General features: G+C 49.5%; 6 protein-coding genes, 2 long non-coding RNA genes and 1 other non-coding gene across 13 annotated transcripts; 4 read left to right on the top strand and 5 right to left on the bottom strand.

Moving 5' to 3' along the window:
- The first annotated feature begins 1,063 nt into the window (after positions 1–1,063).
- LOC114812273 lies at positions 1,064–6,759 on the top strand. The gene is made up of 3 exons (XR_003759932.2): positions 1,064–1,158; positions 4,851–4,956; positions 5,281–6,759. It is a non-coding gene; the product is annotated as an uncharacterized LOC114812273 (long non-coding RNA).
- A 67,191-nt stretch (positions 6,760–73,950) lies between these two features.
- Positions 73,951–77,678, bottom strand: LOC114812036. Its single transcript, XR_003759703.2, has 3 exons — positions 77,639–77,678; positions 74,852–74,958; positions 73,951–74,432 (listed from the first exon to the last, which is right to left on the bottom strand). It is a non-coding gene; the product is annotated as an uncharacterized LOC114812036 (long non-coding RNA).
- Positions 77,679–84,865: 7,187 nt separating this feature from the next.
- On the bottom strand, positions 84,866–117,431 carry WDR93 (WD repeat domain 93). Of its 5 annotated transcripts, XR_003759868.2 has the most exons (18): positions 116,030–116,313; positions 115,243–115,615; positions 113,020–113,212; positions 112,545–112,609; positions 111,930–112,008; positions 110,172–110,287; positions 108,272–108,310; positions 107,393–107,534; positions 106,574–106,754; positions 105,240–105,310; positions 103,221–103,307; positions 101,608–101,757; positions 100,687–100,897; positions 99,999–100,059; positions 98,669–98,825; positions 97,091–97,292; positions 90,414–90,717; positions 84,866–85,076 (listed from the first exon to the last, which is right to left on the bottom strand). XR_003759868.2 is itself a non-coding variant. In XM_029066176.1 (17 exons), exons 2-17 carry the CDS (start codon positions 115,504–115,506, stop codon positions 90,585–90,587), a joined length of 2,151 nt encoding a protein of 716 aa, XP_028922009.1. In that variant the 5' UTR covers positions 115,507–115,615; positions 117,358–117,431; the 3' UTR covers positions 90,318–90,584. The 5 variants fall into 5 exon arrangements, 4 of the variants coding, with proteins under 4 accessions (XP_028922009.1, XP_028922008.1, XP_028922010.1 ...); XM_029066176.1 differs by lacking the exons at positions 84,866–85,076; positions 116,030–116,313 and adding an exon at positions 117,358–117,431 and having other exon boundaries at positions 90,318–90,717; XM_029066175.2 differs by lacking the exon at positions 84,866–85,076 and having other exon boundaries at positions 90,318–90,717.
- Positions 117,432–117,477: 46 nt separating this feature from the next.
- PEX11A (peroxisomal biogenesis factor 11 alpha) lies at positions 117,478–122,959 on the top strand. Its single transcript, XM_029066178.2, has 3 exons — positions 117,478–117,585; positions 120,336–120,451; positions 121,873–122,959. Exons 1-3 carry the CDS (start codon positions 117,530–117,532, stop codon positions 122,442–122,444), a joined length of 744 nt encoding a protein of 247 aa, XP_028922011.1. The 5' UTR covers positions 117,478–117,529; the 3' UTR covers positions 122,445–122,959.
- Positions 122,960–128,198: 5,239 nt separating this feature from the next.
- On the top strand, positions 128,199–143,871 carry PLIN1 (perilipin 1). Its single transcript, XM_029064692.2, has 9 exons — positions 128,199–128,348; positions 129,394–129,452; positions 134,525–134,723; positions 137,448–137,530; positions 137,729–137,990; positions 139,135–139,313; positions 140,358–140,546; positions 140,681–140,905; positions 142,277–143,871. Exons 2-9 carry the CDS (start codon positions 129,408–129,410, stop codon positions 142,679–142,681), a joined length of 1,587 nt encoding a protein of 528 aa, XP_028920525.1. The 5' UTR covers positions 128,199–128,348; positions 129,394–129,407; the 3' UTR covers positions 142,682–143,871.
- Positions 143,872–144,964: 1,093 nt separating this feature from the next.
- Positions 144,965–150,677, bottom strand: LOC100076086 (ras-related and estrogen-regulated growth inhibitor-like protein). Its single transcript, XM_001507463.5, has 4 exons — positions 150,514–150,677; positions 150,133–150,186; positions 148,675–148,751; positions 144,965–145,745 (listed from the first exon to the last, which is right to left on the bottom strand). Exons 1-4 carry the CDS (start codon positions 150,653–150,655, stop codon positions 145,320–145,322), a joined length of 699 nt encoding a protein of 232 aa, XP_001507513.2. The 5' UTR covers positions 150,656–150,677; the 3' UTR covers positions 144,965–145,319.
- A 6,424-nt stretch (positions 150,678–157,101) lies between these two features.
- On the top strand, positions 157,102–173,236 carry KIF7 (kinesin family member 7). The gene is made up of 19 exons (XM_029064864.2): positions 157,102–157,198; positions 157,879–158,229; positions 159,493–159,693; positions 160,186–160,591; positions 162,134–162,704; positions 163,361–163,483; positions 163,753–163,980; positions 164,318–164,460; positions 164,845–164,963; positions 165,503–165,646; positions 165,965–166,167; positions 166,832–167,029; positions 167,293–167,418; positions 167,710–167,886; positions 167,970–168,185; positions 170,749–170,955; positions 171,235–171,433; positions 171,957–172,103; positions 172,300–173,236. Exons 2-19 carry the CDS (start codon positions 157,908–157,910, stop codon positions 172,623–172,625), a joined length of 4,056 nt encoding a protein of 1,351 aa, XP_028920697.1. The 5' UTR covers positions 157,102–157,198; positions 157,879–157,907; the 3' UTR covers positions 172,626–173,236.
- A 287-nt stretch (positions 173,237–173,523) lies between these two features.
- On the bottom strand, positions 173,524–239,405 carry TICRR (TOPBP1 interacting checkpoint and replication regulator). The gene is made up of 25 exons (XM_039912197.1): positions 239,383–239,405; positions 223,625–223,726; positions 223,311–223,493; positions 222,995–223,277; positions 219,718–219,997; positions 217,351–217,601; positions 215,986–216,226; positions 210,750–210,882; positions 210,424–210,554; positions 209,000–209,221; positions 206,960–207,111; positions 200,075–200,175; positions 197,885–197,978; positions 197,695–197,774; positions 196,885–197,124; positions 195,800–195,896; positions 192,819–192,879; positions 187,137–187,280; positions 184,734–184,824; positions 181,905–181,966; positions 180,077–180,214; positions 179,089–179,246; positions 175,521–177,924; positions 175,233–175,355; positions 173,524–174,047 (listed from the first exon to the last, which is right to left on the bottom strand). The coding sequence occupies exons 1-25, from the start codon at positions 239,403–239,405 to the stop codon at positions 173,929–173,931; spliced, it is 5,913 nt and encodes a 1,970-aa protein (XP_039768131.1). The 3' UTR covers positions 173,524–173,928.
- LOC114812410 lies at positions 235,307–235,444 on the bottom strand. Its single transcript, XR_003760063.1, has one exon. It is a non-coding gene; the product is annotated as a small nucleolar RNA SNORA7 (small nucleolar RNA).
- Positions 239,406–284,641: the final 45,236 nt, after the last annotated feature.

Raw genomic sequence — 284,641 nt, 5'->3', positions numbered from 1 at the left:
TCTACCCCAGGGCTTAGAACAGTGCTGAACACATGGGCAGCGGCTGTCTCTATCTGTTGCCGATTTGTACATTCCAAGCTCTTAGTACAGTGCTCTGCACATAGTAAGTGCTCAGTAAATACTATTGAATGAACACATAGTAAGAGCTTGACAAATAGCATTAAAAAAGTGTTCCGTGAGACACGTGACACCCTGGGCAACAGAGCTTAATGCAGTGCTTTCTACAAAGTAAGCTATTAATAGATACCATTATTATTATCTGCCGGTCCAAGATCTGCAAGGGCCATCAGCGGCCACCCAAGTGGCCGGCCTGAAAGCTGACCCATCCTTTCTTCCTGTCTTCTTCACCTTCCCTGCCTTTTCCCTCCACTCTCTCCATGCTCTTAGATTAAGAGCCCCCCACACTTGGCCTCTTCTAATTACTTCTTTCACCAACAGTCTTTCCCCAGAGGCTAAAAGGAACAGAAGCGGGGAGGAGAGAAGCAGTGTGGCCTAGCGGAAAGGGCCCGGGCCTGGGAGTCAGAGGACCTGGGTTCCAACCCCGGCTCCACAATCCATCTGCTGTGTGACCCTGGGACTTCACTTCTCTGGGCCTCTGTCACCTCATCTGTAAAATGGGGGATCAAGAGGGCAGCCCCACGTGGGACAGAGATCGTGTCTAACCTATCTTGTATCCACCATAGTGCCCAGCACAGTGCCTGGCACACAGAAAACACTTAGCAAATACCATTAAAAAGAAAACAAAAAGGAGAGCAAGAGTGGAGGGGACAGTGGGACCTGGGAACTGGGGAGACCTCAGGGAAGAGCTTGAGTTTATTGACTGATTCATTTATTCATTCATTCACTCATTCATTTTCGTTTAATGAATATCCTCCTGGGCACAAAGCACTGTACTAGGTGCTGGGATAGCCCTGAATGAGAATTAGACCCCATCCTTGAGGAGTATGTGAATGGCTTGCAGGTGTCTATAATTAAGGATGTTATTCCAGATACTTTAAAAAATAAGCAGCTGCAAATCCCCTTCTCTTTAGTAGCCTCTGCCTCTTTTTCTTCCCTGCTCCTATAGCCTCACTTCCCCCCAACGCCCCCAGGGCAACCCAGTCTCTCCATTAGCTGCCCTACAATAGGGCAGGGCACTGCCCCTTTAAAGCCCCAGAGGTGAGTGGGTCTTTTTCTATCTTAGATAAGGCCTGGAGGCTTTACTTGTTGTAGGCTGTGGAGAGAAGAAAGAGTGTGTTTTTCTTGGGTTTTATGAGCAGGGCTTGTGATGCCCTCTTGGTTAGCATATCATTTGTTTAGCTGTGATAGTTGTTGGCTTGGTAATTCAACTGGGGTAGTTGATGTATTGGGTTAAAAGCCCCCCAAAGTTGGCTTTTTCTACCTATTTCTTATATCAGTGGTGCTGAGGTGGGTAGGGCAAATGGTTTGGTTTTGATGGTTCAGCAGTGAGTTGGGTTGATGCTTTTGGGGGACAACTTAAGGTTGGGCTAATTGATGTTGACTCTAATGGTGATGGAGTGGCTAAGGAGGGAAGTTGGCTTTATATGGATGACTCAGCAATGACTTGGATGTTTAGGCTTGAGATATTAGTGATATTGATTATGGTGACTGAGGGGACTGAAGAATGAGGTAGGCTCAGGGTTTGAATTAAAGGGGTAGGGTAAGGAGACTCAGGTTTGAGAGAAGCAGCGTGGCTCATTGGAAAGAGCACGGGCTTTGGAGTCAGAGGTCATGGGTTCAAATCCCAGCTCGGCCACTTGCCAGCTGTGTGACTTTGGGCAAGTCACTTAACTTCTCGGTGCCTCAGTTCCTTCATCTGTAAAATGGGGATTAAGACTGTGAGCCCCATGTGGGACAACCTGATTCCCCTGTGTCTACCCCAGCGCTTAGAACAGTGCTCGGCACATAGTAAGCACTTAACAAATGCCAACATTATTATTATTATAATTAACATAATGGCGGTGGCCCTTTGGGGGAAGAGGCTGCAGTTAGGAGTTACTCTGTACTCACCCAAGGGCTTAAGACAGTGTTTCTCCCTCAATAAGTATTCTATAAATATGGTTGACTTTGTATTATTGATAAAAATAATGGTACTTGTTAAATACTTACTATATGCCAAGCACTGTCCTGACCACTGGACTGGATAAAAGGTAAGTAGTAGCAATGACTGGAGTTGATAATCTAGGGTTGGGATAAATAATATCTCCTGTCCTGAAGTATCCAAGAGGGGGGGTGAAGAAAACTGGAGTTGTGTGTGGTAGGGTAGGCAGGAGCCTAGGGCTGGAGAGTCACTGTCAATGGGTGTATATGCAATGTGTATGCAACGGAGAGGGCTGAAAGTGCTAGGAGAAGGTTTGATACCATTTACGTGTTGATCCTGTCACTGAGATGATGGTATTTCGTAGGCACTTTAGATGTGTTGCAAGTGCTGGGGTAGGTAGAAGATAATCAGATTGGACACATGTGTGTGGTTAAGTGTTTGTAGCTGAACTCTGACTTGGTTCTCAGGAGTGGGGGAATTTGAGGGGTTGTGATGTGATGAAGTCTTGTTTTGGGGAGGAATGATTGCTGCTCTGGGTCTAGAGGTGAGGGTTTTGTTGGGACTGAAACTATGGGGGGGCATGGTGGTGCATGCTCACTGTCTCTGTGTGGTCTCTGTGTCTCTTTGTGTGTCATGTGTCTCTGTCATTGAGCTCTCTTCCTGTGTTTGGGCTAAGCCCCATTTAGCTAGTATTGCCCACTCAACCATAAAATCATCCAAGCCAGTAACCTTCTTCAACCTCAACCCAGGACTTTGTGCCCGGAATGTGCTAGAAGGTGAGGGGCTGTTTCTGCAAGGCTTGTATATCTCCCCCTCCCAACCCCGTTATCCTAAAGGGGTCGTACCACCAGCCTTCATTCATTGGAAATCTTCCCCACACCTGACTCTCCACCCTCCTCAGTAAATTCGGCATCGTGGGTCGGTCCTGGAAGCAGCAGTATCGGAGTATCAGAATGTAAGCCTCCCGGGGCAGGAAGCGGGACCCGCCGATGGGGAAGGGGTGGCAGTACCGTCATGTGCTCCTCAAGTGCAGGATTGCGTCGACCTCAGCTGGCTGGTTGGGGACTCTTTTTGGGCTTCCCAATTTCTGTACCTTGAGATACAATTTCCTGTTCTGCTGCTGTGGGACTCCATAACAGCCCCAAAAGCCCAGCAGTGAGTTGGGGTTCAGTAGCTTCACCTGTGTGAAATAGACTGACTCGTTGTGGGCGGGGAATGTATGTTACATTGTGCTCTTGGAAGTGCTTAATACAGTACTCTGCGCTCAATAAATAGGCCGGCCTTACCCACATCACCACCAACACAAGCCTGGTTGTAACAGTAGAAGCTGAGTTTCCAACAGTATTTGTTGAATACTTGCTAGATGCGTGCCTGGGAGACTGAGTTACCAAGTGCAAATGTCTCATTGAGTTGGAATCTAGTCTATAGCATATTTCCAGATGACTCCACCCACTTGTCATGGCTCTTTCTCAAATGGATGAAATTTATTCATACTAATATCCGTCCCCCGTCTAGATGGTAAGCGCATAGTGGGCAGAGAATCTGTCGCTGGTTATACTGTGCTCTACAATAAGTGCTAGATAAATACTACTGAATAAATGAGGCCTTTCACCCCCGTCATGCTCTTAGTAGGGTGCTTTGTCTAATGGCGTTCGATAAACACTATGGCTGTCTTAATGCAAACCCGCCACCCTTCACTCTACATATTGATTTACTTGTTTATTAGGCGGATTCAAGCATATCATGGGTTCAGGGTGTACAACTTCATCTACTGAGCTTGCATGTGCCATTCCACCTGTGTGTAACTCAATTTTAATGTCTGTCATATAGACCGGAAACTTCATGAGAACAGGGGCCGTGTGTGCCACGTAATGCTAAATTCCTTGAAGCATTCTTACCATGTTGTTTCAAAGTCAGTGCTTCCATTTCTAGGCTGTGAGCTTGTTGGGGCATGTTAGTCACATGGTTCTATAGTACTGTGCCAAGGGGATTGGTACAGTGTTCTGCATCTGGAAAGAGCTCCAGTTCAGTGAACTGGCAGACTGACTTAGACTGTAAGCTCCCAGTGGGCAGGGCCAGTGTCTCCTACACCAACTTTGCCAAAGAGGGTGCTGAAGGGGGTGTGGTCCCGCTCCAGGCCAAACTTGGGGTCAGCTCCCCAACCAGGTCTACTGTTAGACTGGAAGAGGAGCAGGGGTGAAGGATCAGATCGGCACTGGTAAGTGTTCAGCAGCTTGGCTGCCTGAAAGAAAGGGCAGCAGCCTAGCTTCTTTTTATGCCCTGGAGGAGTGTCCCAGAAAATATTGCTCACAGGTAAGACTCTGGGGAATTGGGGGTGGGGGGGTGGGGAGGGGATCTGCAGAAGCTGTCAGTTGGAGAATCCCAGAGTTCTTGGGGTGTCCTGCCTTGGGGTGACAAAGCCAGTCAGGGCTTTCCCTGCAGGGTGTGTGTCAGCCCCTATTTTATGTCTGAGGGGTCGCCCCTCATCTCTGGTCCTCTCCCTTCTCGTGCTCTCGCTTGCTCTCATGGTCTCCTTCTCTCGTCCGCTTTCTTTCGCTCTTGCCTGCTTTCTTTCACTCTCGCACTCTCACACTTGCTCTCTCTCTCTCGCTCTTTCTCTTCTTGCTCTCTCTTTCACTCTGTTTCTCTCTTCTCGGGTGCTCATTCTCAATTCTGGTGTGAGTGAGCCTGCAGGGGGCAGTCCAGTTGCAGCATCGGGCACTGATGGGGCTGGGCCTTGGCTGTAATACCCCCTGACCAGAGCAGGGGCACAGAGATTACCCTGAGACCTGACCAGATTTATCCATAGGGCCAAGGAAGAAGCCTGAGCCCCAGGTGTATCATGGGAGACCTGGCCCTCTATTCCAACCCTGCTTCCTCAAGGACATGTTGGTGCAGACCGGACGGACAGGATGGTGAGTTCTTTATGCTTTAAGCTTGGAGCTCTCTGGGTTCTGTTTCAAGCAAGTGGAAGGAATCGATGGTCTTTATTGACCACCACGTGAAGTGCTTGAGAGAGTATAGTGAAGGGCACCTTATCCCTCGCTACACATATATACACACACAATTTACTCCATCCTTATAGTCCACAAACCAGATCAGTGAATGAATCCCCTGAGCTCAGTAGTGACCCCTGACCACGCTCCTACCCAACATCCAACTTCCTGCTCCCTATCTGTAGGAATGGGATCCCCATTGGAGACCCATCCAAGTCTTTTCCCCACTCCCAACTGTGATAGGTCGGCACTCTCCCCATGGGGGGCCTGGGGGACGCTTCATCAGTCAACCAACGGTCACCTCCATCCCCAGCAAGCCATAGCGCAGCCCCGAACCGGACCACCGACCCCATGGACAGCGGAGGACTGACCAGCAACCCATCGGATGCTATGGACACTGATTGCGCCGGCCCATTTGTGGGGCAATTGAGTGGCACTGGGCTGCTGTCCCCTGGCCACTGCTGCTGTATCCCCTCCTTCCAGACCATGCCATTTTCTTTGGGGGTCAAGGGTTAAACACTGCATCTTGGGTGCCAACTCAGTCCCTTGCAACTCCAGGAGGGGATGGAGGGGTGTGTGTGTGTGTGTGTGTGTGTGAGCAAGGGCCGGAACCAGAGCAGGGTGAGAGGGGCCGCCCCTCTTTGGACCGGTAGAGGGTTATGGAAACAGGGGTTTAGAGCTTTGGCCAGGTGCTCCAGTGAAGGACCTGAGAGTGGGTGTGAAGTCGCCCTGGGGCCCTTAATTCTATAGTCAGTGCGACTTCCTCTGGCCCAGGCCCTCCCGTTGGGAGCTATCTGCCTAGCTCTGGCTTCAAGAGTACAGACTCCCTCTACCATCCGAGGGGGGTACCCTTGGGGGAGGGGCATACAGGGACAGAAGCAATCAGGGGTGTGCCTATGTATATGTGTGTGTGACTACCCTATGTCCTCCAGCTCTCCTGGATGAGCAGAATGAGGAGGGGAGAGGACTAGCAGCACATGCTACAGTGGGAAGATGCAAAATGGTTTTGCCCTCTCATCCTCCCAACAGAAATGGCATGGTTTGGCCCCCTCCTCTCCTCCTCCCCTCTCTGTTCCCTTTGTGGCCTGGGCTCTGTAAGCCCAAATGCATCTGTATGAAATTAAAATGGATACTTCTTCCTTTTTCCCCAGTTCCTTGATCCAGTGGCAGCTGCCTCTACTCCCCAAAAGGGTTATAATTTGGGGGTATCTGCTGTTACTCAAAGCAAGAGGATGTTACTGGCTTCTAAGTTATAGATTGACAACCTAGCACCCTCCTTCCTCCCTCCCTCTACATTCTATTCCTTCAGTCTCACCCAGTCAGAGTAAGGAGTCTGGAGACTTGGAAGTGCAAAAAGAGGGGGTGATGTCACCCTCTCTTTCTCCTTTCCTCTTCCCTCGACACAGCCTGAGAGTCTTCAGAAGAATGGGGCTCCCATGGGTGGGGGAATCTTAGATTATTTTTCCTTGCCCTCTCAGCTTTACCAGGCTGAGCTAGACCCAAAGGCATGACCCTCTTAGGCCCAAGAGACAGAGAGCAGGCACCAGGGGTTGGAGAGGGGCAGTGGTTCAGCCTGGAGGTTGTCCCAGGTTCCACTACCTGGTCAATCAGTGAATGTCATATTGAAGAGATCAAAGTGACTTGCAGTGTGACTCTAGTGGTGTCCTGTGATCTCTCTGGGTCTCTGCTTTCCCCTCCTCCTCTTCTAATAATAAACACAATACTATGGTATGAAGTGCTTAAATGTTAGAATATACATTATTTATATGCACATATGTCTCCCCATCTAGTCTGTGAACTCCTTGTGGGCAGGGAATGTGTCTACTCACTCTGTAATAGTAGTAATAATAATAACTGCAGTATTTAAGTACTTAGCGTGTATCAGGCACCACAGCAAGAGGTTGGGTAGACACAAGGCAATTGGATTGGACACAGTCCCTATCCCAGACAGGGATAGTCTCCATCCCCATTTTACACATGAGGCAAGTGAGGCCCAAAGAAGTCCAGTGACCTGCCCAAGGTCACACAGCAGAGAAGGGGCAGAGCTGGAAGGTATCAACAGTGTTATTCAAGCACCAAAACATGATAGGTGTGGTACCAAGATCTGGGGTGGATCACAAACAAATCAGGTTTGTTACTATCCCTCTCCCACATTGGGATGACTGTCTTAATCTCCATTTTACAGATGAGGTAAGCAAGGCACAGAGAAGGGAAGTGATTTGACCAAGGTCCCACAGCAGCCAGGAGTGGAGCTGGGATTAGAACTCATGACTGATGCTGAAGCCCATGACAGGGGATTGTAAATAAACACACACAGAAAGGAAACATCATAGGTGGGCACATGCAAGAACCCCCAAGCAGACAACTCCAATATGTTCACACCCATATATAAGCCCACCTGTGTGGTGCAGATGTGTGGATGCCCCCCCCACACACAAATACACTTGTGCCCCAGATATCCCACCTACCTGTAACTTTATTTTCCTGTATGCCTCCCCAGGTAGAATGTAAGGTGCTTGAAGGCAGGGAGTGTGTCTACCAGCTCTGTTGAAGACTTCCAAGCACTTAGTAAAGTGGTCTGCATAAAATAAACCCTACTGATAATCTCCCTTGTGCCCTCCTCAACAATGTCCAGGCTGCCGAGCCAAACCACGCTCCTCTAGTTAATGAGGCAGGAGGAGGAGAGAGAGAGAGAGAGAGGACACAAACCTGGTAAGAAGCCAGCTAGCCCCCACCTCTTCCTGCACAATAAGTATGGTGGCATTTGTTAAGTGCTCACTATGTGCCAAACACTGTTCCAAGCACTGGGTAGATTCAAGATTATCAGGCCAGACTCTGTCCCCATCCCTCAGGGAACTCACAGTATAAGAGGGAGGGGGAAGAGGTATTGAATCCCCATTTTATTATTATTGTCATTACTAATAATGATATTCGTTAAGCTTTTACTATATGCCAGGCCCTGTACCAGGAGCTGAGGTGGACACAGGCAAATCAAGTTGGATACATTCCCTGTCCCTCCTGGAGCTAATACCATGATTTCTGAATACTTCTGTTTTTCCAATTCCGAAGGGCAAAATCTCTCTCTTATAATCACTTTTTTGGTTGCTGGTATTTCTGGATGCTGCAGTGGGTCTATCTAAATATTTGTGGAAGTGGTATAATTGTTATATAATCATGATGAGCTCATTAATGGCATCAAGCACTTACTGTGTGCAGAGCATTGTATAGAGCACTTGGAGGAGTCCAGTACATCTTAGTTGGAAGAAACGTTCCCCGCCTGCAACGAGCTTACAGTCTAGAGGGGAAGATGGGCATTAATATAAACTGAAGAGAGGGGAAATAGTTGAGTGGAAGCATAATTGATGACTCGATGACACTGTTGTGGAAGAAAAAGCTTTTCTCACTCTCCCCCGGCAGATGGTTGGAGAGATGGATTTGGGAGTTATTCATATTGACGTGATAGCCGAAGCCATGTCATTATTATTATGGCATTTAAGCGCTGCGCATTGTGGCCTAGTGGAGAGACCCTGGGCCTGGAAGTCAGAAAGACCTGAGTTCTAATCCCTGCTCTGCCGTTTGTCTGCTATGTGATCTTGGACAAGTCACTTCACTTCCCTCTACCTCAGTTACCTCATCTGTAAAATGGGGATGAAGACTGTGACATGGGACTAGGACTGTGTCCAACCTGAAGGGCTTGTATCTGCCCCAGCGCTTAGCCCAGTGCCTGGCTCATAGTAAAGGGCTTAACAAATACCATTTAAAAACAGGAGCATTCAGAAAGGTGGAATGAGAGTCTTACTCCTCACTGAAGAGAACTTCCAGGTAATGTCTCATCCTCTTCTCCACTATAAACGTCTGGGTAAGCTCGTTGTGGATGGGGAACGTGTTTACCAACTCTTTTGTATAGCCCTTTACCAAGCACTCAGTAGAGTGCTCAGCACCTGGTAATGTATCATGTAAAATTATGCCTGTTTGTTGCTCTGCATGGTCAGGGAGACCATTCATGGTTCTTATTGGTCTCCAAATTTTATTCTGCAGAATGATCAAACACCACGCCTCGGGAGTAACACTTTTTCGGTTACATCTATACCCCCACAATAGCCCCCCTCCCCCTTAAATGCAGATTTCAATCACTCCCATAGACATCTTGATTCCCAGATAAGGTCATCTTAGGCGCCAGAACTTGTTCACATATTCTCAAATGGTCGGTAGCAAAATTCAGCAAGTTACAAAGGATTTTCTAAACCAGAAGATACTTTTCACACTGGCATTTTGAAAGTTCTCTTCCCTGTTGCTCAAAATGGGGTCACTTGGGCTAAGATTTTGTTTCCACCAAACGATGGTGCCTCAATTATTGCTATTTCATTACCTCGCTTTCCACAGTAAGGGTTCAATCAATACCACTGATTAATTGACTCTAGACCGTCCTTCAGTTCTCTAAGCTCGTTCTGGGCAGAAAACATGCTCATTCATTCATTCATTCCATCACATTTATTGAGTGCTGACTGTGTGCAGAGCACTGTACTAAGCACTTGGAAAGTACGATTCAGCAACCGAGACAATCCCCGCCTACACTGGGCTCACAGTCTAGAATGCGGGAGACAGACATCAAAACAAGTAAACAGGCATCCGTATAAATAAATAGAAATGTAGATATATACACATCAAAATGAGTGAACAGGCATCAATGTAAATAAATAGAATTGTAGATATGTACATATATACACAAGTGCTTTGGGGCAGGGAGAGAGGGGTCGAGCAAAGGGAGTGAGTCGGGGTGACGAGGGGACGGGGAAGAGAGGAAAGAGGGGGCTTAGTCTGGGAAGCCCTCTTGGAGGAGATGAGCCTTCAGGAGGGCTTTGAAGGCGTGGGGGGAGGTATGATTGTCTACCACATATGTCTACATGCCTACCACCTCTGTTCTCTTGGCCTCTCCTAAGCCCAGTCCACTGCTCTGAATGCTGTAAGAGCTCATTCAATTCCACCGATTAATTTATCAAGTGTTTAAAGCCTGGGGGACCGTGAAACTGTTGGTCTCCCTGAATGGAGTTCATCCCTGATTAATTCACCGGAAGAGTCTCCACATCATCACCTGGTCACCTGCTCCGCGATCCTGATGCCAAAGGGCTTTTCCTGATGGTCACGGCTGGTTCTCTGCAGAGTCAGGGCCTGTTTGACTTTAGAAAACTGACACCAAAAGTCCTAACCCCAACAGTCAGCAGGAGTGTCCAAAGTGGCAGAATAGAATTACCCAGTGACCTGCTAAGTGCAGTGCAGAGGGAAATTAAGTGGCATAACACTTGAGCTGGAAGGATGGCTCCAGTGTCGCCTCTCTCCCATGAGACCAAAGATCCTCTTCCCCATCTCCAGAGGAGGCATTTATGGTGCGTTCCAAGACCCCTAATTCTGGGTCCATTGGCTCTAAGCTCTGGGAGGAGGAGAGCCCCCCAGCTCTTCTCCTCCAGGACTCTGCAGACGGGGGCTGGATGACCAAGGGGAGAATCCTACTGGCTACTGCTCTCTCTACAGTTATGGCTCATCACAACTCCCCAACCTTGAAGTTTATTCCCCTGCACTTGGGCAGTCAGGTCAATTCCCAAATGCACCCCACTACTGAAAGATGGTGCCCAGTAACGCAGTCCCACTCAAAGAGAAGGTGGAGTGTGAGTGTTTCCGTGCATGAAAGATAGGGTTAGCTTTGGGGAGAGTAACGAGAAGGGGTCTGCCGCTGTTTGCACAAAAGCTGGTTCCGGACTCAGGAACTGGGGCTCAGGGCAGGGAATTGATTTTGACTTGACCAAATGAGCAGATCTGGAGCCCCGCACACCCCAGTCCACAAATGGAGACCCTCTCCATGTCTGCTAGTAGTAATTCCTATGGAAGTGGGGACCCCCTCCATGTCTACAGCAGTGCATTTCCCAAGAGACGCGGCATGGGGTAGTGGACAGACCACAGGCCTAGGAGTCAGAAGGTCATGTGTTCTAATCCTGGCTGCACCGCTTGTCTGCTGAGTGACTTGGGGCAAATCGCTTTACTTCTCTGGGCCTTAGTTCCCTCATCTGTAAAATGGGGATTTAGACTGTGAGCCCCAAGGGTCAGGGACTGTGTCAGAAGCAGCGTTGCTTAGTGGAAAGAACACGGGTATGGGAGTCAGAGGACGTGAGTTTTAATCCCAGCTCCTCCACGTGTCTGCTGTGTGATCTTGGTTGGGCAAGCCATTTAACTTCTCTGTGCCTGTTACCTCATCTGTAAAATGGGGCTTAAGACTGTGAGCCCTACGTGGGACATTCTGATTACCTTGTATTTACCCCAGCAGTTAGAACAGTGCTTGCCACAAAGTAAGGGCTTGACCAGTACCATCATAATAATCCTTGGGGAGAGATGAAGTCAGGAACTGTGCCACCACCTCTGAGGGAAGGTATTGTCTGTGATTGGTAAATAGGTTTGTGTTTGAATTTCCATGCTTAAAAGTTCATCTGTGGAAGAGGAGAAAAGAGAGGAGGGGGTGCCACCCCCAGCACAGAGGCTGGTACTGGAAACGGGGACTGGGGCTCTGTGCAGGGAATTGGTTTGATCTGACCCGGCTGTGAAAAGGACAAGACCGGAGGTCCTTAATTCTCTAGGTGGATCGAACCTCCCTTTGCCCCCAGTCCTGTCTGCAGGCTCATCTTGCACAGCTTCAGTTTTTCAGAGAAGGGACGCTTGTGGCCTTGACAGTGGTGGCTTCTGGGGGGGGGGGGGGGTAAGGGGAGGGTCTAGTGGCTGGAGTAGGACAGGGTAGCATTAGCACGTCTACCCTGTTCCTCTTTGAGGAGCAGAGCCGTGTAGACTTCAGTTCTAGCGTGATTCGGCAGGAATGCAGGGCCTGAATTCTGCCCAGACCGCAGTTGTTCTGGGCATCCAGTCTCTGGAGAATAACTAATGGACTTGAGAATATGAAGATGGGAAAGCAGCGTGGCTTAGTGGAAAGAGCCTGGGCTTCGGAGTCAGAGATCATGGGTTCGACTCCCGGCTCTGCCACTTGTCAGCTGACTGTGGGCAAGTCACTTAACTTCTCTGTGCCTCAGTTACCTCATCTGTAAAATGGGGATTAACTGTGAGCCTCACGTGGACAACCTGATTACCTTGTATCTACCCCAACGCTTAGAAGAGTGTTCGGCACATAGTAAGCGCTGAACAAATACCAACATTATTACGAAGATGGGGTTAGTTAAGGGTTTAGAGCTGCAAGCCGTAGCAGTCTGCTTAGCTGCGACTGTCAAATGACATCTCTGCTGGGCAATCCATGTTTTGGGGGATGCTCACATTTGCGAAACTAGATTTCACACACACCCCCAACCCCTTCTCTCCCTTTCTATCAGGCAAATGGTTCCCCTGGAGCCCGAGGGGTCCAAACGCTTGTCTTTTCTAGATGGTGAAGGAGGGCAGGGTGGCGAGATTTGTGCCTCCACAGTCGCTCATCCAGGCGTATCTTCTGGGGCCAGATCTCCCAATGCCAGATCTCACAACGCCAGACATGATCGAACGCTTACTGCATGCAGAGCACTGTATGAAATGCTTGGGAGAATACAGTAGGACACACACATTACCTGCCCACAGCAACATGGCCTAATGACAAGAGCACAGGCTTGAGAGTCAGAGGATGTGGGTTCTGATCCCATCTCTGCCACTTGTCTTCTGTGTGACAAGTCACTGAACTTCTTTATGCCTCAGATACCTCATCTGTAAAATTGGGATTAAGACTGGGAGCCCCATGTGGGATAACCTGATTACCTCCTATCTACCCTAGCGCTTAGAGCAGTATTTGGCACTTAGTAAGTACTTAACAAATACCATAATAACTCAGTATCCTACTCCCCCTAGGACATCCTACAGTCCTTTGCGCAAAGTAAATGCTCAATAATCACCAGTGTGTTTTCACTTCATTCTCTCCTTAGTGGCTAGAGAATGGGCCTGGGCATCAAAAGGTAATGGGTTCTAATCCTGGTTCCGCCACTTGTCTGCTGTGTGGCCTTGGACAGGTCACTTCACTCCTCTGGGCCTCAGTTACCTAATCTGTATAATGGGGATTGCGACTGTGAGCTTCACGTGGGACAATGACTATGTCCAAACAATTTTCTTATATCTACCTCAACGCTTAGTACATGGCCTGGCATATTTTAAGTGCTAAAGAAATGCCACATTACTAATAATAATTATTATTAATAATATTATTATTAACGACCCCCTCTGTGCTCACAGCCACTACATTTCTATACACAAACGCAGTATTTAGAGATATGCACGTAAGTGCTGCAGGGAAAATAGGGAATGTCCACAGTTCACAGATCCAAGGCTATAGAGGATGCAGAAGGGCGAAGAAGCTGGGGGTGGGGGTGGAGGGGGCGGTAAAAGGCTTAATCAGAAAATGCGTCTTGGCAGAGTTGCGACCTTAATAATGCTCTGAAGAGTTGGAGAGTGGTGGTCTGCCCTATGTGGAGAGGGAGGGCGTTCCAGACCAGGGGGAGGCCGGGGAAAGGAGTCAGAGGAGACCAAGAGGAGATGGAGGCCCAGGGAGGAAGCCAGAGCAGTAGAAGCAAAGTGCCACCAGATGGCGATAGAGAGGCGCGGCCGACCAGAATCACCGTCTGGAAGAGAAGCTGCGCCGCCTGGTGGCTACAGCCCGTAAGGCCCTAGCTCCAAATCCAGCCTCGGCCACTTGTCTGCGGGGTGACCTTGGGCAAGTCACTTCCCTTCTCCGAGCTTCAGTTATGTCATCTCTCAAATGGGGATTAAGACTTGTGAGTCCCTTTAGGGACGTGGACTGTGTCCAGACTGATGAGCTTCTTTCTATCCCAGCGCTTAGTACAGCGCCTGGCACATAGTGAGCGCTTCACAAACACCATAAAAAATGGTCAGGGTCACCCGGGGGGTGATAGAGAGACGAAGCCTCACAGAACAATAGGTAGTAGCACCTCGGGGCTATTGAAATGGGCATTTCATTCATTCATTCAATAGTATTTATTGAGCGCTTACTATGTACTTAGAGAAGCAGCGTGGCTCAGTGGAAAGAGCCCGGGCTTTGGAGTCAGAGGTCATGAGTTCAAATCCCGGCTCTGCCACTTGCCAGCTGTGTGACTGTGGGCAAGTCGCTTCACTTCTCTGTGCCTCAGTTACCTCATCTGTAAAATGGGGATGAAGTCTGTGAGCCCCACGTGGGACAACCTGATTCCCCTGTATCTACCCCAGCGCTTAGAACAGTGCTCTGCACATAGTAAGCGCTTAACAAGTACCATCATTATTATTATTATTATTATTATTATTATTATTATGTGCAGAGCACTGTACTAAGCGCTTGGAATGAACAAGTCCCAGGCCTATGCCTGTGGCCACCAGGCGGCGATAGAGAGGCGCAGCAGCCCCGATTCCCGATTAGTGCCACCAGGGGGCAGGCTGCTGCACTCAGACCCGAGGGTTGTTCTGGTTCAAGGGTCCAGGGGCATCTCTCAAGAGCAGCTGCAGCTCAGTGCTTCTCCTCGGCCTCCAGGAGCATCTCTCTTACACTGTAGGCAGAGTCAACTCCCAGATTTTCCCCCTTAATGAGGGGGCTGCATTGCTACCCTGAAGAGAAGGGGGTATGGGTCCGTGTGTGTGTGTGTGTGTGAGTGAGTGAAGTTTCTCTATGGTAGTTTTGGCTGGTAGAGTTCCTAGTGAAATGATTTCCTTTGACTTCCTGGTAGCGAGAAGCTGGTAGGCCATTCTGGGGGACTAATCGCCTGACAATGACTCTAGCTAGCTGGGTGCTTTGGGAGCAGTTGGCTATACAGTCACCTTGAAAACTGGCCCTAGAGTCCATACCGCCTCATACCAGCTTGGACTTCAGTGCTCGTCTGCTCATTTGTATATACTTTTATTACCCTATTTATTTTGTTAATGAGATGTACATCCCCTTGATTCTATTTATTGCTATTGTTTTAATGAGATGTACATCCTCTTGATTCCATTTACTGCTATTGTTTTTATCTGTCTCCCCCAATTAGACTGTAAGCCCGTCATTGGGCAGGCACTGTGTCTACACTGTCTCTATCTGTTGTCGATTTGTACCTTCCAAGCGCTTAGTACAGTGCTCTGCACATAGTAAGTGCTCAATAAATGCTATTGAATGAATGAATAATAGGGAGGAAGAAGAGTGATGAGGTAACTGCCACTCACGGGAGGACAGGGACCTGGGCTCTGTGCAGGAAGCCAGTTCTATCTGACTTGCCTGGGACTGAGAAGACCCAGGGCCTTTATTCTATAGATGAGTCAAGCCTCCCGAAGACTATAGTCATTCATTCCTTCAATTGTATTTATCAAGTGCTTACTGGGTGCAGAGCACTCTACTAAGCGCTTGGAAAGTGTATTACAGTCCTGTATGCAGGGTTACTTGCCTGCCTCGGTCCCCAGAGAAGGGAATCTCTTGGACTTAATGTGGAAGCTTGTGGGTTCTAATGTCAGGAGGAGGATGGGGTGTCTGTGAAGCAGAGTTGTGCAGACTCCTGCCTGAGACCAAGTCAACAGGGGTGTGGGCCGGGAGGGCAGAAGGCAGGTACTGTACCAGAAATTGAATTCTATCCAGAGTGTATGCAGTTCCGCCCTTCAATCAATCAATCGGATGGATGATGTGCCTCCTGTGAGCCGAGTACTGTAATAAGCACTTGGCAGAATACTCATTCAATAGTATTTATTGAGTGCTTACTATGTGCAGAGCACTGTACTAAGCACTTGGAATGAACAAGTCGGCAACAGATAGAGACAGTCCCTGCTGTTTGATGGGCTTATAGTCTAATCGGGGGAGACGGACAGACGAGAACAATGGCAATAAATAGAGTCAAGGGGAAGAACATCTCGTAAAAACAATGGCAACTAAATAGAATCGAGGCGATGTACATTTCATTAACAAAATAAATAGGGTGATGAAAATATATACAGTTGATCGGACGAGTACAGTGCTGAGGGGATGGGAAGGGAGAGGCGGAGGAGCAGAGGGAGATGGGGGGAAAAGAGGGTTAAGCTGCGGAGAGGTGAAGGGGGGGTGGTAGAGGGAGTAGAGGGAGAAGGGGAGCTCAGTCTGGGAAGGCCTCTTGGAGGAGGTGAGTTTTAAGTAGGGTTTTGAAGAGGGGAAGAGAATTAGCCTGGCGGAGGTGAGGAGGGAGGGCGTTCCAGGACCGCGGGAGAACATGGCCCAGTGGTCGACGGCGGGATAGGCGAGACCGAGGGACGGTGAGGAGGTGGGCGGCAAAGGAGCGGAGCGTGCGGGGTGGGCGGTGGAAAGAGAGAAGGGAGGAGAGGTAGGAAGGGGCAAGGTGATGTAGAGCCTTGAAGCCTAGAGTGAGGAGTTTTTGTTTGGAGCAGAGGTTGATAGGCAACCACTGGAGTTGTTTAAGAAGGGGAGTGACATGCCCAGATCGTTTCTGCAGGAAGATGAGCTGGGCAGCGGAGTGAAGAATAGACCGGAGCGGGGCGAGAGAGGAGGAAGGGAGATCAGAGAGAAGGCTGACACAGTAGTCTAGCCGGGATATAACGAGAGCCCGTAGCAGTAAGGTAGCCGTTTGGGTGGAGAGGAAAGGGCGGATCTTGGCGATATTGTAAAGGTGAAACCGGCAGGTCTTGGTAACAGATAGGATGTGTGGGGTGAACGAGAGAGACGAGTCAAGGATGACACCGAGATTGCGGGCCCGAGAGACGGGAAGGATGGTCGTGCCATCCACGGTGATAGGGAAGTCTGGGAGAGGACCGGGTTTGGGAGGGAAGATGAGGAGCTCAGTCTCGCTCATGTTGAGTTTTAAGTGGCAGGCCGACATCCAGGTGGAGACGTCCTGGAGGCAGGAGGAGATGCGAGCCTGAAGGGAGGGGGAGAGGACAGGGGCGGAGATGTATATCTGCGTGTCATCTGCGTAGAGATGGTAGTCAAAGCCGTGAGAGCGAATGAGTTCACCAAGAGAGCGAGTGTAAATGGAGTACCCATAGGATAGACACATGCCCTGCCCACAACAAGCTTTCAGTCTAGAGGGGACTGGAGTTTGTGGAGGAATACAACTGGGGATCTGGGGGTGAGGGGGATCTTGGTCAAGTCTTAATAGGACATTGCAGCAGTCAGCTGCTTCTCTCTATATACATCCTCTCTTGGCATTAGGGTCAGGGTTTTTAGGGGATGGGGAGACTAGTGTTTGCTCCAAACTAGGCTGTCTAAAACCCCCACCCATCTCTTTCCTGCTCTGACACTGCTGGTTTCTTCCCCCCAGCCACAAAACTTACATGTCTAGTAACAAACACGGTTCTCAGTTTTTTCCAGAGGGCAGGATGGGAGACCCAGGATCTCGAGATTGGTAATCTTGTCATCTCTCCAGATCAGTTCCACAGCTCTAGATGAGAATTCCTGCAGAGGCTGGTGGTGATTCTTGAGTCCTCTTTCTCCCCTCTCATCCCCCAGAAGTGCCCAAGATGAACAAGCTTAGACGGTCCAACTATTAGTTTCTCTACAGACCCTGATCAGTGTATCTCCTCAGCCTGGATGACTGTCCCACTGAAGTGTGGGTTCATGGAGGTCAATTCACACAATGTACAACCAGTTTTCTAGGCCTAATGGACAGTTTGGGGAAGTCTAAGAAAATCATGCCAAATTCCCCATCAGCATAGAAAACTGCCAACTCGATAGTCTGACTGGTAAAACTTTCGCTTGTATAGAGGAATTGTTTGCACCTCTGCTTTATTTAATACTCTCTTCTTTCTGCTCTGGATTTCTTCAAAATATGTGTTTCTGTGGAATCAGTGGCTTCCTCTTGGGGAGAGAAGGGGGCAGGGGAGAGGTGCAGTATCAGCAGTAAGGTGGGGAGTGTGACTGTGTCCACTCCATCCCCTTTTCTGAGAGGCAGAACCATAGGGGGTTTAGGAGGAGGCAGTCAGCAGGGGGGATGGTTGGGGAATCCAGGGAGCAGAGAAGGCAGGCATTGTACGGGGAACAGAACAGGTCTGCAGCCTTGCTTGGTATCTCAGGCCCCAGGAGTACTGATGGTTGTGAGGCTCTCTGGGGGTCTGGTGCTAAGTGTGGGGCAGAGTGTAGCAGTCAACCTCTCGGTTTTGCCTGTACACCCATCGTTCTTGGGGAAACCAGTGGTGGGGAGTTTGGGGGAGGAAAGTGTGTGAAAGGAGAAACTGCACTGTCTGCAAATCCCTTCTTCTCCTTCTTCCTTCTCCTTTCTTTTTTCTTCTTTCTTTCTCTTCAGCTTGAAACAGGATGAAGGCAGCCTTTCCTTATGAGGGCTGCTATAGCCTAGAGAAAAAGTAACAGCCCCTTGAGGTAGAAGGTCTGTGTTCTACTCCTGGCTCTGGTGTTAGGATCTTAAAGAGATTCTACTTCCTCAAGTGCAATTAGAGCTCACAACTTTGTTTTGCTGAGGCAAAACCCTTAGCCCTAGTCCATCGAGGACCCCTACAATTTTGTCAACTTTTATTTTACTTTAATGTTTCTCAGGTAATGAGGCTAATTAAGTACAGCTGAAATCAATTTACACTAAGATTATGATAGGAAAGTTCTTTCTTTTTTTTCTTGCTTTCCTTCTTTCCTGCTTTTCAGCTCTGAGATCACTGGGTGCCATAGATAACTAAAGGGAGAGGCTCACTGTCTGCTCAAGGCACCTCCACCATCTCAAGTCCTGCTGTCACGCAGAGAGGGCAAATGTCACATTTTCAGTCAGCAGGGGGGTGGTTTGGGAGGAGCAGAGTAGTCAGGCTTGGCACCAGAAGTTAACTTGCGCAGTTGTGCTGGACCTTCAGTCTCTGGAGAATGAGGCCCTCCTGGAGTAACAGAGCTGGGGTTTTGAGGAACAGGCCTCTCAGCATCAACAGGGCATTCATTCATGTATTCAATCATACTTATTGAGCACTTACAGTTTGCAAAGCACTGTACTAAGTCCTTGGGCGAGTGCAATCTAAAAACAAATGGACACATTGTCTCCCCAAAATGAGCTCACAGTCTAGACGGGGGAGGTAAACATGAATATAAATAAACAAGTAATAAATAAATAAATGAGGGCAGAGTGTTGCAGTCATCTTAGCTGAAGTGGTCTGTCTATACATCTCACCTCTCCTGATGATAGGTTCAGCGTTTGGTGGGGGAGAGGGAAAATGGTGCCTGCAAAAGAAACATATGTTATCTGCAGTCTCCTACCCCTCGTTCTCCAGCTATGAGACAACAGAGTCTGCTGGAGACTGAAGGGTTTGGCTACAGAGGCAGGTCTCAAAGGGCAAGATGAGGGAACCTGGCCCCTCAGGCTCAGTGATCCACGTGTCTCTTAAGGTCAGGTTCCACGACTCCAGATGGGTTTCCGTCAGGAGCGGTGGAGAAGGTCCAGTGACACCTTGCTTCCGTTAGAGCCAGATGCTACAGCCTCCTACCCAGAGAAGGGCTCTGCAGTGAGGCCTGTGTCTTGGAGGGGGTGGGCGGTGGGTGTGGGGAAGAAGGAGAGAATGAGTCTGTCCTGTTGGCTCAGAAATAGAAACAGTGTTTGTCCCCCAACCCTCCCTCAAAAAAACTAGGTTGTCTGCAATCTTCTATGCCTCCTTCTCCAACTCTGAGAAAGACTAGAGACAGACACATCAGGAGTGATGAAACAGTAAAACACAACACACATGCACAAAATAAAAACAAACTCAGCTCTTTTCCTCTTCTCTCACTCCCTTCTGTGCTTAGTACAGTGCCTGGCACATAGAGAAGCAGCATGGCTTATTGGAAAGGGCACGGGCTTGAGAGTTAGAGGATGTGGGTTCTAATCCCAGCTTGTCTGCTGTATGACCTTGGGCAAGCCACTTCACTTCTCTGTGCCTCAGTCACCTCTTCTGTAAAATGGGGATTAAGACTGTGAGTCCCTTGTGGGGCAGCCTGATTACCTTGTATCTACCCCAGCGTTTAGAACAGTGCTTGGCAGATAATAAGAACTTAACAAATACCATAATTGTTGATTATTATTATTATAGTAAGTGCTTAAACACCATAATTATTGTTATGTTAAATGGAGGGAAATAAAACCTGAGTAGGGGAAGACCTCTTGGAAGAGATGTGATTTTAGGAAGGCTCTGAAGATGGGGAGAGTGATTGTCTGCCTTTAAGGTCCAGGCTACCCTGAGAGAAAGCAGGCATGGCCTCAGTGGAAAGAGCACGGGCTTTGGAGTCAGAGGTCATGGGTTCAAATCCCGGCTCGGCCACTTGGCAGCTGTGTGACTTTGGGCAAGTCACTTAACTTCTCGGTGCCTCAGTTCCCTCATCTGTAAAATGGGGATGAAGACTGTGAGCCCCACGTGGGACAACCTGATTCCCCTGTGTCTACCCCAGCGCTTAGAACAGTGCTCGGCACATAGTAAGCGCTTAACAAATACCAACATTATTATTATTATATTATTGTTCCTTGGGTCCAGTGTCAGCGGCCCGGACGTGGGGGCCGTGAGTAGGGAACTCAGACAGGACAGGAAGGTGGGGTAGGGGTCAGGCCAGAGATGAGACCCCCTAGGCAGCTTTTTTTAATTGGTGTTTCCCTAGACAAACCCTTCCAAGCTACAGATCCAATCTTATCCTATCCCCTACCCCCTTTCCTATCCTACCCTATCTTTTCCACTGCCACTCCCTCCTCCAATGAAGAAGTTGGGGCTTTTTCCCGAGACACCTGATCTCTAACCCAGCTGCTTCCAATCAGGTGGATTACTGACGTCAGGCAGGGCCCTGCCCCGACCTATATAAGCCTCCAGAGCCTGAAGCCATTTAGAGTCAAATGGGTTTGCCTTAATGTATGTCTTCTTGAGTTGAGGAGGAGAAAAAGAGCTGTTGGGAGGCAATGAGGGGTTAAGTTTTGGGTAACTTTGAATCTGCTTTTTGGCTTGCTAGTTGGGGGCTGGCTCTTCTGGGCCTGGTAATTTCCTTAAAAGCGTCTGTGTGGAGGTATCATCCTGATCCTTTTCCTGATCTCCTTCATGCCTTGGGTGGGGGGGGTGGGGGGCAGGTAGTGGGGTGAAGGGCCTAACACTCCATCACAGAAGGCTTCCTGGCTCCTTAAACTGCTTTGTTCTCTAGACTCTCTCTGTGGCTATGGAAATTCAAAGAGACACTTCCTTCTTGCAATCAATCAGTGGTATTTATTGAGTGCTTACTATGTGTAGAACACTGTACTACAAGGTTGGGAGAGTACAGTACAACAAAATTAAGACATATTCCCTGCAGCCTTGACTCATCACCTTACTGGACCTGCCCCCACTTTCCTGTTCTCAATATGGTGTCTTCTTGCCCTACACCTTCAGATATGCTTGTTCTTCACATACTAAGTTCCCTTTCAATCTTATAGGTTCAGCATCAGTTAAATGAGGAGGACCGAATAATGCAGTATGGGTAAGGGAAGGGTCTGAGTAGAAGAATGATAATGATGGCATTTGTTATGGGCTTACTATGTGCCAAGCACTGTTCTAAATACTGGGGTAGATACAAGGTAATCAGGCTGTCCCATGGGGGGGCTCATAGTTTTAATGCCCATTATACAGATCAGGTAACTGAGGCTCAATGAAGTGAAGTGACTTTGGGTCATCAGGGGGTTAGGGAGACTGAGCAGGCATTGTATTAGAAAGTGAATTATTCCATGCTTAGCTGCTGGACCTCCAGTCTCTTGAGGACAAGCCATTTCTGGGGTGACACAGTTGGATCTGAGGTGCAGGTTGGGATTTGTTAAGTATAGAGTGAAGCAGCTTGCTTAAGCATGGGTCTATCTCTCCACCTCTCTGTTAAGGCCAGTGTCTTGGGAACGAGGGGGCTGGTGGAGGGCCAAAGTGCTTACAAGAAAACTAGGCTGCCTGGAATCCACATGTGCCTTAATGGCCAGGCTTGACAGGTCCCGATGGGTTTTAGCCAAGACAGGTGGAGAAGCTCTTGTGATACCTCATCTCTATCAGATCCATGTTTCAGGCTCTCCTGCCCCTATCCAGAGAAGGGCTTTGGTAGTGAGTCACAGGTCTCCTACCCCTCACCCCCTGCCACTAGATCTGTGTCCCGGATGGCAGATGGGAGTCCCGGAACACCAACCCCCTGCAGTACACAGCTCAGAGTAGGATGACTTGAGGGAGAATCTTGACCTGCTATTACACTCCAATCAGAGACTCCTCAACAGCTCACCCTAGACTCCGAGGACCATCCCTTTGCAGTTTGGGTCCGTGTCAAATCAATTCTCCGATTTGCTCACCCTGGAGAGATGGAGCTGGTGGGTCACATCGCCACCACAAAGGGAAGGTTTTATTTTTGTCTGTTTGTGTGTGTGTGTGTGTGTCTGTGTGTGAGAGAGAGAGAAAGAGATGGGTTAGCTTTTGGGATACGTTAGTGAGGTGGGGGCGGTTCTGGATGCTGAGGCTCTGTGCAGGGAACTGGTTCTGTTGGATTGCACTGTGGGACTGAGAAGACCTGAGCACCTTAATTCAGTAGACAGCCTAATCTCCTGTGTCCACAATCCTGCATGCAGGGTCCCCCTACACATACTCAATCCCTGGAAAGGAACCCTTCTGTGTTCTCTGGTAGCTTCTGGGATTCTAATATTTGGAGTAGGAAAGGGTGTATCAGTGTGTCCTCTCCATTTGAGTCTGAGAAGCAGACCCTTGCGGGCTCCCGTCCCAGACCATCAAAAAGTGTGGTTTGGGAGGAGCAGAGTAGCCAGGCTTGGTAATAGAGGTTGACTTGTGCAGTTGTGCTGACCTCCAGTCTCTGGAGAATGAGGCCCTCCTGGAGTCACAGAACTGGTGTTCTGAGAAGGGGCACTAAGCATCAATAGGGCAGAGCGTTGCAGTCAGCTTAGGTGGGGTCATCTGTCTATACAGCACAGTTCTCCTGATGATAGCGTTCAGTGTTGCATAGGGGAGAGGGGAAATGGAAACTGCAATAAAACCCTAGTTTATCTGCAATCTCTACCCCTCCCTCTCCAACTAATGAGTCAACTGAGTCTGTGGTTGGCCACAGAGGCGGACCTTGCAGAGGGCAGAATGGGGAACCCCGGGCCCCTCAGAGCTCGCCTTAAGTCCTCATGCGTCTTTTTAAGACCAGGTTCCAAAACTCCAGATGGGTCTTCCTCAGAACTGGTAGAGAAGCTCCAGTGACACCTTTGCTTCCATTAGACCCAAATTTCTACTGCCTCCTACCCAGAGGAAGAATTCTGCAGTGAGCCCTGTGTCTTGGAGGGGGAGGGGGTGGCGTGGTGAGGAGAGAAGAGGAGCTGGTCTGTTCCTGTGGCTCTCAGACACAGAAAACAAGTGTTTGCCCCCCCAGCCACCCCCAAAAAACTAGGTTGTCTCCAATCTTCTAGGCCTCCTTCTCCTGCTCTGAGAGACTGGGGATGAACACATTAGGAATGATGAAACAATAAAACACAACAGGCCTGCACAAAAAAACAAAATCCTCTTCTCTCACTCTCTTCTGCACTTAGTACATTGCCTCCAGTGCTTTGTACAGTGTCTGACACATAGTAAGCACTTAGCAAATACCATTATTATTAAATAGAGGAAATGAAGGCTTAGATGGGGAAGACCTCTTGGAGATGTGATTTTAGGAAGGCTCTGAAGTTGAGGAGAGGGACCTTCTGTCTGCTTTGAAGGGCCAGGCTGCCCTGACTGTTCCTGGGGTCCAGTGTCAACTACCCAGATGTGGGGCTGTGAGGAGGGAACTGAGACAGGACAGGAAGGTGGGGTGGGGGGTCAAGAGATGAGACCCACTGGAGAGCTGTTGGGAATTTGTGTTTCTCTGGACAAACCCTTCAATAATAATGATGTTAGTATTTGTTAAGCGCTTACTGTGTGTCCGGGACACTACTAAGCCCTGGTGGATTCAAGCCAATTGGGTTGGGCACAGTCTCTGTCCCACATAGGTCTCACAGTCTCAATCCCCATTTTTGAGTTGAGGTAACAGGCTCAGAGAAGTTAAGTGACTTGGCCCAGGGTTACACAGCAGACAAATGGCAGAGCTGGGATTAGAACCCATGACCTTCATGCTGTAGATCCTCTCCCCCTGCTCCCCTTTCTCCCCAACCCCCCATCTTTCCCACAGCCATCTCCTCCTCCACTGAAGCGGCTAGGGCTTCTTTCCGGAATGCCTGATCTCTAACCCAGCTGCTTCCATTCAGGGGAATTAGTACCATCCTGGCCCTGTATAAGCCTCCAGGGCCTCACTCCCTCTTCTCAGAGTTGCGTGCGCTTGCGTCATTGTAAGTGTTTAGTGAGTTTAGGCAAAAAGGAAGGAGGAAGTGTTGAGTTTTGGGTAAATTTGAATCTGTTTTCTGGCTTCATAATAATAATGGTATTTGTTAAGCTCTTAGTATGTGCCAAGCACTGTTAGTACTGGCTTGTGAACTGGGAGGTTTTCTGGACTGGGTAATATTTTTAAAGACCTTCCGGCAGGACTGTTCTGTTAGCGGTATCATCCCTCACCTATCCTGACTTCATTAATGCCCGTGTTGGGGGTGAGGGATGAATAGTGGAGTGAAATGTCTAAAACTCCATCTCAGAAGGCTTCCTGGCTACTCAAACTGCCTTTTATTCTCCAGCATTTCTCTGAGGCTGTATAAGTTCTGAGACACTTTCCTCCTGCAAACAGTGGTATTTGAGAGCTTACTTTGTGTAGAGCACTGTACTCCATGCTTAGGAGGGTGCAATATAACAGAATTCATTCATTCATTCATTCAATAGTATTTACTGAGCGCTTACTATGTGCAGAGCACTGTACTAAGCGCTTGGAATGAACAAGTTGGCAACAGATAGAGACAGTCCCTGCCGTTGACGGGCTTACAGTCTAATCGGGGAGATGGACAAACAAGAACAATGGCAATAAATAGAGTCAAGGGGAAGAACATCTCGTAAAAACAATAGCAACTAAATAGAATCAAGGCGATGTACAATTCATTAACAAAATAAATAGGCAATGGAAATATATACAGTTGAGCAGTCGAGTACAGTGCTGTGGGAAGGGAAGGGAGAGGTGGAGGAGCAGAGGGAAAAAGGGGAAAAAGAGGGTTTAGCTGCGGAGAGGTAAAGGGGGGTGGCAGAGGGAGTAGAGGGAGAAAGAGGAGCTCAGTCTGGGAAGGCCTCTTGGAGGAGGTGAGTTTTAAGTAGGGTTTTGAAGAGGGAAGAGAATCAGTTTGGCGGAGGTGAGGAGGCTGAGGGCGTTCCAGGACCGCGGGAGGACGTGGCCCAGGGGTCGACGGCAGGATAGGCGAGACCGAGGGACGGTGAGGAGGTGGGCGGCAGAGGAGCGGAGCGTGCGGGGTGGGTGGTAGAACGAGAGAAGGGAGGAGAGGTAGGAAGGGGCAAGGTGATGTAGAGCCTCGAAGCCTAGAGTGAGGAGTTTTTGTTTGGAGCGGAGGTTGATAGGCAACCACTGGAGTTGTTTAAGAAGGGGAGTGACATGCCTAGATCGTTTCTGCGGGAAGATGAGCCGGGCAGAGGAGTGAAGAATAGACTGGAGCGGGGCGAGAGAGGAGGAAGGGAGGTCAGAGAGAAGGCTGACACAGTAGTCTAGCCGGGATATAACGAGAGCCCGTAGCAGTAAGGTAGCCGTTTGGGTGGAGAGGAAAGGGCGGATCTTGGCAATATTGTATAGGTGAAACCGGCAGGTCTTGGTAACGGATAGGATGTGTGGGGTGAACGAGAGAGACGAGTCAAGGATGACACCGATGATTGCTGGGCCCCGGGAGCAGACCTGGGAAAACGGATTCGGTCGTTGCCCATCCGCGGTTTGATTAAGAGGAAGTGCTGGGGAGAGGAGCCGGGAGTTGGGACGGCGAAGATTGAGGAGCTCATTTGTTGGGGGAGCGGCTCAATTGTTGAGTTTTAGGGTGGCGCGGTCCGACATCCATGGGTGGAAGACGTTCCTGGGAGGGCAGGAGGAAGATGCGAGCCCTGAAGGGAGGGGGAGAGGACAGGGGCGGAGGATGTAGATCTGCGTTGTCATCCGCGTAGAGATGGTAGTCAAATGCCGTTGAGAGCGAATGAGTTCACCGATGGGAGTGAGTGTAAATGGAGACAAGGGAGTGGGCCCGAAGGAATCCTGATCCACCTTGAGGAACTCCAACAGTTAAAGGATGGGAGGGGGAGGAGGCTCCGGCGAAGGAGACCGAGAATGACCGGCCAGAGAGGGTAAGAGGAGAACCAGGAGAGGACAGAGTCCGTGAAGCCAAGGTGAGATAAGGGTATGGAGGAGGAGGGATGGTCGACCCAGTGTCAAGGGCAGCAGAGAGGTCAACGGAGGATCAGAATGGAGTAGGCAGCCATTGGATTTGGCAAGAAGCGAGGTCATTGGGCTGACCTTAGAGAGAGCAGTCTCGGTAGAGTGGAGGACGGAAAGCCAGATTGGAGGGGGTCTAGGAGAGAATGGGAGGTTAAGTAGACATGTTACCTGCAGCCCTGATACATCAACCTCAGCACACCTGTCCTCCACTTCTCTGCTCTAATTATGGGTTTTCCTTCCCTTATACTTCAGTTATGCTAGTCTTCCACCTTGTAACATCATTCCTTTTGCATCTATATAGGTCCAGCATCAGTTGAATGGGGAGGGACACAGCATGATACAAACAATGGTAAGGGGAGGATCTGAATATAAGGATATGTGGTGAATACTTCAGTGCTTGGTGGGTGAGTCTAATTGCATGGAATGAGCTGGAAGGGAAAATAAGGTGTATGGTGGGGTTGGGGGTAGGTGGGAGGATGAGAGCTTTAGTCAGGGTAAACTTGTTGGAGAAGAAAGAATTTCGGTGAGGTTTTCAAAGTTTTGGAAAACTGCTGGCAGGTGCAGTATGTGGGTGAGGAATGGGAGGATGTGTGGGGATGGGTTGAGGGTGGAGGTGGACCAAGTGAGACACAGTGAGCAGGCTGGAACTTTCAAGGACTTCCTAAATCCAACTCAGAACCTCCAGATCGGGAGGTGGATGTTCAAGGGGTCCTGGTGAGGGGAAGAGAGGAACCAGCTCACTTCTCCTCCCAGAAGCTTCTCACCACACAAAAGTAAAGTGTGAGTTTGGGGCCCAGGAGGTTGGGGGAGTGTGTGTGCGTGCATGTCTGTGTGTGTGTCTGTCAAGATCACTCTTTGCGTCCTCTTCTCCCAGGGAAGGATCAGTTCTATGAGGGCTGCTGGTTTCTGGCAATGGAGTTGCTAGGTGGAGAATAGTACCCATAATGGGGTCCACCCCATTCCTCTCTGAGAAGAGTTGAGTGGGCTTGTGAGTCACCAGGGGTGTGGAGGGGAGGACAGAGTAGGCGTTATATTAGAAAGTGAATTATCCCATGCATAGCTGCTGGCCCTCCAGTCCCTTGAGGACAAGCCATTTCTGGATTTACACAGTTGGATCTGAGGTGCAGGTTGGTATTGGTTTAGGGTAGATTAAGCATCTGGTTTAAGGGTGGCCCATATCTTCACCTCTCTCTGTTTGGGCCAGTGTCTTGGGGGTGAAGGGCCAAGTGCTTGCAAGAGAACTAGACTACCTGCAAACCCCCCACACCCCCTGGCCCCCTCCTCCAGCTGAGACTACAGGCTGTTGATAGAGGGCAGGGTGGGGCATCCACACCCCTCAACATTGCTAATTTAGGTGTGGCTTTCAAGACCAGGATCTGCAGCTCCAGGCACAGACCTCATTTCAAGAGCTCCACTGTGACACCCCACTCCATGGGGTAGGGGGTCTTCTGTGCCATCCCACGAGAAGGCCTCGGTGGTGAGTCCAAAATCCTCCGGTGGCGTGTCGACTCAGTACTGGCAGTGCACAGCTCAGGGCAGGATGGTCATGGGGCGAATCTGATCCATCTCTTGCTCTTCTTCTACCGAGTCACTTCACTTCTCTGTGCCTCAGTTCGTCTCATCCTGTAAAATGAGCATTAAGACCGTGAGCCCTATGTGTTACAGAGACTGTGTCACACCCAATTTACTTGTATCTACCCAAGTGCTTAGAACAGTGCCTGGCACCATAGTAAGCCCTTAACAAATGCCATTATTATATTATATTTAAAATACTCAATTACCTTGTTCCCTCCTTACCTCACCTTGCTACTCTCCTACTCCAACTCAGCCCACATACTGGCTCTAATGCTAACATTCTCACTGAATCTTGATGTCATCTACTTTGCCGCTGACCTCCACCGGCGGTTCCCACCTCTGGAAGTCTGGAAGTCCCTCCTTTCTCATAGCTGACCGACAATTACTCTATCTTCTTACTGAAGGCACATCTCCTCCCAGGGCCTTCCCACAATAAGTCTTCCTTCCTCTTCTCCCACTCTCTTCTGTGCCACCCTGACTTGCCCCCATCATTCATCACCACCACCACCCCCCCTCAGTTCCACAACACTTACATAACATACCTGTAATTTATTTCTATTAATATCTGTCCACGCCTCTAAACCATAAGCTCACTGTGGGCAGGCAATAGGTCTCTTACTCTCCCAAACACTTAGTTCAGTGCTCTGCACGCAATAATAGCTCAAAAAGTACAGTTGACTGACTGGTGAGGAGTGGGGGGTAGGAGGAAATGTTTGAAAAAAAAAAAATTGTCTGCAATCTCCTACCCATCGCTCTTCAACTTTGAGACAATCGATTTGGCTGGACACTAAAGGGCTTAGCCAGAGAAGTTTTAAAGGACACGATAGGGGAACAAGGACTTTTGGGTTCTGTCATCCACATGTGTCTTAAGGCCAGGTTCCACGCCAAGATCCGCCCTTTCCTCTCCACCCAAACGGCTACCTTACTATTACGGGCTCTCGTTATATCCCGGCTAGACTACTGTGTCAGCCTTCTCTCTGACCTCCCTTCCTCCTCTCTCGCCCCGCTCCCGGTCTATTCTTCACTCCGCTGCCCGGCTCATCTTCCTGCAGAAACGATCTGGGGCATGTCACTCCCCTTCTTAAACAACTCAGTGGTTGCCTATCGACCTCCGCTCCAAACAAAAACTCCTCACTCTAGGCTTCAAGGCTCTCCATCACCTTGCCCCTTCCTACCTCTCTCCCTTCTCTCTTTCTACCGCCCACCCCGCACGCTCCGCTCCTCTGCCGCCCACCTCCTCGCCCGTCCCTCGGTCTCGCCTATCCCGGCCGTCGACCCCTGGGTCACGTCCTCCCGCAGTCCTGGAACGCCCTCCCTCCTCACCTCCGCCAAAACTGATTCGCTTTCCCTCTTCAAAAACCTTACTTAAAAATCACCTCCTCCTAGAGGCGTTCCCAGACTTGAGCTCCTCTTCCCCCTCTACTCCCTCTGCCATCCCCCCTTTACCTCTCCGCAGCTAAAGCCTCATTTTCCCCTTTTCCCTCTGCTCCTCCACCTCTCCCTTCCCCTCCCCACAGCACTGTACTCGTCCGCTCAACTGTATATATTTTCGTTACCCTATTTATTTTGTTAATGAATTGTACATCGCCTTGATTCTATTTATTTGCCATTGTTTTTACGAGATGTTCTTCCCCTTGACGCTGTTTAGTGCCATTGTTCTTGTCTGTCCGTCTCCCCGATTAGACTGTAAGCCCGTCAAACGGCAGGGACTGTCTCTATCTGTTGCCGACTTGTTCATCCCAAGCGCTTAGTACAGTGCTCTGCACATAGTAAGCGCTCAATAAATACTATTGAATGAATGAATGAACTCCAGATGGATTTCAGCCAGGACTGGTGAAGAAGCTCCAGTGACAAGTGGCTTCTATGAGACTACTGCTCCAGATTTTACTGCCCCTTATCCAGAGAAGGCTTTGGTGGTGAGTCACAAGTCTCCTCCCCCTTGCCTCCCACACCAGGTCTGTGTCCTGTCAGCTTGGACACAGACAAGAGTCCCACATCACCAGCCCACTGCAGTGCACCATTTGGGGTAGGATTTATCAAAGGAGAATCTGCTAGGCTATTACTCTGCAAACAACTCACCCGGCCTTGAGGACCAGCCCCTTCCAGTGTGGATCCAAGTAAATCAATTCTCAGATTAACTGCACCCTGGAGAGCTGAAGTTGTGGGCCATATTGCCACCACAAAGGGAAGGCTTTGTGTTTGTGTGTTTGTGCGTGCGTGCATGACAGAGAGAGAGAGAGAGAGATTGACACTCAGAGACTGGTTAGCTTTTGGGATAGAAGAGTGAGGTAGGGGCTGCCACTCCTGGTACAAAGCCTGGTTCTGGAAGCTGAAGCTCTATGCAGGGAACTGGTTCTGTAGGACATGACTGTGGGACGGAGAAGACCCGGGTCCCTTAATTCTATAGATGGGTCAAATCTCTCTATATCGACAGTCCTATATGCAGGGTCACCCTGCACATACTCAGTCCCTGAAGAAGAGACCTTTCTGTATTGGGCAGTCGTGGTTTCCAGAGGCGCGGTGTCAAGAACAGGACAGAGTGGCATCGATGTGTCTGTTTTCCATTTGTTTCTGAGAAGCAGAGCCTTGTGGACTTGTGTCTGAGAACAAGACAGGAGGGGGGTGGTTTGGGAGGACAAGAGCAGTGAGTCTTGGTACTAGTAGTTGATTTATAAAATTTTGCTGGATCTCCTTTTGGAGTAACTAAGGTGAGTTTCTGAGAGTGGGCCACTGAGTATAAATAAGGCAGAGTATTGCAGTTAGCTGTGGTATGTCTATACACCTAATTTTTCCTGATGATAGGTTCCGTGTCTGGTGGGGGAGTGGGAAAATTGTCTGCAAAAAAAAAAAACAAACCCACCATAAAACCTCGGTGGTCTGCAGTCTCTTTAGCCCTCTCTCCAACTGTGTAACAGACTGAATCTGCTGGAGACTGTAGGGTTTGACTCCAGAAGTGGACCACGGAGGCAGAATGGGGAACCCTGTCCACTTGGGCTCACTAATCCCTGTTTGTCTTAAGGCCGGGTTCCACAGTTCCAGGTGGGTTTCACTCAGAACTGGAGAGGTTCCAGTAACACCTCACTTCCATCAGATCCAGGTTCTGCTTTGTGCCCAGAAGGTGTCTTTGCAGTGAGTCGCATGCCTCGGAGGTGGTGGGGAATGTGTGTTTGGGGGTTGAGGGGAGAAAAAGGTGGCAAGAGTTTCTACTGTTGGCTGAGACCCAGAAAGGAGTCCCAAATCCCCAACTGCAGCATTGCACAGCTCAGGGTAGGATGACCTGAGGGAGTCAACAGTGGTGTGGTGGGGAAGAGTGGAGCAGGAGATTTTCTATTAGAAATTGACTTGCCCAGTTGTCCTGAATCTCCAGTCCTTGGAGATGGAGTGCCTGTTGGGGTTCTGAGGAGGGGGCGGCTAAGTACTAATATGGTAAAGTATTGTAATAATAATGATAATTATGGTATGTAAGTGCTTACTATGTTCCAAGCACTGTTCTTTGTGCTGGGGTAGATACAAAGTAATCAATTTGTCCCACATTGGGCTCACAGTCTTAATCCCCATTTTACAGATGAGGTAAGTGAGGCATAGAGAAGTTAAGTGGCTTGACCAAGGTCACCCAGCAGAAAAGTGGTGGGGTGGAAATAGAACGGTGTCCTCTTAATTCCAAGCCTGTGCTCTGTCAGTTTAAGCTGTGGTGGTCAGTATTTGTGACCACCATGCCTCCCCCTCCCCCCACAAAAAAAATCAACCCAAAAAACTAGGTTGTCTGCCACTCCTTACCCCTCTGTCTCTAGCTTTGAGAAATGATTTTCCTGGAGGCTGAGGTGTTCGATAACAGACAAGGACCTCAGAGGGCAGGAACCCAGCCCCTTAGGCTCACTAATCACATGTGTCTTTCAGGGCCAGTTTCCTCCACCCCATATGGGTTTCAGCCAGGATGGGTGGGAGAAGCTCCAGTAACAATCAACTTCCATGAGGAGAATGCTCCAGGTTCCTCCTCCAGACACCCGGAGGAGTTTTTGGTGGTGGGTCCGAAGTTTCTGCCCACACCCCCGCCGGCTCCAAATCTTGCTGACTCAGACACAGAAAGAAGCCCTGCGGTGCACAGCTTGGGGTAGTAGGCCCAAGGGTGGATCCCATGGGTGGGCCCAAGGGTGAGATCCCAAGGGAGAGAAGCAGCATGGCTCAGTGGAAAGAGCCCGGGCTTGGGAGTCAGAAGTCATGGGTTCTAATCTCGGCTCCACCACTCGTCAGCTGTGTGACTGTGGGCAAGTCACTTCACTTCTCTGGGCCTCAGTGACCTCATCTGTAAAATGGGGATAAAGATTGTGAGCCTCGGGTGGGACAACCTGATGACCCTGTATCACCCCAGCACTTAAAACAGTGCTCTGCACATAGTAAGTGCTTAACAAATACCAACATCATCATCATCATCATCTGACCAGCTCTTTCTGTCCAAACAGATGCTGATGAATGTGTTGTCCTGGCCTTGAGGAACATCCCCTTGCAGGGTGGGCACAGTCAAGTCAATCCCCAGACTTGCCCCAACAGTTAGAGATTGAACTGAGGATCATGTTGCCACCACAAAGGGAAGGATTTGTGTGTGTGTGCGTCTCTATGTGTATATATAAAGGGGCTAAGCTTTGGGGGAAGGATAGTAAAGACAAGGCTGCCACTCTAGGTATGGAGGCTGATTCTGGAAACAGGGCTTGGGGCTCTGTGCAAGGAACTGGTTCTGTCTGACTTGATTGTGGAACTGAGAAGACCTAGGGCCCTCAATTCTATACCTGGGTTAAATCTCCCTGCATGCACAGTCCTATCTGCAAGGTCAACCTACACATTCTCAGGCCCTGGAAAAGGGACCTGTCTTGGCCTGGCAGTGGAGGCTTCTGTGAATTTAGTGTCCAGAGTCAGGCAGTAAGATGATCAGTGTATCTACTCCATTCCTCTCTAAAAAGCAGAGTAGTGAGATTGAGTTGTCAAAGGTGTGGACAGGGTGTATGGAATGCCAGCACTGTACCCAAAACGGAACTTCGTTCAGTTTGGATTGAACCTCCAATCCAGGGACCCCAAGCACCTCTTGGGCTAACAGATTTGGAGGGGTGGTTTATTAGTAGGGTAGAGTGTTTGCGACTAATTGTTTAGGTCTTTAGACTTCATGTCTCCCTGTAGTAAGTTCATTTGGAGGAGGGAAAACTTAATACTTTTTTTTAAAAAAAAAAAAGTCTGAAACCCTACCCTTTACTCTCCAGCTTCTAGACTACTGATCCTCTTGGAGACAATAGTGTCTGGAGATTTAAATGTGATCTTCAGCTTTAGATAGAAGGCACTCTGAGAAACGCGTATCTTCAGGATCACTAAGCCAGGCATCACTGCCAAGGTGTCAGATGTGCATCGTAAAGGACCAGTGGCAGAGTTTCAATAGTACCCCACCTCCTTCGGACAGATGCTCCCGGATGCCGTGTTGCCAGAGGAGGCCTTGACAGTGAGTCTCTTCCTAGTCCTTGTTTAGACAGCTCTGAGACCCAGAAGGATGTCCCTCAGCCTCAAGGTCTGGCAGTGCATAGGTTAGGGTTGGATGATAGAAGGGAGACTCTGACTAGCTATTAATTGCTGTACAAAGGCACCTCAGTGCAGTGCACTTCCCTGACCTTGAGGTTCATCCCTCCATAGTTTGGACAGTCTGGTCAGTTTTCAGACTTGTCCAGCCAGTGAGATGGAACCATGAAAAGGTGTTGCTACCTCAAAAGGAAGGTGTTGTGGGGGTATGGGGATGTGGGGGTATGGGAGTGTGTGTGTTAATGAATGCCTTCGTATGAAACAAAAACTCCTCACTCTTGGCTTCAAAGCTCTCCATCACCTGGTCCCCTCCTACCTCACCTCCCTTCTCTCCTTCTATAACCCACCCCGTACACTCCACTCCTCTGCCACTAACCTCCTCACAATGCCTTCTTCTCATCTGTTCTGCTGTCGACCTCTGGTCTATGTCCTACCACTGACCTGGAATGTCTTCCCTCTCATATCCGCCAAACTAACTCTCTTCCCCTCTTCAAAGCCCTACTGAGAGCTCACCTCCTCCAAGAGGCCTTCCCAGACTGAGCTCTCCCTTTCCCTCTGCCCCTCTTCTCCTCCCCATTCCCCCTTTTCCCACCCTCTGCTCTTCCCACTTCCCCTCCCCACAGCACTTGTGCATATTTGTATATATTATTTATTACTCCATTTATTAATGATGTCTATATGTCTACGATTCTATTTACCTTGATGGTATTCATTCATTCAGTTGTATTTATTGAGGGCTTACTATGTGCAAGCAACTGTACTAAAGCACTTGGAATGTACAGTTTGGCAACAGATAGGACAATCCGTGCCCAACAACAGGTTCACAGTCTAAACGGGGGAGACCGAAAACAAAACAAGTAGTCAGGCATCAATGCCATCAAGATCAACAGAATCATAGATATAAATACATCATTAATAAATAGAGTAATAAATGATATACAAATATGCACAAGTGCTGTGGGGAGGGGAAGGGGGAAGAGCAGAGGGTGGGAATAAGGGAATGGGGAGGGGAGGAGGGGCAGAGGGAAAGGGAGGGCTCAGTCTGGGAAGGCCTCCTGGAGGAGGTGAGCTCTCCGCAGGGCTTTGAAGAGGGGAAGAGAGCTAGTTTGGCAGATGTGAGGAGGGAGGGCATTCCAGGTCAGCGGAAGGACGTGGGCTAGGGGTCGACGGCGGGACAGGCGAGATCGAGGCACCCTGAGGAAGTTAGCGGCAGAGGAGTGGAGTGTATGGGGTGGACTGTAGAAAGAGAGAAGGGAGGTGAGGTAGGAGGGGGCTAGGTGATGGAGAGCTTTGAAGCCAAGAGTGAGGAGTTTCTGTTTCATGCGAAGGTTGATAGGCAACCACTGAAGGCTTTTGAGGAAGGGAGTGACATGCCCAGAGCATTTCTGTAGAAAGATAACCCAGGCAGCGGAATGAAGAATAGACTAAAGTGGGGAGAGACAGGGGAATGGGAGATCATAGAGGACGCTGATACAATAATCCAGTCAGGATATTATGAGAGCTAGTACCAGCAAGGTAGCAGTTTGGATGGAGAGGAAAGGGTGGATCTTGGCAATATTGTGAGGGTGAGACCGGCAGGTTTTGGAGATGGATTGGATGTGTGGGGTGAATGAAAGAGCAGAGTCAAGGATGACACCAAGATTGCGGGCCTGTGAGTCAGGAAGGATGGTAGTGCCGTCCACAGTGACGGGGAAGTCAGGGAGAGGACAGGGTTTGGGAGGGAAGATAAGGAACTCTGTCTTAAACATGTTGAGTTTTAGGTGGTGGGCGGACACTAATGCCTGACTACTTGTTTTGTTTCATTGTCTGTCTCCCTCGCTTAGATTGTGAGCCCGTCAATGGGCAGGGATTATCTCTATTTGTTGCCGAATTGTACATTCCAAGTGCTTAGTACTGTGCTCTGTACACAGTAAGCGCTCAATAAATACAATTGAATGAATGATGCATGGGAGTTGCGGGTGGGAGGGGGAGTGGGGGGGGGGGTTGCTGTGCATTAGCTGGATGGGAAGTCAGAACCATGAGGAAGAGGATGCCATAGTTGACAGAATCTGGTTTTGGAAAATGGGTCTGGGGCTCTGTGGAAGGTGCTGGTTCTGTTTGGCTTGACTGTGGGACCGAAGACCCCGACCCCTTAATTCTATAGACGAGTCAAAATCCTGCCTTCCCAATCATGCACATCCTCAGCAGCTGCCAAAGCAAGGGACTCTTCTGTGTCTGACAGGGGCTTCTGGGGAAGCCAGGTAGGTGGTGCTTTGTCTGGAGTAAGGCAGGGCTGGTCACACTCTATTTCATCATCTGCTGAGAAATTGAATAATGGGGATTTTGGGAAATGGATATTAGTGGTAAGCATCACAATGAGGCACAGTAGATAAGTTGCATTGACAGTCAAGTATACAGGCTGGGGAACTGAAAATGCAGGCACCGTACCAGAAACGGATTTTTCTGTCCCATGTACAAATGCGCTGGGTACCTCTGGAATCAGGAATACCAGCCCTATAGGCCAGATAGTTGAAGGGGAAGGGACTCTGAGGTGCACAGGGGTCCATTGTGAAGCATAGGGTACATCATAGTAATGAACAGTACTCATTGAATCTTCCTTGCACATCTCTATTTCCTAGAGAAGGGACCTTTATTTGATATGTGTTGCTCCCAGGGGAGTGGGCGATCAGTGTCCAGACTGTGTGTGTCTGTCCATCAGTCCGTCCATCCACCCCATTCTTTTCTGGAATCCTGTAGCCTACAGTCTGAGTCTTTGTAGGGAGTATAAAAAGTTTTGGTCCCGGATACTGCAGGTCTTACCACTCCCTCTTTTAGTCTTCCATTGATGGCATCTGTGGTGGTTCTCTCAGGCCAGCTGAACAATAGGTTGACCTGGTGGGGGGGGGGGGTGGCGGGGGCGATGGAGAACACTGGGAACACTTAATTTTGGAGAGGCTGCATTGTTTGCATCACCACCCATTTTCTTTTCAACTTGCAGGAGCACCATCAGAACACTCACTGCGCAGTGCTCTCGGCAGTAATCTAGTCACTAGGATCGCCTCGACAACCTCATAACCCGTGAGAAGGAATTTAACTTTACCTGTTCACTGCTTGGCAACAGTGATTCCCCTCCCCTCTCATGCCTATTGCCTTCAACATCTGTTCTAGACTTGATTGCTTCAGTGCTTAATAATGTGCTCTGCTTTTAGGGAGTATTGAATCAATACTGTTACTCCTACCTAAGACTCCTCATCCTCCTCTTCTGTCATGTTTTATCTCAACCTCGCAGTTGTGTCTGACCCCATGGACCACTCTGTTCACCTGTGAACACTATGTACTCTCAATTTCCCCATCTGAGACCCCTCCTGGCTTGCTCCCTGTGGCCTCTTTTGCTTGCTCTTCCTCTGACACTTCCTGTGGGTGTCCCCCAAGGTTGGATTCTCTTCTATTCTCCTATTATCCCTGCTCCTTTAGCCCACAGATAGTTTCACAGATACCCACTACCTACCCTTTCTCTCCTTCCCCTACAACTCAGCCCACACACTTCACTCTGGAGGTGAGCTACTCATCATGTGTCTATCTCTCTCTCTCTATCTCTTTCTCATCTCTCACAATTCTCTTGCTTATTCTTCCTTTGACCCTCAAACTCCTCCCCAACCTTCTCATGTGGCAGACCATTGCCTTCCCTCTTTGAGGATCTTCTGAGATGACATCTTCTCTAGGAGGCTGTGCATGATTAACCTTTCATCTTTCCACCCTGTTTTCCCCCCAAACTGCCACTTGATTGCTCTCATTGCTTAAAGACTTGGGTGTTCACTAATCCTTACCTGTTAGGCACTTAAACATTAAAATTGCCAGTAGGAAGCAGTTGTAGAATGACAGGTGCCTGTTTCCCTTGCTAGACTGTCCTTTCCTGAAGGGCAGGGACCATGTCTCCTTGGATTGTACTTAAAAGCTACTCTTTGCTACATGCAGGATGGACTGAAAGTTCTCTAACTAATCCAAGTGTATTTTAGTGTAGGATCCACCATTCCAGATGTGCACAGATCAGGACCAGTAAAGAAACATCACCCCTCAGGTGGGCATTTTCTTATCCATGTCTTCAGAGGAGGCCCAGAGAGCTAAGGTAGTGCTGAGTCCTATCTGGAACAAACAGGAAGCTCCCCCAAGGACTTGTCTGGACTTGGTTGGCTCTGAGTGGCCATGGTAGAAACCACTACCTAGTGACCCTAAAACCATTCAAGTTATATGGGTCCTCCTTTCTGACAAACCATCGCTTGTGTTCACAGGGGATGAGGGAAAGAGTGCCCAAAGAATGGATTAGGTCACGAGGACCACTTGGGTTCTCCGCCTCCGAGGATATTGACTGTGCAGCGTGGATACCACTGGATGTCTCTCCAGCCCTCTCCAGAGACTGAGCTAAGAATAAACCTTGCCCAGTCCAACAGTGCCGTTCCCTTGAGGCTAAATATTATATTGCCAGGGTTCTGCAGGCTCCTCTAGAAGTGATGGGTTGGTGTGGGCTATGTGTGTGCATCATGCAGTTGACTTTAGCATGTGAGGGTGCTGTTCATTCATCGAATCATTTTTATTGAGCACTGTGTGCAGAGCACTGTACCAAGGGCTTGGGAGAGTACAATATCAAAATAGATCCATTCTCTGCCCACAGAAAGCTTAGGGTCTAGAGGGGGAGAAAGAGAGTGTTATAAGTGGGGATCAGAGGGAGGATGAAGCAAGTCAGGGTGACAAGTCAGGTGCTAGGAGAGGCTTCCTCTGTCTCAGCACCAAGGCCGGCCCCGATCCAGGGGCCAGGGCTCTGTACGGGGAATAGATTTGCCGACTGGACTGTGGGCCGGAGAAGGCCCGATGCCCTTAAATCTGTAGATGGATCAAACCTACATGAGTTCACAGTCCAGTCTTCAGCATCACCCCACACTGAACTCTGGCCTCCAGAGAAAGGAGCCCTTTGGTGCCATGGTGGGGAGGGCTTGGGGAGAAAGGGGAAACCCAGCATCAGGAATGGGTCAATTTGCCATGTCAGGTTTTGTGTGTCTGTGTATGGCCTGACTTGTAGAGAAGAGCATTATAGGGAATCTAGGCAAGACCAAAACAGGTGGGGCTGCTGGAAGAGCAACAGTTGTTCATGGAAACTACATTGTTAGTGCAACTAGTTTCCTCACCTGAAAGCCTGGTAGCAATGGTTTGAGGGAGACTGAGTGGGGTTCAGAGTCCTTTTGGTGTGAAGAGTAGGTAAACTGAGAAGTGAAAGGAGCCTCTAAACCCTCACTTGACCAGGTCTGCAGAAAAGTTTGCTCCAAAGCCCTGTGTTTCAGGATTTGGTGAAAAGCATAATGATAACAATAATAATGACATTTGTTAAGTGCTTACTATGTGCCAAGCACTGAATAAGCACGAGGGTGGATGGAGGCAAATGGGGCTGGACACATGGGGCTCTCAGTCTTAATCCCCATTTTACATGAGGTAATGGTACAGACGAGTGAAGTGACTTATCCAAGGTAAAACAGCAGACAAGTGGAGCCAGGCTTGAAACTCAGGTCCTTCTGATGCCCAGGCCTGTGTCTATCCACTAGGCATGCTGCTGCTTGTCAGGTTGTTAACATGCTCTTTCTACCTCCTTCCCCTCCTCCCCCAGGTCTGTGACAGGAGTCCCACAGCACTAAACCCTGCAGTGTACAAATAAGATAACACGAGGGACATGTCAGGCTATTACTTGCAGACAGAGGCTGCTCAACACCTCGCTGACCTTGAGCAACATCAGACCACTCATGCCACGGAGGACTTTTGTGGGGAATCCAGGTACTAGGACCCCTTCAACCATCTCTTGGCTGGTGAGAAAAAAAAAAATTTGGTGCTCTCTCCTGCTCAGCAGCAATGTTTCCCCTCCCTCACTGACTCCCATGCCTATTGCCTTCATCATCTGTTCTAGACATTTAACTCCTGCCTTAAACCCTTGGTGCTCCCACTCCCTCCTTGTCATCAAGTCAACTGCCAGTGCTTAATATTGCGCTCTGCCCTTGGATGTATTTAATACTATCACACTACAGAATCTAGTGACACTGGAGCCACTGGATTTTCCCTGTCCCTAAATCTCCCTCATGCACTTTATCTCCACCCTCTTCCTTCCCAGCTATCTCACATCTGCCCAATTTCAAATCAGTCCCCTCAAACTTTGCTTCCTGACTTCCCTTCCTTCACACTGCCCGAACACTCGCATCCACTTGTCTCCCCTTCTGGATTACCATCTTCAACCAGACCCTCTCTGCCATATTACTTCCTTCCCACTGCTTTCAGACATACCCACTCCTGGCCTTGTATTAGGCAAAAATTCTTCCTTTGCCCCACACTTCCCCTATTTGTTCACAGGGGAGCAGAGAGGGATGGTGCTCAAAGAAGCGACTAAGTCACAACTGATGACCTGCTGGGTGTTTGCACAGGACACAGACTCTGCTCTCTCAGCACCAAGACCAGCCCTGGATCTGGAAGCCAGGTTCTGTACTGGGAATAGATTCTGCTGACTGGACTGTGGGTTGGAGAAGACCCGGGCCTTAAATCTAAAGATGGGTCAAACCCACGGTCCAGTCTTCAGGATCTCCTGTCACAGAACTCTGGCCCCCAGAGAAAGGAGCCCTTTGGAGCTGTTGGGTGAGGGGAGTAGGGGGTGGCAGCGCCCGAGAGAAAAGGGACCCAGCATCAGGAACGGCAATATCAGGTTTTCTGTGTCTGTGTATCTGTGTGTGTCCCATCACTTGTGGAGGAGGAGCACTGTAGGGAATCCATGCTGAAACCAAATGAGTGAGGGCCAAAAGTATGACAGTAATTCATGGAATTTGCCTTGTTAGTGCAAGTAGTTTCCTGACTTGAAAGCATTGGAGACTCATGTGGGATTCAGGGTCCTTTTAGTGTCAAGAGTTTTTGTAAATTGAGAGCTGAAAGGCGCTTCTGAAAGTGCCATTCAACCCAGGGTTGCAGAATAGGTTGCTCCAAAGCCCTGTGATTCAAGCTTCTGTGAAACTCATTATGATAATGGCATTTAAGTATTTACCGTGTGGCAGGTACTGTATTAAGCGTGGGGGTGGATACAAGGATATGAGGTTGGACAGAGTCCCAGTCCAACATGGGGCTCACAGTTTACAGTTTTACAGTTGAAGTGGGGTACAGAGAGGTTGTGACAAGTCTAAAGTAACAAAGCCTACAAATGGCAGGGCCAGGCCCCTGTGACTCCCTGGCCTGTGCTCTAAACATTATGCCATACTGCTTCTTGTCATGTTAACAGACTCTACTCTCTCTGGCTCACACCCAGTGCCATCAATGTGTTATCTATGTGAAATGTCTTACTTTGGCATACACTGAATTGAAATGATAGTGAGCTTGAGTCTGGTGTGGATACTTAGGGGTTGGTGGGTTGGGGTTATTACAGGATAATGGGGGTTATTTCAGACCGATGTGAGTTATTAACCGAGGGTCCTTGTAGGTTAATTCACGTCTCGTGGCAGACGTATCAAATGTCTGACAACTCCATCGTCAGCGTTGCCTTCGCCTTGGGTGGCTCGGACTTCTTCATCTTCATCCTCAGCATCTCCCTCATCTCTGGCTCCCCCAGCTCCATCAGGTCTGTGTCCCATCAGTTTAAGGTAGGCGAGAATCTCATAGCACCAACCCCTGGCAGGGCACAGCTTGGGGTAGGATGACTTAAGGAGAATCTGACTGGCTATTACTTTCTAAAGAGTGGCTGTGCCACATATCATCCTGGCCTTGAGGACCATCCCCTTGCAGCTTAGGTACAATCAATTCTCAGATTTGTCCCACCATTGATCGACTGGTTACGTTGCCCCACAAAGGGAAGATTTTGAGTGTGTGGTGTGTGCGTTTGTGTGTGTGATGGCGTTAGCTTTTGGGATGGCATAGTGAGACGGGTTGCCGCTCTTGGTACAGAGGCTGATTCTGGCAACTGGGGTTTTATTTGGAGAACTGGTTCTGTTGGATATGACTGTGGGACTGAGAAGACCTAGGGCCACTGATTCCGTAGACAGATCAAATCTTCCCATGTCAACAGTTCTGTATGCAGGCTCACCCTGCACATCCTCAGACTCTGGAAGAGGGACCCCTCTGTCTCTGACAGTGGTGGCTTCTGGCGGTCTAGTGTCAGGGGCAGGACAGAATGGCGTCAGTGTAACCACTCCACTGGCCTCTGAGAAGCAGAGCCTTGAGGATTCCTGTCCAAGTCCAAGTCAGCAGGGGTGTGGTGTGGGAGGAGAAGAGCAGTGAGGTTTGGTGCTAGCAGTTGACTTGTGCAGTTGTGTTGAACTTCCAGTCTCTGGAGAAGGAACCCCTCCTGGAGTAATAGAACTGGGGTTCTGAGGAGGGGGGCTGCTAAGAATCAGTAGGGCAGAATGTTGCAGTCAACTTAGAAGGGGTGGTGACATTTTGCAGGGGGTGGTGGGAAGGAGTGAAAAGAGTGTTTGTCTGCCCCCGCCCACCTGTCCCCCTCAACAAAAAAAAACAAAAAATCAAGTTGTCTGCAACTTCCTACTCCATCTACAGTTGGGAGAACCTTTGCTAATGGAGATTGTGTTTCAAAATCACTGTGCAAATGTGCAGTCCCCAAAGAACGGACTTTTGTGTGTCTGACGAGGGCTTTGAGGGAAGCCAGGTAGGGGGTGCTTTGTCAGGAGAGTAAGGCGGGGATTGTCACTGTCATCCTGAGAAATTGAGTTGTGGGGATTTTAATAGAAAGTGGATATCAGTGATGAGAGACACAATGGGGTGCAGTAGATACATTTCCTTGAAAGTGAAGCATACAGCCTGGGGAGCTGGAAATGAAGGCACTGTTCTAGAAACTAAGTGCTAGCCTATGTACAAATATGCCAGCTATCTCTGTGCTCAGGAATACAAGTCTTACAGACCTGACAGTTTTTTGGGGGATGGGGGGTGGTGTGGGAAGGGGTGGGCTGGAGAGTTGCTTCTTGGGCAGAGAGGGGTTTAGTGTGAAAAGTAGGGTTAGAGCATATTTGTGAACAGTCCTCTCTTTGTAACTGCATTGCACATCTCTAACTCTCAAGAAGGGACTTGGCATATCTGCTAGGGGTTGGTCCCAGAGGAGTGGGAGGCAAGTTTCAAGACTGACAGGGGAGATGTGTGTATATATATACACACACACACATATATATATACGTGTGTGTGTGCGTGTAGTATTTACTCAATTCTTCTCTGAGGTCCTGTAGCCTCACACCTGAGCCTTTATAGGGAGCATAGAAAGATTTGGTTCTGGGTACTGCAGGCCTTGCCACCCCTCTGATTAGTCTGCTATTACACTGGAGCCCTCTTGCCCTTTGAGTCCAGCTCCCTCTCTCATTCTGGAAGTGTGGGAATCAAATGGCGGGAGTAGGGCAGAGTAGAAAATCCAGGGTGTCTGTGACTGTCATCTCATGTCTTTTGAACAATAGTTTGATGGTGTGGAGGAGGGGGAGCAATGTCCCTATTTTGGAGAAACTGCACTCTTTGCATCTCCTCCCATTTACTTCTCAACTTTGAGGAGCACTAACAGACCACTCATGCCAGGAAGCCCTGTTTGGGGGAATCCAAGTGGTAGGCCCCCCTCAACCATCTCAAAGCTGGTGAGAATGAATTTATTTTTGTGCTCGGCCAAAAGGATTTCCCTCACACATTGACACTAGCTAAAAGTCTAGAACAGCAAACAAAGGGAAAAGGCATTGGAGTCAGAGGAAGAGCAAGAGCAACTTTATCCCACAACTCCCTCCTTTTCATGGAGGCAAGTGGCAGTGCTTAATCCTGTGTAGTTCTGTTGTTGCAAAATTACTACTACTGTGCTATTACTAGCATCAAAGATTCTAGTGACACTGAAACCACTGGATTTGCCCTGTCCCCAAATATTCCTCATCCTTGCCAGCTATCTCTCATCTGCCTGATTTCAAAATCAGTCCCCTCAAACTTGGCCTCTGATTTCTCTTGCTTCTCACTGACTGAAAACTTGCATCCACTTTTCTCGCCTTCCTGATGACCGTTTCAAACCAGTCCCGCTGTTGAATTTATTCCTTCCTCATTGTTTTTCACACATGCCCACACCTCAGCAAGTCTTACACAAAAAAAGAACCTGCCCTGTACCCCTTAATCCCGCCGCACTGCTCACTTTGAACCCTTCCTACCATTCTTGTCCAAAACTCTAGAATGGGATGTTTATACCAGCTGCCTCTTGTTCCTTTTCAACCATCTTCTCATTCGCTCTAAAATGGAGCTCCACTTGTTTGAAAATGCAGATTTCCTCCTCATCCTTATTCTTTTCCTCCTTCACTTCCATAGTACAATTAATAATAATAATAAAGATGGTTTTTACTAAGTGCTTACTCTGGGTCAAGCCCTGTTCTAAACACAGCGGTAGATAGAAGCTAATCAGGTTGGACACAGCCCCTGTCCTACATGGTCATAGTCTTAATACCCATTTGATGCCTGAAGTAATTGAGACAAAGAAGTGAAGTGGCATGCCCAAGGACACACAGCAGACCAGTGGCAGAGCAGAGATTAGAACCAAAGCCCTTCTGATGGACAGGTCTCTGCTCTAGCCATTAGGCCATTATGCTCCTCCTTCTCACCTCCACCACCCCACATCTGTCAGGATGTTCTTCAGTCCTGTCTTTTTTGGCCTGTCAGCTACTGCTGACACCATGGACTGCCTTGTTCACCTGTAAACCCTACATACTGGCAATTTTCCCAACACATCCCCCTCCTGGTTTTCCTCCTCTGGCCTCTTTTTCTTGCTTTTCTTTGACATTTGCTCTACCTCCCTCCTCTTACCTGTGGGTGGCCCCCAAATTTGGATCCTTTTCTCTTCTCATGCTCTCCCCACTCCGTTGTTCCTCAGATGGCCCCCCAGATATCCACCACATAGCCTCACTCTTCTCCCCCTTCAGCTCAGCCCACCCGCTCAACTCGTGAGATGAGCTACTCATAGGGCCTCTTTCTCAGTTCCGCACTTAAGCTTTCACTGTCTTCCTGCCTATCCTTTTCCCTTAGACCCTCAAATTCCTCCCCAATCTTCTCAGGTGCCAGACCATTGCCTTCCACTGTGAAGGATCTTCTCAGATGACATCTTCTCTGGGAGGCGATGTGTGATGAATCTTTCATCTTTCCATCCTATTTTCCCCTCACAAACTGCCATTTTGGTGCTCTTATGCTTGAGAGACTTGGTCATTCACTGACCCTAACCTGCTATGGCACCTAGACCCTAGGAAGAAGTACTAGAATATGACAGGTACCTGTTTCCCCTGCTAGAATTTAATGTCGCAATGGGCAGGGAGCAGCATGCAGGATGATGGACTGCAAGGTCTGTAACTAATCCAAGTGTATTTTGGGCACAGGATCCACCACTGCAGATGTGCACAGCTCAGAACTAGTAGAGAAACATCTGTCTCGCTCCGGGGATGGACATTTTCTTATCCACATAGCCAGAGGAGGCCTAGAGAGCAACCGTGAGTATTGAGACCTATCTGGATTGAACTAGATGTTCCTCTATAGGACTTGTCTTGACTTGGGTTCAGAGGAGCCAGGATAGAGAGTCCAACCCAGTCCACCCTAAAATGATGCTTGTCATCTGGGCCATCCTTCTTGACCAACGAGCGCTCGTGTTTCCAGGGGGAGCCGAGACGAGGAAAGGTCCTGAAGAATTGGACTAGGTCATGACTGACCTAATTGCTGGCCGTTCCACTGGACACAGACAAGCAGAATTAGCACAGCCACAAGGAGCTTCAGGCAAAGCGTGGATCTCTGACATCTCCCTCGTCTCTGGTGTCTCTCAGGGTTTACAGTGACTAAACCAGAATGTTATTTTCCACCCCAGTGGTGTATGTACCTGTAATATGTTAATGTATGATAATGTCTATGTCCCACTCTAGCCTGTAAGCCCAGAGTGGGGAAGCAATGTGATCATTGTTAGTTACACTGTACTCTCCCCAAGGCTGTGGACAGTGTAAGAGTTGAAAACAAAATGATGTTGGGCTTGAGAACAACCATGAGGTCTGGGGAGTCTGCCAAAATGAGGGGGGGGAGGTGAGTTAACTGTGGGGAGGGGGACAGGGTGGTGGGATGGAGGGGGTGGGTGTTGGGAGTGGTGATGGGGGGAGATGGGGACATAAGGCACGGGAGGGTGGGGGAATAGGGTGGTAAGGGTGGGGTGTAGTTAGGGGAGTGCGGGATGTGGTTGTGGTGGGTGTGGCACCTGGGATCCCAAGTGGGTTACTGGGGCCCTGGGCACTGTTGTGAGTTGTTGCACCCCTCAGGGGCCTACATGGGAATATTTTGCCTCCTGGGGGTGAAAGTGAGTTGTTTGATTCCCATGGCTTCTTGTGGGATATTTGACCCTCCAGGGGCCCAGGTCCATTCATACACCACCAAGGGGCCAATGTCATTTATGTGGCCCAAGAGCCTGTTTCAGTTGTTATGCCCACTGAGGGCCCATGCTGTATCATCATCACACCACCACCACCACACCCAGCCCCCCAAGGGCCCCTGTGCAATACAAAACTCTCAGGTGCTGAGGCAGCAGCAGCATGAAGAGAGAGTCGAGGGTGAAGTCTCGAATTACTGCACAGAAGAAGGCGATGGTAAGCCACTGACACTTTTTTACCAAGGAAAACTCTGTGGATACACCACCAGAATGATTGCAGATAGAGGTGGGCATTTTGGGAGAGATGTGTCCATGGCATCGCTATCGGTGGGAAAAGGTCTTCAGGGACCTTTCCTCGTCTCGGCTCCCCTGGAAACACGAGCGCTCGGTTGGTCAAGAAGGATGGCCCAGATGACAAGCATCATTTTGGGTGACTGGGTTGGACTCTCTTCCTGGCTCCTCTGAACCCAAGTCAAGACAAGTCCTGTAGAGGAACATCTAGTTCAATCCAGATAGGTCTCAATACTCACGGTTGCTTTCTGGCCTCCTCTGGCTATGTGGATAAGAAAATGTCCATCCCTGGAGCGAGACAGATGTTTCTCTACTAGTTCTGACTCGGACTCGAAGGCATAAGAAAAGACAAAGGCCCACATGGGTCATTTGATATCCAACGAGCCCATGTGGATTATTTGCCCCTGCCCCCAGGCCCAGATGGCCTAAATGGAGGCTTCACTGCTGAGCAACTGGGCCCAAGCTCCTATCTCCTTCCTGAGGTGAGGGTGGTCTTTGCTGAGATTTTGGGGAAGGGCTTCCTTAGCTGCTTCTGAGGTGTTGTGGAGCTAGAATCAGGAGTGAAAGATGGTGAGTCTCACGCACCCAAAGACTGCCCTCTAAGTCCGAGTCCCCACCTGGCCAGACGGGAGGCGATTTGGAGAATGGAGGGGTATTGGGCTTGAGGAATGGAAGGAGAGGGGCTCATGCTGCCGCCTTGAGTTTTGAGGGCAGAGAGAGCCACTTTCTAACTCCATACAGCAGGTGTCTCTTTACTGTTTTCTTTCTCAGTGGAGAGATTCCAGGGCAGAATGTTCCTTTCTCTTCTCCCAACTTCCCATCCCCAGAGGAGCCCCTGCATGGCGAAGGTGAATGACTCCCTTGGCTCTCGGTCCCAGAAGGAACCATCAATCAGAATCCCAACCCAGAGCTGCAGGGAGGACGACTCCTCTTGTCTTCCCAGTCCAGCAGCGAGCAGCTTGGGTGTGGATGACTCGGGTGAGTGGAGGTGGAATTGTAAGGGGTAGTTGGCTGATGTTAATGCTTCTGTAGAGGCTGCTCAGTGCATTTTTAGACTTCTGAGAGAGTCTCCAACTGTCTGGTTCCCAGAACCGTGACCCACTCACATGGAGAAATGGAACCAGAAGCCACACTGCCTGTTCCAAAGGGAAGTGGAGTTTACGTGTGTTTGTGTCTATGTGCGCCTGCGTGATGGGTTAGTCTTATGAGGAAGGGGCTGCCGCTCTCAGCACAGTGGCTTGTTTGAATTTGGAGTTAACACAGTTAAACTCATTTCTATTTGACTTGACTCTGGAACTTGAGGAGACCCAGGGCCCTTAAGCTCTAGGTGGGTCAAATGTCCCTGTTCCCCCAGTCCCACCTGCAGAGTCACCTTGCCTCTCTCCTTTCCCTGGGGTGTGTGTTGGGGGTGGGGGAGGTCAGGAGTGTTGCCTTGCCATTCTCTCTGGAGATCAGAGTTGTGGGGGTCCCAATCTGACTTTGAGGTGTGCCTGAATACAGGCAAGAGCCAAGAAAGTGGACATTTCTTTCAATTGAGTAGTGTCCTATTTTTGCAGGTACATGACACATTTCCATATTTTGAAACAGAGACTGCTCCGTTGTTGTCAACTCCATCATCATTGTGCATGTCGTGTCCTTGAGCAGGTCTCCGTTCCAGCTGGTGGTCAACGGTTCGCGCCTGTTTGGGATGTCTCAGCAGAGAGATCTCAGCGTCCTCTGTCCCGGGCGATGGTCGATGGTCCGCTCAGTTTGTGGCCACTCAGCAGAGAGATTTCCCAAGTCCAGGAATTCATTGGTCAGGACCATTTGAGAAGCTTCGGAACGGTCCCAATCCTGTCAACTTGAGGCTCTTCTGCCCCTGTCCACAGAGGAAGTTTTGATGACAAGTCCCAAATCCCCCACCTCTATGTCCAGCTAGTTTTGAGACCTTGGCCGAAAAACCATAGCCCTGGCAGCGTACAGCTCAGAGCTGAATGACCAAGGGGCAAATCTGTCTCCTACTCTGTCTACAGGAAGCCGCTTGATGCGTTCTCCCACCGGAGGACTCTTTCCCTGCAGTGTGGGCACGGTGAGGTCCATCTCCAGACTCGCCCTGTTGTTGACAGATGGAGCCACAGGCTGTACTGCCACATTAAAGGGATGGTGGTGGGGTGTGTGTGTGTTTGCATGAAGGGGTTACAACAATTAGGGGCTGCCACTCTTGGCAAGGAAGCTGGTTCTGGAAATAGGGGCCCAGGAGTCTGTGCAAGGAACTGGTTCTGTCTGACTTGACTGTGGAACTGAGAAGTCCAAGGACCCTTAATTCTGTAGATGGGTCAAAACTTCCTGCACCCACAGTCCTGTCTGCAGAGTCAACCTGCTCACCCTCAGGCCTTGGAGAATTATTATTATAATAATTAAGTGCTTATTATGTGCCAAGCACTTTTGTAAGTGCTGGCGTGGATACAAGCGTAACCGGTTGAACACAGTTTCTGTCCCACGTGGGGCTCACTAAACTCCATCTCCATTTTACAGATGAGGTAACCAAGGCTCAGAGAACTGAAGTGACTTGTCCAAGACCACACAGCAGATGAGAGCTGGAGCCAGGAATAGAACAAAAGGACTTGTCTTGGCCTTCCAGTGGTTGCTGCTGGGAATCTAGGGTCCGGAGTCAGCCAGAAAGACTATCGGTGTGCCCACTATATTCCTCTCTGAAAAACAGAGTTTAGAGATTGAGTTGTCACAGGTGTGGACAGGGAGCGTGGAAAACAGAACTGAATTTTGTCCAGTTTGGGTTGGACCTCCAGGGACTTGAACTAACTAACTGAACTAACCGATGTGGAAGGGGTGGCTAAGTATTAGTAGAACAGAGAGTTGCATTCAACTTAAGTGGGATTGATTGTGTCTGTAGACCTCACCTCTCCTGAGGTTGGGGTCATTGGGAGGAGGGAAAATTGAGTGCTTACAAAACAAAACAAAAAAGGATTGTCTGAAATGCCTTCCCTTCTCTCTCCAGCTTCAGGGTTGTTGATTCTCCTGGAGACATTAATATCTGGTCACTGAGATGTCCTCAGGTGCTGACAGAAGGTCAGGGTGAGAAACAAACCTTCACAATCACCAATCCAGATGTCCCTACCAAGATTTCAGATGGACATCGGACAGAACCTGCAGAGGAGCTCCAATTATACCCTACCGATGTTCTGGGGTCCTTTACCGTGGTGCCAGAGGAGGCCACAGCAGTAAGTTTCCCCACTTGAGTTTCTAGCCAGCTCCCAGGCCCTGCAGGAAGTCCCACATCCTCAATGCAAGGCAGTGCACAAGTTGTGGTGGGATCCAATTCCATTCAGTCGTATTTATTAAGGTATTGTTGTGTGCAGAGCATTGTACTAAGTGCTTGGGAGAGTACATTCCCTACCCACAACAAGCTTACAATCCAGAGTGGGGGAGACAGACATTAATAGAAATATATAAATGACAGGTATGTACATAAATGCCAGGGGATCGGGGAAGAACAAAGGGAGCAAGTCAGGGCAACGTGGAAGGGAATGGGAGAAGAGGAAAGAGGAAAGGCCTCCTGGTGGAGATGTGCCTTCAGTAAGGCTTGAAAGTGGGGGAGAGTAGTTGTCTGTTGGGCTTGAGGAGGGAGAGCGTTAGAAGTCCGAGGCAGGATGTGGGCGAGCAGTCGGTGAGGAGATAGGGGAGATCGTAGCAGAGTGAAAAGGTTGTCATTAGAGAAACAAAGTGGAGAGGAGCTGGGTTGTATTAGGAGAGTAGTGATGTGAGGTAGGGGGGAACAAAGTGATGGACTGCTTTAAGGCCAATGGTAAAGAGTTGTTTGAGGAGAAGGTGGATGTGCAACTCCTCGAGTTTTTTGAGGAGTGGGTGCCACATCCTGAACATTGCTTTAGAAAAATGATCCGGGCAGCAGAATGAAATATGAATTCATATTTACCAAGCAGTTACTATGTGCAGAGCACTGTACTAAGCACTTGGAATATACAATTTGGCAACAGATGGAGACAATCCCTGCCCAATAACAGGCTCACAGTCTAAATGGGGGAGACAGACAGCAAAGCAAAACAGAACAAAACAAAACAAGTAGTCTGGCATAGATATCAAGATAAATAGAATCACTGATACATACACATCATTAACAAAATAAATAGAGTAATAAATAATAAATACAAATATGCACAGTGCGGTGGGGAGGGGAAGAGAGGGCAGGAGAAGGGAGAATGGAGAGGGGAGGAGGAGCAGAGAGAAAGGGAGGCTCAGTTTAGGAAGGCCTCCTGGAGGAGCTGAGCTCTCAGTAGAGCTTTGAAGAGGGGAAGAGAATTAGTTTGGCAGATGTGAGGAGGGAGGGTATTCCAGGACAGCAGTAGGGTGTGGGCCAGGGATCAAATGTGGGCCAGTGATCGACAGCAGGATAGGTGCGCATGAGGGACCGTGAGGAGGTGAAGGGCAGAGGAGCGGCGTGTACGGGGTGGGCTGTAGAAAGAGAGAAGGGAGGTGAGGTAGGAGGGGGAAAGGTGATGGAAAGCTTTGAAGCCAAGAGTGAGGAGTTTTTGTTTCGTGCAAAGGGTGATTGGAGTTGGGAGAGGCAGGAGGCTGGGAGGTCAGCAAGGAGGCTATTGCAGGAAGGATAGGCTGAGTGATTATGTTGAGGTGGTAGCAGTTTGGATGGAGAGGAAAGGGCCGATTTTAGTGATGTTGCGGAGGTGGGACTGACGGGATTTAGTGATGAATTTAATATGTGGCTTGACTGAGAGACAGGAGTCAAGGATAACACCAAGGTTAAGGGGCTTGTGAGATAGGAGGGATGGTGGTGCCATCTAGCTTGATGGAAGTCATGGGAAGGACAGGGAATGGGTGGGAAGGTAAGGAGTTCTGGAGCCATATGTCAGGTTCTCAGACCTGCAACCCACTCCCATGCAGAAATGGAGCCAACACCTGTACTAGCTGTCCAAAGGGAAGGTGGCACAGGGTGGAGGTCGGTGGGGTTGGAGGGGAGGAGTAGCATGTGTGTGATGGGATTAGCTTCTGGGTAAAGTTAGAGAGGTGGGAGCTTCCAGCCTTGGTACAGAGGCTGGTTGTGGAAGCTGAGGCTCTGGCAGGGAACCGGTTCTGTCAGACTCGACTCTGAGAAGAAGACCCGAGGCCCATATTTCTATTTATGGGTCAATTTGCTGTGTTCAGTGTCCTGTCTGCAGGGTCACACTGCAGATCTTTAGTCCCCGAAGAAGGGAGGATCCTTCTCTGTCTGTCAGCGGTATCTTCTCGGGTCCTAGTGTCCGGAGCACAAGGTGGGGGAACCCAGCCCCTCAGACTCATTCATCTACATACATCTTCGAAGGCCAGGTTCTTCAACTCCAGAAGGGTTTCAGGCAGGACCGGTGGAGAAGCTCCGATGACGAGCCCCCCTCCTACCTCACCTCCCTTCTCTCTTTCTACTGCCCACCCCGCATGCTCCACTCCTCTGCCGCTCACCTCCTCACTGTGCCCCGTTCTTGCCTATCCCACTGGCGACCCCTGGGCCACGTCCTCCCACTGTCCTGGAATGCCCTCCCTCCTCACTTCTGCCAAACTAACTCTCTTCCCCTCTTCAAAGCCCTACTGAGAGCTTACATCCTGCAAGAGGCCTTCCCAGAATGAGCTTCCCCTGTTTCCTCTGCTCCCTCTCTACCCCCCCTTTACCTCCCCTCAGCTAAGCCCCTTTTCCCCCTTCTCCTCCCCCTCTCCCTTCCGCTCTCCTCAGCACTGTGCTCATTTGTATATATCTTTATTTCCCTATTTATTTTGTTAATGAGGTATACATCCCCTTGATTCTGTTTATTGCTATTGTTTTTGTCTCTGTCTCCCGCGACTAGACTGTAAGCCTGTCAATGGACAGTGATTGTCTCTATTTGTTGCTGAATTGTACATTCCAAGCGCTTAATACAGTGCTCTGCACATAGTAAGCACTCAATAAATACTATTGAATAAATGAATAATCAAGACCCCTGACCCTGCTTATCAGTATTATCAGATCAACTAGAACAAAGCAATATCAATACAATATTGTATTCTACTGCTGGAGAATTATTATTATAATAATTAAGTGCTTACTATGTGCCAAGCACTTTTGTAAGTGCTGGCGTGGATACAAGCGTAACCGGTTGAACACAGTTTCTGTCCCACGTGGGGCTCACTAAACTCCATCTCCATTTTACAGATGAGGTAACCAAGGCTCAGAGAACTGAAGTGACTTGTCCAAGACCACACAGCAGATGAGAGCTGGAGCCAGGAATAGAACAAAAGGACCTGTCTTGGCCTTGGGAAACTTACTGCTGGAGTAAGAATACAATATTGATATTGATATCAATACAAAACCCAAAAAACACTGTGATTGGCTCCCCTTTATTCGCCCCTCCCTCAGCCCCATAGCACTTATGTATCTAGAATTTATTGATTTCTATTCATGTCTGTCTCACCCTCTTGACTGTAAGAGCACTGTGGGCAGGGAATGAGTCTAGGATTTATAGTGTACTCTCCCAAGAGCTTAGCACAGTGCTCTGCACCCAGTAAGCACTCATTCTACAGGGGGAGACAGACATTCGTATAGTACATGACAGGTATGGACATTAGTGCTCTGGGGCTGGGAAGAGAGATGAATAAAGGGAGCGAGTCAGGGCGAAGTAGAAGGGAGTGAGAGAAGAGGAAAGGAGGGCTTACTGGGAGAAGGCCTCCCAAGCGCTCAGTACTGTGGTCCGCACACAGTAAGCACTCCATAAATGCAGCTGACTGACTGGCCTACCTGATTAGCTTGTAGTTACTCCAGGGCTTAAAACAGTGCTTGACAAAGAGTAAGCTCATAAGAAATGTCATTTCAAAGAAAAAGAAAAAGGAGAGAGGAAGCCAGATTGAAGAGGAACTGAGCTCCATGCCTAGTCTGGCCAACTACCCTGGGGCTAGGGGGAGGAAGGGGAATACTCTACCAGGAGAAGCAGAGGCGGTCTCGGGACTATTGCCCAGGCCTGGAAGTCAGAAGGACCTGAGTTCTAATTCCAGCGTTGTCCCTGGTCTGCTGGGTGACCTTGGATAAGCCACTTCACTTCTCTGGGCCCCAGTCATCTCATCTGTAAAATGGAGATCAATCAGAAATTAATGCCCATTTATAATTTAACCTCCAGGATGATTTTACCGGGGTTGATTTGGGTTGGGGTAATCTAGGTGTACCATAAAATCTCTGAAGGATAAGTAAAGACTTACAAGTGTACCCATAAAATTCCCAGCAAGATATCCAACAGTCGGCCCTTGGAAGGAATGCAGGGCTGGGAGTCAGGGCTTCTGGGTTTTCATCCTGGCTCCACTCGTCCGCTGAGTGACCTGGGGCAACTCACTTCACTGTTCTGTGCCTCAGTACCCTCATCTGTAAAATGAGGATTAAGATCGAGACACCCATGTGGGACAGGAAAGTGTCCTACTGGATGAGCTTGTACCTACCCAGGCCCTTAGAACTGTGCTTGACACATAGTAAGTGCTTAACAAATTCCCTCTTCATCACCTCACTTAGCAGGACCTCTGTTCCATCTGTACAGTGGGATTCAATACCTGTTTTCTCTCTTACTTAGCCAGTGGGACAAGCACTGTATCCATTTGATAGTGAGGTCGGACACAGGCCCTGTTCGGGTGAGGCTCATGATGATGATGTTAATCATAACAGTTCAGCAAAGTCTGTCCCCCCACAGACATAGTCTGTGGATATAGGGACATAGTCTAAATAGGCGGTAGACAGGGAACGTATCTGTCCACTGCTGTCTTGGACTCTCCAAAGCACTTAGTACAGTGCTCTATACACATGAAGAACTTAATAAATATGACTGAATGCATGGTATCTACTAAGCACTTACCATTTACCAGGCAGGCACAGTTCTAAGCACTAAGGTACATACAAGGTAATCAGGTTTGACACAGTCCATGTGCCCCATGGGACTCACAGTCTTAATCCCCATTTTACAGGTAAGGTCACTGAGGCCCAGAGAAGTGAAGTGACTTGACTAATAGCCCCCATAGTCAGTCAATTGCATTTACTAGTTGCAGAATACTGTACTAAGCCCTTGGGAAGTGTACAGTAGACAAACTAACAGACACTACTTCTGCCCAAGGCAAGCTTACAGACATGAGGGGGAGACAGACATTAATATAAATAAATAACTGGCAGAGCCAGGATCTGAAGCCAGGTCCTCCCGACACCCAAATCTGTGCTCTCTCCACTAGGGAACAAACCAAGCAACAGAAAAACCTCAAAATCCCTGTTCCAACCGACCAACCTCATTGCTCTCCCCGGACTCACATTCCTCATATTTATGAAGCCAAAAATATTGAAGTACTAACAAGCAGGAAATAGGAAAATCAAAAATTTGGTCTTTTAGACCCCAGACTGTGAGCTCCTTATGCTGGGAACATGTCTAATTCTATTGTATTGGACTCCCCCAAGTGCTTAGTAGAGTGCTCTGCTCCTAATAAGTGTTCAATAAATACCTTGGATTGATTTTTAACCACTATGGGGGGTAATGGGTGTGGGCTAGTGCAAAGAGCAACCAGTCAATCGGTCATATTTATCGAGGGCTCACCGTTGAATGAGGGTTTACCGTGTGCAGAGCACAAACCAGGGAATCAGAGGACTTGGCTACTGATCTTAGCTTCGCCACTTGTCTCCCGTGTAACTTGGGGTGGGTCACTTCACTTCTCCATCCCTTGGTTCCCTCGTCTGCAAAATGGGGGAACTGAGGCAAAGAGAAATCAAGTGACTTGCCCAAGTCCACGCAGCAGAAAAGTAGCAGAACTGGGATTTGAATTCATGACCTTCTGACTCCCAGGCCCATGCTCTATCCACTACATCCAGCCAAACTCCCATCCCATCAGGATAGGAGAAGTGCTTGGATCTGTAGGGTAGCAGTTTGGATGAAGAGGAAAGGGTGAATTTTAGAAACGTGAAGATCAGACCTCCAGGATTTGGTGATAGGTTGGCTTTGCAGGTTGAATGATGAGCCCACGATAATGTCAAAGTTACAGGCCGGTGGCATGGTCTACAATGATGGGAAAGAATTTGGAAGAAGAGTGTTTGGGTGAAGATAAGGAGCATGCAGGTGGGAATACAAGGAGGTCTATTTTGAATGCGTTAAATTTGAGGTGTCGGCCGTACATCTGAGTAGAAAGGCCATTCATTTGATCATTTGACTGTATTTATAGAGCCCTTACTGTACTAAGCGCTTGGGAGACTGCAGTACAAGAACCAACGGAAACATTCCTTGCTCACGGTCTAGAGTACAAGCTTGCAGGAAGGCAGGAGGAAATGCGAGGCAACTTGGCCTACTGGATAGAGCACAGGTCCGGGAGTCAGCAGGACCTCAGTTGTAATCCCACCTCTGCCACTCATCTGCTGTGTGACCTTGGGCAAGTCGCTTCACCTCTCTGGGACTCAGTGACCTCAACTGTAAAAGGGATGAAGACTAGGAGCCCCAGTGGGATAGGGAATGTGCCAGACCCAATTAGCCTGTTTCTACCCCAGGACTTAGTACAGTGCCTGGCATATAGTAAGCACTTAAAAAGTACCATTAAAAAAAAATGACAGAGAGATTGCCCAGGCTGGGAAGGTAGATTTGAGAAACATCTACAATGAGATGGCAGTTCAAGCCTGGCTTAGTGGCTCGAGCACGGGCCTGGGAGCCTACAGGACCGTGGGTTCTAATCCTGGCTTTGCCACATGTCTGCTGCTTGGGTTATAATGAGAAGAATCATAATAATGGTATTTGGGAAACACTTACTATGCCCCAAGCACTGTACTAAGAACAGGGGTGGAAACGAGAAAATCAAGTTGGACACAGTCCACGTCCCACACGGGACTCACATTCTTCATCCCCATTTTACAGATGAGGTAATTGAGGCACAAGGAAGTGAAGTAGCTTGCCCTAGGCCACACAGCCCACAGATGTAGGATCCGGGATTAGAACCCATGAACTTCTGACTCCAAGGCCCATGCTCGAGCCACTATGCCCTGTCACTTCACTGCTGTGTCTCAGTGACCTCATCTATAAAATGGGGATTAAGAGAATGAGCCCCACATGAGACAGGGACTGTGCCCAATTTAGTTAACTTGAATCAACCCCAGCACTTACAATAGTGCTTGGCACATACTAGGCACTTAACAAGTACCATAATCACTATCCAGACTCCCTTGAGTTCTCGCCTGGAATTCTTTCCCAGCGCTTGGCATGGTGCTCTCTCTGCACATGGGAGACAGAGACACTTAATAGTCCTCCTCCTCCCCCAACCCTACCCCTCCTCTTCTTCTTTCTTCTCCCCCTTCTCCTCCTATCTCCCTGCTTCTCCTCCTCATTCTCCTACTCTTCCTCTTCCATGCCCCAGTGAGAAGATGCCTCCTGGAAGGATCAAGGAAGGGAGTGTAGATGGCACCGTGCAAGGCGCCAACATTCTCTATCATCAACTCGTGCACAGGTTCTCAGGTTCAAAGTCGCAGAGTTGAGGGTCACCCGCCACCTTCAAAAGGAGACTTTGTCTTTGTAATTTTCGCCTTGTCTATTCGTCTCTCCCACCCACTAAGCTAAGTTTCTCGAGGGGAAGTGGGAGAAACCGTCTTGTACTTCTCTTGTAATAACAATTGTCATTATTAATAACTGGGGTATTTGTTAAGTGCTTACTCTGTGTCAAGGACTGAGAAGCAGCATGGCTTTGTGGATAGAGCACAGGCCTGATAGGGAGAAGGACCTGGGTTCTAATTCTGGCTTTGCCTCCTGTCTGCTGGGTGACTCTGGGCGACTCACTTCACTTCTCTTTTCTGAGCTTCATTTGGAAGGTAGAGATAAAGACTGTGAGCCCCATATGGGATGGGGATTGTGTCCAACCTGATTACTTTGTAACAACCCCAGTGCTTAGAAGAGTGCCTGATATGTAGTGAGCGCATAACAAATACCATCTCTCCCATGCACTAAGATAACATTTTAGAGGTAAATGGGGAAAACAGTCCTCTACTTCTCTGGTAGAAATTAGAATAATAATAATACTTGGAATAATGAAAACTTGCGGTATTTGTTAAGCATGTACTATGCACCAAGTACCAAGAAGCAGCATGGCCTAGTGGAAAGAGCATGGGCCCGGGAGTCCCAAGGACCTGGATTTTAATCCCGGTTCCACCACTTGTCTGCTGTGTGACCTGGGGCAAGCCACTTTACTTCTCTGGGCCTCAGCTCCCTCATCTGGAAAATGGGGATTAAAACCATGAGCCCCACATGTCACAGGGACTGTGTCCAACCCAGTGAGCTTGTACCTGGCCCAGTACTTAGAACTGTGCCTGAGACATAGGTAAGTAGTTTACAAATACCATTAAAAAAATATTGAAAAAGACATTTCTTTCCCAGGACACTAGCTGCTCATAGTAGCGGGAACAGGAAACAGAAGGTACTCTCCCGGGCTTTCCCCTCACTGTAGACAGCACCACCGTCCTTTCCATCTCCCAGGCCCGTAACCTTGGTGATATACTTGACTCTGCTCTCTCATTCAACCCATGCATTCGATCCATCACCAAATCCTGTCGGTCCCACCTTCACAACAGTGCTAAAATCTGCCCTCTCCCCACCATCCAAACTGCTACCATGTTAATCCAATCAACTCATCCTATTCCTCCTAGATTACTGCATCTGCATCCTTGCTGAACTCCCAACCTCCTGCCTCTCCTGACTCCAGTCCACACTTCACTCCGCTGCCTGGATCATCTTTCTGCAGAAGCAATTGGGGCATGTAAACCCCCTCCTCCAAAATTTCTAATGATTGCCTATCCATCACCATATCAAACAAAAGATCCTCACCATTGGTGTTAAAGCACTCCATCACCTGGCCCCCTCCTACCTTACCTAGCTTCTTTCCTGCAACTCAGCCCACACACTTCACTTCTTGGGTGCTAACCTTCTCCCTGTTCCCCCATCTCGCCTGTCTCGCCAATGACCCCTGGCTCATGTCCTACCTCTGCCCTGGAAAGCCCTCCCTTCTCAAATCCACCAGACAATGACTCTCCCCACCTTCAATGCCTTAGTGAAGGCACATCTCCTCCTAAACTAGGAGGCCCCACTAGGCCCCATGCTTCCTCATCTCCCACTCCCTTCTGCATCACCCTGACTTGCTCCCTTTGCTCTTGCCTCTTCTCCAAGCCCCAGAGTACTTATGTCTAGTTCTGTAATTTTATTTCTGTGCACTGATGTCTGTTCATTTGTATGGATGGCTGCCTCCCTGCTCCCTCCACCCCCAGTACAGTGAGCTCCTTGGGAGCTGCAACTGACACTCCGTATTGTTGTACTGTACTTTCCTACACGCTTCGTACAGTGCTCTGCACAAAGTGCTTAGTAAAGATGACTGAATGAATGAATAAATCAAAGTCAAGGCCCTGAGCCACTAACGAGAGGCCGGGTGGGTTTCGAGCACCCTTCTGGGCCAGTCCGTGTCTGGCTCAACTGCCAAGACAGAGGTCCCTGGGTTGGCAGGACAGGGGCTGGATTCCCCATCTCCCCTGGGGGAAGACTCCCGTATCTGAAGCCCCCCACTCAGGGCCTAGGCTTACCCTGGCACTTCCTTGATGGTGTGGGACACGCATATCAGGATGGGGAGGAAATCATGGTCTCTCTTCTTGTCTCCATGTCGGTCAAAAGTTGTTTAGGTTCTTTTCTAGAAATATAAAAACATACGAAAGAGGGTTAAGTTGAAGGCTGGAAACGAGAAGACAGAACCAACCCGACACCGAGGAAACGACATCTTCCTTTCTCTCCTCATACTTCCTCTCTCCAACCTGACCCTTCTTGATGATTTGGATCAAATCGATCCCTGCCTAGATTAACACAGGCCCTAGTGAATGTCCCAAAACACACATCCATGCAGCATGTAAAAGTACAGATTGTTCACTCCCAAATCAGTGCCAGACCCCAGGAATAATTATCCCTTTGGAGTCCAGAAGGATCATTCCTTGTCATCACTCCCTCATGGCCTTTCTTCCCAAGACCCGGTTGGTGATTTTCTGTGGAAAGGAAGAAGAGAGATGAATCCTGCTTTGCTGAGACTAAGCCCATGGACCCATGCCCACTCGTCTCTCCCATCCCACTTCAGTCTATATTTCACTCTGCTGCCCGCATTATCTTTCTACAGAAACGCTCCAGACCTGTCACCACCCCCCCTTCAAAAATCTCCAGTGGTTGCCTATCAACCTTAGCATCAAGCAAAAACTCCTCACTCTTGGCTTCAAAGCTCTCCATCCCCTTGGCCCATCTTACCTCGCCTCCTTTCTCTCCTTCTACAACCCACCCCGCACACTCCGCTCCTCTGCCGCTAACCTCCTCACTGGGCCTCATTCTCGCCTGTCCCACCATCAACCCATGGCCCACGTCCTACCTCTGGCCTGGAATACCCTCCCTCCTCACATCTGCCAAACTAGCTCTCTCCCCCCCTTCAAAGCTTACTTAGAGCTCACTTCCAGGAGGCCTTTCCAGATTGAGTCCCTGTCTTTTTCCTCTGCTCCTCCTCCCCTCCCCATGGCCCCTACTCCCTCCCTCAGCTCTACCCCTTTCCCTGCCCCACAGCATTTGTGTATATTGGTACATATTTGTTATTCTATTTATTTTATTAATGAAGTATATAGCTCTATAAGTCTATTCATCTATTTAGATGCTACAGATGCCTGTCTACTTGTTTTGTTTTGTCTGTCTGTTTCCCTCTTCTAGACTGTGAGCCCATTGTTGGGTAGGGATTGTCTCTCTCTGTTGCCCGAAATGTACTTTCCAAGTGCTTAGTACAGTGCTCTGCACACAGTAAGCATTCAATAAATGATCGAATGAATGACTGAATGAAAGTAGGAGAGAGAATAGAGAGAATAGGAGAGAGGTATTTAATCCCCTTTTTACAGTAGAGGAAACTGAAGCCCAGAGAAGTGAAACATCTTGGCCGAGGTGCCCCAGCAAGAAACTGGTAGAAATGACATTAGAAACCAGATCCCCCGACTCCCAGGGCCATGCTCTTTCCACTAGGGCACGATGCTTGAAGTTGGTAGCGTGGAAGCACAAGGGTTAACTGCTCCTGCAGTTGTCCCCCTTTCTTTGTCTCTGACCCCCCTCTCTGAGCTGTTTCAGCCCTAGGTCTGCTAGACCACTCACTTTCATTTGATTTACTCAAGACAATTCTGGCAATGACTCAAATCACTTAAGGACTGGGCTAACTCAGGACAACTTAGTTACAAAGATGAAACGACTCTCTTGGGCTAATCAAGAACCCTGACCCTGCTTATCAGTATTATCAGATCACCTAGAACAAAGCAGATGGGGGGAGGGGGCACGTTGGACGGAAAAAGTCTGCGGAGTTGACTGCTTTCTATTCTAAAGGATTTCTCTTCATTTGTATTCTTCTGATATTCTATGAATGTTGTTTCAAGGGTACATAGAGAAACTCTGTATTGCTTGGAGTTGAGCTGGCCTTGATGGGAAGAGGTAATTTTGCCACTTAACCAGCACTCCCTGCTAGCACTCGTAGAAATACACTTGTCTCTGACATAGCCTCGAAACACAATGCACAGTTTGTGAAGTTTTTGGGTCCCTGCCCTCATGCTAGCTTAAAATCTATTAGAAGTGACGGACATTAGTTTTCCTCTCCTAATAACAACAATGACCAAGGTAACAATGGTGGCATCTGTTAAGCATTCACAATGTGCCAAGCACTATACTAGGCACTGGGACAACCACAAGATAACGAGATCAAAACCACAAGATAACGAGATCAGACACTGACTGCCTCAGGAGGAGGTCCCAGTTCGAGGAAGAAGAACCACCAGTACTGAAGCCCTGTTTTAATAAGGGGAAAGAGAAGCTGAGGGAAGTGAAATCACTTGCCACAGGGCACACAGCAGGGACTTAAGTGCTTTCTGCATGCAGAGCACTGTACTAAGCAAGTGAAAGAGTACAATACAAAAGTTGGTAGGCACACTCCCTGCCCCAAATGAGCTTACCCTCCAGAAGGGCAGATGGACAATAATATAAATCATTGATGTACATTCATTCATTCAATGAATTCAATCATATGTACTGAGCACTTACTGTGTGCACAGCACTGTACTAAGCACTTGGGAGAGGACCCTGGACCCTAAGGTTATGTGAGCAGGGAATGTCACTGTTTATTATTCAATTGCATTTCTCCAGGCGCTTAGTACAGTATTCTGAACTACAGTACACACAGCAAGTGTTCAATAAATACAACTGATTGAATCAGTAATAAACGGGCACATTCCCTGCCCACGAGGAGCTAGAGCGGTCTAGAGCTGGGGAGACAGACAGCAATACAAATAATAAATGAAATATTTGGACATAAGTGCTATGGGGATGGGAGAGGGGGAATGTGGGGGTCGGGGGGCTGAGGAGGAAGGTCAGATACCCCACTAATGGTGGATAGAACGGGACAGAAGTTGTTGACCAAACTGTAGCCAGGTACTGTTCCCCAGTTATTTAGGGAATAAAAAGGAGAATGACATTTGACTTTTACTAGGTCTTTCCCTGTAATGAAAAAGAACAACGAAAGGTTGGCCCGTTTCAGGGGAGATCAGATCTTCAAGGGCAGAGGCTGTGTCTCATGCCTATGAGACTGTCCCAGGCATCATACGGTGCTCTGCACAAAAAAGCCTTCCCTAAGTCCCCCTTTCCTCTTCTCCCACTCTCTTCTCCGTCGCCCTGACTTGCTCCCTTCATTCATCTCCCCACTCCCAGCCCCACAACATTTAACTTCAGATCTGTCATTTATTGAATGATATTAATGTCTTCCTCCCCCTCTAGGCTGTCAGCTCATGTGGGCAAAGAATATGTCTGTTTATTGTTAGATTGTACTCTTTCAAGCATTTAGAACAGTGGTCTGCACTCAAAAAGCACTCAAGAAATAAGATTTAATGAATGAATGAATGATAGGAATAATAATTATGGTATTTGTTAAGCACTGTGTGAAAGCAAACAAGCATTAAACACTACTGAATGAAAGTTCAGAGAGAAAAAAAAAATCGATGACTTTTAGACAAGCGGTGTTGCTTAGTGGCTCTCTAGCATGGGCCTAACTCTCATGGGCCTGAGAGTTAGAAAGACCTGGTTCTAATCCCTGCTCTGCCACTTGGCTGTTAGGGTTCACTGGACAAACCGCTTCACTTTTCTGCACCACAGTTGGACTTTGGACATGGACTGTGTCCAATCTGATTAACTTGTATCACTCTCAAACTGGCACAGTACCTGGCACACAGTAAGGACTTAACAAATACCAGTTAAAAAAAAAAGGCACTGGGATTGGCTCCCCTTTATTCACCCCTCCCTCAGCCCCACAGCACTTACTTATGTATCTATACTATATTGATTTCTATTCATGTCTGTCTCCTCCTCTTGACTGTAAGATCACTGAAGGCAGGGAATGTGTCTATATGTATAGTGTTCTGCACCAACTAAGCGCTCATTCTCCAGGGGCAGACAGACATTCGTATAATACATGAAAGATATGGACATAAGTGTTCTGGGGCTGGGAGGAGGGATGAATAAAGGGAGCGAGTCATGGCAAAACAGAAGGGAGTGGGAGAAGAGGAAAATAGGGCTCACTTGGGGTAGGCCTCCCAAGTGCTTAATACAGTGCTCTGCACACAGTAAGCACTCAGTAAATACGACCAACTGTCCATTCTGAGTAACAAATGGTTGTCGGACTGATCAACAACGTGGACCTTTATCCTCTAGGTTTCCCGGGGGGGTTTCTCCCAAACAGACTTTCATACTGGGTCCGAGTCATGGATTTGACTGTCCTGGGGCCTGAACTAGGCCAAGTTACCCAAGAGGCCCGAGTTGAGGTGAGCTGAGCCGAGCTATTCATTCGTCGATTCATTTGATCATATGTATTGAGCTCTTACTCTGTGCAAAAGACTGTGCTAAGCGCTTGGGAGAGCACAGTCGAACAATAAGCAGATACATTCCCCACCCACAGTGAGCCAGGATGCTGGGCCGGCACTTGAGCCCCATTTGACTTGGCTGGTGACTTCTTCCCAAAGGCTGTGGAGAAGCCGCCTAGCCTAGTGACTGGGGCCTGGGGCCTGCTAGCCAGAGGACCTGAATTCTAATCTCAGCTCATCCACTTGTCTGCTATGGGACCTTGGGCAAATCACTTCACTTCTCTGGCCCTCAGTTGCCTCTTCTCTGCCTATCCGTTACCGAGACCTGCCGGTTTCACCTTTACAATATTGCCAACATCCGCCCTTTCCTCTCCACCCAAACGGCTACCTTACTGCTACAGGCTCTTGTTATATCCCGGCTAGACTACTGTGTCAGCCTTCTCTCTGATCTCCCTTCCTCCTCTCTCGCCCCGCTCCAGTCTATTCTTCACTCTGCTGCCCGGCTCATCTTCCTGCAGAAACGATCTGGGCATGTCACTCCCCTTCTTAAACACCTCCAGGGGTTGCCTATCAACCTCCGCTCCAAACAAAAACTCCTCACTCTAGGCTTCAAGGCTCTCCATCACCTTGCCCCTTCCTACCTCTCCTCCCTTCTCTCTTTCTACCGCCCACCCCGTACGCTCCGCTCCTCTGCTGCCCACCTCCTCGCCGTCCCTAGGTCTCGCCTATCCCGCCGTCGACCCCTGGGCCACGTCCTCCCGCGGTCCTGGAATACCCTCCCTCCTCACCTCCGCCAGGCTAATTCTCTTCCCCTCTTCAAAACCCTACTTAAAACTCACCTCCTCCAAGAGGCCTTCCCAGACTAAGCTCCCCTTCTCCCTCTACTCCCTCTACCACCCCCCCTTCACCTCTCCGCAGCTAAACCCTCTTTTTCCCCTTTTCCCTCTGCTCCTCCCCCTCTCCCTTCCCATCCCCTCAGCACTGTACTCGTCTGCTCAACTGTATATATTTACATTACCCTATTTATTTTGTTAATGAAATGTACATCGCCTTGATTCTATTTAGTTGCCATTGTTTTTACGAGATGTTCTTCCCCTTGACTCTATTTATCGCCATTGTTCTTGTCTGTCTCCCCCGATTAGACTGTAAGCCCGTCAAACGGCAGGGACTGTCTCTATCTGTAGTACAGTGCTCTGCACATAGTAAGCGCTCAATAAATACTGTTGAATGAATGAATGAACAAATACCAACATTATTATGTGTCCCATGGGGCTCACAGTCTTAATCCCCATTTTACAGATAAGGTCACTGAAGTCCAGAGAAGTGAAGTGACTTGCCTAATGTCCCCCACAGTCAGTCAATCACATTTACAGAGCACTTACTAGTTGCAGAACACTGTACTAAGCCCTTGGGAGAGTACAGTAGAACAATATAACAGACACCGTCTCTGCGCACAACGAGCCTGCAGACACGAGGGGGAGACAGACATTACTATAAATAAATAAATAAATAAATGACAGACAAACGGCAGGGCCAGGATCAGAAGCCAGGTCCCCCTGGCACCCAAGCCTGTGCTCTCTCCACTAGGGAACAAACCATGCAGCAGAAAAACCTCAAAATCCAGTTCCTACTGCAAAGCTTCTCATTTCTTTCCCCACATTTGCCTCACATTTGTCACATTTATGAAATCAAAAATATCCAAGTTCTAATAAGCGGAAATAGGAAAATCAAAAAGCTGATCTTCTAGACTCCAGACTGTAAGCTCCTTATGGGCAGGGAAAGTGCCTAATTCTATTGTATTGTACTCCCCGAAATGCTTAGTACAGTGCTCTGCACCTAGTAAGCGTTCAATAAACACCTTTGATTGATTTTTCACCAGTATGTGGCCTAATGGAAAGAGCAACCAATCAAACATTCATATTTATTGAGGACTTACTGTGTTCAAAGCACAAGCCATGGAGTCAGTGGACTTGGGTTCTAATCTCAGCTCCGCCACTTGGCTGTTGTGTGACCTTGGGCAAGTCACTTCATTTCTCGGCACCTCGGTTCCCTCAACTGCAAAATGGGGATTCAAGACCAGTTTTGAATGGTGAGCCCCATGTGGGACCTAATTATTTCCTCTCTACCCTAGTTTGGCACATGCCACAAATACCACAACTATCATAACCCAAACTTCTTTCTCTATTCTAGAAATTAGCCTAGGCCCAGAGAAGAGTTTTGTCGGTCCAAGGAAATATTGGCATAGTGGATAGAGCACGGTCCTGGATGACAGCTGTGTGACCTTGAGCAAATTGTTTAACTTCTCTGAGCATCAGCTACCTCATCTGGAAAATGGGGTTTAAGACTGGGAACCCCATGTGGGACAGGGTCTGTGTCCAATCTGCTTAACTTGTATCTAACCCCAGAGTTTACAACAGTGTTTGGTACATAGTAAGGGCTTAACAAGTACCATTATTATTGTAATATTACTACCCTCCTCCATGGTAAATGTGCGGAATCCATTCCCACAGGAAGACAGGCCTAAGAATAAGAAGCAGCGTGGCCTAGTGGAAAGAACTCAGAACCAGGAGTAGGAGGACCTGGGTTCGGATCCTGGCTCTACCACTTTTCTGCTGTGTGATCTTGGGCAGGTCACTTACGTTCTCTATGCCTCAGTCACCTCATCTGTACAATGGAGATCACACAGAAACTCCTTACCGTCAGATTTAAAGCTCTCAATAGACTCGCCCTCTTCTACCTCACCTCACTGATTTCCTACTATAACCCAGTCTGCACATTTTGCTCCTCTTCTGCTATGCTGCTCACTGTTTCAATCTCATCTATCTCACCGCCAGACCCCTTCCTTTACATCCCCCCTCCGGCCTGAAAAAGTCTCCTGTTGAAGATGGCGGGTAACCGTCGGCCCTGAGACTTCAAACTTGAGAAACCGTGCAGGAGTTGATGATAGAAAGTGTTGGCGCCTTGCACGGTGCCATCTACACTCCCTTGGTCCTTCCAGGGGGCATCTTCTCACTGGGGCATGGAAGAGGAGGAGGGCAAGGGGACCGGGAGGAGGAGAAGAGGGAGAAGAAAGAGGATGAGGAGGAGTAGGGTTGGGGAGGGACGAGGAGGAGGAGGACTATTAAGCATCTCCATCTCCCGAGTGTAGAGAGAGCACCGCATCAAGCGCTGGGAAAGAATTCCCAGGCAAAAACTGAAGGGAGCCTTAATAATAATTATGGTACTTGTTAAGCACCTAATATGTGCCAATTGTAAGTGCTGGGGTTGATTCAAGTGAATCAGGTTGGGCACAGTCCCTGTGTCATGTGGGGCTTATTCTCTTAATCCTCAATTCACAGATGAGGTCACCGAGGAACAGAAGTTAAGTGACATGGTCTAGTGACTAGAGCATGGAACTGGGAATCAGAAGGTCATGGGTTCTCATCCCAGCTCCACCACCTGTGGGCAGTGTGGCCTTGGTCAAGTCTCTTCACTTTTCTGTGCCTCATTGACCTCATCTGTAAAATGGGGATGAAGAAGATGAGCCCTTGGTGGGACATGAACTGTGTCCAACTGGATTTTCTTGTATCCACCCCAGGACTTAGTACAGGGTCTGGCACCTAGTAAGTGCTTCCCAAATACCATTATTGTGATTATTCTCATAATTACCCAAACAGCAGACATGTGGCAGAGCCTGGATCAGAACCCAGGTCCTTCAGACTCCCAGGCCTGTGCTCTATCCACGAAGCCAGGCTTTAACTGCCATCTCTATGAGGATGATTTCCAAATCTACCTCTCCAGCCCAGGCCTCTCTTTCCTTTTTTCTTAATGGTATTTTTTATGCCCTTACTGTGTGCCAAGCACTGTACTAAGCCCTGGGGTAGAAACAGGCTAATCAGGTTGGGCAGATCCTTCTCCTTTTGGGGCTCAAAGCCTTAATCCCCATTTTACAGATGAGGTCACTGAGTCCCGGAGAAGTGAAATGACTTGCCCAAGGTCACTCAGCAGATGAGTGGCAGAGCTGGGATTACAGCTCATGTACTTCTGACTCCTGGCCCTGCGCTCTATCCAGTTGGCCAAGTTGCCTTGCATTTCCTCCTGCCTTCCCGTGAGCTCGTCCTCTAGTCCATGAATAGGGAATGTGTCCGTTTGTTCTTGTATTGCAGTCTCCCAAATGCTTAGTACAGTGCTTTGCACACAGTAAGGGCTCAATAAATATAATTGAATGATCAAATGAATGACATCTCTACTCAGATGTCCCACCAACACCTCAAATTTAACATGTCCAAAATAGAACTCCTTGTAATCCCACCCAAACGTTCCTTATTTCCACCCCAACACTCCTCTTCCAAATTCTTTTCCATCTTTGTAAACGATGCCACCATCCTCCCTGCCCCTCAAGCCAGTAACCTTGGCATTAACCTCGGTTTATCCTTCATTCAACCTGCATATTCAACCTATCACCAAATCCTGGAGGTTTTATCTTTACATTTCTAAAATCCCCCCTTTCCTCTCTATCCAAACTGCTACCCCACAGATCCAAGCACTTCTCCTGTCCTGAAGGGATGGGAGTTTGGCACATGGCTCAGTGGAAAGAGCACGGGCTTTGGAGTCAGAGGTCATGAGTTTGAATCCCGGCTCCGCCACTTGTCAGCTGTGTGACTGTGGGCAAGTCACTTAACTTCTCTGTGCCTCAGTGACCTCATCTGTAAAATGGGGATTAAGACTGTGAGCCCTACGTGGGACAACCTGATTCCCTTGTGTACCCCAGCGCTTAGAACAGTGCTCGGCACATAGTAAGCTCTTAACAAATACCAACATTATTATTATTATTATGTAGTGGATAGACCCCGGGCCTGGGAGTCAGATGGTCATGGGTTCTAATCTCAGCTCTGCCCCCTGTCTGCTGCGTGGACTTGGGCAAATCACTTCTCCATGCCTCAGGTCCTTCATCTGGAAAATGGGAGCTGAGACTGTGAGCCCTATGCGGGACAGGGACTGTGTCCAACCCTATTTGCTTATATCCAACCCATTGCTTAATACAGTGCCTGGCACACAGTAAGTGCCTGGCAAATATCATAAAAATAATAATAATTACGAACAGTAATTGGCTTATAGTCCTAGACCACAACAGACACCGACCCTATTCTCTACCCTTGATTCGCCCCCTCCCCCCTTCCCTCAACCAATTACTGGCCCGATTTCCCCTCCCCCAGCACCAGTGGGCAGGGATTGTCACTCTTTATTGTTGTAATGTGATTTCCCAAGCACTCAGTACAGTGCTCTGCACAAAGTAAGCCCTTAATAAATACGACTGACTGAATGAATAGAAGTGAGGGCCCTGAGCCACTGATGAGAGGCCGGGTGGTTTTCAAGCACCCTCTTGGGCCGGTCCGTGTCCGGCTTGCCTGCTGAGACTGAGGTCCCTGAGTCGGCAGGACGGTGCCAGATTCCCCATCCCCTGGGGGGACCCCATACCTGAAGCCCCTGGGGCTTAGGCTTACCCGTGCACTTCCTTGGTTGTATGGGACATGCATATCAGGATGGGGATGAAGTGATGGTTTCTCTTCTTGTCTCCATGTCCGTCAAAAGTTTAATTTCTTTTTTAGAAGTATGAAAGCATACAAAAAAGTGTTCCGTTTAAGGCTGGAAAGAAGATGACAGAATTACCATGACCAACCTGACACAAAAGAAACAACATCTTCCTTTTCCCCCCTCATACTTCCCCCCTCCAACCTGACCCTCCTTGATTATTACAAATTGATCCCTTTCTAGATAAACATAGGCACAGCGAATCTCCCGAAACACACATCCATGCGGCACATAAAAACATAGACTGGTCCCCCACCAAGATCAGTGCTGGATCCCAGGAATAAATATCCCTTTGGAGCCCAGAAGGATCGTTCCTTGTCCTCACTCCCTCATGGCCTTTCTTCACTAGACCCAGTTGGTGATTTTCTGTGGATAGAAAGAAAAGAAGAGAGATTACTGCTGCTTTGATGAGCCTAAGCCCATGGAGCCATGTCAATTTTTCATGCCCTTGGAAAAAAAATTAAAGAAGGAAAAAATAGAGGTGGTATCTACTGCTAAGGGCTTACTACTTGCCAGGCACTGTACTAGACAGTGGGGTAAATACAAGTAAAGACATAGTCTATTTCCTAAGTGGGGCTCACAGTCTTCATCCCCATTTGACAGATGAAGGAACCGAGGCAAAGAGAAGTTAAGAGACTCGTCCGAGGTCACCCAGCAAACAAGCTGCAGAATGGAACCCGAATCCTTCAGACTCCCAGGCCTGGGCTCCATTCCCTAGGTCCCGCTGCTTCCTTCCCCACTGCTACACGGTCTGACTCCTCCCCACATCCCTTCTTTGCTATGTCTGCCACAGCTGCCAGGGACTGGGGAAGAATTTCTTCCTTAGGGCGGCAGGATGCTCATTGCTGAGCCCAGGAGAGGGGGCTTCTGAAGCTCTGTTCTTGAGGCAGACATAAGCTCATGGTGCAAAAGGGGATCAAAAACGAAACAAAAAAATCGGTTCCCGAAACATCAAGGGAAGTCTCTGGTGTTCAAAACTCCCCTTGGTATCTCCATCTACTTCAAAACCTTATTGAAGGTCTATCTTCTACAAATGCCCTCTTTTCCTCTTCTCCTGCTCTCTTCTGCCTCACTCTGACTTGCTTGCTCCCTTTGTTCTTCCCCTCTCCCAGTCCCACAACACTTAGGGGCACAGCTGTAATTTTATTTATTTATATTAATGTCTGCCTCCTCCACTTTAGACTGTAAGCTCATTGCAGGCAGGAAATGTGTTCTCCCTTTTTTTTTTTATGGTATTTGTTAAGCACTTTATTACGTGCTAGGGACTGTACTAAACATGGGACCAGAAAACAAGATAATCAAGTTGGACATAATCCATGTCCAACACGGGACTCACAGTCTTCATCCCCACTTTACAGATGAGGTAATTGAGGCACAGGGAAGTTAAATGATTTGCCCAAGGTCATACAGCAGACAAGTCAGGGACTGTGGCCCACCTGATTATTCTGTCTCTTCCCAGGTGCTCAGGACAGTGCTTGGCTCATAATAAACATTTCAATAGCACAATGATCTATTATGATTCAATGTAGGGAAGGTCACCACATTGTCATAGGGGAGACACAAAGGATTCAACAAGAGGAAGAGCAAAAGCGAGGAGCGAGAGATGGGCAGTGAAAAAGTGAGCAGTACGAGTAGACTATCATATTCCACCAATCTATATACCAGTATATACCTATGTGCAGGAGTTAGGGCAACATACTTAAATACTAATAGAGCTATTGGGAATGCTGCAATTTAGGGTATTGGGAGTTAATCAAAAAAGGCTTCCTGGAGGGAGAGGAGGAAGAGGGGTTTCAGGAGGCTTTGAGGATGGGAGGAGATGTGGTAATGATGATAATAATAAACATAGGGTATTTGTTAAAGTGCTTGCTGTGTGTCAGGCAATATAATAACAATTATGACATTTGCTAAGTGCTTACTATGTGCCAGACACTGTACTAAGTGCTGTTGGGGTAGATATAAGTCCCACATGAGGGACACAAGTCCCCATTTTACAGTTGAAGAAACTGAGACCCAGAAAAGTGATTCACCCATGGTGACGTAGCAGGAACATGGAGGAGCAGGGGTTAGAAATAACTGTGGTATTGGTTAAGCACTTATTTCTTTTTATGTCTGTCTCCCCCTCTAGGCTGTGAGCTTGTTGTGGGCAGGGAATGTGTCTTTGTTAATAATAATAATAATAATAATGTTGGTATTTGTTAAGCGCTTACTATGTGCCGAGCACTGTTCTAAGCGCTGGGGTAGACATAGGGGAATCAGGTTGTCCCACGTGGGGCTCACAGTCTTCATCCCCATTTCACAGATGAGGGAACTGAGGCACAGAGAAGTTAAGTGACTTGCCCACAGTCACACAGCCAAGTGGCAGAGCTGGGATTCGAACTCATGAGCCCTGACTCCAAAGCCCATGCTCTTTCCACTGAGCCACACTGCTTTGTTCTATTATCCTCTCCCGAGCACTTAGTACAGTGCTCTGTACACAGGAATTGCTCAATAAACACAAATGAATAAGTGAATTAGAACCTGCATCTTCTGACTCCCAGGCCAGGGCACTTTCCACTAGGCAGCTCTGCTTCCCAATCCTCTTTAGCTAGGTCACAATAGAAGGCAATGGGGAACAGTTTGGATCATTGGAAAGAGTACACGCCTAGGAGCCAGAGGACCTGGGTTCTAATCCCAGATCTGGTACTTGTCTACTGTGTGACCTAAGGCAATTCACTTAGTTTCTCTGGCCCTCATTTTCCTCATCTGTAAAATGGGGATTCAATCCCTGTTCTCCTTCCCCCATAGACTGTGAGCCGCATGTAGGACAGGGACTGGGTCCAAACTGATGATCTTGGATCTATCCCAGGGCTTACTACAGTCCTGGGCAAATAGAACAGTTATCACGGGGAAAAAACATTGGTGAGCACTTGTAAGCTCCTCGTGGGGAGGGAATGTGACTCCCAAATGCTTAGTACAATGCTCTGCACACAGTAATCTCCATTTCACAGAAGAGGTAACTGAGGGACAGAAGAGTGAAGTGTCCTTCTTAAAAAAAAAAAAAAAACCACACCAAAAAAGCAGGTGGCAAGAGTAATGAGAACAGCACCTTCGCTGATCAATTCCCACAGAATGGTCAAGTCACACTTCCCGGATAATAATTGTTAGAGTTGAGACACACGATCCCTTCCCTCACTGAGCTTACAGTTTTCCTCCTCCCCTGCTCTCTTCTCCCTCTCCCCCTTCACAGCATCTTCCCCCTCCACTTTCCCCCATCCTTTTCCCTTCTTCTCCCCCTCCCCCAACAAGGAAAAGGCTAAGGAGCAGACACTTGGAGATGACACCTCAAGGCCAGAGAATGCATCAGTCAATGAATCAGTGGTATTTATTCGGTGCACATTAGGTGCAAAGCTTGGGAGAGTACAAGGCAATAGAGTTACTGCTCCAAACCAAGTAATCACTTAAACCCACAGAGACAACTGAGAGGAAATGTTGGTGGGTTTTTTGGGCTCATTCTAAGCAGTGAGGGTCCACTGTGACTTGTTTTGCAGTTTCAGTGTAAACAGGCTGGGAACATCATTGCTTCCTTCAAATGGCTGGACCCTTATGCTGTGCGTGTGATGTGCGGCCCTTTTATTTTCCCCGGTGGATAAAGTTGATGCTGTTGTCTTAACCTTAATCAGTTTTCTTTCAGAAAGTTGAAAGATGGCCTGGGAGCTAAAGCAAAACAATGTTTTCAAGGTCTATAAGCCTTAATTCGGGGGCAGGGGGCAGGCAGGGTGGGCAGGTCAGTGCACATTTGCTCATGACAAGTCAAGTGAGCTGAAAGGGAGACAGACAAGCTGGGAAAGCAGAATGAATCGTTTCTGGTCAGACATGGAGACTGAGCAGAAGATGGGGCAGGGAGATCCCTCAACTTGTTTTTTAATGGTATTTGTTCAGTACTAACTGCCGGGCACTGTACTAAGCACTGGGGGTAGATAAAAGCTAATCGGGTTAGATACAGGCCCTGTCCCACATGGGGCTCACAGTCTTAATCCTCATTTCACAGAAGAGGTAGTTGAGGCACAGAAGAGGCAAGTGCCTTGCCCAAGGCATAAGACATGAGTGGCAGAAGCTAGGATCAGAACCCTGGTCCTCTGACTTCCATGGCTGGGCTCTTTCCAATAAGCCATACTACTTCTCTGTATCTTTTGTCTACCTCAGAGCTCAGAGTGCTTAGCACAAAGTAAGTGCTTAAATGTTATAAAAAGTTAGTACAGAGCTCTGCCCAGAGTAAGGACTCAATATAGAGCACTGATCAACTGATTGAGTAATCTGGCATTCCAGCTGGGATCCATTTTCACTAGTGAACACACTGCTTGAAGGCAATTTATATAAACAGCTTGGCCTAAAGAGCCAAGACCTAACAAATACAATTAAAAGTTAAAATTTAAAAATTAAAAAAAGTGTTAAACCCTTTCCTATGTGACAGGCACTGTTCTAAGCACCGGGGCAGATACAAGCTGATCAGGTTGGGCATAGTCCATGTCACACATGAGGCACACAGCCGATTTAAACTCGTTGAGGGCAGGGAATATGCCTCTGGTTTAACTTCCATCTACCACAGCATTTAGTACTGGGGTTATAATGCTATTTGTTAAGTGCTTTCTATGTGCTTGACCCTGTTCTAAGGGCTAAGGTAGATGCAAACTAATCAGGTTGTACACAGTCCATGCCCAATGGGGGGGGGGGGGTGGGGTCCACTGTCTTTATGCCCATTTTACAGATGAGGTTATTGAGGTACAGAGGAGTGAAGTGACTACCCAACATCACAGAGCACACAAATGGCATAGACAGAACTAGGACCCACATCCTGACTCCCAGGCCCGGGCTCTATCCACTAAGCCACACTGCTTAAATGCTTAACAGACAATAATAATAATATGGCTTCGGCTATCAATGACTCCCAAATTCATCTCTCCAACAATCTGCCATTTGAGAGAAAAGATTTTTCTTTCCAAACTCAGGAGTGACACAGAACATGTACACTTTATTCCATACAGATACATTTGGGCTCAGAGTCCCGGCTGCCAAGGGGGCAGAGAGGGGAGGAGGAAAGGAGGGGTCCAGAGCATGCCATTTCTGTTGATAGGATGGGGGGAAACCACTTTGCATCTTCCCTCTAGAATTTGCTACTAGTCCTCTCCCCCCCCCCGCCCCCATCATTCTGCTCGGCCAGGAGGGATAGAGGACATAGAGCAGTCACAGATGCATACACAGACACACACCCCCAACTCTTCCTGGCCCTATGCCCTGCTCCCCCAGAGGCACCCCCCTCGGGCGGGCAAGGGTGTCTGTACTCTTGAAGCCAGAGCTGGGCAGATAACTCCCAACAGACCAGGGCAGGAGGAAGTCGCACTGTCTATAGAATTAAGGGCCCCAGGGCGACTTCATACCTGCTCTCGGTCTGTACTTAGAGCACCTATCCAGAACTCTAGACCCCTGTTTCCATAACCCTGTACCCGTCCAAAGAGGGGCAGCCCCTCTCACCCTACTTTGGTCCCAGCCCTCACTCTCAGGCATGAAGCACACACACACCTCCATCCCCTCCTGGAGTTGCAGGGGACTTGTTTGGCACCCATGATGCAGAGTTTGACCCTTGGTCCACAAAGAAAGTGGCATGCTCTGGAAAGAGGGGATACACAGTTGTGGGCTGGGGGGCAGGAGGAAGGATGGCAAGGGGGCAGCAGCCTGATTCCAGCAAATTCCCTCACAGTGGGGCGGCGCAATCTATGAGTGTCCATGGCATCCGGTGAATAGCTGGTCAGTCCTTCACTTTCCACGGGGCCAGGAGGTCCGGTTCAGGGCTGCGCTGTGGCTTCCTGAGGACAGATGTGACCATTGATTGGCTGATGAGGTGTGTTCTAGCCCACCCCAGTGTTAAGTGCCAGCCCATCACAGTTGGAGGGGGCAGGGGGTGTGGTACAGAAGGGTTGGATGGGTCTCCAGTGCAGAGCCCAGTCCTCCACCCAGGGCATAGGATGTTACATGTTGAGAGGAGTCTTCTTAAGGGTCACTACTGGGCCAGGTTGGGGTCGGTCACTGCTCTAGTTTGCGAACTACAAGGATGCAGTGGATTGTGTTGAGGTGTAAGGGAAAGAAGGATCTCTTCACTATACTCTCACCAGTATAGTCTAGTTCTCTAGACTCAAGTGCTCAGTAAGTGTCATTGATTCTATGATCCCTCCCACTTGCCCAAAACAGAGCCCTAATAACCCCAGGGTTAGGGCTTGGCACTCACCATCCTGTACCTCCTGTCCACACCAACATGTCCATGGGGAGGTGGGGATGGAGCAGGGGGCTGGGTTTCCCAGGATGCATCTGGGGCTCAGGCTCCTTCCTTGGCCCCTAAGGATACACTCAATCAGGTCTCAGGGCAATCTCGCTCTGCCCCCCTGCTCAGGTCAGGGAGTGCTGCCACCTGTGCCCAGCCCCATCTGTGCCCCCACCCTGGAGCTGGACTGTCCCCTGCAGACTCACAGTGGGGGGGGGGGGGGAAGAGCGCACATGCACAAGAGAGCGAGAGAGATAGGCAGAGACAGGACAAAGCAGCTGTCACTCACCCACCCTGCAGAAGAGTCCCTGGCTATCACCCCATGGCAGGACACCCCAGGCAATCGGCATTTCCCTCACAGAGTCTTAGCCCCTGCCAACCCTCTCCCCAACACACACCCCCAAGTCCCCAGGATCTTACCTCTGAGCAGGATTGTCTGAGAGACTTCTCCAGGGGCAGAAAGAAGATGGGCTTCTGCCTTTTCTCCTCCTGCAGCCAAGGCCCTGAATACTTACCACTGCCAGGCTGGTCCTACACCCTGCCCCTCCTCCCCTCTCCCACAATAGAGCCTGAATGACTCCGACTTTGGAGTGACATGAGTCAGACCCCACCTCATTAAGCACCCTCTTGTGCAAGTTGGATGTAGGAGACAGCCCCTGCCCCCTGGGAGCTTACAATCTAAGACACTCAGTCAATCGTATTTGAGCTCTTACAGAATGGTGCAGAGAATGGTACTAAGCCTTTGGGAGAGTACACTAAAACAATGCAATCACTGCAAGCCCTGCCCCAATAAGCTTACAATCTAGAGGGAGAAGCATCAGTTTTGGAACAACATGGTACAAGTGTTTCAAAAAAGTTCAACAGTCCATAGCACACATGGCCCCTGCTCTCACCAAGTTTCCCATCTACAGGACATTAAAATTGAGTCGCACACAGGTGGAATGGCATATACAAGGTCGGTACGTGAAGTTGTGCACACTGAACCCAAGGTAAGCTTGAATCAGCAGTACAAGTAGGAAAAAAACCAGAGTAAATCAATATGTAGAGTGAAGGATGGCAGTATTACATAAAACAGCAGTAGTGTTTATCAAATGCTATTTGACAGACCACAGTACTAAGAGCAGGATGGAGTTGAGACATCTCAATTGCTAAAGACACTCATTGCAATCAATTGTATTTATCCAGTCCTTACTCTCAGACAGAATCCCTGCCTACTATGAGCTTACAGTCTAGAGGGGGAGACAGACATTTAACATAAATAAATTTCATCCATTTAAGTCGGAGCCAAGACGAGTCAGGGGAGAAATCATCGGAAAATATTCTGTAGACTAGGTTCCAACTCAAGGAGAGATTTGCACTTTGTAACTCAGTCTCCCAGGTGATCAGTAGGGTGCTCTGCATCTAAGAAGTACTGAATGACTACTCTTGTTTCTGCTGCTACAACGGCGGCGGCGCTTTTGTTTGCGGTGCTCCGGGTCAGTCCGCTATATTCACTGAGTGCAGAGCAACTGTATTAAGTACTTGGGAGAGTGGAATAGAACAGACACATTCCCTGCTCACAACCAGCTTATAGTCTAGTCCACACAGGTGCCACCACTGAGCCCCAACTCATTGCTGGGCTTTTGGGGGGCTGTAATGGAGTCCCATGGGGGAGAAGGGGCAACGTGTATCTTGGGGTAGAGGTATTGAGACACCCCCCCCCCAAAGTCTCCAGACAGCAAGCTGAGGTACGATACCACCCCACCCCTTCCCCATCGGCGGGTCTCAGTTCCTGCCCCTGGGGGCTCACAGTCTGATGCTCCGAAACAGATGCTGCCAGGATCGACACACGGCACTGAATCCACTGAGGATGGAGGAGGTTGCCAGTGGAGGGGGCTGTGGATGATGGGGGTCGGCGGCACAAGCCTTGCAGAAGTAGCCCCTCACCTCCTACCACATTCCTGGTGCAGGGTCCCATGATGAGTTTGTTCAAGGCCACTGGCCTTGGTGACTAAGGTTGAGTGGGAAATATTAACTGGGGACTGGCAAGAGCACAGAAGGAAGGCAACATGACACACAAAAACACAGAAATTGTGAGCATGCACCCCCATGGTTTTTGCCCCATCCCTCTCTCCCCAACCAAGACCCTCATCTCTGGGTCCAGAGCACCAGTTTTTTTCCCTTGAAGACAGACCTCATAGCATCACAACCCCTCAATTTCCTCTGCTCCAGAGACATTTGCTTATCCCAACCAAGCAGACACTTCTCTTCCTGGGTCCCAGACTCATCTCCAAGTCAGGAAAAACCAAAACCGGCATAGCCCATAGCATGCCCTGCCCCTCTAGGACAGCAGTATTGGAACCAAATCGGAGGTTGGGCCACAAACACTGTCACACACATCAGTGTCCAACTTCCTACCAAGCCCAGCACTTCCAACAAAGCTTAACACATAATAAGCACTTAATACTATCATCACCACCACATCAGCATTATGGACCAGTCCCTGGTATCAAACATTCTCCATACCACCCTCAGCCCTCTCCATAACCCACACATCAATAATGCAGTTGACATTGACTAATGCTGCCGTTCCCCCATGCTCCCCCATCAAAGCCCACACATGTACACCCACACAACTCCAGGTTTTTACACCACCTCCTGGGTAAATTGGTACAGAAGATATCAGTTAACCAAACACTAGATTATCAACCCTAATCATTGATATGAAGACACACACACACACACCCTCCCAAACTATATTTATGGAGTACTTACTTTGTGCTGATCACTGGATGAGAGAAGCAGCATAGTGTAGTGGGTAGAGCACAGGCCTGGGAGTCAGAAGGTCAAGCCACTTGTCTGCTGCAAGACCTTGGGCAAGTCACTTGACTGGGCCTCAGTTCATTCATCTGGAAAATGAGGATTGAGAATGTGAGCCCCAGGAGGAACAGAGATTGGGTCCAACCCCATTTGCTTGTATCCATTCCAGTGCTTAGTACAGCACCTGGAACATAATAAGCACTTATCACAATTATTAATACTCCTAAGCACTTGTGAGAGTATACTAACACCCAACTGCAACCCCCACCCCCAAAGTGTCACCATCACACTTTCAGTCAATTATCCCAGATTTTGGTCTCCCCTCCCCACCAACTTCAAATCCTTGAGCCCAGTCCATTCCTCCACCCCACTCAAACACCATAATCAATAAAGTCTCCAAGTAACCCAACTTTAAGCACCCAAGTCATTTGAGTCGTCCATATAAAGCCAAATCCGCACACCACAAGCCGCCCCATCCCCACTCTAGTCAACCATTAACCCAGCCTTAATTTGCCCCCTAAAAGCATTAACCCAATTCCTCCCTGAACCATCAGAAACCAACCCATCTCCCCCACACCCATCAGCACAGCCAATTCAAAAGGCATCAACTATCTGAGCTAAACAAAGAGATAAGATAACCAAGGGGGCATCTCAGGCCCTGCTTACCAAACCTCCAGAGAAGCATGCTCCATCTCCTCTCCACAACCTATAGGAAGTAGTACCCACGGGCCCTCCATGGGTTAGGGAGAGGGCCAGAAGCCTCTAGGACTTTAAAGGGGCAGTATTACTTGCCCCATTGAAGGGCATCTAATGGAGGGACTGCGTTTCTGAGGGTGGGGCTGTAGGAGTAGGGAAAAAAAAGGCAGAAGGTTATTAAGGAGAAGGATTTACAGCTGCCCATTGTTAAAAAGATCTGGAAAAATATCCTTATAGACCCCTGCAACCCATTCACAGACTCCTTGAGCAGCAGGTCTGCTTCTGATCCAGTTCTTTCCCAGCATTTAGTGTAGGATTTAGCACCCAGAAGGATATTCAATAAATGAGAATTGAGCAACATGACGGTAGATAGAACATGGGCCTGGGGGACCAGAGACTGGATCCCACCCAATTTGTTTATATCCACTCCAGCACTTAAAAGGTGCCTAGCACATAGTAAGCACTTGGAGACCACAATTATCATTAGTACTAAGCACTTGGATGAGTACACTGTAACTCCCAACTACAGGCCCCCACCCTCAAGGTGTCACTACCAGTATTTCAGTCACTTATTCCAGACTTAGGTCTCCTCTCTGCTCCCCTCAACTTCAAACCCTTGCACTCAGCCCATTCCTCAACCCCTTCACTCACCCTATTCAGAAGACCAGATCCCCATCTCTTCTCCATACCCTACAGACAGGAGCACCTATGGGCCTTATATAGAAGAGGAAGAGGCCCAGCCACCTCTGGAGCTTTAAAGGGGGCGGTCCCTTGCCTCCACTGAAAGACACCTATTGGAGAGACTGGGTTTCTGGGGGTGGAGCTGCAGGATCAGGGAAGAAAGAGGCAGAGGCTATTAAAGAGAAGGAGTTTTGCAGCTGCCCATCATTAAGAGGATTAGGGGAAGAGCATCCTTAATTATAGACCCCTGCAACCCATTTATTTACTCCTTGAGGATGGGGTCTAATTCTCATTCACTGTTTTCTCAGCATTCAGGACAGTGCTTTGCACCCAGGAGGAAATTCATTAAATAAAAAACTGAGGAGAATGACATTGTGATAGAGCATGGGAGTCAGAAGCTCATGGATTCTAATCCCTGCTCCACCACTTGTCTGCTGTTTGACCTTAGGAAAGTCACTTCACTTCCCTGGGCCTCAGTTACCCTTTCTGTAAAAGGGGGATCAGGACTATGAGCTCCATGTGGGACAGAGACTGGGTCAAATCCGATTCACTTGTATCTATCCCAGCGCTTAGTACAGTACCTGTCATTATTAAGAATGCATGAATCAATGAATGAATGAACTCAAGCCGTTCCTTGAGGCCCTTCCTCCACTCCGCCACCCTCCAGTCCCCACCGGGGGTGAAATATAACCTTGTCTCTGATAAAGAGAAGCAGCGTGGCCTACTGGGCAGAGCCCAGGTCTGGGAATCAGAGGGATCTGGGTTCTAATCCCAGCTCTGCCAACTGCTTGCCTTGTGACCTTGAGCAAGTCACTTCACTTCGCTGGGCTTCCATTTCCTCAATTGGAAAATGTGATACTCTTTTTTCCCTCAAACCAAATCTGTGAGCCCCATGTGGGACAGGGACTATCTGACCAAATTAACCTTTTCCCAGCACTTAGTATAGTGCTTGACACACAGTAGATGCTTAACAAATACCATCAAAAGAGGAAAAAAGATAAACACCCTGCATTGTCCCACTCCAGGTGATGGCCATCTTGATGGATGAGTTCATGGATGTCAAGATCTTCTGTGATGTGCTGTAGGCAGCCAATAAACAGTATGTATTTGTCTACATCTTTCTTGACCAAAGTGGAGTGAAGTTGTTTAGTGCAACAGGGCTCAGATCCTGAATATCCACCTCAAGGTGGGTATGGCAGCCTGAGGCTGCTGGGCCCTGTCCCCAGTCTGGGCCTGACACTTCCACTTTTTTTTTAATAGTATTTGTTAAGTGCTTAATATGTGCCAGACACCGTTCTACATGCTGGGGAAGATACAGCTCATCAGGATGGACACAGTTCCTGTCCCACATGGGGCTCACAGTTTTCATTCCTGTTCTGCAGATAAGGTAACTGAAGCCCAGAGAAGTGAACTGACTTGCCCAACTTCACATAGCAGACAAGCAGCAGAGTGGGGATTAGAACCCAGGTCCTTCTGATTCCCAGGGCCCGGACTCTAACAGCTTCCTCCTTCCAGCTTATCCTTATTTTTCTCTCCTTACATCCTAGTTTGCATGTTTCATTCTTCTCAAGTAGGTGGCTTCAAGAGAAGCAATGGGACCTAGTGGGTAGAGCATGGACCTGAGTTCTAGTCCTAGCTCTGCCACTTGGCTGCATTTTGCCTTTGGGCGTCACTTTACTTCTCTGTGCCTCAGTTTCCTCATCTGTATAAAATCAAGCCATCGTATTTATTAAGCACTTCCTATGTAAAATGGGGATGAAGACTGTGATCCCCACTTGGGACATGGTCTGTGTCAAACCTGATTAGCTTGTATCTACTTCAGTGTTTAGCTTAGTGCCTGGCATACAGTAAGCGCTTAACAAATACCACATGTTGTTCTGAGAAGGCTGAGTATCTCCTGAGGAGGTAACTCAGGAAGCTTCCTCCAAGAGTCCTTCCCTAACTAAACTCTCATTTCTTCTCCCTTCTGTGTCACCCTGATTTGCTCCTATTATTCATCCCCCATTAGCCCCACAGCACCTACGTATATATCCATAATTTATCAATTTGTTAATGTCTGTCTCTTCCTCTAGACTGTAATTTCATTGTGGGCAGGGCACGTTTCTACTGATTTTGTTTTAGTGGACTCTCCCACGTGCTTAGTACAGTGCTCTGCACACAGCAAGTGCTCAATAAATACTATTGATTGATTGAACTGCAAGAAAACAAGATTCTCCATCATTGCCCACTCTTCCCTGGGGACAGAACGTCTCTATCCAGAACGTGGCAGGAGAGGTGTACTGAGAAAAATCCAGCTGGAAATTTTCCAGGCAAATCCAGGAGAAGTTCATCATCTCAGATTGGAGTTACCTCTCGTCTGGATCCTACAGGTGAGTTCAACACCCGTCCAACGCCTTGTGCCTCTGCCAGCAGGGGAAGCGGGAGAGTGGCTGCGTATTCATTCAACTGTATTTATTGAGCACTTACTGGGTGCAGAGCACTGTACTAGGCGCTTGGGAGAGTACAATAGAACAAAAAGCAGACACATTCCCAGCCCACCAGCTGACACTCTTGGAGCGAGCACTTTATGAGCACTTAGGAGGCACACGATGAAAAGAGCAGACAGTCCCACAGGAGCTCACAGTCTAATAGGGGAGTCAGGCAAGAGGACAAAAAGCACGGACATCCCAGAGAGGGCCAAGAGAAAAGAACAACATAGATAAAAACTGGTCATTCATGAATATCTCTGGAGATCATGAATAACGGAAGAACCGTTAGCAAGGTCACTGATGATAGCAGAAGACAGGAGGTTCTGGAGAAAATATACCCATAGAGTAGCTATGAATTGGAAATGACTTGATGGTGCTTGATAATAATAATAATAATCATGAATAAATGAACCGTGGACATACATCAATATTCGAGTGCTTGTTGAAGAACCCACTTGACCTCAAAAAGGGCTTCCCCCCAATGGCAGAGATTTAGATTAAATATTAGTCGATTGATGGCATTTGTTGAGCACTCACTATGTACAGAACACTGGACTAAGAGTTTGGGAGGGTACAATACAACAAAATTAGCAGACAGGTTCCCTGAAATAGAAAAGGAAAGATTCCTGCCAGTTCAATTTTGCTGTGAGGGTCCCAGGGTTGGGGGCTAGAATTTTCTTCTTTACAGGAGGGCTCATACTCACATTTTTAAAATATTTTTAGTATTTGTGAAGCACTTAACTAGGCACCAGGCACTGAACAAAGTGCTAGAGATGATCCAAGCTCACAGGTTGGACATAGTCCCTGATCCTTTTAGGACTCTCAGTCTTCATCCTCATTTGAGACGAGTTAACTCAGGGAAGAAAAGTGACTTGCCCAAGTTCACACAGCAGACAACTGGAAGAGGCAGAATTAGAACCAAGGTCCTTCTGACTCCCAGGCCTGTACATAAGGCTTCTTATGTACTTCTTATGTACTTCTGTGCATAAGACTGCACTGCTTCCCTGCTTCATTTGAGGAAAAAAAATACATTAAAGAAAACTAACCACTGATTATGTACCAAACACTGAACTGAGAACTGCGGTAGATACAAGCTATATACCCCATTCACTGATTTACTGACAAGTATGAGGAGCAGGGCTGGGCATGGGGCAGTGTTGGAGCAAGACCATAGACTTGACCTTTTTATCTTGTTTATTTTTATGGCATCTGTTAAGTGCGAACTATGTGCCAGGCACTGTACTAAGCGCTAGGGTAAATATAAGCTAATTAGGCTGGACACAGTTCCTGTCCCACATGGAGCTCACAGTCTTCATCCCCATTTTACAGATGAGGTAACTGAGGAATAGAGAAGTGAAGTGACTGGCTCCAGGGCATCCAGCAGACAAAAAGTGGCAGGAAAGGGATTAGAACCCAGGTCCTTCTGATTCTCAGGCCCAGGCTCTATCCATTAGTCACGTTACTTACTGTGTTCACATACACTTGATCCACTTTAGGGAAACAACAGGAAAAATTCCATTTATTGGCTTAGGAAGTGCATAGAGAGTGAATAAAATAGGGATGTCTCTCTCATGCCTGATCGCTCAAGGGCAACATTTTCTTATTTTGCAGGAATCACCGGACTGGATGCATTAAATCATTTTTCTTTCGGTAAACCTATCAACCTCAAAAGATATGGGTTGGATACCTACCACCGTGGGGAAAGGTTTAACTCACCCATTTATTGGGCAGCTAACTTTAGGATAAAGGTCTTTCAGGATCATATATCAATGACAGGAAAACATTTTATATGAGACAAAAGCCCGTTCATTTGGAAAGTGAATTCAGATGGGTTTTTCCCCCCTAATTTAATTTGAATAAATAAATGAGAAGCAGTGTGGTTTAGTGGGCAAAGCACGGGCCTGGGAGTCACAAGGACCTGGATTCTAATCCCAGCTCTGCCAACTTCTCTGGGCCACCTGTCTGCCGTGTGATCTTGGGTAAGTCACTTCACTGTGCCTCAGTTACCTCATCTATCAAATGGGGATTTGACTGTGAGCCCCACGTAGGGCATGGACTGTGTCCAACCTGAAAAGTGTGTACCTACCTCAGCGTTTAGTACAGTGCCCGGCACATGATAAACACTTGACAAATACCATAAAAAAGTAATATTGTCCAAAGACTGATTTCAGGATCCCATATTCAGGACTGGAATAAATGTTATATGAGACAACAGGCCTTTCAATTCGGAAAAGTAATTAAGATGGGATTTTTTTTCCTAGTGTCACTTGGCCTGACACTATTCTGGAGTTGGAGGCCACCCTCAAGGGTGGCCAGTAATAATAATGTTGGTATTTGTTAAGGGCTTACTATGTGCAAAGCACTGTTCTAAGCGCTGGGGTAGACACAGGGGAATCAGGTTGTCCCACGTGGGGCTCACAGTCAATCCCCATTTTACAGATGAGGGAACTGAGGCACAGAGAAGTTAAGTGACTTGCCCACAGTCACACAGCTGACAAGTGGCAGAGCCGGGATTCGAGCTCATGACCTCTGACTCCAAAGCCCGTGCTCTTTCCACTGAGCCACGCTGCTTCTCTGCTCCTTCAGTAGGTGACAGTATGGCTCAGTAGAGTGACAATGAAGGACCTGAGTTCTAATCCAGCTGGTTATGGGAGGGCATGTATCTACCTACTCTGTTCATTCATTCATTCAGTCATATTTATTGAGCACCTACTGTGTGCAAAGCACTGTACTAAGCACTTGGGAGAGTACAATCTGCTACTTGTCAGCTGTGTTACTGTGGGCAAGTCACTTAACCTCTCTGTGCCTCAGTTATCTCATCTGTAAAATGGGGATTAACTGTGAGCCTCACGTGGGACAGCCTGATTACCCTGTATCTTCCACAGCACTTAGAACAGTGCTCTGCACATAGTAAATGCTTAACAAATACCAACATTATTATTATTATCACAATATCACAGATACACTTCCTGCCCATAATATATCCAGCTCTCCCAAGCACTTAGTTCAGTGCTCTGCACACAAGAAGTGCTCAATAATTACAACTGATTGGTGGATCAGGATTTTTTTTTAATCAATGTCTGTCTCTCCCTCTAGACTGTAAACTCAATGTGGGCAGGACACATGCCTACCAACCTTGTTGTACTATACTCTACCACGCCCTTGGTTCAGTGCTCTGCACACAGTAAGCGCTCCATAAACACCATTGATGATGTTGATGAACAATCACTACCCACAGATTATTGCACTGCATAGACATCATGAAGAACCAACTGAATCACTACTTCTCTTATTAGCCTAAACCCCTGCATGAAATAAATACCAAAAAAAAGCCAAACAGAAGCAAGAACTTTTAAAATTGGCTGCTAGGTTGAAATCTATTAGCAGCCCCTAGTTTCAAAGGGGCTCTTCGATCTTTCTGAACCACCTGTTTTCAAATTCTTTTACAGGTGCAATTACTAAGGCATCCAGAGCTGCAGAGCCTACACATTTCACTTCAGCATGACCTTCATCTCTGACATTTTCAGAATGATATCCTCTCCCATAACCTGCAACAGAAGGAAGTAAAAACACTTTTTAATGGTATTTGTTATGTGTTCGTTATGTGCCAGGCACTGAACTAAGCACCGGAGTGAATACAAGCTTACAGTCATCTTCCCCATTTTACAGATGAGGTAACTGAGGTGCAGAGAAATTAAGTAGGACTTGACCAAGGTCAGGCAGCAGACAAGTACTGGAGCAAGGATGAGAAGAACCCAGGTCATTCCAATTCCCAGGCCTGTGCTCTTTCCACTAGGCCATGTTGTTTCTCTGCTACATCAGGCAGTGGCCAGGAAATAGAAATACACTTAGAAAGGTTGGAAACGCTTCTACTCAAGCACTGGGATTATTATGACTTCTCCACCCTCTTAGGCACCATTTTTAAATGATTAAACTGGTGGGTCATTTTGTTGGATTTTTTTATGGTATTTGTGAAGCAGTTACTATGCATCATACACTGTTCTGAGCACTGCCGTAGATACAACTTTATCCAGTTGGACACAACCCCTGTCCCACATGGGGCTCACAGTCTAAGTAGAAGGGAGCAGAATTTAATCCCCAATTTACAGTTGAGGAAACTGAGGACAAGGAAAGCCAAGTGACCTACCCAAGGTCACACACAGCAATTATGAGGCAGATCCGGGTTAAGAATCCAGATCCCCTGGCTTCCAGTCCAGGGCTCTATCCACCAGGCCACACTGCTTCTTTTGATTCAAATATGACAGATTGAGAGTCATTCTTCCTAGCGTTCAGTATTCTAGATTGGCATTAGAGGAGTGGAGTGTGCGTGCTGGATTGTGGTACTGTTTTCCCTCCTATTCAGACTGGGAGCCCCTTGCGGGGGAGGTTGTCTGACCTAACTAACCTGTACCTACCTCAGCACTTAGAACAGTGTTTGACACATAGAAAGTGCTTAACAAATACCATGAAAAAAATCTGTCCCCTAAAAGCCCCGTCAGAGAGTGCCTGATAGCAGCCACTGAAATTCTAATCCTTCTTTGCTCCAGACTCTTGAACGACCTTGGGGAGGGCAGGGCAGGTCAGGGAGGATGACTGAGGGCTCAGTTTGGGCCCAGAAAGAACCCAGATCCAGCCCTTTGGTCTCAGCCCCAAGATTTTATGACCAGAGATCAGTCCTTACCTTCAGCCAAGATATCATAATAATGATTTTGGTATTCTTTAAGGATTCACTATGTGCTACTCACTTTACTAAGCTCTGGGTTAGAGGTCAGAAACCAGGTCAAATACAGTTCCTACCCAACATGGGGCTCTCTGTTTAAGTAGGAGGGAGAACAGGTGTTTAATCCCCAATTTACAGATGAGGAGACTGAGGTACAGAGATGTGAAGCGACATGGCCAAGGTCACAAAGCAGGCAAATGGCAGAGCTGGGATTAAAACCCAGGACTTCTCACTTCCAGGCCCACGATCTTTCCATTAGGCCATACTGCTGTTCTCTAAAAGGCACTCAGCTTCAGTATCCCACATCCCTCAGTAGACAAGTGGCAGACTCAGGATTAGAACTCAGGTTCTGTGACTCCCAGGCCCATGCTCCTTCCACTAGGCCAGCTCCTTCCCTGGCTTAGCCTTGCTCCTGGTCTGGTGGAAGAAGCACACCTCTGGGGATCGGGAAACCGGGTTCTAGTCCTGGTAGCTGACTAATGTGGATGGAAATGTGCATGTCCACTTGGCAATTTGCTGCACTCCTGCCTGTCAACACACTTCAATCAATCAATCATTCAGTCAACTGTATTTATTGAGCACTTACTCTGTGGAGAACCCCGTAATAAGCACTTGGGCGAATACAATATAACAATATAAGGGACACGTTCCTAGTCCACAGAGAGCCTACAGCCTGAAGGGGGATTTGTATCTTTATATAAATAAATAATTATGAAGATGTATATAAATGTTGTGGGTCTGGGAGGGGGGATGAAAAAAGGGAGGAAATCAGGGTGACACAGAAGGGAGTGCAATAAAGGGGGGAAAAAAGGGCTTAGTCAGGGAAGTCTCCAAGGAGAAGGGAAGAGTAATAGTCTGTGGGATATGAAGAGGGAGGGCATTCCAGGACAGAGGCAGGATGTGAGGAAGAGGTTGACGGCGACATGGAAGAGTTGAGGTACAGTGAGTAGGTTGCCACTGGAGGAATGGAGTGTGCAGGCTGGGTTGTACTAGGTGAGGCAAGGTGATTGAGTCCTTTAAAGTCGATGGTAAGGGGTTTCTGTTTGATGCAGAGGTGGATGGGCAACCACTTAGAGGTTCTCAAGGAGTGGGGAAACCTGGACTGAATGTTGATGTAGAAAAATGGTAAGGGCAGCAGAGACAAGTATGGACTGAAGTCAGGAAGAGACAGGAGCCAGAGGGGTCAGTAAGGATGCTGATATGGTAATCAAGGTGGGATGGGATAAGTGCTTAGATTAATAATAATAATGATGCATTTGTTAAGCATTTACTCTGTGCAAAGCACTGTTCTAAGTGCTGGGGTAGATACAAGGTTATCAGGTTGTCCCACATGGGGCTCACAGTCTAAATCCCCATTTTACAGATGAGGGAACTAAGTCACAGAGGGGTTAAGTGACTTGACTAAAGTCAGGCAGCTGATAATGGCGGAGCCGGAATTAGAACCCAAGACCTGTGACTCCCAAACCCACGCTCTTTCCATTTAGCCACCCTGCTTCTCGTGGATTAATGTGGTAGCAGTTTGGATGGAGAGGAAAGAGCAGATTTTCACTACATTATGGTGGTTGAACTGACAAGGTTTAGTGATTAGATTGAATATGTGGATTGAATGAGAGAGAGGAGTCAAGAATAATAATAATGTTGGTATTTGTTAAGCACTTACTATGTGCACAGCACTGTTCTAAGCTCTGGGGGAGATACAGGGTAATCAGGTTGTCCCATGTGGGGCTCACAGTCTTCATTCCCATTTGACAGATGAGGTAACTGAGACACAGAGAAGTGAAGTGACTTGCCCACACACAGCTGACAAGTGGCAGAGCTGGGATTCGAACCCATGACCTCTGACTCCCAAGCTCAGGCTCTTTCCACTGAGCCACGCTGCTTCTTTAAATATAATGCCAAGGTTATGGGCTGGTGACACAGGAAGAAGAGTGGTGCTGTTTACAGTGATGGGAAAGTCAGGGGAAGGACAGGGTTTGGATGGGAAGATAAGGAGTTCTGTTTCAAGTAGCCATGTCCTGAAGGCAGGAGGAAATGAGAAAGTGCAGAGAGGGAGGGAGATCAGGGCTGGAGATGCAGATTTGGGAATCATCTGCGAAGTGGTGGTAATTGAAGCCACGTGAATGAATGGATTCGCCAAGCGAATGGAGATGGAGAATAGAGGGGGAGCCAGAATAGAGGGGAAGCAGCGTGGCTCAGTGGAAAAGAGCCTGGGCTTCGGAGTCAGAGGTCATGAGTTCGACTCCCGGCTCTGCCACTTGTCAGCTGTGTGACTGTGGGCAAGTCACTTCACTTCTCTGTGCCTCAGTTCCTTCATCTGTAAAATGGGGATTAACTGTGAGCCTCACGTGGGACAACCTGATTACCCTGTATCTCCCCCAGCGCTTAGAACAGTGCTTGGCACATAGTAAGCGCTTAACAAATACCAACATTATTATTATTATTAACTGAGCCTTGAGAGCCTCCTACAGTTAGAGGGTGGGAGGCAGAGGAGGAGCCCATGAAGGAGACTAAGAATGAGCAGCCAGAAAGGTAGGAGGAGAACCAGGAGAGGACAGTGTCAGTGAAGCTGAGGTTGGATAATGTTTCCAAGAAGAGGGGGTGGTCGACAATGTCGAAGGCAGCTGAGAAGTTGAGGAGGATTAGGATGGTGTAGATAGAGGTCATTGGATTTAGCAAGAAGATCACTGATGACTTCAACAGGGAGGTTACTGTGAGCGAAGGGGACGGAAGTCATATTGTGAAGAGGAACTTGAAACAGGGTGCAGACAACACGCTGAAGGAGTTTGGAAAGGAATGGTAGGAGGGAGATGGGGAGATAACTGGAGGAAGTTGTGGGATCATTCATTCAATCTCTCCCTTCGTATTTACTGAGAGCTTACTTTGTGCAGAGCACTGTACTAAGCTCTTGGGAGAGTACAACAATAAACAGACACGTTCCATTCCCACAACGAGCAAGGGAGGGTTCTTTTAGGATAGGGGAGATGCTTGTTGTATTCTGAGCCCCAGCAGGAGCCTGAATGGCAGGAAAGAGAAAGTGGGCACTGGAGAAGCCACTGGCACCAATTCCTCAATGCAGGTTCTTGATCCTGAAGGCTGAGACTCTTCTGAGGTCACGGCTGGAAGACTCCACCCTCATTATCACTGGCTTTGACTTGGGAAACATATTGAATTTATACCATGGTTCTTTCTCTGGGCAGATTGCTTTTATATTATTTACATGACTCATTTAATCTTCACAACATCCTGTGAGGCAGGTGAATTTGAGTTTAGGTAAAATTTACTCGTATTTTATGGAGGAGGAAATTGAGGCTAAAAGATATTCAGTGGCTTTCCCAAGGCCACCCAACAGGTCAGTGGATAGGTGGGGAAAAGAATCTCAGTTCACAGTTCCCTACCTCACGCCCCAGGTCTACTGCCATCTTGTTTATAGCCCCTGGCTGTCCCGCAGATCAGGACGGCAGAGGATGGGATTGGTTGGCAAAGGATCAGCAGCTTTTAAAAACTCATTTTGCACAGGAAACGTGGTTTATTAATCCTGTCGTATTGTACTCACCCAAGAGCTTAGTATAGTGCTCTGCACATAGCAAGCACTCAGTAAATACCACTGATTGATTATTATTTGAGGGAAGTGGGGGGAACATCCCTCCTGGTGCCCTTCAGGGGAGACAGATGGCATCCCAGTCCCAGCGCTGGAGGCAATTGCACCTTTCTGAGACTAAAAACTGAAGCTGAGCTGCAGGTGGACTTCAGGATCAAGTCCACAGAGATGCAGCGTGGCGCAGTGGAAAGAGCACGGGCTTTGGAGTCAGGGCTCATGAGTTCGAATCCCAGCTCTGCCACTTGTCAGCTGTGTGACTGTGGGCAAGTCACTTAACTTCTCTGTGCCTCAGTTCCCTCATCTGTAAAATGGGGATTAAGACTGTGAGCCCCCCATGGGACAACCTGATTCCCCTGTGTTTACCCCAGCGCTTAGAACAGTGCTCTGCACATAGTAAGCGCTTAACAAATACCAACATTATTATTATTATTATTATAGACTGGACTTCTAAATGAACCGACTATAGCCCAGCCAGATGCAAATCAACTCCATCTCGGTCACTTTATTTGATGGCTCAGATGAGGCCTAAACAAACCGTGCACAAGAATTGAAAGAAAAAAAGCCTACCAGCGGAGACAGGTACCCTCCAAACAGGGCTTTCTGTTGATTCTCAGGTTTGAGTCCATGACTAAACCCCCTCAACAGTCAGGGGGTTACCCTCCTGAGAGCTCTCCTGAGCTCTCCCCAGCTCCCAGGGGCCGAAGGGGGCTGGCTGGCTCGGAAGCCAAAGGCTAGTGATCACTGCTCCTGGGCTCGCTCCATAAAGGCGGATGACTTCCTGAGGCTGTCTCTGGTCAGGGCTATCGAGTGCTTCCGCAGCTGAGTCCAGCATTGAGATCTTTTCAGGATGCGCTTGTCCAGGCCCTTCAATCTGTGGGGGAAGCAAGCACAGGGATGGAAAGCCAGTTTTGGCTCTGCTCCTGAGAGCCCTAGGGGTGAGCGATGTAGTTCAGGAGACAGGTCTAGCACCCTAGGTGGTAGGCGATGGAGAACAGATAGGTAGCCATCAAATATAAAACTTTCACAGTGCAAAGTCCCAGCCTCCCCAGTGCAGACCAGTTTCCAACCCCAAAGCAAACTAATTCCACAAAACACCTGTTCATCTCAAGACAATTGTTTACTAAGTTGGAAACTCTGACCACCTCCAGCTCACTCAGCTGGAATAAATTTGCCTTTGACCTATAACCCAAATTTAGCCCCAGGGAAAGAGGCTTTGGTCACTTAACCCTAAGCAAAAACCACCCATGAAAAGAAAACCCTCCTGAGATCTCTGATTACACTGCTTTTTTGGTTTTTAGATGGTATTTGTTAACCCCTTACTAGGTGCCAGGCACTGTACTAAGTGCTGACGTAGGTACAAGTAAAGCAGGTTGGATGCAGTCCCTGTCCCACATGGGGCTCACAGTCGCTATGCCCATTTTACAGGTGAGGTAATTGGGGCACAGAGAAGTGAAGTGATTTGCCCAAGGTCACACAGCAGTTAAGTGGCAGGTGGGGATTAGAACTCGGGTTCTCTGACTCCCAGGCTCAGGCTCTTTCCACTAGGCCACGCTGCTTCCTGACATACCAGAGTAAGCACGGGAAGCATGTTGCTGCTTCCTGTTGACAAAATACCCAAAGGTCAGGACAGCAGGACTTACCTGCAAATTGTTGTTACGTCCGCTTCCCCTACTGGACCTTAAGTCCCTCTAGGCTGGAGGACTGTTTCTTCCGATTCTACTGTATTGTGTTCTCCCAAGCATTTAATACAGTGCTCTGCCCATAAGAAGCTCTTAATAAATACCAATGATGGATCGATTGGCCTTGAGATTTGGGAAATGGAAAGGACACTAGCTGGGATGGAGTCAAGGACATTTTCTTAAACAACGAATCTCACTTTCCCCGAGCTCAGTACAATGCTCTGCATACTATAAGTGTGTAACAGATACTATTGCCATTACAATTAGCTGGGACTATGGTAAACCAGTGTTAAAAAAAAATATCCTAGGATCCCATTACACAGAGGGTCCTGTATAAGTACAGAAGATAGACGGAGACATTGAGAGCAGTCCCCACTTTTCCGGGAATGTTGGTCCTGTACCCTTATTTTAAAGGGACAACTGAATCCATGCCACTGAGGACCACAGTGGTGTTGGGCTTCCATCTAGTGGCAGCTGCAGCTATTTCTGACCCTTGGGTACAAGAGGGCCCAGCAGGCAGGTTTGTCCAGGGGGAAGTTTTATAGTAGTAGCAGTAGAAATACTGGGAATAATAATAATAATAATAACAACAACATTTGTTCACTGCTTTGTTCACAATTCAGCAACAAATAGAGACAATCACTGCCAACAATGGGCTCACAGTCTAAGGGGATAATAACAATAATAATGTTGGCATTTGTTAAGCGCTTACTATATTCAAAGCACTGTTCTAAGCGCTGGGGAGGATCCAAGGTGATCAGGTTGTCCCACGTGGGGCTCACAGTCTTAATCCCCATTTTACAGATGAGGGAACTGAGGCACAGAGAAGTTAAGTGACTTGCCCAAAGTCACACAGCTGACAAGCGGTGGAACTGATGCAGAGAGAAGTAACTTGCCCAAGGTCACATGGCAGGTAAGTGATGGAACTGGTATTAGAACCTAGATTCTCTGACTCCCAGGCATGTGCTTTTTCCCCTGGGCCACGCTGGTTCTCACTAGACCAGGGTGCTTCAGCAGCAGCAGCAGTAGTAGCGAAAGTATTTACTAAACACTTACTATGAGCTGGAAAGGACTATGAAAGTGAGAATCAGACATGGTGCCTGTCCCTTAAGGGACTTATAATCAAAAAATAAATTGTGAGCCCATTTCAGGCCCCAGGAGAACACAGCTGAAACCTGACTCTGACACATGGCGGGGACTGACTCAATCAGGAGTAGCGTGGCCTACTGGAAACAGCACAGGCGGGGGAGTAGGAGGACCTGCGGTCTAATCCTGGCTTTGTCACCTGCATACTGTGTGACCTTGGGCAAGTCACCTAACTTCTCCATGTCTCAGTTACCTCATCTGTAAAATGGGGATTAGGATCGTGAGCCCTACGGGGACACGGGCTCTGTCCTACCTGATTATCTTGTATCTATCCCAGCATTAGTGCAGTGACTGGCACATAGAAAGTGCTTAATGAATATCATAAAAAATACAATCTCTGGTCAGTGCAGCAAACCCTCCACACATATGAAGCAGCATTGCAGCCTCCATACCTGGCCCTCTATCCGCTCTCTCCCACCAGTTTATCCTCGCTCCTCCCTCACTACAACCCAGCCGGCACACTGCACTCCTCTAACACCACTCTACTCATTGTGCCTTGCTCCCATCTCTCTCACCTTTGACCCCTCACTCAAGTCCTAGGGCCTGAAACTCCCTCCCTCTTTATATCTGACAGACCAGCACTCTCTCCACCTTCAAGCTCTACTAAAATCATCCTCAATCAATCGATCATATTGATTCAATGTTTACTGTGCAGAGCGCTGTACTAAGTGTTTGAGAGAGTACACTATAACAGAGTTGATAGATTCCCTCCCACCGTGAGCTTACAGTTTAGAGGGGGTGGGAGACATTAATATAAGTACATTACAGGTATTTACCTAAGTGCCATGGAGCTGAGAGTGGGGTAAACAAAGGGTTCAAATCCAGGTGCAAGAATGAAGCAGAAGGGAGTGGGAGAAAAGGAAATGAGGGCTTAGTCAGGGATGGTCTTTTGAAGATGTGCCTTTAATAAGGCTCGGAAGGTGGCGAGAGTGATCATTTGTCGGCTATAAAGGGGGAAGGTGCTCCAGGTTAGAGGCAGGAAGTGGGTGAGAGGCTGGAGGTGAGTTAGACAAGATCAAGGTACTGTGAGTAGGGTGGCATTAGGGGAGTGAAGTGTGTGGCCTGGATTGTAGTAGGAAATAAGAGAAGTAAAGTAGGTGGAGGCAAGGTGATTGAGTGCAATAAAGCCAATGGTAAAGCAGTTTCTCACCTCCAGATAGTCTTTCCTGACTAATTTATCATTCTCCCCCTCCCCAAGGTTCTCTCCCTGCTGTGTTACCTGGGCATTCTGTCCCACCCCTAAGTACTTGGGTACTCAGATCTCTCATCCCTCCTGCATTTATGTGCATTTTCTTATGCTCGATTGCTTCCCTTACCTGTAATGTATTTTAATTTCTGCCTTTAACTTTAGTATACTCTCCCAAGTGCCTAGTACACACGGAATACTGCTTAATAAATACCATTGATAGATTAACAGGGTCTGTGTCTAATTCCTTCCTGTCTACTCTTTTCCAGCGCTTAGTACAGTGCTTTGTATACAGTAAGTTCTTCATAAATTTATATTAATGTCTGTCTCCCCCTCTAGACCGTGAGCTCATTTTGGGCAGGAATGAGTCTGTGTTATAGTGTACTCTTCCAAGCACTTAGTACAGTGCTTTGCACACTGTAAGCGCTCAATAAATACGACTAAATGAATGAATAAATACTATTATTCCAGACACCCATAAGGAAAAAGGTGAATGGATGTTAAAGCTGATGTTGGGAATAACCCAGATTAAAGATCAATACCAGACTAGGATCAATCGGCTGTTAAATTCTGATTTTGGGTTTCATTTCTAAAATCTCTACTGCCTAATTTGTCTACTCTTTCTCACAGAAGGGAGACTTCAGATTCTGCCTCGAGTATTTCTGAACGTGGAGGGAATATTCTTATATTCCTTTGTTATGAAGAGGGATGGCTTTGCTGTCTATCCATGTGAACTCACAAACTCCAAAGGAAACCACATTATTGCTTTAGGAAAGGAGCGGAGGGGTTTTTTTTCCCCAGTTGGTTGTTGAACCCACAGGAGTTCAGGTCAGCAGCCAGCCCCTGAAAAGCTTCTCATGATGTTTGGGGGTTTGGAGCTGTCAAATCACAGGAGCATTAGATGGAGCAATTTGGGAGGAGAGAGCCTTCTCCTTTCCCCAGGAAGGTCTCAATAAGTGAGGGAGCCCTTTCCCAATCTGGTACCAGCCTGGGGGTTGGGATTCAACTCCTGTGGCTGTCCCCCAGACTGGTCACCCCCAGAGAGTAGAACTAGGAGTGGATTTTGTCCCTGTCCCTCTCCCTGTGGGTGAAAGTGACAGGGAACACCACAAATGCCTTCCTGTCTCTCAGGCCCGCAATCTCGGTGTCATCCTTGACTCGTCTCTCTCGTTCACCTCACACATCCTATCCATTACCGAGACCTGCCGGTTTCACCTTTACAATATCGCCAACATCCGCCCTTTCCTCTCCACCCAAACGGCTACCTTACTGCTACAGGCTCTTGTTATATCCCGGCTAGACTACTGTGTCAGCCTTCTCTCTGATCTCCCTTCCTCCTCTCTCGCCCCGCTCCAGTCTATTCTTCACTCTGCTGCCCGGCTCATCTTCCTGCAGAAACGATCTGGGCATGTCACTCCCCTTCTTAAACACCTCCAGGGGTTGCCTATCAACCTCCGCTCCAAACAAAAACTCCTCACTCTAGGCTTCAAGGCTCTCCATCACCTTGCCCCTTCCTGCCTCTCCTCCCTTCTCTCTTTCTACCGCCCACCCCGCACGCTCCGCTCCTCTGCCGCCCACCACCTCACCGTCCCTCGGTCTCGCCTATCCTGCCGTCGACCCCTGGGCCACGTCCTCCCGCGGTCCTGGAATGCCCTCCCTCCTCACCTCTGCCAAACTAATTCTCTTCCCCTCTTCAAAACCCTACTTAAAACTCACCTCCTCCAAGAGGCCTTCCCAGAATGAGCTCCCCTTCTCCCTCTACTCCCTCTACCGCCCCCCCCCCTTTACCTCTCTGCAGCTTAACCCTCTTTTCCCCCCATTTCCCTCTGCTCCTCCCCCTCTCCTTCCCATCCCTTCAGCACTGTACTCGTCTGCTCAACTGTATATATTTTCATCACCCTATTTATTTTGTTAATGAAATGTACATCGCCTTGATTCTATTTAGTTGCCATTGTTTTTACGAGATGTTCTTCCCCTTGACTCTATTTATTGCCATTGTTCTTGTCTGTCTCCCCCGATTAGACTGTAAACCCGTCAAACAGCAGGGACTGTCTCTATCTGTTGCTGACTTGTTCATTCCAAGCGCTTAGTACAGTGCTCTGCACATAGTAAGTGCTCAATAAATACTATTGAATGAATGAATGAATGAAATGCCTCACCCAAGGAGAGAGAGAGAGAGAGAGCTTTAAAAGGATTGTGATGGGATGTGTGCTGTTTAAAATGGGAATGGAATGGAATAGTCAGATGGGACCGGGGGAGGTGGGGGTCACTGGTCTTGTGGGTCAGAGTTCCTCATTCAAGAGTGCAGATGCTGAGATGGGTGGTCACAAGAAGTGGCACAGTCTCCTTCCTTGGGGATCTTTAAGAACCAAAGAATCTATCCACCTCTCTGTTCCGGCAGCAGGAAGACAGAAGAGATAACTCAGAAGACGACCCCAAAGAGAAGGAGGGGGCGGGGGAGACACTGCAGGCAGTGGATGACGGATACTCTTAATAAGTTCAGATTGCTTTTGGCAGAGAATTCCAAAGGTATTCTAGATTGCAGTCAATAAAACCTAAAAGGCCCGAAAGAACCTGGAGGAACAAGATATTTAAGAGGCTGCGGTGTTTGGGAGCCATGAAGGGAGGAAATAATAATGTCGGTATTTGTTAAGCGTTTACTATATACAGAGTACTCTTCTAAGCGCTGGGGTAGATATAGGGTCATCAGGTTGTCCCACGTGAGGCTCACAGTTAATCCCCAATTTACAGATGAGGTAACTGAGGCACAGAGAAGTGAAGTGACTTGCCCACTGTCACAATGCTGACAAGTGACAGAGCCGAGATTCGAACTCATGCCCTCTGACTCCCAAGCCCGGGTGCTTTCCACTGAGCCACGTTGAGGAAAATACCAAATACTACTAAACCAAGCTCTGCCCTCCCTTTCTGGCCCGTTGTTCTGTACTTTCCCAAGTGCTTTTTAGAAAGCACTGCACACAGTAAGTATTCAATAAATACCACTGTTCGTCTGATGGAAACAGGCAATCTGGGCCCTGAAGAAGTGCTTGACACATAATAAGTGCTTAACAAATACCATAATTAATTAATTAACTAAATGCTGAAATTCTTCTGCAAGGGAAATAGAGAAACCCTAAAATGGTTCATCCCATGCAATGAGAACCATAGGCTTTCTCAAATGCAGAAAACCTAAATTTTGGACCAGTAGGGTAGGATCAGGAGCCAGAATCACTGACCTGTTCTGGAGGAAAAGTTCACATCTCTTATCCCAGTGCAGGTCCTGGATGGAGCCTTGACTGGCTGGCATTTCAAGCTGTGGGGCCCTCGGGCCCTTTGGGAAAAACTCTTCTAGTGGGAAGGAATCAAAGTGGAAAAGGAATAAGGAGCTCTCACAACCTCTGGTCTTCGTAGCCTTGTCTGTGTCACTGTGTCTGTCTCCTGGAAGAAAGTAGGCAAGGTAGAATTCTCTGAGCACCAGCTAACTGCTTTCTGCAAAGCCACTTGGCTAATTTTGTCCCTGGATTTGAGTGATCTTGCTTCCAGGACTGAGGGAGGCCTTATATGGAACCTCTTCGATTGTGTGCTCCCAAGGGCTGAGTTCAGTGCTCTGAGCATGATAGGCGCTCATCATATACTACTGATTGGTGGAATCCCAATAGCTACAGAATGGGAGTCAAGTCATGGGAGCACTATCTGGAGCAATTTGGAAGTGGAGAGCCTTCTCCTGTCCCCTGGGGATGGTCCCAATCAGAGGGAGCACTTTCCCAATCTGGCACCAGTCCAGGAGGGTTGGGATTCAAGTTTGGTCCCAGCCAGAGAATAGAGCTGGAATTGGATTTTGTCCCTGTCCATCCCTTACTGTAAGCTTGTTGTGGGCAGGGAATGTGTCTATTGTTGCATTGTCCTCTCCCAAGCGCTTAGTACAGTACAGTGCTCTGCACATAGTAAGAGCTCAATAAATATGATTGAAGGAATGAATGAATGAGTGAAAGGGACAGGGAACACCATAAACACTTCTCCTAAGGGGAGAGATAGAGAGAGCTTTAAGAACTATGCCAGGACATTGCTGTCAGAAATACTGAAGCTATTGATGCCCGTCTACTTGTTTTGTTTTGTTGTCTGTCTCCCCCTTCTGGACTGTGAGCCCATTGTTGGATAGGGATTGTCTCTATCTGTTGCCGAATTTCACTTTCCAAGCACTTAGTACAGTGCTCTGCACACAGTTAGTGGAAAGAAAGAGAGAAAAAGGAAGGAAGGAAGGAAGGAAGGAAGGAAGGAAGGAAGGAAGGAAGGAAGGAAGGAAGGAAGGAAGGAAGGAAGGAAGGAAGGAAGGAAGGAAGGAAGGAAGGAAGGAAGGAAGGAAGGAAGGAAGGAAGGAAGGAAGGAAGGAAGGAAGGAAGGAAGGAAGGAAGGAAGGAAGGACGGACTAGTCAGGGGTAGGGGTGTGAACTGGAATCTGGAGGCGGTTCTCTGTCCTGTGCGTTGATGATGATGATAATAATAATAATACAGCAGCGGGGTAGATACAAAGTAATCAGGTTGGACACAGTCCCTGTCCCACCTGGGGCTGTCAGCCTAGGCCCTCCTGCCTTTAAAACTTTTCACCTTAGTGGCCCAGTTCAGACCATGATGTGACCTCTCAGTTGCCAGAAGCCTTTCAGGGTGGGGATCGTCATCATACTATGTGTGGCTAGGACCCAGGGCTGACACTCCAGCTCCCCTCATTTTCCCAAGAGATGCCAGAGCCAAGAAGGGGGACAGTCTCACAGGGAGGGCACGGTCCCAGTCTGTGGGACGGGGACTCCCTTCCAAACCTCGGAGCAGGAGGATCGGATTGTCTGGATCCACAGCGAACACCGGTTGCCAGGGGCTGGCTATCTTGTGGGAATCAGGGGGAGCAAAGGCACCAGCAACGCTCTTCTGGTCCACATTCACCAGTTGCACAGAACCATCCCAGAAGAAAATCAGCATCTGAGGAGGCCAAGGGCACACACTGAACCGAAAGAAACCGGGCTCCCCGTGGATCGCACTGCATCCCGGGTCCCCAGGGAGGTCTCAGGGGATCATGGAGCCTGAGCAGAGACAGGGATAAGGGCTGAAGATCAGCAGGGCTTGGGTTTCCCTCCCATCCCTATGCCTTTAAAAGAAGGGAAAGCCTCATTTGAGAGCTGTCCCCCTTAACATCCCAGTCTGGCATCAGAATCCCTTGCATCAGGCAGCACACTTCCTTCTAAGAAGCAGTCAGGGTAGACCCCGGGCTTGGAAGTCAGAAGGACCTGGGTTCTAATCCCAGCAATCCCAGCAATCCCACTTAATAATAATAATAATATAATAATATTGGTATTTGTTAAGCACTTACTATGTGCCAAGCACTGTTCTAAGTGCTGGGGTAGACATAGGGGAATCAGGATGTCCCACGTGGGGCTCACAGTCTTAATCCCCATTTTACAGATGAGGTAACTGAGGCCCAGAGAAGTTAAGTGACTTGCCCACAGTCACACAGCTGACAAGTGGCAGAGCTGCGATTCGAACTCATGACCTTTGACTCCAAAGCCCGTGCTCTTTCCACTGAGCCACGCACTTGTCTCCTGTGTGAACTTGGGCAAGTCACTTTGCTTCTCTGGGCCTCCGTTACCTCATCTGCATAATGGAGATTAAGTCTGTGAACCCCATGTGGCATGGACTGTGTCCAACTTGATTAGTTTTTATCTACCTCAGCGCTTAGTACAGTAAGTACCTGGCACATTGTGAGCGCTCCATGAATACCATTAAAAAAATTACTCTAGCTGTAAATATTTTCACATCTGTCTCCCATACTAGAGTGTAAGAACAGTACCTGGCAATTAGTAAGTGTTTAACGAATGCCATTATAAATTTACTCTAGTTGTCAATATTTTTACATCTGTCTCCCCTACTAGAGTGTAAGCTCCTTGTGGCAGGAAATGTGTCATTTCTTTGCTTTATACTTTCCCCAGTAAGAGGAGCATGGCACCTGGAGGACTCGTGCTCAATAAATGCTACTACAACTAGATACTGGCAGTAGTCGTCAATTAGTTAACTAGTCTGCCGTGTCCAGGTGTGAGCGGACGTTCTGCTCAGTCCGGGTCTCCACTGGCTAGAGGGTGGAGGAGTTGGGATACTCACTGCGTCAGGTAAGGCTGGGACGGATGTCACCGCACAGAGTGTCTCACTCAGCTTTGTCGGGCTACAAAAGACAGACGAGAACTGGGGCTCCTCTGAGAGCGATTCTGAGGCATTTGGGGCAGGTTTCTTGGGGACCACCCTTCCCCCCCCCAACAATAATAATAATAATTATGGTATTTGTTAGGCGCTTACTATGTGCCAGACACTGTACTGAGTGCTGGGGTGGATACAAGCAAATCATGTTGGGCACAGTCCCTGTCCCACATGGGGCTAACAGTCTCAATCCCCATTTTAAAGATGAGGTAACAAAGGCACCAAAAAGTTAAGTGATTTGACCAAGGTCACACAGCAGACAAATGACAGACTGGGATTAGAACCCATGACCTTCTGACTCCAGGCCCGTGTTCTATCCACTACAACACACCCACTTAGGGGCCAGTTAGTTGCAGAACCCTCTGTGTGCCTAAGCCTGGAAGCTTGCTGAGGACGGGGAACGTGTCTGCTAACTCTGTTGCACTGCACTCTCCCAAGCGCTTAGTATAGTGCTCTGCAAATAGAAAGTGTTCAATAAATACCATCGATGGATTGATTAATTGAGGCCTGAGGGCCACGTGTGTGCGACAGCATGGACACGGGATGAAGATGCCATGATGGGCTACTTGGCCAGTCCCCAGGTGATCCACCTCACCTCTCTGAGAGCACGCTGAGGCATGACTCTCTGGCCCTGGTTGCCGTCACCAGGTAGAGAGCCCCGTCAGTGCCCAAAACTCCACACTGCACCTGGGGGCTAACGGGCATCCTTAGCCTCAGGACTTCGTTATAGGTCGGGGAGCTGTTCAGGAAGTGAAGGCTGCGACTGAGACATCCCTGGGGGAGGGCCACCACCGCAAGAGGGAACCCTGATAGCAACAATAATAATAATAATAACAATTTATAACAATTATGGTATTTGTTAAGAGCTTACTATGTGCCAAGCACTGTTCTAAACACTGGGTTAGATACAAGGTAATCAGGTTGGACACAGTCCCTATCCCACATGGGGCTCATGGTCTTAACCCTTATTTTACAGATGAGGTAACTGGGGCCCAGAGAAGTTAAGTGACTTGCCCAAGGTCACACAGCAGACCAGTGGTGGAGTTGAGATTAGAACCCAATCGTTAAGTGCTTAATATGAATATTATGAGGGGATGTTGGAAAGGAAGAAGCGTGGCTCAGTGGAAAGAGCACGGGCTTGGGAGCCAGAGGTCATGGGTTCGAATCCTGGCTCTACCATCTGTCAGCTGTGTGACTGTGGGCAAGTCACTTAACTTCTCTGTGTCTCAGTTACCTCATCTGTAAAATGGGGATGAAGACTGTGAGCCTCATGTGGGACAACCTGATTACCCTGTATCTACCCCAGCGCTTAGAACAGTGCTCTGCACATAGTAAGTGCTTAACAAATACCATTATTATTATTAAAGGATAGGGGAAGGAACCACTGGAGAGTGAGCAGTTGAAAATGGGAGGCAAGAAAGGAAGGAAGGGGGCCCATCCCTCACTCTGGGACACTTCCCGTGCCACCCCAAGAATTGATACCTGTTGGGGTGAGACAGGCTCAGTGGGAGCTCACCTTGGGTTCGGTCCCAGGCAGTGACCGTTCCATCAGTGCAGGCTAGAGCCAGGTAAGACGAGCAGGAGCTGACCGCTGAGCTCACGATGGGTGCCGCACATGGCCAGACTGTGTCGGGCTTCAGATCGGGGTCTGATGGAGCAGCATGGCCTAGTGGAAAGAGCACAGGCCTGGGAGTCAGATGACCTGGATTCTAATCTCAGCTCTGTCACGTGCCTGCTGTGTGACCTAGGACAAGTCACTTAACTTCTCTGGGCCCCAGTTACCTCATCTGTAAAATGGGGATTAAGAATGTGAGCCTCATGTGGGACAGGGACTGTGTTCAACCTGATTAACTTGTATCTACTCCAGCGCTTACAAGAGTGCTTGGCACAAAGTAAGCTTTTAACAAGAACCACGATTATAATTACCATGGAGAAGGGGTTCATTCATTCCACATCTTCTCACCCTGGGCCTCCTCACTGCTTCCCTCTGGAGTGCTCAGCTCAGAGTCCAAGCAGAAACGGCCAGGGCTGGTGCTGGCTGGGTTTGGCTAAGGGATTCCTGTGGCCTCACTAGCCTTTGGTGGTCGCCCTGGAGTGACCTTTCCTCCCTACCAACTGAAGTTGGAGTCATGAGAAGGGTGAGGGAGGTTCTTCTCCTCTTCTCCCCTCTGCCCCAGCTCGCCTTTACAACGAGGGCGGATAGGATAAGTCGGGCTTCAAGCTTTCTCTATCTGCTAGGCTCCAAGCAACAGCCCACCACTAACCTCAGTAACCCCCCACAGAGAGCAGCATTAATTGAAGTTCCAATGTCAACTATTGGGAAAAACTTTTACTTACACACACACATGCGTCCCTCTGATTGTGAGATTCTCTCCCTGCCAGCAAGACTGGCTGATGTTGAATTTATTGAGGGAGAAAGGTTTTGGGACACCTCTTCTGGCTCCTACCTCATTCAGGGCAAGCAGGAAAATGCTAAATAGGTCTGTTCAGACAACTGGCGGGGGGGTTACATTTCTATTAATGTCTATCCCCCCATCTAGATTGTAGCCTCGTTGAGGTCAGGGAATGGGTCTGCCAACTTGGTTGTATTGTACTCTCCCAAGAGATTAGTACAGTCCTCTGCACAGAGTAAGCGCTCAGTAAATACTATTGATCAACCGGTTGATGAACTGACTGAATGATGTACCACACCCCCCCACCCCGCCAGGGTCTCTGTCATCAGTGATCAATCAATATCCTGAGGTGACATAGTTGCAGATAACTTTTGTTTAGAGGAAGGGGTATTCCACCATCAGCAGGACATGCATTTGAATTTTTTGTGCAGTAGTGGTGATGGCTTGCACTGTCACTCACCCTCTCCTGGTCCCATGAGACCAGCGGCAGGTAGTGTGAGGAAAGGATTACAGCAGTTTAACTGTCCAGAGCCTAGACCCTTTGACAGTTCCAGGTCCCTAAAAATGCTCCCCTTTTGGCCATCTCCTGCCCCTCTTCACTGATCCTTTTTGAAAGTTACCAAGTGATTTCTCCAGGCTCTCTATTGGGCTCCTAAAGGGAAGACAAGAAGGGGCATTTCCAATGAGCCGCTCGTGTTTGGGTAAGGATCTGACTCTTTACGTAAAACCTTCATACCAACTTTCTCCTTCTGTGTTCGGACTAGTGAATAGAGGTTGAAATTGTGGCTTCCACTCCAGTGAATGCCAAGGGCACAGGCCATTCCTGGGGAATGAGAACAAGAAGAAGAGGTTATTTGAAGAAGGTAGAGGTCAATCGGAAAAGACCATAGGCAGTACACACAGCTCTCTTGCCCAAGAGCCTTCAAGTCTGTGGTAGTCTAAGTAAGAAGGTGTCTCAGCTGCTCAGAGGTGGGCTAACTCGGGAGGGGGGATAACTAGCTGAGCATGTCCCCTTGACTCATCTTCCCTTGTTTTTAGATCCTTCTGATTTCTCCAAATTCCATTTTACAAATAGACTACTCTTAGGGGTTATTTTTCTGGCCTCTTTCATAAGCTTTAAACTCTTTGGCAGGGAATGTTCCTGCTAACTCTGTTCCGGTGTACTCGGCCGAGCGCTTAGTACAGTACTAGCACATAGTAAGCACTCACTCAACACCACTGACTGACTGGTTGATTTCCAAGTCTGTATGCTTTCTTTCTTCCCTCTCTGGGATTCCTACCTCCTCTTGCAGTTTTAGGGATATGCCAGAAAAGGGTACTGGTGTGGGAGATGGGAGATTGGGTTTCTGGATGGTTGCATCATGACGAGAAGCAGCATGCCTAATGGATAGCGCACAGGACTGGGAGCCAGGAGACTTCAACCCTGGCTCTGCTGTGTGACCTCGGGCACGTCACTTACTTCTTTGGACCTCGGTTTCCAAATCTGTAGAATAGGGATTAAAATCCTGTCTGTCCTCCCCCTGTGAGCCCCGACCTGATTATCCTGTATCCCAACTTTATTATCCTGTAATCTACCCCATGCTTGGCACATAGTAAACATTTAATAAATTATATTATTATTATTATTACTATTATTATCATTATTGGCAAGTAACTTCCCTACTGTCTTTTCTGTGGCTCAGTTTCTTGTTGGCAGAGACGGAGAGAACAATAACTTCCCCAGTCACTCTCCTACATCATGCAATGGCACGAAAACATTGTGCTCATTAAAATGATTAATATAATGAGTATTACTCAAGGGCAGATCATTAATAAAGGCATTTAGTATGATCTCACCTACCTCAGACACATTTCCCTGTATCACTTCCTCAGGTAACAAAGAGGGGCAGTCCCCACCCAAGGCTGGACTCCTGCCATCCCTCCCCCTCAAGCTAGCCAACGCTTGTTCCTCCCCAGGCAATCTCCCATGATGCCAGCCCACTGTGAGCTTCTTCCCGGGGTGTGAAGCGTCTGAAGCTGTGGCATGCTCTGTGGTATCACTGGGGCAGGGTTAGGATGGAACAGAGATGCTGCTGGTCTCTACTCTCCCTCTGGAATGATGCAAAAAATGTAAATCCACTTCACCATCCTGCTCCCAGGCACTCAAAAATGCTCAAATGTCCTCTGAGGAGTCCAGACCTGTTTCTTTCAAGCTTACTAAATAATTGTGGCATTTGTTAAGCGCTATGTTCATTCATTCATTCATTCAATCGCATTTATTGAGCGCTTACTGTGTGCAGAGCACCGTACTAAGCACTTGGAATGTACAACTTGGCAACAGATAGAGACAATCCCTGCCCTACTATGTGCCAAGCACTGTATTAAGCACTGGGATAGTTACAAGATAATCGGATCCCACATGTGGCTCACAGTCCAACTAGGAGGAAGGGCAGGTTTTGAATCCCCATTTTACAGATGAGGGAACTGAGGCACAGAGAAGTGAAGTAACTTGTCTGAGGTCAAACAGCGGGCAAGGGGTGGAGCCGGGGTTAGAACCCAGATCCTCTGACTCCCAGGCCTGGGCTCTTTCCACTAGACTGCACTGCTCACTACTAGATTCCTGATCCATCAGGGTGGAGCTCAGAAGTGAGGGCTACAACCGGGATGTGAAATCTCCCTAAATGACTGGCCCAATATTTCCCCAAAGCAGTAGCTTCCCCCAGAGAGAACTCCTTCTACATTAAGAAGTCCTCCTCGTCCCTGCATCTTCATTTACCTGAAGGGCACCCTGGTTCGGTGGGTACGGTAAAGATCTGGCCAGGAAGGAGAAAATGGAACTCGGCAAGACTGGGAAGAGAAAGAAAACTCCAGTGAACAGAGTCAGAAAGAATGAGATTGTAGATTGTAAGATCCTGGCGGGAAGGGAACTTGACTACCAACTCTGTTGTACTGTACTCTCCCAACCGCTTAGTAGAGGCTCCTCACAGAGTATGCTCTCAAGAAATACCACTGTTTGATAGACTGTAAGCTCACTGTAGGCGGGGAACGCTTCTACCAACTCTGTTGCATTGTACTCTTCCAAGTGCTCTGTACAGTGCTCTGCACAAGGTAAGTGCTCTCCCCACTTCAAAGCCTTATTGAAGGCACATCTCCTTCAGGAGGCCTTACTTGACTAAGCCCCCCCTTTCCTCTTCTCCCACTCCCTTCTGCATCGCCCTGACTTGCTCCCTTTGTTCTTCTCCCCTCCCACAGCACTTAGGAACATATCTGTAACTATTTATATTAATGTCTGCCTACCCCTCTCTAGACCATAAGCACGTTGTGGGCAGGGAACGTGTCTGTTTATTGTTGTATTGTACTCCCCCAAACACTTAGTACAGTGCTGTGCACACAGTAAGTGCTCAATAAATAAGATTGATTAAGTGAATGAATGAATGAATGAATGAAAGGGCTCAATAAATTAAGGGCTCAATAAATGCCATTGATTGATAGACTGTAAGCTCACTGTGGACAGGGAATGCATCTACCAACTCTGTTGTACTCTGCCAAGCACTCAGTACAGTGCTCTGCACACAATTGCTCCATAAATATGATTGATTGATTGACTCCACATAGTTGGGGTGCTGGGAGGGCCTGCTCAGTATTGGGCTCAGGGGGCAGATGGTCGCTCTCCCTTTCTCCCCAAAGAGCTCTGGCCTGGGAAGTGTATCCCCTCTCCCTGAGGGCTAGCCCCGCTCTAGGCCCGCTTCCTCTCTTGTACATTAGGAAATGGACATTAGACTCATAGGCTAGGCATGGCTCCTAAACGTGCCAGGGTCAAAGGGCAAGGCCACTTTACAGCCACCAGGAATGATTTCACCACAGTGTTGAAAACCATGGATTGTGTGGGGTCTAAGTGAGCTGAGGGCCAGGCTGGAAACTGGGAGACTTGGGTTGCATTTCCTGCTCAGCTGTAGACACACTGGGTGACCCCGCCTAGGCTGCTTCGCCAAGGAGTCAATAATGTCTTACTGCTAGCTGATATTGGTGTATGTGCTTGGAGAGCTCTGATTAACTGTGCCCTTAAGGCATGCAGAATGAACACTTACCCCATTAGTTCACCTGCCTCACCTTGGTTTTTCGTCTTTGAATTCGGAGCATTCTGTATCCAGATATTTCTTGAACAAAATGGAAAAAATTGCTTCCTGCTGCTCCCATTGGCTGTCTTTGATGAGGTGATTCTGCCCAGAGCCCAGCCCAGAGCTCTCCTCCATCTTTTGCAAGGCTTCCAGGAGACTTTTAAATGCAGTTCCTGTGGTGAAAACCAGGGACAGTCAAACTAGTCTGAGGGGGCTCGGTGCACCTTCTCTTCCGTTTCTTCTGCCACCAGTTCTCTCCTCCTTTCCCCTTCCTACTTTCTATTTCCTGTTCCCCCTGAGCTTCTGGCCTGGCCTGAAAGCCTCATCTGTCCAGAGCAGAGGCTGACCCAGCTATCGTCCTTCTGTTTCCTTCCTTGCCCTTCCCTTTCTTCCTTGAAAGCACTGCTAGTGTGGTCGGTGCACAGCAGAGACTCAATAAAGATGAGGACTCTGACCCCACACTCCATGGCTTTGCTCACATCTGAATGATAAACTAACTGCCTTGAAAAGAGGAGACGGGAGGAAGTTAGAAATGAGTGACCAGTAAAGTGAGGGCTGTGGTGGCCGAGTGAAGCAGCTGTTTTTTTCGACAGCTCCCAGCGCAGGAATGGCAATGCTTGGCATTTTTCCTAGGACTTGAACAAGCACAGACAATTAAATGGGATTGAGAAGGAGCACATGGTGCTCTCGCCACAACAGGGAGGGTGTGGGGAAAGGAAGAAAGGACAGAAATGTGGGGAGAGGTGAAGAAAGGGAAAAGGGAATAGCCTACAGCGGCAGGAAAGGGGAGACAGGTGAGGCCGGTACGGACCTGTGATGGGTTTGGGTGGTCTGATCTTCAACATGTGAACTGGGCTACTCAGCTTCAAATCTCCTCGAATGTCTTGCGGTGGTGGGGACAGAGACCTTGAGCGCTTCTGGCTGCTGGGCCTGGTCTGTGACCTACACTCACTCTGGGCCAGAAAATCAATCAAATCAATCCATCAGTCATATTCACTGTGCACTTACTGTGTACAGAGCACTGTATTAAGTGCTTGGTAAAATGCGACGTAACAGAGTTGGTAGACGCATTCCCTGTCCCCAACGAGCTTCCGGTCTAGAGGGGGAGACGGACATTAATATAAACCAATTATGGATATGGACATTAGTGCTGTGGGGCTGAGGGAGGGGTGAATACAGGGTACAAATCCAAGTGCAAAGGTGATGCAGAAGGGAGTGGGAGAAGAGGAAATGAGAATTTAGTCGGGGAAAGGACTCTGGGGTCAAAACATTCAACTTTGGAAGCTATCCTGGAGCTGAGACGGCCCTGTCCCACCCATTCTGGATCACAGCCAGGGCAGTTCAGAAAGCACCAGACAAGAAGACATCTGATGTCTAAGACCTAATGTGTGTTCTAGTACCAACAGAGACTACAGGGTTTTTTTCCAATAAAAACAATACCACTGATAATAATACTAATACTACAACTAGTAATAATATTTGTTGAGCGCTCTCTATGTGCAAAGCACTGTACTAAGCGCTGTGGTAGATACAAGATGAGCAGATCAGACACGGTCCCTGTCCCACAGGGGGCTCACAGTCCATGGCAGAAGGAGAATGATATTTGATTCGTAGGGTAAACTTTCAAGCCATATGCAATTCTCAAATCTTCCCGGAGATTTTCCATAGGTTGTTGTTTTTTTTTTTTTACCAACTCTGAACCTTCGGATCCCAGGGACTCCATTGATTTCTGTTGAGAGAAATAGGAATTAGTTGACAAAGCTGGTAGATCTTCCTTCTCCCCTTCTAATCTTCTGGGGCCACCTTCATCTCGCCTCAACGGCACACAGCGTTTGTATTTTCCTCAGTGGGCTGATCTAGGAACAAGAACTTGCTTGCCCTCTCTTGTGCTCTAGACAGGCCTGACAAGTGGATTTTCCTCCAAAAACATACAGCAGATAAGTGGCAGCTCTGGGAATAGAACCCAGGTCTTCTCTCTCCCAGGCCTGTGCTGTTTCGGCTAGGCCACGCTGCCTCTCTATTGCACACCTCTCTCTAGCTGCTCAAAAACCTCCAAAACTGCCACACTGTAGCTTGCTGTTTTAGACACTTTGATCTTGATCACTTGGGGTGCAGAATTTTAACTCACTCTAATTATTTACTCGTATTATCATTCAATCATTCTAGACTATAAGTATCGTGGCCTAGTGAAAAGAGAGCACGGACCTGGGAGTCAGCCGACCCAGATTCTAATCCCGGCTCTGACACTTATCTGCTCTGTGACTTTAGGTGGTAAGTCACTTCATTTCTCTGTACCTCAACTACCTCTTCTGTAAAATGGAGATTAAGACTGTAAGCCCCAAGTGAGACATGGGGTGTGTCCAACCTTTTAAAAATCTACCCCAGGGCTTAATACAGTGCCTGGCACATAGTAAGTGCTTAATAAATATAATTTAAAAAATGGTGCCTCAAGCATCCACTTTGCTTGTGAGCCCCTCGTGGGTCAAAGACTTTGGTAATTAACAAGGCTGTATTCAGTCCAGGCCTGAGTCTACTGCTAGAGTTTAATGAAGGTTAATAGTAAAAATTATAATCCAAGAAATCAGGAAGCAGTGTGACCTAGTGGGAAAGAACATGGGCCTGGAAGCCAGAGGACCTGGGTTCTAATCCCAGCTCCAACACCTACCTGCTGTATGACCTTGGGCAAATCACCTAACTTCTCTGTGCCTCAGTTTCCTCAACTGTAAAGTGGGGATTCAATTCCTATTCTCCCTCCTTCTTAGACTTGGAGACCCACATGGGTCAGGGAGTATATAGCCAATCCAATTAACCTCTACCTACCCCAGTGCTTAGAACAGTGTTTGACACATAGTAAGTGCTGAACAAATACCATAAAAAATAAGAAATGCTATCGCAACTGGACACTGGCTGGCAATTTCTCAGAAGTCCAAAGGCTGAGTGGTCTGTCAAGAACAAACACTTCCAGTTAAAGTTGCACAGTGGACTGCACTGCACTTACTAGGCCCTGAATAAATATGATTTCTACTTACTACTGGTCGAAAGCATGAATTTAAAATGAGATTTTTTTAAATGTTCCCTGTCGAGCACCTATTGAAGACTCGCGGGCTCAAGACTTATCTATTTTTTTAATGGTATTTGTTAAGTGCTTACTATGTGCGAGGCACCTTATTAAGTACTGAGGTAGATATTAACTATTGAGGTTGGACACAGTCCATGGCCCACTTGGGGCTCACAGTCTTAATCCCTATTTAACAGATGAGGGAACTGAGGCAAAGAGAAGTGAAGTGACTTGCCCAAGATCACTGAATAGACAAAAGGAGGAGCTGGGATTAGAACCCAGGTCCTCTGACTCCCAGTTTCATGGTCTTTTCACCAGACCATGCCGCTCCTCTTTTAGAATGATCTGTTCTGTCCTGAGCAATGGAACTGGAGGGGATGGAATTTTCAGCCTTCTCTGCATCCCCTTTCCTCAACTTCTAGAATGCCGTGTTCGGCTCAGGCTGGACTAAACTGTGGTCAGGATTTGCAGGGATAGATGTAGGCCAAAGGTAGGGAGACCCACACTGTTTGAAAACTTGTATGTTTCCTACCAGATGGTTCTGGCTCATTTTCTTCTTGCTGGTTCCTGCCGAATGGGGGTGTTCCATCTCTCTGAGCCAAGAATCCTTGGGCAATCTGTACACATCCAGCCAAACTTCTCCACCTCCTGCACTGGGACACCGGGCAACAATTGAGCAACTGTAGAGTGGATGAAAAGTCCTCTTATACAAGGAACCTGATTTCTCTGAAATCTTGGGGAGGGAGCAATCGTTTCCAGGCAAGTGCCCAGGGAATATCAACCCTAGCAGGACAAATTCTGCATTGCCCCTTGCCCAAGAAGGAAGCTGGTCTTCGATCTGGGCATCAACTTTTGTTTCTGGAGTAATTTTCCCCACGTGAGGATAGCATGGGGCTTCCTGGCTGAACTATGGAGTAATTCGGTAGAACAAAGTTCTTCCTTAAATATCTGTCACCAGTCTCTTCTCCCCCTTTTTCAATCAATCAATCAATCACTGGTATTTATTGAGCACTTACTGCATGTAGAACACTGTTCTAAGCACTTGGGGAAGTACAGTATAATGGATTAGTAAACGTGACCCCTACCCACGAGGAGCTTACAGTCTACAGGGGGAGACAGACATTTAAATATTGGAGATATTATATTTTTAGATTGTGAGCCCCAGCCAGGGACCATGCCTAATTCCCACTCTGTAGTCTTTTCTCAGTGTTTAGTACAGTGTTCTGCACACAGTAAATGCTTAATAAATATTATTTCTAGACTGAAGGAGACAGCTCCTTTCAAGACTGTAAGCTCCTTGTGGGAAGGGAACATGCTTACCAACTCCATTAATTGTACTTTCCCAAGCATTCAGTACAGTTTTCTGTACATAATAAATCCTCAATAAATACCACTAATTGATTGATTGATTACTACTATTACTCCTCTTAACAGAAGAAGAGCACTTTTTTGAAGACCTAGCATTTACCTGGCACCTCCTGGAAGCTTTAACCTCAAAAGGAATTGAGTCTTAGCCTGATTGCAAGGGTAAAAGGTAAGGTTCATGTAGGGTGGGAACTTTTTACTCCCCATCTTTTGTCCCACAGTGTCCAGCTTCCCTGGGCTCCTGCCCCTTCCTCCAGCTGTGGCTCCACACTCAGGGAGCCATGGGGCTGGGACATGACTTAACCTAGACAAACATGGACTAAGAAGGGAATTAGCTATGAGTGCTACTCAATTTCAGAAGGGAGGAAGGTCCCTGGGTCACAGCTTGCGATCTGCATCCAAAAACAGACACTTTTGAGGCACCTCTTATTTTGGAAGGAAGACCATCCTTCCAAAATACACAAAACTTGGTTGCTTCCCAGGGGATATCAGGGGAGTACGCTCAGCCTCTAGGTGAGATCGGAGCTGACTAGCACCTGTGTATCGATCGATAAACGGTTTTATTGAGGGCTTACTGTGTGCAGAGCACTGTACGAAGCGCTTGGGAGAGTACACTGCAATAAAGTTGATAGACATGTTCCCCACCGACAAGCAGCAAGTGCAGCCTTCTGGGGGCAAGAGGCATTTGGGTCTCATTACTCTAGACTGTAAGCTCATTGTGTCACGGAACATGTCTTCCTCTGTTGTACTCTCCCAAGGGCTTAATACAGTGCTCTGCACACAGTGAGTGCTCAATAAATAAGATTGACATTGACTAGTATGAAAGATCAAGTTGAGCTGCTGCTCTTTCTTGGAGCAGGACTCAGATGGCTCTCAAATAAGTAAACTGGATCACAGGACACTGACTGTCCCCAGCTATTCTTGCCTTGCAGAAGGAAAGCTGCAAACTCCCCACCAGGAGAGAGCTCCAGCTTCACACAGGTGGCTTGCTTGCTGAGATCTTCCTGAAAGAAAACCAACATCAGCACAAACTGTGTTCGGCCTAATGACAAGGGGAAAACATTTTAGCATACATTTGGTGGAGAGAAAAACTAAAATGAAAGCCCTGATTTAGCCTTTATGTAACTTCGACATCGCCCACGTCTCAAATACCCTTGGTCTTCTGGTTTCCGCATCTTGGGAAGAATAGAAGAGAGCCAGAGAAAACAACCAAGATGATCCCTATAAACTGTAAGCTACTTACAGATATCATCAACAGTGGTATTCATTGAGAGTTTACTAAGTGCGGAACACTGTACTAAGTGCTTGTGAGAATACAATTCATAAGCACTGTGGGGCTGAGGGCTGAGATGTAAGTGCATAGGACACTCAGAATGGAGAGGGAGTAGGGGAAATAGGCCTTAACTGGGGAAGACCTCTTGGAGGAGATGTGATTTTTCAGAAGGCTTTGGAGAGAGTGGTGGTCTGACATATATCAAGGGGGAGGGCTCTTTCCTTCTGAGTCATCCGGAGGACCGAGAAGATTAGGAAGAGAACTCACGGTTTCATTGATGGCCTTGATTAAGAAGAGATTCTCCTTGTAAAAATAAAACAGCCGAGCAACACCTGTGAGAGGGGGAAAAAAGGGTCAATCTTTAAGGGGAGCAGCCGAACCAGTGAGACCTGATTTCCTGTGGATTTGCATTTTGGGGTTGATCAATCCGATGATACAATCTGGCAGACATCCTATGACTGTTGGCCTCTCAGTCACAATGGGAATGGTAAGCAGGGATGAGCGGGGATGGGGAGAGGAAAATGGACACATCTCCCTTCTGTGGATTGCGCAGGTCACCAAACTGGGGGAGACTCAGTCTTGGCACTTCTGTCTTTCCTGTGCATAAAACCAAAGCTGGCTATGGGTTAACCTTCTGACCACTCCTCCCCTTCAGCAAAGAAGACCACTCCATCCCCTCCCCATCCCTCTGCGGGGGTCTCGAGAGTGAACCCAGGGATTCTAGGATGCTAGGATTGAGTACCCATGTCGTCCAGGGTGGCAAGAAGGGTCTCATTCCCAAGAGCCACAGCCCAGATGGAAGTGATCTCAACTCTGGCTGCTTCCCAGCCACAGATCCGGGTGCTGCTCAACAGACTGAAGACCTGCAGTCCTCTGGAGAACCCAATGAACAGGTAGCCTCGTGAGGTCGTCACACAGTTCGGCACTTTTGAAAGCTGGGGAAATACAACAGAATGGAATGAGTGGGTTTGGCACCACCATTATAATGATAATGACAATAAAAATAATGATAATGACAATAAAGCTATTTCTGAAGTGCTTACATTGTGCCAAGCAAGATAAAAATAAAAATAATGATGGTATTTGTTAGGTGCTTACTATGTGCCAGGCACTGTACTAAGTGCTGGGGTGTATATGAGCAATCGAGTTGGACACAGTCCCAGTTCCACGTGGGCTCAGAGTCTCATTCCCCATTTTAGATAGGGTGCGATCAACAAGTCTCATATGGGGCTCACAGTCTAAGTAGAAAGGCGAACAGGTATTGAATCCCCATTTTGCAGATGAGGGAAGTGAGGCACAGAGAAGTGGAGTGACTTGCCCAGGGTTCCACCCCAGACAAGTGGCGGAGCTGGGATTAGAACTCAAGTCCTCTAACTCCAAGGCCTGTGCTCTTTCCACTAGGCCACTCTGCTGTCCACTGACTGACTTTCCACTGACCGCAGGTCTCGGTCTGAAACGTGAGCTGCTTTCAAAGAGGAAGGAAACCCTCTAGGATATGAATACTCCCTAGAATACTACTCTCTCAAATCTCTAGTTCTATCGTCTATCTCCAGCAGTGTGCTGAAGGTCCAAGATTATGGGAAGCAAGTTCTGTAAGACTGTCAGGGAGAGTTGGCCAGTCCAAAAGCAAGACACCATGGGGATTTAATCTATCCTTACAGATCTCCAGGAGAGAAAGTTCCCCGTCCTTCTTGAGGAAACTGGTTCCTCCTGTTGAAACCTTCTTCCTTTTTATCATCTTATCCATACACTCAACGGTATTTATGGAGCACTTACCAGTAGTCATCAAAATAATTTCTAAGAGATCACGTCTACCAACTCTGTTGTATTTTCCCAAGCGCTTAGTACAGTGCTCTGCACACAGTAAGCACTCAATAAATACCACCGCTGATGAAGATGAATAAATACCATTGTTTGACTGATGGACTGATTGATAAAACCTCTTTCTCGACACCTAAAATCCCTCTGGCAGCTATTTAGAATGATTTCCTCTTCTTTCAACTACAGTAAGAGATGGAGAACAGTTGCCGACATTCTGATTTGCACCAAACGTGTTCTCCCTTCTCCAAAACAGGAGGCTGATGCTGAATTCACCTTCACGCCAATTACCTTGAACTATCCTCACCCATTAGTAAAACTGGTCATCTTTTTTTTTCCTTTAAATAGTATTTGTTAAGTGCTTACAACTATGTGCCAGACTCTATAATAAGCACTATAATAATCACTTGAGCTACATAACACAATCCCATTTCGCAAATCAGAATTGATTTAATAAATGCCATCACAACTTTTCTGAGTGATAAAAAGAGGGGAACTATCACTGTCCTTTGCATAAGCATCACTTAAGAAACCAAGGTTAGAAGTAGGACTACTGTGATAGAGACAATCTAACTATTGCTGATTAAATTCCACATGAGAACCTGCCTTACCCCCAAAGGTGTTCTGAATTAAATGTTTCTGACATGAAACAGTAGGGAAGCAGCATGGCCTAGTGAAAGAGCACAGGCCTGGGAATCAGGGGATTTAGATTCTAATCCCAGTTCTACCACCTGCCTACTGTGTGACTTTGGGCAAATCATTTCATTTCTCTGTGCCTCAGTTACCTTACCTGTAAAATGGAGATTAAGACGGTGAGCCCCTTGTGGGACATGGACTGAGTCCAATCTTATATTTACCCCAGTGCTTAGTACAGTGCTTGACACATAGACTTAACAAATATCATTCCAAAAAAAAAAAGAATTACCCCATTAAATCTGATGTCCTGACATCTAACCTCCAGACAAATGTGCCTCTGTTAATACAGGCAGTGGAAGAGATGTTTCCTTGGCTAACGAGAAGACTAGTAATTTCCCAGGAAGGGTGTTCATCATTAGCTAGCACCTCAAATTAGGTCTCTTCTAATTGCATACCTCAGAAAGGCTGCAATACTATGGGCCTGTGCTCTCCTAAATCCTTGTGGCCGTACCTTGATCTCTGCGGTCGGCTGGTAGAGGGTGGGCTTAACCTTGGATTGCTCAACCTCTCTGACTACTTCCCTCTCCTCGATGATGTCCCACGTCCGGTCAAACAGACGATTCAGCAGTTTATTGATCATCCGGAAGGGCTGAGGCAGAGAATCCAGGATTTGGTCTGGGTCCTCCAAGATGTAATCTTCCTCATCATCCTTAATCCAGTCCCTCTCAGAAGGGGGAGGGATCTCAAGAGGACCCTTGCGGATATAGACTGGCATTCTCCTGTTTTCAACACAGGCTGTCCAGGGCTGAAGCAACCACTAAGGAGGCCAGTGAGATCTTTCATGAAGTCCTAGAGAGATTGGCTACAGGAAGTGATCCTGGACACTAGGTCGGGAGGGAGGGGGCGGGGGGAGAGAGAGAGAAGATAAATTCATAAGGACAGATCCCAAATAATAGGTTTGAATTTAAGGAGTACATTTCCCACGCCTAATTCCTCCCCTTTAACCAATTTGAACCATGGAAATCTTTCATCTGGGTAATTTTTTCTAATAAACCATATGTCCTACCCAGATCCCTGATATTTTTTCAGGGGACTTATTTTCCAATCTCTTTTCCCTCAATTCATTCATTCATACATTTATTAAATCGTATTTATTAAGCACTGTGTACAAAGCACTGTACTAAGCGCTTGGGAGAGTACAACAATAAACAGACACATTCCCTGCCCTCAGCGAGCTTCTCAAAAGGCTTCCAGACCCCTCTTAAGTCTTGAAGTCCAGAAGTGGAGAATTGATTTACTTAGATTTCCCAGCTTCCCTCTTGGGCACCAGCTCTTTGTTGCTCTGCGCAGTCATTTGTGGCAAACTACGGAAGCGGAAAGAAGGGGCCACAGTTTGTTTCAGTGTACTGTGGTAGTTCTAGAATGAGGGCCCCAGACCCCAGGTGGGAAAGTCCATATCTCTTTGAATCTTTAGCATCCTGGAGCAGCCATCTGGGAGTCAACAATGCAGGGGCAATGGGCTTCTGTGGAGATGGATTCCAATCTTGCTTACTGCAGGTCTCTCACAGGACCTGCAGGCTTCCAAGCAATTTGAGAAAGAGCTAAGTCCCTGAACAGGTCTGAAAAATTCCAGCTCGAGTCACCCCCTGCCTGGTTAGAAACTCGAAGGTTCCCAAGCTCCATTCTTCTTCTCTTGCTCTGAATGGGCCCTTGCGCTCACAAACACCCCCTCTGGGACCCTCAGGAAGGAGAGTCTTCCTCCATAACACCCACCACCTGGCTCTGTCTGGGACCCGGCAGCAGGGACCTGCTTTCAGGGCTCTCTCAAGTTGGGCCTGGGTTTGTAATTCTCCCAGGGCCTTCGGGAGGGAAGGGTCTGGGTCTGGGTTTCCCCCAGGATGTTCGGGAGGAGGGCCAGGGTCTGAGGTTCTCCCTGGACCTTGGGGAGGAGGGCCTGGGTCTGGGTTTCTCCCAGGACCTTCGGGAGAAGGGCCAGGGTCTGGGTTTCTGCCAGGACCTCCGTGAGAAGGGCCAGGGTCTGGGTTTCTCCCAAGACCTTTGGGAGGAGGGCCTGGGTCTGGGGTTCTCCCAGGACCTTCGGGAGGTGGGCCTGGGTCTGGGGGTCTCCCAGGACCTTCGGGAGGTGGCGCCTGGGTCTGGGGTTCTCCCAGGACCTTTGGGAGGAGGGTCTGGCTCTGGGTTTCTCCCATCTGGGTCAGGGTTTCTCCCAGGACCTTCTGGACAGGGGCCAGGGTCTGGGTTTCTCCCACGACCTTCGGGAAGAGGGACAGGGACTGGGTTTCTCCCAGGACCTTCGGGAGGAGGGCCTGGGTCTGGGGTTCTCCCAGGATCTTCGGGAGGTGGGCCTGGGTCTGGGGTTCTCCCAGGACCTTCGGAAGGAGGGCCTATGTCTGGGGTTCTCCCAGGACCTTTGGGAGGAGGGTCTGGGTTTCTCCCATCTGGGTCTGGGTTTCTCCCAGGACCTTTGGGAGGAGGGCCTGGGTCTGGGGTTCTCCCAGGACCTTCGGGAAGTGGGTCTGGGTCTGGGTTTGTCCCCCAGATCTGCGGTTCTCCGGGAAGGGCGGTGGGAAGGGAGGATGGATGCCGGGCCCCAGGCTGGACTCACCTGCCGCCACAGCTGTTGTCCCGTCGCCTTGGTAACGGTCACAACCGGGCGGGCCAGGAAGTCCCGCCTTCGCTCGGGTCCTCGGAGGCGCCGCGGGCCCCGGGCCCAGCCCCGAACGGCCGAGCCGGACCCCCCCGCCCCGGCCGCCGCCGGCCTCCCCCCACCCCGCACCATGGACTTCTTCATCCGCTTCACCAACCAGACCCAGGGCCGGGACCGGCTCTTCAGGTGAGCGCCGGGGGCCGGTCCTGCAGCTCACTCCGGCCACCACCCGGGGTGGGGGGGGGCACCCCTTCACCCCCCGCCCCACTGCCCGCCCGGGACACCACCCCGCAGACCCCTCTACTGCCCCCACTACCTACCCCGTAGACACCCCCCTTCTGACCCTCATTGCCCAGCCGGGTGATCATCTCACAGACCACTCTACTGCCCCTCACTACCCACCCCGCAGACCCCCCAGTGACTCCCATTGCCCACCCGGGCGATCACCCCACAGACCACCCTACTGACCCCCACTGCCCCCCGGACACCACCCCGCAGACCCCGCTACTGGCCCCCGCTTCCTACCCCGCACAAGCCCCCCCTTCTGATCTCTATTGCCCACCCAGGTGATCATCCCACAGACCACTAAACTACCCACCCTGCATACCGCCCCTACTGACCCCCATTGCCCACCCGGGCCACCACCCCGCAGAACCCCCCCCCCAATGACCCCCACTGCCCATACGGTCGACCACCCTGCAGATCCCCGCCTACTGAGCCCCGCTACCCACCCGGGCGACCACCCCGACAGACCCCCCTATTAGCCCCCACCGTCCACTCGGAGGACCACCCCTACAGATCCCCCAACTGTCCCCCACCGCCATCCGGGCAACCACTAACACAAAACCCCTCCCAATACCCATCCAGGGAACCACCCCTATATATCTCCCAACTGTTCCCCACTGTCCATCCGGGCTATCATCCACACAAACCCCCTCCCACTGCCCCCTAGGGTGACCACTCCCAGAGACCCCTCTCCACTGGCCCAGAGTTGTCGCCCCAACAATTATCCCCATGACCCACCACCCCCGACCCCCTACCCGGGCCCGGGTGACTACCCCCAAAGATCTCCACGCCCTCCCGAGTGACCACACACATTCCCGCACCCACAGATCTCCCCCAACTCCAGCTGCCCCCCAGTGCTTGCCCCAGCTACCACCCACACAGACTCCCTCCCACACTGCCGGGTCGGGTGACCAGCCTATGTCCCAGCTTCTGCCCCAGACCAGGGGCATACACCCCTCCCTACTGACCTCCATGCCCCTGCCTCTAACCCTGATCAAGGGCACCCACTGCCCACCCAGGGCCCAAGAGCTGGAACTCTGTGCCCATCCTGGGAGTGGAGCTCAACTACTTTCCTTTCCCACTGTCCCCGTCTCCCGTGGCCTTTTCCATCTATTTTCTGATCTGTCGGGAAACAGGCCCACTCAATCAATTGTATTTATTGAGCACTTACTGTGTACAGGGCACCATACTAAGAGGTTGGGAGAGTACAGTATAACAGAATTGGTAGACATATTCCCTGCCTATAGTGAGCCTACAGCCTGTGAAAGTTAAGCCAGCAACCTCTTCCCCTTCGCCCAGCTTGAAAGAAAGCTCTGGATTACCTCCAGTCCATCCAGTCCTCGGACACCAGGGTCCCTGCTTTGAAGCCCCACCTCTGATGAGAAGACCCTCCCCAGTCCCTCCCCCCAACACCTCCTCCTCACGCAGTCTCTCAGAGAGGTGTTTTAGTCAGTGGTACTTACTGAACACTCGCTTTGTGCAGAGCACTGTAATAAACTCTTGGGAAAGTACAATGCGGTGGAATTAGTAGACGCAGTCCCTGATTACCAGGACCTTACTTTCTACAGGGGGAAACAGACAATGAAATAGATTAGCGATAGGGGACATAGTAGAGTTTGAAGATATTGCACAGGGTCTGGGCAGGACATGTGGCCAAAGGTTAAAGGGGTGGGGACACGAGAGGCTCTGCATATATTACCTGCCATACACAGCACTTGAGTGTGAGTCCGTGCACTTTTTCTTAAAGCTAAAAATTTATGAAAATCTCCAAGAACCGTCCAACCTCAAAGAATGGACAGGCAGCCGGGAGACAGGTTAAATAAAGGATGCCTTTATTAAGGCACCTTCCTTAAACCCTTACAAACCCTTTCTTTGAAAAGTTAAGCTGAAGCCTTGACTTATTGTCCATGTTGATTACACCATGGCCCCCTCCTAAAAACCTGCTTAGCCCCAGGGCTCTAGATCAAAATCCAGTTTCAGTAGTTCCAATTTTGCTTGCCTAAATTCTCCTTTTCTGACTTCCGTCTACTTTTCCACTTTTTCTTTTCAGGTGGGTGCCATTACTCTGTGCCCGAGACTTAATTCCTGCCCCTTTCTGCCTGACTTTATCTATGGGGTGTTAATGGAACCTTTTAGATTGCTGGGGTGTAATAGAGCCTTTTAGATTGCTGAGGTGTGCATTCAGAAGGGCCTGACCCTCCCTGACCTTTCCAGCTTCACGATATAAGTATGGCAATAAACTGACTGGAGCAGAAGCAGTTTTCCCCACGAAGATGAGAGGCTTAATAATGAAACACCGTTTGAACTTCAGCTCATTTTTTATGTGGTTTCTTTCCCTGGCCACATCCTCTTCTGTGGCCAGCTGTCTGTGCCAAAAGAATATTGGTTTTGGCGCTGTTGTTTCTGAATCTTCGGCCATCACCTTTGTGCTGTTTTTCTGACCCGTGACGTGTTGGACCCATGAGGTTTTCAGAGTGGGATTTGCCTCTTTTGTACTACCCAGTTCTGCTCCTCCTGTCCAGAAAGCTTTTCTGGGTTTTTTGCTTCCAACCAGACACCATCTCTCTCCTCTTGTCGTGCCCCCTTCCCATCACCTGTGAATGGAGTTTTTGTTTGACTCATGAATCATTTTCCTCGTTTTTCCATTCCAGAGCTACTCAGTACACATGCATGTTGCTTAGATATGTATTAGAGCCTAAGGATGGCAAGGAGGAGGTGGTCATGAAACTCAAGAGACTGGAATCTAGTGTGAGCACTGGCCGTAAATGTAAGTACCCCACTTCCCGAGGGACAGTGCCTCCTACTCAGAATCCTTCTCCTCTACAGGGACCCGCACATTTTCCAAGAGGTTCCCTATCTTTAACCAAACAGTCCTTCATCAGGGATTCCTGTTCCTATTTTTGTCCTCATTTTACAGAAGAGGAAACAGAAACAAGTGAGAGGTTTCATGAGTCCCCCATTGTTCGCCACAACAGCTCACCTTCTTTATGATGCTGTTCTGTGCATTGCACTTGTGCCAAAAGAGGGCATCAGTCCTTACGAGCTTGGATGGGCTTCGGGACCAGGCAAGATCCAACTCCTCTCCTGTTTGGGGGTCCGTGCTGAGAGCTTGGCAAGAATGGCACTTGTAGCAAGTTGGGTCCTAGGGTCCAAGGGCAGGGCCCACTGATCTGCTGCCATTTTTTACCCTTGGCAGAGCGGGCGTGCCCAACACCACTGTCACCCCCACTGCCCGAGTTCCTTGGCCACCTGGGCAATGGCAGTGATGAAAATAGGAGGGGGAGTTGTAGCTTGCAGGTGGGAATTAAGATTATGAGCTCCATGTGGGACAGGGAATTTGTCCACCCTGTTTATCCTATATTATCCCAGTGCTTAGTACAGTGTCTGGTACATAGCAAGTGCTTAAAAATAAAAAGAAAAACTTAAATCCCACAGTTATTATTATTATTATTGTTACTAGGGGTCATTTGGTGGCCTCAACAAGGCTTCCCCTGTTGTCTCCGATCCCCATTTCTTCCCATCATCATCTTCCGTTCCTGGTGAATGCTAGTGGGGAGGCCTTTTTAAACTATTTGCATGGCTAGCTTGGTGCTCTATCCACAAAATGTTTAATCCTGTGGAATTCAATTTAATTATAAGCAATGATGGGACAGTCTCAGTTTGGCTCAGCTTGTCATATGAGGATCTCGGTTGAAACAGTGCAGCAGAGACGTGTCTGATCACAGGGGAGAACAGTTATCATCAGAAAGCAGAGCCCCAGCTCAAAGGAAAAGGGGATGCTTGAAATTGGGGTGGCCCCACCACCTCCCTTCCAGAATATAATCTAAGTAGGTAGAGTTGGAAACTTGGTCGTTTCGATCCTGCCCATCCTGTTCATTTCTCTGACCCTCCCCCAACCCGAGACCATATTGGAGCAGGCTCAGGTTGAAATGCGGTGTGTGGAGAGCCAGAACATATCTCCCAAGCAAGAGATTCCCTATTGCAGCATGGCCGTCTTCCCACCCTCCAAACTTTCTCTTCCCCCGACCCCCCTCCCATATCCATCGTTTGCCTGATTAAAGTCCGAGTTGACCTTGTGGTGGTTGGGGGTGGTGTGGGGAGGGGTGTTCTGCCTGCATTTGATGGCCCAGCATGCCCATTACAGGACCGGCGAGAAGCCGCATTCATTCTGGTGTGTCCTTCCCGCAGGGTTCCGACTGGGCAACGTGGTACACGCAATCCAAGCCACCCAGCAGAGCGTCCAAATGGCCGACCCCGTGCCCCGGGTCTGCCTGTCCGCTGCCAACCTGAGCCGCATCATCTACTTTGTCTGCGATATGGTCCTCTGGGCCAGGAGCGTCGGACTCGTCCCCAGCGTGGACAAGGAGAAGTGGCGCGGGTGGGCCGCCCGCTACTACTACTATTCTCTCCTGCTGAACCTGATCAGGGATGCCTACGAGATCTCCCTGCAGATGGAGGAGATTTCTCAGGACAAGGCTAGGAGGGAGGAATCTGGGCTGCAGAGCCATACAGAGCTGAGTGTGGCGGACGAGGAGACCGAGTGGCTCCAGTCTTTGCTCCTCCTCCTGTTCCGGGCTCTGAAAAGGCACCCTGCTTTGCTGCTCGACACCGTGAAGAATCTCTGTGACATTCTGAACCCCCTGGACCAACTGAATATCTACAAGTCCAATCCTGGGGTTATTGGCCTGGGTGGTCTTGTCTCCTCCTTGGTGGGCATCCTTACGGTGGCAAATCCCCAGATGAGACTGAGGTCCAAGTGAGCTGGTGTTGGGATTGGGGGCTGGTATCCTGAGAAGGATGGGATGTTGGCCCCCGTTCCCACCAGAACGCCTGCAGGACCGGCTCCTGAGGGTGGGAGAGGGGCTGAGATGGATTTTGAACATTCAGGGAACTTCCTGGACCTCCCCTCTGGGGAAGCATGTCCTCTTCTGCAGATTCTAATTCTTCTGTTTTGACTTAACCCCAGTCAGGGCTTTGTCCAAATCGCCAACTCTAACCTGGATGAGAGATGGGGGAAGGCTGGAGGGAGGGAACATTTTGCAGTAACGCTGGTCCCAGGGACTGTTTATCTGGTCGGGACAAACTTTTTGGGGGATGGGAGCGGAGCAGATCTTTAAAAATCCTGCTTCTGTTTTTTCCTTATTTTGGGGGCCCTGCCCTCCTGCTGTGACTGTGGGTGACAATAGAACCCTCACAGTACTTTCCACCCCCTCCCCTCCTGCCCTTAGGTTATCAGACTTCCCGGCATTTTCAAATAGATAGCCTTTGACTCACAGCTTGGGTGTAGATCGCAGTTCTTTAGAGCATGACAGTGGACTCTGCTTATGACCACACACTTTGCCCCTCTGTTGCCAAGAAGCAGCCTGGCCTAGTGGAAAAAGCATGAGCTTGGGAGTCAGAGGACCTGAGTTCTAATCCCTGCTCCGCCAAATACCTGCTGTGTGACCTGGGGCTAGTCATTTCATTTCTCTGTGCCTAGTTACCTCATCTGTGAAATGGGAATTCAATACCTGTTTCCCCTCCTATTTAGATTGCGAGCCCCATGAGGGACAGGGACTGTGTCCAACCTGATTACCTTGTAACTTTCCCAGCACTTAGAACAGTGCTTGGCATATAGTAAGCAATTAACAAATACCACTATTAAGAAATTCACGCTAGGAATCAGGGCTTTCCTCCGAGGATGAAATTTTTTTTCCTCTTTCTTTTTAAAGATCACAGACAGAAAGTCTTTCAAGCTAGTGACTGAGCCTTAGAGAATCACCTCCTGTGCCTTGTTCAGTCTGATATTTGGTCGGCAAAAAGAATCACCTCCTGGGGAAATGGTTAGGTTATCTAGGTTTTCACAGAGTCAGGGATCACACTAACCTGTCTCTTTTCTACAGCCATTTATGTCCGGTGTTGAGTTGTCTTCCAAGAAGGCTAGTCCAGCCCTATTAAAGGGAGATCAGAGGGAGAGGTGAGCTGGAAGATGCATCCTGGGAGGGGTGGAAGATGGATCCCAGGACTGGTGAGAGGCTCCCCTCTGAATTAGCCTGAGCCTGGGAGTGAAATGCAGAAAAGAGACGTTGGGGACTGCCCGGCCCATAACTGCCCACTAGCCATTCTGAGCCAAAACACTAGATTTAGGAAGGAATCTCTGGCTTCTGGGGGGCTTTTGAGGGAAATGGAAAAATCAAGATGAAAATGATGGCATTTTAAAAAAATTAAATATTTTTAGCTCTAGGTCGCAATATCGACTAATTCTGGCTAATAAATTGCTGGACCAGTTGAATCTGTGTGTCTGAGTCGGGTAGAGGAATTCTTCACATTTACCTCAATTCTTTAGAGTTTTCATTTCAGCCAATCAAACGGTGGCATTTGGGCACCTACTGAGTCCTCGGCTCTGCCCCCAAGACTTTGGAGAGTGAAGCAGTAGCAGGAGACCAGTTCCGCTCCCTGAAGGAGCTTACAGTCTAATGGAGGAGAAAACAATGATCTATACAGATAGTGAAAGCCAGAGGAAGAACACAGATAAAGCAAGAAGCAGTACCCACACATGAGGATGAGATAGCAGAATAAATAACACGAATGCACAAATAAATTTCGGTAAATACCTATGTACCTAGTGCTGAGGAGAGGATTTAAGTACATGAAGGGGCTAAGTGCAACTGATTACCAAACCCTAAGAACAGTGCTCTGAACACTGTAAACACTCAAAACATACCACTGTTTGATTGATTGACTGTGAATTCATTGGGAAAGGCTTCCTAGAGATGGAAGGGTTTTAGGAGGACTTTAAAGATGGGGAGAGCTGGGGGTCTGGTGGATCTTTGGGGAAGGAGCTCCAGGCTGGGGCATCAGCATGCATGGGGGTCCAAGGAAAAAGGAGTGTTGAGAGCACGGTACGGTTAGGTGAGCTTGTGGAGACCCGAGTGAGAGCTAAGGCATAGTGAATGAAGAGAACTGTGAAAATTGTTCCTGACTGATTTCCCCCCAAATCTCCCAACTTTGCTCAGAAAAGAGAAAGCTCTCGATGACCAAATACATCCCATAGATCAACAAGCAATGGGGCAATCCATTCTTGGGAGGCTCTAGAAATGAAAAAAGTTCCCAGTTTATATGCAACAGAGAACTGGCTAGCGACAGGTCTGCCCTTCAACCTACAAACTGGAGGAGTGACTCAGCTCCTGTCTCTCCTCTAGAGAGGGGAACATTTTCGGGGCCTTTCACCTCTGATCATTGACCTACATTGTGCTTGGTGAGACAGAAGCAGAGGGACCAGCCCAGTAGAGCTTTTAGATTTTAGGGGAATTGAAGAAACAGCTTCCCAAAGACCCAGGCCTACCCCATACCCCATGACTCTGGGGCAGGATGGGAGGGGACTTGGAGAGAAGTGGGGAGGAGATGGATGAGGGAAGGGCATTTTCTGAAACTACTTCTGCCCGTTCACTGGTTCAGTAGGCAGAGATTTGCAGGGGTCACTACTTGTATAACCACATGCACAGCTGCTGTGAGCGTTTGGATCCCAAACTGGGTGGGCAAGGTTACCCTACTCATCAGCTTTCTCTGCCCCCCTCTGCCTTGGTACTGCCCACTGGGTTTCATCTTGAACCTAGACCATAGCCTGTGACAAATCCCGGGGGTGTGTTAATCCCAGAAGCCACATGGCCTAGTGGATAGAGCAGGGGCCTGGAAATCAAAAGGATCTGGGTTCGAATCCTGCCTCTGCCACGTCTGCTGTGTGACCTTGGGGAAGTTACTTTACTTCTCTGTTTCTCAATTACCTCATCTGAAAAATGGGGATTAAGACTGTGAGCTCTATGTAGGACAGGGACTGTGTCTAATGTGATTAACTTGTGTCCAGTGCTTAGTACAGTGTCTGGCACATAGTAAGTGCTTAACAAATACCATTAAGAAAAATACCATTAGAAAAACTCTTCTCTGGGGCCTGAGGAGTTTAATGGTCTCCCTCTAGCCCCCAGCTAATCCTTCCACTCTGGCAACATTACAATATTCCCTGCTCTTCGGATCCGGGCCTGCCCCCTACTTAATGGAATTTGGGTGGTGGTGACAATAACAAAAGGCATGTAAAATGCTGTAAGACACACACCCCTACAAAGAACAATTGCTATTTGCCCCCTCCACCATCCCAGCTTGCCCTATGCCCTGGTCTGTGTGGAAGGGCATGGAGATGTAGCAACTAAAGCGGTGCTCTCTACCCACACATTCTGCCCTGTCGCCATCCCTCCCCACCAGGAACATGAGACAAATTGCCACATTTCTCCCAGGAGCAAGAAAAGTCCATTTATTTCATTCCTCTGCTTCACACTTTGGGTGAGGAATGTTTATTTACTAACTGAAAAGTTCTTGTCTTCCCATCATCCCTGGGGCAGGGAGCTGGGCTTTGGCCAGTCCTTCTGCTCCCTTTCTCAGGGTCCTGGCAACCATCATTAATGTGTTGAGGAGGGGCTTCAGGCCGGACCCTAATAATAATAATTTGTAATTATGGTGTTTGTTAAATGCTTACTAGGTGCCAAGCACTGTTTGAAGCACTGGAGTCCTGTTCTAAGCGCTGGACCCTGGGCCATGGGCCCTATTCAGAGGGCTCTTGACTGTCCAGACCCTCCTGCAGAGCCTTTGTTGGGACAATCCCTCCTCCGGCGTGTGGGGACAAGAAGATCCAGTTAACGGCTCCACTGAGTACCACGCTGCTGTCCTACATTCTCGGCTAGGCTTTTGGCTTGCTGTCAGCACCAGCTCGGCATTGTGCTGAATGCCTACTGAGTTTGGAACATTTGGGGAACGTGCAAAAGCAGGAAAGGACCCTTTCCTCATCATGGAGCAATTTGCCACTTTCCTGGTCCTGGACCGGTTTACAGTCTAGTATGTGAACTGGTGAACTGTGGCTCACTAAGTGACTCGACTGAACGTCAAAGGGCATGGGAGAGAGCTGAGCTCAGAACGCTGAATGGAATCAGTGAATGAATCAATCAATGATATCTATTATTAATAATAATAATAATAATAATGGCATTTGTTAAGTGCATACATATGCCAGGCACCGTATTAAGCGTTAGGGAGGATACAATGTAATCAGGTTGGACATAGTCCCTGTCCCACATGGTCTCACATTCTTGATCCCCATTTTACAGATGAGGTAACAGGCTCAGAAAAGTGAGGTGACTTGCCCAAGGTCACGTAGCAGACACGTGGCAGAGCCGGGATTAGAACCCACATCCCCTGACTCACAGGCCCATGCTCTTTCTTCTATTGAATGCTTTATAATAATGTTGGTATTTGTTAAGTGCTTACTATGTGCAGAGCACTGTTCTAAATGCTGGGGTAGATACAGGGTGATCAGGTTGTCCCCGTGGGGCTCACGGTTTTAATCCCCATTTTACAGATGAGGTAACTGAGGCACAGAGAAGTTGAGTGACTTGCCCATAGTCACACAGTGGACAAGTGGCAGAGCCGGGATTCAAACCCATGATTTCTGACTTCCACGCCCGGGCTCTTTCCACTGAGCCATGCTGCTTCTCCTAATTCTCCTTTACTGAGTACTTATTATCCTTAGAGAGAGCACTGGACTAATCACTTGGGTTACTACAATTCAACAGAATTAACAGACATGTTCCCTACCCATTACAAGTTTATCATCTTTTCTGCTGCAGCTTGCCCCAGTTAAGGCCCAGGTATTTCAGGTCAGTGAAGACACCATGGGGAAACTCCATCTCTGAGAAGCAGCGTGGCTCAGTAGGAAGAGTCCGGGCTTGAGAGTCAGAGCTCATGGGTTCGAATCCCGGCTCTGCGGCTTATCAGCTGTGTGACTGTGGGCAAGTCATTTCACTTCTCTGTGCCTCAGTTCCCTCATCTGTAAAATGGGGATTAACTGTGAGCCTCATGTGACACAACCTGATTACCCTGTATCCCCCCCCCAGTGCTTAGAACAGTGCTCTGCACATAGTAAGCACTTAACAAATACCAACATTATTATCTCTGGAGATCCTTAATCAGTCAATCAGTGTAGAGAGCACTGAACTAAGCACTTGGGAGAGTACAATAGAATAGAGTTGGAAGACACATTCCCTGCCCACAATGAGCTTACAGTCTAGAAGGGGGAGACGAACATTAATACAAATAAATAAATTACAGATATGCATGTAAATGCTGTGAGGCTGGGGAGGGGTGAATAAAGAGTACAAATCCAAAAGCAAGGGTGACGCAAAAAGGAATGGGAGAAGGTACCCTTAAGAAATAAGATATTTTTAAGGAAAGAATAATTTCGGGACCAGGGGGCTTCTGAGGTCCCTTCCAACTTCAGAATTCTGTGATTCACTGATTCATCTCCCCCCGCCCACGCCCCTTTATTCCTGGGAGGCAAAATGAACCACCCAGCGTGCCATCCAATCAGCCAGGCCAAAGCCTGATGGCCCCCAAAGGGACCCTGCACAGATTGCCATGGGAACCAGCTGCCAAACCTCTCCCATCCCGTCTCCCCTCCCTGGCTGGGAAGGTGGAGTCTAGCTAGCAGGATCGTGCCAGGCACTGTTGCCCTCGCCCAGAGCTACTGGAGAGCTCACGGCCCGAGGCGACTCTCTCCGCCCTGGGAAGCCTGCTGGAGCTTGGCCGTCTGGGGACTGGGCAGCTGGTATTTAGGAGAACTGTCTCAGCCACCCGCAGCTGGGGTAACCCCTGTATCTCCTCCCTTGCTGTTTCCAAGCGTTTGAGGGGAGTTGGGGAGGGAGAGGGCTGTTCCTGGGATCTTCGGCTGGGCAGAGAGGGGGGAATGGTTGAGAGGGTGGGTTAAAAGACTCCAGATTACAGAAGATGAACCTTCCAAGGAATCCCTCACTCCTTGCCTTCACTCAGTCATGGCCCAGGTCCCATTCAGACCTGGTTCTTTAGACTTGGTACCGGTTTCTTTTTTTGGCTGGCTGAGGAGAGGGAGAGAAGGTAGGGGTGGGGGGCTTTGAACTTCACCCTCATGATGGAAGAGGGATCCAGGGCTAGATGAAGCCTTACCTCCAAAAGGCCTTCCCCGACTAAGCCCCACTTTTCCTCAGCTGCCCCTCCCTTTGCTCTTCCCTCCCGCCGCCACCGCAAGGCACTTATGTATATATGTATATATCTATAATTCTACTGATGCCTGTTTACTTGTTTTGCTGCGTATATATCTATAATTCTTTTTATTTATATTAATTCCTGTTTACTTGTTTTGATGTCTGTCTCCCCCCTTCTAGATTGTTAGCCCAGTGTGGGCAGGGATTTTCTCTCTTTATTACTGAATTGCACTTTCCAAGCGCTTAGTACAGTGCTCCGCATACAGAAAGCGCTCACATAAATTTGATTGAGTGCATTACATCCTGTGGTGCCCCTCCCCCTTCTCTCTCCCTCATTCCCAAACCTTCTAGAGCCAAACCCTGAGATCTTCACCCCTGTGTGAATTTCCCTGCACTTTCTCTCCCTCTTTTCAATGCCTTGTGGATGCCCGGGAGACACTGAGTTGAGGGAAAATCCCAGTCCTCCCTACGGGGTGAGGTGTGGCTCCTACGCTTTAGACGAGGAGGGTGCTGGCTACCATCCCAAGCCGGGACCCAAGTCCTGGGGTCCTAGGGCTACCATCCGGCCAGCACCAAGGCAAGAGCCCTCACCACGGACCCCAAAGAAAGGAAGGGGGATTCCGAGCCCAGCTGGGCTCATCCGATGGGGTCGGGGACTTCTGTGTTGCAGGCTGACGAGCCGGGATGGCGGCCAACAAGAATCTGCCCGCAACAGATGGAAACAGTCCAGTGAGTATGATGCATGTCTGCAAGAACAGGGAGAGGAAAGGTTGCGGGAGAGATTTAGGCTAAGGGAAGAAATCCGGGAAAATCTATGGATCTCTAGCCTTGGTTGAGTTGTTCACCCTTTTCTTACCTCGCATCTTCCCTCCCGGGAATGCTGAAAGGGCTATGGAATGATGTTGGTAATGGATCAAGGGTGGGAGGGTGATGGGGTGATGGGAAGAGTGCTCCTTGAGGAAGGTGGAGAAGCAACATAGCTAAGAGGAAAGAGCATGGGCCCAGAAGGGTGAAGACCCTGGGGTTTAATCCCATCTCTACCACTTGTCCACTGTGTGATCCTGGGCAAGTCACTTATTTATCTGTGCCTGTTCCTCAGTTACCTCATCTATAAAATGGGGATTAATACTGTGAGCCTCATGTGGGACATGAACTTTGTCCAACCTGATTAGCTTGAATCTAGCGCTTAGTTCAGTGTCTGGCACATAGTGAGCACTGAACAGTAGTACTGTACAGGCTGTAGTAGTAGTTACAAAGTGTTTAACAAATACCATTAAAACAATAGGAACTAGTGGGTGATTATTAATATCATTGTGATTCCTCCTCAGTGCTCACACTAGCACACTATAGTTTATATTTCCACAGCCCTTTTCTAGTATAATCCCAAAGGGATTGCTTTAGACCAACAGGGCTAATAATCAAAAAAATTGTGGCATTTGTCAAAGATGACTATGTGCCAGGCACTGTGCTAACCACTGGGGTAGTTAGAAGATAATCAGGTCTGACCGTGTCTCTGTCCCTCATGAGGCTCCCAGTCGAAGAGGGAGGGAGACTAGGTATTTATCCTCCATTTTACAGGTGAGGAGACTAAGGCCCAGAGAAGTTAAGTGACTTGCTTAAGGTCACACAACTGGCGAGTGCTAAGAATACACTTCCAACTTATTTTAATTAATTAATTAGGGTATTTGTTAAGTGCTAACTGTGTGCTGTTCTAGTGCTGAGGTAGATATAAGATTATAAGGTTAGACACAGTCCCTGTCCCACATAGGGCTCACAGTCTAGGTAGGAGGGAATAGGATTTAATCCCCATTTTATAGATGAGGAAACTGAGGCACAGAGAAGTTAAATTCATTCATTCATTCAATTGTATTTATTGAGCTCTTACTGTGTGCAGAGCAGTGTACTAAGCCCTTGGAAAGTACAATTCGGCAACAGATGGAGACAATCCCTACCCAGCAACAGGCTCACAGTCTAGAAGGGGGAGACAGGCAACAAAACAAGTAGACAGGCAGCAGTAGCATCAAAATGGATAAATAGAACTATAGATATACACATCATTAATAAAAGGAATAGAACAAAAAATATGTACAAGCATACACAAGTGCTGTGGGGCACGGAAGGGGGCAGAGCAGAGGAAGGGAGTAGAGGTGATGGGGAGAGGAGGAGCAGAGGGAAAGGGGGGTTCAGTCTGGGAAGGCCTCCTGGAGGAGATGGGCTCTCAGTAGGGCTTTGAAGTGGGGAAGAGAGCTAGTTTGGCAGATGTGAGGAGGAAGGGCATTCCAGGCCAGAGGTAGGACATGGGCCAGGGGTCAATGGCGGGACAGGCAAGAACGGGGCACAGTGAGGAGGTTAGTGGAAAAGGAGTGGAGTGTGTGGGCTGGGCTGTAGAAGGAGAGAAGGGAGGTGAGGTAGGAGGGGGAAAGGTGATGGAGAGCTTTGAAGCCAAGAGTGAGGAGCTTTTGTTTCATGCGAAGGTTGATGGGCAACCACTAGAGGTTTTTGAGGAGGGGGTTGACATGCCCAGAGCGTTTCTGTAGAAAGATAATCTGGGCAGCAGAGTGAAGTATAGATTGAAGCGGAGAGACAGGAGGTTGGGAGATCAGAAAGGAGGCTGATGCAGTAATCCAGTCGGGATATGATGAGAAATTGTACCAACAAGGTAGTGGTTTGGATGGAGAGGAAAGGGCGGATGTTGTGAAGGTGAGACCTGCAGGTCTTGGTGACAGATTGGATGTGTGGGGTGAATGAGAGAGCAGAGTCAAGGATGACACCAAGGTTGCAGGCTTGTGAGACGGGAAGGATGGTAGTGCTGTCCCCAGTGAAGGGAAAGTCAGGGAGGGGACAGGGTTTGGGAGGGAAGACAAGGAGCTCAGTCTTGAACATATTGAGTTTTAGGTGGTAGGCGGACATACAGGTGGGGATGTCCTGAAGGCAAGAGGAGATACGAGCCTGGAGGGAGGGAGAGAGAACGGGGAGGAGATGTAGATTTGGGTGCCATCTGCGTAAAGATGATAATTGAAGCCTTGGGAGCGAATGAGTTCACCGAGGGAGTGAGTGTAGATGGAGAACAGAAGGGGACCAAGAACTGAGTCTTGAGGAGAACCTACAGTTAGGAACTGGGAGGGGGAGGAGGAGCCCACGAAGGAGACTGAGAATGAATGGCCAGAGAGATGAGGAGAACCAGGAGAGGACGGAGTCCGTGAAGCCGAAGTTGGTTAACGTATTGAGGAGAAGGGGATGGTTGACAGTGTCAAAGGCAGCTGAGAGGTCGAGAAGGATTAAGATAGAATGGGAGTCATTGGATTTGGCAAGAAGGAAGTCATTGGTGACCTTTGAGAGGGCAGTTTCGGTGGAGTGGAGGGGACGGAAGCCAGATTGAAGGGGGTCCAGGAGGGAGTTGGAGTTGAGGAATTCGAGGCAGTGAGTGAAGACGACCTGCTTTAGGAGTTTGGAAAGGAAGACCTGAGGAGGGAGTTAAATGTCCAGAACAGCTGATGAGGCTGATGGGCGTGGGTGTCATTAAGGGAAGAAAAATAGTTTTGCTTGGCAAAGGAGAGGGCAGAGTTAAGGCAGGAAAGGACAAATTTAAAGTGAACAAGGTTGTCCTGATGTTTAGACTTTCGCCAGCAGCGTTCAGCAGCTCGAGCATAAGAGCGAAGGAGGCGGACAGTGGCAGTGATCCAGGGCTGTGGGTTAGTGGTGTGAGAGTGATGAAGGGATAGGGGAGCGAGTGAGTTGAGTTTAGTAGAGAGGGTGGTCGAGAACATCAATCTGGTCATCAAGAGTGAGAAGAGTGGATAGGGAGGCAAGGTTGGGTGTGATGTGCTGAGAGAGACAGATGGGATTGAGAGAGCGGAGGTCTCTGTGGGGGTATAATACAGATTTACAGGGGGAGGAGTGTAAGAGAGGAGGCAGGTGAGAAAGTTATGGTCAAAGAGAGGGATTTCAGAGTTGATGAGGTGGAGATAGTGCAGCAGTAAGAGATGATGAGATGGAGGGTATGACCAAGTTGACAAGTGGGTGAGGTGGGGTGGAGCAGGAGGTTGGTGGAGACAAGGAATGATGGTGGGCAACAGAGGAGTCACCAGGTACATCCATGTGGATGTTGAAGTCTCCGAGGATCAGAGTGGGCATGGAAAAAGAGAGAAGGAAAGTAAGAAAGGGGTCAAAATGGTCCAGGTCACACTACAGACAAGTGGTAGAGCCAGTATTAGAACCCATGTACTTCGGCTCCCAGGCCTGTGCTCTTTCCACGGTGGCATACTGCTTGTGGACAGAGAATATTTCTGTTTATTGTTATATTGTACTCTCCCAAGCGCTCAGTATGGTGCTTTGCACAAAGTAAGTGCTCAATAAATATGATTGAATGAATGAAACAATGAATACTTCTCAAGGGACAAAAGACAAACGAAAAAGCCACACCAGGAGACACTGAACTGTCAACTCCTGGAGGTGACAGTCCAGGAGGGGAAGGAAAGAGCCTGCAGTGATAGTGCTCTGCTCCCGACTGTATTCCCAGGGTGCCCTGACAATTCCCTACCATTCTGAAGTCTAGAGTCTGGGTCCCCTGAGCCCTTGTTCTGAGCCCTGGGAGCGCTCCCATCTAGGGAAAAACTCAGGTCAGGGGCCAGATGCTTGGGAGTCAGATGGACCTGGGTTCTAAACCTGTCTCCGCCACGTCTCTGCTGTGTGGCCTTGGTCAAGTCACTTCTCTGGGACTCAGTTACCTCATCTGTCCAATGGGGATTAAGAGTGTGAGCCCCATGTGGGGCAGGGACTGTGTCCAACCTGATTAACTAATATTTACTTCAGTGCTTAGAACAGTACTTTGCACATAGTAAGCACTTAACAAGTACCATTATCATTATTATAATTATCTGGTACATATGGATTCATAAATGTGTACCCATATGAACAGTAGAGCTCAATTTTTCCACTACACACTCTTCCCAGTAGGTAGGGCTCACATGGTGTAAGCAAGGGGTAGTTGGCCTGTGTTTCCTGGCAAGACACAGTTTAATTATCTTTCGAGACATAGAAACAAGGCACCCCATTTTGGGAGCCCACAAAGCTATGGAATGAGTGTTCCCAGGGCCCAAAGCACTGTCCTAGGCACTGGGATGTTTAATAACCGTGAGCCTCCAGAAATCTGTGATCGAGGGCCTCCAATAGGCTGGGGAACCCAGGGGTGCCCTCTCTGGGTGGAGGGAGAAGTCAGAGGGGACCCCAACTTCCCTAGACTCGTCAGTTGGGAAGTGGGGAAGGAGTGGAGGAGGGGACAGGGATCAATCAGTCAATCTATAGCATTTATTGAGAGCTTACTGTGTGCAGGGCTCTGTGCTAAGTGCTTGGGAGAGGACGAGTAGATTAGACACGATCTCTGCCCTCAAGGTAAAGTGGGAGAAAGTCTGTGGGGCGTGGGATAACCAAAGTCCATCTCAACTTCCCTTGGGAAGCCAGGGTCCACCCCCACCTCTCTGGACAATGGAGGTGGAGATGGACCAATAATTAATCACCACCATCATCATCAACATCGATGGCATTTATTGATCCCTTACTCTATGCAGAGTACTATGCTAAACCCTTGGGAGAGTACATTATAACAGAGTTGGTAGACCCAAACCTACCAGCTGCAAATACTACAGTTCCTGGGTCCCTCAAGAGCCAGTGACCCCTTCTCTCACCACGCCGGGGACCCTCAGCCTATGCCAAACCGGAGAGGTGGGCAGCCCGGTTGGCATCTCCCAAGTTTCTCCAGGGCCAGGGCCGCTCCGAACTCTTTCTCTCTTGGCCGGGACCAGGACAACGTGCTCCAGAGGGTCTTCCAGCTGCCCGTGGTGAGCGGTACCTGTGAGTGTTTCCAGAAGACCTACACCAGCACCAAAGAGGCTCACCCCCTTGTGGCATCGGTGTGCAACGCCTATGAGAAAGGCATGCAGGGCGCCAGCAACCTGGCCGCATGGGGCATGGAGCCTGTAGTGCGCAAGTTGGAGCCTCAGTGTAAGTCTGGGGGCCAATGGGGGGTTGGCGCATGACTGTCTCATTCATGCCCCTAACCTCCAAGGGGCTTTAGCCCTAGGTGGGTGGCACCAAGGGGAATCCCAGGGCTCTGTCCTCTGGAGGAGAAGGAGCAGTTGAGCCACAGGCACGAAAGTCCCTGCCATGGCTCACCCACGAGAACAAGAGCCCATGACTGGGGCCAACTGGGTGCAGAGGCCAGAAGCCAGCTTCCACCCTCCAACCCCCAACTCCACAGGGACACCTGCCAACCGACAGGTTTTTTTTTTAAGGTATCTGTAAAGTGCTTACTATGTACCTGGCACTGTTCTAAGTGCTAGGGTAGATGAAGGCTAATCAGGTTGGACGCAGTCCATGCCCCACATGGGGCCCACAGTCTTAATCCCCATTTTACCGATGAAGTAACTGAGGCACACAGAAAGGAAGTGACTCCCCCAAGGTCACACGGCAGACAAGTGGCAGAACTGCAATTAGAACCCGGGACTTTCTGACCAGGCTGGTGTTCTCTCCACTAGGCCTCGCTGCAGTTCTGGGGTCTCTAGAGTGGAGGTCAAGGAAAATCTACATCGTTGTTTACCTCATACCCACCCCAGGTTGCTGGAGGGTCAGGACGACGGGGGGGTAATTTGGAATGGCAGGTGATGACCCTTAAAAATATGGAGTACTCCTTGGAGGACTGCCTCTTTCCAAATACCAAGATGCCAGGGGACAGGCCAGCTAAAGCCTAGTAGATGGCCACCCTAGAGAGAGTGTCCTGGGTCCCAAGGGGCTCTTCCAAGGACTGACAGAGCCGGTTGGTGCAATACCCAGTAGACTCCAGTGCCTGGGTCCCTCAAGAGCCAGTGGCCCCTTCTCTCACCACCCTGGGGGGACACAGCCTAGGCCAAACAGGAGAGGTGGACAGTCCGGTTGGCATCTCTCAGGTTTCTCCAGCCCCTGGGCTGCTCCTAACTCTTCCTCTGTTGGCCAGGAGCAGGGCAAAGTGCTCCAGAGGATCAGGCTCAGAAAGCAGTGGATCCAGGAGCTCAGTTTGGTGGAAAGGGGAGGAAACAATTTAAGGATGGAATTAAGTATACTTCCCCTGCTTTCACCACTCCCCCAAGTCTCAGCCCCTATGCCCCAACCAGAAGAGTGAGAAGCAGCATTGCCTTGTGGACAGATCGTGAGCCTGGAAGTCAGAGGATCTGTGTTCTACTCCTGGCTCCACTATTTGCTGTGTGAACTTGGGCAAGTCACTTCACTTCTCTGTGCCACACTTCCTCATCTACTGTAAACTCGCTGTGGGCAGGAAACTTGTCTTCTTATTGTTATACTGTACTCTCCCAAGCGGTTAGTACAGTGCCTGGCACCTAGTAAGCATTTAACAAGTACCATTTTTTAAAAAAACCCCAAAACAGCCATTCCACACCCCAGTGACTCTTTCTTATCCCCACCATGGCTCCAGACCAGAGAGGACCAAGTGATGAAGTAGGATGTCTCTTGATTGGGTGCCCCCTGGGCCAGGGGGGCTTCTCAAGTACAGACCCCAGAGGCTCAGGGGACTACTAAGGCTGCCTATGTCCTAGAATATTCCTTGACTCTGGACTTCCAATGCCCAGCTTCAAGCCGTTGATCCTCCCAGGCAGAGGACTCCAGCCTTGTTGTGTGAATTGAAGCAGTGTGGCCTAGTGGATAAAGTACAGGCTTTGGGAGCCAGAGGATTTGGGTTCTAATCCCAGCTCTGCCACAAACCTGTTGTGTGACCTTGAGCAAGTCACTTTACTTCTCTGTACCTAAATTTCCTCACCTGCAAAATGGAGATGCAATACCTGTTCTCCCTCTTAGACTGTAAGATCCGTTTTTTTTTATTGTGGAGTTTGTTAAACACCTACTATGGGAAGCACCGTGGCTCAGTGGAAAGAGCCTGGGCTTCGGAGTCAGAGGTCATGGGTTCGACTCCCGGCTCTGCCACTTGTCAGCTGTGTGACTATGGGCAAGTCACTTCACTTCTCTGTGCCTCAGTTACCTCATCTGTAAAATGGGGATTAACTGTGAGCCTCACGTGGGGCAACCTGATGACCTTGTATCTACCCCAGCGCTTAGAACAGTGCTCTGCACGTAGTAAGCGCTTAACAAACACCAACATTATTACTATGTGCCAGGTACTGTTCTAAGCACTGGGGTAGATATAAGATAATCAATTTGGACACAGGATTCATGTCCCACATGGAGCTCACAATCTTAATCCCCATTTTACAAATGGGGGTAACTGAGGCCCGGAGAAGTCAAGTGATTTGCCCAAGGTCACCCAGCAGGCAAGTGGTAGAGCTGGGATTAGAACCCAGGTCCTTCTGACTCTCAGGCTCAGGCTCTATCCACTAAGCCACCCTGCTTCTCTCTCTACGTGGGATAGGGACTGGATCGGGCTTGATTAGCTTGTATCTACCCCAGCTCTGCGGAAGAAGACAGTGGTAAACTACTTCCATATTTTTACCAAGAAAACTCAGTGGATACACATGGCAGAATGAGGCGAAAGTAGGACGTTCTAGCAAAAGTGGGTCCAGGGAGTTATTGTGAATCGGAAACGATTCAACAGCAATTGACCGACCCACCCCAGCCCTTTGAACACTACCTGATGCATAGTAAGAGCTTAACAAGAATAATTAAAAAAAAAAGAACCCTTTGGGTCCTGGATATTGGACCCCCAACGCCATCTTGGTGCTTCAGTCACTGCAGCCAATGAGCTGGCGTGTCGGGGACTGGACCACCTGGAAGAAAAGATCCCAGCTCTCCAGTACCCTCCGGACAAGGTAAGCTCCTCCCTTTTCTTACACCTGCCCCTTGGCCAATCGGACCCCTCCGTCCCCTTGCCCCGTTGGACCCGTTGGGTGCCCAAGGGCCTGTCTCTGCTCCATGAAACTGGAACTCAGCAGTGGAGAGGTTCTGAGCCCTAAAGGGGGATTCTCTCTCCGGCCGCCTACCCCCCCGCCCACCTACTCTGCTTCCAGCTGGCCTCAGAACTGAAGGACACCATCTCCACCCGCCTCCGCAGTGCCAGGAACAGCATCAGCGTGCCCCTGGCCAGCACGTCAGATAAAGTCCTGGGCGCCGCCCTCACTGGCTGCGAACTCGCCTGGGGCGCGGCAAGGGACACGGCCGAGTTCGCCTCCAGCACCCGCGTCGGCCGGCTGGCGTCCTGTGGTGTTGACTTGGCCCTGGACAACATCGAGAAGCTGGTGGACTTGGTCATGCCTCCCGAGGACAAGCCGGGTACTTTCCCACCTGCCGTCCTGGAGCCGAAGGGCCAATGCCGGGCACGGGGTGGGGGGCAAGTGGGTTCTGGTGCTGGGGCTTCCCGGGTCATAGAAATCACTGGGCGACTCTGGGTTTGGGGGCAAGTTTGCAGCCAGATGCCTACGCGTGTCATCCGGATTCACTGTGCCTCAAAGTGCTCACTCAGCTCTCTCCCTCCTACTTGGCTTCACTTCTCTCCCACTATACCTCAGCTTATAGGCTTGGCTCTTCTCAAACCAATCTTCTCGTTGGGCCTCGCTCTCCTCTCTGGCACTGTGAACCTCTTTTTTTTTTTTTTGGAGTGGTACTTGTTAAGCACTTATTGTGTGCCAAGCACTATACTGAGCTGGGGGTTAGATACAAGATAAACGGGTTGGACATATTGTCCTATATGGGACTCACAGTATAAGCTTCATCTCAAAGGTCTTCTAAAATGGCATCTCCTCGAAGAGGCCTTCCCTGATTAATCTCCCATCACCCTGTTCCTACTGTTATTTCAGCACCTCTGCAGCACCTATATGGGAGTACACTAGGATACTCATACCCTAAGGACTTGGGGTGCCCGCCCCCAGTAACAATCATATGTAGCATGAGAAGCAGCATGGCTTAGTGGAGAGAACATGGGCCTGGGAGTCAGAAGGACCTGAGTTCTAATCCCGGTTCTGCCACATTTCTGCTGTGTGACCTTGACAAGTCACTTAACTTCTCTGGGACTCAGTAACCGCATCTCTAAATGGGGATTAAAAGTGTGAGCCCTATGTGGTATAGGGCCTATGTCCAACCTGATTAATTTATATCTACCCCAGAGCTTAGAACAGTGCTTGGCACATAGTAGGCGGTTAACAAGTACCATAATTATTATTATCATTACCATATCTTTAAAGTTCCTTGCTTCCTCTTTCCTGCGATTTATTTTAGTGTCTCACGGCTAGGCTGTGTGCTCCTTCAAGCTCCTTCAAGGCAGGGATTGAGTCTACAAACTATATTGTACTCTCCCAAGTGCTTAGTAAAGTGTTCAACACAAAGTAAGTGCTCTTTACACACTACTGATCACCTACTGAGTGATGTCCTTCTTCCCTGTGGATTTTCTCTCTGCCCTCCTGTCCATCTCCATGTCCAGCAACAGTGCTGGGGCACCCCAGTCCCCCCCACCCTCAGGCCCCCAGGCAGAAACCCGGCTTCGTGCGCAGGATTGGGACCCTCGCCGGCACCGTCTCCCAGCGCGCCTACCGCACGACGGCCTGGACCCTGCGGCGAGGACACGCATTGGCACTGTGGATCCCTGGGGTGGCCCCACTGGTGAGTGCTCACTCGTTCAACTTCAAGGGGAGGGGGCCCGCTGGGAGAGGCAAGCACCACCCCTGATGCCCAGGCTCCGCTTCTGGGCACCCCAACCCAGAGGTAAAAGAATAGCCGGAGCCCTACTCTTGGCTTCTGTCTTTGCTGCTGGATGTCCAAGCAGCAGGGTCAGGAGGTGGGGGAATGAGAGAAGAGTCAAGGGATGGGCCTGGTTATTCCTCTCTGCTGGCAGGCCCCGTACCTCTGCCCTGCCCATGCCCTGTGTACCACCCACTGAGGATCTGGTCCTCATCACCATTGGCACCCCCTGTCCATGCTGCCGGTCACTGAGATCCAGTTTGGGGGAATACCCTAGTAGCATGTGGTCTGTGTTTAAGTTCCTGTTGGTGATCCACAGGCCTCAGAAGTGGAGGGGGCCACTGGAATCTGTCATTTTTTATTCCTCAGGGCACTGTGGGCACCCACAGCCTCTCTGGTGAAGCCCCGCTGGGTCCCAAGTCTGTAGGGAGCTCTGGGGAGTTTCATGGCCCACACCAGCTGGGCTGTGTAGCCCAATCACTTGCCGTCCCACACCGAGCCTCTGGTTCCCTGATTGGTTTCTTTCAGTACTCCCTTAGTGGATAGGATACCTGCTTCTGTAGTTCTGCCCACCCTAGGGTTCTGGCTTTACACTGCTGTGGGTGTCCACTGGATGGCTCCATGCTCATCCGTGCAGGGACCTGCTGGAAGCCCAGGGACTCTGGGGGCTCTGAGGGTCTGGGACAGGGTCATCCTGGGTGGGTTTGCTCTGGAGCAGGGCTGGCCTGGGGTGGGCTGCCTTGGGCCAGAGTCCATCTTGAGGCAGGACCCATCCTGGGGCAGGGTCTGCCTTGGGGCAGAGTTGTCCTGGAGCCACCCCCAAGGTCCCAGGATGTCCCAGGGTCCACACTGGGGAACTGTTGCCCTGGGACATCCCCAAGTAGGGTCTGCCCTGGGCCGGTACCTGTGTGGTGTAGGGATGCTCAGGGCCACCAACCCATCCCACTGTGGCCTGGCCTCTCTCAGAGCAACATGGCCCAGTGGGGGGCATCAACTGCTCTCCACGTGGTGACCGGGGGCCAGGGCCCTTCCAAAGCCTGGCGGAAGAGCTGGGCCCAGGAGGGGGAAGTGGATGAGGAGGAGGAGGAGGAAGAGGAGGAGGAGGAAGAAGAGGAGCCTGAAGTGAAGAAGGAAGAAGAGAGCAAACTAAATGAGGTGAGGGGTGTGTGAGGGGTGGTCCCCACAGCTCTGCCTGGAGCCCTTGAGGGAGGCAGGTTGATTCAGGAGGGCCTGGGGTCCGGAGTGGCTGGCAGGGTGATGGACCGGGCCCCATGTGGTTCTCGCCCCAGCCGGCATCTGCCGCGGGCTCCAGGGGTCTCCTGGACAGCCTGGCCCACAGCCTGCAGTCTGCCTACCTGACCACAGTGTCCGTCGTCAAGTGGGTGCCCCACACCGCCTGGGACATCGCAGGAGGGCTTCTGCACCTGACCCCTCGCAGGGCGGTCTCCGGGGCCAAGGAGCGGGCCAAGTCGTTCTCGGATGCCCTGGTGGGGACCGTGGTGCACTATGTGCCGGTGAGTTCCCGCTGGGGCCACGGGGCCACGAGCAAGGGGAGGGTGAGGTGGGGAGGGGGTCTAGAGGCTGTTGGACAGAGGGCAGGGTCCCCGGCTACTGAGGGGATAGACGAAGGGCACCCCGACTCTGTCTCCCAGGGATGCCAAGGCTGAAGCTGGGGTTTGGAGAGGGAAGCTCGAGGGACAGGGACCTGGTAGAGCCTGGGATGGGGCAGGGGCTCCCTGGGATGGTGGACATCTGGCCAAAGGCACTGTGGATCTGGAGCTGAGTCCTCAGTCATGTCTGTCTGTGGGGACGTGGTGGGTGGAGGGCAGGGAGGGGCTTTGCTCAAGGGACCAGTTTCTTCCTACTCATAAGGGACCCAATTTCCCACATCGGGCACTGGGGAAGGGGATGTGGGAGCTAGGGACCTGGTTTTTCACAGACTCGCCCTTTCCTCCCCTTTGGGTCCTCCACTTTCCAACACCCTCCAGTCACTCCTGGTCCAATCTGCTTTTCTTGCATCAACTCCAGTGCTCAGTACAGTGCTTGGCACATAGTAAGCGCTTGCCAGGCACCATTATTATCATCGTCGTGACTATCCTGCCCTATTTGTCCCAGAACTTTGTTCTCTGCTCCTCCATTCTGTTCACTGCCCTCCCCCAGCCCTGATCCTCTGCAAGGCCTTGCCCTTTCCCTCCCTACTCCCTCCGGACCTTGCCAGCTTCTTTTTCGACCAGCAGCTATTTTGGCTTAGGGGCCTGGAGAGAGCACCCAGGGGACCCTGACCTCACATTATTCTTTCCTTGTCCGGTGGGGCTGGTGGGGTCGGATCTCCCCTTCCTTGCCAGATGACACCCTGGCAGTTCTTTCCAGGACTGGGGCTGTGCCTAGCCACAGGGCCAAGTCTGGGGAAAGAAAGTGCCCCGACTGCTCTCCCTCCCCACCTGACATGGCTCAGTGCGGAATTCCTCCCCTCCATGGAGGAGATTGATTCAGTAGGCCAATGTCTTCCACCGCCCGGGACTCAGCCAACCCGGCCTAGGGGTATGACCAGTTCCATATACCACTGGGCATGAGCCAAGCTGAGGATCCCGGGCCCTTGTGAGCTGGTGCTAAGAAAGGTGCTAGGAGGACCGGGGGCACCGTCCTTGGCATTCTGTCCTGGGCCCCTTTGTTTCCCAAGCAAACTTGGCTTGGGAAAGTATTGCTGGCCAGTAAAAAGTGGAGAGGACCTGGCCTTGGCTCTCTTCTCACCTCTACCCGCCCCCCAGGCAAGACCTTGGCAGGGTCATTCTCAAGGATGGGTCCGGGTGGAGTCCTTCCCCTGGGGGAAACGTGCTGACACGTGGTCCTCAGCCACCCACCGTCCTCGCCCTCCGGGGTCTCAGCTCCCCAGATTATCCCTGATGGAGCCAGAGAGTGAGTTCATGGATGACCCACCCCCCGCCGCTGAAGGGCCGGAGGAGAGCCAGCCGGCCCCCCAGCCAGAGTCCCCAAGCAAGTGGCAGCCCCGCGGGAACTGGAGGAGCCCCCGCAGCTCGGCAGCCCTCTCCTTCCTGGGCCTAGAGGACAAGCTCTTCACCCAACCCCGGGCAGCGGCTGCGGCAGAATCGCGGGCCCCTCTGTCCCGGAGCCCCGGCTTCGAGCCGGAGACCCCCGCCACCCGCAGGTCCATCTTTTCCTCTTATCGGGAGAAGCCCACCCGCCGGGTCAGCGACGGCTTTTTCCGACCCAGCACCATGGAGCCCATCTACGGCCGCAGCCATTACAGCTCGCTCTACAAGAAGAACTGAGCCGGTCCCAGGCCCACAGCCAAGGTCCCGGAGACCCGCCAGTCTGTGAGAGAGCCTGATCCTAGCCCTGGGACCGCTCTGGGCCCAACCCACCCATCGTTCAGCCAGACACCCCCCGCTCCAAGCCCTCCATAAGGGCCACCCTACTCTGACAGAAATGTCCATTTCCGCCTCAGTGCTCATAAAATAATGTACAGTAACCTCACTATTACTGCTCCCAACCCTTCGATCCCACTCCCAACCCTCCTTTCCCTCAGCCTGTCTAGCCACATCGGGAGGCAGGGTAATGGACAAATGACCTCCAAAAGTCTCTTCCCACCCTGCAAAATTGGGAAGGTGGGGGCTGGGAGGAGGAGGGGGGGGACCTCTGCTCAGAAGGACTTCCCAAAGTCCTCATAGATACCCGCTGACACCCCCAACCTTCACCCCTTTGGGGCATCTCTGACTCCCATGCTTTAAAACCTCCACTGCTGGCCCCAGCCATCTCTTCTCAAAAGCTCCAGTCCTGTGTAAGTGCCTTGGAGGAGACGGAGTCAGATCCTGATCTCCCCTGGCAGTCTGACTAGTACCACTTAGGGCCTCCGTGCATTGGGTTTGTCAATATCTGTTTAGTTTCAGAACAGAGAGACAGGAGCAGAAGCGAGTGGCAGAGAGGATGGGCGAGGGAGAGGGGGATTGGGGGAAGGAAGGAGGAAAGGAGCGGCAGGAAGGACGGATGGCTGGCTGTGAGAGGCAGGACTTTAGGATATTTGGGATACCGCACCCCCCAGCCCATGCCCTCTCTGGGAGGAGATTTTCCAAGGGCAAATAGATTTGCAATGTAAAAAAAATGTTGGTGACCCTGGCCCCAACCCCAGGGACCCCGCTGGATATACAACCATGAGGTTCCATGGATTGAACCTTTCCCAATCTCCTCATGGGACCATACCTCAGGGCCTGGAAATCGATGCCTAACCCCATGCCCCAGCCCTCCATACCCTTCCTCCTCTTCCTTAACTGCCAATAGCCTCCTCAGTCTCGCCCCTCTTAGCCAGACCAAACTCCATCTTTCTGGGGTTGGGGGCAGGCCTCCTTCCCCACTCCTGACCTGGGAAATGGGGCGAGGCTGACACCCGTCAGGAGGGAAACTCCTCCCACCATCCTGTGCTCCCACCTTGTTCACTGCAACAATAAACCCTCCTACTGACCCAGCTGTGGGTCTATTTCTTCCAGAGGGATGGAGAGGGGACAGAAAGGGGATAGAGCTTGGGGGAACCGGGGGTGGGGGGCAGAGGGGAGGGAGGTTTGAGAGGCAGAGGCTGGGTGGGAGAGTCGACAGGTCAGAAAGACTTGATTTAGACCTCCAGCCACTCTGGGAAGATTTCGGGTCTTTCCAGAGAGCAGGGGTGGGCGAGGCTGGGGTGGTTCAGGGGTGAGGGGAACAAGGACTTGATCGCCACAGATGGAAGCCTCAGGGTCACCAGCCCCTGTGGTTCCTTCCCGGGGTGTGGAACCAGCCCACTTCACTGAGATCCTATCCCAAGCAACCACTCAGCTGAATCTCCACCTTCTCTTTACTCAGCGTGGAAGCACTGTGGCCTAGGGGAAATAGCACGGGCCTGGAAGTCAGAGGACCTGGGTTCTAATTCCGGCTCTACCACACACCTGTTATGTGAATTTGGGCAAGTCACTTCGCTTCCTCTGGGTCTCAGTTACCTCACCCGCAAAATAGGGATTCAATGCTTGTTCCAGACTGTGAGCCCAGTGTGGGACCTGATTATCTTAGAGCCACCCCAGAGCTCCGTACAGTGCTTGGTACATAATAAACACTTTAAAGTATCACAATTATTGTTATGTAGGGAAGGAACTCAGTAACCTGAAATGAGAATTCTCCCTTTCCCTCCACCAAGGCAGTGAGGGAGCAGGGGTAAATCCGGCTGGCCCAGATGGACTCAGATAACCCATGGACTCTGGCTGAAGCTTTGTAGGAAAAGGGGAGCTATTGAAATGGGAGGAGGGCCACCCCACAGTGCATCTCTGGTGGAGACACTGTCCGCAGCGGCTGTGTGCGGCAGGACAGTTGCGTCTAGAGAATTTAACTGCACAGACACACAACAGCTCTTCCCCCACTGCAGGCACTAATGACATACTCAATGCACAATGCCTCCGTGAGTAGTCGTGCTAAGCCGCTGGGGGTGGGTGAACACCTGAAGGCAGGGGCCCCCCCAAAAACGAGGAAAAGTTCTCCTTTCCAGCAGAAATAGGCATCCAATCAATCAATCAATCGTATTTACTGAGGGCTTACTGTGTTCAGAGCACTGTTTTAAGTGCTTGAGAGAGTACAATAGAGCAGAGTTGGAAGACCTGTCCACTGCTCACCATGAGTTTGCAGGCTGGAATCCCTTCGGGGGGCAGCACCGCCCTACCAGGCCCAAATCCAGCCCAAAGCGCGTGCAGCCTGGAGTCAGAATTGCCCTGAGGGTGGCACGCTTGGGACCAGAAGCTGGAGGACAAGGAGGTGGTGAGGGGCAGTAAGGAAGGGGGCCACCCTGGAGGTAGAGGGGATGTTTTAGGGACATGTAGGGTCGGTCCAGCTATGGACCCGGCTGCACAGCGCAGCAGGAAGAAGCTTCAGGCCTCACAGAACAGAGCTCACAGCTCACAGAGAGTCTGTTCTCTTGCGGGCAAACACGGCCGACATGCTCTTGACAATGCCCCGGATGCCCGCGCCCCTCTTGGGAGCCAGTCTGGCACGGCAGAGGCGCTGGGCCAGCCCCCGGAAAACCGCTTGGGCCCCGTCCAAGGCCTCTGCCGCTGATACCTCATGGAAGCCGCAGTCCAGGGTGAGCGCCAGCAGCCGACCCTCCTCCCTGGACACCGCCCGGTGGTGCCCGAGGTCCCGTTTGTTCCCCACGAGGATGATTGGCACCTTCTTGGGGCCCAAGGCCTCCTTGGCATCCTTTATGAGCTGCACCTTGGCGGGCAGGAGGAGGAAGCTAGCCCGGTCGCAGATGCTGTAGACCAGGATAAAACCATCCGCCCACTGGACCTGCTTCTCTTCGGAGGGGCTCCTGTGCTCCTGGACCTGGGGAAGGAACGGGGGTGCAGAGAGGCCTTTGCAGGGTCGTAGACCATCTGATCTCCTGGTCTGGCTGCCAGGACGCTCAGAGGAAACGTGAGATCATTGCTTCCTGGTCACCCACCCTCGTGGTTAGGGATGACCCGACGCACCCGTTTTCCTCTCAGGAGCTTCCTATAAACTGCTGGACCCCGAAGAGGGTCGGTCAGAGGGTCAGTCCATCTGCCTCCTATGGGCATGGAACAAGGGCAGCGGGGCAGGACCAGCTCCCCTACCCGGCCGCCTCTCAGCTACTGTAGCTCAGGGCCAGTAAGGACTCACGTGTCTGCCAACTCTGTGGCATTGTACCCTTCCAAGCACTTAATACAGTGCTCTGCATATAGTAAACATTCAATAAATACCATCGGTTGATTGATTGACTCCAGTTTGGGACAGACATGATCGGTATTACGGGAAGAAGCATGGCATAGTGGACAGAACACTGGCCTGGGAGTCAGAAGGTCATGGGTTCTAATACCGGCTCCACCACCTTTCTGCTGTGTGGCCTTGGGCAAGTCACTTCACTTCCCTGGGCCTCCATTACCTCATCTGTAAAATGGGGATTAAGACTGCGAGCCCTATGCGGGACAGGGACTATGTCTAACCTGATTCGCTTGTATCCACCCCAGTGCTTAGTATCGTGCCTGGAACATAGTAATCACTTACAAATACTATTTTTAAAAAAAGCCCTGAGTCCCTCAGCACCAGAATCTACCAAACTAACTCTCTTCCCCTCTTCAAAGCCCTACTGAGAGCTCATCTCCTTCAGGAGGCCTTCCCAGACTGAGCCCTCCCTTTCCCTCTGCTTCTCCTCCCCTCCCCATCGCCCCTACTCACTCCCTTTGCTCTACCCCCTTCTCCTACCCACAGCACTTGTGTATATTTGTATATATTTATTACTCTATTTTATTAATGATGTGTATATTTCTATGATTCTGTTTATCTATTTTAATGGTATTGATGCCTGTCTACTTGTTTTATTTTGTTTTATTGTCTGTCTCCCCCTTCTAGACTGTGAGGCTGTCGTTGGGTAGGGATTGTCTCTATCTGTTGCCAAATTGTACTTTCCAAGTACTTAGTACAGTGCTCTGCACATAGTAAGCGCTCAATAAATACAATTGAATGAATGAATGAAAAGGTGTCCACTGAAATTTGAAGGAGGCAAGTTCACAACAAAAACAAAACAAAACAGAAACTTCTGCCAGGGGGTGGCAAGCATTTAAATTTAGTTTTCCAGGAAGCTGTAAATCAAATATCATTATGATAAAGAGAAGGAAGCACTCTGTGGCGTAGTGGAAAGAGCACAGGCCTGGGAGTCAGAGGACCTGGGTTCCAATCCTGGCTCTGCTACACACCTGCTGTGTGACCTTGGGCTAGTGACTTAATTTCTCTATGCCTCAGTTACCTCCTCTACAAAATGGGGATTCAAAAACCTGTTCTCCCTCCAATTTAGATTGCGAGCTCCATGTGGGACCTGATTATCTTGCATTTACCCTAGCACTTATTAAAGTGATAAGCATATAAGTGATAAGCACATAGCAAATGCAAAGACTATTATTGAGACAAAAAAGAAGAATTATTGAGAAGCAGCGTGGCCTAGTAGAAAGAGTACAGGCCTGGGAGTCAGAGGACCTGAGTTCTAATCCCAGCTCTGCCAGTTGTCTATGTGACCTAGGGCAGGTCACTTACACTTCCCCAGATCTCCATTACCTCATCTGTAAAATAGGGATTCAATATGTGTTCTCCCTCCTACTTCATTCATTCAGTCATATTTATTGAGCACTTACTGTGTACAGAGCACTTAGTAAAGTGCTTGGGAAAGTACAATACAGCAATACAGAGTGACAATCCCTTTACAAAGTTAATCAGGATGGACGCAATTGCTGTCTGTCCCACATGGGGCTTGCACTTTGGGAATTTGTACAGCATCTCTGTCATATTGCACTCTCCCAAGTGCTTAGTACAGGGCTTAGTACACAGTAAACATTCAATAAATTGAGTGATTGATTGGTCCCGGCCCATGGCCGGCTCTCGGTCCAGACCCCGTCCCAGCCCCGACGGGCGACTCCGGGCATGGTGGCCTCGCGGCCCGGGCCCTGGTCCCCCCCTCCATACGACGGGGCCCCGACCGTCTGGCCCCGCTCCGGCCCGGCCCTCGGGATGGGGCTTGGCGGAGAGGAGGCGTCCAACGGATGGGCCAGGCTCATCTGTCTTCTCGGCTCTGGGGAGCCGACCTCCTTCTTCTCAACGGCTCCCTGAGGAACAATTCTATTATCGTTATTATTATCATTATTATTATCATCATTAGCTGCTAACACTATTATCATTATCATTAGCTCCACACGGGTTAATATATTAGTATTGTTTTTGTCCGTCTGTCTCCCCCGATTAGACAGTAAGCCCATCAATGGGCAGGGACTGTCTCTATCTGTTGCTGATTTGTACATTCTAAGTACATTCCCCAACGCTTAGAACAATGTTTTACATATACTGAGTGCTTAACAAATATCTTCATAACTGTAAAAAAGGAATAAATAATTATGCTTACTAACCACCTTGGGGAAAGCCGGTGTTACTGTGTCTTACCTAAGGGACTTGGGTGGAATATGACCCACCTGCTGGATACCTGTTCAAGGAATCACCTACTGTCAGCCTCTAGACTGACCCATCCAATCAATCAATGAGTGGGATTTACTGAGCGCTTAATATATGCAGAGCACTGTACTAAGCACGTGGGAGAGTACAATCCAACAGAGTTAGGAGATACATCCCCTTTCCACAGCAAGCTGCTATCAAATGCTCTGGACCCCTGCCACTGGAGGCAGGAGGCCCTCTGTTCTCAGAGGCTCCTCCCAGCCGTCCCTTCCAGATCCCACCAGGGCAGCACCCCCCTCACCTGATCGCCTGGAACGTCCCAGATGTGGAAGAGGACCTCCCTGCCCTCCACGGCCATGCTGTGGCTGTATACTGATTCTAGGCCAGGGGACAGAGGGAAGAAAAACAATCTTATCGATGAGCCCCCATCCTTTCTCCCCACCCCCACCCTTCCACCACATCCTCATCTCTTCCCTTCTGCCCCCAACTCCATCCATTCCTCAGCTCCCTGGGGGTGAGAGAGAGGCCAGGATGTTTTTCCCAGGGAACCTGGGCAAAGACCAGGTCAAAGTAGGCCCGCTTATCCCAACTACACAATGGGAGCAGGGGGGATTTGCCTGAAATTAGGATGAGGAAGTTGGGGAAAAGACGTGATGTGACTCAGCCCAAACAGAAGGATCAGACTGGAGGGGGGTGGGTCTAGCAAAGAGTGGGGGCAGGGAGGGGGCCTAGTCCCTGGTGGGCCAGGCCTGGCTCAGAGGGGGAGGGGAGGGAATGCAAGAGTGAGGGCAGAGCAGATGGGGAGGTGCAGGAAGCAGAGCCATAAATGAGACCCAGCAGTGAGTGGCCTCTTGAAAAGAGCCCTGGCCTGAGAATTAGAAGACCTGATTTCTAATTCCGGCCCTGCCATTTGCCTGCTGTGTGACCTTGGGCAAATCACTTCTCTGGGCTTGGTTTCCTTATCTGTAATACCTGGAGATTCCCCCCCAACCCCCAAACGGTCAGGGGGACTGTGTCCGAAATGATTAACTTGTAGCTACTCCAGCGCTTATCTGATAATAATAATAATGGTATTTGTTAAGTGCTTACTATGTGTCAAGCACTGTACTAAGCACTGGGGTGGATGCAAGCCATTCGGGTAGGATACAGTCCCTGTCCCACAGGGGGCTCCTGGTCTCAATCCCCATTTTACAGATGAGGGAACTGAGGCACAGAGAAGTGAAGTGACTTGCCCGAGGTCACATAGCAGATATGGTAGAGCCGGGATTAGAATCCATGACCCTCAGACTCCCAGGTCAATGCTCTATCCACAGTGCCATGCAGCAACTAATCATCTTTAGACGGTGAGCCCGTTGCGGGCAGGGATTGTCTCTGTTGCTGAATTGTACTTTCCAAGAGCTTGGCACAGTGTTCTGCACAGAGTAAGCCCTCAACAAATACAATTGCATGAATGAATGAGAGGGAGAGAGAGGTGGGCCCGATGAGGGGTGGACAGAGAGGGAGGAGAAGGAAACAAACCGGACTGAATGTTGGACTCATTAGTGGCTGACCCTGAGGGATGAGGAAGAGGTTATCGTTGGGTAGGATTAGGGCCGGATGCTGCAGAGAGAGCCAATTACCACCTCTCGCCACTTCCCCACTTCCCCACTTCCCCACCCCACGCCAATTAAGCCGCCACCTCAGCCACCGAGAAAACCAGCCAGGCAGCCGTCCAGCGTCTGCACCCACCCGCCAGCAGCCGGGCTGGACCGGCACTTACCCAGATCCCCGTACTCCCCGATGAAGCGGCCGGTCAGGAAGCGCACGGTCAGGGCTGCAAGAAAGAGGGAGGATGCCTGGGCCGGGGGGACTTGCTGGCCAAGGGGCCGACGGCCTCCCGGCGTGCGAACCCGGTGGCCTCCCCTAGGCCTCTGGGTGCCGCAGACCAGTGTATTCCCAGAGGGGTAGGCCACTGGGGGCTGGGGGGAGGGGGCGAGGGCAGGACTGGGCACATTGGAGATGGAGGGAGGGTGTGCCAACTGAGGGAATCACACCAGGTGCCAAGGGCCCAGAAGGGCCTCCAGAAAACTGCAGCGGCCATCTCTGCGCTTCTCTTGGGGGCAGAAGAGCATGGTCAAGCCTGGGGCAAGGTCTGACTCACCTGACTTCCCGACACCGGCTGCTCCCATCACCAGCACCTTGGCTTCCATGGTAAGATCACTGGAGCTGGACGCCTCGCCCTGGAGGAGCCTGGACTCTGAGGTAAAGCTGGCACTCCTGCGCAGGGGGCACCTGAGCACCATCGGTAGAGCCAGCCCGGCTCACCTGCTCTGGCTGCCGGCTGGGGAGAGACTGAGAGCCCACCAGAGGTAATCCGTCTGGGCCAAACCATTTCAAAGGCTGGGGGAGGCTGGAGAGGACAGGGCCGGAGGTGGGGGTCGGGAGGAGGGACGGAGAAGGCACGTGGAACCCTCCAGAGAGCATGCATTTCCAGAGAGGGCACACGTGCCAAGTGCATACCCACATGCCAGTAGACAGCTTCCCACACAGCAATCAGTTTACAGCGCGAGAGAGAGGGAGCGAGAAAAGGAGGGAGAGACAGATAGGGAGCAGGATCGATAGGGCAACACGACAGCTCCTAATTTTCATCTCGGCCTAGTCCCTCGCCACTGTGTCCATGTCCCCGACGCCTGCGGAGGCCGCCAATCTCAAGACCCTGATGTAGAGACCTGATTAATCCATCAGCCCCCCTCCAACTTTTCACCTGCCTCCACCAAGGCTCCTTTGCTGCCCGCCCTCTTAGGGTGAGGTGAGCAGGAGCAAGGAGTTCAGACCGTCTTGGGAACATCTGCCTTGCCCGCAGCCTGATTTCATTTTGCCCTGGCTGGCCAGCAGCCATAAACAGTGGGATGGCCAGCAATGTTTACTTTAAATAACAATTCCTCTCAATCGATCAATCAATCAACGGTATTTATTGAGTGCTTACTGTGCATAAGCTCTTCTCGACTGCAAACATGTCACCAACATGTCAACATGTCACCAACATGTCACCAACATGTCACCAACATGTCACCATGTCACCAACTATGTTCTATTGTTCTCTCCCAAGCGTTTTGTACAGGACTCTGCACAGTGAGAGCTCAATAGATGCCATTGATTGATTGACTGATTACGGAGCACTGAACTTAATTCTTGGGAAAGCACATACAATACAAGAGTCGGTAGACACGTTACTTGCCCACAAAGAGCTTCCTAAAGTCAGAGGTCTCAGGGCATGACCCATTGTCCCCTTTGCTGGGAACTGGTAGGGGTGAGGCAGCCTTAATGGTCAGCTGAGGGACTTGGCGCAGCATGGGGGCCAAGGAAATGGGTGCAGAAAGAAGGCTGATGGGGAAAAGGAGACCCAGATGACAGGAATCCGACTAGAGGCCAGGAATCTCACTGCTATTTCATCTGTAAAATGGGGATTTGGTATCTGTTCTCCCTCCCACTTAGACTGTGAGCCCCATGCAGGACATGGACTGTGCTCAACCTGATTATCTTGTATCTTTCCCTGTGTTTAGTACAGTGTTTGGCACATAATAAGTGCTTAGCAAACATTTTTATTATTATATTAATAACAATCATCATCATAATTGTGGTATTTGTTAAGCACTTAAATCTATTCCCCACCTGCTCATTCTAAGCTTGCTACTAAGAATAATAATTATGGTATTTCTTAACTATTTACCAAGTACTGGGTAGATATAAGATAATCAGGTTCCACAGTCTAAGTAGGAAGGAGAACAGGATTGAATCTCTCTTTTAAAGATGAGGGACCTGAGGCACAGAGTAGTCATGAATTGCCCAAAGTCACACAGCAGGTAAATGGAAGAGGACCCGAGATTAGAAACCAGGTCCCCTTGACACCCAAACCTGGGCTCTTTCCCCTAGGCCATGCTGCTTCTTTATGGTGTTAAACAAATACCCTCTGTTCCCTCCTGGGTTGGCAGAGAAAACGTTTCTCGCATAGGGCTCCATGCCCAGCTTGTGCCCTGGAGTGTAGTCTCTTTGTGTGGGGGTCCTGGGGATCTGCCAGAGGTTGGCTTGGGGCAAGACCATCAGGGTTGTCCCTCACCATGCAGGACTCCCTGAGATCGGAAAGCCAGCTGGGCTGACCCACCAGGGGATGGGAGGAAAGGGGAGACCAGTTTGGTGACATCTGGGTTTGTGTTGTGCATAAGTGGAATGGGGGCATTGATGAGACTTTCAAGCAGTTACTAGCATTTACTGAGCACCTATTCTGTTCAGAGCATTGTCCCCAGTGCTGATAAAATGGAGAGGAAGGTACTGAAAATCTTTGGCCCCTACTAGATTGCGACCTCCTTAAGGACAAGGGTCATGTCTGCTAACTCTATCGGACTCCCCTAAGTGTTTAGTCAAATTGTCAATTGTATGGTATTTCTAGTGACAATGTAGGGATATGAAAATTAGACAGTGAAAAAACAGGATAGAAAGAACATCGATTCTTTTGAAATGTGGTGTTGGAGAAGGCTTTGGTGAATACCGTGGACCTCCAGAAAAACAAACAGATGGGTTTGGGAGCAAATCAGGCCAATGTGTCTTTGGAAGGTCAAATGACTCGATTTAGATTAGCATTATTTTGGACACATCATCAGGAGGACTAATTCCCTGGAGAAGACATCAATGCTAGGAAAAGTCCTGGGAAAACATGGAAGAGGCAGACCCGCAGCTAGATGGATAGAAACCATAACAACGATAACGGAAGAAGAAGCGTTAGCAGGGTTACGGATTATGGCAGAAGACAGGATGTTCTGGAGAAATTAAATCCATAGAGTCGCTATGAATCGGAAATGACTCGATGACATTTGATAATAATAATAATAATAACTGCTTAGTACAAGGCTCTTCACTCAGTAAGCATTCAATAAATACTCTTGATTTATGGATTGACTGACTATAATAAAAACGTGTGAGATAAAATAAAAATAAAAGGCATGATCGCTGTCCTATAAGACTTTACAGTCTAATGAGGGAGAGAGGCCGACATTAATCGATCAATATAAATTATGGAGCACTTATTAAGTGCATAAGTCCATTCTACGATCTTGAGAGAGTAAATGAAGGTGAAAGATCTGCCCTCAAGGAGTGTACAATTTAATAGGGGGACAGATGGACAAAAGGGGAGAGGTAGTGGAGGAAAAAGTGAGGGACTAAGGGTAGATTTGCGTGGGAGGAGCAAAAAGCAGGAGCTGGGATGGAAAGGTGAAAAGAGCAGATATATAAGAAAGCCTTGAAGCCAGTGGTTAGGAGTTTTCACTTGATAAGGAGGGAAATTGAGAAGCATCAAGGCCTAATCAATAGAGCACAGGCCTGGGAGTCAGAAGTACCTGGATTCTACCCCTGACTCCACAACTTGTCTGCTGTGCCACCTAGAGAAAATCACTTAACTTCTCTGTGCCCATTTACCTCATCTGTAAAATGGAAATTAAGACTTGAGCCCCACAAGGGACAGACTGTGTCTAACCTGTTTATCTCATATCTGACCCAGTGCTTAGTAGAGTGCCTGGCACATAGTGAGTGCTTGACAAATAATATTTAAAAAAATAGGTAGCCAGTGGACGTTTTTGAGGAACGGAGAAACTTGTGTGAGAAGCAGCATGAGCTTGTGGAATGAGCACGGGCCTGGGAGTCAAAGGACCTGGGTTCAAATCCTGATCTGCCAACTGCTTGCTGGGTGACCATGGGCAAGTTACTTCACTTTGCTGTGCCTCAGTTTCCTCAACTGTAAAATGGGGATTAAATACCTGTTCTCCCTTCTACTTAGACTGAGAGCCCTATGCCAGACAGGGACTGTGTCCCACCTAGTTAACTTGTACCTAACCCAGTGCTTAGAACAGTGTTTGACACAAAGGAAGCACTGAACAAGTACCACTAAAAAAAATGATGTTTTTAAAATGAGGTTCAGGGACACAGAGTACAGCCTACAGCCGGCAATGTTAGTTTAGGGGGGAGATGATAAAAGCCTGGACCAGGGAAGTGGCCGAGTGTTGGTGGAAAGGAAAGGATGGATCCAAGTTATACTGGGTAGAAAGACCCTGCAAGATTTAACCCCAGATTGAATATTGACTATGCAAGTGAGGTGAGGCCCAGAAAAATGAAGTGACTTGTCCAGGGTCATACAGCAGACAAGTGGTAGAGTCTGCATTAGAACCCAAATCCTTCTGACTTCCAGACCAGTGCTCTATCCAGTAGGCCTCGCTGCTTTTCAAGTGGTTTTGCACAAGTAGTTTTTCACTCGTTACCCCTTAGAATGACAAGAACAGCACAGGACCTCAAGGATATTCAAATAATGTAATATAGCAGCAGCCTGCCAGAAAGCAACAGGGACAGACTGCTCTCTGACTTTGAGGAAGAAAGGATACAGTAACAGGTAGAATTGAAACCAGCATCAGGTGTGGCAATTAGTGAGCATCGGAAGAGATTAACACTGACAGTTAATTAGATATGCTGAACTGTCTGGCCTCAGATAAGAATTCAGAGCTTTTGGTTTGGATGGGTGGGTCAATCATGAGGATAATTAGGTATTTTTTTGTTTTGTATTTTTTTTGATGTGTACATAACAACCCGCAGATGTTTAAATTCATAATTTATTCTCGGTACACATTTACACTGTTATTTGAACATGGAAGTGAATAGTGTTAATCTACTGTTTGGTTATCCTTTCTTTCTTTCAGTGCACAGTATTTATATTGTTTTGGCCCATTTTTTGGATTTGGGCAACACACCTATGCCTTTAATGTGATTTCTTATGGGAAACTATACTTCATCTATCACTGTTCAGCCAAACAGTCTATTTTCAGGGAACCCAATAACAGAACTAACTGGGGAGACCCTGGTCTAAATATCACTCCTGTACACATATAATAATAATAATAATGGTATTTGTTAAGCATTTACAATGTGCCAGGCACTGTACTAAGTCCTGGGGTGGAAACAAGTAAATTGGGTTGGACAGAGTCCCAGGATTAGGAGACTTAGGAGTCTCAGGAGTCGGAATTAGAACCCAAATCCTTTTGACTCCCGGGCCCGTGCTGTATATGCTATTTACACAGGGCCCTCCTGGGCTGCGCAGACTCCCCGGTGCCTCATCCCGGCCTGACCTCAAACCCCTGCTTCTCCCTGCAAGCAGCGACCTCCATCTCCCCCGACAATCCCTCAGTCTCCCCTCCACCTCCCCTCCCAGTCACTCTTGGATAGAGGAGGGCAGGGCCGAGGGGCCAAGTGGCTGAGGGAGCAGAGTCGGTGACGGGATGGGGCAGAGGGAATTCCCCACTCAAGAAACTCCAGTGGTTCTCTCTGGTTCTGAGAAGCAGAATGGCATAGTGGGTAGGGCATGGGCCTGGGAGTTAGAATGTCATGGTTTCTAATTTCAGCTCCACCATTTGTCTGCTGTGTGACCTTGGGCAAATCAGTTCACTTCTCTGTGCCTGTTACCTCATCTGTAAAATGGGGATTGAAATTGTGGGCTCCACATGGGACAGGGACCGTGTCCAACTTGATTTGTTTCTACCTACCCCAGTGTTTAGTACAGTGCCTAGCACATGGTAAACCATTATTCTTCTTATTATCCACTTCTGCATCAAACAGTAACTCCTATTGACTTTGAAGCACTCAATCCCCTTGCCGTCTCCTACCACAACCCAACCCGCACACTTCACTCCTTTAACACCAACCTACTCACTCTCTCTCTCCTATCACGCCACTGATCCTGGCCCCCATCCTGTGTCTGGCCTGGAACGCCCTCCCTTCTCAAATCCGTTGGACAGTTCCTGTCCCCCATTTCAAAGTCTTATTGAAGGCACATCTCCTCCAAGAGGCCTTCCCCGATTAAGACCTCCTTTCTTCTTCTCCCACTCCCTTCTGCGTTGCCCTGACTTGCTCCCTTTGTTCAACCCCCCTCCCCAGTCCTACAGCACTTATGTACCTGTCATTTATTTATTTAAATTGATGTCTGTCTCCCTCCATTTGAAACTCGTTGTGGGAAGGGAATGTGTCTGTTGTATTGTCCTCTCTCAGGTGCTTAGTACAGTGCTCTGCACATGGTAAGTGCTCAACAAATAGGGAGGTAGGTAAGGGAGGATGGAAGGGAAGAAAGGGAGAAAAGAAAGGGAGGAAAGAGGGGAAGGGAGGAAATGGAGGGAGGAAAGATAAAAAGGAAGGGAGGAAAGAAGGGAGGAAAGAAAGGAGGAAAGGGAGGAAAGGAAGAAAGGGAGGAAAGGAAGAAAGGGAGGAAAGGAAGGGAGGAAATAGGGGAAGGAAGGAGGAAAGAGGGGAAGGAAGGGAGAAAAGGGAGAGAGGAAAGGAAGAAAGGGAGGAAAGAGGGGAAAGGGGAAGGAAGGGAGTAAAGGAAGGGAGTAAAGGGAGGAAGGAAGGGAGGAAAGGGAGGAAGGAAGGCGAAAAGGAAGGGAGAGGGGAAAGGAAGGAAGGGAGGAAAGGAAAAGAGGAAAGGAGAAAGGGAGGAAAGAGGGGAAACGGAGAAGGAAGGGAGGAAAGGAGGGAGGGAGGAAAGGAAGGGAGGAAGGGAGAAAAACGAGAGAGGAAAGGAAGGAAGGAAGGGAGGAAAGGAAGAAAGGGAGGAAAGAGGGGAAAGGAGAAAAGGAGGAAAGAGGAGAAAAAAGGAGGAAAGGAAGAGAGGAAGGGGAGGGAAGGAAGGGGAGGGTGAAGCGGCGTCATCAGGCGGCGCCGAGGAGCAGGCCGAGAAGGAGCCAGAGCGGGCCGGACCAGGCCGGGGCACCGGAGGACCGGAGGACCGGAGGATCGGAGCCGGAGCGGGCCCGCAGCCAGTGAGGGCGGGGGGCCGGGGAACTCGGGGGCGGCTCAGAGCCTCAGCCCCCTCGGAGCCCGCACGCCGGGGGCCTGGTCTGGCCCGGATCTCCCTCCCTCCCTCCATCCTGCCCCCCACGGTGCCCCCTCGTCCCTCCTCTCCCCTCCATCGGCCCGGACGGAGGCCCCCTAGCCTCGGCCTCCCTCCCCTGCTCGTAGTACTTGGAGCTCACTGGCCTGCACCGTAGGAAGCGCTCAGTTGTGAGTGCTAAGAAGGAACAGAAGTTCAGCTGACGGGGGAGGACTGTGCGGCCGATCCTCTGCCCGTCCGGACCTTAGCCTGCTGCTGCACCTGGGACGGGGGAGCAGGGGGCTGCCCCTTTTGGGGGTCAGGGCATCTTTGGGAGGCTGCCCCTTTTGGGGGTCAGTGCATCCTTGTGGGGCTGCCCCTTTTGGGGGTCAGTGCATCCTTGGGGGCCTGCCCCTTTTGGGGGTCAGTGCATCCTTGGGGGCTGCCCCTTTTGGGGGTCAGTGCATCCTTGGGGGGCTGCCCCTTTTGGGAGTCAGTGCACCCTCGGGGGGGTGGGGTCCTTCTGGCCGGCCGACCCTGGGATCGGAAACTGGTGCCAGGAGGCTGGAGTGGACCATCCGACAGATTTTCTCTTCTTTCTCCCCCTCTTTTTTCTCCCGTGCCAATCAGCCCGGAACAGGCCCCGCCGAGCACCAGCCATGGGACTGAAGGCCCAGCCCCGGCCCGAGGAGACGCCCGTCAAAGTCGCCCTGCGGGTCCGGCCCCTGCTGCCCAAGGAGCGGCTACACGGGCACCAGAGCTGCCTGCGGGTGGAAGCCGAGCCCCGCCAGGTCACCCTGGGTCGGGACCGACGCTTCCGCTTCGACGAGGTGTTCGCCGAGGCCGCGGACCAGGAGGCGGTGTACGAGGCCTGTGTGCAGCCCCTGCTCGAGGCCTTCTTCGAGGGCTTCAACGCCACCGTCTTTGCCTACGGCCAGACCGGGTCGGGCAAGACTTACACCATCGGGGAGGCCAGTGTCGGTGAGTGTCGGGCCTCCGGACGCCCCCGCCCCGCCCCCGTGGGTCGCCGGTGCGGCGCTTCTGTCGGGTCGGACTCGTGCCCGCCTCGCGTGGGTGGATTCCGGCTCCCCTCCCGACACCAGCTTTTCATTCATTTATTCATTCATTTATTAAGCGCTCACTGTGTGCAGAGCCCCATACCGAGTGCTGGGAAAGTAGAGAACAGCGATAAACGGCGACAGTCCCTGCCCACAGCAGACTCAGAGTCTAGCTTGTAACCCTCACCCTGTTCCCAGTCTGACACCGCATCCCAGGGCCTTCATTCAGTCGAATTTATTAAGCGATCACCATGTGCAGAGCACCATACCGAGTGCCTGGGAAAGTACAGTACAATGATAAACGGCAACAATCCCTGCCCACAACAGACTCAGAGTCTTGCTTGTAACCCTCACCCCCTCCCCAGTCTGACACCAGATCCCAGGGCCTTCATTCAGTCGAATTTAAGCGCTCACTGTGTGCAGAGCCCTGTACCGAGTGCCTGGGAAAGTACAATACAACAATAAACGGTGACAATCCCTGCCCACAACAGACTCAGAGTCTAGCTTGTAACCCTCACCCTCTCCCCAGTTTGATGCCGCGTCCCAGGGCCTTGAGGGCCTCAAGGCAGAGCCCAGGGATCGGGTGGGCTGTGAACCAGGTGCCCCCAGGGGCCGCTCACTGAGGGTGAGGATGATGGCCCTTGTTCCTCTGCTGCTTCTGCTGCCTGCAGGAAGATACCGGGAGGGGGTTGGAATGGGGAGGGCGAGCAAGGCGAACAACTCTAGCCCGACCTCCCAGGGGCCCCTGAGGGAGAAGAGAAGTAATGGTGGGGGTAGCAAATGCTTACTGCTTGTGACTGAGCATTGGGAAAGAAAGACATGGAGGAGGAAAAGACATGTTCCCTGATCCCCTGGGGGCTCACGGACCACGAATGAGGCCCGAGTAAAGAAAGGCAAGCAAGCAAAGACAATGGTAAACACAAAAAGAGTGACAGGATTTCAGGCCAGCAGGCCCAGAAGTCCTGACGGTGGCCTTCTCAACATTCCGAAAGTTGAGCGGGCCTCCCGCCGCCTCCGGCCAAATCCCTCCCAGCCCGGAATGGGATGAAGGAGGATTAGACCGCCGGCCGGGATTCCTCATTTTCCAGCCCACTGTCCTGGAGAGGGGAGAGCTGTGGCTCTCGGGCCCCTGGGTAGATCGCTCCTGGGGCTGCCCTCATTCACGGTGTGCCCTGCCCCGCCCCAGCCTCCCTCCACGAGGATGAGCAAGGCATCATCCCGCGCGCCATGGCAGAGGCCTTCAAGGTCATGGACGAGAATGGCCTGCTGGACTTCACGGTGCGGGTGTCCTACCTGGAGGTGTACAAGGAGGAGTTCCAGGATCTCCTGGAGGTGGGGACGGCCAGCAAGGACATCCAGCTGCGGGAGGATGACAAGGGCAGCCTCGGTGAGGATCCCTCTCCTTCCCTTCTCGTCGGGCCGGGGGCAACCCGGGGGAACCACCCCTCCTCCCCACTCTCCCCTCCCCAAGGCTGGATCTCCTGATCCTACCCCCTACCAGCCCTGACCAAGACTGCAGCAGTGTGGCTTAGTGGAAAGAGCCCGGGCCTGGGAGTCAGAGGACCTGAGTTCTAATCCCGGCTTCACCACTTGTCTGCTGTGTGACCTTGGGCAAGTCACGTCGCTTCTCTGTGCCTCAGTTTACTTCATCTGTAAAATGGAGATTAAGACTGTGAGTACCAAGTATCCACCCCAGAGCTTAGCAGAGGGCCTGGCACATAGTAAGCTCTTAACAAATGCCATTTCAAAAAGGAAAAGAAAGATGCCACTCTCCAGGATGGCTGGAACGGCGAGGGCATCACCTGGGGGGCGGCCCCGGGTAACACTGAGGGAGGCGGGAGGGGGGCGGTTTGTGGAGGGTGTCCGGCTCTTGTTGCAGTGCTGTGCGGGGTGAAGGAGGTGGCGGTGGAGGGTCTGGACGAGGTGCTGAGCCTGCTGGAGATGGGCAACGCGGCCCGGCACACGGGGGCCACCCAGGCCAACCGGCTTTCGAGCCGCTCCCACACGGTGTTCACGGTGGCCCTGGAGCAGCGGCGCGGGCCCGGCCGCCTCCCCCGCCTCGCCCCCTCGGGACCCGGCGCCGGCCAGCTGCTCTCCTCCAAGTTCCGCTTCGTGGACCTGGCGGGCTCGGAGCGCGTGGTGAAGACGGGGAACACCGGGGAGCGGCTGAAGGAGAGCATCCAGATCAACAGCAGCCTGCTGGCTCTGGGCAATGTCATCAGTGCCTTGGGCGACCCCAGGCGCAAGGGCAGTCACATCCCCTACCGCGACTCCAAAATCACCAGGTCGGTGTCCTCCCCTTCCCCTTCATCCTTCCCTTTCCTGTTGTGCCAGCTGCAGAGGAAGACTGGCAGATGGGGAGCAGCAGTGTGGCCTAAAGGAGAGAGCATGGGCTCTGGGAGTCGGAGGGCCTGGGTTCCGATCCTAGGTCCGCCACCTGCCCACTGAGTGGGCTTGAGCAAAAACACTCACTTCTCTGGGTCTCGATCTACATTTTACAGATGAGGTGACTAAGACTGTGAGCCCCAGGTTGGACACAGTCCACGTCCTCAGTCCACGTGGACTGTGTCCAACCTGATTACCTTCTATGCACCCCAGTGCTCAGTACAGGGCCTGGCACATAATAAGCGCTTAACAGATACCTTTAAAAATAAAATGGGGTCCCCGACCTGGGGTTGGGTAGGGGTGGAGGGGTCTGGAGGTCTCTGCCGCAGAGGGCCCTGTTGGCCCACGACCAGGGGGCACTGGGCTCATCTCTGTCTGGGCTGGACTGAGGGCAGACCCTAATAAAAATTATAATAAGAATAGTGATATTAAATAATAATAAAAGTGGTATTTGTTAAGCACTTACTCTGTGTCAAGTACTTTTCTAAGGGGTGGGGTAGATACAAGCTAATTGTGTCCCAACTGAGTCTCACAGTTTTACAGATGAGGGCCTCTGTTCCCTCATCTGTAAAATGGGGATTCAAGCGACAAGGTCACACAACAGACAGGTGACGGAGTGGGATTAGCAGCCGGGTCCTTTTGACTCCCAGGTTCGGGTTCTATCCGGTAGGCCACGCTGCTTCGGGCCTTGTCCTGTCTGCATGTCTTCCCTGTGTAGTAGTAATCAGTGATATTTGAGTGCTTACTATATGCAGAGCCCTAAACTAAGCCCTTGGGAGAGTACAGAGTTGGTAGACGCGTTCCCTGCCCTCAAGAAGCTTACAACCTGGTGGGGTGGTACTGAAGCACTTAGCTACAGAGCCTTGTACTCGGTTGCTTGCCTTAAGTGCCGAAGGGTTAGAGTGGGCACCTATCTTTAATGGACTTTCTGTTTCTTCTACTAGACTTTAAGCTCCCTGATGGCAGGCATAATGTCTGCTAACCCAGGTTAGTGCTCCGCATACAGTATAGCGGTTGAAATCTGATGGATGCTCAGTATGGTGCTTAAGGAGCCCCACTGCCTAGTGGATAGACCACGGGCCTGAAATTCAGAGGACCTGGGTTCTAATCTTGGCTCCGCCACTTGCCTCCTGGGTGAACTTCAGCAAGTCATTTCACTTCTCTGGGCCTCAGTTTACTCGGCTGTCAAATGGGGATTCAGTCCTTGTCCCCCCGCTACTTAGATCTGTAAACCCCTTGTTGGGCAGGGACTCTATCCGCCCTGATTAGCTTGTTTCTGCCCCAGGGCTTAGAACGGTGCTTGGCACATACGAAGCACGTAACGAATGCCGTGATGACCGTGATTGTCGTGCCCATATGATGCCCGGTGACCAGTAGACGCCCAGTAGAGCGCCCCGTGGCCAGAAGGCACTCAGCCGGGCTCGTCTTTCTGCTTCCGATAGGATCCTGAAGGACTCCCTGGGTGGGAACGCCAAGACGGTGATGATCGCCTGCGTCAGCCCCTCCTCCTCCGACTTTGATGAGACGCTCAACACCCTCAACTACGCCAGTCGCGCCCAGAATATCCGCAACCGGGCCACCGTCAACAGCCGGCGCGTCCCCGAGCCGGGGGAGGAGCCGCAGCTGCCGACCCGCATCCTTCGGCGGGCCCCGGACCGGCGGCACCGCTCCGAGACCCGCATCATCCACCGGCCTGAGCCCGCCGGGCCCCCCGACCTCCGGCACAGCCGCCGCCGCGGACCCCCCGACCTCAGCGCCCGCCGAGCGCTGGCCGAGTGCGCCCGCTACCGGGCCTGCACGGATGCCGCCTACCGCCTGCTCCTGGAGCTGCAGGGTGAGGCCCGGCTGGCGGGGGAGCCCGCCCGCAGGGTGCGGGAGTGGCTGGGCGCCGTGGAGGACCAGCGGAGTTCCCTGAGCTCGGCCTCGCGGCCCGACAGCGGCATCGACAGTACCTCCGCCGCCGACGAGCTGGGACCCCGGGAACCCGGCCTCAAGCACGCTTCCGGAACCCAGGTCCAGCGGGCGGGTGGGCGGGGTGGGAGCCGCGGGAGATGACAGAGAGCCCAGGCCCGTTCTGTGGAGGGGGCGGAGAGGTGGCCGTTCAGCCCAGGACCGGCTGGTGGGCAGAGTAGGTGGGCTCCAGGGGAGATGACAGGGGCCCCCAACCTGTTCTGCGCAGGGGGTGGAGGAGTGGGTGGGTAGAGGGTCGCAGGAGATGAAGTGGAGCCCTGGCCCATTTTGATGAGGAGGTGTAGGGGTGGTTGGCCATCCCAGGTCCTGCGGGTGGACGGTGGCGACCATGGGAGATAACAGGGAGCCCCGTCCCATTCTGCGGAGGGGTGGGCAGCCAGCCCGGGTCCGGCAGGTGGTGGGGCGGAGGCTGTGGGAGATGACAGGTAGCCCCGGCCTGTTCTGCACAGGGGGTTGAGGTGGCCGGCCAAGCCCTGGTGAGGGTCTGCAGGGGTCCCAAAGGCCTGGTGTTGGGAGGCAGCAGCGGGCTGGAAGTGGGTTGGGGAGGAATGTAACTGGGCGGGCAGAACCAGCTGGAGGGTGACCCTAGAAGGGAGAGGGAGGCCAAGTGGGGCAAGGTGGTGCCCGGCCACCTTGACTGGGCCGGAGAAGTGGGGCCGGGCCTGCCAGGGCAGAAACAGAGTGCCGTCTCTCCCCAGGGCCCTGAAGGTGAGGAGGACCAACAGCTTTTGATCCTGCAGAGCCAAGTGGCCCGTCTGGAGGAGGAGAACAGGGACTTCCTGGCTGCCTTGGAGGATGCCATGGAGCAGTACAAGCGGCAGGTATAGCGTATTCTGCTGCCCCAGGCTCTTCACCCGCAGTTCCTACTCCCCCTACACTCACACACCCCTACTTTGGAGAGCAGCGGCCACTCCTCCTTGACCCCTATGGGACCCTGGAGAAAGGTCTTTATTCTGGGAGGAAGCCAGACTGTGTCCGCTGAGGGCGGGGGTGCCAGTGGCAGGCAAGCCGGGGGTAGTGAGTGCCCGGATGTGCCACAAGTGGTTATGTTAGGGTCCTGGCCGTGCTGTATGTGCCTGTGTGCCCGCAGAGCGACCAGCTGCAGGGACAGCAGGATGAGATCACGGAACTACGGCTGCGGCTGGAGCTGGCGAGGCCGGGCTGGGGCTCTGGGGAGCTCCTGCAGGGGCTGTCCCTGGGGGAGTCGGCCCCCCGGCCCCACACCGCCCCCCTGGAGGCCGCTCGCTCCCACGCCTTGGGCCTGGCCCCTTCCACCTGCCTCCTGGGGGAGGAGGGAGACCAGGGCCCTCCAGAGCAGGTGAGCCGGGGGCAGCGGGGTGGGGGTCTCTGAAGCCCAGCGTTTGGGGAGAGTCCCCAGGGGGAGCTGGGTGCCTGGATTTCATCTTCAGCTCTGAACCAGCACTGGAGTTAGACCTCTGTTGCTGAGGCCTTGGAGCTGGGGTATACAAGCCCTGGCCTCAGCCTCCCCAGCTGTGAATTGGGCGGATCCTTGGGGCGGGGCCCAGCGGATAAGGGATTCACATCTGCCTGCCCCTTGTCCTGGGTTCCGGCTCACGGGTTCAGGGTCTGGGCCGAGCGGGGAATACAGGGGTGGTCCCGCGCGCCGCTGAGGCCCAGCTGTCCTGTGCGGACAGGGCCAAGGGGAAGACGGGGTTGCGGGATCCAGTTGGCCAGAAGGCGTCGAGCTGGAGGACGGCTTCTCCTTATCGGAGGAGGAGGAGGAGGAGGAGGAGGAAGGGGAGCAGGCAGAGCCCAAACGGTCCTTATACCTGCGCAGGTGAGACTGTCCTTCTGGAACATCGGCAGGGAAACTGGGTCCTCCGGGTGGGAGGGAGTGGAGAGGAGGGAATGGGCCCCTGGCCTGTGGGCAATTCAGCGCTCTTGGTGGGGAAGCGTGAACTCCTCACATCCTCCACCCCTTTTCCCTATCCCCCTTCCCGCTCCTCAGCCCCCAATTCCCTCTCCCTGTCCCCGTTGTCACTCTCCTATTCCTTGGCTTTCTCCCCTTCCCCCTCCACCTGCTCCACTCCCACTTGCAGCAGCTTCCTGGGCCAGAAGGCTTCATTCTCTTCAGAGAATTTGCACCCGCCCTGGCCCCGCCAATCCCCTCCTCGTCCCACATCAAGATTGGGGCAAAAGTCTTTCTGACCTTTCCTTCCAGGAATGGGATCTGGAGCAAAAAAGAGCCGGATGGCCGGGCAAATGGGGAGCCGGTTGGAGGCACCGAGAGCCTGGACTTGAGCCTTGGGGAGTCCCAGCCTGACAGTCAGCAGCCCAGAGGTAGGTAGGGGGCAGTGAGGGTCGGGGAGCCTCTTGGAGGAGCCGTCTCTGGGGTCCCCTCCCTGGAAGAGAGGCTGGGGCCCTTATATCCTCCCCTTCCCCCCAACTCTCCTCTCCCTTCACATCTGCCAGGAACCACGCAGCTGAGCTATGCTGCAGCCTTCTCCCTCTTCCCCGCCCCCTTAAACATCACTTCCCTCGGTCGCACCTGAGAAGGTACGAGACACCCCAGCTGAAGTGAGTGGGGGTCCTGGGATTGCTGTCCCTGTTGAGGACCGTTCAGGTGCCCAGCCCCCGTTTGCCAGGGCACCGCCCACGAAAGCAGCAGGGCACAGAGGCGGTAAAGCTTCTCACTGCTTTCCCTTTGTGGCTTCGCCCTCTTCTCCCAGCTCCCCCGCAGCCCCCCGGTCCCATCCTGCCCCCGAGGTTTTGCCCCCGGTATAAGACCGAGATCCCTTCCCACCCTCTCTCCCGCCTCACCTCCTTCCGGGAGCTGTAGAGTGGCTCTGAACGGGGCTCCCTGGGGTGGGGTGTTCCAGCCACCACGGGAGGGAGGAAGGAGGCAGAGGGCCCCAGCGCCAAGGCCGCGGAGTGGCGGCTGGCTCGGGCCCAGCAGAAGATCCGGGAGCTGGCCATCAATATCCGGATGAAAGAAGACCTCATTGGGGAACTGATCCGGACAGGTGAGGGGGCTGAGGGAGTTGGGGGGGCCCATCCCCTATCCCCCATGGTTCCAGCCCATCCCTTGGCCCCCCCGGGCTCTGGCCCGCTCCTGCCACTTGCCACCTAGGGCTCCACCCCAAAGTGGCTCAGAAGCTTCAATCCCTCCCCGCTCATAAGGGGAGGAGAGAGGCGGCCCACGGTGGTGGGTAGGGTGGGGTGGCCGCAGGGCGGGGGAAGGCGATTCTTGGGGGGACTTGGGTGTGGCTGGGCGCCCCCTCCCCCTCCCGTCCGCCCTCCAGGACCCTGATGCCCCCTGCTCTTGGCGGGGTGTGGGGCAGGGAAGGCGGCCCAGGCAATGAACCGCCAGCACCGCCAGCGGATTGGGGAGCTGGAACGGGAGGCCCAGCAGGTGCGGCTGGAGCTGAGCGAGGGCCAGAAGGAGCTGCGGGAGCTGGAGGGCAGAGAGCCCCAGGACCCAGGGGAGCGGTCCCGCCTGCAGGAGTTCCGCCGCAAGGTCGCTGTCTGCCAGAGCCAAGTGCAGGTCGGGTTGCTATGGGGACTCTGGAGGTTGGGGGGTCGTCCAGGGCGGGGGATCTCTTCCTCCCTTGGAGCCCTTCCGGGGTAGGCTGGGCATTGACCAATCAAGCAAAGATAGCATGCTGTACGAAGGGTAGGGTAGTAGAGCATAGTACTAAGCGCTTGGGAGAGTACAGTCCGACAGAATTAGCAGATCACATCACCGAGGCATTGGGGCTCTGGAATTCGGCCCAACTGAGGGCATCGGTGGGGTCCCATGACTCGGGGGGTGGGGAGAGGCTGGAGTTGAGGAACTTCGTCCCTGGGGATGAAGTATCCGTCGGTGACCCCAGCGGAGACGGAGGAGGAAAAGGAGTTGGGTGGGCTTGTCGGAGGGAGGTGCCGGTCTCATCCGGGACTCGCGCCTACCACCGTGGGGCTCGGGGAAGTAGACCAGAGAGAGAGGAGGAGCCCAAGTGAGAGAGGATCAGTTCCCCAAGGGGTTCTTCTTTCATCCGGGTCTCGATGGCCAGCTCACGGATCATCTGCTGGCGGGGAGGACTCACTGTCTGCAAAGACACTGACTCCTAAGGTCCCAGCAAGGTTCCTCTGCTCCGCCCCCTCCACCTTGAGGAACAGGCCCAGACCTAGGGCCGCTCAGGGCACTGACAGGCATCCCCCTGCCCCAGGCGCTGCGGGAGAAGAAGCGGGCGACCGAGCGCCTCGTGTCCCTGTCGGCCCAGAGCGAGAAGCGGGTGTCGGAACTGGAGCGGAACGTGCAGCTCATGCGGCAGCAGCAGGGGCAGCTGCAGCGGCGCTTGCGGGAGGAGATGGACCAGAAGCGGCGGCTGGAGACGGAGATGCACAGGCGGCAGCAGCGTGTCCAGGTCGGGCCGGGGGCTGCAGTTGGTGCGAGAGCAGCAGGGCAGCCCCCGGCAATGCCTTGGGCTGCGGCCGGGGATGAGGGCGGTGTATTTGGCTGCACTGGGGCCGGGGAGATTGGGGGCTGAGAGAATGACACATGGAGAGAAACTTCTGGGGCCTGCCCTCCCCTCCGGCCCTTGCTCCTGAGCTGACCGCCTGTCGGACCTCCCTTCCCCGCCAAACTGCGCCTCTCAACCTTGCCGCCCCCCTCGGGCCTTCCCTCCAGGAGCTGGAACTGAAGCATGAACAGCAGCAGAAGATCCTGAAGATCAAGACGGAGGAGATTGCGGCATTCCAGAGGAAGAGGCGGAGCGGCAGCAACGGCTCCGTGGTCAGCCTGGAGCAGCAGCAGGTACCCGCGCTGGTCTGCCGCATCTGGATCGGCCTCAAGTTGCCTTCTCTGGGCCCTGAGGGGAGAGTCGGGGGTAGGTGGGTCTCAGCCCCTTATCCTAAGGGGCGCAGGAGCCTGGGCTGGAGTTTCGGGCGGGTTTGGGGTGGCAGGGCCTTAGTAGACCCCGGGGGAGCAGAAGGGACCTGCCTTGACTGCCCTCTCACCCAGGATGTTGGTGGGTGCAGGGCCAAGGGACCCAGGGAAAGTCGGGGCCTCAGCCCTCTCCCCGTCCTTCTCCACCGCTTCCCTCAGAAGATTGAGGAGCAGAAAAAGTGGCTGGACCAGGAGATGGAGAAGGTCCTGGGGCAGCGGCGGGCGCTCGAGGAGCTTGGGGAGGAGCTGAGCAAACGGGAAGCCATCCTGGCCAAGAAGGAGGCCCTTATGCAGGAGAAGACAGGGCTGGAGAGCAAGCGGCTCCGCTCCAGCCAGGTGAGCCTGGGGGCGCCTGACGGCTGAGGGGAGCCGGGGGGTGGGCGCTGACTGCTACCCACCCCTGGCCCTTCGACCCTCAGGCCCTGACAGAGGACATCGTGCGTGTGTCAAGCCGGCTGGAGCACGTGGAGAAAGAGCTGTCGGAGAAGAGCGGGCAGCTCCGCCAGGGCAGCGCCCACAGCCAGCAGCAGATCCGCCGGGAGATTGAGAACCTGCGCCAGGAGAAGGACCTGCTGCTCAAACAGAGGCTGGAAATCGACAGCAAACTGAGGCAGGGCAACCTGCTTACACCTGAGGTAGCCACCACCACCCCTCCTGGCCCCTCACTGTGTGCTGGCCTTTTACCAGCGCTTAGAGCAGTGCTTTGCACATAGTAAGCGCTTAACAAATGACATCATTATTATTTCCTCAACGCCCCAGCTCTCTTGCACCTTGGCCCCCTGCACCCAGAACAGCTAACCCAGGGTTCCCATCCCCTGCATTCAGAACAGCTAACCCAGGCTTCCTGTCCCCCCGGCCCCCAACCCCACACCCAGAACAGCTAAACTGGGTTTCCCGACCTCCACACCAGAACAGCTAATCTAGGTTTCTCACCCCTTGCACTTAGAACAGCTAATCCAGGCTTCCCTCCCCCTGCATCCAGAACAGCTCATCTGGGTTTCTTTCCACCCGTACCTGGAACAGCTAACCCAGATTTCTCTCCCCCTACACCAAGGACTGCTAACCCATGCTTCCCTAACTCAGGATTCTCACTGCCTGTCCCCAAAACATTTCAATCGTATTTATTGAGCACTTACTGTGTGCAGAACACTGTACTAAGCGCTTGGGAAAGTATAATACAGAAATAGAGACACTCCCTGCCCACAACAAGCTCACAGTCTAGAGGTGGGGAGACAGACATCAACAGAAGTAAACAGGTATCAAAACATGAATACAAGTAAATAGGCATCAATATAAATTAATAAAATTATAGATATATATACGTAAGTGCTGGGGCGGGGAGCAAAGGGAGTGAGTCGGGGAAGCGGAAGGGAGTGGGAGATGAGGAAAAGTGGGACTTAATCTGGGAAGGCTTCTTGGAGGAGATACGCCCTCAGCAGGGCTTTGAAGTGGGGGAAGGTGATCATCTGGCAGATTTGAGGAGGTAGGGCATTCCAGGCCAGAAGTAGGACGTGGGCCGGGGGTCGGCGGTGAGACAGGCGAAATGGAGACACAATGAGAAGGTTAGTACCAGAGGAGAGAAGTGGGCAGGCTGGGTTGTAGGAGGCAAGAAGGGTGGTGAGATAGGAGAGGGCAAGGTAATGGAGAGCTTTAAAGCTAACAGTGAGGAGTTTTTGTGTGATACAGAGGTAGATAGCCAACAACTGGAGATTTTTGACAAGGGGGGATGATATGCCGTGAACGTTTATGGACTGGAGTGGGGAGAGGCAGGAGGTTGGGAAGTCAGAAAGGAGGCTAATGCAGTAATCCAGGCGGGATAGGATAAGAGATTATACTAATTTGGTAGCAGTTTGGATGGAGAGCAAAGGACGGGTCTTGGCGGTGTTGTGAAGATGAGACTGACAGGATTTGGTGATGGATTGGATATGTGGATTGAATGAGAGAGCGGAGTCGAGGATGACACCAAGGTTATATGCTTGTGAGACTGGAAGGATGGTTGTGTCTTCTACAGTGACGGGAAAGTTCAGGAGGACAGGGTTTGGGAGGCAAGATAAAGAGCTCTGTTTTGGACATGTTAAGTTTGAGGTAGAGGGAGGACATCCAATTAGAGGTGTCCTGAAGGCCAGAGAGATGAGCCTGGAGAGAGATCAAGGGAGGAGATGTAGATTTGGGTATCATCCACATAGAGAATGTAGTTGAAGCCGTGGGAGTGAATGAGTTCTCCAAGGGAATGAATTTAGATGGTGAATAAAAGAGGACCGAGAACTAAACCTTGAGGGCCTCCTCCCCGCCCCTCCCAAGTTAGGGGATGGGAGGGGGGAGGAGGAGCTCACGAAGGAGAATGAGAATGAACGGCCAGAGAGATGAGGAGAACCAGGGGAGGTCAGAGTCAGTCAAGCCAAGATTAGATGATTTATCCAGGAGAAGGGGATGGTCCACAGTGTCCAAGGCAGCTGATAGGTCGAGGAGGATTAGGATGGAGTAGGAGCCGTTCGATTTGGCAAGGAGATCATTAGTTATGTTTGAGAGGGCAGTTTCAGTGGAGTGAAGGAAACGGAAGCCAGATTGGAGGGGGTCCAGGAGAGAGTTGGAGGGGAGGAATTTGAGGCAGTGGGTGTAGATGACTAGCTCAAGAAGTTTGGAGAGGAAAGGTAGGAGGGAGATGAGGCGATAACTAGAGGGAGCTGTGGGGTCAAGGGAGGGTTTTTTTTTTAGGATGGGGGAGACGTGGGCATGTTTGAAGCAGTGGGGAAGAAGCCATTGGAGAGTGAATGGTTGAAGATGTGTGTTAAGGAGGGAAGGGGCGCGGGTTTTTATGAGGTGCGAAGGAATGAGGTCCGATGTGCATGTGGAAGGGGTGGCATTAGAGAGGAGGCAGGAGATCTCTGGAGCTACTGTTGGGAATGATGGGAAAGTTGAAGAGGGGGCCGGGAGGAGGGGGGATTGAGGAGGCAGAGGGCTGATTTGGGGGAGCTCACACCTAATGGTGTTACTTCCCAGGCTTCCCGCTGCCCACCCCAGAACAGCTAACACTGGCTTCCTACCGACTGGCTATCTTCTGGCCTGGCTCCTTGGCGAGGCCATGCCAGCTCCCCCTACCAGCCCCCTGGGGCCACTGATCCACAAGACTGTTCCATGGGCATGGTTCTGGCCCCGAGTCTATTTAGGATGTGTCTTTTCCTCCCGGCCCGGGCACAGGAGGAGCGGACGCTGTTCCAGCTGGACGAGGCCATCGAAGCCCTGGATGCGGCCATCGAGTACAAGAACGAGTCCATCACGTGCCGGCAGCGGGTGCTGCGGGCCTCGGCTACCCTGCTCTCCCAGTGTGAGATGAACCTCATGGCCAAGCTCAGCTACCTGTCCTCCTCCGAGACCCGCGCCCTGCTCTGCAAGTACTTCGACAAGGTGGGCGTGCGTCCCCATTGCCCCGGAGTGCCGCGAGCTGGGGCCGGCATCACCTGTCGTCCCCTCACCACCTGGCGCTTGCCAGCCTCTCTCCTGACTCACCAGCCAATTTAAAGCTGTTCCACTGCGTCGGGGGCAGGGACTGTGTCCAACCTGTTCGACTTGGATCTCCTCCAGTGCTTAGAACAAACAGTGCTGCCACCATTTGCGGGGGGGGCTGGGGTGTGGGGGATAGTGGGTGCTGAGCAGGCGGTGGCGGGTGTGGCGACCCCGGGGCAGGTGGTGACGCTGAGGGAGGAGCAGCACCGGCAGCACCTGGCCTTCTCGGAGCTGGAGCTGCAGCTGGAGGAGCAGCAGCGGCTCACGTGCTGGCTGGAGGCGGCCGTGGAGCGGCAGCGGCTGGAGATGGACCGCCAACTGACCCTGCAGCAGAAGGAGCATCAACAGAACATCCGGCTGCTGCTCCAGCAGAGCCGAGGTAGGCTCCCTCCCTCCCCTTCCACTGTGGCCCTGTCCGGCTCCAACACCGCCCCCCACCCCCGATTAGCCTCCTGGTGAGAACCGGCCCTGCCCATCGGTGACCTATCCCGTCTGTCCCCTCCCCCCACCCCGCCAGCCCACCTCAACCTGCTACCCACATTGCCTTTTTTAAAGGTATTTGTTAAGTGCTTACTATGGCAGGGCACTGTACAAGCCCTGTACAACATGGTGGTAGGTACAAGCTAATCAGGTTGGACACAATCCATGGCCCACATGGGGCTGTCTTAAATCTCCATTTTAGAGATGTGGTAACTGAGACCCAGACAAGTTGTGACTTGCCCATGGTCGCAGAGCAGACAAGTGGAAGAGCCAGGGTTAAAATCCAGGTCCTTCTGACTCTCAGGCCCCCTGCTCTTTCCATTAGGCCATGCTGCTTCTCCCTTCCTCCTCCCTGAGTCCCTGTAACTGCAGCTTCTCCTCCCCACCACCCGCTTCCTCCTTCCCCCAATCCCCTGCTCCAGAGCACCTGGGTGAGGGGCTGGCTGGCAGCAGGCAGCAGTATGAGGCCAGGATCCAGGCCCTGGAGCAGGACCTGAGCCGCTGCCTGTGGGCAAACCAAGAGCTGACCCAGAAGCTGCACGGCGTGGTCTCCGCGGGCCAGAGCAGAGGTGAGGTCGGGCCGGGGGTTTGCCCACGACTTGCCCCCACTTATCCCTTTCCCATTGCCTACCGCTTTCTCAGGAAGCCTGGAGTTGGGTCCTTGACAGCTCCCTTAGTAGTGACCTCTCCTCCAGGGGCTGAGGGGGTGGGAGTGACCGGGGCCCGTCCTCTGCCTGAGTCTGCCGGTATGGGCCTCGGGGACAGGTGGAGACCGGAGGGCTCTGTGCCCCGGAGACCGCCAGGCCCCAGCCCCCACCATCGATGAGCCGGTGGTCTCTGAAGGTCCATTGCGGGACCTGGTGCGGGCCCCGCTGCCCCTGATGTGGAGACGCCCATCCCTGCCCAGCGACGAGCACGGGCCACCTGAGGAGCCCGGACAGCATGAGGCAGGAGACGCCGTGTTCGGGAGGGGTCTGCCGCCCGGCGAAGTATTCCTGCCCCGCAACCCCAGCTCCCTGCCCAAAGTGAGATGGGAGGGACTGCGGCGGCCCAGCCCGGGGATGATCGACGTGCGGAAGAACCCGCTCTAGCCGCCCCCCGGTCTGCGGTGGGCTTTGGAGAGGAAGCAGCCCAGGTTTTCACTGACTGTCCAGCAAGACGTGCCTCTTCCACCGGGACTCCCGGCCTCAGAGTCTCTACCGCAAGCACTGTGGCTTGAGTGTCTAGCATCTTCCAAACACCTCAGGACTCAGGCCGTCTCGCCTTTTGGCCTGTGCCAGGGTCCCAGCCTCCCTCCCATACACCCACACACGGCCTTTGCCCCTTGACTGACTTGTTTGCTTCCGGCTGCCGGAGGAGAGTCCCAGCCTCGGAGCTGCTGTAGACCCGTAAGCTCAGAGAGCAGGGAAATGTAACTTTATTACAAAAATGGTAGAAAAACTTCATTAAAAATATCAATAGGTCACAGTGTGTATCTGCAGGGAGGGAGTCAACGGAGCTGTGATTTGTAAGGTGGGGGGCAGTCAATAGCTTTTGGTAATTATTTGTGCCAAAAACCACTTTTGTGCAGGGATGCTGTGGGCAGAAGGGTTTTTCCCATTTCCCATCCCACCTGTCTCAAGCGTTCTGTGGTGACAACTGTGCCGTGGGGAGGGCTCAGATAAATAGAACAGCTGCCTCTGAGCTAGGAAGCGGGACTCCTGCCACAGAGCAAAAGCAACTTTTCCAGAGGTCCACTCCAGGATGTGCAATAGCCCTCTTCCCAGAAACGCCTGAACGGTACATTTTGAGGCCAGAGAAGAGTCCTGTTCTCACACTTGGGCCGTTTAGCAGCTGCTGCTTGGCCTAAGAGCAAGGCTTATACTAGGTACAGGCCTTAGATCTTGAGCCCCATGAGGAACAGGGATTGATTGACTTGAATCGGTGTCTATCCTCCCCCCCATGCTTGACAGAGTCGAAGTTGCCAGAGTAATGATGGTTTTTAAACGCTTACTCTAAGCCGTAGGCACCACGCTTCAAGTGATGGCCACTTTATTCACAGGAACCATAGAAAAAAAAAAATCAACCTACCAATGTAGGTATTGTCTATGCTTGAACCACAGCAGCAGCCGTCCTTCAGGACGGACTGGCAGGGGCAGAGCAGAAGTAGCACCAGCTCGGCTGGCCGGTCCTCAAGTAAAAAGCCTGAGGCCCTTGGTATCCGAGCAGCAGAACTGCAACTTCCAATTTCTTAGGGGAAAGTGCACTCCACTCTTCTCTCCTGGCAGAGTCCTTTGGCTTTCAGTCTTTTGGGCAGACGTGCTGCAAGTTCTCAGGCTTGCCTCTGTGGGGGCCTCCCGACCGCAGGGGAGCCACTCGCCCCCACTGGGGGAGCAGGACATGACTGAGGCCGGCCTAGCTGAGCAGCCTCTTGCGGGAGTAGGTTCTGCTGATGGAGCGTCTCCGGCTGATCACTCTGCTGAAAGGAGATTCCTCGAGTTCTGCAGAACTGGGCAGTGGCTCGCTTTCCTCATCTACAGGAGGGAGCAGGAATGATTGGTTAGTGAGGTGACTCACTGAGAGCTGGTGTCTTCCTCGGGGGGCCAGAAATCATCAGCCCCTCTGATGGCACAGAAGACTCCCAGTCCAGGTTACAGGGCCCTGGACAGAGTTCATTCCTTCATTCAATCGTATTTATCGAGCACTTACTGTGTGCAAAGCACTGTACTAGGTGCTTGGGAGAGTACGCTATAACAATAAAGAGACATTCCCTGTCCACAACACGCTTCCAGTCCAGAGTGTTGCAGGGAGGATAACCCTAGCTGTCCGGTAGCTTAGCTAAGCAGATAGGTTTGGATAGCTAAATTTCTCTCTGCCTACTTAAGTGCTGACCGAGAGCTGCGCCTGCAGCAGATAGCTTCTCCGTCAGGTGAGGATTAAATGCCCGACTGACCTCCCACCCTTTTAGACTATAAACCCCCGGGGTGACAGGGACTACATCTCATCTGACGAACACAGGCTTTGGCCCAAAGTGCATCCAAATTACAGATATGTGCATAAAGTGCTGTGGAGGCTGGGAGGGGAGAATGAATAGCACAAGTTGGGGCCACACAGAAGGTAGTGGGAGAAGATGAAAGGAAGGCTTAGGGAAGGTCTCTTGGAGGAGATATGCCTTCAGTAAGGCTATGAAGGAGGGGAGAATCCTTGTCGGATACGATGGAGGTTTGTGAGAAGTTTAGCATTAGAGAAGGGAAGTGTGCAGGCTGGGTTGTAGTAGGAGAGTAGCGAGGAGGGGTAGGAGGAGGCAAGATGATTGAGTGCGTTCACGCCAATGGTGAGGAGTTCGTATTTGAGGTGGATGGGCAGCCACAGGAAGTCTTCGATGAGAGGGGAAACATGGACTGAACGTTTTTGTAGAAAAATGATCTGGGCAGCAGAGTGAAGTGGAGTACCGGAGTGGGGAGAGATAACAGGCAGGGAGGTCAGCAAGGAAGCTGATAGAGTAATCAAGGCGGGAGGGATAAATGCTTGGATTAAGGTGGTAGCAGTTCGGGTGGAGGGGAAAGGATGGATTTTAGCAAAGTTGTGAAGGGAAACCAGAGCACAGGGAAAGGTAATAAGGCCCTATTTGACGACCACAGGCCACTCCCACAGATTGGCCTGGCTCAGGGTGGCCCCGAGCCCGGTCCCGAGCCCAGAGTGATTCAGGGCTAAGTTACCTCTGACGCTGGTCCGCCGAGAGGAAGGAGTCAGTCCTTGGTAAAGCAGCGGCGATTGTGTGAGGGCCCGGAGGCCGCTAGCGGAGAGGCAGCTTTTCGCAGGACAGCTTGGAGGTGTAGAGCCTAAGGAGACCCCCACACGGTGAGGATCCCCCGGGCCTGCTTCCCTTTGGCAGGGCACCGGAACCGACCCCGTATGTGAGTCCCAAGCCCCCCGCCCTACCCGCCCCTCAACCGGCGGCCACATCCGCGAGCCGCCTGGGCCCAGGCCACGCTGAACCCAGTTACCTGAAACAAAGACCTCGTCGTCGCCCAGGGAGCCCGGCTGCCTCGTGCTTCGGAGGGAACACCTGCCGGGAGATCGACTTTGCTCCCCATCGAGGCCAGGGGCCGGGTCGGGCTCTTCCATTCGGGTCCCGCAAGTCCTTTTAGCTCGCGGGCCGGGCTCCCCCTCGAGGCCAAGGGGCCGCTTCCCGGTGCCCAGTCCAAACCCGGCCCCAGGAAAGCTTCCCTCCAAACACGGCTCGCAGTCGCTGGGAGGGGACAGGTCCAGGAGCTGCCCTATCCCTTCCAGTTCAAAGTCCCCCAGGAGAGGAGCCCGGCAGCTGCCGCTACCCCCACAGAGCTCAGAGACGCGCGCCTCGCCCTCTTCCTCGAGGACAGCCGCGCTCCCCAAGAGGTCCCCCCCACGTTCGTTTTTCCCGCTGGCTGGGGTGCCCCCAGCCTTCTTTCTCCTGGGCCAGTCCTTGATCGTGTCAGGGGTCATCTTCCCCTTGGGCTTGGGGGAAGGGGTCCAGGGAATCCCACCGTCTGACTGGGAGGGAGAGGTAGTGCTGGAGGGGCAGCGAGTTGGGGTGCAACTCTGGCAGATGTAGGTCTGTCCCCCGCTCTTGCCCGGGGTGCTGTGAGAAGAGCGGAGGCAGGGGGGGGACACGTAGGAAGCTTCCAGCTTGCCAGGGTGCTTGCCGCACCGGGGCCCAGGAAGCTCAGGGAAGGAGCTCTGCTCCCCCAGGGGCCTGCTGGTCTTCGTGTCGCCTTCCGCTCCCGCCGGGGGACTGGAGTCGACCCTTTTAATGCGGAGCTTAGGCAGGCCGGAAGCTTGCATCTCCAGCTCAACTTCATAGGTAGGGGGGTAGGTGGAAGCCGCATTGAGGGGGCCCCCGGAAAGTGGAGGGAAGGCTTCCGGGTTCCCTAGCCTGGCCGCGGCCTGCCGCTGCCTCCGATCCGCGGTCCGGCGCAGGACGTATGACGATTTGGGAGGGGATGTGGGCCCAGAAGACGGATCAGGGGCTGAAGAGGCGCTCTCAGGACCAGTCAACAATGCTGTCGTTGACCCTTCTTTTTGTTCTGCGAGAAAAATGCTCGCTTCTGAGCTCTCGCTGTCCTGGGGCTCCGGGGTAGGGTGGGTGGTGAGGAGACATTCTGGTCCCGCATCGGTCACCGGGGACACGGCCTCCGTGAGGGAACCCGGCGAAGATGGAGTTGCTCTCTCCTGCTGCTGCTTCAGGGATGAGTCTGGGAGAGCAAGGTCCTCCTTTCCAGTCAGGCTGTCCGAGGGGAGGTCGGCAGAGGCCGGGGGAGGGAACTGCTGGATGCTTCTTTCAGGGAGTGGGCAGGGTGTTGCCCCCCGCTCTGGTTTCCTGGCTTTGGAAGGAGGCGGAGGAGGGTTGCTGCTAGGCTTGGTGGCGGCCGGCTCCTTCCTGGGAGTTGTGATCAGAGACCAGATGGTGACAGGAACGGCCACTGCCACTTCCGGTGATTTCTGGGGCTCCTTCGCACGCTGCTCATCTGTCCCAACCAGAGGTGAAGAGTCCAAGAAAGATGCCCCAACTGGAGTCTTCAAGGAAGCCTCGTGGGGCGAGGAGCTGAAGGGAGACGGCGTCCAGGAAAAAGTCGGTGGGGTGGAGGCAGGAGGCCCATTCCCTGCTCCCTTGGGTGTTTGTGGAATTGTCTCCTGAGATGTCTGGGGAGTTACTTTCAGGGGTTGAGGCACTGACTCTACAAGGTTTTTCTGCATCTGAGTCGCCCCCGGGCCTTCCCGGGGGCTCTCTGCCCCAAGAGCCACCGAGGTCGCCGTTGCTTCCTCGGTGGTTTGCCGGGAGAGTTGTTGGGTCTGCCGGGAGGGCGTCTGCCTCAGAGAAGTGGTTCTTTCCTGGCCGCTAGGTGCCGGGACTCCTGGGGTCAAAGCTGTGACTCGACTGGAATTCCCCGGGAGTTTAAGAGCCAGACCTCCTTGCTTTCCTGGAGTTCTTGACTCCAACTCCCCCGGGGGGAAGGGAAGATCTTCTGCGGGTGAGCTGTCTTTCTGAGGAGTGACTTCTGGCCTGGGGGGCAGAGCATCCCAGGCAGGTGGAGAGGATCCTCTCCTGCACCTCTTGGCTGCTTTCTGCTTGGCAGGTGTGTCTTCTGCAGAGGTTTGCCCTAGCTTTCCTGGAGTTCGGAGTGGGGCCTGGGAGGAGGGTGGAGACCGTCTTGGCATGCGGGGCGATCTCCTCGGCATGCGGGACGATCTCTTAGGCGTGCGGGGCGATCTCCTCGGGGTGCGGGGCGACCTCCTCGGCGTGCGGGGCGACCTCCTCGGCGTGCGGGGCGACCTCCTCGGCGTGTGGGGTGACCTCCTCGGCGTGCGGGGTGACCTCCTTGGCATACTGTTGGCAGGACTTGGGGATTTCCAGCATTTTTTCCTAGGTGTCTGGAAAGGAAGAGATGATTCTGAATATAACTTGAATAGTCTAATCGAAAGTCCTTTCATGGCTTTTTTTTCAGTAGTATTTGTGAAGCACTTAGTAAGCACTGTACTAAGCTCTAGGGTAGATATATAAAATCATCAGATTGGACACAGTCCATGTCCCACACGGGACTCACAGCTTTAATCCCCATTTTACAACTGAGGTGACTGCAAGCTCAAGGACAGGGAATGTCTTTTGTATTATATTGTACTCTCCTAAGCACTCTGTACAGTGTTCTGCGCACAATAAGTGCTCAATAAATGCGATTGACTGTGGCCCAGAGAAGTTAAGTGACTTGCCCAAGGTCACACAGCAAACATATGACAGAACTGGGATTAAGAACCCAGGTCCTCTGACCCCCAAGTCCATGCTCTTTTCACCAGGTCCTGCTGCTGTTTCACCAACTAGCATCTTGAGCTTGTCGTGAAGAGGGAATGGGTCTACCAAGTTTGTTGTACTCTCCCAAGTGCTTAGTACAGTGCTCAGCACACAGTAAGCGCTCAATAAATACCACTGATTGTCTCCAGGAGGGTCAGACAAAGTTCATTCATAGTGCTTAAGAGGTGCCGGGCACTGTACTAATACCATTAAAAAACAACCAAAAAAAAAAATCCTTTAGCTGTCTGGCTCCGAGGAACTATTTTATCAGTCATACAATGGTATTTATTGAGCTCTTAGGTTCCTTGTCCACAATGAGCCTTGTCTCTTCTGCACTGGCTTATACATGTGCACTTTTTATTCTGACCACTCTAGTTGTAAATATTTTTAAGCCTGTCTCCCCTTGTCAGAGTGCAAGGAGTGCTTCACTTACGTGGTGCAACGTACTAGGCACCTGTGAAGTCCAGAATTAAAAAGCAGAGACTGTGACTGTTTATCGCTGTATTGTACTCTCCCAAGTGCTTAGTACAGTGCTCTGCACACGATAAGCGCTCAATAAATACAACTGAATGAATGAGCGTTCAATAAGCGTGACTACAACCACTACTAAGACGAGTGTACATGTGGGGGTGCGCCTCACATCATTCGTGCTTCGGTACTGCTCCCACAAAAGGGAGAAAGCCCCCGCTTTAGAAGATCCAGAGGCCCCCAGATCGGGAGTTTTACAAGAGGAGGAAATGTTTACTTACCTGATGGGCAGTGGGGTTCTCAGAACCCAAAGAGTTTCTTAGAGACCTTTTCACCTGCGTTGAATCCTGCATTCTGGGGTTGCCCAGCTCAAAGACGGCCCCAAAGAACAGCCTCTTGGGAGACTGGATGACCTGGGGGCCCTGAGAGCCTCTGCCACCTAAAAAACACATACACACAACACACACAGTTCGAATTGAGGGTTTCGAGTTCTCTCGACAGCCAGACCACCTGGGGCGGTGGTGAAGACTGCCCACTGAGCCCCAGGAAAACCAGTCAGCCAGAATGAACAGCCTAGGTTGTCATCACAATGTGATGACACCTTACCTGCCCTGTGTTGTGACTGCTACAAATGGCCAGCTTTACAGTAAATAATTACGGCATTTGTTAAGCGCTTACTATGTGCCAGGCACTATTCTAAGCGCAGGGGAGAAGACAGGCAGATCAGGGTGGACACGACACAGTCTCACGTTAGGCTCACAGTCTTGGTCCCCATTTCTCAGATGAGGTAACTGAGGCACGGAGAAATGAAGTGACTTGCCCAAGGTGCACAGCAGACAAGCTGCCGAGCCAGAGTTAGAACTCATGGCCCATACTCTATCTACTATGCCATGCCGCTTCTCTAAGCCTACAACACCCGGTATTCCCAGGTGGTCTGGGTCCTGACCCTGCTTAGCTTCCGAGATCAGAGATCGGGGGTGTTCAGGGTATTGCCATAAATGCCAATGTTAAGTTTAGATAAAAATCTAAGCTAGCCACCTTGTGAAACGATTCCACCATTTCCCACTCACGTCTGGCACTGGCCCAAAAGGACAGGCTTATGTTCCAACAGGAAGAGCCACTCGCCGACCTGCGCACACATCTCACTGTCCACCAGAAACTCCCGAATCCCTCAGGTTCTCGCCCCACCCGCCCCGCCCCTCTTTCCGGACCGCCTCTCCTTCACCCGCCCCTCGCCTAGTGGGCCTTCTGGGGGTCCCAGACCGGTACCTCTGGGCTCCCGCTGGGCCGGGTGTGCCCCTAGTATGTGACGTGACTGGGGTTGGGAGACGGAGTAGAAGGAGCCCAACTGCGTCCCGCCAGATGGGGCCAGCTGCTTGATGCGGGGGCTTCGTCTCAGACCCGCTCCTGGAAAAGAAGACCCGAGACTCGTTAGCCTGGCTGCTCACCCTCCAGGTAGGGGAGGGCGAAATTGGAGCGACTGCTGGATTGGGATCATCCAATTCCGAGGTCCTGCCCCCCAACCCCACCATCATCATTGGCATCTATTGAACGCCAACTGTGTGCAGAGCACTGTACGGAGCACTTGGAAAACTATGGTACAACCTATCGTTGTCCCACCACCATGTACAGCCCTCCATTTCGGAAGACACCTCCCCACCCCCACTCTGCCCACCGCTCAATCTACGAGTGAGCCCAAAATGCCGTATTTCAAGGGCAAATGAGTCCTCCAAACCCAAGGCCTCAATTCTGCCTTCCTCGACTAAGCAAGCCCTCATTCGCCTACCTCCCTCGCCCTTCCGCATCACCCTGCACCTGGATATGTACCCTTGAAACACTTGATATTCACCCCATCCTCAGCCCCACAACACTTAGTACAATAAATTCCAGGAGAAGCAGCGTGGCTCAGTGGAAAGAGCAGGGGCTTTGGAGTCAGGGCTCATGAGTTCGAATCCCAGCTCTGCCACTTGTCGGCTGTGTGACTGTGGGCAAGTCACTTAACTTCTCTGTGCCTCAGTTCCCTCATCTGTAAAATGGGGATTAAGACTGTGAGCCCCACGTGGGACAACCTGATCCCCCTATGTCTACCCCAGCGCTTAGAACAGTGCTCGGCACATAGTAAGCGCTTAACAAATACCAACATTATTATTATTATTACGTTAACACGTCTCCCCCTTAAGGCTGTAAGCTCCTTGAGGGCAGGGAACCTGTCAACTCTGTTGTACTCAGCAGCGTGGTCCAGTGGATAGAGCATGGGCCTGGGAGTTGGAAAGACCTGGGTTCTAATCCTGGCTCTGCCAAGGTCTGCTGTGGGACCTTGGGCAAGTCACTTCACTTTTCTGTGCCTCAGTTCCCTCATCTGTAAAATGGGGATTTAGACCGTGAGCCCTACAGGGACTGTGTCTAATCTGATTACCTTGTATCTACCCCAGCGCTTAGTACAGTGCTGGCACAGAGTAAGCGTTTAACAGGTACCACAATTATTATTATTACCATTCTCTCCCAAAAGTGTAATACGGTGCTCAGCACACAATAAGAGCTCAGTAAATACCACTGATTGCTTGTCCTTCGGTTTGGACGAGAACATCCTTTCTCCACACATCCCCCGCTTCAACCTTTGTCTGAAATAAATATTCTCTGCCTCTCAGTCCTCCCCTGCCAATAACCCATCGATACTATTAGCGTGGCTCAGTGGAAAGAGCCCAGGCTTGGGAGTCAGAGGTCATGGGTTCAAATCCCTGCTCTGCCACTTGTCAGCTGTGTGACTGCGGGCAAGTCACTTAACTTCTCTGTGCCTCAGTTACCTCATCTGTAAAATGGGGATTAAGACTGTGAGCCTCACTTGGGACAACCTGATTACCCTATATCTACCCCAGTGCTTAGAACAGTGCTCTGCACATAGTAAGCACTTAACAAATACCAACATTATTATTATTATTATTATTATGCAATGGTCATGCCGCATTTGGAAGCCTTTTTAGGGTGTGGGTGGGAGGCAATATCTGAACAGTGTTTTGGGATGCAAAAGAAGAGCCAGATCACAGTGGGCCGAAGTTAGGTTAAAAAGGAAAAGGCAGCCAACTTCCAAAATACCCACCACTGTCCACTTTCTCTGGAGACTCTTCCACAACGTCAACCTCGGGGCCAGGATCGGAGGACCTAGGGAAAGAAAATCCACGCGGCATTACGGTTTAACCTGACTTTTTAACACTTGGCTAATTCTCCAGCTGGGTTTTAGTGAATCAATGGTACTTACTGAGCACCTACTGTGTTCAGAGCACTGTATTAAGCCCGCCAATCAAGGAAACAGGCCCCAGAAGGCAGGACTCATCATCCGCCTTGTGCCCAACCCATTACCCATCCCTTGGGACTTATGTCAGAGTCCTTACTACCCAGACAGACAAGACTCGCATTCCCCTCTGCAACAGGCAGGCACTTCCCACTACCAGCTTGGAGACTAAACAGCTCTCTCGTTCCGATTTCCTTATTCACTCTCTCCTCCCACTATACCCAAGCTCACACTCTTCATTCATCTCAAACAAACTTGCCACCTGGGTCTCGTTCTTAACTCCCAATGCCGACCTCTTACTCACACCCTCCCTCTGTCTGGAGCTCTCTCCCCATTCAGATCTGGCAGACCACTGCTCTCTCCATTTTCAGAGCCCTTTGGAAATCCTTCCCCAAACATTCCTCATCCTCCTACCTTATTCTCCCACCCTTCAGCACTTCCTTACCCCTTAAAGCACTTAAATACCCACAATCCCCCAAAACACTCAGGGCAGATCTCTTTAGTGTGTTATTTCCTCCTAGATATAATTCATTTCTTTTAGTGTTTGCCCTCCCCACCAGACTGTAAGCTCTTTGGACACAGGGAGCATTTATGCTAATTCCATTATACTCTCCCAAGTGCTAAGTTCAGTGCTTTGCACAAAGGAGGTGCTCAATAAATTGCTTGATCAACAAGTCCTGAGTTCAGACACGATGGTATTTATTGACTACCTAATGGGTTCACTGCACTATTCTATTTCAGTTTAGTCTGTACCCTCTAATGAAGGAGAAGCATCATGGTTAGGGACTGGAGTGGGAGGATGTGGACCTCAGAATTAAAGGAGTAAGCAGTACGCTCAATTCATAATAATAATAATAATGATGATATTGAGTTTTTGTTAAGCGCTATGTGCCAGGTACTTTTCTAAGCTCTGGGATAGATACAAGGCAATCAGTTGGACACAGTCCCCGACCTACATGAGGCTCACAGTCTTAATCCCCATTCTACTGAGGCCCAGAGAAGTGAAGTGACTTGCCCAAGGTCACGCCACAGACAAGTGGCATAGCCAGGATTAGAACCCATGACCTTCTGACTCCCAGGCTCGTGCTCTATCCACCACACTGCTTCTCTAATGTCGGGCAAGAAGGAAAACTGGGACCACTGAGAACAACTGCCTGTCAGCCAGGCCTTTCCCAAATTGGATTCTCTAGTCATGCACCTATACGTGAAATTCACCATCAGTTGTAACTTCCTGGTATACAAGACTACACTGCCCTGCCGCCCCCACCATACAAGGCCCTGCAATTGGTCCGGTGGAATTGCTAAGCTTTTATCTATCAACTCTGTTGTATTATACTCTCCTCCAAGCACTTAATACAGTGTATTGCACACTGTTAGTGCTCAGTGAACACCACTGCCCATGGCTTAGTGGATAGGGCGCGGACCTGGGAGTCAAATGGACGTGGGTTCTAATCTCAGCTCCACCACACGTCTGCTGTATGATTTTCGGCAAGTCACACTTAACTTCTCTGTACCTCAGTTACCTCATCTGTAAAATGGGGATAAGAGTGTGAGCTCCATGTGGGCTAGGGGCTGTGTCCAATCTCATTAACTTGTATTTATGCCAGTGCTTAACACATAACAATAATAATAATAATAGTTCTTGTTAAGACCCAGGCTCACACACTTTCTATGTATAGTAAGCGCTTAACAAATACCATAATTATTCATTATTTATCTAAACTCACACAACTGGTGGCAGAGGTCCAGATGCAGAGTTAGGTGGGACCATAACTCTCTAGGGTGCTCTGGGAGGGGGACGAGTCCAGCATGAGTCCTGAAGGAGCTGGTGAATGTGGGCGGCACAGGGGGTAGCTGCCTCCTCCTCCTTGCCCCTGGGCCGTGGGGCTCTACAGTACAGCAGCTGTGTTGCGGTCGATGTGGTCGGAAACGGGTCCTGCCTGGAAAACCGTCCCTGCAAGCCCATGGCAATGTGCTGCGTCCTGACCAGAACACTGACTGGACACCTGCCCTGTGGCCCACTGGGACCACAACTGGCAGCGCACAGAGCGTGAGTGGCATTGTCCAAACCGCTAATACAAATCAAAACAAAATTTCTTCAGGCCAGCTCTACCTGATCCCACCTTCCCTTCTGTTTTTCTCTCTCAAATTAAATGAAATATACACATATTTAAAATACACTAAGATGCACCAATCTCTTCTCCGAATCGACGATTTATTGTGGCAGGAGAGTCTGGATATGCTGACGAAGCTTAGAGCTATGCCATATAGGGTTACTCATAACGGAAAGGTCTAAGCCGCTGTGTAAAAGTCGATTCACCTGTGCCGGGCAGCAGCGGCATTTGGAAAGAGTAAAAGGCAGTTTTGATCAAGTGATCAAAATGTTGATCAAAGATAATGGCAGACACATAAGTTTATACTGTGTGGAAGAAGGCAATGGTGAACCCCTTCCATATCTTTACCAAGAAGGCTCTCAGGGATACACATACCAGAACAATTTTACGATAGAAGTGGGATGTTCTGGAGAGGATGTGTCCACCGAGTCGTCATGGATCGGAAACGATTCGACGGCATGTAAAGAAGGTACAACAATAAGGGCGCCACCAAAGAGCGGCTCTCTGAAAATATGCAACTCACCTGCCCTTAATCTGTCGGTGAAGCAGCCTTTTAGAGATTTGCTTGTGCAGTGGCGTCTCTGCCACTCGTTTCGTCAGCAACTTGTGACGCTCTGCAAATGCAAATGAAATAGAAATGACAAGAGGAAGCGAGAACTGGGAGCAAGCCAAAGGCAGCACCCAGGTTTCCGGCACTGAGTTGGACGGCAGTGGCCGATGGAATCCCTGTAAGGAATAAAACGGGGTAATGGGATGAGATTTGGGATTATCATCATCAAGGGAATTTATCGAGGGTTTACCGTGTGCATAGCACTGTTCGAAGAGCTTGGGAGAGGACGATACAACAGAGTACTCTCCAATTGAGCCACCGTGTGACAGGGTTAGTTTGTGTTCAAGGGGTGTGAGTCCAATGGGACTCACAGACACAGTAGACACATCAAGGCAACACAGAGCAAACCGCTACAAGGGGAAAGGGCCTATCTGACATAAGCTCCTTGAGGGAAGGAAGTGTTCATGCTAATTCTATTGTACTCCCCATGGGCTTAGAACAGTGCTCTGCTCAATAAGTACTACTTAGTGACTGAAAACTCAAAAAGACAGAACACTTGGGAAACAACAAGGCCCAGCGGAAAGAGCACAGACTTGGAGTCAGAGTTCTAATCCTGGCTTTGCCACTTGTCTGCTGGGTGACCTTGGGCAAGTCACTTCACTTCTCTGAGCCTCAGTTACCTCATCTGCAAAATGATGATTAACACTGTTTAGCTCTCTGGGGGGCATAGTATGTGTCCAATCTGATTAGCTTATATCGACCCCAGTGCTTAGTTCAGTGCTTGGCACATAGTAAGTACTTAAATATCTTAAAAAAAAGAGTCAAATCAGGGACTTTTGCCTAACAAAACCAAAAATGAAAACCAGAGAGGTCATGTTAAAGGCGGGGGCTGGAAGTCAAGAGCCCCATGTTTTGTACTTCTTGTTGAGAAATTATCCACTGAGCTGAGTTATCTAATTTGAATTTATATGACTGTTTTCCTCAGGGGAGCTGTTAGGTACTTGATCCTCTAGGTTCCCCACTTTCTTTTAAATGGTATTTATTAAGCACTTACTATGTATCATGTACTGTTCTAGGGACTGGGGCAGACACAAATTAGTCAGGATGGATAAAGTCCCTGGCCCATATGGGACTCATAGTCTTAGTAGGAGGGAGAACATGTATCAAATCTCCATTTTGCAGTTGAAGAACGTGAAGCACAGAGAAGTGTTTTGCCAAAGGTCACACAGCAAGCGTTTGGAGCCAGGATTACAAGACAGGTCCTCTGGCTCCCAGGCTTATGCTTTATCTACAAAGCCATGCTGCTTTCTCCCCGCTTGACTGGTAAAAACACAAGGATGTCATACTGGATCATCTAGCCCCATAGTCTAACTCCAACAATGACAAAACCAAAGGAAGTTCAGAGGAATCAGAAAATAGTTGCCTTCCATGATATTCATCCTTATCGTTCCTATATTTCCTCAGAAGTCCCTGTTTTTTTTAATGGTATTCGTTAAATGCTTACTAGGTATCAAACACTGTTCTGAGCGCTGGAGTAGATACACGCTAATTAGGTTGGACACTGTCCCTGCCCCACAAGGGGTTCACAGCCTAAATTAAGAGGGAGTAGGATTTAATCCCCATTTAACCCATGAGGAAATCGAGGCACTGAGGAAGGGAAGTGACTTGCCCAAGGTCATACAATCCACTGGGAAACACTGTTTTCCTATTCCTTTCCCTATTTTCCCTCTTTCATACCTATTCTCCCCTTAGTGACTCATTCTGGGTTTCTCATCCATTAGTTCAATCTAAGTTTCCTGGAGTCTGATAATATTTTCAGCTGCACAACTTCATTAGGCTTATCTGGCGTAGTTTCTCTTTTTGTTTGTTTTGAACCAACCACCTTTAAGAGCCTGTCCCAGCCTTGTGGGATTTGATGAACCACAATTCTGAGTTCACCTTTCATGAGGATGAGTGTGTAACTCCCACCCTCACGATCAAGGGGCGGGCATTCCATTTCATCTAAAGATAACTAGCTGAAACCCTAGTCAACAAGAATTTTGTTTGGGCAGATAGACTACCCTGGAGGGTTTTGCTTTTTTTATGGTATTTGTTAAGAGCTTACTATGTGCCAGACACTGTTCTAAAGCGCTGGGGTAGATATAAGCTAATCAGGATGGACATTATCCATGCCCACATGTGGCTCACAGTCTTAATCTCCATTTTACAGGTGAGAACTGTGGCACAGAGAAGTGAAGTGACTCGCCCAAGGTCATGCAGCAGGCATGTTGCAGAATTGGGATGAGAAGCCAGGTCCTTCTGACTCCCATGCCTGTGCTCTATCCACTAGGCCACACTGCTTTCAGCTGCTTCTGGCTGGACGGCCTCGCACAGTACCTCTGGCTTCCTTGGAGCTAGGGTGCTTAGTTTTCAGGCCTTCTACAGCAGACACCGATTGGCTTCGAGGTAGCTTCTTCAAAGATCTCTTTGAGGGAGAAAGCAGATCCTGGTTGAAGAGATTTCTTCGCACCTTGGTCACTTCTGAAAGACAAATCACTACCACATCACCACCCCTTAGACAAAGAGGGGATATATGCAAAACCAAGGGACACCGAGGGGCTGCACCCCTGGCCTCTCACCCCACCGGACCACCCAGCAAAACCACCGGCAGCCCCCGCTCCCAGCCTGCTCTGCGCCAGCAGAACTGGTTATCATGTAAAGCTGTGACAGCGAGAGGTCTCCCCAAATTACAGACACTGCGAAGGCTGTGCTTTGATTACTGAATGTAAGCTTATTGTGGGCAGGGAATGTGTCTACCAACTCTGTTATACTGTACTATCCCAAGCACATAGTACAGTGCTCTGCACACAGTAAGCACTCCAATACCATTGAGTGATTGAGAGTAGTCACTGTGGGCAGGGAATATATCTACTGACTCACACTTCGCTCCTCTAATAATAATAATAATAAATAAAGATGGTATTTGTTAAGCACTTACTATGTGCCAGGCACTGTACCGATGCTAACTTTTTTGCTATGCCTCGATCCCATCTATCTTCCCGCCAACCCCTCACCCATGTTCTGCCTCTGGCCTGGAACGCCCTCCCTCCTCAAATCCAACAGTGGAGAGAGTAATCGTCTGTCAGATTTGAAGGGGGAGGACATTCCAGGCCAGAGGCAGGACGTGGACAAGAGGACAGCGGCGAGATAGACAAGATCGAGGTAGAGTGAATAAATTGGCATTAGAGGAGCAAAGTGTTGCAGACTTGGTTGTAGTAGAAAACCAGGGAGGTGAGATGGGGGGGAGGGGCAAGGTGAGTGAATGCTTCAAAGTTGATGGAAAGGAGTTTGGAAAGGAATATTATAGGCTTTTTTTTTTTGACAAACAATTGCCACCTCCTCCCCACCTCCCTGAAGTCACATCAGGAGTAGCCAAGCACTAGGCCATGATCTGTCCCATGCGGGCACGCTGACTCAGGCCAGGCCAAGCCAAGGGCTGGCTTGCTCAGGTTCCTGCCCTGCTTTCGCCTGCCAACTTTCGATCCAGTGCCTGAAAAGGAAGCCTCCCTCAAACGAACTGACCGTCCATAATCTCCCCCACCCCTTCCACTGCATTCCACATAATCTCCCACTAAATAAAACAAACACTCAAACAGCCTTCGTATTGGGGAAAGAATAACATCACACCTCTTACCCTGGGCCTGGCCATTCTAAATGATGAAGGGGCACCATTGCTTGTAGGATCGGCTAGAGCCCTGAAACCTCCGCAGGACTTTTTTTCTAAATGCTACATACTTGTCAAGCACTTACTACACACCTTCTCCCCATAAATCTGAACTATTCGCCCACAGAGACTTCTGATCTCTGGACCCCATCCAATTTTCTCAACTCATCATGGCCTCACTTGGCCTCCATACCCAAACTACCCTACCTTGATGACCAGATGTACTCAACACCACCCTCTCTACTGTACTCAACTCACTCGCTCCCCTATCCCTTCTTCGATCTCGTACCACTGACCCAGTCTCGGATCACCTGCACAGCCTGCCTCCTTCGCTCTTGTGCTCAAGTCGGAGAACTCTGCTGGCGGAAATCTAGATATCAGGCTGACTTCGTCCACTTCAAGTTCATCCTTGTATGCTTGACTCTGCCTTCTCCTCTGCCCGGCAAAACTATTTCTCCACCTTTATTGACACCCATGTCTATCGCATTCGCCAGTTGTTCTTCCAGATATTTAACTCTCTACTCAGGCCCCCTGCCCCCAGCACCCCCATCCCTTGTCCTCAATGACCTGGCCACCTACTTTATTAAGAAAGTTACCACCATCAGGTATGAGCTCCCTAAAATCTCCCCTGCCCCTCCTCAGTCCCTCCCACTTCCAGCCCCCTCTTCAACTCTCCCATCCTTCCCAGAAGTATATCTAGAGGAGATCTCTTGCCTCCTCTACAAATCCACCCCCTCCACCTCTGCAACTGACCCCATTCCTTCCCACCTTATCAGAACTCTCATCCCCTCCCTTCTTCCCTTCTTAACAGCCATCTTCAATTGTTCGCTCTCCAACGGGTTCCTCCCCCCTGCTTTCAAACATGCCCATGTCTCCCCTATCCTAAAAAAACTCCTCCCTTGACCCCATGGCTCCTTCTTAACAGCCATCTTCAATTGTTCGCTCTCCAACGGGTTCCTCCCCCCTGCTTTCAAACATGCCCATGTCTCCCCTATCCTAAAAAAACTCCTCCCTTGACCCCATGGCTCCTTCCAGTTATAGCCCCATCGCCCTCCTACCATTCCTCTGCAAACTCTTGAGCGAGTCATCTACACCCGCTCTCTCAAATTCCTCTCTTTCAATTCTCTCCTCGACACCCTCCAATCTGACTTCTGTCCCCTTCACGCCACAGAAACCGCCCTCTCAAAGGTCACCAATGATCTCCTTCTTGCCAAATCCAACGGCCTCTACTCCATCCTAATCCTCCTCCACCGTCTCAGCTGCCTTCGGCACTGTGGATCATCCCCTTCTCCTGGAAACGTTATCCAACCTTGGCTTCACCGACTGTCCTCTCCGGGTACTCCTCATATCTCTCTGGCTGTTCAGTCTCCTTTGCGGGCTCCTGCTCTGCCTCCCCATCCCTAAATGTGGGAGTCCCTCAAGGTTCAGTTCTGGGTCCCCTTCTATTCTCCATCTACACCCACTCCCTTGGAGAACTCATTTGCTTCCATGGCTTCAACTACCACCTCCACGCAGATGATACCCAAATCTACATCTCCAGCCTTGATCTCTCTCCCTCTCTCCAGTCTCGCAACCCTTCCTGGCTTCAAGACATCTCTACTTAGATGTCCTCCCATCACCTCAAACTTAACATGCCCAAAACAGAGCTCCTTATCTTCCCACCCAAATCCCGCCCTCCCTCTGATTTTCCCATCACTTTAGAGGGCACTACTATTCTTCCTGTCTCACAAGCCCGTAACCTTGCCGTTATCCTTGAATCCTCCCTGTCATTCAACCATCACTAAATCCTATCGGTGCCACTTTCACAGCATCACTAAAATCCACCCTTTCCTCTCTATCCAAACTGCTACCACATTAATACAATCACTCATCCTATCCCTCCTGGATTACTGCATCAGCCTCCTTGCTGACTTCCCAGCCTCTTGTTTCTCCCCTATCAAGTCTATACTTCACTCTGCTACCCGGATGATTTTTCTACAGACAGGTTCAGGACATATCACTCCGCTCCTCAAAAAACTCCAGGGGTTGCCCATCCACCTCCGTATCAAACAAAAACACCTCATCATTGGCTTTAAAGCACTCCACCACTTTGCCTCCTCCTCCATCTCCACCATTTCTCTCCTACAACCCAGCAAGCACACTTCGCTCCTTCAGTGCTAACCTTCTCGCTGAGCCTCGATCTCGCCTAACTCGCCGCCAACCCCTAGCCCACATCGTACCTCCAGCCTGGAACGCCTTCCGTCCTCAAATCCGACAATTACTCTCCCCCTCTTCAAAGCCTTATTGAAAGCACATCGCCTTTCAGACTAAGGCCCACTTTTTCTCATCTCCCACTCCCTTCTGCATCCCCTTGATTTGCTCCCATTGCTCTTCCCCCCGCCCCCAGGCCCACAGCATTTATGTACATATCTGTAATTTTATTTATTTGTATTGATGTCTGTCTCCCCTTCTCTAGACTGTTAGCTCATTGTGGGCAAAGAATGTGACTATTGTTGTAATGCACTCTCCCAAGCACTTAGCATAGTGCTCTGCACACAGTAAGCACTCAATACGAATGAACGATTGAATGAATGACTGAATGAGCACCATGCTAAGCAATGAGGATAGATATATGGTCATCGGGTTAGACATAGTCCCTGTCCCACATGGGGCTCGGTCTTAATCCCCATTTTAGAGGTTAGATAACTGAAGCACAGAAGTGAAGTGACTTGCCCCAAGGTCACACAGCAGGCAAGTGGCAGAGCTGGGATGAAAACCCAGGTCCTTGGACTCCTTGACCACATGGCTCCTCTAGACTCAGTATGATCACATTTCTTGTGCAGAAGAGCACAGATTCTCCAGTCCCACCTGAAATGCTACCGTCCCTCTCACCAGTGAGATCCTTCAAGTTGGCTGCATCGCTGGTTAGGATAGCCCTCAGTCACTCATTCACCTCACGACACACAGAACAGGCTTGCTGGCAAGTACTCTCCCAAGAGTTTGGTGCTGGGCTCTGCACACAGTGAGCGATCGATAAATAACATCGATAGACTGAGTTTTATATTCGGAAGGGCTAGTTTTATAATAGCCCTCTTCCTGTGAATGCCTGTTTAGTGCAGCAGTCATCTTTGATACCTCTCCTTCACGCACCTCCTGAATCTAATCCATTATCAATTGTTGCTGAGCTCATCCTTCAGACTGGAAGCTCATGATGGGCAGGAAGCGTTTCTGCTAATTCTGTTGTACTCTTCCAAGTGCTTAGTACAGCACTCAGTAAGTGCCACTGACTGATTTTTTTTCTCCTCAAAAGGCAGCCTCACAATGGCACGGTATGTGCTTCTCTCCCCTTGAAAGGAAGCATTTTCTCTCTCTTTTTATTTTTTTCAGTGATACTTGTTAAGAGCTTACTATGTGGTAGGTACCATAAGAAATGCTAGGAAATGGATACAGGATCATCAGGTTGGACATGGTCCCTGCCCACATGGGACTCCCAGTCTAGTTAGGCGGGAGGATTTAATCACCATTTTACAGATGAGGTAACTGAGACACAGGGAAGTTAACTGACTTGCCCAAAATCCCACAGCAGATAAGTGGCTAAACTGGGATTAGAACTCAAGTCCTCTGACTCCCAGACCCATGATCATTCCACTAGGTACGATGCTTCTCTTGGGGACAATTCTGAACTTCAAATGCCTGAGCAGCAGTTGAAACAGCCTGGAAGGTCATACTCTCAATAAGCCCTTTTTCTTGCCTGCTTAAGCTCCACTGTTTTTTATTTATGTCCTTCGCATCAACATGGGACAGCTTCAACTCTGAAGTGGTCTTAGTCACTGTTTGGGCAGGGAGTCATGGGGTCTCCCCACCCACCATAAAGTTGAAGCCCCTCGATAACCCTAAACCAGAAAGTCACTCCAGGAACAACAACGCATACAAAAAAAAAATGCACACCAGAATCGGAAAGATATTAAAAGTCTCCACTCCAAAATGCGCTGGGATGAACATAAATATTTGCATCAGGGCAAGGAAATGGAAGTGATTTTCAGTGGCTAAAAATGCTAAGCATCACAAACAGCCATGTGGTGAGAGAGTTGTGCCGAGCAATTAAAAACATCTTAAGTGCCTTGGCTTATTCTGCCGATTAGGGAGGTTTCATGAGTTTTAAACCTTAGTTTAATTAAACAACTGATTATTTTCTGTTCACAGACTCACGGGTCTTGGCACAGTGAACACAATTATGAACCGACAACCATGAGGGTTTGTTGGCCCACTCTCTCGGCCTGCGACTGCTTTGGGGCCTTTGACCTGGGGGTGCTAAGCTGGCTTGACCGGCTCACTTAAGCGTGTGCGCTACTAGGGAGAAAGCAGAGAGGTCATACCTTGCACGCCTTCCTTCTGAGAGAGGGGTAGCTGCTGCTGTAGACCAGGGTGACAGTTTTCCTGAAAGTTCAAGAAACAGTCTAAAATAACTCCAAAATTGATACACGATTCCATTAAGCCAGTAACTCTGACATCTGAGAGTATCTGTTCAGCCCTGTACCATGTGCTGGAATAGATACAGGGTAATGACGTCCCACCTGGGGCTCAGAGCCTAAGTAGGAGGGAGCACAGGTATTGAATTCCCATTTTGCAGATGAGGGAACTGAGTCCCAGAAAAGTTAAGGGACTTGCCCAAAGTCACACGGCATATAAGTGGTGGAGCCAGGCTACAAACCCAGGTTCTCTAACTCTCAGGCCTGGGCTCCTTCCACTAGGCCATACTGCTTCTCTGTACCTTGCTATCTGTATTAAAGGTCCTGAGCTCTTTAAATCCCAAAATGTAATTAGCGTTAGGACTATTCCAGCTCCCCCAGGCCACAGTTTCCCCAAGTTAATTACGCTGGTTAATTACACGGGGCCCCTGAAGGACTCCAAGTTCCACAATAACTCTCTAGTATTTGATACTCATGGAACTCTGTCAGAAAAACCTGCTCTTGCATTATTAAGGAGTATCAACTCTGAATAACTGTGGGATTTTTTCCCCCTCTTTCTTTAGTGATCTGACCAGGAGAAAGTGTTCTATATTTACACAAAGCCAAATCCTGGCCTCCTGACTTCTTTTTATGACTCCCTCAGAAAATTTCCCAGGGGAGTGACTGTTTTCAAGTCACAGATGGATGGTAAAATCTAATGAGAAACCAAGAAACACCCCGTGTTTAGGCCACCCAACTCTGGACTCCACCGTCAAAACTGGTAAGGACTGGGAATCGAGAGGCTCAGAAATGAAGATTTAATCACGGGGCTCCCAATTAAAAAATACCTGCCACTTAGGAATCTACATTGAGCAAGATGGACCTCAAAGAAATCTCACTCTCACTTCACAAAGGCAATAATTTACATATCTACAAACAAAGAGCGAGTCAACCAGTTTAAAGGTGAACTTTGCCTGGACAATGGCCTTAGAGAGTAATTTTTTCTTACCGAAGTACCGAAGGTACTTTTCAGCCTTCCGAAATTGGGACTGGGCCAGTTCAAAGTGCTCTCAAATAGAATAGTAGGTATAATACTTGTATTTATTAAGCACCACACTAAACTCTGGGGTAGTTTCCAGATAATCAGTTTGGACCCAGCCTAAAGAGGAGGGAGAAGCGGTAATGAAATATTTGGCTTTGACTCATTACCTCCTAAGCTGATTTTCAGTCCACTCAGCATTTTGGTGTTTTTCTCTGGATTTCTTCCCAAGCTTGGTACCCAGCACTTAAATTCTTGGGGGAGGGGGCAGCCACAGGCAGGAGAGGGACTAGGACAGTGCTCAGAGACCCAAAATTGCTCTGTAAGCAGTTCCAGCCAGTCACCCCTCCTTTTGCCAGCTTCCAATATTGCCGCTGGAATTTTAATTGGAACTTAGACCATCCAACTGTTTCCTTCAGCCTTCACTCCTTGCCAAATTTCTCCTGCCCACTGAAGATCCTTTTTTTTTTAAATTTTTCCACCTCACTGGGTTGGCTGCATTTTACCTCGACAGATCTGTTTTGTAAAATTCTGAGCCAAAGCTCTTAATCTCCAAGCCTCCTGCATAATCTCTCCCGGAACTTGCTCTTTCCGAGCCCTCCCCAAAAATGGATACTCTGCCACTTGGGCCCTCAGTTCTCCCTGACAACCGGACGGCTGTGCCACCCCCCTGGTGACCCTTCGTGTCATCCTAAGGTCTCGATCCCTCCCTGCCTCATGGTTCCCAAACCAGAAGGACACAGGGAGCTGCTGCCTGGGGGCTCCACACAAGGTACACTTTGATAAGGCTCTTTAGTTTTCAATGGGATTTGTTAAGCAATTATTACGTGCCCGGCACTGAATTAAATGATGGGGTAGATACAAGACAATCGGATTAGACACAGTCTCTGTCCCACACAAAGCTCCCGGGCTTAATCCCCATTTTTAGAGATGAGGGAACTGAGGTACAAAGTGAAGTTATTTGCTCCAGGTCACACAGCAGATAAGTGGCAGAGCCAGGATTAGAACCCAGGTCCTCTGACTCCCAGGCCCGTGTTTTTTCCACTAGTCCATTGGCAGCTTTGGCAGCTGTGGTTGTGACTGTTGGCTACTGAGTTGCAGGAAGCTCGGGACTTTGCCCCTCTGGCTGAAGCCCCACTACCTTCCTGTTTTCACTTTGTGAATCTACCCTTGTCTTTAATATTGTTTTAGTGTTTACATCATTTCAACTCTCCTTATGTGTCCAGCACCAATCCCCTTCCCCCTTTAATTCTCTGACTTCCTCGAGGGCCAGGACCACATTAATTACCACCTGTGAAGTCTTACCCAGTGCTTCGTACAGTGTTCTGCACACAGAAAAGTGCTTACTGTTGCTACTTTTGTTACTCTTGTTACTTATTACTAGTTTGGGCCGCCCTCTAGACTGTAGGCTTTTTTTTTTTTATGGTATTTGTTAAATGCTTCCTGTGTGCCAGGCACTGTACTAAGCGCTGGGGTCGATACAAACTAAACAGGATGGCACAGTCCATGTCCGACATGGGGCTCACGGTCTTAATCCCCATTTTACAGATGAGGTAACTGAGGCAGATTAATTAAATGGCTTGCCCGAGGTCACACAGCAAGACAGTGATAGACCTGGCCTAACTACCAGGCCCTTGTTCATTCCACTAAGCAACACTGCTTCTCAGCATGGGCAGGGAATGTGTCTACCAACTCTATTATAGTACTTTCCCGAGCACTTAGTACAGTAAGCACTCAATCAAAATGATTGATGGATTTATTATATTCTTTTGACTGTTCTCAATTTAAGAGAGAGGTCTCACCCAACCAGTCTGAACTGTTTTCACCAACATAATTCCCCCTCCCCACCCTTCATCCCCTCACTCCTTACATTTCTGGTCGTCCTCTTGGACACTTTGGGAATTTCTATTTGCCGCAGGCCCTGAGAAGCTTCTGTTACACTTCTGTGTCTTGTTAATAGATTTTTCCTTCATTGGAAAGAGAGAGAGAGAGAGACTTGGTTTGCAACCACAAGCTAATCAATGTCAATATAGTTCAACCGAAGCCAAATCACCAGACTAGAATCTGACTTGATATCCACAAGTATGAACATGAAAAGTACCAGTCCCTGCCTCTTTCATGGCTCTCTGGACTTTCATGTAAACAGTAAACTAAAGCAGAGTCTCCAAAGGTCCCCTGTACATACAACCAATCCTGAGTGCGGGCCCACAACGACCCAGGGGGAAAAAGAAAGCAAATGCATGACCTGGGACCTGGGTTCAACTCCTGGCTCAGCCAACTGTCTGCTTTATGCCTTTGGGCAATGCATTTCATTTCTCTTGTTTGTTTGATGCAGCGGAAGGTGGGTAGTCAATGGAGGTTCTCGAGGAGAAGGGAGACGTAAACTGAACGTTTCTGTCGATCAATGATTTTTGCAGGAGAGTGAAGTATGAATTTGAGTGGGGAGAGAAAGAAGGCCAGGAGGTCAGTGAGGAGGCAAATGAAGTAGTCAAGGCAGAACAGGGCAAGAGGAGGATCAGTATGATAGCAGTTTGGATGAAGAGGAAAGGGCAGATTTGAATAATAATGTGAGGGAAAACTGACAGGATTTGTTGGCAGATTGAATATGTGGGCGGAATGAGAGAGATGTGTCAAGGATAACAGCAAGGTTACGGGTTTGTGAGGCAGGAAGACTAGTGGTGTTGATGGGACCAGTGAAGGGAAATGCAGGGGGAGGACAGGGTGATTAGATAAGGAGTTCAGTTGTGGACTTGTCTACTTTGTGGTGTTGGTGGGACATCCAAGTGGAGATGTACTGATTATCCTGTCTCTTCTTCAGCGCTTAGTACAGTGCGTGACACACAGTAAGCCCTTAACAAACACCATCATCACCATCATGGAATTCAAGGTCAGGCAGTCCCCCCCACCACAAACAAGAAGCCACCCATTCTGCTCCCCTGCGGCGTTGATCTTTACCTTCTCTTCTTGGCTGATCGGGTCCGCAGCTCCTCCAGTTGGTCAGCCTCCGTGGTAAGAGACGTGGCACTGGCGGCCCGGGACGGTAGAGGCACAGAGAGTGGGGGCGATCTGCCCTCTTGGCTCATGGAGTCGTCGCTGAAGAAGTCCGCAGGCAGGACGGCAGCCAGCTTCTGGGGCACCGCAAACCCAAAGCTGTGGTATAAGTCCCCGAGGGTCTTCGGAATGGAATTGATATACCTGTAGAACAGGGGAGTGAAGTGAAGAGGAACAGACAAGACAATACTCGGTGCTCCAGTCTCCACTAGGTCTGAGCCGAACGACCCTTCCTTGGTTCTCGCTAATTCCTTGCAGGGCCAGCCCTTGGTCAACTCATTTTCATTCATTCATTCATTCATTCATTCATTCATTCATTCATATTTATTGACCGCTTACTGTGTGCACGGCACTGTAATAATAATAATAATAATATTAATAATGGTATTTGTTAAGCATTTACTATGTGCCAAGCACTGTTCTGAGCGCTGAGGTAGATACAAGCTTATCAGTTTGTCCCACGTGGGGCTCACAGTCTTAATCCCCATTTTACAGACGAGGTAACGGAGGCACAGGGAATTTAAGTGACTTGCCCAAAATCACACAGCTGACAAGTGGCAGAGCCGGGACTAGAACTGACTCCCAAGCCCGTGCTCTTTCCTCGAAGCCACACTGCTTCTCTACTGTACTGAGTGCTTGGGAGAGTATGACAATAAACAGACGAATTCCCCGACCACACCAAGCTAAGATCGGACCATCACCCTTAACACTTACAATGCTAAAATGTCTTCCAAGAACCGGGCCAGGTACGAAGGATCCTCAGTCAGGCAGATGATACGCAGCAGGTTGGTCACCTGAAGAAACGCAGGGGGAGGGAGATTAACCGAGGGCATCTTTAGAGACATTGAGGGGCTTGACTCGGGGTTCCCAGGGGGTGGAGGGGAAATCGGGTACGGGGACTTGCCTCCTCCACCAGTTGCTCCATTTCGTCGGCACTCTTCTGTAACGAGGGACACTGCAGACACATCTCCAGGCGCAGAAACACCTGAAGCTGGCACCTACACACAATGGTCAGGAGCTTTGATTGGTGCCTGATGGATTCCCAAATAATAGTAAAAATACTAATATTCCCATTTATTAGCATCAACAATAATAACAGTATTTGTTGTGCACTGGTACGCTGCGGTAGATACAAGATCATCGAGTCCCAAATGGGACTCACGATGCAAGTGGAAGGGAGAAGAGCCACTGAATCCCCATTTTCAGATGAGGGACCTGAGGCCCAGAGGAGAGAGATAATAATAATAATGTTGGTATTTGTTAAGCGCTTACTATGTGCAGAGCACTGTTCTAAGTGCTGGGGTAGACACAGGGGAATCAGGTTGTCCTACGTGGGGCTCACAGTCTTCATCCCCATTTTACAGATGAGGGAACTGAGGCACAGAGAAGTGAAGTGACTTGCCCACAGTCACACAGCTGACAAGTGGCAGAGCTGGGATTCGAACTCATGACCCCTGACTCTGACTTGCCCAAGGTCACACAGCAGACGTGAAAGAGCATGGATTAGAACCCAGGTCCTCCGACTCCCATGCCCGGGCTCTTTCCACCTGTTCCAGGCCAGAGGGAGGATATGGACAAGAGACAGGTGGCAGTTAGAAGAGATCGAGGCACAGTGAGTAGGTTGGTTTTAGGAGAGAAGTATGTGGGCTGGGTGTTAGTAGGAAATCAGTGGGTGGAACTTCCCCTCCCTCCATATACACCAGACCATGATTTTCCTCACCTTTAAAGCCTACTGGAAGCCACATCTCTTCCAAGAGGCCTTCTCCAATTAAGCTCTCTCTCTCTCTCACTCCCTCTCTCTTCTAAATCACCTATGCAATTGCATCTATTCCCTTTGAGCACAATGTTCACCCCGTCCTCAGCACTTACATTCACAACCATAATTTTTTATCACTATTATGATGATGATTATTAATGTCTGCCTCCCCCTCTAGACTGTAATTTCACTGTGGGCAGGGTATGTGACTACCAACTCTATTGTACTTCACTCACCCAAGCGCTTAACACAGTTCTCAGATAAGAACTGAACAGTTTTTTAGAAAAAGGATCCGGGCAGCAGAATGGACTGTGGACTGGAGTGGGGAGAGACAGGAGGCAGGGAAGCCAGCGAGGAGACTGATGCAGTAATCAAGATAGGATCTGATTCAAGGCCCAGCATGTAAAAACAAGTGAGTAGCACCTTGGTCCCAGAGGGAAGATGACAGGCAGGGACAAAAGAACAAGTAACTATCACCATAATCAATTCCTCGTGCAGTTTCACAGTCCTGTAGTACTATTTACGGAGGGCGTAGCACCAAACTACAGCAGTCAGGGAGAGATTCGTGTTCATGAAACAGATTTCCTGCCTTCAGGGACCTTCCAGTCTCAGGACCAAGACTTAACCACTGCTTTCCATGCATAGAGAAGCAGCGTGGCTCAGTGGAAAGAGCACGGGCTTTGGAGTCAGAGGTCATGAGTTTGAATCCCAGCTCTGCCACTTGTCAGCTGTGTGACTGTGGGCAAGTCACTTAACTTCTCTGTGCCTCAGTTACCTCATCTGTAAAATGGGGATTAAGACTGTGAGCCCCACGTGGGACAACCTGATTCCCCTGTGTCTACCCCAGTGCTTAGAACAGTGCTCGGCACATAGTAAGCGCTTAACAAATACCAACATTATTATTATTATTACTTTCCACAAGACACAAGCAGCAGCAAGGCCCATTGGAAAGAACATAGATCTGAGAGTCAAAAGGACCTGGGTTCTAATCCTAGCGCCACCATTTGTCTGACCTTGGGCAAGTCACTTTACTTTTCTTGGCCTCAATTACTTCACTGTATAATGGGGATTAAGATTGTGAGCCCCACGTGGGACATGGACTGTGTCCAACCTTGTATCTGCCCCAGCACTACGTACATTGCTAAAATACCATTAGGGAAAAAAAAAAAGATTCCATCACCACTGTCATGAATGTGCTGATGTGATCACTGGATGGACACAGATGCAATTCCTAGGGCCCACAAACAGAATCACTCAAGATTCACAGAACTGTAGACCTAATTGCAATGACTACAACAGAAGCTCAGAGGCATTCCCATTTCTGGGATTCTAACTTACTCTCTGACTTTGGCTTCCTTATCCGGCTTTTCCCCCAGATGCAGCCGAAGACCTTTGCTGGTCTTCAGAAGATGACTTTTCACGTGATCTATGCAGGCCACCTGCAGAAAGACACAAGTACTTTTTCAGAGAGGTGGCTAAGCTGTTTCTTTCTTCTTTCACCACTCAGCCCAATGTGGAGGTAAACCCCAGTGGAGGAATAGCTTATGGTGTTTACTTATTTTCCCTTACTCCTGGAATACAAGAACGTGTACAACATTCCACACACATCTCTTAAAGGGACCACAATACCTACTTTATCAGAGGAGCAGGAGCAATAAACATGGGGGAGGATGAACTAGACCAAAACTCTAACTTCCTTGGGCTCAAATCGCTGAATTTATGAATTGCCAGTGGTACAACACAGGTTCTTGCCAGAATGTAATGTTTTAGAGTACAAATTGGATAGAAAGCAATGGAAATTAGGGGAATTCCCGTACCGTAAAGTGGCTGTGAAATGACCCTAACTATGCAGTTCTGCTTATTGAAATCATGATCACAGGCTCCTATTCGTACCACTTTCTTAAGTAGTTCATTGCACAGGGAACCGACTAACAAGTGTTTTAAAATTCATTCCATCGTTTGGGTTGTTGTTTTTTTTCCAAAAAAGGTATTTGTTAAGTCCTTACTATGTGCCAGGCACTGTACTAAGCACTGGGGTAAATACAAACTCATCAGGTTGGACACAGTCCATGTCCCACCTAGGGCTCACAGCCTTTAATCTCCCTTTTTTACCAATGAAGTAACAGACGCAGAGAGGTGAAGTGACTTGCCCAAGTCAGTCATATTTATGGAGTGCTTACTGTATGCAGAGCTGTGCCTCAGTTACCTCATCTGTAAAATGGGGATTAAGACTGTGAGCCTCACGTGGGATAACCTGATTACTCTGTATCTACCCCAGCGCTTAGAACAGTGCTCTGCACATAGTAAGTGCTTCACAAATACCAACATTATTATTATTACTGAGCCCTTGGGAGAAGACAATAAAACAGACTTGGTAGACGTTCCCTGCCCACAACAAACTTAGTCTAGAGGGCAAGACAGACATTAATGTAAATAAATTACAGATATGTATGGATGATACACACAGAAGACAAGGTACAAAGTAGACAGGTGACCGAGTAGGAACTAGAATCCAGGTCCTCTGACTCCCTGGCTTGTCCTTTATCTGCTAACCCACACTGCTTCCCTTTTTACTGGAAACTGAACTTCAGGCAGCTGCAAATTGGTGAGTGATTACGTGTTTGGGACAAATGAGACCCAGGACCAAACAGCAGAGAATGTCTGTTTATTGTTGTACTATACTCTCCCAAGTGCTTAGCACAGTGCTCTGCACACAGTAAGCATTCAATAAATATGACTGAATGAAGTGGGAAGCAAGCCAGTTAAACAACCCATCTCTTTATGTTTGCTTTTTATGCCCTAATTTCCAATCCTCCCACTGGTTTAGCCCAGGAAAGTGGGGGCTTCTTTTCTTCACGTTTATTCTTTCCTGCTCTTTTCCATTATGAACCCCTTCTAATTTTCGATTTTCTACACACAGGAAGTGAGAGAGAGGATCTCTCCACAAGAAGTGAAGCCGCGGGAAGCAGTGTGGCTTGGTGAAAAGAGCACAGACTTGGGTTCTAATCCCTGCTCCGCCACTTGTGCACTTTAAGATTTTGGGCAAATCACTTCACTGCTCTGTGCCTCAGTTACCTCATCTGCAAAAAATGGAGTTTTGACTGTAAACTCCATGCGGGACATGGACAGTGTCTGACCTGATTAGCTGTATCTCTCCTGTAGCTACCCTAAAAAAGAAGAGTGAGCAGACAGGATTCAGGCAGCAGAAGAGCAGTAAAAAGGGTACACCATTTCTTCTGGGGGTGTTTGTCCCCTGGCCTAACCCAGAAAGGGGATTTCATGGTTCCCCTTTTCTGTTTTCCTGGCAGGCTTGAGGCGATTTGGGGTTTTAAACTCCACTTCCCACCCATTGACAAATGTCACTCCCGCCTCAAACACCTTTAGGTTGGAACACTACCATTTACTAATTGCGAGAGAAGACCAGCGATCGGTGTGGCAAATGTTTGTGACATGTTAGCTGGCCGCGTGTGGAACCAATTTCCCAACCCTGGGTGAGGCTCTAGAACCTAGTGAAACATGGCTCAGGGAAGAAATGAGCAGGACACCCCTCGATTTAGTGAGGTCTCTGCTAATTGGAGCGGTGACTGATGGGGGCTGATGCTGCAGTTCCTGGGATCAGGTCTTCTAAAAATGGCCCAGAGGTCACAACGACTGTCTGAGGGCATGGTCCTTTCAAACAATCACCCTTGTCTGCATCCTCTAGATTGTAAATTTGTTTTAAATTAGGGAAAGTGTCTGCTGACTCCTGGAGAAGCAGTGTGGACTCGTGGATAGAGCAAAGGCCTGCGAATCAAAGGACTCGAGTTCAAATCCAGCTCCGCTACTCGTCTGCTGCATGACCTTGGACTTGTCACTTCACTTCTCTGGGCCTCAGTTACCTCATCTGTAAAATGGGGATTAAGACTGTGAGCCCCATGTGGGACAGGGACTATATCCCACCCAATTCACTTGTATCCACCCCAGTGATTACTACAGTGCCTGGGACATAGTAAGCACTTAAATACCACAATTATTATTATTATTATTAATAAAATGGGGATTAAGACTGAGCTCCATGTGAGACATGGATCATATTCAAACTCAGTCCTTAGTACAATGCCTGAAGCATAGTAGCCACTTAATAAATACCATTTTAAAAAAAAGCCTCTGTTGAAGTATACTCTCCTAAGTGCTTACAATGCTCTACACAGAGTAGGTGCTCAATAAATACCACTGATGATGAAATATGCCCCGCCCTGATGCTCCAGCTCCTCCGGCTCTTTTCCAGACTGATTAGTTGTGTAAACGACAACTGTATATTTTTGTTGTTCTAGTGAGTGGTGATTTTTTGTGGAAAAAGATCACTCCCTACCCTAATCTTTATTAAGCCACTCTGAGTATCTTACTCTAAAATGGCTAGGAAATGAGTGAGGGTACAGTGCTGTTTGGTACTGATGAGATTTCAGAGATATTCTCCTACATCAGACTGTTCCCATCCTCTCTACCAACCATCTTATGCTGCCCATCGCGAGGTCCATAGGTAAGTGGATGGCCCAGTACCAATCATTACCAAAACTGCAAATATCACTTGAGCACTCATCCTGAGCCACTAGTGGCTGAGCAATGTTCACCCTGGATCACATGGGGCCAGAAAAGTGGGTTTTCATAAACAGAGAGCACGAATGGTGAGTTTTGCTCAACCCTATTGACATACAGGATATAGTCTTAGAATGGAAGGACTAATCTTTAGCTACTGAACAACCATAAAATATTCGATAACGCAGTCTGTTCGAAGGCAGCTTCTTTTGTTTCCTGCCTTCTGAGTTTCATCTTGTGCGATGGAAGCCATGACAGACACTCAATTCTTTTCAAACCACTTTCCCCACAGACCCTATTTCTATTAAATAATGACCGATGACAAGGGTTTGTGGTACTACAACTGCTTACTGTGAGTAGGTGAAACGCCTGCACTTAAAAAAAAAAAAATGCTACCCTAACACGGACGCAATTCTACAAAAATTTGTATGGCAAAAGATATGAAAAACACCTTGTGAAGTAGCATGTACCAGAAGACATAATTTGGTAAATTGTTTTGACTTATGCTTTCCAAGCTGACCCTTTCAACTTGTAGATAAACTTTTAGACCCAAAGTGTATTCATATTTTCACTATGGAGCTCTTTAGAGTATTGCATGACCCGAGTGTTCCTTCTTGGAGCAGAGAAAACTAAAGGAGTCCTGAACACTTTTCCTGGGGCAAGGTTCAGAGAAGCAGGGTGGCCTAATGGATAGGTCAAGGGCCTGGGAGCTAGAAGGACCTGGGTTCTAATCCCAGCTCCGCCATGTGCCTGATGTGTGACCTTAAGCAAGTCACTTCACTTTTCTGGGCTTCAGTTACCTCACTTGTAAAATAGGGATTAAGACCGTTAGACCAGGTGGGACAAGGACTGGATCCAACCTGATTAGCTGGTGTCTACCACAGAGCTTTGTGCAGTCCTAGGCACATAATAAGTGCTTAAAAGCATTTAAAAAAAACCAAAACCTTCAGCCCCAGTGTATGTCCGTCACGAGACTATAAGCTCCTTGAGGGCAGGGATTGTGTCTACCAACTCTACCGTACCCTTCCAAGCATTGAATTCAGCACTACACGCATTGTACTCTCCCATGTGCTTAGCACAGTGCTCTGCATACCGTAAGCAGCAGTATCTTTAGAGGAGATCTCCTGTCTCCATATGAGCATCGGACCCCATTCCCTCACAGCTTACAAAAACTCTCACCCCTTCCCTCCTTCACTACCATCTTCAACTGCTCACTCTCCAATGGCTTCTTCCCCACTGCCTTCAAACATGTCCATGTCTTCCTGATCCTAAAACAAAACGCTCTCTTGACCCCAGAGTCCCTTCCAATTTTCGCCCCATCTCTTTATCTTTCTACAGAAACGTACTGGGAGTGTCCCCCCTCCCAACTCCTCAAACACCTCCAGTGGTTGCCTATAAACCTCTATATCAAACAAAAACTCCTCATTATTGGTTTCAAAATTCTCCATCACCTTGCCCCTTCTTACCTCACCTCCCTTCTTTCCTTCTACATTCCAGTCCACACACTCTGCTCCTCGGCCACTAGCCTCCTCACTATGCGTCAATCTCGCCTAACCTGCCGTCAACTCCTGGCCCACGTCCTATCTCTGGCCTGGAATGCCCTCCCTCCTCAAATCCGCCAATCACTCTTCCCCACCTACCTTCAAAGCCCTAATGAAGGCTCACCTCCTCCAAGAGGCCTTCCAAGACTAAGCCCACCCTTTTCTTATCTCCCCTACCCTTCTGCATCACCTTGAATCATCACCCCTTTGCTCTTCCCGCTCTTTCCCTGCCCACAGCAGTTGTGCATATGTATATACATATATATCTATAATTCTATTTATATTGGTGCCTGTTTACTTGTTTTGATGTCCATATACCTATAATTCTATTTACTTACATTGATGCCTGATTTTACTATCTTCCCCCTTCTAGACTGTAAGCCAAGTGTGGGCAGGGATTTTCTCTATTGCTGAACCAAGTGCTCAATTCAGTGCTCTGCACACAGTAAGCACTCAAAAAATATGGCTGAAAGTAAGCACTCAATAAATAAAACTGAATGAACAATAAGCGTTCAATATTAACACCGCTGACTGGAGAAGATGGGGTCCAAGAAAGAGGGCAGGGAGACTTCAAATAAGGGCAACAAGCATCCTCTTCTCCACTTCAATGCAGTCTCCGCTCCCCTTTTTTTTAAATGGTATTTGTTAAGCATTTACTATGTGTCAGGCACTGTACTCAACCCTGGGGAAGCGAAACACTGACCAGAACCCCTTATCTTCCCACCCAAACCCAGCCTTTCCCCTGACTTTCCCTTCACTGTAGACGGCATCACCATTCTTCCTATCTCAAAAGCCCATAATCTTGGCAACCCGCATATTCATTCAACCCTCATATTCAATCTCTCGCTAAATGCTGTCAGTTTAACCTTCACAACATTACTAAAATCCACCCTTTTCTCTCCATCCAAATTACTACCACGCTAATCCAAGCACTTATCCTATTCTGCCTTGATTACTCTATCAGCCTCCTTACCGAACTTCCTGCCTTCTGTCTCTCCCCACTCCAGTCCATACTTCACTCTGCTGCCTGGATCATTTATTTACAAAAACATTCAGTCCATGTTTCCCCCCTCCTCAAGAACCTCCAGTGGTTGTCCATTCACATCCTCATTAAACAGAAATTCCTTACCATCGGCTTTAAAGCACTCAATCACCTTGCGACCTCCTACCGCACCTTGCCATTCTCTTACTACAACCTAGCCAGCACACTTTGCTCCTCTAATGCCAACCTACTCAATGTACTTCAATCTCATCTATCTCGTCGCCAGCCTCTCGCCAATGGCCTGACTCTGGCCTGGAATCTGCTACCTCTTCATAGTTGACAATTACTCTCCTTGCCTTTAAAGCCTTATTGAAGACACATTTCCTCCAAGAGGCCTACCCTAAGCCTTCTTTCCTTTTTTTCCCACTCCCTTCTGTGTCACCTCGAGTTGCTCCCTTTATTCATCCCCCCTCCCAGCCCCGCAGCATTTATGTAAATATCTGTAATTTCTTTATATTAATGTCTGTCTCCCCCTCCAGACTATAATCTTGTTGTAGGCAAGGAATGCGTCTATTGTATTGTACTCTCTTAAGTACTTAGTACAATGTTCTGCACACAGTAGGTGCTCAACAAATATGACTGATTTGATTAATTGCGAGATACAAGCTAATCAGGTGAGACCCACTACACCACGCTGTTTCTGTAGCACCCTTGCTCCTTCTGGATACTCACTCTTTTGGTTTTGGAGCACGTACCTTCGTCTGACAATGCCAGTCGCTAAAAGTGAATTCCAAAAGGGCTAAGTGGAGCCGGGAGTTGTCCGGCCAGGATACGATCACCTCCTAGTCCTCCTCCCCGCACCCTTCAGAAAGAACAGCTGGGTATGTGCAGCTTGGCTTCTCTTTCTGGGCGGCCCCATCCACCTCGCCCTAGCCCCGACACTGTCTTGACCCTGCTTGAATGAAGAGTAGGACTGTAAACTTGATGTGGGCAGGGAATGTGACTCCCAACTCTGTAATATTGTTCTCTGCTAAGTGCTTAGTACAAAGATATATATCCACTGAGCGCTCAATAAATACCACTAATGACAAACCGCAAGAGGGTGATGCATGAGGCTTTTCTCACCTCCAATTCTTGGATGCCTCTAGATTTCAGGAATACTCTCACGGCTGAGACCATGTTCTGGGCCCATTCGCTTATTACACCATCTCCAGTGGCCACAACCTTCTGGTAGCTTTCATTCAAGTGGGACAGAAGTTCTTCTTTGCTTTTAAAATCTATATGTGTATATATATATATAAAAAAAACAAAGTGAACTCTAAAACAACCAGTAGTAGTTTCCCCGCTCATAAAAGATTCTAACAGCAGAGACTCTCTGATCGCTCTGCCTACAGGACACAAAAAGTCTTACATTTGAAAGGTGAAATGATGCATTCCCTGCCCTCTCCCCAGTACCTTTGTTTTTCCCAAACACATCTTTACCGCCTCTCACCCTTGAACTGCTAGCCCATCACCCTAATCACACATTAGACTGGACCTTGAGCCTATGGATGGTTTCTCGCCCTACAGCTGGCTCACCCTTCGGTCCCAAGTACCAGATGGCTAAAGCAACACGCCGGTCTCAAAGGGAAGTGTGATCCGGGCATTACCCCGGAGTCTCACCTCTGATACATTCTCAACATAAAGGGGTGTGCTGATTAGAGAGGCAGGCCTTCCTTGTGGGGATTTATGCCTCATTCTGCTGGAGTCGTGGGCTTTCACTCCTGCAATGTTGTTAGAGAACCTTCATCCCATGATGCAAGCCTAGTGGCTACATGGGTGACGGAAGAAATTCCTCATGCAGCTGACGCGGGGCGTCAGGCATGATGAGTACCATGGTGCGAGTTGTTCTGAATGTGTGGTTTTTCCAGACCACAGTCCTGGCATTTTAAGTGGACCGGGTGACTTCTGAACTGAGACCCCTCCCATCCCCCTGCAAAACCCAGGCATTTAGGATGTTTAAAATCTTCTGGAAAAAGAACAAAACCAGTGGGGGAAAGCATGAATATAGTTTTCTTCAATCCAACAGAGCTGCCTAAATTTAGATGTTCCATTCTTTGTGCCAAATTTATGTCTGAGGACTAAGGGCTGTCCGACTGCTTCCTATTTATTGGGCTTGGGAGGACACAATTAGATGGCTTTTCCAAGAAGTCACGGAGACTGGCACTAAGATAATGAAGACTCATAACTGACAGTTAAGAAGTTAGGACATGTCTGAGCTGAGCCACAGATCGTGCAGGCCTTTGAATTTTCTCTGTGTACACATACATCCACCAAAGCCCTTATGCTTTGGTGTCTTTGTTTTCCACACCCTCTCCACACCTTCACTTGCTCACCAAATAAATCTTGGAGCATTGGATACTGAACTAAGCAAAAAACTGATTCAGAAGGGGTTTAAGCAGCGTGGTCTAGTGGATAGAGCATGGGCTTGGGAGTCGGGAGTACCTGTGTTTTAATCCTAGCTCTGCCACTTGTCTGCTGTGTGACCTTGTGGCCAAGTCATTTCATTGGGTCTCAGTTACCTCATCTGTAAAATGGGGATTAAGCTTGATAGCCCCATGTGGGACATGGTCTGTGTCCAATATGATTAGCTTGTAACTAACCCAGCATTTAGTACAGTGTCTGTCATGTAACAAGTGCTTAAATAAGACCATTTAAAAAAAAAGTTCTGAACATAAATTGCCTCAAAATACACACACACACACACACACACACACACACAACTCCTCCCCCACCACCCTTTCTCTATCTCTTCTCCAAATGTGAGCATTTTCCCCAATCCCAACTTTTCCTGACTCTCACATAAAGGGATGATATGGGGAAAACAAAAGAAAGCAAGAACCTATTTAGGACTCAGTGATTCTTCAAGAGGTTTAAGAACATGCTTAAGATTAGAAGTCATAAAAAAAAACCCCGGCTGAACTGAAGGCACAAATTGAAGACCTGGAATATCCTTTGGCATCCCGTGTTCCCAGCGATAAGGGATTCGGCTGCTAGAACAATCAGAGGAAATCCAGATGGAAAATAATTGGCCAAATCTTGGCTTCAGGGAGCGGCGGGGTGCTCCCTGAAATGACCGCCTGCAGTCTGCACTACTTGGCCCACCTGAGAAAACAAGGTACAAACCTTTAGATATTGAACTCCTCAAAATTCTCCCTTTGTCTTCCAGTTTCTCCCCTTTTCTTCTGAGAGTGGCCTTGTGAGTCCCCTTCCCCCGGGTGACAGTGGCCGAGGTTCCGTCTGGCTGAGCCTTCTGAGCTTTTACGTTCAGTCTTGCAACATTCAGCATCTTCAGGGAGCGGCTCATGGTCTTCATCTTTTGCCTCACCGGAGTGCGGGGGACTCCACCTGAAGAAAAATAATGATGTATTTCCCAGAATCGGCACTCGACTGAATTGTTTCAAAAGCAGTTAAGCAAAACAAACCCATGGTGCGGAGGGACTGGGGAAGCCGATTTCTCAACCTACTTTGGCTGAACTAAATATCCAACCACCTATTAACATCAACTCCTTCACCAAACTGGGCATAAATCTTCAACGGCAAGGCAAGAAGGGAGATTGGCTTTCAATGGAAAGTTTACAATATTAGACACAAATTGAGATGGTACCCATGAACCTAAATCGACATTTTCTGGCAGCACATCATGGAGAAGACATTTCTAGGAAGGCCATTTCAATCACGGCCCTCTCCCCTTAACTCCACCTTTAACTCCTACCCCTCAAGTTATATTGTACAGTAGCTCGCTTATCACTGAGAAGCAGCGTGGCCTGGTGGAAAGAGCATGAGCCTGGGAATCAGAGGACCTGAGTTCTAATCCTGGCTCCACTTATCTGTTGTGTGACCTTAGGCTACTCACTTTACTTCTCTGGGCCTCAGTTCCCCCACATCTGCAAAATGGGGATTCAATACTGTTTCTCCTTCCTAGACTGTGAGCTCCATGTGGGACCTGATGATCTCGGATCTGCCCCAGCACTTAGTTCAGTGCTTGACACACAGTAAACACTTTACAAATACCACAATTATTATGAATGAGGCAATTATCACTGATCCTACCATGAAGCTAAAAGGCAAAAGGAGATGGTAGTGCTTTTTCCAGCTTTCTGGGAGCTGACAGAACGTTTCCCCTCACGACGTCTTGCCATTCCGCCCAACTCTGCGTGAGGAGATGTCTGCAACTCAAAAGGCCATCGCCCACGAAATATAGAGAAGCAGCATGGCTTAATGGATAGAGCATGGACCTGGGAGCCAGAAAGACCTGGGTTCTTACCCCAGCTCCGCTACACATCTGGTGTGCCACCTTGGGCAAGTCACTTAACTTCTCTGGGCCGCAGTTACCTCATTTGTAAAATGGGGATTAAGAGTCTGAGCCCCATGTGGGACAGGGACTGTGTCCAAACTGATTAAATTGCATCTAAATCAGCACTTAGAACAGTGCTTGCTACATGGTAAGTGCTTAAGTACCATAATAATAATAATAATGATAACAGTACATCACCAAAAGGAAGTCTGGGCCAGAGTACAGTGACTTTCAGTTCCAAGCATATGCCTACGTTTTTTTCTGTGTTCCTCTTGCCCAGCTGTGGCAGACTCATCCCGGGCTGTCTTCTGGTAGAACTCGGAGAGACGGTCAGTTAGCTCTGTTTCGCACTTGGAGGTCTCTTCTGAGATGGCCTGTAGTAAACTGCACATTAATCATCAATCAACAGGTGGTTCCAGGACAAAGTTAAAACCAGGATTCATTAGCCTACTGGGAAAATAAGAGGAGATGGTCTCTGTCACCTCCCCCCCCATCCCCCGCAATGAAATCGGATGTGTCTTCCGAAACAGCAAGCTCTGTTCTATGGAAGCGCAAAATTCCAGACCAGGGGCATCTTACCAAAAAGACTCCATCAAATTTGAACTTGCACCACTGAGATTAGAGAAAGGGAACCAGCTCTCCATTACCACAGGGCTCCAGGGACTGGTGTGGCTGTGTTCTTGCTGAGCCCATTCCGGGACCAGAGCGGCAGCTAGGGAGAGACAGCAGACAAAAAACACACCTCGCTGAGAACAAAAACCAAACAATTCCCAAAACCTCCCTTGGTCATTACCCTATTTATTTTGTTAATGAAATGTACATCGCCTTGATTCTATTTATTTGCTATTGTTTTAATGAGATGTTCATCCCCTTGATTCTATTTATTGCTATTGTTCTTGTCTGTCCGTCTCCCCCGATTAGACTGTAAGCCCGTCAAAGGGCAGGGACTGATTCTGTTACCGATTTGTACATTCCAAGCGCTTAGTTACAGTGCTCTGCACATAGTAAGCGCTCAATAAATACTATTGAATGAATGAATTCCTTCCTTCTGCATTCTTTTCCTGCCCCCAGCTCCACAGCCCATCACCATTCAGGTTCAAGTTCCAGAATGAGACTCCAAAGAATGTCCACGCTCCTTGCGGGCAGGAATCGTGCCTACCAACTCAACTGCATTGTACTCTACCAAGTGCTTAGCACAGTGCTCTGCACCCAGTTTGTGCTCAATAAATACCATTGACGGATTCAAGGAACAGTTTGATAAAGTCGCGTCCCCGCCCGGTATCTCTAGCGAGACCCCCACCAAGAACCCATCCCAGAGGTGTGACCCAAAACTCCAATACATATCAATTGGTTTTAAGCTGAAGACAATTTAACCCTCCTTTTAACAGTGTAGTAGCCCTTCCCCATGGCTTGTTTCTGAAGTGGCCCTCTACAGAGGAGTAAATGAAAATTTTGCTGGTTATTTTGTTTAAAAATTGGCCGTTTCAGCATAAGGGCAAAAGTAGTCGACAACAGGCAGTCAGTAGAAACGCTGACAAAAGCAACATAAAAGCTGCAGCCTCAAACTGAATCAATGGAATTTATTGAGTGCTTACTGTACTAAGTGCTTGGGAGAGTACAGTACAACAGAGCTGATAAAACACTTTCCCTTCCCACAACGAGCTTACAGTCTGGAGAGCTTGCAGTCTAGAACTCACTACCTCCATCAGCAGAGGAGGTGAAAGTGACCATCCCAATCACTTCTTCCACCCTTTGGAGACCTGTTACTGCAGATGACCAGGAATTCCAAAGCCTTGTTAAGTTTAAATTTCACCTCAGATTCTTTGCCCCATAAATCTGTGGACCACTGACAGAAGCTCTCAAATTTACCAGTGAGCCATGTTTCCAAGGAAAATATGAGCGGGCGAATTTCAGCTCCTTGGGGTCAGGGATCTTTTATCTACCCATGCTCTGAACTGTATTTTCCCAAGTGCTCGGCACACTGTAAGTGCTCAATAAATACCACTGATTGGTTGAGAGAGAAGTGGTGGCTCAGAAAGAACTCCCTACCCCTTCTCAAACTCCACAGATATGAAGAGCTGACCTCACTGTTCTAATTAGCAGACAGAAGCCCCTGATGGGGCAGGGAATAAAGACGCCAAAACCCTAGTGATCACCCCTACCGCTGTTTCCCATTAATTAATCCGGGCTCTGCCACTTGTCTGCCGTGTGACCTTGGGCAAGGCCCCACTTCTCCCTGTCTCATTTACCTCATTTCTCAAACGGGGATTAAGTCTCAGAGCTCTGTGTAGGACAGGGACTGTGTCCAACCTGACTATCCTGTTTCTACCCCAGTGAACGGGCCATAGCAAGCACCTAACGAATACCATAAAAAAAAAACCCAAAACAATAGTATTTATGCAGAGCACTGGAGTACGTGCTTGGAAGAAAACAATAATAATCCCTGCCTTCAGGGAGAGCTTGATTCCCGGCTTAATTCATAAGGTCCTCCTGTCAAGGTCTGAAAGTTTCTGACTCATCACGAGGTCGTGTCAAGGCCTGAGAATTTCTGATCGGGGCTACAGACAGCCCCAAAAGGTAGTCTTCTGAAGACTGTTCCTCATCTTCCCCATCCCCTCAGCTTTAAAGCAGTCATCTTGCCCCCTTCTATCTCATCACGCCACTCTCCTACTACAAACCCAGCCCGCACACTTTGCTCCTCTAAATGCTAAACCTTCTCACTGTACCTCAATCTCACCTATCTTGCCGCCGACCTCTCACGCAAATCCTGCCTCTGGCCCGGAACACCCTCTCTCTTCATATCCGACAATCACTCTCCCTTTCTTCAAAGTCTTATTGAAGACACATCTCCTCAAAGAGCCTTTCGCCAATCAAGCCTGCTTTTTCTTTTCTTCCACTCCCTTCTGCGTCACCCTGACTTGCTCCCTTTATTTTATTTCATTGCTCTCAACCCCACAGCACTTACCTTCATATCCATAATTTATTTATATTAATGCCTGGCTCCCCCTCTAGACTGTAAGCTTGTTGTGGGCAGGGAAAGTGTCTGTTACATGGCTTATTGTGCTCCCCCATGTGCTTAGAACAGTGGTCTGCACACAGTAAGCGCTCAACAAATATCATTGACTGACCCCCCCCCTTAAAAATCCTTGTCTCATCATCACCATTAATGGTATTTATTGTGTGCAGAGCATGTAATAAGCACTCGAGAGGGTACAACACACCAGAGTTGGTAGGCACGTTCCCTGCCCGCAGAGGGGTTATAAAGTCTAGGGGACAAGTTTCCTCATCTCCACACTCAAAGCCAAACTCCCGATTAGCTGGGAGTTTGACACATATGAGTAAATGGCTGGTCACAAGTGCACACAAACAACAAAACAAAATCTTCAGGCCTCAGTCCATGAAAAATTTTATGGGATAAACCGTAAACTCAGGGAATGTGTCTAAAAACTATAGTACTCTCCCAGGTGTTCAGTACAGTGGTCTGCACACAGTAAGGACACAATACCATTGAGGATGATGAGATAAAGAAACCTTGCAAATACTGAGGCAGTGTGGACTGGTGGAAAGAGCCCAGGTCTGGAAGTCAGAGTATTTGGATTCTAAGCCAAGCTCTGCCACTACTCTGCTCTGTGATCTTCGGCAAGTCACTTCACTCTCTATGCCTCAGTTACCGAATCTGTAAAATGGAAATTAAGATTGGGAGCCCCATGAAGGACATGGACTGTGTCCTATCTGATTATCTTGAATCCATCCCATTGTTTTGCCTTCTGTTGTTCTAATGCTCAACAGAGTAAGTCCTTAACAAGTACCCCCAAAAATTAATAAATAAAAATAATTTACAAGAATTGAAAAGTGGATCAAGCTACAAACGCGCTTTTTTTTTAAATTATCCTGCCCTTGCCTGAGTATGGAATATCTCCAGCCTTAAGGTCTCTCCTTCTCCACAATCTCACATTTCCTCAGGCTTCAGAACATCTCTACTTGGATATCCCACCAACACCTCAATGTCCCAAACACCACTCACCTTCTCAACCAAACTCTCCTTCCCCCTACTCTCCAGTCACTGTAGAAAGCACCAACATTCTTCCTGCCTCACAAGCCCATAACCACGCACTATCCTTGACTCATCCCTCTCATTCGACTCACATATTCAAATCTGTCGCTAAATCCTGCCCGGTCAACCTTCACAACATCGTTAAAATCCGCACTTGCCATTCCAAACTACTACCATGTTAATCCAAGTGTTTCTCCTATCCCGAATACTGCATCAGCCTCCTGGCTGACCTCCCTCGCCTCCCATCTCTCCCCACTCCAGTCCATACTTCATTCTGCTGTCTGGATCATTTTTCTAAAAAACGTTCAGGCCATCATTTCCCCAATCCTCAAGCATCTCCAGGGGTTGCCCATCCACCTCCGCATCAAACAGAAAGTCCTTACCGTTGGTTTTAAAGCACTCAATCACCTTGCCCTCTCCTATGTTCCCTCCCTGCCATTAAACCTAGCCAGTACACTTTGCTCCCTTAATGCCCACCTACTCACTGTACCTCAATCTCATCTATCTCGCTGCCGATCTTTCACCCACGTCCTGACCCTGGCCTGGAACGCCCTCCCCCTTCTCATCCAACAGACAATCACTCTCCCCATCTTCAAAAACCTTATTAAAAGCACATCTTCCCCAAGAGGCCTTCCCCAACTAGGCCCTCATTTCCTCTTTTCCTACTCCCTTCTGTAATGTCCTTGAACTTGGATTTGCACCCTTTATTCACCCCTCAGCCCCACAGCACTTATGTACGTATCCATAACTTATACTGACGTCTGTCTCGCCCTCTAGACCGTAAGCTCTTCATGGGCAGGAAACGTGTCCACAAATACCTCTGCATTGTGCTCTCCCAAGTGCTTAGTACAGTGCTGCGCACATAGTAAGCACTGGATAAATACGACTGCTTGACTAAAATCTATAAAAATTGGCACTCTTTCTGACCTGGTTTAATTTGCTAACAGTGCGGAGTTTTCTGCAACATTGGATTCTCGTAAATGCCTAGAACTGCATTCAAACAGACTGCTGGCCGATGAAGAGAGTGGAACATCGGTGTAACCTGTGACTAGCACACCTAAATACTGCATTCAGGTTTGATTTGAAATTGTCTTCCGTCAGTGTGAACTTACAGTAGACTGAAGTCACTGGGCACGTAGGACTGACTAGTCAGCATGGCCTAGCGAACAGAGCCCGGGCCTGGGAGTAAGAGGACACTAATCCCAGCTCCGCCACTTGTCTGCAGTGTGACCTGGGGCAAGTCACTTCGCTTCTCTGAGCCTCAGTTGCCTCACCTGCATAAGGGGGATTCAATCCCTGATCTCCCTCCTACTTAAAGACTGAGCCCCATATGGGACCTGATTATCCTGTGCCTACTCCAGAGCTTAGTACAGTGCTTGGTACAGAGTCGGCGCTTAACAGATACCACAGGCTTTTATTAATCACGGTGCCCAACTCACAGGGAGAATCTGGGAAGCTCGATTCAAGTTCTCTGGGAGTCAGTAATAGAGGGTCATGAAAAATGGGAAAGCCCCTTTGTGTTTAAATGAGCATTTGCAACAAGCTTGGTTTCTACCAACAAAAAGGTCTGGCCCAAAGCTCAGGGCCCAGACGAGACTGAACAACTACTGCCCAAGCACTGGACTGAGCACCCTTGGTTAAAGGACAACAGAAGGCAAAAGGCAATGCAGTCCTCTGCTCAAAAACTACCCCTGGAAACCATTCCCCGTAGCCAAGTTCGCCCTCTTCATCCTTCACTGGATCCCGGCCTCACTTGCTTACCGGAAGGAGCGGGCTCTTCTTCGAGGGAATTCTGAACCTGACTGAGGGCTCCGTTCACAACGTCCCGGAGAAGGCAGGAAGGATCCGGGGAGTTCTCAGCCACAACCCCCTGCAGGAGGTTTCTCGGGAGTTCTACTGCCTCCTCCGGGCCCAGCAAGGTGAGAATGGCAGCACTGGGAGACAGAGAGGAGATGAGTCCAGTGCTCGGAGGCCAGCCTTCACCTGGACAAACGTCGGCAACCTACCATGACACAGGAGACCCGGATTAGCTTGGGGACGCTGATTTTTTAGGCCCAAACCAGGAACGGGACACTTAGGGAGCAAATGGAAAGTCTGACGACGGTTTCTGAGGAAAAGCAGCACGGGCTAATGGAAAGAGCACTGGGCTTGGGAATCAGAGGGCTTGGGTTCTCATCCTGCCGCTGCCAACCACCTGTGTGACCTTGAGCAAGTCACTTCATTTCCCTGGGCCTCAGTTTCCTCATCTGGAAAATGGGGATCAAATTACCCCTTCTCCCTCTGTCTCAGAATGTGAGCCCCGGGGGGGGGGACAGGGATCGGGTCTGATCTGATCGTGGAGAAGCGGCGTGACTTAGTGGATAGAGCACGGGCGTGTGAGTCAGAAGGACCCGGGTTCTAAAGCCCGGCTTCGCCACGTGTCTGCTGCGTGACCCTGGGCACGTCACTTCCCTTCCTCTGGATCTCAGTTACCTCATCTGTAAAATGGGAATTAAAGAGTGTGAGCCCCATGAGATTAATTTGTGATTAACCCCACTTTTAGAACAGTGCTTGACACACAGTAAGTGCTTAACAAGTACCTTAATCATTATTTATTATTACCGTAGCCACTCCGGGGCGTAGTTCAGTGCTTGGCACATAGTAAGTACTTAACACATGTCACAGTATTATTGTCATGAATTAACTGGTAAAGTCTATCTGGTATGCAAAGATATCAAAAACCACTATCACTCAGTTGAATGTCTCAATACTGGGTGGAGAGACCCAAAAATCGCTTCGGTCCACACAAGGCATAGGAAACAGCTGGGCTCCCCAAATTCAGAAGCACAGTTTAGCTTACAGCAACCCATTCTTCGTTAAACAGGCAGAGTCATGAGAACCTTGAACCCTGGGAAATTCTTGGACTTTCCAGACCCAACTTGCCTTCGAAATTGTGACAAAAATTGGCAGGCAGTTCTGCAAAAACGCCACCCTATACCAGCATTTATGTAATGAAGCTAACAGGCCCATATAAAAACGGATTGCCCGACATCATTAAAAAAACACAACAAAAAACATAGGTGTCTTTCTATCTATCACAAGTCATGGTCCCAGACAAGTCTCTCATTTCATGTGGAGATTATTTACCAATTGCACTTCTTCAGCAGTTAGCCTTCTAACAAGATGCTGAAATAAAATCCCTCGCTCTGACGTACTGTCCCCCTCGGAACTCTGTAACACCCAACTCTCGGTGCCAAAGCTGCTGCCCGTGGGCCAAGTCCAGTGGGTCACAGTGCCTTTCAGGAAGATGGAAACGGGACTCGGTAAGGGTCTCTGGTGCATGATCAGAGGCTCCAGGGTGACTGCCCATGGGCCCTGGAGATTCACCCCTGACGGACCTAAAAAAGAAATAACCACTTATTAAAAAGAGAGGAACAAACGGAAGCTTCATTCATTCAGCTGGATTTATTGAGCCCTTATGGTGTGTAAAGACCGGACTAAGCGCTTGGGAGAGCACACAATAACAATAAACAGACACATTCCCTACCCACAGTGAGCTTACTGTCTATGGGGGAGACAAAGAGTAATATCAATAAGTAATTAAATTTATTAAAGCTTCGGCAGGAGGAGAAATGCCAGTTTGCCAGCAGATTTCCTATTACCATCTGGCCCACATACTTTGCTCCTTTTAACGCCAACCTACTCACTACACCGCAATCTTGTCTATCTCACCGCCGACCACTCGCCCACGTCCACCTCTGGCCCGAAACGCCCTCCCTCTTCATAACCAATGGACAATCGCTCTCCCCAATTTCAATGTCTTAGACATTCAGTCAGTCGTATTTATTGAGCACTTACTAAGCGCTTGGGAGAGTATAGTGTAATAGAGTGGATAGACATGCTCCATGCCCACAACAAACGTCCAGTCTAGCGCAAGAGACATTCATAGAAACACATTACAGATCTGTACATGAGGGCTGTTGGGACTGAGGGAGGGGTGAACAAAGGGAGCAAATCCAAGTGCAGGGTGAGGGGATACAAAGCCCATCTCCTCCAAGAGGCCTTCCCCAGCTAAGTCCTCATTTCCTCTTCCACTCCCTTCTGCAAATCCCTTACATTTGGATTTGCACTCTTTCTTCATCCCTCCCTCAGTCCCACAACACTCACGTACATCTCCACACTTATTTATTTATATTAATGTCTGTCTCCCACTCCAGAGAGTACGCTCGTTTTGGGCGGGGACGGATCTACCTTATTTTTGCTTTTTCTTTTCTTTCTGGTATTTGTGAAGCGCTTACTAGGTGCCAGGCATTAAATGCTGGGATACAAAGTCATCGGGTTGGACACAGTCCACATCCCACGTGGAGCTCACAGTCTCAATCCCTATTTTACAGATGAGGTAACAGAGACAGTGAAGTGAGTTGCCCAAGGTCACAGAGCAGACAAGCGGCCGAGCGGCATTAGAACCCAGATCCCTCTGGCGCCGAGGCCCGGGGTCTAGCCACTAGGCCCTGCTGCTTCTATACTGTCCTCTCCCAACTGCTCAATCCCGTGCTCCGTTCTGGGTCTGACCCAGAATCCCCAAAGCAACCAGGTCAACTGGAAGCAACTGAGGCAGAGCTAACTCTTCCCCCTTTTAGACTGTGAGCCCGTTGTCAGGTAGGGATGGTCTCTTATTTGTTGCTGAATTGTACTTGCCAAGCACTTAGTACAGTGCTCTGAACACGGTAAGGACTCAGTAAATACGACTGAATGAGTGAATGAATCTTGCGCTCTCCCAAGTGCTTGGGACAGTGCTCTGGAGACGCTAAGCACTGGATACCGTCAACTGATTGGGGTTGAACTCTCCACCCTCATTCCCCACCAGAAACCTCCCCTAAAACCTCTCTTCTACGGGTAGTAAGGCTTCAAAGAATACAATTTGGCCAAAGGGCTCTTGAAGTTGACACCAAAAGGAAGGCGCTGGAGGAGAGGAGAATGATTTCTCCCCCACTGTAACGATTTAATTAGCCCTTCCAGGGGACTCCTTACATCCCACATCCAGGCAGCCATCGGTTCTTTTTATCAAGAACGCGGAAGAGTATTCCTTGATCCCTCTGGCGTGGCTTACTTCTTTTAAACACGGCATTCGCTTTTTTCACGATTATCTGTTAAGCACTTTCTAGGTATCAGACATTGTTCAAAGTGCTGGGAACATGTTAATTAGATCGGGGGCGCAGTCCCCATCCCGCTTGGGGCTCCAAGTCTAAATGGGAGGGAGAACAGGGATTGAATTCTTATTTTACAGTTGAGGGAACTGAAGCACAGAGAATTAAGTCTTAATTTGCCCAAGGTCACACGGAAAGCAACCGACAGAGTTGGGAAGAGAACCCAGGTCCTCTGGCTCCCAAGCCCGTGCCCTTTCCGCTAGACCACGCTGCTTCTCGGAATTAAAACACGAGCATTTCCAACTTGGCGGTCAGACTTCTTGGACTCAAAACCCCGGTCAGAGCCTCTCCTCCCTTATTCTCTTACCTTCCTGAGGAAGGAATAAGGTTCCTTCAAGACGAGGAAAAGATGCCTGGTACTCAGACGCGCTGTTCAGCAAGCAGTTCAAAGTGGACTCGGAGGGCAAGATTGATGTCCATGGAGAGAACTGAGGCTCGGCTGTACTCTCTTTTCCAAAATCCTGCGGTTTTCCTCCATCGTGTCTCCAAAATTGACTCAGAAGTTCAGAGGGCACGATGGTACCTCCCACAAGACGAAGAAGCTCATACAGCATCCAGTACCCTACGTGATCTGGTGATTCCCAACCCTGAAACGAAAGCAGAGTCAGAGGTCGCCGGCACACCAATAATACCGAGACGTGCGTTGGAGGCATAAGCGAAGCAGCGTGGCCTAGTGGAGAAAGCACAGGCCCGGGAGTCATAGGACCCGGGTTCTAAGCCTGGCTCTGCCGCTTGTGACCTTGGGCAAGTCACTTCGCTTCTCTGTGCCACAATTCCTTCATCTGTAAAGACTGAGGCTGTGAGCCCTATATGGGACAGGGACTATGTCCGACATGATAACCTTGTGCTCGGAAATGCCTGGCACAAAGCGCTTAGCAAATACTATTTAAGAAATTTTAAAAAATTTAAACATCAAAAAAGAGTGCCTCGTTGAACAGGATCAATTTTACTTACGATGGTTCCAACTTCTTCACATCTGTTTTCGATTCCCATTCTATTCTTTTGGTGATCTCCTTCCCCCCCGCCTCAATTTCCCAATGGATCTTTTATCTTTTTTTTTTTCCCCTCTGTTCATTACCGGACTAAGATACTTTTCTATTCAAGTCGGTCTCCAAATGGTGCAGAATATTCCAGCACTGTTTCTTTGTAGAACCGTCGAATGAAGTTAAATTTCGTTATGAAATGAAACCTCCCCCCATCCCACTCAAAGAGCTAAGAATGTAGTCTCCAATTAACGTCCCCTCAGAGCTGGCTCGGTGTCTACTCCCAGTAGGGTAGGGTTCCCACATTATTTGGCTGGAGGTTAGTTCAGCGGGCAGGGAACGTGTCCACCAACTCTGTTGTATTAGACTCTCCCCAAGTGTTTCATATAGTGCTCTGCACACGGTAAGCGCTCAATAGATACCATCGGTAGAGTGAGAGAATCAGACAAAAAGCTGGGCAAAAATGAAGCCCCCACAGGCCATCAGACTTAATACTGCCACCCCTCCGCGTCCTATTTGGGTTTGATGATGAGCCTCTGGCCCAGAGAGTCCACGTGCCTCTGCCACTCTGTAACTGGACATTTCCTTCCAAAGGGAAGACATGGGTGATTGCCCCTTGTCTGCTATGTGACCCTGGGCAAGTCACTTCCCTCTTCTGTACCTCAGTCTCCTCAACTGCAAAATGGAGATTCTACAAGCCCCATGTGGGACAGGGACTGTATCCGGCCTGATGAACTTGCAACTACCCCGGCGCTTAGGACAGTGCTCTGCACACGGTTAAGTGTTCAATAAATAGGATTGGCTTGAATGAATGACCTAGAATGAGCACAGAATACCATTTCTGCCCTGGTGAACAAGTACAGAGTTGCACCTAAATCCCCAAACCCAGTGTCCCAACGCCCGAGTCGCTGAGAACCAAGAGAGTTGGTTAGAGAAGCAGCACGGGGTAGTGGACAGAGCACGGGCCTGGCAATCTGAAGGTCACGGATTCTAATCCCCGCTCTGCCACATTATTATCCCGGTGGTATTTGTTTAGCGCCCGCTATGTGCCAAGCACTGTTCTAAGCGCTGGGACAGCTAGCAGGTCAGAGCTAGCTGGAACTTCTCCGTGTCTCAGTTACCTCATCTGTACAAGGGGGATTGAGACTGTGAGCCCCACGTGGCACAACCTGATTACCTTCTCTTCCCCCTTCCCGCCAAGTGCTTGGAACAGTGCTTGGCACGTAGTAAGTGCTTAATAAATACCATCATTATGTTGACAGCGCTTAGAGAAGCAGCGTGGCTCACGAGTCAGAGGACGCGGGTTCTAATCCCGGCTCCGGCCCCGTCGGCTGTGGGACTTTGGGCGAGTCACCTGACTTCTCGGTGACCTCATCTGTGAAACGGGGATGAAGCCTGCGAGCCTCACCTGGGCCAACCCGATGGCCCTGTGCGTCGCCCAGCACAGTGCTGGGCACCTAGCAGGTGCTTGACAAAGAGCGACGTGATGATAATAATAATGTCGGTATTGGTTGAGCGCTTACTATGTGCAGAGCACTGTTCTAGATACAGGGGCATCAGGTTGTCCCACGTGAGGCTCACAGTCTTAATCCTCATTTGACAGATGAGGGAACTGAGGCCCAGAGAATTGACTGGCCCACAGTCACCCAGCTGCCAAGTGGCGGAGCGGGGATTCAAACCCGTGACCTCTGACTCGATTGATTGATTCTCGATTCTATTGATTGCTATTGTTTTAATGAGATGTACATCCCCTTGATTCTATTTATTGCTATTGTTTTTGTCTGTCTCCCCCGATTAGACTGTAAACCCGTCAGTGGGCAGGGACTGTCTCTATCTGTTGCCGATTTGTCCATTCCAAGCGCTTAGTCCAGGGCTCTGCACACAGTAAGAGCTCAATAAATACTATTGAATAAATGACTCCCCAGCCCGGGCTCTTTCCACTGAGCCACGCTGCTTCTCTGGTTAGATCGTGAGCCCGTCATTGGACAGGGACTGTCTCTATCCGGTGCCGATTCCAAGCGCGTGGTCCAGCGCTCTGCACATAGCAAGCGCTCACTAAATAGTACTGAATGAATGGGTCCAGCGCTCTGCACATAGTAAGCGCTCACTAAATTGTACTGAATGGGTCCAGTGCTTGGCACGTAGTAAGTGCTCACTAAATAGTACTGAATGAATGGGTCCAGCGCTCTGCAGGTAGTAAGCGCTCACTAAATAGTACTGAATGAATGGGTCCAGCGTTCTGCACATAGTAAGCGCTCACAAAATACTACTGAATGGGTCCAGTGCTCGGCACGTAGTAAGCGCTCACTAAGTAGTGCTGAATGAATGGGTCCAGCGCTCTGCACATAGTAAGCGCTCACTAAATAGTACTGAATGGGTCCAGTGCTCGGCACGTAGTAAGCGCTCACTAAATAGTACTGAATGGGTCCAGTGCTCGGCACGTAGTAAGCGCTCACTAAACAGTGCTGAATGAATGGGTCCAGCGCTCGGCACATAGTAAGCGCTCAACGGAATGAATAACCGGGTCCAGTGCCCCGCACACGGTGAGCGCTCCATAAATACCCCTGGATGGGGAAGCCCAAGCCCGGGGCGGGTTTTTACCTCGGCCCGCTGGGCGGTGTCGACCCAGTAGAGGGTGACCTTCCGCCCGGTCATCAGGTCCCGCACCCTGCGGGGCAGGAGGCCGTCGAGCAGCTGGCGCGGGGCGGGGGGGTCCCGTCCGGCCACGAAGCGGAGCAGCTCCCCGCGGGAGCGCGGGCAGGGCGCCAGCAGGAAGACGGCGTTGGCGAAGGGCGGCGGCGCCGGGTCCGGCGGGTCCCCGGGCCAGTCCAGCAGGGCCTCGCTCAGCGCGTCGCGGGTGCGGCCCGCCCCGGGCCCCCCGTCCTCCCCGCCGCCGCCGCCGCCGCCTCCGCCCCGCCGCTCCCCGCGCTGCAGCTCGGCGTCCAGGGCGGCCCAGCCGCGCGGCCCCAGCTCCCGGAAGTGCGGCGCGCCCGCCGGCCGGCTCCGCTCGCCGGCCCGCGAGTCGAACACCTTGAAGGCCCAGCGCAGGCGGGCGGGGCCCAGGCGGCAGCCCAGGCCGCTCAGCAGGCGCACGGCCGCCCTCCGCCCCCGGGGCCCCGGGCCCGCCGCGTCCAGCAGCAGCAGCGCCTGCGGCCGCCCCATGCCCGCCCCGCGCGCCACCGCCGCCGCCGCCGCCCGCGCGCCCGGCTCCCGCGCTGCCCCGCGCGTCACCGGCGCTCGCCGCTCATTGGCCCGCCGCCGCCCCGCCGCCGCCTCTCATTGGCCGGCCGGCTGGCGGCGGTTGGTCGGCCGGGCCGCGCGACCTCGGCCGGCCTGTGATTGACAGCAAACGGCCAGCGGCCGGGCCTCCCTCGCCCAGGTGGGCCCAGGCGAGGCGCACGGTTAATCCCCATTTTCCAGACGGGGGAACCGAGGCCCAGAAAAGTGAAATGATTTGCCCAAAGTCACACAGCAGACAGGGTGGAGTCAGCATTAAAACACTTGGCCGCCCCACCCCCGGGCCCATGCTATAGCCACTAAGCCATACTGCTTTCCTAGAGGGGGAGTCAGACGTGAATGTAAATAAAAAATATTGGTATTTAAGTGCTTACTGTGTGCTGAGCACTGTTCTAAGCGCTGGGGGAGATCCAGGGTCATCAGGTGGTCCCAGGCGAGGCGCACAGTTAATCCCCATTTTCCAGACGGGGGAACCGAGGCCCAGAAAAGTGAAATGATTTGCCCAAAGTCACACAGCAGACAGGGTGGAGTCAGCATTAAAACACTTGGCCGCCCCACCCCCGGGCCCATGCTATAGCCACTAAGCCATACTGCTTTTCTAGAGGGGGAGTCAGACGTGAATGTAAATAAATAATACTGGTATTTAAGTGCTTACTATGTGCTGAGCACTGTTCTAAGCGCTGGGGGAGATCCAGGGTCACCAGGTGGTCCCAGGCGAGGCGCACAGTTAATCCCCATTTTCCAGACGGGGGAACCGAGGCCCAGAAAAGTGAAATGATTTGCCCAAAGTCACACAGCAGACAGAGTGGAGTCAGCATTAAAACACTTGACCCCCTCACTCCCGGGCCCATGCTATAGCCACTAAGCCATACTGCTTTTCTAGAGGGGGAGTCAGACGTGAATGTAAATAAATTAATAATATTGGTATTTGTTAAGTGCTTACTATGTGCTGAGCACTGTTCTAAGCGCTGGGGGAGATCCAGGGTCATCAGGGCATCCCACGTGAGGCTCACAGTTAATCCCCATTTTCACAGAGAAGTGAAGTGACTTGCCCACAGTCACACAGCTGACAAGTGGCAGAACCGGGATTCGAACTCATGACCTCTGACTCCCCAGCCCGGGCTCTTGCCACTGAGCCACGCCGCTTCTCTAAGCGGGCCTAGCCCTCCCCGCACACGCTTTTCATCACTACTACATCGACGGACATAGATGGAAATAGGGAATCAACGTAGATCGTCGATTGATTTCAATCAATACATCTTCAATCAACGTGTATCGTAGATTTCTTCACATAGATGTAAATAGGGAATCAACATAGATCGTCAATTGATTTAAATCAATAAATCTTCAATCAAGGTATATTGTAGATTTCTTCACATAGATATATATAGGGATTCAACGTGTATCATAGATTTCTTCACATAGATGTAAATAGGGAATCTACGTAGATCGTCGATTGATTTCAATCAATACATCTTCAATCAACGTGTATCGTAGATTTCTTCACATAGATGTAAATAGGGAATCAACGTAGATCGTCGATTGATTTAAATCAATAAATCTTCAATCAAGGTGTATTGTAGATTTCTTCACATAGATATATATAGGGATTCAACGTGTATCATAGATTTCTTCACATAGATGTAAATAGGGAATCTACGTAGATCGTCGATTGATTTCAATCAATACATCTTCAATCAACGTGTATCATAGATTTCTTCACATACATATAAATAGGGAATCAACGTAGATCGTCGATTGATTTAAATCAATAAATCTTCAATCAACGTGTATCGCAGATGTCTTCGCATAGATGTAAATAGGGAATCAACGTAGGTCGTCGATTGATTTAAATCAATAAATCTTCAATCAACGTTTATCGTAGATTTCTTCAAATAAATGAATATAAATATGGAATCGACGTATATCATCCATTTCTTTGAAAATATAAATATTGAATCAACGTATATCATCGATTGATTTAAATCAATAAATCTTCAATCAACGTGTATTGTAGATTTCTTCAAATAGATATAAATAGGGAATCAACGTAGATCATCGATTGATTCAAATCAATAAATCTTCAATCAACGTGTATCATAGATTTCTTCAAATAGATATAAATAGGGAATCAACGTAGATCATCGATTGATTTAAATAAATAAATCTTAAATCAACGTATAACGTAGATTTCTTCAAATAGATATAAATAATAATAATGTTGGTATTGGTTAAGCGCTTACTATGTGCAGAGCACTGTTCTAAGCGCTGGGGGAGACATGGGGGAATCAGGTTGTCCCACATGGGGCTCACAGTCTTAATCCTCATTTTACAGATGAGGTAACTGAGGCCCAGAGAAGTTAAGTGACTCGCCCACAGTCACACAGCTGACAAGTGGCAGAGCTGGGATTCGAACTCATGACCTCTGACTCCAAAGCCCATGCTCTTTCCACTGAGCCACGCTGCTTCTCTGTAAGCCCATCAAAAGGCAGGGACTGTCTCTATCTGTTGCCGACTTGTTCATTCCAAGCGCTTAGTACAGTGCTCTGCACATAGTAAGTGCTCAATAAATACTATTGAATGAATAATAATGTTGGTATTTGTTAAGCGCTTACTATGTGCAGAGCACTGTTCTAAGCGCTGGGGTAGATATAGGGTCATCAGGTTGTCCCACGTGAGGCTCACAGTTAATCCCCATTTTACAGATGAGGTAACTGAGGCACCGAGAAGTGAAGTGATTCGCCCACAGTCACACAGCTGACAAGTGGCAGGGCCGGGAGTCGAACCCATGACCCCTGACTCCGAAGCCCAGGCCCCATGGAATCAACGTAGATCATCGATTGATTTAAATAAATAAATCTTAAGTCAACGTATAACATAGATTTCTTCAAATAAATAAGTATAAATATTGAATCAACGTATATCATCGATTTCTTTAAAAATATAAACATTGAATCAACGTATATCATAGATTTATTTAAATAAATAAATATTAAATGAATGCATAGCATAGATTTATTTAAATAAATAAATATAAATATTAAATAAACATATAACATAGATTTCTTCAAATAAATAAATATAAATATTGATCAGCGTATAGCATAGATTTATTTAAATAAATATTAAATGAACGTATATCATAGATGGATTTAAATAGATAAATACAAATATTAAATTAATGTATATCATAGATTTGTTTAAATAAATATGAATCTTAATGAACATATATCGTAGATTTAAATAAATAAGTAAATGTAAATATTAAATGAACGTATGGCGTATATTTAAATAAATGAATGTGAATATTAAATAAACCTGTATCATTCATTTAAATAATTATAAATGTTAAATAGACATGTATCATATATTCATTTAAATAAATATAAATTTTAAATAAACACATCATTTCAAACCTCTCCCCCCGACATACACAATAAATAAATAAATATCAAGCATATATCGTTTCGACCTCCCTCCCCCACACACAATAAATAAATATTAAATAAACATATATCATTTCGACCTTCCCCCCGCCACACACACACAATAAATAAATATGAAAAAAACATATATCATTTCAAAGGCAGATGTGACGTTCACTAAGTACTTCTTAAGCGCCAGGCACCGTACTGAGCGCGGGGCTAGAGGCGAGATGACCGCATGCATGCATTCGTTCATTCCATCGTATTTACTGAGCGCTTACTATGTGCACAGCACTGTACTAATCGCTTGGTAGGGACAATTTGGCGACAGATCGAGACCATCGCTGCCCAACAACGGGCTCCCGGTCCAAACGGGGGAGACAGACGGCAAAACGAAACGGAACAAGTAGTCAGACGTCAATACCATCAAGATAAATAGAATCATATAGACATATACACATCATTAACAAAATAAAGTCATAAATAATATATACAACTATGGGCAAATGCCGTGGGGAGGGGATCGTCCACGCCCCACAGGCTCAGTCACAGATGAGGGGCCCAGAGAAGAACAATCTTGGTATTTGTCAAGCGCTTACTAAGTGCCAGGCCCCGTACAAAGCGCTGGGTTGGGTACGAAGAAATCGGGTTGGACAAAGTCCCTGACCTGCATGGGGCTCACAGTCCTAACCCCCATTTCACAGATGAGGTCGCTGAGGTCCAGGGAAGTGAAGTGACTACTAGGCCGAGGCAGCAGACGAGCGGCAGAGCTGGGATGAGAACGCACGACCTTCTGATTCCCCGGCCCGCGCTCTGTCCTCTGTGCCGGGCCGCTTCCCGGAGAAGTTAAGTGACCCGCCCAAGGTCACGCAGCAGACTAGAGGAGGAGCCGGGATTAGGAGCCGGGTCCTCTGACGCCCAGTCTCATGCTCTTTTTCTGTGGTATTTCTGAAGTGCTTACTGCACGCAAAGGGCTCTGCCGAGCCCCGGGGTAGATCCAAGCCAATTCAGCCATTCGTTCAATCGGATTTATTGAACGCTGAAGTTGGACACATTCTCTGTCAGTCAGTCAGTCGAATTTCTCGAGTCAGCTGTGCGACTTTGGGCAAGTCACTTAACGTCTCTGGGCCTCAGTTACCGCATCTGTAAAATGGGGATGAAGACTGTGAGCCCCACATGGGACAACCTGATTACCCCATATCTACCCCAGCGCTTAGAACAATGCTTGGATCATAGTAGGCACTTAACAAATACCACAATTATTATTATCATTGAGGGCTTCCTGTGTGCACAGCGCTTGACTAAGCACCTGGGGGAGTACGTGGGGTTCACCGATCACTCGATCTCTATTGATCACTATTTTAATCACTATTTTACTCTTGATCGCTATTTTACTGATGAAATAACTGAATACCAGAGAAGTGGTATCATGTGAGCCTGTTATTGGGCAGGAATTGTCTCTATCTGTTGCCGAATTGTACATTCCAAGCACTTAGTACAGTGCTCTGCACATAGTAAGCGCTCAATAAATACTATTGAATGAATCATCACCATCAATGGTATTTAATAATAATAATGACGGTATTTGTTAAGCTCTTACTATGTGCAAAGCGCTGTTCTAAGCGCTGGGAGGGATACAAGGTGATCAGATTGTCCCACGTGGGGCTCACAGTCTTCATCCCCATTTTACAGATGAGGGAACTGAGGACCAGAGAGGTTAAGTGACTTGCCCAAAGTCACGCAGCTGACAAGCGGTGGAGCCGGGATTCGAACCCATCGCCTCTGACTCCCAAGCCTGGACGCTTTCCACTGAGCCGGGCTGCTCTGTACCGAGCACGGTGCTAAGTGCTTGGGAGAGTGGCATCACTGGGAAGTCACAGTAAGGTTGCTTTGATGTGCCAAAGACTTCCATGCTCCCTCTGAGGTATAGTTGAGCCTGGATCGGGATGCAAGCTCCTCCGTGCAACTTCAACTTTCTTTCCCATAGGATAATTAATAATAGCAATAATAATAATCGGGGTGTCTGTTAAGCGCTTAGTATGTGCCAAGCAATCACTCTAAGCACTGGGGAAGAGGCAACATACTCAGGTCGGACACAGAGCTCCCAATCTAAGTAGGATGGAGAAGAGGTTACAATTCCTTAACTCCCATTCTCTCCTGGACTCCCTCCACTCTGGCTTCCGTCCCCTCCACTCTACCGAGACTGCTCTCTCTAAGGTCACCCATGACCACCTTCTTGCTGAATCCAATGGCTTCTACTCTATTCTAATCCGCCTTGACCTCTCAGCTGCCTTTGACACAGTCGACCATCCCCTTCTCCTCCACACCTTATCTCACCTTGGCTTCACAGACTCCGTCCTCTCCCGGTTCTCCTCTTATCTCTCTGGCCGGTCATTCTCGGTCTCCTTCGCGGGCTCCTCCTCCCCCTCCCATCCTCTAACTGTTGGGGTTCCCCAAGGGTCAGTTCTCGGCCCTCTTCTGTTCTCCATCTACACTCACTCCCTCGGTGCACTCATTCGCTCTCACGGCTTCAACTATCATCTCTATGCAGATGACACACAGATCTACATCTCTGCCCCGGTCCTCTCCACCTCCCTTCAGGCTCGTATCTCCTCCTGCCTCCAAGACGTCTCTACCTGGATGTCTGCCCGCCACCTGAAACTCAACATGAGCAAAACTGAGCTCCTCATCTTCCCTCCCAAGCCCTGTCCTCTCCCTGACTTCCCTATCACCGTGGACGGTACGACCGTCCTTTCCATCTCTCAGGCCCGCAACCTCGGTGTCATTTTTGACTCGGCTCTCGCGTTCACCCCACACATCCGATCTGTCACCAAAACCTGCCAGTCTCATCTTTATAATATAGCCAAGATCCACCCTTTCCTCTCCACCCAAATGGCTATCTTACTGTTATGGGCTCTCATAATATCCCTGCTAGATTACTGTGTCAGTCTGCTCTCTGATCTCCCTTCCTCTTCTCTCTCCCCGCTCCAGTCTATTCTTCACTCCGCTGCCTGGCTCATCTTCCTGCAGAAATGCTCTGGGCATGTCACTCCCTTTCTTAAAAATCTCCAGTGGTTGCCTATCAACCTCCGCAGGAAACAAAATCTTCTCACTCTAGGCTTCAAGGCTCTCCATCACCTTGGCCCCTCCTACCTCTTCTCCCTTCTACCTTCTCTCTTTCCACTGCCCACCCTGCACGCTCCGCTCCTCTGCCGCCCACCTCCTCACTGTCCCCCATTCTCACCTATCCCGCCGTCGACCCCCGGGCCACGGCCTCCCGCGGTCCTGGAATGTCCTCCCTCCTCACCTCCGCCAAACTAATTCTCTCCCCCTCTTCAAAACCCTACTTAAAAATCACCTCCTCCAAGAGGCCTTCCCAGACTGAACTCCCCTTCTCCCTCTACTCCCTCTACCACCCTCCTTCACCTCTCCGAAGCTAAACCCTCTTCTCCTCCCATTTCCCTCTGCTCCTCCCCCTCTGCCTTCCCATCCCCTCAGCACTGTACTCGTCTGCTCAACTGTATATATTTTCATTACCCTATTTATTTTGTTAATGAAATGTACATCGCCTTGATTCTATTTATTTGCTATTGTTTTAATGAGATGTTCATCCCCTTGATTCTATTTATTGCTATTGTTCTTGTCTGTCCGTCTCCCCCGATTAGACTGTAAGCCCGTCAAAGGGCAGGGACTGTCTCTATCTGTTACCCATTTGTACATTCCAAGCGCTTAGTACAGTGCTCTGCACATAGTAAGCGCTCAATAAATACTATTGAATGAATGAATGAGGTATTGAATCCTCCTTTTACAGAGGTGGTAACTGAGGCGCAGGGATGGCAAATGACTTACCAGGGTAACACAGAAGGCACGTGGTGGAACTAGGATTAGAACTCAGGTCCTCTGACTCCAAGAGCCTGGGCTCTTTCCAACAGACCACACTCCTCCTGCTTTCCAGTGAGCCCCTGAAGAGCAATATATCCCAACCCGGGTAACTTATTTTTCCTTCCAAATTCCTTTCTCCACCGAATTTTCCCATTACAATAGTCTCCAAAGTCCTTAATAATCACTGGAGCATTTGTTAAGTTCTTACTCTGTGTTGAGCTCAGCACTAAGCCCTGGGGTAGATACAAGATAGTCAGGTGGGCCAGTATCTCTGTCCCACATGGGGCTCACGGTCTGAGGGGAAGGGACCTTGGCATTGTCCTCAATTCCTTGCTTTGGTTTCGTTTTCGCATCCAACCTAAACATAATTCCAGAACATTTCCTGCTCCTTCCTCTCCCTCCAAACTTCCACCACTCAAGCATTACCATCAAAAGTATTTATTGACTGCTGTGCACACGGTGAGCACTCAATAAATACAATTGAATAAATACAATTGAACCAATGAATGAGTGCTTACGGCATGCAGAGCACGGTACTAAGCATTTAAGAGAGTGCCATACAACAGAGTTGGCCAACATTAGAGTCTAGAGAAGGAAGACAGACATTAAGAGAAACAAAAATTTCTAATATATCATTTATAAATATGTACGTAAAGGCTATGGGGTTGAGGGTAGGGCAGATATCAAATGCCCAAAAGTCACAGATACAAATGCATAGACCACGCAGAAGGGAGAGGGAGCCAGGGAAAAGGTGACTTAAACGGGGAAGACGGCCTCTTGGAGGAGACATGACCTTAATAACGCTCTGACGATGGAGAGGACGGTGGTCTGGCGTATATTGAGCCGGGGCCTGGCAGGGAAGAGGTGGCGGCGAGATAGATGAGATCGGGGCACAGTAAGCAGGCTGGCTTACTAGAGGAGAGAAATGTGCAGGTTGGGTTGTAGTAGGAGATCAGTGAGGTGAGGCAGGAGGGGGCAAACTGATCAAGTGCTTTAAAGCCAATGTCATAGCCCCGCTTGGCTACTTTATCAATCAGTGTTATTTACTGAGCACTTACCGTGTGCAGAGCACCTGGGGGAGTACAATACAGTAGAGTTGGTAGACCCATTTCCATACCACAACAGGCTTTCAGTCTCTTCATGGGAACTTCCTACCTCCCATCTCTCCCCTTCAAGTCTACATTTGTCCCTGGCTCGCATTCACTTCATCCCATCCTGGTTTCCACTCTCAACCTCACCTCACTCTCCCTTGTTCTTAATTCTCCCGCTTCTGGTCCCTGGCTCACGCCTTTCCTCACCCTGGAACTCCCACTCCTTTACAAGCTGGGAAGCAGGGAAGCAGCGTGGCCTCGTGGAAAGAGCACGGGCCTTGGAATAAGAAGACATGGGTTCTGATCCCAGCTCTGCTGATTGCTTGGCCCCCTGCTAGTTATGTGACCCTGGGCAAGTCACTTAACTTCTCTGTGCCTCAGTTTCCTCAGCTGTTCAAGGGGGATTCGTCACCAGTTCTCTCTTCCACTTAAGACTGTGAGCCCCGGGTGCGACAGGGACTGTGTCCAACCTAAGTGACTTGTAATCATCATAATAATAATGGTGTTTGTTAAGCACTTGCTATGTGGCAGGCAGTGTACTAAGCGCTGGGGTGGGTACACGCAAATCGGGTTGGACACAGTCCCTGTCCCACGTGGGGCTCACAGTCTTAATCCCCATTTTACAGATGAGATAACTGAGGCCCAGAGAAGTGAAGTGACTTGCCCAAGGTCGCCCAAGCAGGCAAGCGGTGGTGCGGGGATTAGAACGCATGGCCTTCTAACTACCGGGCCTGTGCTCTGTCCATTCATTACGCCATTCTGCTTCTCCCTACCCCAGCGCTTAGAACAGTGTGGAGCACGGAGCAAGTGTTTAACAAGCATCATAACACAAACAGCAAACAATCTGGTAGAGCTCAGCGCTCCCCACTTTCAAAGCCCTTTTGAAATCCCAACTCCTCTAGGAAGCATTCCACGATTAATTTTATGTTTTCCCAGGTCATCGCCTGACTGCTGAGGTGGCAGTTAGGAGATCTCAAACCTCCCAAAGCACTTTCGTACATAACGGAGCACATACTTTATTTTTAGTTTACTTGACTATTCAAACATTTCTTCCTCCTACCTGTTACCGTCTTCTCCATTACATTGAAACTCCTCGAGGGCAGGATCATGTCTCCATTGTACTCTCCCACAAGCTTCCTCTGGTGCTCTGCACACAGCAGGTGCTCAATCAAACTTTTAATTGATGGCTCAAATCCTCTCCCAGTATACACTGCCCTGGGCATATGGCACCATGTCTGTGAACCCATTCATTCAATTCATTCTGTCATTATTTACTGAGCAATACTCTGTGCAGAGCACTATACTAAGCATTTAATCACTGTACTAACCCATGTATTTGTCCCCCTGCATATGATCCAATGTATGGCCTGGTCATTTTCCCCACTCCTGAGGGGTTTTTTTAATGGTATTTGTTAAACTCTTGGTCTGGGTCAGGAACCGTACTAAGTTCTGGGGGGAGATTCAAGATAATCGGGTTGGAAACAGTCCACGTTGCGCATGGTGCTCACAGTCTTAATCCCCCTTTCACAGATGAGGTCACTGAGGCACAGGGAACAGAAGCGACTTGCCACCAGACAAGCGGCAGAGCAGGTATTAGAACCCAGGGCCTTCTGACTTCCAGGCCTGGGCTCTAACCATTAGGCACATGCTGCTTCCTAGGGTTCTGAGAGACTCCCAAGTACTTAGTATAGTCCTTCGCACACAGTAAGCGCACAATAAATTGGATTGGATGAATGACTGAATGAATGGAATAAGCCTGTCCTGTAGTGACCACCGAACAGAAGAAGGATGCAGGCCAGAAAGAGAATCCAGTTTGGGAAAGGCCTGGCTGACAGGCACTTGTTCTCAGTGGGCCCAGTTTTCCTTGTTGCCCGACATTAGAGAAGCGGTGTGGTGTGGCGGATAGAGCACGGGCCTGGCAGTCAGAAGGTCATGGGTTCTAATCCCGGCTCCGCCACTTGTCCGCTGTCTGACCCTGGGCAAGTCGCTTCACTTCTACCTCAGTTATCTCATCTGTGAAATGAAGATTGAGACTGTGAGCCTCATGTGGAACAGGGTCTGTGTCCAACCCAATTTGCTTGTAACCCCCACAGAGCTTAATACAGTGCCTGGTATTCATTCACTTATTTAACTGTATTTAGTGAGCACTTACTGTGTGCAGAGTACTGTACTAAGTGCTTGGGAAAGTACAATGCAGTAATAAAGAGTGACCATCCCTGCCCACAATGAGCTCACAGTCTGAAGCGGGGGAGACAGACATCAGTACAAAGAAATAGACATCAATAAAAATAAATACAATTACAGATGCTTACATAAGTGCTGTGGGTCCAGGAGGTGGGGAAGAGCAAAGGGAGCAAGTCAGGGTGAAGTAGAAGGGAGTGGGAGATGAGGAAAAATGGGGCTTAGTCTGGGAAAGTGTCTTGGAGGAGATGTGTCTTCAGTAAGGATTTGAAAGTGAGGAGAGTAAACGCCTGGTGGATTTGAGGAGGGAGGGCATTCCAGGCCAGGGGTAGGACGTGGGCCGGGGTCAGCGGCGAGACAGGTAAGACCAAGGCTCAGTGAGAAGGTTAACACCAGCGGAGTGGAGTGTGTGGGCTGGGATGTAGAAGGAGAGAAGCAAGGTGAGGTAGGAGGGGGTGAGGTGATGCAGAGCTTTCAAGCCAACGGTGAGGAGTTTTTGTTTGATACGGAGGTGGAGAGGCAACCACTGGAGATTTTTAAGGAGACGTCTGACATGTCCTGAACGTTTCTGTAGAAAGATGATCTGGGCAGCAAAGTGAAGTATGGACTGAAGTGGGGAGAAGCAGGTTAGGAAGTAACCTTTTCCTGTGCTCCACCTCCGCGCCCCATCTCTCCTACTCCCTCCCTCCCTGTGCCCTACCCCCTTCCCCGCCCTACAGCACTTGTGTATGTTTGTACATAGTTGTTATTCTATTTATTTTATTAGTGATATGTATGTATCTATAATTCTATTTATCTATTTTGATGCTACTGATGCCTGATATTACTTGTTTTGTTTAGTTGTCTGTCTCCCCCTTCTAGACTGTGAGCCTGCTGTTGGGTAGGGATTCTCTCTATCTGTTGCCAAATTGTACTTTCCAAGCGCTTAGTACACTGCTCTGCACACAGTAAGCGCTCAGTAAATACGATCAAATGAATGAATGAATGAATGAATGAATGAATGAAGTGGTTATCATCTCCTCCTTCTGCACAGTAAACCTGAGTCTCCGCCCTGGACTCTCTCCCATGCCGCCGCTTCCTAGCCCAGATGAGTTTTGACTTGTAGCAGATTGCCTTCCACTCGCTAGCCACTGCCCAACCTAGGAATGGAACAGGTAGGCCTCCGCTTGACTCTCCCTCCTGTAGCCAAGGCTGGTAGACTACTGGAAACTCTCCAGGTGCGATCCTGAGAGGAATAATGTTACTACTAATAGTAATAATGGATTGTGTCCAACCTAACGTATTCATTCATTCAATCGTGTTTACTGAGCGTTTACTGTGTGCAGAGTACTGTACTAAGCGCTTGAAAAGTACAATTCAGCAACAAATAGAGACAATTCCTGCCCAACAACGGGCTCACAGCCTGGGGTCGGGGGAGACAGACATCAAAACAAGTAAACAGGTATCAATAACTTCAACATAAATAAATAGAATTTTAGATACATACATATCATTAATAAAATAAATACAATGATAAATATGTATGTGTACACAAGTGCTGTGGGGCGGGAGGTGGGGTAGAGCAGAGGGAGCGATTCGGGGAGATGGGGAAGGGAGGAGGGGCAGGGGAAAAGGGGGGCTTAATCTGGGAAGGCCTCTTGGAGGAGATGAGCTTTCAGTAGGGCTTCGAAGGGGAGAAGTGTGCTAGTTTGGCGGATGTGAGAAGGGAGGGCATTCCAGGCCAGAGATAGGACGGAGGCCACCGTATCTACCTCAGTACTTAGAATTGCGCTTGGCACCTAATAAGTGCTCAAGAAATACCATAATAAGAATGATCCCCTACTCAGTAATAGAAAATAACAATGATATTTTGTAAACACTGAGGTAGTTGCAATATATATAGGTCATATACAGTCCCTGTCTCATATATGGCTCACAGTCTAGAGGGGAGAACAGGTATTGAATCCCCATTTTCCATATGAGGAAACTGAGGCACAGAGCAGTTAAGTGACTTGCCCAAGGTCACCCAGCAGTACAAATGGAGGAGCTGAGCCTAGAACCCAGGTTTCTTGACTCCCGAGCCCGCTGGGTCTGCCCCTTCCCCGCCCGAGTCTCTTCGCTCCCACAAAACCCTCAGAGACCACGTATGGGGTTTGGGGGAGAAGAGAGAAATAATAATAATGATTATAGTATTTGTTAAGCACTTACTATGTGCCAGTCACTGTACTAAGCGCTGGGATAGATACAACCAAGTCAGGTTGGACATAGTCCCCATCCCACATGGGGCTCATAGTCTCAATCCTCATTTTACAAAAGAGGCTCCAATCTCCAGTTCTTACAGTTCCCCTCACCCTCCAACATCCAGTCCAAGACAGTAGGGGCTGGAGTGGGCAAGGAGGCAAAGACCCCTCTCTCTCTCCCTCCAGCATCACAGAACCCAGTTGTTTGGACAGGTGCCCCTTGTCCTAGCGCTGCGGGATTAGGTGAACAAGAATTCCACATTTGCCTATCATCAGTCAACTGACAATATTTATTGAGCACTTACTGAGTGCAGAGCACTGTACTAAAAGCTTGAAAGAGAGCAATAAAACAGAGTTAGGAGACATGTTCCCTGCTCACAGTGAATTTACAGTCTACAAATGAACCAGTCTACAGTTTTGTAAACTTCAATCACCTCCCTTCTCTGTCAGTGTGCAGTCCTCCCTCCAGCCCCCAGCCCACTTTTTTATGGGTTTTTGTTAAGTACTTTCTATGTGCCAGACAATGTTCCAAGCACTGGGGTAGGTACAAGCAAATCGGGTTGGACACCGTCCCTGTCCCACGTGGAGCTCATCGTCTCAATCCCATTTTACAGATGAGGGAAATGAGGTGCAGAGAAGTGAAGTGACTTGCCGCAAGATCACACAGCAAACAAGTGACTGAGCCGGGATTAGAACCTGGGTCCTTCTGACTCCCAAGCCCATGGTCGGTCCACTAAGCCATGCCCCTTCCCTTTTCCCTTACAAAGAAGTGGCTATCTTTCCTGGCCTATCTCAGAGGACCTGCTCCACTAGCTCCATCCTGAGCTGGAGCAACCAGAACTGGCCTCAGAATCCCAGGTTCGGGGAGACCTGGGTTGTAGAGGGCCTGAACTCCACCTCTTGTTTGGTTTCCGTCCTGCCTCTGGCCTGGAATGTCCTCCCTCCTCGAAGTCGACAGACCATGACTCTCCCCTCACTTCAAAGCCTAATTGAAATCACATCTCCTCCAAGAGGCCTTCCTTGACTAAGCCCTCCCTTCCTCTTCTCCCAATCCCTTCTGCATCCCCCTGACTTGCTCCCTTTATTCATCCCCTCTCCCACCCTTCAGTACTTACTTACAGATCCAGAATTTATTTCTTTACTTATATTAATGCCTGTCTCCCCTTCTAGACTATAAGCTCGTTGTGTGCAGGAAATGTGTCCTGTAATAATATTGTAATAATTATAATTGTAATAATAATAACAATAATGGTGGTATTTGTTAAGCGCTTACTATGTGCCAAGCACTGTTCTAAGCACTGGGGTAGATACAAGGTAATCCGATTGTCCCACATGCGGCTCACAGTCTTAATCCCCATTTTACAGATGAGGTCATTGAGGTACAGAAAAGTGAAGTGACTTGCCCCAAAGTCACAGAGCAGACAAGAGCAGAGCCGGGATTAGAACCCATGTCCTCTTACTCCCAAGCCTATGTTCTTAATAATGTTGGTATTTGTTAAGTGCTTACTATGTGCCGAGCACTGTTCTAAGCGCTGGGGTAGCCACAGGGGAACCACGTGGGGCTCACAGTGTTAATCCCCATTTTACAGACGAGGGAACTGAGGCACAGAGAAGTTAAGTGACTTGCCCACAGTCACACAGCTGACAGGTGGCAGAGCCCAGATTCGAACCCATGACCTCTGACTCCAAAGCCCGGGCTCTTTCCACTGAGCCATGCTGCTTCTTGACACTTGGCCTTGCTGCTTCTCATAAAACATTGCTATAACATAGGGGCTGTCATCAAAGATATTAACAGAAGCCAGTTTGGTTCTTTTTATGGCATCCGTTTAGCCCTTACTACATGCCAGGCACTGTACTAAGCTCTGGGGTACATACAAGGTTAGACACAGTCCATATCCTACCTAGGGCTCGAAGTCATAATATCCATTTTACAGATGAGGTAACTGAGGCACAGAGGAGTTTAGTCACTTGCCTAAGGTCACACAGCAGGCAAGTGGATGAGCCGGAACTAGAACCCAGGTCCTTCTGACCCCCAGGCTCATGCTCTATCCACTAGGCCACTACTACTACTACTACTACTAATAATCATGGTATTTGTTAAGAGCTTACTATGTGCCAGGCACTGTACTAAGCACTGGGTGGATACAAGCAAATGGGGTTGGACACAGTCCCTGTCCCACTTGGGGCTCACAGTCTCAATCCCCATTTTATAGACGAGGGAACTGAGGCACAGAGAAGTGAAGTGACTTGCTCAAGGTCACACAGCAGACAAGTGGCAGAGCCAGGATTAGAAACCATGACCTTCTGACTCCCAGGCCCGAGCTCTATCCACTATGCCAAGCTGCTTCCCTATTATTATTAACACATTATTATTATTATTATGGTGTTTTTTAAGCACTTATTATGTGCCAAGCACTGTTTTGAGCTCTGGGGTAGATGCAAGATAGTCGGGTTATACATAGACCCTGTCCCACATAGGACTCGCAGTCTTAGTTCCTATTTTACAGATGAGGTAACTGAGGCTCAGAGAAGTTAAGTGATTTGCCCAGGGTCACACAGCGGACAAGTGGCAGAGCCAAGATTAGAATCCTTCACCTTGAATGAAGTTTTCTTGGCCCAGCTGAGGGTGCTTAAGGGGCTCCCAGTGGGCCAGAAGCCCCATCCCAAACCTTGTCCCTCAGTTTCGATGGACACGGTCGATCGGGGAGGAAACCCGAGAGAGCAACCTCCGTCCGCCCCGAGCGGCCAACGGCAGTGTGGCCCTCGCTGGCATCGGCAGGAACTGGGGGCTGGCCCTGTGCCGGGATGGTACCCCTGCATCGGCCAGGTGCCCGCCTGGGGAAAGGGGAGGGGACACCTGGGTTGACCAGGTGTTCACAAGATGCTCAACCCCCTGAGCAGCAGTGCCTTGGTCATGCCCCCAGGCCCAAGCTGCCTCCATCCTTCCATCTCACCATCCCTCTTTGATTACTGTCATTACTGCTATTAACACGATTAAAAAATAATGACAGTAATAAGAGTGACAATCATCAGCATTTAACTCATTTGGTGCTTATCAGCTCCTCTCTGAGGGCGGGCTGATGGGGCGGGTCCTGGAGCTCAAGATGGGGCTACGTGAGTCAGGGAAGACCACGTACAAGCAGAAGAAGCAGAAGAAGAAGCTGCGTTGCCTAGTAGATAGAGCATGGGCTCGGGAGGCAGAAAGATCTGGGTTCTAATCCTGGCTCTGTCACTTGTCTGCGGTGTGATAGTGGGAAAATCACTTCACTTCTCTGCGCCTCAGTTACCTCACCTGTAAAAAATGGGGATTAAGATCGTGAGCCCCTTGTGGGACATGGACTGTGTCCAATTATCTTGTAGATAATCCAGTGCTTAGTACAGTGACTGTCACATAGTGAGTGCTTAATAAATTCATTTAAAAAAAAAAGGCCAGCAGTTTCAGTCACCTCCCAGTTCCCTGCAGCCTGGAGGAAGAGCTGATTTTTTGATGCTCGATGCTTGAATCGCCCCGGTTTGATGAGACACATCGCTGGTCGGGCCAGAGGTTTCCTAGTGCCTCGGGACAGTCTTTTCTCGCTTCCAGGGTCAGCCCTGGCCCAAGGGTCCTGGTTAGAGTGGGTCTGTCCCAGTCATAAAATATTCATCCCCACATGTAAGCTCATCTCTAGACCGTAAGCTCGTCTCTAGACTGTGAGCTCATTGTGGACAGGGAATGTGTCTGTTTATTGTTGTATTGCATTCCTCCAAGGATTTGGTTTAGTGCTCTGCCCACAGTAAGTGCTCAATCAATACGATTGAGTGAACAATTTATTTATTTCTATTAATGTCTGTCTCCCTCTCTAGACTGTGAGCACCTTGTGAGGAGGGAATATGCCTACCAGCTCCGTTATAAAGTACTCACCCAAGTGCTTAGTACAATGCTCTGCACACAGTAGATAGTAAATGCAACTGATTGATTGATGCAAGGGTCCCGGTCATCCCCATCATCATCATCATCATCAGTGATACTGAACACTTATAGTGTGCATAACGCAGCGTACAGGACGCAGCGTACAGGAAAGTGACTTGGGCAAAGGGGACGGGGGGCTGATGGACGGAGCCTGTGTTTCTGGGGCCTCTGCGGCGGAGGGGCCCAGGGGAGTCCCGGGCCTGACTGTACTCAGCCCAAACCCAGTGATGGCAACGAGCGAGAGAGTGACATTCGTGGTCCTGTATTCTGCTTCCGTTCAGGCGTGGAGTGAGAGCAGGATCGAATGGCTGAGGGCTGTCCTACGGCAGCCAGGCCCCGCACTGGCCCACATCCTCCTGGCCTCTCACTCTTAGCGTGGGCCAGTGGAAATAGCACAGGACCGGAAGCCAAGAGACCTGGGTTCCAAGCTCAGCTCTGCCTGCTATGTGACCATGGGCAAATCACTTCACTTCTCTGTACCTCAGTTACCTCATCTGGAAAATGGAGATTTATAGCTTCTCAGTCAATCTATGGTATTTATTAAGCGTTTGCTGTGTGCAAGGCACTGTACTAAGCACTTGGGAAGGTACAGTATAACAGTTTACTGTCACTACTGCCCACAAGAAGCTTACAGAATAGAGAGACAGACACTAAAGTAAGTTTTCATACTCTCCCTCCCTCTTTGACTGTGAGCTCTCTGTGGTATTGTATCTGGTCCGATTATCTTGTATCTACCCAGCAAGTAGCACAATGCTTGGTAAGCATTTAGAAAATCCCACAAATGTCATTATCACTGTCCTTTGGCAGTCCAACCCCAAAGTGTCTCATAACACCCCACCCCCACCCTGTCCTGTACAGCTTGGCCCTGCACTGTCATCGTCAGTGGCATTTATTGAGCGTTTACTGTGTGTAGAGGACTGTACTAAGTGCTTGTGAGAGTTTAATACGACAGGGTTGGTAGACATGTTTCCTGACCCCTAAGTAACCAGTCTCCATCTAGTCCTATCCAGCCCAGCCCCACAATGTCATTCATTCATTCAATCATATTTATTGAGCGCTTACTGTGTGCAGAGCACAGTACTAAGCTCTTGGAAAATACAGTTCGGCAACAAATAGAGACAATCCCTACCCAACAATGGGTTGACAGTCTAGAAGGGGGGAGACAGAAAAGAAAACAAAGCAAAACAAGTAGACAGTCATAATAACAAGTAGACTGTCCTACAGTATAACCAGGCCTTCATGGTGTAGTGGATAGAGGATGGGCCTGGGAGTCAGAAGGTCATGGGTTCTAATCCTGGCTCTGTGGCTTTTCTGCTGTGTGACCTTGGGCAAATCACTTCAGTTCTCTGGGCCTCGCTTACCTCCTCTGTAAAATGGGGGTTGAGTCTGTGAGCCCCATGTGGAACAGGGACTGTGTCCAACCCGATTCGCTTGCATCCACCCCAGCAGTACAGTGTCTGGCACATAGTAAGCTGCCTAACAAATACCATAATTATTATTATTCAGCACGGCCCCATGTGGTCCTACACGGTCCAGTCTGTACTCTCAGGTCCGAAACTGTCCTACGTGGCCTTGCCACTCTGAACCCCACTCTGAACCCAGGCTTCCTGGGATCCAAGCTCAGTCAATTTTTCCATTGGGAGTGGCACCAAACTTGAGGGTGACCTGCAGAGAGGCCTGCTGATCAGCATCCTTGGAAAGGTCCCATGCGACATAGAACTGACTTTTTTCCTGAGGAAGAGAATGGGACCTGTTGGCAGCCTCTTGGGCACGGTGAGTAGCAGGGAACGCTCAGCAGCCATTCCCCCCACCCCCCGATCTGCTTCCCCGATACTTAAGTCACCCATCTGTGACCTCTGAGGAGGGATTTATCTGATACTGAGTCAGCAGCCACCCCTGTGGGCATCAGGTGCCAGGGGGACCCGCTGAGATGTCTCGGAGCTGGCAACGTGCCCATCAGCAACCCACATCCAGGTGGATCCTACATCGCTGGAGAATAACAAAGCGAAGCCCCAAGTTAATCATGGAAGCGGGTGGGTATTGTCTCCATCAGCCCCCCGGGGCAGGGCGGGGCCAGGCTGTGAAATATGCCTCACCAGCATTCTCTGTATATTAACTCTCCTGTGATATTAACCCTCTGAGGAGGCTTTGAAAAATGGGATAGATTTCTATCTGTCTGCGGTGGCCCAGGTCGGCCTGGCAAATAGACCCTCTCGCCCACTGGCCGAAGGCAAGAGGCAATTTTTCCTGGGCGAAGATCCAAGGATGCAGATTCTACTCGGCTCACCCCAAGTGCCTCCAGGCCGGGAGGGGGCTGATAGGGGCCTGATAGGGGGCGGGAGACGGCTTCCGTTCATTTGTCCGGGTGGGTGGAAGTAGGGGGATGGAGATCTCTGATCTGAAGAGAAGGGGGATGCGGTTTTTCCCCTTTCTGTGGGAGCGGCCTGTTGAGACACCACCCTTCCGCAGCTGGGCAAGGCCTCACTCCAGGTGTGGGGTTTTCGGCTTGCAGCGGGGAGCGGGACTGGAGGAATCTGGCATGGGTCAGCCTGCTCCTGGATCTGCTTGGGTCTTTCCAGGAAGTGGTAAGAGCTCTTCGACATGAAGTGCAGACCCCCAAAGAACCAACTGTGGCGAGGAGCCAACCCAGTTGAAGCAGCCAGTAGACTTTCTCCAGTCTCCATCCTCGAACCTGTCTCAGATTCACCTTTCCACTGCCATCTGGGCCCCAGCGGGGAAGGGATCAGCAAGAGAGCAGTCCAGTCAAGCTGGCTGTGAAGGAGCCTCCCAAGTCCCCAGGGTTAAGGAGCAGGGGGGCGCCAGTCCTTGGCTCCAGACCATTGACACCAGCCATGCACGCTGCTCGAATATTAAAAATAAAAGCTGTGGTATTTGTTAAGAGCCTTCTATGTGCCAGGCACTGTACTAAGCACTGAAGTGGATACAAGCAAATCAGATTGGACACACTCTCTTTCTCACGTGGGGCTCACAGTCTCAATCCTCATTTGACAGATGAGGTAACTGAGGCCCAGAGAAGTGAAGTGACTTGCCGAAGGTAACACAGCAGACAAGTGGTGGAGCTGGGATTAGAGCACATGACCTTCTGACTCCCAGGTCCATGCTTGAATGGATAAGCCACGCTCATGCAGGGGTTCCTACCCAGAGGCCGCTTGACCCTTGAGTCCTGAGGTCCTGGTCCTGAGTGGCCAACCGGGATCCCAGCCTGGAGCCTGAACCGTCTGCGGGAGAAGTGGAGAGATGTTATAGGGGTCCATATCCCTAAGTCTCCCTTCTGAAGTCAAACTCTATGCATCCTCCTCCTCCTCTTCCTCCCTATCTCCCTCCTACTGATACTGTAAGCCCCATGTGACGCAGGGACTGGGTCTGACCTAGTTATCTTGCATTCATTCAACTGTATTTATCGAGTGCTTACCATTTACAGAGCACTGTACTAAGTGCTTGGGAGAGTAAAATGCAACAATAAACAGGCACATTCCCTGCCCACACTGAGCTTACAGTCTGGCGGGGAGTCAGACATCAATACAAATAAATAAATTGCACATAGGTACATAGGTGCTGTGGGCCTGGGAGGCAGAGAAGACCAAAGGGAGCAAGTCAGGGAGACGTGGAAGGGAGTGAGAGAAAAGGAAAGGGGGGGCTTAGTCAGGGAAGGCCTCTTGGAGGAGATGTGCCTTCAAATAGGATTTGGAAAGGGTGAGAGCGATCGTCTGTTGGATTTGAGGAGGGAGGCCAGAGGCAGGACATGGGCTCTCCACTCAGTGCTTGGAGCAAAATAAGTGCCTATCAAACACCACCATTAACGTTATCATCATCATCATCATCATTATCACTGATAAATCCCAGCAGGAGTAGAGAGGAGATGGGGCCTCTCTCTGACTGGGGCTGATAGAAATCCCCACTAGACTTGGAGTGGTGGGATTAGGGGAGGGGTCGCAACTAGAATAGAGTCCCATTTGGCTTGGGACCAGGGGCAGTTGCCCCTCTGCCCTGGCTCCCTCGTCCTCCTGGCCTACAGCCGAGAAAGGGACTCCTTGACCTTTAACCCAAACATCAGCCCAGGCTGAGCGACCTTCCCCATGCTCTTCACAGAGAGGTGCCCTAGAGCGAGGGGGGTTGGTGGAGTTGGCAGAGAGAAGGTTCAGGATTTCCTTGTTGCCTATCTGACCGGCAAGTCCTCGCCTGGGCAGGCCCAGAGCTGGAGATTCTAGTTTGGCATAGTGGGAAAGATCATTCATCTCCCTTTGGAGTTGGGCAACCAGCCCCACTGAGCACCTTCTCTGGACTGAGGCTGCCCTAGGTATGGCAGCGGGTGGCAGGGTTGGACATTGCAGAAGGAGAGCAGATCTCTCTCCCTCTAAGACAGCATAGTCTACCTGGGGAGGTGGAGATCCAGGCACCGAGAATAACTGGTACTGATGACAATAATAATAGCTCTGGTGATTTTTTTAGTGCTTACTATGTGCCAAGCATATATACTAAGCTCTGGGATAGATACAAGATAATCAGGTCCCAAGTCTAGGTAGGAGAGGGGCAAGTATTGAATCCCCATTTTGCAGGTGAGGGAACTGAGGCCCAGAGAAGTTACGTGACTTGCCCAAGGCTATACAACAGAAAAGCAGCAGAGCCTGGATTAGAACCCAGGTCGTCTGACTCGCAGGCCCGTGTTCTTACCACCGAGCCACATGGCGTCTCAGGAACGAGGTATTTGTTAAGGACTGTGAGCCCGTTGTTAGGTAGGGATTGTCTCTGTTTCCGAGCACTTAGTACAGTGGTCTGCACACAGTAAGTGCTCAATAAATACGACTGAGTGAATGAATGAATGGGGTAGACATAGATAGAATAATCAGATTGGACATAGCCTTATCCCACGTAGGGTTCACAGACTTAGCGGAAAGGAGAGCAGATATTTCCCATTTGACAGATGAGGAAATGAGGCACAGAGAAGTGAAGACACTTGCCCAAGGTCTCACAGCAGGCAAGTGGCAGAGCCGGGACTAGCACCCAGGTCTCCTGACTCCCAGGCTCATGCTCCTTCCTCTAGGCCCCAGGGCTTCTCAGTAGCAGCTGGGAACTTTTGTCGTTTCAGTTTCTTAGGTTTATACATCTGCAGCAGTCCCATCTCTCTATAGATTGCACCACCAGGGACCCACAAAGCCACACTTGTCAGGAAACTCACCCCCACTACCTCCCTAAGCCCAGGTCTGTGCCGCCGCTAACCACCACTGCCTTCAGGAGGCTCTGGACTGTGGTTTTTGGAAGATCCAAACCCAGGGAGGGGTGAGGGACAAACTGCCAAGGCCAAGACCCTCACATTCTTTCTACAGTTGGGCCCCCGCTTGGGTCTTTTGCAGCATAGAGATGGACCAACAGATCCACACCTAGTTCACAGCACTGGCAAAGCATTTTTGACTGTTCCAAGCATGGCCAGCCCAGCCTGGAGGGTCCAGAAACCATTGGGAGATTCCGTTTCTTCCACCCCCAGAAGCTCCTCTTTGAGGGAGGCAGAGCATGGGGAGGAACGGCTGAGTTTCACGGAGGGGAGAGCCTATGTGACTTGCCAATCAAGCAATCAAGTAATGGTAGTTATTGAGTGCTTACTCTGTGCAGAGCGCTGTACTAAGCACTTGGGAGAGTACAACAACATCATCATCATCGTCATCATCTAAGGTATTTACTGAGCATTTATTATGTGCACTAAGCACTTGCGAGAGTACAATACAATAGAGTGGCAGACATGTTCTCTGCCCACAGAGAGCTAACAATCTAGAGGGGAAGGCAGACATAAATATAAGTAACAACAGAGTTGGGAGACATGTTCCCAACCCAGAAGGAGTTTACAGTCTAGAGGGGGAGACAGACATTAATATAAATAAATACATTACAGATATTATGTGCTGTGGGGTTGAGAGTGGGACGAATACCAAGAGCCCAAAGAGTACAGATCCAAGTGCATAAACAGTATGAAAAGGGGGAGGGAATCAGGGAAAAGAAAGCATAATCAGGGAAGGCCTCTTGGAGGAGATGTGACCTTCATAGGGCTTCGAAGGTGAGGAGAGTGGTAGTTTCTCTTCTCCCCCTCCCTCCTGCATCACCCTGACTTGCTCCCTTTATTCATCCCCCCTCCCAGCTCTTATGTATATATCTGCCATTTATTTATTTTTATTAATGTCCCTGTGGGCAGGGAATGTGTCTGTTTATTGTACAGTGTATTCTCCCAAGTGCTTAGTGCTCTGCACACAGTAAGTGTTCAACAAATATGATTGAATGAATGAAGTCTGACATATATGGAGTGGGAGGGAGTTCCAGGCCGGAGGGAGGACATGGGGAAGGGGTTAGTGGCGAGATAGATGGGACTGGGGCACAGCGAGCAAGCTGCCGTTAGAAGAGTGAATTGTGTGGGCTGGCCTGGGTAGTGAGAGATCTGTGAGGTAAGTAGATCAGTGAGGTAAGTAGGAGACCAGTGATGTCCCTTCCTGAGTGCAGATGTCCAGTTTTATCATCATCATCATCATTAGTGGTATTTATTGAGGGTTTACTGTGTGCAGAGCACTCTACTAAGTGCTTGGGAAAGTTCAACGGGATTATAAAACCAGGATCCTAGTGGCCATGGCTTCTGACAGTAATAACAACTGTGGTAGTTGCTAAGCACCTACTACGTGCTAAGCACTTGGGTAGGCCCAGTGCAAGCAGATCAGAGTCCCTGTCCCACATGGAGCTCACAGTCTAACGGGGAGGGAGCACAGGTACATTATCCCCGTTTTACGGATCAGGGCACTGAGGCACATGGAAGTGAAGTGACTTTCCCAGGTCACATGGCAAGCTGGGGGCAGAGTCCAGACTAGGAAACAGGTCTCCTGACTCCCAGGACGCATTGCTTCTCATGGTAAAGACACGCTTGGAGGGGTGGAGATGGGGGTTCTAAGCTAATGTACCTGAGATTACCCTAGTAGTTTGGTACCTCTATTTTGCAACTCTCAGATTGCACGCCACCACCACACCTGCCTCCCCCCACCATGAAAGGCCCTGGAAACATTTGGGGATCAAGTGGCATGCAGCTGCAAGTGGAGAGGATTATTCCTCACTCCCAGCCCCTTCTCCATTATAGTAAGTCTCTCTGAATTCGGGTGTTCATCCCTCATGGGCGAGTCAGACACTTCCTTGGTTATAAACAGAGGGCCGGTGTTTACTTAGAAGGAGTTTCAACAGGAACAGTCACTGTACAACACAGAGAGGATTAAATGTACTAACCCTGATGTTCCACTTGGCCTTAGCCTAATCCCGGAGGTTTTCAATCCCACTGGAATACTTTTCCTACTGTTATTCTTCTTTTAGCTGTTCCCCTGTGGGCACATCAGCCAGACATTCCTCCTTGGAAGTTCCCTGGCTGAAACTCAGGTCTCCTGGAGAATGCCAGTTACACACGTGTCCTCCTGCACTGCAAGCCTAGAAGGAAATGGGTCTTACTTAAGTGGCCCCAGGGTTTTTATTAACTTTACTAGTAACCACCTCAATTTCTCCCGGAGTTGCTGAGCTCCAGCTGATTTCATCAGGTTAGAATTTGATGAGTCTCCCCTCTGGAAGAGGTCTTGAGGAGTAAATGGAATATCAATATCCTTTCTCTTGTCTCCCTTTCTTCCTTCTCCCTCCCTTCCCTTTCCCTCTCTGCCATCTCCTTTCTTTCATTCCCTTCCTGATCTCCCCTCCTCTTCCCTCCCTTCCACTCTACTCCCCTCTCTTCCATTCTGTCCCTTTTCTTCCTCTTTTAATCAGTCAGTGGTATTTATTGAGTGCTTACTGTGTTCAGAGCACAGTGGGAAAGTACAGTACCACAGAGATAATGGACAAGTTCTCTGCCCCCAGCAAGCTTAGTCTAGGAGGGAGACAGACATTAACATAAACTATGGGTATGTACATCCTAAGTGCTGAGGGGTTGAAGATGAGGCGAATATCAAGTGCTTAGAGCATTCAAATCTAAGTGTAAGGGTGACACAGAAGGGAGAAGGAGTGGAGGAAATGAGGGCTTAGTTGGGGAAAGCCTCTTGGAGGAGATGCAATCTTAATAAGGCTTTGAAGGTAGGGAGAGCGGTGGTCTATCATATATGAAGAGGGAGGGAGTTCCAGGCCAGAGGAAAGATGTGGGCAAAGGATCAGTAGTGAGATAGACAAGATCAGGGTACAGTGAGTAGGTTGGCATTAGAAGAGTGAAGTGTGAGGACTGGGTTTTTGTAGGAGACCAAGGAGGTAAGATAGGCAAGTCGATTGAGTGCTTTAAAGCTGATGCTCAGGAGTTTCTATTTGACATGGAAATGACAGACAACCACTGGAGGCTCTTGAGGAGTGGGGAGACACAGCCTGGACTTTTTGTAGAAGAATGATCCAGTCAGCAGAGTGATGTATGGACTTGAGTGGGGAGAGACACAGGGAGGTCAGAGAGGAAGCTGATGTGGTAATCAAGTACTTCCCTTTTGTTTCCTTTTTTTTTTTTGTTTTAATGGTATTTGTTAAGCACTTACTATGTGCCGGGACACTATTCGTAATACTGGGGTAGATACAAGCTAATCAAATTGTACACAGTCCTTGTCCCACACGGGGTTCACAGACTTAATCCCCATTTTACAGATGAGGTAACTGAGGCCCCGAGAAGTGAAGTGATATTTTCAAGGTCACATAGCAGGCGAGTGGCAGAGCCGGAATTAGAACCCAGGTCCTTCTGATGCCCAGGCCCATGATCTATCCACTAAGCCACGCCACTTCTCTTTTCTGTAAATTTTACAAGATCATTCCGCAGTCACCAAACCTTCCAGGTGAGAGGAGACATTGGCAAGCCTGAAAAGGGCCCGTCGCCATCATCAACACATTTTTTGAGCCAGTTGGGTTCAGAGCACTATATTGGGTAGTTGGAAACCTAGACCAGAAGTAGGAGGCAGTCTCTGTGCCTGATGACCCCACATTGCTAAATGTATAATGGGTAAAAGAGTAAGAGCATAGATAGAAGTGATAAAAAGCTGAGTAAGCTAAACTAAGAGGACTAAGGGGTGATACGACCAAGAAAGGAATAATAATGATCATAATTATGGTATTTCTACATGCCAAAACACTATGTTAGATAACAGATAATCAGATTAGAAACAGACTCTGCCCCACACACCAGGTTAATAGTCTAAGAGGGAAGGAGAACAGGTATTTTATCCCCATCTTACAGATGAGGAAACTGAGGCACAGAGCAATTAAGTGTCTTGCGTAGGGTTTTAGAGCAGTCTTCTGACTCCCAATCTCATGCTTTTTCCAATCAATCAATCACTGAGCATTTTTTTTCAGAGCACTCTATAATGTGCTCAGGAGAGTACATTAGAGTTAGCAGACATTATCCCCGCTCTCCAGAAGCTTACAATCGAGTGGAAGTGACATGCACTAAAATAAATGACAGAGAGGAGGAAGCAAAAGAGTATAAAGAGAGAAAGAGTGTATGTGTGTGTATGTGTACCTGTGGGCCAGCACACTGGGGGCAGGGGGTGCTTGGGCGACTTGGAAGAGCCAAAGTGGCAGCTGAGAGGTGATGTATAGGTTGGGGAGATGAAAAATGATTCAGGGAAGGCCTCCTGGAGGAGATGTGATTGTAGTAGGGCCTTGAAGATGGGAAGAGGATTTGGCAGATGACCCGTCTGCTGGGTGTGAGTAGGGAGGGAATTCCAGTCAGGAGGGCAGGCATGAGCAAGGGGTCAAAGGCTAGAGAGATGAGATCAAGGCACAGTGTGCATTAGATGAACCAGTTGTGTTGGCTGGGCTGTAAATTGGAGAGGAATAAGGACAAGCAGCAGGGAAAAAGCTGATTAAGTACCTCCGAGCCAAAGTTTCTGCTTGATGCAGAGAAAGTTGGAGGAGTGGGGAAATGTGAGCAATACTGCATTTTAGAAAAATGATTGGGCAGAAGAGAGACTGGATATAGGGCAGTCAGCAGGGAGGTTGATGTAGTAGTAGAGTCAGGATTTGACAAGTGCTTGGATTTCCACTAGGCCATGGGTGAATTATTCAGGGGAGGCTTTTACTGAATCAACCAATCGTATTTGTTGAGTGCTTACTGTGTGCAGAGCACTGTACTAAGCACGTGGGACAGTACAATATAACAATATAACAGACACATTCCCTGCCCACAACAAGCTTACAGTCTAGAGGAGGAGACAGACATTAACTTTTGAGGAGGGCTTTGAAAATCAGAGGGGTTTGGAGGTTTGGCGAGTGGAGAGAGTATGAGTCAAGATGTGACTAAAGGTCAGTGGATGGTGAAGAACAGTTAGAAGATTAGCATGGTGAGGAGTGCAGAGTGCGTGATAGGGCATGGTGGGAGAAGATAGTGGTTAGGTAAGAGAAAGAGTGGTGGCAGAGAGTCTTAAAGCTGGTGATCAGGGGTTTTTGTTTCATTTGAATAATAATAACGGTGGTTAAGCATGTACTATGTGCCAATCACTGTACTAAGCACTGGGATGGATACAAGATAATCAGGTTCCATATGGGGCTAACAGTCTGAGTAGGAGGGATAACAGGTATTTAATCCCCATTTTGCAAAAAAAGGAAACTGACGCACAAATAAGTATAGTAACTTGCCCAAGATCACACAGGAGGCAAGTGGCAGAGTCGGCATTTGAACCAAGTCCTCTGACTTCCAGGCCGGTACTCTTTCCACTAGGCCATGCTGCTTCTCTTAAAGAGAACTAAGAGCCACTGGAGGTTTTTGAGAAGGTAAACCCTAAAGCCTTAATTCCACAGTCTAATATTCAGAGCCAATTCCTGGTTGATCCAGGGATGGGGATGAGAAAAAGGTGGGGGAGTGAGCTGGATCTGTCTGAGCTCTTCATGATATTAATTCTTCCTTCCTTTCCCCTGGCTCTAGGCAGCCTGGCTTGTTTTTCACCAACTGGTCACTGCCCCTAGCTGGGCTTCCTCCTTGAGAGGGAATTGCCATCAAGAGATGCAGTATGATGGTGCTTTGCCACTCTTGCCTGGAATCAGTTCCTTGGGATATCCCTATGTGTGTCTCTGCTTCCCGGTCCATCTTGGTTCCTGATTTCTATGAACCGGAGTCCATTCTCCCTTCCAAGAAATCTACACTTTAATATATTGAAGCTTAATTAACAACTACTCCTAGTGCAAAAGAGCAAAACGATCTTTTCAAGACTCCCCATTCAAACTACCACTTTGGAATTTGAAATCTGTCTCCCTCTGGTGTCCCATAAGCACCCCTAAGGTGCTTTGAGATTGAAATTGGAATCTGGAGCAGTTGCCCTATATTGATCAATGGCATTTATTGAGCACTTACTGTATGCAGAGCACTATACTAAGTGCCTGGGAGAGTTCAGTACAACAGAGTCGGTAGACATGTTCCCTGCCCTCAACAAGCTTACAGTTTAGATGTCAGTAAGAGAAGCAGTGTGGCTTATTGGAAAGAATGCAGGTCTGGAAATCAGAGGACCTGGGTTCTAATCCCTGCTCTGCCACTTGTCTGCTGTGTGACCTTGGGCAACTAACTTAACTTCTTTGTGCCTCAGTTACCACTTCTGTGAAATGGGAATTAAGAATGTGAGCCCTTTATGGGACAGGAACTGTCCCCTATCTTTTATCTACCCAGTAGTATCAACCTAGAGTTCCTGACCTATAGTAAGCAATTAACAAATGCTATTAAAAAAATTAAAATGAGGTCGATATGATCCGATCGTGGGGTTGGAAAAGGATTGGACGAAATGCTCTTCCTCTGGATACCATTACTGGATCAGACCTGTTTTCCAATCCACCTGATGATCTGCTTAGTAGCACCATTTCCATAGTTACTTTCCTGGATGTTCAATCATTGCATCTGAAGTTGCCTCTGTATTAGAGGAACATATTTTTGCATTGGATATTGGAACCTCAGGTTACTGTCTGTATCTTCCCCATTTCCCCCTTCCTTCTTGGTGGACTTGAATGAGGGAAGGGAGGAAGTTTGATATAATCCCCAGTGGATGCTCAATGAATCTTACTGCTTTTCCTATCATTCAATCAGTAATGGTATTTATTGAGTGCTTACTCTGTGCAGAGCACTATACTAAGAACTCGGAGAGTGTAATACAATAGGTAGACATGATACCTGCTCTCAAGGAGCTCACAGTCTAGCAGACTTCTACTGAAATTCCCCAGGATTCCCACATACCAATCCCAAAATGTCTGGGAACCTGTGCTGGCCACATACTGAACATGCTTCAACCCAGACAAAGATGTCCAAGCATTTCAAGTGAACAAGAGGATTTGGTGGAAGGTACATTGAACAAGGTAGATTGAACATCCAGTAGGCCCCTACTCTCACCATTTCCAAGCACTTCTAAAATTACTTCCTCCAAGAGACCTTCCTTATTTAACTCCATTTCTCCACGCCCTACTGCTACTTTGGCACCTCTGGCCTACTGGAAAGAGCATGCACCTGAGAATCAGAGGGATCGGGTTCTAATTCCAGCTCCACCACCTGCCTATTGTGTGACCTTGGGCAAGTCACTTCATCTCTTTGGTCCTCAGGGCCCTCATCCGTAAAATCTAGATTCAAAACCTGTAATCCCTGCTCCCTTCTAAACTGTGAGCCCGTTGTGGGGCAGGGATTGTCTCTATCTGTTGCTGAATTGTACTTTCCAAATGCTTAGTACAGCACAGAGTGAGCGCTCAATAAATACTATTGAATGAAAGAATGAATAGTTAGATTGTGAGCCCCAGATGGGACCTGGTTATCTTGTATCTACCCTAGCACTTACTACAGTGTTCACTATGTAGTAAGCACTTTAACAAATATTACAATTTTTCTGTCACCTACACACTACAGTAGTCAATCCTTAAACACTTAGGTACTCCCACTGGCAACACATACATACAGATCTTTAAATTGTGTCTCTCTTCCCTGCTAGTGTGCAAACTCTCTGTGGTCAGGGATTGCATCTACTAACTCAAATGTACATTCCCAAGCACTTAGTACGGTGCTTAGTACTTAGTACAGTGTTTAGTGCTTAGTACTTAGTACTGTGTTTAGTACTTAGTACAGTGTTTAGTACTTATAGAAGTAGCATGGCCTAGTGGGAAAAGCACGGACTTGGAAGTCAAGAGGACTTGGGTTCTAATTCTGACTCTGCCACTAGCCTGTTGTGTGACGTAGAGCAAGTCACTTCACTTCTCTGTGGCTTGGTTCTCATCTGCAAAATTGTGATTTAATACCCTTTTTCCCTCCTCCTTTGACTGTGAGCCCCTGTGGGACTTGATGATCTTGTCTCTATCCCAGCACTTAGTACAGTGCTTGGCACACAGTAGGCGCTTAACCAATACCACAGTTATTATTATTACGGTGCTTAGCACAGAGTAAGAGCTCAAAAATACTACTGTTTGATTTAGGAGTTTTGCCAGAAAAGTCCCAATTTGGGATAATGGCACATTTTTTAGTAATCACTTGGGTCAGCCAACCAAAATCCAGGTCTGGCCCGGCTAGCTGCGGCCGTCCACCTTGGCCTTCTGTTCCCTGAGATCTGGTGGCCCTGATGCCTCCTCACTCTCCCCAGCCTGGAGCACCACCCCCCTGGTCGAGAGTGATAAATGGTTTAACAGCACCCAAATGTTATTCCTTCTCCCTCCTGTTGTCTCAGGAAATATGTTTTTGTTTGGGGTGGGACGTGCCGGTTGGTTGAGCTCATCTGGGTTTCTCCTGCTCTGTGTTTTCTCTTTGGAAAGGTCAGTTGGTTTCACCTAGAGCTGGGACTGGCTGGATCGGATGGGATGGGGTGGGGGATTCTCTTTTTCTAGTCCTCCCCAAAAAGAACAGACTGGGAGCCAGGCAATGGTTATATCTGCTTGGAGCTGCCCAAGTGCTTAGAACAGTGCTGTGCATGCAGCGAATGCTCAATAAATATCATCAATTGTCTGAATGAGAGGATTTTTCCAGCAGAGTTATTTTTCATTAATCAACCAATGGTATTTATTGAGCACTTACTGTATACAGAACACTATACTAAACACTTGGGAAAGTACAGTGCAACAGAGTTGGTAGATACTTTCCCTGTCCACAGGAGTTTACAGTCTAAAGAGCCATCCTCATGGTAGTAGATTGTCATATAGAGACAAGATTCATGTTTGTGGTCTCCTACAATCAATCACTGGTATTTACTGAGTGCTTACTGTGTGCAGTAACGTTGAGGTGAGTACGGTACAACAGAGTTGATGGGGATGATCCCTGCCCACAACGAGCTTACATTCCAGAGGGACAGACAGACACTAATATAAATAAATCATTTCCCGATCTTACAACCATTCCCACCCTCCAAGCCTCATCCAAGGACCCAGATGTAAGCATGACCATTTGATTGACAGACAGGGTGCCACCCTCAAGCCTTGTCACCTCACCCTGCTGCCACCCAAAGGAAGGCGGTGCAGCCATGGGCGAGCCTCTCTGTGGGGTTTTGAATGATTTATTGTCTCTCCACATCCCTGTAGAACCCAGACTGGCAATCCAGCATGGGTCAATGTGCCTTAAATCTCTCACCCACTGGGGGTCATGCACTTTGCTACATGGCTTACATCTTGCACCCACACACTGGGTCGGGCACTGTGCTGGCCTAGTGTTTAGAGCATGGGCCTGGGAGTCAGAAGAACCAGGTTCTAAACCCGGCTCCTCCACTTGTCTGCTGTGTGACCATGGGCAAGTCACTTCACTTCTTTGTGTCTCAGTTACCTCATTTGTAAAATAGAGATTAAGACTGTGAGTTCCATGAGGCTGGGGATAGCTTAACACATAGTAAGCACTTAAAAAATGCCATTATTATTATTATTATAGCCCAGGCCTGAGAGTCAGAGAACATGAGTTCTAATTCCAGCTCCTCCACTTATCTGCTGAGTGAATTTGGGCACATCACTTCATTTCTCTTGCCTCAGTTCCCTAATAATAATAATAATAATAATGGCATTTGTTAAGCACTTACTATGAACCAGGCACTGTATTAAGATCTAGGGTGGATACAAGCAAATTGGGCTGCACGGTCCCTGTCCCCTGTGGGGTTCAGTTTCAATCCCCAATTTTCCAATGAGGTATCTGATGCAGACAAAAATAAAGTGACCTGCCCAAGGTCTATGCACTAGGCCACACTGCTTCCCTAGAGACAGACTGGCAGAGAGGCAGACGAGAGATGAGGGACAGAGACTTACTTTGTAATAAGGATCAGGAGGGGAGTTGGGGTGGGTTGGGGTGCGGTGGGGGGGGGTCCCCTATTAGAAAAAGAAGGGGTGAGTAGGGTTACCTCAGAGGGGTGGTGAGCTCACTCCTGTTCCAGATGGGGTTCCAGACGTGACTCAGCCAACCTCAGGATCATTCCCTAAGCAAATCCAGCCTTCAGGGGCACTCTCTGACCCTCTAAAAATCCCAAATAAGACTATTCTGAATGAACTCATTATGGGCTGGGAATGTGTCTGTTCACTGTTATGTTGTATTCTCCCAAGTGCTTAATACAGTGCTCTGCACACATTAAGCACTCAATAAATATGATTGAATGAATGAATGAGGTGGGGATGCAAGTACCATGGCTCAGTGGAAAGAGCCCGGGCTTCGGAGTCAGAAGTCATGGGTTCGATTCTCTGCTCTGCCACTTGTCTGCTGTGCGACTGTGGGCAAGTCACTTCACTTCTCTGGGCCTCAGTTACCTCATCTGTAAAATGGGGATTATCTGTGAGCCTCTAGTGGGACAACCTGATTACCCTGTATCTACCCCAGCGCTTAGAACAGTGCTTTGCACATAGTAAGCGCTTAACAAATACCAACATTATTAAGTACCCACTGAACCAACTGGGACAGGAAAGAGCCACAGAACCCAGAATCGCAGCCCTGAGGGAGCATTGTGGTTTTGGACAGAAAGGAGATCCTGGAATCCACTCTTGCATTCCTCCCCTCCCCCAGAGATTGGCACTCCAAGATCTATAGTGGTTTTATGGGATTTTTTTGGCACTCAGTCCAGAAACGTTGTTTGCCGCTGGGGAGTCAAACATTGCAATCTGTGACTGCAGAGGCTGCTCCTCGAAAGGGCTTCAAAAACAGAACAGACCAGCTGAGACCAGGATAAATTAATGAGATTTTTGTTTTCTTCACTCCCTGGGGTTCCTGTCACTCTGCTTGCCCCTTTCTCTCTCTGCTCCCCCACCTCCCCGCTTCTCCCTCTCCCCATCCTCCTCTGAGCACGTTTGGGTCCCTCCTGTTCCCTTCACTCTCTCATTCCCCTCCAAACCTTCTCCCTCTGACACCAGAAGCGGACATCTCTAGCTCTGGCTCTATTTCCCAGCACACCATAATTGGATTGGATTACAGGCATCCCTGGGCACCCTTCTCCAATGGCACCTCACCCAGTTGAAGGGATTGATTCACGATAATCCTTCCGGGAACCAATAGTGGGGAGTGGGAGAGTGTGGCGAGACAGGGCAGGGCAGTGAAGCCAAAAGTGGGATCCAAAGCCCTAGCAGTGAAGAGCGAAGGTAGAATGTCAGGGAAGAGGAAGAGGAGAAATAGGTTCCCTGACGACTTACCCTTATTTTGAAGCAATAAATGGTATTTATTGAACACTTACTGTGAACAGAGCACTGTACTTAGTACTTGGAAGAGTAGCATATAAGAGAGTTGGAGAGACGTTCCCTGCTCACAAGCAGCTTACAATCTAGAAGGTGAGACAGCCATTAAAATAAATACACCTTTGTGCCAGGCACTGTACTAAGCACTGGCATAGATAGAGAATAATCAGGGTGACAGCCCATATCCCACATGGGGTTCACAGTACTGATCTCCATTTTACAGAGGAGGTAACTGAGGCACAGAGAAGTGGAGTGTCTTTCACCAGGTCACACAGCAGACAAGTGACAGAGCCAGGATTAAAACCCAGGGCCTTCTGATTCCCAGGCCTGTGCTGTCTAGTAGGCCACTCTATATTGTGTATTTACCCCAGAGCTTAGTACAGTGCCAGGCACATAGTAAACACTTAACAAATGCCATTAAAAAATACTATAAAAGAATAAGAGCTATGGGGCTGAAAGTAAAATGCATATCAGATATTTAAAGGGTACAGATCCAAGAGAATAGGAGATACAGAAGAGAGCAGGGGAAATGAGGGCTTAGTCCAGAAAATTTCTTGGAGGAGATGTGATTTTAATAAGGCTTTGAAGGTGGGGAGAGTGGTGGTCTGTCAGTTTTGAAAAGGGAGGAAGTTACAGGCCGGGAGGGATGTGGGCAAGGGGTTGGTGAGCAGCGAGAAGAGACTGAAGTACTGAAGTGAGTAGGTTGGCATTAGAGGAGCAAAGTGTGAGGGCTGGGTTGTGGTAAGACTAATCCTTAAGTGGCCAAACATTGGATGCTCTGCACATAGACGGCACTGGATAAATGCTGCTGCTAATGATTTTATCACCCAGGGACCTTCAAAGTCTTCTGAAAACCAGTTGGCTCCCACCTTACCTGTCCGTTGCCCACTTCACACTCTCCATTTCACCTCAGATTGTGGCTTTCTGGGACCCGAACACCCAATCTTCCCTCCCTGCTCTCACATGTGACCTTGGACAAGTCAGTTGACTTCTCTGTATCTCATTTACCTCATCTGTAAAATGAGTATTAACACTGTGAGCTCCATGTGGGACAGGGACTGTGTCCAACCTGACTAGTTTGTATCACCCCCAGCTCTTAGAAGAATGCTTAACACATAGTAAGCGCATAACAAATACCATTATTATTATCGTTATTATCAGCGAGGTGAGATAGGAGGGGGCACAGTGATTGAGTGCTTTAAAGTCTACGGTAAGGTGTTTCTGTCTGATGCAGAGGTGGATGGGCAACCACTGGAGCTTCTGGAGGCATGGGAAAACATGGACTGAACTTTTTTAAGAAAAATGATTCGGACAGCAGAACCAAATATAGGGTGGAGAGGGTGGGGGAGAGGGAGGCAGGGTGGTCAGTGAGGAGGTTAGTGCAGTAGTCAAATTGAGATATGAATAAGTGCTTCAATCAGCATAGTAACAGTTAGGACATTAAAATTAGTTACAGGTATGGGAAGCAGCCAACTGAGCTCCTTGTAGGCAGGGAATGTGTTTAACAACACTGTTGTACTCTCCTAAGTGCTTAGTACCATGCTCTGCACACAGTAAGTCCTCAGTAAATACATTGATTGATTGACTGAAGTACATACATGCTATCGGGGGGAGGTGGAGTGAGTACTTAGAGATATAGACTAAAGTGCATAAGTGATTTAGTGGGATGGATGGGTGGGGAGAAGAAAGGGTATTCAGGGAAGGGTTCCTGGAGGAGGTGTGATTTTAGTAGAGCTTTGAAAATGGGGAGCATGGCTAGTAGTAAGCAGCATGGCTCAGTGGAAAGAGCCTGGGCTTCGGAGTCAGAGGTCATGAGTTCGACTCCCGGCTCTGCCACTTGTCAGCTGTGTGACTGTGGGCATGTCACTTCACTTCTCTGTGCCTCAGTTCCCTCATCTGTAAAACAGGGATTAAAAGTGTGTGAGCCCCACGTGGGACAACCTGCTCACCCCATTTCTCCCCCAGCGCTTAGAAGAGTGCTCGGCACCTAGTAAGCGCTTAACAAATACCGACATTATTTCGATTAGACTGTAAGCCCGTCAAACTGCAGGGACTGTCTCTATCTGTTGCCGACTTGTTCATCCCAAGCGCTTAGTACAGTGCTCTGCACATAGTAAGCGCTTAATAAATACTATTGAATGAATGGAGAATGGATAGTCTTTTGGTTATGAAGGGGGAGGGAGTTCCGGCAAGAGGGAAGCTATGAGCCTACACCAGCCCCATGCCCTGCCCTGCTCTACTCCAGGCTGGTCTGTCTTTCTCCCCCTGCTCCTGTCCTCCCCATCCTTTGGCTACCTTCTCTGCCTACACATGTGGAGTACAGGCAGAGACAGAAAGTTGCCTCTTAGGGATAAAGAGTCTTATCCTCACCCTTCCTCCAAAACCTCTCATCACTTCCTGGATTAAGCACAAGCTCTTATCCATAGGCTTAAAGGCTCTCAGCCACCTCGCCCTCCCTCTCTACCTGCCCTCTCTCTCCCCACTCCTACCCACACCCTCTACTTCAGCCAGGCAAACCTGCTTCCCATTATCCACATTTGACACTTCCTTTCCCACACCTGAGCTTTTCTCCAACCGGCCTTCCACACCTGGAAGACTCTTCCCTCTTCCCCTCCCCACATCATCATTTTTCCCATTCCTGCCCCAGTTAAGCCTCTTTACCTTCCTAGATTTTCCCTGAACCATTTTGGCTTCTGCCATCCCGGGAAGAGCCAAGGTGTGGGAGTCAGGAGGCCTGAACTCTAGTTTCGGCTCAGCTTATAGCCTGCTGGGTGACCTTGGGCAAGTTGTTGCACCTCTCCGAGCCTCAGTTTCCTTATCTGCAAAATGGGATAATAACCCCCGCCACTCCCGACCTCACTAGGACTTTGTGATAATAAAATGAGATCACTGATGTGAAAGCATTTTGGGGAAATGAAAAGGGGCTCTGCTGATGGAAATGATCGGCCGAGTTGTTTTCATTCTTTCCTTTTAAGAAGGAGCACTTTGGTGGGGTTTGGAGTTCAGCTCCTCCAGGGCAGGCATCTCATCTTATCATCATCATCAGTGATATTTATTGAGCACTTATTATGTTCAGTGAACTGTACTAAGCACTTAGGAGAATACCATACAACAGAGTTAGTTAACACAATCCCCGCCCATATTGAGCTTATAGGCTAGAGGAGTCAGACATTGATAAAAATAAATAATTTATACTACATAATATTGATATGTACATAAGTGCTGTCGGGTTGAGGATGGGGTGAGTATCAAATGCCTGAAGGTCAAAGATTCAAGTGCACAGAAGACAGAGAAAGAAGAGGGAGGTGAGGAAAAGAGGATTTAATCCGGGAAGGCCTCTTGGAGGAGAAGTGATCCTGACAATGTTTTGAGGGTGGGAAAAGCGGTGGTCTGGCATATATGTAGGGGGAGGGAGTTCCAGGCTAGGGGGAGGAACCAGGAAATGGGTCAGCAGCTAGATAGATGAGATCGGATCACATAGTCAGCAACCTGGCGCTAGAGGAATAAAGTGAGCAGGCTCATTGCAGTGAGGTAAGAAAGGAGAGGGCAAGGTGATTGAGGGCTTTAAAGCCAATGGTAAGTCAGTCAGTCAGTGAATCAAACTTATTGAGAGCTTACTGTGTGCAGTGCACTGTTTACACATTGGTAGAGAAACAGTGTGGCTCAGTGGAAAGAGCACTGGCTTGGGAGTCAGAGGTCATGGGTTCGAATTTGGCTCTGCCACTTGGCAGCTGTGTGACTGTGGGCAAGTCACTTCACTTCTCTGTGCCTCAGTTACCTCATCTGTAAAATGGGGATTAAAACTGTGAGCCCCACGTGGGACAACCTGATCACCCTGTATCTACCCTAACGCTTAGAACAGTGCTCTGCACATAGTAAGCGCTTAACAAATACCAACATTACTAAGTGTTTGGGAGAGTACAACATAACAATAAACAGACCCATTGCCTGCCCACTAGGAGTTTCTATTTGATGAGGAGGGTCTTGAGGACGGGGAGAGAGGGGCTGAACTTTTTTAGAAAAATGATCCAGCAGCAGAGTGAAATATGGTCTAGAGTGGGAAGAGACAGGCGGCAAGATAGGATAGGTTTTTCGATCAGCGTGGAAGCAGTTTGGATGGGGAAGAGGGGGTTTATGCTGTTGTGGGTAACCCCAGTGCCTAGCACAGCAATTTGTATCCAGTTCTTGTTGATGGTGATGATGGGGAGGAGGTGGGGGGATCCAAGATTGGGGTGAAGGCAGCAGAGGGAAGGGAGATAGCCCCCCTGCCTGTTTCCCTGACCTGCAGGTGACTTCCAAGAATTTCCTGCCCTATCTCCACTTCCCAACTCCATTGTCTCATCCGCATTTCCTGTCTCCTTGGGGTCCCCTTTTCTTCCACGCTAAGAGACTACTAATGCCTGCCTGCTGCCTGCAGAGAAGTCCTTAAAACCCAAGGGAAAGCTCCCACAGCTTGGGAGAACCCCAGGGAGGCCTCTGACCTGGGAGTTATATTCGGGATGGGGTTTTTACCTTCAGTGCCAGAGGCCTCAGGGAGTAGAAACCCTCCACTCTGCCCTGCCATCCAGCAGAGCAGCAGGGTGCAGAAAAATACCAGGGAGTGGCAGGCTTGGGCAGGACAGGATGGCTCAATGCAGGCAGAGGGCTAAGGAGGAGCATCAGCACCTCCCTTCCCTGGCCTCTCCCCAAGGACACAGTGATCTGGAGTCAGGAACCCCCAGTCCGGACGTGGGTGGGATACCCTCTCTAGGGGCTCCGCTTGGAGAATCAGGGATCACTGTGTTTTCTTCTGTCCAGATGGCTGATTTCCATGAAGTCCTGAGCCCTCGGAGACATGCAAATTCACTTGGCGGCAGGTATTGCCTGCTTTTGGTTATTCTTTAGTTTAACAAATGTGCATCCTTCCTGGAAGGCCCCCAACCCCAGGGGTCAGGACCCAGGAGTCTCCCAGCCAGGACTGGGAAGAGTGAAGGGAACCCAAGGACAGGACAGATTGACCCTTCATCTTCCCATCAGGCTCCAGCCTTTCAGCCTCCAGCTCTCTCATGGACATATCTGCTTACTCATTGATTCATTTAGCCACTCTGTTTATTATTGATATCTACTCACTTATTCTTATCTACCTTGTAGTTTGTCAATTCATGTCTTCTGTCACCCCCACTGGACTGTTCCTTCTTCAAGGACAGGGAGCCAAACTTCCACTTCTGTATCAATCGATCAATCAATCATCAATTACTATTATTTACCCAGTCCCTGAGCACTGATTAAAGAAAAGTATTCGGGAAAGTAGGACAGAAGTAGAGGATGTGATCCCTTCCCTTAAGGCACTCACAACTTTTATCCCTCCAAGTAAGAGTTCTGATTCATTTATCCAATCATATTTATTTAGCACTTGCTGTGTGAAGAGCACGTACTAAGCACTTGGGTAAGTACCCTGCAGCAATAAACAGTGTCATTCCCTGGCCACAACGAACTCACAGTCTAAACTGGGGGAAACAGACCTCAATCTGATCTGCTACTGCTACAGGTACTAAAACTCGTTCTGATATGGAGACAGATCTCGACACTGCTTCTGGAAATGGTATTCATTAATTAATTAATTCATTCAATCATATTTATTGAGCGCTAACTCTGTGCAGAGCACTGTACTAAGTGCTTGGAAAGTACAATTTGGCAACAGAGAGAGGCAATCCCTACCCTACAATGGGCTCACAGTCTAGAAGGGGGAGACAGACCACAGAACAAATAGACAGGCATCAATACCATCAAAATAGTTAAATAGAATTATAGATGTATGCACGTCATTAATAAAATAAGTAGAGTAATAAATATGTACGAATATACACAAGTGCTGTGGGGAGGGGAAGGGGGTAGAGCAGAGGGAGGGAGTAGGGGCAATGGGAAGGGGAGGAGGAGTAGAGGAAAAGGGGGGGTCAGTCTGGGAGGGCCTCCTGGAGGAGGTGAGCTCTCAGTAGGGCTTTGAAGGGTGTCCTGTGCTGATCATGACACTGCTTCTGGAAACTCTACCGCTATTGATAATGACACTGATTCTGGAAATGGTCCTGTTACTGATATTGATACCGATTTGAGAAGTGGTGCTGCTATTGCTCTCTCCTATGAATCAACACCTTATCTTAGCAGGAGAGTTTGCATAAGCTAATGAGGCTTATAACTATACCACTGACAGATACTTTCTCACTAGGGTTACCCATAATGGAAAGGTCTAAGCCAAAGCATCAGAGTTGATTCACCAGTGCTGGGAAGCAGCGGCATGTGAAAGAGTCGAAGATGGATGATCAAGTGATCGAAATGTTGATCAAAGACAATGGGAGAGACTTAAGTTTTTACTCTGCAGAAGAAAAAAACCCACAGGGTCGCTCTGAATCGGAAACGACTTGAAGGCATCTTAGAAGAGGACTGCTACTTCTACTGACGCTGCTTTTGGAAATGGGACAGGGACTGTGACCAACCTGATTCTCTCATCTGCTTCTCAGAGAAGAGACTAATCAGGGAAGGCATCCTGGAGGATATGTGATTTCAGAAGGGCTTAAAGATGGGAAGAGCTGTGGTCTGCTGGATTTGAAGGGAGAAGAAGTTCCAGGCAGAAGGAGAGGTCTGAACAAAGAGATGGGTAGTGAGAGAGTCAAGAATGAGGCACATGGAAGCAGCATGCCTAGTGGATCGAGCACAGGCCTGGAAGTCAGAAGGACCTGGGTTCTAATCCTGACTCTGCCACTTGGGCAGGTCGTTTCACTTCTCTATGCCTCAGTTGTCTCATCTGTAAAATGGAGATTAAGACTTTGAGCCCCATGAAGGACATGGACTTTGTCCAACCTGATTATCTTGTATCTAACCCAGTGCTTAGAACAGTGCCTCGCACATAGTAAGCTCTTAATAAATACCATTAAAAAGATGAGTAGTTTGGCTTGACAGGAGCAAAGCATGGGAACTGGATTGTAGTGGGAGAGGAATGAGGATAAGTAGTAGGGAAAGAGATGGTTGAGTTGAGAAGCAGTGTGGCTTAGTGAAAAGAGCACGGGCTTGGGAGTCAGGAGACACGGGTTCTAATCCTGGATCTGCTACTTGTCTGCTTCTCTGTGTCTCAGTTACCTCATCTGTAAAATGGGGATTAAGACTGTGAGTCCCATATGGGACAACCTGATTACCTTGTATCTACCCCAGCACTTAGAACATTGCTTGGCACATAGTAAGTGCTTAACAAATACTATAATTATTCATTATTATTAGTAGCAGTAGTAGTAGTTCTTTAAAGACAATGGTCAGGAGTTTTTACAAGATGTGGAGAGGGTTGGGCAAGCATTGGAGGTTTTTGAGGAATGGGGGGATGTGTGCAGATTTATTTTTTAGAAAAAATTATTCTAGCAGCAGAATGAAATGTGGCCTGGAGAAGGGAAAGACTGAAAGACTAGAGGCAGGGAGTCTGTGAGCAGTAGTCGAGATGGGCTATGACAAGTGCTTGGACCTCCTTGGTGGCAATTTGGATGTAGAGAAAGGGGACGATTCGGGAGATGCTTTGAAAAAAGAACTAATAGGATTTGGTGGGGCTGAAAGATAGAAAGGCATTATAGGTAATCTGAGGTTGTGGGCTTGAGAGAAGGGGAGGATAGTGATGCTATCAATGGTGAAGGGAAAGTTAGGAAAAGGAGAGGATTTGGAAGGGAAGATAAGAAGTTCAGTGAGGAATCAGGGCTAGTGAGGTAGATTTGGGAGATCCTTGTAGAGATGATAGTTGAAGTCTTGAAAGAGGATGAACTCCCCAATGGGAAATGGAAAATAGGGGGTTACCCGAACTTGAGGCTTGAGGAACTCCCCTCCATCTCATTTAGGGGGTGATTGGGAAAGAGTGGTGAGGACTAGTGGATAGAGCACAGGCCTGAGAGTCAGAAGGCCTGTGCTCTAATCCCAGCTCTGCCACTTATCCACTTATCTGCTTTGTAACCTTGGGCAAGTCATTTAACTTCTCTGTGTGACTTAATTACCTCATCTGTAAAATGGAATTTAGTCTGTGAGCCCCAACCGGTACTGTGTCTAATGTGGTATCTACCGCAGTACTTAGTACAGTGCCTGCCACAAGATTTGTCTCATGCCGAGTCATTTCCGACGCATAGCGACACCACGGACACATCTCTCCCAGAATGTCCCACTCTCCAACTGTAATAGTTCTGGTAGTGGATCCATAGAGTTTTCTTGGTAAAAACACGGAAGTGGTTTGCCATTGCGCCTTCCGTTTAGTAAACTTGAGTCTCCATCCTCAACTCTTCTCTCATGGTGCTGCTGCCCAGCATTGGTGAGTTTTGACTTGTAGCAGATTGTCTTCCACTCACTAGCCACTGCCCAAGCTAGTTAGGCCTCTGCTTGACTCTCCTTCCCGCAGCTGAGGAGACTGGTAGAGTACTGGAAACTCTCCAGGTGCGACCCTGAGAGGGGGGCACATGGATAGAGTGTAACAAATACCATAAAAAAAAAAAGTGAAAGAGACCAAGGAGTGGCCAGAGAGAGGAGAACCAGGAAAGAAGTGTGTCAGAGAAGCCAAAATTAGATACTGTTTCCAAAAGGTGGTAAGGGGGAGGGGTCTGTGTCAAAATCAGCTGAGTGATCTAAAAGGATAATGATGATGTAGAATCTGTTAGATTTGGTGAGAGGAGGTTGTTGATGTCCTTTGGAGAGAGCATTTTCAGTGGAAGGAAGGGGGCAAAAGCCGGACTGTAGAAGGTCTAGGAGAGAATTGGAGGAGGAAGTGGAGGCAGTGGGTGCAAGCAACTCATTCGAGGAGTTCAGACAGCAATGATTCATTCATTCATTCATTCGTTCATTCAATAGCATTTATTGAGTGCTTACTATGTGCAGAGCACTGTACTAAGCACTTGGAATGTACAAATGGGTAACAGAGACAGTCCCTGCCCTTTGACGGGCTTACAGTCTAATCGGGGGAGAACGGACAGACAAGAGCAATAGCAATAAATAGAATTAAGGCAACGTACATTTCATTAACAAAATAAATAGGGTAATGAAAATATATACAGTTGAGCAGACGAGTACAGTGCTGAGGGGATGGGAAGGGAGAAGGGGAGGAGCAGAGGGAAATGGGGGGAAAAGAGGGTTTAGCTGCAGAGAGGTGAAGGGGGGCAGTAGAGGGAGTAGAGGGAGAAGGGGAGCTCAGTCTGGGAAGGCCTCTTGGAGGAGGTGAGCTATAAGTAGGGTTTTGAAGAGGGGAAGAGAATGAGTTTGGCGGAGGTGAGGAGGGAGGGTATTGCAGGACCGCGGGAGGACATGGCGGGATAGGTGAGAACAGGGCATGGTGAGAAGGTGAGCGGCAGTGGAGTGGAGCATGCGGGGTGGGCAGTGAAAAGAGAGAAGGGAGAAGAGGTAGGAGGGGGCAAGGTGATGGAGAGACTTGAAGCCTAGAGTGAGAAGATTTTGTTTTGCACGGAGGTTGATAGATAACCACTGGAGGCTTTTAAGAAGAGGAGTGACATGCCCAGAGTGTTTCTGCAGGAAGATGAGCCAGGCAGCAGAGTGAAGAATAGACTGGAGTGGGGAGAGAGAGGAGGAAGGGAGATCAGAGAGCAAGCTGACACAGTAATCTAGGCGGGATACTACAAGAGCCCATAACAGTAAGATAGCCGTTTGGGTGGAGAGGAAAGGGCGGATCTTGGCTATATTATAAAGGTGAGACCGGCAGGTTTTGGTGACAGATCGGATGTGTGGGGTGAATGAGAGAGCCGAGTCAAAGATGACACCGAGGTTGCGGGCCTGAGAGATGGGAAGGATGGTCGTACCATCCACGGTGATAGGGAAGTCAGGGAGAGGACAGGGCTTGGGAGGGAAGATGAGGAGCTAAGTTTTGCTCATGTTGAGTTTTAGGTGGTGGGCAGACATCCAGGCAGAGACATCTTGGAGGCAGGAGGAGATACGAGCCTGAAGGGAGGTGGAGAGGACAGGGGCAGAGATGTAGATCTGTGTGTCATCTGCATAGAGGTGATAGTTGAAGCCGTGAGAGCAAATGAGTGCACCGAGGGAGTGAGTGTAGATGGAGAACAGAAGAGGGCCAAAAACTGACCCTTGGGTAACCCTAACAGTTAGAGAATGGGAGGGGGAGGAGGAGCCTGCGAAAGAGAACGAGAATGACCGGCCAGAGAGATAAGAGGAGAACCAGGAGAGGACGGAGTCCGTGAAGCCAAGGTGAGATAAGGTGTGGAGGAGAAGGGGATGGTTGACAGTGTCAAAGGCAGCCGAGAGGTCAAGGAGGATTAGAATAGAGTAGGAGCCATTGGATTCAGCAAGAAGGAGGCCATGGGTGACCTTAGAGAGAGCAGCCTTGGTAGAGTGGAGGGGACGGAAGCCAGATTGGAGGGGGTCCAGGAGAGAATGGGAGTTAAGGAATTGTAAGCAGCGAGTGTAGACGACTCGTTCTAGGATCTTGGAAAAGAAGGGTAGTAGGGAGATAGGGCGGTAACTGGAAGGGATAGTGGGTCGAGAGAGGGCTTTTTTAGAATTGGGGAGACGTGGGCATGTTGGAAGGCAGAGAGAGATGGGGACAATAGCTAGATGGTGCAGTGGGGTTGAGAGTGGGTTTTTTAGGATAGGAGATTCATGAGTGTGTTTGAAAGCAGATGAGAAGGAGCCCGTAGAGAGTAATTGGTTAAAGATTGTGATGAGGGAGGGCAGAAGAGTTGTTCGTTAATGGTATTTATTTTAAGTTCTTACTATGTGCCAGGCACTGTACTAAGCCCTGGGGTACATACAAGCTAATCAGGTTGGACATAGTCCATGAGCCACATGGGGCTCACAGTCTTAATCCCCATTTTAGAGTTGGTGCCAGTGTTTTTGGAAGGTGCGAAGGGATGAGGTGGGAGTCCTGTGCTATTTTGGAGTTTAGTTTGGACTTTGGACTTGTTTGAACTGAATGATAGTCTGATTCCTTTTTGGAATTGCTGATGGGCTGAGGGAGAAGACAAGCCAGGGATCAGGAGAAAATTCCCTTCAGTTCATCAAGAAAAGCTCTTTAAAGAGAGGAGTGATGGTTAGATGAACACCATGGGGAAAGAGGGAGGTGGAAGCGGTTGCCTCTTCCCTGGCCTTCCTCATCAGTGCACTCCCATTTTCATTCAGCCAACAGTTCAGACACATGATGGGGGACAGTGAAGGGGTTATGTTAATCTGGGGAAGCATTTGAGGCTGCTTCAGGATGGGAAAGGAGAGCGTGTAACGAGCCAGGAGAGGAGCAGCACCCACTCTACATAAGGGTGAAGTGTCAGTGTCCTCCCAGAGTCCAGAATGGGTTAAACACCCTGGGATCCCCAGAATCCTTGGACCAAAAGGAGGAATTAGAGTGATCATCTAGTCCAATCCCCTGCCCACCTGCACCTCATCCCAAAGCAGATCATACTCATGTTTTTAAAGGTCTTCTAAAAATCAATGATATTTATTGGACATGTACTGTGTGCAGAGCACTGTACTAAGCACTCTGGGGCAGTGTCCAATAGAGATGATAGCCAGGATTCCTGCCCTGAAGGAGGATACCCTCAGAAGCCTACAGGAAGTGCTTCATTTTATCTATTCCACAACTCCCACCTCGCAGGTGTGTTTCGGCCTGCTCCATCTTCCATGGGTGTGACCGGGGCTGTGAAGCCCGGGGTGACACTGGCCCTTTAAAAGGCTTTTTTCCACCAGGGCAGGGCCCGGCCGGGGTGGGGGAGGGCCTGGCCGGGGTGGGGGAGGAGCGGGGTGGGGCAGACATGCAGGAGGTGACCTTGAGTGTGGAGGTGCTGAGCCCGCCAAGGAAAATTCCGATCTCCCAGTGATAAGGTGGGAACTCAGATGGGTGTAACCAGCTGAGACTATCGGTCTGGGTAGAAAGCAATAACCCTGTTCCCATTCCTGGATGGGAATCCTTGAATCAATCAGTGGTATTTATTGAGCGCTTTCTGTGTGCAGAGTACTGTACTAAGCGCTTGGGAGACTATAATACAACAGGATTAGCAGATACTTTCCCAGCCCGTAACGAGATTACAGTCTAGAGTAGAAAAGGGGGCCGTGGAGGGGGGGACATTAGAGCACAGACGGGGGGGCCGGGGGGTGGGCATTGCCAGGTCCCAGCAGCCCATGCTCCTGCCTCTCTGATACCCACATCCTCTTCTCCCCAGACACTCTCTTTTCTGGACTAAACTCTGTTTGCAATTCCTTCTAGGAATCTAGTTGGGTGCAGCAGGGAGGGGAGAGGAGGAGGAAACAGGGGATGCCTTGAGTCAGAGCTGGAAATGAGGTCCAAGTTCCGGAGAGGGAGATCCAGGAGGAATTGAGAACTCCAGAGAACGGGGGCTGGGTCAGAAAGGGGGCAAAGCCAGAAAAGGAGGCTGGGGAGGAGAGAGAGGGAGCAAGATGGGATGTGGGGCAACTGAGGCAGGAGCAACTCTCATGGCTTCTTCCTCCACTTTCTCCTCCTCCACCGCTGCTTCTTCCTCCACCAAGCTTCCTCCTCCATGGTTTCCACCCAGAAGCCCCCTTAGACACATCAATCAACCAATCAACGGTATTTATTGAATGCCGAGCATGTACTGAGCATTTGATGGAGGACAATCCAATAGCCCAAGATGGGCCAGTTCCTATAGGACAGCATTTGTCATTCTATCTGGAGAATGATGGTGGCAGGATCCCTGGTCCCATGTAAACTGGTCTGTCCTGGGCCCGGAGGGCAGGTCCAGATCTTTTTTTATGGTATTGGTTAAGCACTTGCTATGCGCCAGACATACTAAGTACTAAGTGACGTGGCTCAGTGGAAAGAGCACGGGCTTTGGAGTCAGGGCTCATGAGTTCGAATCCCAGCTCTGCCACTTGTCAGCTGTGTGACTGTGGGCAAGTCACTTCACTTCTCTGGGCCTCAGTTCCCTCGTCTGTAAAATGGGGATGAAGACTGTGAGCCCCACGTGGGACAACCTGATTCCCCTGTGTCTCCCCCAGCGCTTAGAACAGTGCTCGGCACATAGTAAGCGCTTAACAAATACCAACATTATTAAGTGACGGGGTAGGTACAAAATAATCAGGTTGGACATTATCCACATTGTGCTCACAGTCTTAATCTCTATTTTACAGACGAGGCAACTAAGGCGCAGAGAAGTTGAGTGACTTGCCCAAGGTCACACAGCAGACAAATGGCAGAGCCGGGATTAGAACCCAGGTCCTTTTGACTCCCAAGCCCGTATTGTGTCCTCTAGGCCACACTGCTTCTAACAGGGCTTCTGCTGCTATGGCCCCTCTCCCTGTCTTCCCTGACAGTACTTGCACTGTACTCTCCCAAGCATTAGTAGTGTTCTGCTGACTGTAAGTGCTCAATAAAAACTATTGACTGATTGATAATCCAATTCATTGGGAAGGAAGCATACACTGCCAGAGCACCCATTTTATTCTTATATAACCCTCCAAGTGGCTGAAGGGCATTCAGGACAGATTCTGGAATGTTAGAGCTGTCCTGCCTAACTAGGTGAGCCTCATGGTAGCGGTAGCAGGAGGAGGAGGAGAAAGGGGAGGGTAGGGGGAGACAAGGACGGGGAGAAGGGTGAGGGAGAGGAGGCGGAGGAGAAGGAGAAAAAGGATGAGCGGGGAGGACAAGGAGGAGGAGAAGGATGAGGGGGAGGAGGATGGGAAAGTAGGAGGAGGAGAAGAGGGAAAAGAGGGGAGGGGAAGAAGGGGGAGGGGAGAAGGAGAAGAAAAGAAAAAGGAGAAATAGGATTAGCAATAGGAGGAAGAGGAGGAGGCTGAGGTGGAGAAGGAAAAAGGATTAGTATTGATAGAAGGAAGAGAAAGAGTTGGGGGAGGGTAGGAAGAAAAGGAGGAGGAAGAGAAGGGGGAGGAGGAGGAGGAGCAGGAGGAGAAGGAGTATCTGGGATCCTTTAGGTGCAATGTACTTGGGATGAACAAAACAAACAAGTGACACATTCCCTGCCCACAAGGAACTTAAGCTCTATTGGAGGAGACTTCTTAACTTATTAATAGGACTTAATAACAAAGTAATCAAAATAAATCATTGAATACTCAACTGAATAAACGTTTAGACATAAGTGCTGAGGTTAGGTATAAGTGAGTACATAAGCGCTTCATGAACCAAAGAGCCACAAACCAAAAACATAATGTGTCCGAGCATAAAGCACTTTACATCGGAACGGAGAAGGAGATGTTTCAGGTGGGGCTGGGGGAGGGGCTGACGGCGAGTGGCAGAGAGCAGGTGTCACCAGGGTGGGGACAGTGACGGTGCAGTGAACAGGAGACAGGATAAGGGCTGGAGTGGGTTGAGCAGTTCACTCCTCTCTGACCAAGGCCAGGGGGAGGGAGGGAGGACTACTACATTCAGAGCCGCCACTGTGATTAAATGCTATATAATCCAGGATGTGGGCCTGAGTCAGCGCTGCCTCTTGACGGCTGTGTAACCTTGGGAAAGTCACTTTGCTTCTCTGTGCCTCCGTTTCCTCATTTGTAAAATGGAGATTCATTGTCTGGTCTCCCTCCTACTTAGACTGAGAACTCCCATATGGAACAGGGACTAATTATCTTGTATCTATTCCAGCACTTGGTACAGTGCTTGGTACACAGTAAGCCCTTAACAAATATCACAATTACCGTTTTTATTATTTGCAGTGCTAATGAAGAAGAGTCACTGTTTCCCTCTCCTCAGTTTAGTCACTTAATCGAGGATATGGGGAGAAGGGCCTTTAAGAGGGAATGGCCAGAGGTGGAGAGAGCAGAGAGAAGGGAGAGGGCCAGAGAGGAGGGGGCAAGAGGTGGGAAGCAAGGAGAGGGAGTAGGGAAATTGGTGAGGGGGAAGGGAAAGAGACGTGGGAAGAGAGAGCTCTCTCTCCCTCACCCCAACACAAGTAGCACTGGTCTCGGGGTGCAGAGCAGGATAGCCTGAATTTGGGCAGTTGCTTGAGCCATTTCCACCCAGGTGCTGAAAGTGGTGATGGTGTTGGCCAAAGCCCCAGCTCAGCTGGACCATCCTGGGCTGAGCTGGGTGGGTGGGTGTGTGGGTGTGCAGAAGGAGGTCTGCCTCTGGCATTGAGTGGAAGTGGTGACAGCCCCCAGCCCAGCCTCATTAAGCTCCAGCCACCATCCTCCTTTGCCGCCACCCAGGCAGAAGGAGAGGCAGAAGCAGACGTGTCCTTGGTTGGTTGGCCCAGTTTAGGGAATCCTCCTCCTCCTCCTCTTCCTCCACCTCCATCTCCCCCTCATTTTCCTCCCCCTTCTTCTCTTGACTTTCCTTCTCCTTCTCCTCCTCCTCTTCCACTTCTCCTCCTGATTCTCCTCCTCCTGATTTTCCTCCTCCATCCTCTTCCATCTTGTTCTTCCTCATTTTTCTCTTCTCTTCTCCATCCTCTACCACCTTACTCCTTCTCCTTTTCTTCTCCTCCACCTCCTTCGCCTTCACTCCCGCTCCTTTTACTCCTCCATCTTCTTTTCCCTCCTCCTCTTCCTCCTTCTTCTTCTCCTCCTCCTACTCCTACGCCACCACCTCCACCAGTCCCTTCTGACTTTTCAGTTGGCAGGGCAGGACCCCTCCTTCTTCGAGATGCCCAGTTCCATTAGAGGCATCAGAGGGTTGAGAAAGCGGGTTTTTGGGCAGGGCGGTGAGTTGGGTGGGGAGGAGGCCTGAGTTGGGCAAATGCTCCGGGAAGGGGATGCAAATCCAAGCAGACCCCCCACAAACCAGGATGCTCCAGGGGTCTTGTGAGGACCCAGGTCCTACCCATGAATGTATTTTGAAGCCCCAGCCATGCCTGGAACAAAGTACCAGCCTGATGGCCTTTTTTTTGTGGTATTTTGTCTAGTGCTTACTATGTGTCAGACACTGTTCTAAGTGCTGAGATAAATACAAAACAATCAGGTTGAACAAAGTCCCTGACCCACCTAGAGCTCACAGTCTTAATCTCCATTTTACACAATAAGGTAAATGAGGCACAGAGAAGGTAAGTGACTTGTCCAAGGTCACACAGCAGACAAGTTGAGGAGCTGGGTTTAGAGCCCAGGTCCTCTGTCTCCCAGGTCCATGCTCTATCCACTAGGTTATGCTGCTTCTCGGCTTTTTCAGCCAGGGAAGCTGATGAGGATAACCCAGGGGAAAACCCTGAAAGCAGGGGCTGGCGTGGGCCTCGGTAGGTCCTCCCGCTTTCTGACAAGAGGTTTCTAGGCCCCTGTTTGCATGTCTTCCGACACTCCCAGCATGGGAATGAGGAGCAGCAGCTCCGGTTACAGTCTGGCCGTCTCCTGGATCACCTCTGACAGTGCCTGGATTCCCGCAGGGCTTCAACTCTCCTCCGGACTCTGGGCCTTCAGGATCCCTGCCCTCTCCCACCACCAGCTTGGTCTCATCCCCCCAACCCCAAGTGCAATCTGCCACCTCCCCGCAACCAGGGTCCTATCCTCTCACCCTGCCCCAGCCCTGGAGGGAACTTCTGGGAATCCTGCCCTATATGAGGCAGTGGGAAAATTCTTTCTCCTCTCTTTTTGCTGCCTCAATCCCTGGAGACCTGCCTGTTTTACACACACTTTCTCTCTGTGTGTCTCTTTCCATAATAATAATAATTACCATTATTATTATGGCTCTTGTTAAGCACTTACTATGCGCCAAGAACTGTCCTAAGCACTGGGGTAGGTACAACTTAATCAGATTGGACACAGTCCCTGTGGGGCTCACAGTCTTAATCTCCATTTTATAGATGAAGTAACTGAGACCCAGAGAAGTTAAGTGACTTGCCCAAGGTCACAGAGAAGACATGTGGCAGAGCCCGTATTAGAACCCAGGTCCATCGGATTCCCAGGCCATATTCTATCCACTAAATCACACTGCATCTGTCTCTGCACCTGCTCCAACTCCTGTTGCTTCTACCTTGCCCCTTCTGGGTTCTGGCTCTTTCTGCCTAGCTAGCCCCCGGACCTTCCCTGTCCCCTCCCCCAGGTCAGGCACCGCTCTCTCCGCCCCAACGCCCCTGCCTTCATTTCTTGCTCTGGTTCAGCTCCCTGGCCGGGTCTGCCTGGTCTGTCCAAGCCAGTGTTCTAATCAGGGGCCGGATCTGCCTGGGACAACCAGGATGTGAGGCCCCAGCTTCAGTGGAGATTTTGCAGCATAGACGGGCCCTATATTCTCAAAGCCACTTCTCGTTAACCCAGAGGTGGCCAAGCCTCATGAACCAGCGAGATGCCAACCAAAGATATAATCATGGTGGTGTTTGTGAAATACTTACTGCATGCCAAACACTGTGCTACCCACTGGGAGAGATACAAGATCACCAGTTTGGACAGAGACCCTGTCCCACGCAGAGCTCACAGTCTAAGTAGGAAGGAGAAAGGGTATTCAATACCCATTTTAATCAATCAGTTAATCAATCATTAGAATTTTTTGAGAGTTTACTGTGTGCGAAGCTCTGTTCTAAGGGCTTGGGAGAGTACAGTGTAACAGGTTTTGGGTTTTTTTAATGGTATTTGTTAAGCACTTATTATGTACCAGGCACTGTTCTAAGCAGTGGGGTAGATAAAAGATAGTCAAGTTGAATACAGTCACTGTCCCAGATAGTGCTCACAGTAATAATCCCCATTTTACAGCTGAGGTAACTAAGTCACAGAGAAGCTAAGTGATTTGCCCAAGGTCACACAGTGGACAAATGGCAGAGTAGGGATAAAAACCCAGTTCCTTTAACACCCAAGCTCAGGCTCTTTCCCTAGGCCAAGCTACTTCTTTAGATTAATCAGGTCCCAGATGGGGCTTACAATCTAAATAGCGGGGAGAACAGATATTTAAACCCCATTTTACAGATGAGGGAAGAGAGGCACAGATAAGTTAAGTGACTTGCCCAAGGTCACACACTAGACAAGTAGTGGAGCCAGGATTAGAACCCAGCTCCTCTGACTCCCTGGCCCATGGACACATTCCCTTCCCACAAGGAGCTTACCTTCTAGAGGAGGAGACAGACATTAATGTCAGTAAATCAATTATGGATACATACATAAATGCTGCGGGACTGAGGGAGGAGTGAATAAAGGCTAAAAATTCAAGTAAAATGGGTGACACAGAGGGAGCGGGATTAGGGGAAATGAGGGCTTAGTCTGAGAAGCCCTCTTGAAGGAGATGTGCTTTTAATAAGACTTTGGAGGTGAGGAGAGTGGTCATCTTTCAGATATGAATGGGGAAGAAGTTCCAGGGAATAGGCAGGTGATGTTCGAGAGTTCGACGGTGAGATAAACAAGATCGAAGTACAGTGAGTAAGTTGGGGTTAGAGGAGCTAAGTGAACATACTGAGTTGTAGTACGAAGTCAGTGACATAAGATGGGGGGGGGCAACGTGATTGAGTGTTTTAAAGTCAATTTCACAGATTTTGCAGATGACAAAACTGAGGCACAGGGAAGTTAAGTAACTTGCTCAAGGGCACACAGCAGGTAAGTGGTAGAGTCAGGATTAGAACTCAGGTCTTCAGTCTCCATTAGGCCATACTACAAGATAAAATGTGGCCGAGAGTCATAGATCAAAAAAAGGCGATCCCTAAAGGTCGTGAGCTGTGACAAAAAGGTGTTCCCTGGGGGTAGGGTGGGCTGGGAGTGAGAAAGCAAAAGCTGGGGCAGGGGCTGGGTGGTGGAGCTGGGCCATGGGGACAAAATCATAATTGATAAAAAATGATATCTGGCTTTTAGCTGTGAGCTGTGCAATCCATCCATCCATTCATCAGTCAATGTGTGCAGAGCACAAGCAAGGGATGAAGTGTCAAGTCAATAAGTCAAGTTGAATACACTGTCCACCCTGGCCTAGCCCCACTCCCTCTTTGATATCTGCGCTATGGTCATGTAGCCATCTAGGTTTTCCTGCCCACTCCCGGTTCTGTCTCCTCAGCCTGCTGCCCTTAGGAAACACCTGTCAATCACGTGTGCTTCTGGTCCAATCAAGAGGGCAACCAGGTGGTATCTCTAGCCCAGTCTCAGGCTCCCAGTCCTTCAATCCTGAATTGCATCCACTCCTCTAGTGATAATAGGGACAGTTATGATTTGTGTTATTAAGATTTTTTAAAATTGGGGAGGAAAGTAGGCCTAACTGAGCCTCAGGAGGGTAGAACCCAACCCTGCCTTTACCTCGCCTGTCTTCAGGAAAGCTACTTGTCACTCTGTGGTCTTTGTTAAGTGCTTACTATATGCCAGTCACTCTACTATGCTCTGGGATAGATTCAAGCAAATTGGGTTGGACACAGTCCCTGTTCCACATGGGGCTCCCAGTCTCAATCTCCATATTATAGATGAGGAAACTAAGGCACAGAGAAGTGAAGTGGCATGCCCAAGGTCACAGAGCAGACAAGTGGCAGAGCCAGGAATAGAACTCCCAGGACCATGCTCTATCCACTACTCCATGCTGCTTCTCTGCAATGGATGGGGTGAGGGCAGGTCACCTTGTGGGCTGCTGAGAAATAGAGTCCCAGTGGGTGCCTGAGGGCACATAAGAAGCAGGGGAGGACAGATGGGACCATTATGCCCCAGGAGGAGGCAGTCCATCTGACCACAGTTCGGCCAGGGCCTTGGACAAGGAAGGCTCTCTAGTGCAGAGCAAGCTGTTGAGTCTCTATCCTTCCCACAAGTCTCGGTGGCCACAGCAGCCTCCACCTTCCCTGGCTTCCCTAGACCACCCTTTCCTCTCTCTAATCCTGCTAGAAAAGAGGGATCAGAATTCCCGATCCCAGCTGGACTGCTGGGAAATTTAAGGGTACTGTAAAATGGAGATTAAGACTGGGATCCCAATGTGGGACAAGGGCTGTGTCCCACCTGATTAGTTCGTATCCACCTTAACGCTTAACACAGTGCCTGTCACATAGAATGTGCTTTACAAATACTTCTTTATGGTATCTGTTAAGTCGGTCAGTCACTTATTTGTATTTATTGAGCTCTTACTGTGTGCAGAACACTGTACTAAGCACTTGGAAGAGAACAATATAATAATAAAACAGAAACGTTCCCTACCCACAGTGAGCTTTCAGGCTACTACACTTATCGTGCATCAGACACTGCTCTAAGCGTTGGGGTGGATATGTTAATCAAGCTGGATACAGTCCACATCCCTATGAGGCTCACAGTCCCAGGTATTGAATCCCCATTTTACAGATGAGGAAACTGAGGCTGAGCAAAGTTAAGTCACTTGTCAAGGTCACACAGCAGACAAGTGGAGGATCCAGGATAAAAGCCCAAATCTTCTGACTCACAGTCCTAGGCTCTTTATACTAGGCCACACTGCTTCTCAGCAGAAGGTGATCCAGAAGCCTGGAATATGAAATGAAAAGGGGAAGAGACTGGAGGCAGGGAGGCCTGTGAGAAGGCCATTGTAGTAGTCTTATTATAATATGGCCACTACTGGAACCAGGGTGGTGGCTATGTGAAGGTAGAGGAAGAGGATGTTCTGTGAGATGTTACTGAGAAAAAGAATCAGTCGGTTTTACCAACTGACCAGATGTGGGAGCAGAATGACAGTGAGGAGTTGAGAAAAATACTAAGGTTGGGAGTTTTAGTCTCAGGGAGGCTGGTGGTGTGGTCAGAGGAAATAAGGAAATGGGGAGGAGAGAAGGATTTAGGGAAAAAATGAGAAGTTCAGTTTGGGACACACTGAGTTTGAGATGTAGAGAGGTTCTGGAATCAAGAGATCCTGGATAAGTTAGTCGAGGAGCGGTCAGTACTGGAGAGGTGATTTTGTGAGTTAATCCACCTAATGGAGATAGCTGAAGCCATGTTAAGCAGATGAGTTATCCAAGAGAGTGAGTGTAGAGGGAAAAAGACAAGGAACCCAGTGCAGAGTCGAGAAGCAGCGTGGCTCAGCGGGAAGAGTCCGGGCTTGGGAGTCAGAGGTCATGGGTTCGAATTCCTGCTCTGCCACTTGTCAGCTGTGTGACTGTGGGCAAGACACTTCACTTCTCGGTGCCTCAGTGACCTCATCTGTAAAATGGGGATTAAGACTGTGCACCTCACGTGGGACAACCTGATTACCCTGTATCTACCTCAGTGCTTAGAACAGTGCTCTGCACATAGTAAGCGCTTAACAAATACCAACATTATTAAAATCAAGATCTGCTAACCTTCTAAGGAGAAGGCAGTGGTCCATAGATTTTGAAGGTGGCTTGGAGATCGAGGAGGATTAGGCTGGTTGCCGGAAGGGAATGTGTCTACCAACTCTTTTGTATTGACCTCTTCCAAGTGCCTAGTACAGTGCTCTGTGTGACTTTGGAGAATGCCGTTTTGGTGGGGTAAAGGGGATAAAGACTTGAAAGTGCAAAGGGAGACAGAGGGATAGAGGGAGCTCTGAGATCCAGAGGAGGTTTTACTTAGTATCAAAGAGAACTGAGCATGCCTGAAGGCAGCGGGGAAAGAAGAATTTGAGAAGGAGAAATGGGGGAGCAAGATGGGAACAAGGGTTTTGAAAAGATGAGAGAAAATGAGGGAGGAGGATGGGGTAGATTTAGAGAGCTGGCCAGAGATCTCCTCTTGAGAGATAAATAGGAAGGAGAAGAAAAAGGAGGAAGGGAAAGTAGAGAGATGAGAAGGTGAGGGAGGGATTACTAGAAGTTCCATTTTGCTGACAAAATAGTTGGCAAGATCACTGGAGGTTAGGAAGTAGTGGGCTTCCAGAGGGAATTAAAGGTTTGGAATAATTGGTGTGGGTTGTGGGCACGGGAGTTGATGAGAGAGTAGAAGTAGAATTAGAGCAAGGGAGGATGACTTTGAAGAAGTTGAACTCGGCCCATACTTTAGTCAGCTGCATAATAATAATAATAATAATAATAATAAACCACTTATTATGTACCAAGCACTGTGGTAGATACAGGATAATCAGGTCAGACACAGTCCCTGCCCCATATAGGGCTCACAGTCTAAGTAGGAGGAACAACAGGTATTAAATCCCTATTTTACAAGGAAGGAAACAAATCCAGAGAAGTGAAATGACTTACCCAAGGTCACAGATTAGGTAAGTGTCAGAGCTGAGATTAATACCCAGATCCTCTGACTCACAGGCTCGTGCACTTTCCAACTAGGCTATGCTGCAGCAATAGTTCTACAGTGGAGGAAGAGGACCATGGCGGATACTCAGGACTGGAGATTGGTGATGCCAGAGCGATGGAAGGATGGTCGGGTGTGGGAGCTGAGTTTGGTGGACAAGGAAGAGTTGAGGACTTAGACTTTAGAGTGAATAATAATAATAATAATAATAATAATAATGGTATTTAAGCACTTACTATGTGTCTGACACTGTACTAAACGCTGGGGTGGATACAGCAAATCAGGTTGGACACAGTTCCTGTCCCATGTGGAGCTCATAGTCACAATTCCCATTTTACAGATGAGGTAACTGAGGCCCAGGGAAGTGAAATGACTTACCCAAAGTCACACAGCAGACCATTGGTGGAGGCAGGATTAGAACCCTTGACCTTGCGACTTCTAGGCCCATGCGCTAGCCAATACACCATGCTGCTTCTCATGTAGGGAAGGGAAGGGAAATTGGGAAGGGAATTGATCATGGGTGTGATAGCCTTGGCCAGCGAATCCAAAGTCTGGAGGTCTCAGGCATTCATTCAGTCGTATTTATTGAGCTCTTACTGTGTGCAGAGCACTGTCAGGGGTGAGGGTGGAAGGTGTGAGCCAGGCAGCAGGCTAGTAGATTGTGGTCAGATAGTGGGAGGTTAGAGAGAAGCAGCATGGCTTAGTGGAAAGAGCATGGGCTCGGGAGTCAGAGGTCATGGGTTCTAATCCCGGCTCCACCGGGAGCTGTGTGACTTTGGGCAAGTCACTTAACTTCTCTGCGCCTTGGTAACTAATCTGTAAAATGGGTATTGAGATTGTGAGCCCCACGTGGGACAACCCGATCACCCTGTATCCCCCCAGCGCTTAGAACAGTGTTTTGCACATAGTAAGCACTTAAATACCAAAAAAAAAAAGATGGAGAACTGTCTGGAGTTCTCGAGTGACTGAGTTGAGGCGTGGCAGAATAGGGGTGGGGCAAGAGGTCAACACAGCTAAGTAGTGAAAAGCAGAGTGCCTTAGTGCAGGCTGTTAGAAAAGTCACCAGTGTGGTGACCTGAATAGAGAAAATCAACCAATCAATCAATAAATCCTATTTATTGAGTGCTTACTGTATGCAGAGCATTGTACTAAGTGCTTTGGAGGTATAATATAACAGAGTTGACAAACGTTCCCTACCCATAGGGGAGTTTACATGAAAATAAATTACGGAATCTACATAAGGGCTGCAGGGTTGAGGGTGGGGTGAATAAAGGGGACCAATCCAAGTGCAAGGGTGATGCAGAAGAGAGAGGGGGTAGGGGAAGTGAGGGCTTAGTCGGTGAAGGCCGCTTGGAAGAGATATGATTTTTAATAAGGTTTTTAAGGTGGGGAGAGTGATCATCTGTGAGATATGAAGAGAGAGGGAGTTCCAGGCCAGAGGCAGAATGCAGGTAAAGAGTCGGCGATGAGATAGACGAGATTGAGATTCAGTGAATAGGTAGGTAGTAGAGGAGCAAAGTGAACGGGCTGGGCTGCAGTAACAGATCAGTGAGGTAAATTTTGAGGGAGCAAGCTGATTGAATGCTTTAAAACCGTTGGTAAGGAGTTTCTGTTTGATGTGGAGGTGGATGGACAACCACTGGAGGCTCTTGAAGAGTGGGGAGACATGTACTGAACGCTTTTGAAGAAAAATGATCCAGGCAGCTGCATGAAGTATGGACAGGAGTGGGGAGAGACAGGAGGCAGGAAGGGGAGTGAGGTGTCTGTTGCAGTAGTCAGTCTCCCTTCCTCCTTCCTGAATCCACAGAAGGGGACCAAAGTTCTGGTGACTTTGCTCTGGAAAACCCACATAGCAGTGATCCCATGTCTCAGGATTTTGGCATGTGGATTCCCTCGCAGCAGCTGTAGAAATGAAAACAAGAAGATCACCATCTTTCTCCTGAAGATCCTACCTCTGGGTTAAGTGATTCTAGTTCTCCCATTTTCCCTCCTTTCAATGTCTTTGTAACTTTCTCCCTGGCCCCGCCTAAGTTTCCCCAAAATGGAGATAAAGCAGTTTTGAAAGAAAAAAAATCAGGAAATTCCTCAGATCTGTTAATGTAGATGGCTTAGAGTGTCAGTCCCAAGGAAGGCAGCCCTACCCCAACACTGCCCTGCCCCTGCCTGGATGCTGGGAGTTACCTTGAGGACCCCCACCTCATGAGCAGCAACAGGCTGAAGGGACAGCAATAGGGGTGTCAATCAGGAGGATATGATGATCGCCGGGGTACTAGAAGAAGAGGTGCCATATTATACCACCATCCTTGACCCTCAGACAGCCAATTCACCCATTCCTGCCTCAGACAAACCCATGAAGAAAATCTGCTTCAATGATGTGAATCACACCTCTGCTGTGGGTACCTTGATCAATCAATCAATTAATCAATCATTTGACGGTTTTTTTATTAATATTATTAGTAATGGTAATTGGGGTATGTATTATTATTATTATTATTATTAAATAGCATGGATTGATTGATTAAGCACTTACTGTGTGCAGAGCATTGTACTAAGCACTTGGGAGAGAACACTACATCAGAGTTAATAGACCTGTTCCCTGCCCACAAGGAGCTTGCAGTCTAGATGGCGAGACAAGCATTAAAATAAAGTATGACTTCGTGCTTAAGTGCTGTGAGGCTGAGGGTGGAGTGAACATTAAGTGCTTTAAGAGAGCAGGTGGTCCGTAGGTTAAAACAGCCAGAGGTGGCCGCCTCAATCTCCCACCTGTCCCATCCTCTGACATGTAGGTGAGAGCTCTTCTGAACTCCCCCCAGGATAAAGCACTGTGGGCTTGGGCTGAAGCAGGTGGGGATTAATTCATTCATTCAATCATATTTATTGAGCGCTTACTGTGTGCAGAGCACTGTACTAAGCACTTGGAAAGTACAATCAGCAATAAAGAGAGACAATCCCTTCCGACAATGGGCTTACAGTCTAGAGGTGGGTAGACAGACATAAAAATAAGTAAACAGGCATCAATATAAATAAACAGAATTACAGATATATAATAATGTTGGTATTTGTTAAGCGCTTACTATGTGCAGAGCACTGTTCTAAGCACTGGGGTAAACACAGGGGAATCAGGTTGTCCCACGTGGGGCTCTCAGTCTTAATCTCCATTTTACAGATGAGGTAACTGAGGCACAGAGAAGTTAAGTGACATGCTCACAGTCACACAGCTGACAAGTGCCATATATACATATATATATGTATTATATATATATATATATACATAAATACTGTGTGGTGGAGGAGAAAGAGTGAAGGGAGAGAGATAAGGTGATGCAGAAGGAAGGGGAAGCTGAGGAAAAGGGGACTTGGTCGGGGAAGGCTTCTTGGAGGAGGTGCACCTTCAGTAGGAGGGGAAGAGTGGTGGATTTGAGGAGGGAGGGTGTTTCAGGCCAGAGGCAGAATGTGGACAGGGGTTGTCAGCGAGACAGGCGAGATCGAGGCACAGTGAGAAGGTTAGCACCAGAGAAGCAGAGTGTGTGGGCTGGAATGTAGGAGAGAAGAGAGGTGAGGTAAGAAGGGGCAAGGTGATGGAGAGCTTTAAAGACAATATTGAGGAGTTTTTGTTTGATATGGAGGTTGATAGACAACCACTGGAGATTTTTGAGGGGGGTGATGGTGACACATCCTGTACGTTTCTTTAGAAAGATAATCCAGTCAGGGAAGTGAAGTATGGCCTGAAGTGGGGAGAGGCAGGAAGTTGGGAGGTCAGAAAGGAGGCTGATGCAGTAATCCAGTTGGGATAGGATGAGTGATTGTACTAACCTGGTAGCAGTTTGGATGAAGAGGAAAGGGAGGATCTTGGCTATGTTTTGAAGGTGAGACCGGCAGGATGGAATGGTGATGGGACACTCGGAGAGGGGAAATGGGAGAAAAAGGGGTGGTGAGGTGACTCCAGGATAGACCACAAGCCCCCCTTTTTCTCAGTTTCCCCTCCCTTCCACATCACCTCAACTCGCTCCCTTTGCTCTTCCCCCCTGCCCCACTCCACAGTCCTTATGTATATATGTATATATCTATAATTCTATTTCTTTATATTGATGCCTGTTTACTTGTTTTGAGGTCTGCCTCCCCCCTTCTAGACTGTAAGCCTGGAGTGGGCAGGGACTGTCTCTATTGCTGAATTGTACTTTCCAAGTGCTTAGTACAGTGCTCTGCACATAGGGGCTCAATAAATACGATCAAATGAATGAATGAATGAATGAATAATGAATGAATAGGGCTTATCCAGTGGCTACGGTGGTGGCCACCAGATTCGGCAGCAGAGCTTCCCAGAACACGGCCCCTATCATTCAATCAAAGAGAAGCAGCATGGCCTAGTGGAAAGAGCAAGGGCCTGGGAGTCAGAAGGACCTGGGTTCTAATCCCAGCTACACAACCTTTACAATATCGCCAAGATCTGCCCTTTCCTCTCCACCCAAACGGCTACCTTACTGCTACGGGCTCTCGTTATATTCCGGCTAGACTACTGTGTCAGCCTTCTCTCTGACCTCCCTTCCTCCTCTCTCGCCCCGCTCCAGTCTATTCTTCACTCCGCTGCCCGGCTCATCTTCCTGCAGAAACGCTCTGGGCATGTCACTCCCCTTCTTAAACAACTCCAGTGGTTGCCTATCAACCTCCGCTCCAAACAAAAACTCCTCACTCGAGGCTTCGAGGCTCTACATCACCTTGCCCCTTCCTACCTCTCCTCCCTTCTCTCTTTCTACCGCCCACCCCGCACGCTCCACTCCTCTGCCGCCCACCTCCTCACCGTTCCTCGGTCTCACCCATCCCGCCGTCGACCCCTGGGCCACGTCCTCCCGCGGTCCTGGAATACCCTCCCTCCTCACCTCCGCCAAACTGATTCCCTTCCCCTCTTCAAAACCCTACTTAAAACTCACCTCCTCCAAGAGGCCTTCCCAGACTGAGCTCCTCTTCTCCCTCTACTCCCTCTACCACCCCCCCTTCACCTCTCCGCAGCTTAACCCTCTTTTCCCCCATTTCCCTCTGCTCCTCCCCCTCTCCCTTCCCATCCCCTCAGCACTGTACTCTTTCACTCAACTGTATATATTTTCATTACCCTATTTATTTTGTTAATGAAATGTACATCGCCTCGATTCTATTTAGTTGCCATTGTTTTTACGAAATGTTCTTCCCCTTGACTCTATTTATTGCCATTGTTCTCGTCTGTCCGTCTCCCCCGATTAGACCTTAAGCCCGTCAAACGGCAGAGACCGTCTCTATCTGTTGCCGACTTGTTCATTCCAAGCGCTTAGTACAGTGCTCTGCACATAGTAAGCGCTCAATAAATACTATTGAATGAATTGAATGAATGAACTTATCGGCTGCAGGACCTTGGGCAAGTCACTTCATTTCTCTGTGTTTCAGGTATCTCTTTTGTAAGACCGAGAGCCTCGTGTAGGACAGGGACTGTGTCCAACCTGATTATCTTGTATCTTCTAGATATAGACTGTGAGCTCACTGTGGGCAAGGAACATGTTTACCAACTCTGTTAAACTGTACTTTCCAAAGCACTTAGTATAATGTTCTGTGCACAGTAAGCTATCAATAAATATAAGTGAGTGATT

This window comes from Ornithorhynchus anatinus, chromosome 5 (genome assembly GCF_004115215.2).
Source record: "Ornithorhynchus anatinus isolate Pmale09 chromosome 5, mOrnAna1.pri.v4, whole genome shotgun sequence".
NCBI classification, from domain to species: domain Eukaryota; kingdom Metazoa; phylum Chordata; class Mammalia; order Monotremata; family Ornithorhynchidae; genus Ornithorhynchus; species Ornithorhynchus anatinus.
This window is presented reverse-complemented; position numbering and strand designations above follow the sequence as displayed.

Excerpts from the sequence above, each read along its gene's own strand:
- WDR93 (XM_029066176.1), bottom strand. The coding sequence starts at position 115,506 with ATGCCAGTCTATATCCGCAAGGGTCCTCTTGAGATCCCTCCCCCTTCT. Across the intron at positions 113,213-115,242 it reads AGCCGACCGCAGAGATCAAG|CTTTCAAAAGTGCCGAACTG; the intron begins GTACGGCCACAA and ends GTATTTCCCCAG. Across the intron at positions 90,718-97,090 it reads GAACTTTTCCTCCAGAACAG|ATTGAAGGGCCTGGACAAGC; the intron begins GTCAGTGATTCT and ends CTTCCCCCACAG.
- PEX11A (XM_029066178.2), top strand. The coding sequence starts at position 117,530 with ATGGACTTCTTCATCCGCTTCACCAACCAGACCCAGGGCCGGGACCGG. Across the intron at positions 117,586-120,335 it reads GGCCGGGACCGGCTCTTCAG|AGCTACTCAGTACACATGCA; the intron begins GTGAGCGCCGGG and ends TTTCCATTCCAG. Across the intron at positions 120,452-121,872 it reads TGTGAGCACTGGCCGTAAAT|GGTTCCGACTGGGCAACGTG; the intron begins GTAAGTACCCCA and ends TCCTTCCCGCAG.
- PLIN1 (XM_029064692.2), top strand. The coding sequence starts at position 129,408 with ATGGCGGCCAACAAGAATCTGCCCGCAACAGATGGAAACAGTCCA. Across the intron at positions 137,531-137,728 it reads TCCAGTACCCTCCGGACAAG|CTGGCCTCAGAACTGAAGGA; the intron begins GTAAGCTCCTCC and ends CTCTGCTTCCAG. Across the intron at positions 137,991-139,134 it reads GCCTCCCGAGGACAAGCCGG|CAACAGTGCTGGGGCACCCC; the intron begins GTACTTTCCCAC and ends CTCCATGTCCAG.
- LOC100076086 (XM_001507463.5), bottom strand. The coding sequence starts at position 150,655 with ATGGTGCTCAGGTGCCCCCTGCGCAGGAGTGCCAGCTTTACCTCAGAG. Across the intron at positions 150,187-150,513 it reads AGCCGGTGTCGGGAAGTCAG|CCCTGACCGTGCGCTTCCTG; the intron begins GTGAGTCAGACC and ends TCTTTCTTGCAG. Across the intron at positions 145,746-148,674 it reads GGGACGTTCCAGGCGATCAG|GTCCAGGAGCACAGGAGCCC; the intron begins GTGAGGGGGGTG and ends TTCCTTCCCCAG.
- KIF7 (XM_029064864.2), top strand. The coding sequence starts at position 157,908 with ATGGGACTGAAGGCCCAGCCCCGGCCCGAGGAGACGCCCGTCAAAGTC. Across the intron at positions 167,887-167,969 it reads AGCGGCTCCGCTCCAGCCAG|GCCCTGACAGAGGACATCGT; the intron begins GTGAGCCTGGGG and ends TTCGACCCTCAG. Across the intron at positions 168,186-170,748 it reads GCAACCTGCTTACACCTGAG|GAGGAGCGGACGCTGTTCCA; the intron begins GTAGCCACCACC and ends GCCCGGGCACAG.
- TICRR (XM_039912197.1), bottom strand. The coding sequence starts at position 239,405 with ATGACAGTAATCAAAGAGGGATG. Across the intron at positions 219,998-222,994 it reads ACACCGCCCAGCGGGCCGAG|GGTTGGGAATCACCAGATCA; the intron begins GTAAAAACCCGC and ends CTTTCGTTTCAG. Across the intron at positions 175,356-175,520 it reads CGACGAGGTCTTTGTTTCAG|GCTCTACACCTCCAAGCTGT; the intron begins GTAACTGGGTTC and ends GGGTCTCCTTAG.